A 233,334-nucleotide genomic window follows, 5' to 3' on the forward strand; every position below is an offset into this window, starting at 1 on the left:
CTAGTGTATTCATGCAGGTATACATACACACGAGGGTACGCTTACGAACACATGCAAGTTCTGTCCACACTCTTTGCACACAGCTGTCTACTTTTTGGCAGTTCAGATCTGGGGAACAGCACATAGATATCCTATAAGTGGACTGAGGTCATGTGAACAAGCGATTCTAGGGACCTGGGCACTGAGCACGTGGTGAAGGGGGTGATGGTAACGCAGGCTTTGGGTGGGCTTCCTATGCGATGGAGTCAGGTGTGGCTGGAGGAGAGCCAGAGTGGGAACCTCTAATCCCAGGATGCAGGGCAGGGGCCTGTCTGGCCTGGATCTTAGGGTTTTTCTATGTGGGCCAGCTAGTTTGCTTATAATAATGGAGGATTTAGAGTTGATTTAAAAAAAAATAAAACTCAGGTCCTTTTAAAGTCAATTCTTCTTCCCCTGATGACTATTTTCCCTAGTTTGCAATCTAGTCACTAATTATGGCAGCACTATGGGTTGGGGAAGGAAGGAGAGCGAAGCAGAAGCCAGAGATGGCCCAAGATGGCAGCAGCAGCAGCAAGCCAGTCTCTGCCAAGTAGAGCTCTGGGATCTCAGCAGAACCACTCATCCCTTAAAATATCCTTGTGTGGCCCACATACCCACGCACAGAGAATGAAGCCATCCCCGCCAAACCAATATGCCACAATCAAACTGTGGACCTCCTGTGAAAACAAGGGTGAATTTATAAGCAGCTTTATTTATAAGAGCCAGAAACTGAAAGAAATCCAGGTGCCCTTCAACAGGTGAATGAATAAAGAGATCGTGGTCAATGGATGTTCAGACAGTGGACTAGTACCCAACAATAAAAATGAAGGAACTATCGATGCACACAGCATCAGGGATAAATCTCAGTTATGCTGAGTGAAAAAAATCCAGACGAAAAAAGAGTGCATACTGTACAGTTCCATTTCTATAAAAGTCTAGAAAAAGCAAACTCATATATAGGGACAGAAAACAGATTAGTGTTTGCCTGAGGATGGGTGTGGGACTGGTGAGAGAGCAGGAAGAGGGGGAAGTTTTCCGGGGTGATGGATATGTTCATTATCTCGATTATAGTGATGGTTTCACAGTTGTATACATATGTCAAAAATTATCAGATTGTACACTTCAAGTAAGTTCAATTTATTGTATGTCAATCATACCTCAGTAAAGTTGTTAAAAAACAAAATGAAATAAAACAAACTATGGACCCCACACAGTTTTTCCTTAGAGTTGTTTATGACCTCTTTACTAGGGAGAAGTAAGACATTATCACACCTGGTCTCAACTGGGTTCTTCTGAATAAGATGTTCTAGATAGCTTGGACCCCTAACGGTAGCATTTTCTTTTCCCTGGGTTGAAGGAGCCACTGTTTGGTGTTGGGGCGCCTCTAAATAGCCCAGGTCATCCTGTGACCTTCATTCTCTCCCAGCTCATTCCTTCATCAGAGCCCTTATCTGAGATAAAGTCTCTGCCTTTTTTACTTCCACATTCTGTGGACACTGCCCAGTGAGATCATCTTTCCCCACTAGGGTGTCAGGATACCACCAAGGTTGAAAAGATAGATTTTAATCCCAAATGCTGAGTGTTCTGGGTCAAGAAAAATGCTTGGGACAGCAGGGAAACCTTAGGACTCTCATTTCTGGGCATTTCTACCATAATTTTCTGGAGACTTGCTTCTCGAAGTGAAGTCCTGTCTCCCAGCAGGCACTGTGAAGACTAGATAGATAATATTCAGAGGTATCTCAGAGGATCTAAAGGGCTACATAGCACAGCTGCCAGAGAGAGACTATACAGTGAAACCACAGAGACAGAAAGCGGTGTGATGGAGAGATCTCTCTCTTAGGGTTTATTGTCATGCTGTCTGTCATCTACCATAGGCTAGAGGAAGGGGAAGTGATTTTCCACAATAGCTGCACTTAAAAGAGAAAATACACTCTCTCTTTATAAAAAACAAAAATACTGTAGAGGCTTCTAGGATCACTGACCCAGCATCCATTTTATTGCTTCTCCCCTAATAGAATCCTGATTTTTATTTAGCTATCTTCTCCCCTGTCCCATGTGTTATGGGTTGAATGTGTCCCTCTAAAATTCATGTCGGGGGGCTTCCCTGGTGGCGTAGTGCTTGCGAGTCTGCCTGCCAATGCAGGGGACACGGGTTCGAGCCCTGGTCTGGGAAGATCCCACATGCCGCGGAGCAACTAGGCCCGTGAGCCACAACTACTGAGCCTGCGTGTCTGGAGCCTGTGCTCCGCAACAAGAGAGGCCGCGATAGTGAGAGGCCCACGCACTGCGATGAAGAGTGGCCCCCGCTTGCCCCAGCTAGAGAAAGCCCTTGCACAGAAACGAAGACCCAACACAGCCAAAAATAAATAAATAAATAAATTAATTGAAAGAAAAAGAATGCAACACAATTCTTTAAAAAATAAATAAATAAAATTCATGTCAAAGTCCTAACCCTCAGTATTTCAGAATGTGCCCTAGTTTGGAGACAGTGTCATTGCAGATACAATGACCTAAGATAAGGTCACACTACAGTAGGGTGGGCCCCTAACCCAATATGGCTGATGTCCTTATATGAAAAGAGGAAATGTGGACACTGAGACAGATAAGCATACAGGAAAGGCAATGCAAAGAGAGACAGGGAGGAGATGGTCATCTACAAGCCAAGGACAGAGGCCTGGACTAGATCCTTCCCTCACAGTCCTCAGAAGGAACCAATCCTGCCAACATCTTGATTTTGAACTTCCAGCCTCCAGAATCGTGCAATGATAAATTTCTGTTGTGTAAGCCACCTAGTTTGGATAATTTGTTACAATAACCCTAGGAAACTAGTATACCATGAAATACTCAGGGAAAAGCTGATGCTCCCCTGTTCCCCTGGCTTCCATCCAGCATCACCCTCCATCTCCCCGGCCACCTTTCAGTTTAAGCAGTGCAAGCCTTCTGGACGGCGTGGTGTGAGGAGGAGATGCTTGGGACTACGGCAGGCCTTTCGCCTCCATGAGAAAGACAATTTCGGGAAGGCAAAGTGCAGTGATGAAAGAAACTGGGTCCATGTCGACACTCTAGAGCTTCTCCGTCCTTCAGTGAATTCTGAAACCTGCCCTGGCTCGAGGATTTTATGTATGAACAAATAAATCAGCTTTACTGTTCAAGGCAGTTCCCAGGACACTTTCTGCTTCCTGCTCCCTGCTCCCTGAACCACCTTACTATACAGTGTGGTAAGTGCGGTGCTATTAGGGTTAGTTTTCTAATGAAAAACATGGGAAGAGAACATCATTCTCTCTCCATCCATCTTTACCCCACCCTCCTCGCCTTGCCCAGTTCTCTCTGCCGCCACTGCTCTGACCCGAGATGGGGCGAGGTGACTTAGTTCAACCAACACAGATTGTTTGCTATTGCAAGACACATACTAAGCATTTGGGGGGGCGGGCAGAACCAAACAAGACCCCACCTAAAGGAGCTTAGAGTTTAGTGAGGTGGATGAGATTTCCACAAATGACTGATATGACGTATAATAAAGTAAATAAATACTGTAAGATAACTACATGGAAAACTGCATGGGTTCATGAAGCAGGGTTGACAACTAATGCTATAAAGAAAGCAGAACCCTTGTTTACCACTGGGGATAAGGTTTCTATTGAGTAAAGACTGGTGTATTAGGGCTCTGCAGAGAAACAGAACCAATAGGATAGATAGAAAGATAGGTAGATGATAGTTAGATAGATGGATGATTGATAGATAGATGATAGATAGATAGATATAAAAATTGTTATTATAGGAATTGGCCCGCATGAGCCTGAGAAGTCCCACAATCTGCGGTCTGCAAGCTGATGAACCAGGAGCGCAGGGGTGTAACTCAAAGGCCTGAGAATCAAGGGGCTGATGGCATGAAGTCCTGGTCTGAATCTGAAAGCCTGAGAGACTCGCAGTATTCGAGGGATGGAGAAGGTGGATGTCTCAGTTCAGGCAGAGAGAGCAAATACGCCCTCTGCCTTTCTGTTCCATTCAGGCTCTCAACGATTGGATGAGGCCTCCCCCTACCACCCCCGCCCCGCACTGGGGAAAGTGATCTTGACTTAGTCTGCTGGTTCAAGTGCTACTCTCTTCTGGAGATACCCTCCCAGACACACACAGAAATAAAGTTTAGCAGTTCTGCAGGCATCCCTTAGCCCAGCCAAGATGACCCATAAACGTAACCATCGCAACCAGTATGCGTTGTGTGTCTTTAATGTGCCTGGTTGTGTGTCAGGTATTCAATAAGAGGCGATGAGGTAGTCATGACCTCCACGGCATCCATTTCCCCTTTCCCTTCCCAGTAGCTCTTGGTTTGTGTTTGGGGGTCCAGGTCAACCAAGTTGATCCTAGCCCTGGAGGCAGGACACTTGCCCCAGGCAAAGCTCATCAGCACAATTGACCCCCACTCACCGTACATGGTGGCTGTCAAGTGTAGCCATGGGACCCTTCTCTTCGAATCCATGACGAAGTTGTCTCTCTTCCTCTGAGCTCTCTTCCTCTGTCCCTGTGAGGCCTGGAACGATGGCAACTATTTTGGCTTCAGTGAGTAAATATAACTGAGGATAAAGCCGACAGACTGAGGAGGGCAGAGGCAAGAAAGATGGAGAGAGAGAGTGTAGGGCTTAACATCTGTGGCCCTCTGGATTAACCCAGGTCTGAAAGCCACAAAATTTCTAGGCTTTTTAATTATCAGCTAATAGATTCTTTTTATTATTTAAGCCAATTTGAGTTAGGTTGTCTGTTACCTGTAACTGAAAATGTGCTGATGGATGCAGAATTCAAGAGGATAATCCCTTATCCCATATCCCTGGAGCCAGGCATGTTTCTAGTTCAGAATTTTTCAAATATAGATAAGTAATCCAGTTCCTAAACTGTACGTTATATAACACCACAAGTGGGCTCTGGAGCAGCACCCTGCAAGCAACATATTAGTATTTCTGCAGTGAAACATATGAATATTCATAGTCGGGGGATAAACCAACAGTCTTACATTGGTTCAGGTCAAATTGTACCACCTTGGGAGTTTGCCTCAAACTTTGGGAAGAAAACACTATGGCTGTCAGAGCTTTTTGGATTCCAGAGTTGAAGATAAAGAATTGTGGCTCAGGGCTTCCCTGGTGGCGCAGTGGTTGGGGGTCCGCCTGTCGATGCAGGGGACACGGGTTCGTGCCCCGGTCCGGGAGGATCCCACATGCCGTGGAGTGGCTGGGCCCGTGAGCCATGGCAGCTGAGCCTGCGCGTCCGGAGCCTGTGCTCCGCAGTGGGAGGGGCCACAGCAGTGAGAGGCCTGCGTACCGCAAAAAAAAAAAATTATCTTGTGACCTGTGTTGAGGAATCCAGATAATAAATATACGTAAAAACATCCAGTTTCAAGGCTGCCAGGTAGGAGATGCTAATTCAGTGGTGCTCGTGATTACGACATGCTGTTCTGCACAGTGTGTCAGTGGTTGGGAAATGGGATATGGGAATATCCTGCCGGCCTCCCTTTCCTTCCGTGAGCTGCCCATCCTTCTCTAACTGAAGAGTGTCTTGAGTATAGCAGTTACCATAATTTGGAAGTTATATATCAGAGAAAAAAAAAACCACTTCTGCCATGATCTCAGCCCTGGATTTTTATGGAAAGCATCACACTTAGCAAACATAAGAACCTAGTTCTGTTCTTTTCTATTCTATTCTGTTCTATTGTTATCGTTGTGGTGGTCGTTATTGCTATTATTACCATAATAAATTCTATGGAGCACTGACAGTGTGTGGGACACAGCTCAAGACCTAGAACCAGAGCCAGTCCCTGCCCAGTCCCCTGTAAGGAGACTCCACTACTGTCCCTTGACTTTCAAAATCATCCCAATAAGCAGTGGTCTCTTGGAGTAAAATTCATTCCTATTGGTATCTGAGTCACAAACATTTTCACAAGGATCATTACCAGGCTTTTAATTTTTTTTTAATTTTTAAAATAAATTTATTTATTGTATTTATTTTTGGCTGCGTTGGGTCTTCACTGCTGCACGCGGGCTTTCTCTAGTTGAGGCGAGCAGGGGCTACTCTTCGTGGCAGTGCGCGTGCTTCTCATTGCAGTGGCTTCTCTTCTTGCAGCGGCTTCTCTTGTTGCGGAGCACAGGCTCTAGGCGCGCGGGCTTCAGTAGTTGTGGCTTGTGGGCTCTAGAGCGCAGGCTCAGTAGCTGTGGCGCACGGGCTTAGTTGCTCTGCGGCATGTGGAATCTTACTGGACCAGGGCTCCAACCCGTGTCCCCTGCATTGGCAGGCGGATTCTTAACCACTGCGCCACCAGGGAAGTCCCTACCAAGCTTTTTAGACATGGCTTTTTGTGAACTGTCTGCCTGGCAGCCATAAAAATGTGTCGCTCAGATTTTCCACTGGAGGGAGCAAGGTTGACTGATGGTTCCAGCGGGATCCAACGTGGCACTGGCATGGAGGCCAGGCTTCCCCAGGGTTGGTCCCAGTCAATGACTATGCAAGGCAGAGGACTGTGGCAGGCCCATTCCTGCAGGATGGGGACTCCCTAGATGAATCACTTTGCTTCGGAGACTTCCCATCAGCTTGGCAGAAGCTTTCTTAGAACGGAGCTGAAGTCTGAGACTTTCCCACCTCAGCCTTCCTCCTCTCTGGCCCCTCCCCGGGGGCCAGACCTGTGCCACCATCTGTGGGCTGTCTTTCCTTCTCCCGCTCCCTCTCCTATGTCCTTCTGACATTTTTCCAAGTAAAAATCTCTTGCCATCTTGGTATCGGTTTCCCAGAAGGCCTTTGTACAACAATTTGACTGGTGTAGCTGGTTGTGAGGGCAGAGGCAAGGCTGTAGACCTCCAGGCCATTTCAGCCTTCCCCTTGGACCTCAAGCCTACTCTTGGACTTGGGCTGGTCCACCAGCACTTCTTTGTCCCACGTGGATTAGATAAGATTTTCCCTCTTGGCAAGTGTTTATCTTACTGACTGCTCCTGGCTGTTTTTACTCTGAAACAGACACCAGCCTAGATAAAAGATGAAAACATCTAGAGTTGGCAGCCTAAAGCAGCTACCAAACAAATCAGCATCTCAGCCCCATTCATTGTTTTAAACAGGAAAATGCATCTTCTGGTCTCGCAAATTACACCTGGCCATGTAGAGGTAACGGTGAATTACCCGCTTTCAGAGAAGCCATCCTTTAAAGAGGGCAGGCATGTTTCATGCTATTTAAGTCGAGATTTGAATGTCAAAGGGAGTATGTGTGTGGCACTTTATCATAAATAATATGACAGATTCTTATTCATCACCTCTAAGATACCAAAGAGAGGGACAGAAAGAATATGGGTCTCTGTCGGGTTGCTTGGCCATATTTCTGAATCACTACATGATGAGTAGATTGTGACTGGAACAAGTTGGGTACCAGTTTTGGCAGAAAACCCCCGTCAATTTCAAACTCACTTCCCTGTGGCATCGCTATGCAGAGGACCTAGGAGCAGCCACAAAGGAGCACCTGCTTCTCTGAGACCAGCTGGCCGACCCTCAGAATTGCCTGCGCGTAGAAGCGAGAAGGTGAGAGATGCAGGGGGGCTGGAATGCGAGCTGAAGCCTGCTGCCCGGCTTGGCTTCTACCCTTCCCTCTGGAGTCCTTGCCCCCGCATCCCTCGGGTCCTGCTGCCCTGAGTGACTGGCGGACATGCTGGAACCCCCAGTGTCGCCCAGGCTGAGTGATCTCCCCCATCGACCTGGCAGATTTCTAGCCTTGTTTCTCTGTGACTCCCAGCAACCTGGCTCCTGTGTCTCGGTGGCCATGTGAGATCTATGCTGCCCTTGCCCTTCATTTATACCAGCACTTCTTCATTTATCCTCTGTGGTCTTGGCTGCTATGTCTAATATCTCAGCGAAATTCCCTTGCAAGGTGTACCGGTGACTCGCTTGTGGAACATGGGGTCTCTGCCTCAGTCCCCCTCGTCCAGGTCTGACTGCAACGTTTGACCTAAAGATCACCCACTCCTGACCCTCCCTCCTCTCAAAGCCTCAGCAGCCCCACACTTTCCCAGCCTCTTCTCCTCCCTCTCCTGTTCTTTCTTCCTCCCTCCCCCTTGGTGGACCCCCAAGGAGACATTTTCATCTCTTTTCTTTCTCAAACATCCCTCTAGGGGAGCACATTCTGCCTCCTGCTAGCTGATGACTTGCACCTAGTGCAAGCAGTAACAGCTAATACACACCCCGTACTCGCTGTGTGCAGGCCCTGTGCTACACGCTCTACGTCATTTAAGAGGTTGTATTATTACTGCCACTCTACAGCTGAGAAAACTGAGGCATATAAAAATTCTCTCTTTGCTCATTTCACGCTAGCCATGTTGGTCCCTTTGCTATTCTGTGGATATGTGGATTTAGCTCCTACCCCTGGGCCTTTGCACTTGCTGGTCCATGTGGCTGGATTACTCTTCCTTCAGCTCCTCACATGGCTCACTCCATCAACTCCTTCACAGTTTTGCTCAAACGTCACTCATCTCTGTGTGGCCTTCTCTAACCATCACATTTACATTTTGATACTCCTCAGCCTCTCCAGCTCACCCTTTCACTCTCCCTGCTTTCTTCTCCTCCATAGCACTTATCGGGTTCTAAATACTATATAATTTACTTATTATTTTACTCCTAGAATGCTTCTGCCCACTAGGATATAAGCTCCGTCACATTCCAGTGTGGTGGGCAGTAAGATTTGTCTGTTTGTCCCTTGCTCTGTCCCCAGGACCTAGCACAGTGCCTGCGCATAGTAAGTGCTCACTCTTGGCTGGGGAGTGGACCATATTCACCTCCTCCCCTGGCCCTCTGCCCTGGACTCACCAGGCTCCTCCATGCCCTTCTGCCCCTGGTGTCACCCTCATCTTGCCCCCCCCCCGCAAGCCTGCTCAGATCTGCCCCAGTTCTTCACCCTGTTGGGGTCTCCCCTCCCCCTCTCTTTCTAATCATGCCAATATGTCAAAGACACAGTCAGGTGCCTCCTCCAGGCAGCCTTCCCAGCCCTTTTCCTTCCACACTGACTTCTCCCTTCTCTGGGTTCCTTTGCACTTGTAACTCTGGACAGAGGTGGTGGCTGTGATTGAGCCCCATCACGGGGGGAACAAATAGCCAAATGTGGAATTCTTTTTTTTGCGGTACGCGGGCCTCTCACTGTTGCGGCCTCTCCCATTGCAGAGCACAGGCTCCGGACGTGCAGGCTCAGCGGCCACGGCTCATGGGCCCAGCCGCTCCGCGGCACGTGGGATCTTCCCGGACCGGGTCACGAACCCGCGTCCCCTGCATCGGCAGGCGGACTCTCAACCACTGCGCCACCAGGGAAGCCCCTTGTTTTTCTTTTTTTTTTTTTCAAATGTGGAATTCTTTAGAGAGGAATTGCTTCTATTTTTTCCCTAAACCTTGTGATTCCCCCAAGAAGAGAGGAAGAGGGGAAGGGCAGGAGCCACTGCAGAGAGATGGCAGCTCAGATGGGAAAACCCCAAAGGACATTCCCAGCAGCCCAGGGGACAAAAGCGTGAGGTGTATGAGGTCAGCCCCAGGGGAACAATCGGCAGTCGTGCCTGGTGTAGCCATAGCCGGAGACACAGAGCCGCCACCCTGGGAATCCCTGCAGGCAAGGGGACGTGGCCCCACCTGGTGAGGGGCGGAGACATTGGCAACCTTGGCTTTCCAGGTCATGTGATAATGAGCTGTCACTGAGATGACCGTCCGTCTTCAGGGTCCACATGCAGCATCTGTACTTGGTGTTTGCTCCCAGGAGTATAGAGTATCCTTTGTTGATCAGATTTATTCAGATGACGAATATGCTAGAGAGTTTGGCAGGAATGCCACATTCGGAAGAACAGTGCCTCGTTCACCTTCAAAAATACTCCGAGGGAGACCCATCCTATAGAAAGGGTGTGTTTCCCAGGGATGGATGGCAGCCTGTAATTATGCACAAAGGGTTAGGGCCACACACAACAGCATTCAGTTTCTCTCTCATTTTCTCACGTGTTCTAGTCATCCTCAGCAGGTTGATGATTCTGTGAATGGCCAGGACCACGTCAGGCTGTGCCGTCTCTTCCAAGCTGTCTAGTTCTGAGCACACAATAGACTCTGAGTAATTTTTTGATTGACTAGTCAATAAACAAAGGACGAACATCCTCCTATTTCTATGTGAGGGATGCATACATATCGATCTAACGTCTGTCCATTTTCTGAGAATTCAGCATTGGCATTACTCTATATCCTCTGTCCCCACAAAATTGTGCTCCATGTAAAGGGAGAAATTAGCTTTTGAAAGGGATTGAGGGGCCTGGGAATTATTCTGAGAGAGAGTGTTAATCAGCTTTGTGACAGAGAGTCAGCGAAGGATGGCTTGGGATGTAGAGGGCAAGTTCAGGCAAAGCGCAGTGGCAGCTCTGACAGGTTCAAGGCCATGTGGACGAGCAAAGCACAGGGGCCACCTCTGAACAGCCAGTTTCAGGATGGTCTGCCCACCCACCAACCGCTAGAGTGCACCTGGGGCCTCCACACCACCAGCGACCCTCTCCCGGCTGATGGGATGGCATCCTCTGGAGTAAGACCAAGTCTCTCTCTCTCTCTCTGGGACCCAGGATCTTTGGGGCAATGGGAGTAACCACCATTTTCCTTCCTGTTAGCAAAGATTTACAGCAAGTCACCCAGGGCTGTTTGCAGCTCTTGCAGGTATGAGCTGAGGGGGCCCTGCAAGGACCCCTTTGCCCCAGAAGCCCACCAACTGTGGAGTAATGTGAGGTCCTCCAGCCGATGGGACACCAGGGGGATACAGAGGGACACTGAAAACTTGCTTTAACCGCCTCTGAGGGCTGCTAAGAGCCTGCTCTTCTCCCAGCCTCTCCGTGTCCATCCAGGAAGCTTGCACAAAACATTTCACCCCAGAACAAAGCACACACCTTGTATTACAGGATCTGCAATATCCCTCCCAGCTCCAGGAAGCTGTGGCTCTAAATTCAAGGCTTAGCTAGGAGATGACGCAAGCCCTTTGCTTCTTTTCCTCTTCCGCCTGCGTTTGCTGTTTCATCGTGTTCCTTATCTCCTCTGCCTTATGGGACTGAAAGTAAAGAGAAACTCAAATCCATCATTTTCAGTTTGTTGGCAGCTCAAATTAACCATTTAGCAGTTGTTTGCAGCTCTTGGGGAAAAAAAAATGTGCGTTTGGAACCACAGCCTGGTAGGAGAGACAACGGTGCGATGGGATAAATACAGGGAAAAGTCCTTGGAAGCACAGACAGGGAGTAGCCACCTGCTCAGGGATGTGAGAGAAAACCGCAGAGGGGCTGGCATTGGAGTTGAGGCTTCAGGAAAGATTAGAAGTTTCCCAGCCTTTATCTTTGCTGCCCCACCTGCCGAGAAACCAGTCCCTTGGCAATTTCTGTGACTGGCGCTATTTTTTTTTTATGTTAAGACTTTATTTTTTTAGAGCAGTTTTAGGTTCATAGCAAAATTGAGGGGATGGTACAAAGATTGCCCATATACCCCCTGTGCCCACACATGTACAGTCTTCCCCATTATCAACATCGCTTACCAGAGTGGTACATTTGTTACAACGAGGAACCTATGCGAACACATCATAATCACTGAAAGTCCATAGTTTCCACTGCGGTCCACTCTCAGTGTTGTACATTCTTTGGGTTTGGATGGCTGGTTCTTTTCATTCTTTAGCTCTCATTTCAAATGTCACCTTCTTGAACTGAAGCATTCATCAATGGATAAAAGGATCAACAAAATGGTGTATCCATACAATGAAATATCATTCAGCCTTAAAAAGGGGGAAATTCTGATGCATGCTTCAACATGGACGAAGCTTGAGGACATGTGCTAAGTGAAATAAGCCAGCCACAAAAGACAAATATTGTATGATTTTAATTCTACGAGGTACCAAGAGTAGTCAAATTCATAGGCAGAAAGCATAATGGTGGTCATTGGGGCTGGGGGGGAGAGAGGAATGGGGAGTTAGTGTTCAATGGATATGGAATTTAGGTTTGGGATGGTGAAAAATTCTGGTGATGGAAGGTAATGATAGTTGAATAGCAATGTGAATGTACTTAATGCTACTGAACTATACACTAAAAATGGTTACAATGGTAAATTTTATGTTATGTACATTTTTCAATAATAGAAAAAATAGATGCAAGTTACAACTGAGAAAAGGTCACCTCCTCAAAGAAGCCTTCCCTGACCATCAGGTCTTACGAAGTCTTCCTACTGCAGTTAGTTGGTTACTCTCTGTTTCATTGCCTTATTTATTTCCTGCAGGTCAGTCACCACAATCTGAAATTATTGTACTTGTTTCCTTGTAGGCTTCGTGAGGACACAGATCTTGTCTGCTTCCTTCACAGCTATATCATGCTGCTTATGCCATGGTTGTCACATACTAGACGCTTAAGCATCTAGAAGGAAATACTGAAACCTCTGTAAAATGCAAAGTGCAATAAATATGTCAAAATTATTTATTTCATGTGGCTCTTCTCGATCTGGAAGGATTCCACATAGTGAGACTAGTTCAGGACCGAGGACCGGATGTGACCAATTGTTGCTAAAGGCAGCAACAATTTGACTTTGACTGATGTAGGCCTGAAACAGAGCCAAGAAGTAGATCAACAAAGCCTCATCAGGGCATGGCTCCTTGAGCCTGCTTTGAGCTGAAAGAAACAGAAACCTCAACTCAGAATGGTTTGGACAGTAAAGACCATTGTCCTTATCATGTCGCATAGAAAGAGATCTCCAGGTAGAGTGCTGCAGGGGTTGGTTAATTCAGTGGCTCATCCATCATCAAGGCCCCTGTTTCTGTACATACTTCTATTCTGCCCTTTTCAACACATGAGCTTTGTTGTGAGCTCATGATGACTGCCTTAGTTCTACTGTGCCACACCCAGACACAATAACACAATTACTCTTGTGGAAGAAAAGAAACTATCTTTCCTTGTGTCTCTCTTGGGCAAGTGAAGGAATCTTTCACAGAAGCCCCACACAGATTTCCCCTCATATGTCCTTAGCCAGGACCGCATACCATGTTCATGCCTAAACCGGTCACAGGCAAGGGGAATGGGACCGCCATGACTGGCTTAGACTCATATAGACCCTTGGGATTAAGGATGTATCCAGCTTTCCCCAAAGCACATGGCAAGCTAATGGTAGATGCATGAATTAAACTTGGCATTAGGAAGATGGAAATGCCTATTGGGAAGGCAGCTAGTAGTGTCTACCTCAGGGTGAACTTAGAGGTTTGAATGCATGTCACAGTAGCCATCCTGGCATGGAGATGGAAGCATGGGTCATTCAAGGGGGCACTGACTATGGAACACCATGGCAGCCCCCAGGCCCCAGCTTCTTACCCACCACTGACCTTAGCTTATTTGGGATCAAACTGGCTACAAAGGGTTTAATGAAATTGATGCACACCTAGGAACTTGCCTCATCTTGTGATTTTCAAGACAAGTAACCATCACTCAACCTTCATCCAGCATGAGGTTTGCATTTACACGAGCCTGTGTTCAATTCTTATTCTGAAACTCTTTCGTTCTTCGATTCAAGATATATTTATTGAGCACCCATTTTGTGTCAGGTATTATACTAGGAACTGGGATATAAGAAATAAAGTGTCTGCCTTCATGGAGCTTACTATCTGGTCTGGGGAGAGAACCAACTAACATATTTTTAAAAATTAATTTCACATATGTACTGATATGTACTAAGGAGAAAATACAATGATGGGATACAAAGTGATGGGACCAACAGGCTACTTGAGCTAGACGATTAGGGAAACTCTCTGAGGAGGTGAGAGATCTGAGTTGTGAAGGAAAAAGCTAGAAGGAAGATTTGGGGGAAGGATATTCCTTGTAAATACATACTCTTTGTAGCAAGAATAAGATTAACATGTTTAAGTCATACCAAGTCAGCCTGTGTTACTGGAGCATGGAGGGCAAGGGAGAGAGTGGTAGGTATGAGGCAGAAGTTTCAGTAGCCTTGGAGAAACTATTTTAGTGGGGGAGGGGAAAATCCAAAATTTGGGTTTTGGTCATGTTAATTTATCTAGGTGGATTAGCCATTTAAGGGGGGATGTAAGAGGTCCAGAACACAGAGCTGTAGACGTGAAGCTGGAAATTATTAGCTTACGGATGATATTTTAAATCTGGGTGAGATCACTTAGGGAGAAATTGTAAAAGAGAAGAGAAGGGCTTCTAGACTCACTAGGTGTATGATTTGAGCATGTTATTCAGCTTCTTTGAGCTTGATTTTTTTTTTTTTTTTTTTTTTTTTTTTTGCGGTACGCGGGCCTCCGACTTGTGGCCTCTCCCGTTGCAGAGCACAGGCTCCGGACGCGCAGGCTCAGCAGCCATGGCTCACGGGCCTAGCCGCTCCACAGCATGTGGGATCTTCCCGGACCAGGGCACGAACCCGTGTCCCCTGCATCGGCAGGCGGACTCTCAACCACTGTGCCACCAGGGAAGCCCCCTGAGCTTGATTTTTTAAAATTAATTAATTAATTTTTAACATTTTTATTGGAGTATAATTGCTTTACAATGGTGTGTTAGTTTCTGCTTTATAACAAAGTGTATCAGCTATACATATACATATATCCCCATATCTTTTCCCTCTTGCGTCTCCCTCCCTCCCACCCTTTGAGCTTGATTTTGAATTTGTCTATAAAGTGAGTTTTATTGTATCTACCTTGCAGAGTTGATATAATAATTAAGTTAGATAATGTATGTGAAAGCACCTGGCACAAGGCTTGGTAGAGTCTAAAAAAATGTTTTTTTCTTCATGCTGAGTATCCTCGTCCCATTTTGTTAGGTAATAAAGGTATATATGTGAATCATTAAAATTGGATCTAGGTAAAGTGAGCGTCCAGGATTTGACATTCCTTTTTCTGACTGATCAACTTTCAAAAAATCATTCTTAGGCGCTGGTGGATAGACGAGGAAGGAGTTCTATCATATTTTTCTGCTAAAAGAGAGCCCAGATTTCCTTAGATGGGTGAGGGAGGATCGGTGAAAGAAGAGCTGCAGGTATGGGAGAGGAAGGAAAATGAGAAAAAAGTATTTCGGACAGCATATAATGGAACAGTGATGGAAAGCCTCAAGATTTCAAACCTTTGTCTTTAGGAGATGGTGTCGCTGCCCAGAGATAGACACATCGGATGAGGAGTTAGTCTGGGATGAACATAGAAGTGATGGTGAGCTTGGTTTTGGCCAGGCTGAGTGTGAGCTCCAGAGAGGGCAACCTGGAGGAGGTAGCAAGCAGACAGCAAGCACTTAGGGGATTTTTGTAGCACAGGAGAGAGACTGGACCTGGAGCTACAGGCTTGGGGGGCCTTGCATGGAGATGACTGAAGCCTTGAAAGTGGCGAGGTCATGGACAAAGTTGAGGGTGCAACCCTTCTCCAAAGAGCTCTTTTACTGCTGTTTGATATTTCATGTGGTTGTTTGGCTTCCCTGTTTGATCGCAAACTTAACTGGTCTTCCACTTTCTCAAAGGTGACTTGGGAAATTGCCTCTCTCAGCTTCAGTTTCCTCAACTCTCAAATGGGACTAATAATACCTACCACATAGATGCTTGGGAGGACGAAAAGAAATCATCTCCTGGAGAGATTAGCATCGTGCCTGGAACGAGGCAGGTACACAATGAACACTGAATGTCGCCTCGATGTTATTTATTTGATTCAAAGCTAAGAAGTGTTCTTGCATACTTTCCAGGTGTATAAGCACTTCCTGTTCACTCAGGGTATGTGACAGTGGGGTGGAGGGGTTGAGGTGGGGACTCTAGTCCTATAACTTCCTCCTGTCCAATCCTGAGGTCACTTCCTAACTAAGCTTGGGAGAACTGCCCCGTTCCTGGTTTATATCTGTCCCTCCCACATAGGAGGGGAGTGGAAGATTGCTGCAGATTCAACTGAAAATAGTCTTTTCCAGTTGCCACGGCCCACATGCTGCTCTGAAGCCCGTCTCTAGCACAGATATCCAGGTCTCTTTGCTCCTAGCGGGACTGCCCCAGCTGGACATATGGGCGGTTGTCAGAGGGTTGGCGGGCCCCTGAACAAAAGAGAGAAGCAGCAGGGACTCATCTTTCTTGGAGACCAGCCTTAGGCAGCCCAGGATCCCACAGTCTTCCCACCTTCTTTGCTTTTCTGCTGGGATTTGAGGTCACCCCCTCCCCTCAGGAGACACCCACGTGGATCTGACCATTGTGATATGCTCTCCCCTAGTCTGTGCTCCCAGGGAGGGGAGGGGAAGAAGAGTTTAATTAGGTCTCTGAGTTTCCTGATGCCAGCAAGAGTGCCCTCAGGTTGTCTGATGTGTGAGTGGCTTTGGGCTAGTTTCGAATTATTTTTAGGACTATAAGAAATCAGCTCTGAGACCTGAGTCATGAGCAGGCTTGCAGGAATCTGTGGACATGGAGCTCTTGGCCCCTGGCATGAAGGGGAAGGAGGGTCTTGCCTTGACCTTGCAGCTTTTCCCTCTCAGAAGCCGAGCAGACAACCCTACGGGGGGCTCAGGGTGTACAGGGTATATACGTCCTTTTAGAAATGCAGCCCTCCTCACCCCACGCCCATCCCATTTCCCCACCAGTTTTTTCTAAGCTATTTTGAAACAGCCATGAAAAGGTTTAGAACTGGTTTAAATTCAGGTAACAGTGATGATTCTCTGTTTGCAAAGACCTGGAAAGCCAGCTGTGCCCTTAAAGCCAAGGAGAAGACTGGATTTAGCTATTGCTGGGAAAATAGCAACTGTTTCTCCCACGACCCTGGTTTGGCAACATACAAACATGCCTTCAGAGATCTCAAAGCAAAACTTAGATTTAAAAAAATAAATTTTGACCTAACTTCAATTTACAGAGCAGTTACAAGGCTAGGACAAAGAATTTCACTCAAATAAGGCAGACCTCAAAAATATTGCAGGTTTGGTTCCAGAAAAAAGACTATCAAAGAAAGTGAGACACTCTAATTTTTGTTGTTTCCTAGTGCATATCAAAGTTATGTTTACACTGTAGTCTATTAAGTGTGCAATAGCATGACTAAGAGAGCATATATAACCTAATTAAAAAATACTGGGCTTCCGTGGTGGCACAGTGGTTGAGAGTCCGCCTCCTGATGCAGGGGACATGGGTTCGTGCCCCGGTCCGGGAAGATCCCACATGCCGCGGAGCGGCTGGGCCCGTGAGCCATGGCCGCTGAGCCTGCGCGTCCGGAGCCTGTGCTCCGCAACGGGAGAGGCCACAACAGTGAGAGGCCCGCGTACCGCAAAAAAAACTTTATTGTTAAGAATGCTAACCATCACCTGAGCCTTCATAATCTTCTTGCAATAGTAACATTAAAGATCACTGATCACAATCACTGTAATGAATATAATAATGATGAAAAAGTTTGAAATACTGTGAGAATTACCATAACGTGGCACAGTGAGCAAATGCTGTTAGAAAAATGGCACCGATAGACTTGCTTGACACAGGGTTGCCACAAAACTTCAATGTGTAAAAGACACAATATCTGTGAAGTACATTAAAGCCCAATACACAAGGTCTGCCTGTACCCCAAATGTTAACATTCTACTATATTGGTTTTATCATTTTCTCTCTCACCACATATACTGATAAGACTGTATACATATACTGTAAGACTGTATACATATACTTACATATACTGTAAGACTGATACAATACTATTCCCTAATATGAAGACTTTATTCAGTTGTCATCAATTTTCCTATTAAGTCCTTTATAGCAAAAGAAAACCCAGGACTATATTATTCAGTTGTTGTGTCACTTTAGTCTGCTTTCATTTTGAACAGTTATTGAGTATCTCTTTGCATTCACGATCTTGACATTTTATCATAGTGCAGGCCACTTACGTTGTAGAGCGACCCTTCCTTCGGGTTCGTCTGATGTTTCTTTGTGATCGCATTCAGGTCGTATGCTCTGGGCAGTAACGCCAAAGCTGTGGTGCTGGGTTTTTCTCAGGGCACCGTATCAGGAGGCACGTGCTGCTGTCTCTTTGTTTCATCACCAGTGATGTTAGCTTTGATCATTTGGTTAAGGGGGGATGGGTCAGATTTCTCCACAGTAAAGTGACTTAATTTTCCCTTCTGTAAGGTTACTTTGTAATTAATAAGAATCCTGGGGGGGAGATACTTTGAGTTGGTCTATATACTCCTCTAAATTTCACTCACTAATTTTAGCATCCATTGATGATTCTGGCCTGAATCTATCATTATGACGATGGTTGCCAGGTGCTGGTTTTCTAAATCCATTATTCCTTTTACATTTTTTTGCTGGTTTTCTACTCTAAGGAAGAACTTTCTCACGTATCTATCTATCTATCTATCTCAGTTTTTAAAAACAAAACAGCATGTTAACTAAAAAACCCCAGTGTATTCCCACAGTGGGTGTCCTTCCTTGAGCCCTCACTGACAGCAAACGTGTCCAGGCCGGTCTGGTGAGCTGGGGGCCGGCAGAAGGAGTCAGTTCCCAAGAACTGAACTGCACTGGGGCTCTGAGTGTGATGGAGGATTCGTGCTGGCCTCTGATAAGGGGCAGCGTGCGGAGGGCAGCAGGCAGGGATTGAAGGAACTGTCTTGTGTGAGACACCATGAACCTAAGAACATGAACGGCAGCATGTGTGTCCCTAGGACAAAGCAGGGCTCACAGTGGGGGACACGGGAGTTTAATATTCTGGGCACACGGCACCCTGTGCTGTAGGACCATACAACCTGGCAGCAGTGGCTGTGTAGGAAGATGGGGACACTGGGGTCTCACTTGGGTAGTGCCAGAGACTCTCACGTGGGCTTTCAGGAGGACGGGAGCAGGACGGAGGCAGAACACGGGCCACAAGCATGACGGTGGGGAGGGGCACCTACTCTGGGTACTTCCAGAGGCAACTCTGTGGGAGTCCAAGATCTTATATGAGAAGGTCAAGACAAAAGCCAGTTCAGTGTCAGAGGCTGGAGAGGCCATGGGACCCTGGAGTTTCTATCCACACAGCACTTTCAGCCTGGCAAACAGTCCCTGAAAAATGATACTCGTTGCACTAGGGGCGGGGCTTGCTTGGATTCAGAGTATAGTGCCAAACTGATGAGCTGCTCCATCTGCCAGCCTTCCATGCTTGTCAGCACAGTTTGGTTGTCTCCTGCTCATTCACGGCTGCTTCCCTGGGTTCTGAGTGGCAGAGGACCCGTCCTCCTCTTGCAGAATTATGTATACCCGAGGGGACTAACTCTGAACTAGGCACTCGCAAAGAGGGATGAATGCACGAAAGGAGAGCACCCAAGAACAATGGAAAATGAGGAGACGTGGCAGCACAAGGGAAGCACCTTCACCGCATCTACCAATTAGCTCCCTAGGAAATACTCAATCTTTCATTTAATTGAAGACCAGAACATTATTATCTCTGACACAAGAAGGAGTTATCCTAAAGAAAATTTACAGTGGTATTATCATCGACTCAGAAATAAATTACACTTTGGTTTAGTTTAATTTAGTTTCCTAAATTACACTTTGGTTATATTTGGGTATCATATCAAATCAGGCCGTGTGCATCTGTCTGTGGGAGTGAAGAAATGCTACGTTAGAAAAGCCTTAAATTGAAATGCTGGGTGAATTGTCCACTGGGTACACTTTAGCAGTTTTCACTTGCAAGTTGATGGTGATGCAGTGTTTCCTACAATACAGTCTTTACATCAGGCTTTCGAAGAAATCTTTTCGAAGATTTACAATGAGGGACACCTCGAATGTTACTTCTGAAGTGATTTTTGGGAAGCTTTGAGATAAGCCAGCTGGGCTGGAGGATGCCCCCAGGGCCTTAGACTCCTGCCTGGCCACCAGAGGCTACCTGATCTGGTCCCTCTTTTCAGGGTGGTGACGGGCACAGTTGTCTGATCACCTGCCCTTGGAAGCTGTGTGTGTGATGGCCTCTGAGCTCCTGTGCGGAGGTCATCCCTCCTGGATCAGGGAGTCACGTGGAGTCACAGAACAGCTGTCAGAGCCTGACCCGGCCAGCAGGGACCTTCCCACAGAGCTATTACAATTCAATTTCAATAAATATTTAATGGCAGTCAATACCAGAACAGATGCTCTGGGATGAGAGTTCAGGAAGTACAAACAGGACCTGCCTTCAAAAGATGGACAACCTAGTTGAGATTCAAGTAACATTTATTGAGGAAAAATGGGAGAGAGTGAACAGAGCTTGGGGCTGGAACCACCGGGTTTTGTGTTTGTGTTTTGATCTTGTCACTTACGGGTTTCGGGCACCCAGTAGGACCTTTCAGGGCCTCCATCCACACGGAGCTTCCGTGTCTCCATCATACATGGAGAATAACCATTCTTACCACATGGGTTTCTTGTAAAGATTAATGGGAGACTAGACAAAAAGCACTCAGCGTGGTGTCTGGCCCAGAATAAGAGCTCAGTAAACAATAGCTGGTTTTTTGAGGGCTTTCACATGCTGGGCACGTTTACCTATGTGGCCTCCCACACCCCGCTGAGCAGGGTGTTATTATTATGCCCTATTTACAGATATAGAAACTCAAGGCCAGAGAGGCAAAGGGCTTGCTTTTAGTTAGCGGTTCATCAGCGGTAGGGCTGCACTTGACGGCCCACCTCCTGGCACCTGACTTGACGCCATCCTCACCCTGACACGACTGGCCCTTGTGGTGTCATGATCATCTATGGAGAAGAAATATTCTGGCATCTTCTCAGCAAACATACCACTAATGACAATGATCTCTTACCTTTGTATAATCCCTTTAACTTTCCAAAGTGCTTTCACATCTAGTATCATTTGATCCCCTCCACTCCGAAAAGGAGTCTTCTCTGTTCAACTTGCAAAATCAACTTCTGCCAGGACTTTTTCTGCCTGAAAGACTGACGCATGGCAGAATAAATGTTCTGGACCGTGTCTTTTCCTGCCTGGGCAGCGGATAGGGTGACTTTCTTTCTGGGCTGAAAAGGCTCTGTTTTTATTTTGGGCTTTTGTGCAGCACCCCTAACCCAGCCTGCCCCACTTCAAGCTTCTTCCTGCTTTACGTCATGAACTAGGGGAGCGTTTTCTATTTTCTTCAATACTTTGAGAGCCTCAGACTCACCTTGGGATGAGGCAGAAGTCACATTGGTAGGATGCTTGGACGAAGCTCTCGTCCTTACATCCCTTGGAATACACACATGTGCACACGTGTTTATACCTGCTGCTTCCCAACTGCCCTAATGAATAAGGCTCAGTGAACACGAACTGATGAAGCTCCACGGAAGTCTGCCAGTTCATGTTTATGGCTCCCTTCTAGGAGCTCAGATGTTGATTATCCACGTGTCTCATCTCCATCTCCTTCCACTTGGCTCAGGGGTGCTCCCATTAATATAAGTTATAGTCACTAGACACATTATCTTCCTTCTCTTTGAGCGAAGTTATTTTTCAAACACTAAGCACAAATAATCATTCAAGAAACGCTTTGCAAAAACAGCATTTATGAAAACCATACAATTCAAAATCTATTTTAGAAGCTTTTACAAAAAGCAGGAAATTTAGCGGGGGAAGCAGGTGCTGCATTCTTTTCATGATAAATGGCGGTGCATGCCCGGGCGAGAGTGGGGTGGGAGGCTGCCTGACTAGTCCCGGATAGAGTGGTACCAGAAGGTTTTCCAAACACAGCCTCCAAACCAAAATGCCCTTAGACTCAAGCAGCTCTGACCATAAAGGTAAGAATGAGAGGTGTGTTTTGCTGGTCTGAGATTTGTAAGAAGTGCAGTCAGATAAGCAGTTGATTTAGTATCTCACCCACTCCCCTTGCAGAATTTACTATTTGACATTTGGTGTCTGAGACCTCAGCAGGAGTTCCAATGACAAAGTAACCCCTGTGTCGACTGAAGAGGCCATATCTGGGGTCTGGAGTGTCCCCGAAGCGTCTCTGAAGGAAACGTCTTGAAATCAAAAGCCATCTGCTAAGGGAAAACTCTGTCTTTTACCCCCAGGAATCACTAGGCTCCTAGTGGAGGAGTCCAGGAAGCAGAACAAGACTGACAACAACCATAGCTATCACTTTCCAGAACTTCCTGAGCCACAGACTTCACATACATTATCTTATTCATCTCATAGCAATCCAGTGAGGTGGGGACCATCCTTACGCCCATTTTCCAGTGGGGGAAACTGAGTCTCGCAGTGGTTACGTCCCGCGTGGACAGTCTGTCAGCTGGTGAGTGGCAGAGCCGGCATTTCAACCCCACACCGTTTGCTTCTACATCCCACGCTTTACCTCCTTACTTCACACTGCATTCCTGGACCCCTTGCAGCCATTAGCCCCCCACCCAAGGGGAGCCACACTCCTGACTTCCACAGCAGAGATTAGTCCTTCTGTGTTTGTACTTTATGTAAATGGAATCATGCAGTGTGTGCTCTTTGGTGTCTAGCTTCTTTCACTCAACATTAAGTTTTTGAGATTCACCCATGTTGTTGAGTATGGTTGTTGACCATTGGTTTGCTCTTGGCCATACAGAGTTCCATTGTGTGACTATGCTTCAGTTTACGTATCCATTCTATTATTGATGGACTTTGAATTGTTTCTTTTTCTTGGCTATTACACAAAGCTGTATTATGCATATATAAACTTTTAAGGTTGTAGATAAAAGAATCTATACAGACAATCATATCATCTGTGGATAATGAGAATTTTTAGGTTTCTTTTCCCCTTTCCAAACCTTATATGTTTTCTTTCTTTTCTTTTTTCTTCCTGATTTTAAAAGCCTTCACTGTTTCACCATTAAAAATAATTTTGTGTAGGTTTTGGTTAGACTCCCCTTATCAGATTAAGGAAATCCCTTTCGATTCTGAGCTAGTTAATTTTTTAAATCATAAATAGATGTTTTGAATTTCATTGAATGTGTTTTCTCTGTCTTTTGAAATAACCATATCATTTTGTTCTTGTAATGCTAATGGGGTGAAAGATAATTACAGATTTTCATAAAAGATGCATGGATGGGTAAAGAACCTTGCCCAATGCCCCTCTTAGTTAAATGATGGAGATTAGATTAGAACATTGATAGTCTGGTTTCAGAGTCTGGGTTATAATCACAATGGTATATTTCCTTTTCATCACTGAAAGGCCGGTAATGTATGGAAACAGCATAGGGAGTCAGAGAGAACTGGGTTCAAATCCCAGCTCTACCACTTACTAGCAGCAGCATCTCAGAAATCTTGATCAATCTCTGTAAACCTCAGTTCTTCATCTGTGAAATACCGTAGCTAACTTATGTTATAAAGGTTATAAAATAAAAGGATATAAATGAATGTAAAAGTGTCTAGTGTATGTCAAGTGCCTGGCACATAGTAAACATTTCATAAGTTTGGGCTAGATGATAGGATGTTTTGATCCCATAGTTTTGATCTGTTAAGTACTGAATACAAATATTTAAGTCAGAATACTAAGGCTATTATGTTTTCATTGAGAGAGTATTTTCTAACACAAACTCCTTTAAGCCAATTCAATTCTGTGATCAGTTTTCTAAATGGTACAGTCATTGCTTCCAAATTTTTCTATTTTTGTTTTCAATTTATGAAACTTCTTTGCATTGAGACCAGTTGCATTTATTTATCAGTGTTCTTGACGATATCAAATGTGACCAATTACAGCTTCTCCTGTTGCGGGAATTATTTCTACCAAGTTCAATTTTTCCAGGCCAAATTATACATAGATACATGTATAGAGAAAATGTGCTTCAATTTTTAGTCAGTAACAACTGTTACTATTTTCAGTTTTAGCCTTTGTTGAGTTTACTTTGTGTTAATAAATTTCTACTAAATCTAGTTTTCCTGGGTTCAGGTTTTGACGTTCTTTGTCACCAACAAAAATGTATTTTTTTCCAGCAATAAATAATGTTAGTTTTATTTTGTTTTTAGAAATCTTTTGAGATAATTGTGGATTCACATAGTTTTAAGAAGTAGGACAGAGAGATCTTATGTGCCCTTTACCCAATTTTTCCTGATAACAGCCTGTAAACTATAGCACAGCATCACACCTAGGATACTGACATTGACAGCCAAGATACAGAACGTTTCCTTCACCAGAAGAACCCCTCATGTTGCCCTTTTATTGCCACAAACACTTGCCTCCACCTCCATCCCATCTAGAATCCCTGACAGCCACTAATCTGTTTTTCGTTTCTGAAATCCTGTCATTTCATTAATGGTATATAAGTAGAATCACACACTATGTAACCTTTTGGGATTGGCTTTTTTCAGTCAGCATAATTCTCTGGAGATGCATCTAAGTTGTCGTGTGTATCAGTAGTTGTTTCCTCTTCATTGCTGAGTAGTATTTCATGGTATGGATTCACCACTGTTTGTTTAACCTTTTAGCTGTTGAAGGACATATGGGTTAACTCAGTTTTGGGTTCTTATGAATAAAACTGTTATAAACATCCATATTTAGGTTTTTGTACAAACATAAGTCAATTTCTCTGGGATAAATGCCCAGGACTGCAATTGCTGTGTCATATGGTAGTTACATCTTTAGTTTTTGAAGAAACGGCTAAATTGCTTTCCAGAGTGACTGTACCATTTTGCATTTCCACCAGCAATGCCTGGGTGATCCAGTTTCTCTGCATCCTTGCCAGCATTCCGTGTTGTCACTATTTCTTATTTTAGCCATTCAGTAGGTGAATAATGATATCTCATTATAGTTTAAACTTGCATTTTCTCATCCCGTAACTTGTCGCTTCATCCTCTTAACAGATTCCTTCACACAGCAAAGGTTTTTAATTTTGATAAAGTCCAATTTATCAATTTTTTCTTTTATAGATTGTGCTTTTGGTGTCAAGTTTAAGAACTCTTTGCCTAACTTTAGATCCTGAAGATATTTTCCTGAAAACTTTATTGTATTACAATTTGCATTTAAGTCCATTATCCACTTTGAGTTAATTTTTGTATAAGATGTGAGACTTGGGTTGAAATCTTTCCTTCCTTCGTCCCCTTCTCCCTCCCTCCCTCTGTCTCTGTCCCTCTGTTACTTCCTTACTTTTTGCCTGTAGATATCCACTTGTTCCAGCAGTATTATGTTGAGCTGTCTGTCCTTCTCCACCAAATTGCTTTTGCATCTTTGCCAAAAATGATAAATGGACATATTTCTGTGGGTCTATTTCTCATTTCTTTATTCTGTTCCATTAATGTATGTGTCTATATCTTCATCAGTATCACATAGTCTTAATTACTGCAGCCATGTAATAAGTCATGAAACTGGGCAGACTGATTCCTCCCACTTTCTCTTTTTCAAAATTGTTTTAGCTCTTCTAGTTCCTTTGCCTTTCCGTATACATCTTAGAATAACCTTGTCCATATCTACTAAAAATCTGAGATTTTAAGAGGAATTACACTAAATCTGTTTATCAGTTGGGGGAGAATTGACATCTTTTTTTTTTTTAACATCTTTATTGGGGTATAATTGCTTTACAATGGTGTGTTAGTTTCTGCTTTATAACAGAGTGAATCAGTTATACATATACATATGTTCCCATATCTCTTCCCTCTTGCGTCTCCCTCCCTCCCACCCTCCCTATCCCACCCCTCTAGGTGGTCACAAAGCACGGAGCTGATATCCCTGTGCTTTATTATGTTGAATCCTCTAATCCATGGAGAGTAGGTCTATTTATTTAGGTCTTCTTTCTTTCATCAGCATTTTGTGGTTTTCAGCAAATAAGTCGTATATATGTTTTATTAGATTTATATGTGTTTTTCTGAGTTATTGTAAATGGTAGTGTATTTTTAAATTTCAGTGACCATGTGTTCATTGATAATATATAGAAATCTGATTGATTTTTGTATGCTGCTCTTGTATTCTGTGATCTTGCTAAACTCACTTATTAGAAGATTTACATAGATTCCTTTGGATTTTCTATATAAACCATCATGTCATCTATGAATAAGGATAGTTTTATTTCTTCTTTTCCAATCTTATGCTTTTTATTTTCTTTTCTTGCTTTCCAGCATGATGTTGAATAAGAGCAGTGAGAAAGGACATGCTTGCCTTGTTCCCAATCTTGGGAGAAAGCATGTAGTCTTTCACTTGGGTGTAATGCTTGCTGTAGATTTTTTTGTAGATGCTCTTTATCAGGTTGAGGAAGTTCCCCTTTATTTTTATTCTTCTGAAAGTATTATTCATGAATGGGTGTTGAATTTTGTCAGATGCTGTTTCTGTATTGATTTATATGTTCATGTGCTTTTCTTCAATTTGCTAATGTGCTGGATTATTAATATGGTGATTGATTTTCAAGTACTGAATCAGCCTTGCAGTCTTGGAATAAATCCAACTTTGTTGTAGTGCATAATTCTTTTTATATACTGTTAAATGCAATTTGCTAACATTTTGTTAAGGATTTTTACATCTATATTCATGAGTGACATTATTCTGCAGGTTTTGTTTGTTTCACACTGTCTTTGTTTTGGTATTGTGGTAACACTAACTTCATGAAATAAATTGGGAAGTGTTCCCTTCTCTTCCATTTTTTGGGAAGAGGTTGTGTAGAATTGGTGTTATTTCTTGTCTAAGCATTTGTGAAATTCTTGAGTGTTACCATCTGGCCAGGAGATTTTGGGGGGAGAGTTTTAAAATTATGAATTTAATTTCATGAGTGATTATGGGCTATTCAAATGATCTATTTCATATTGGGTGAGTTGTGGTAGTTTGTGTTTTTGGAGGAATTGGTCCATTTATCTAAGCTGTCAAACTTTGTGTAAAGTTGTTCATAGCATTCCCTTCTTATCCTTTTGATGTCTTCAGGGTCTGTAGTGATATTGCTGTTGCATTCATGATATTGGTAATTTGTGTCTTCTCTTTTTTCTTTAGCAGTCTTGTTAGCAGTTTGTCTATTTTATTGAATTTTTCAAAGAATTTTTCAATTTTATTTGAATTGATTTCTGTTCTTTGATTTTCTTTGCTTGCTTTGGGTTTAGTTTTGCTCTATTTCTAGGTTATTCTAAGGTGGGAGCTTAGATTATTGATTTGAGATTTTTGCCTTTTTAAATGTACTTAATTCTATAAATTTCCCTCTCAGCACTGCTTTTGCTGTGTCCCACAAATTTGACATTTTATTTTAATTAAATTCAATTTTTTTTTTTTTTTTTTTGGCGGTACGCAGGCCTCACTGCTGTGGTCTCTCCCGCCACGGAGCACAGGCTCCGGACGCACAGGCCCAGCGGCCACGGCTCATGGGCCCAGCCGCTTCACGGCACGTGGGACCCTCCCGGACCGGGGCACGAACCTGCGTCCCCTTCATCGGCAGGCGGGCTCTCAACCACTGCGCCACCAGGCAAGCCCAAATTCAATGTATTTTTAAAATTTTCCTTTGAGACGTTGACTTAGGGATTGTTTAGAAGAGTTCTGATTAATTTCTAACTGTTGGAGATTTTCCTGGTATCACTGTTACTGATTTCTAGTTTGATGCTTTTGTGGTCAGAGAACACACTTTGTATGACTTCAGTAATTTAAATTTCTTGAGTTTATTTTATGGACCAGGATATGATCTCTCTTGCTATTTGTTCCATGAGCGCTGGAAAAGAATGTGTGTTCTGCTGTTGCTGGCCAGGGTTTTCTGCAACTGTTGATTAGATCCTGTTAGTTGATGGTGTTAAGTTTTTCTGTATCTTTGTTGATTTTCTTTTTAGAAGTCCTATCAGTTGTTGAGAGAAGGGTGTTCAAGTCTCCAGCTGCAACTGTGATTTTATTCCTTTTTCTAGTTCTACTGGGTTTTGCTTCATATATTTTGTAATTCTGTTGTTTATACACAGATGTTTAGAACTGTGTCTTCTCGGTGGATTGACTCTCTTGTAAGTTTATGATGTTCCTGTCTATGGTAATTTTTTGCTCTGAAGTGCACTTTGTCTCATATTAATATAGCCACTCTTTTGCAAATGTTTTCTCCCAGTCTGTGGCTTATTTTCTCATTCTCTGATCAAGAATTATTTTCTTTTCTTCAGTTTTAGAAGTTTGACTATGATATGTCTTATGGATTTCTATGGGTTTACTCTTTTGGGGGGTTCACTCAACTTCTTGAACAGGTAGGGTTAGCTCTTTACCAAATTTGAAAAGTTTTCAGCCATTATTACCTTGAGCACTTTTTCAGCCCTACCTTCTTACTCCTCTCCTCTGGGGACATGCCGTGACTGTTAGAACTTTTGTTATAGTCCCACAGGTCCATGAGGCTCTGCTAATTTTTTTTTTTTTTTGGTAGTTTTCTATTTCTCAGAGTTGGTAATTTTTATTGTTCTGTCTTACAGTTCACTGATCCTTCTGCCCCCTCCATTCTACTGTTTAGCTCATCCACTGAGCTTTTTATTTTTGTTAATGTATTTTCCAGTTCTAAAATTTCCATTTGGTTCTTCTTTATATCTTGTATTTTTTTTTTGAGGCGTTCTATTTGCCAAGACAGTTTTATTTTTTGCTTGTTTCAAGTGTGTTCATAATTGCTTGTTGAAGCATTTTTATCATGGCTTCTTTAAGAACTTAAGATATTTCTAACATTTGTCATCCTCCCATTGACACCTATTGTCTTTTTCATTCAGTTCAAGATATTCTTGGTTCTTGATATGAAGTGTGATTTTGGACTGAAACCTGGACATTCTGAGTATTGTAAGACTGGATCTGCTGTTTTATCTGGCTTCCTCTCACACTGTTCTAGAAAGGGAAGAAGGTTGAAGCCTTATTATTGCCAGGCAGGGGTACAAGTCCAGCTCCCCACTCAGCCTCCATTGCCACCTAAGTGGGGGGGAGGGGGCTCTCTCCACCACTGCCGGGTGGAGGTGGGGACGTTGGCTCCCCTCTAGGCCTCCACTGATACCTCCCTGGCTGGGAGGGCTAAGAGTGCCTCATTACTGCTCCCCACATGACATCTATTGACACCAGAGGGGTGTTACTGATTGAGGGTGACAAAACTCCTCTCCACTAGGCTTTATCTGATACCACTCAGTAGGGAGAGAGAGGGGTGCCCTGTTACTGCATCGTGGTGGTGGTGGTGGTGGTGTCAGTAGTGGTTGAAAGTCTAGGCTCCCCAAGTGGTCTCAACTGACACTGCCAGGGTGGGAGCTCCTTATTACATCCTGGTGAAGGTAAAAGTCTAGGCTCCTCACTGGGTCTTTGGGGGCATGGGTAATGGTGGGGGTCAAAAATATATATATATTTATACTGGGGATATATATGTATATATAGAATATTTTTTTTTTAAGGGAAAAATAGGGGAAAGTAAATGTACTTCATCTTCTATCAGTCTTATTCTGTATTGATTATTTCTACCAGTAATATTCATAAAGAATTGGATAAAAGAATGAAAGTCTGTATTTATTTCTTGGAGCAAAGAGCAAAGAACATTAGTAGGGTAAAGGCATGGGATATGGATATAGGATCAAAATATCATGCTTCATGGCTTTTGACTATATATTGACCACCATGTTAAGCATGGGTATAATGACCCTGGCCTTAAGTAGCATGCAGTCCAGCTTGGAGGCCAAGATGGGGATTCCAAAATGGATATGCCAACGAAGCATCAATTTCTAAGTGCTCAATAAACCATAAAGTGAGCAGCTTGTCAAAGAAGGCTGATGTTGAGATGGAGCAGCCAGGGAGGCCCCACATTTCATACCAGAGGCAGGATGTGCGCTAACCTCAGAAAAATCAGACTTGGGTATGATGAGAGGAGGCAGCTGGTGAGAAAGCAGTGAGATAGGGAGAATGGAATTGGCAAAAATGGAAAGCCAGTAATATAATAACAACTGCAATATTTAATTACTGCAATATTTAATTAATTTAATTAATTACTGTGTGTATTAGGTTCTGGACACTATGCCAGACACCTTACATGATTTTAATCATCCCTCACAACATCCCTTTGAAGTATGAAATATAATTCTATTTTACAGATGAGGAAACTGAGGCCCAGGACGGTAACTTCCCCAAAGTCACATACCTATGTCAAGAGGAAGAGTTAGATTCATGGGACGTCTGTCTGAGATATTTTAAGCACTTTCCTAGAATGCTGGGAATGTACACAGCATTTGGCTAGAACAGCATTAGCTTGGGTGAAGAGAAGAAAATAATAAGATTAGAAATTGAGCCAAGATGTACGGGCCTTTCTACTTTTGAGCAAAGGAGTGAGGGCCTGAGTAGGTCTCTTTGGGGACAGTAGACAGAGGGGAACTACGGCAGGGAAGTGGGCCCAGTTTCCATTATGTAAGATGAGAATATGGATCTCACACTGACTTTTGGACAAAACCCCTTGCCAGGTCACCTTTCATGTCATTTCAAAAACACTAAGAAGACACAAATCTTCCAGTGGGGCTTACTTCCTTTTCTCTTTTTTTTTTTTTTTTGAAAGACAAATGTTACATTAGGGGCATTTAAAGAACACCTTTAGAATTTTTCAATAGAGACTTTGAGATGTGATGGGTTAAATTCTACTTAGCTTCTGGCTCCTTATTTTTTAAATGTCGTGTTCCTGAGTCATGCTTAGCCATTCGTTCAGACTGTTTAGGTTAATTAGACACATGTGGGTAGACAGAATGACATCACATATCTCCTTCAGAAGAGACAGAGGAGAAACAGAGGGGAAGAGAAGGACTCTAATAGAATTTTGTTCCAAAAGACTGGATGAGACTGACCAAAAGGGGGAAAGAAAAAAGAATTGGACCAAAAGATTCCAGTGAGCTTTTGGACAGCATGTCTGTGGTGGTGCAGTCAATCAGTAGTGCTAAAGGAATTATAAATATTTCCTATTAACACAGGAAGGGTAGGCCAAAGAAGTACAGCCTGGGAGGGTCTACAGAGAGCTGTTTCCAAAAATATTTCACAGAACATCAATCCCATGGAAAGATCCAAGAAAAAAAAGAGTTCCGTGGTTTGTAAACAACACTAGGTTAATCAAATGTGTCTTTACTGCCAGACTTTTCAGAGCCTTTAAAAATTTCACATGCATTATGAAATCCCAAGAGGGGCTGTAGTATGCTGTGTTCCCAAATATACTTATTTACAGAAATTCCCCCCACCCCTACCCCCACACACTCTTTTTTTTCTTGGAGATTTCTTATGACAGGTACATTACACTTCACACTTTCATAAGTTCTGGGACAGGGAAAGACTTACCTCATGACACAGAACTGTATTCCCCACTGTAGATTTTCCTTTGGTTCCTCAAAGATGTGTCTGACATATGCTTCTAAGATTACTTGAGAACTAAATGAATATTTTCTATTTAAATCCAAATGTACAAAGGCAAGTAATTTTCTTAAAATTTCCAAATTTCTACCCCAACCCTCTCAACCATCCAAATGAATCAATAACCTAGTTCATCAGAGGAAATTGCAGCTATTTTATGTACTTTTAAAAAATGAATGCTCAATTATAATCAGATTATAAAATGAATCACATTGCCACATCTCTTTCTAGCCGCCTGGGCTGTAAGCTATTTGTTGTCAGGTTCTCAGTGGCCTCTTCCCTGCTGCCCAGCTCGAACCTGGGCCTCCCGCCCTATCGGATCAAAGAAGTTGTTGGCAAACTTTCTCACGTTGTCTGTCCCGGAGGCCCTGGAGATCTTTTGGAATTCACCGAAGGTTGCATCTTTCTCTCGCGAGATCTGCTCCGTCTTCTGCTCCTTTTTCCTAATGGCTTCCTTAATGCCTTCGATGTGGCACTTTTCCTCCTTCTCGGCGTTCAGCTTCAGGATGTGATGATTCTTCTCCCGAAGGATGTTGAGCTCCCGAATGTGCTGCACCTTGTCACCGATATTCTTGTGGACGTTACTCCTGGTCTGCAGGATCTTCTGGTCCGCGAGCTCCATGGACAGCCGCTTGTGCTCCTTCCTCTGCTCCTCGGGCTCTTCCGCGCACCACTTGACCTGCTGGCACTGCTCCTCCTCCCTGACCTTCTCCTTCGGCTCCCGGTGATGCTCCTTAATCAGGCCCTGGGGAAAATCTTGGGACCACTGGGAACTCTGTTCCAGGGACAGCTTCCTGAGGAGCTCCTCAGCCTTGGCCTGGCAGTCCATGAGGACCTTCCGGGCCTGGTAATTGACTAGGGAGCTAAGATTGGTCTCCTGGATCTTTTTCTGGCCCTCTGTGGTGTGCACATGCTCCTTTAGACAGGCCTGCTTCAGCCTCTTCTGCAGCTGCAGGCTGTTCTGCTCCCGCAGGTCCTGCATCTTCCTCTCGTGCTCCTGCAGGCGCTGCACCTGGTACTGCTTCCCGTGCTTGGTCTCGGTCTCAGAGGGGACCCCTTCCAGCTTCTCCTGGCGCTGGTTGTCTTGGTCCTCCAGCTGCGCCTTCCACCTGCTCCCCTGCCGGATCGTGTAGGTCGCTTGCCTGTCCCGCTGTCGGACACGCTGCTTCCGCCTCAGGCGAGCCTTGTGCCACTCCTTCTCCTGCTGCCACTGCTCCTGGCTCTGCTGCAGCAGCAGCTGGCGCTCTGTCTCTAGGGTCAACTGGACCTTCTGGTCTGAGCGCTTTAGCTCCTCCCAGGCTAGAGCCGCCTGCTGCTGCAGCTCCCGCATCCTCTGGGCCTTTTTGAGCCAGGTCAGCACCAGGGCCACAATCTTCCGGTCCCGGGAGGACATTACTGCCTTTTCCAGCTTGTACTTGAGGATCTGGGTATGCTGGTTGTGCATCGCCTTGCTGGGGAGCGAGGGCTGGGAGTACTGGCTGGCTAATGACTCCCCTGGATCATTACGGTATCTTTCCTGGATGTACACGCAACCTGACTGCGTCCCGAACTCTCTGGAGGGCACAGAACACTTCTTCGTGTGAACCGAGGAAAGGGACCAGCGACCGAGACCTCTGAAGGCCGGCACTGCCCACTGGTCTCTGCTCTGCACCTTTTCTACCCTGAAAGTTCCACTCGGGGGAGTGTAAGCTCCCTGCGGGTAAGGTGGGGGCGAATCTCCCCAGGCCGGAGGGTGGTGAGGGCAGGGCTGAGGTTGTTGCGGTGGCAGCTGGGGCTGCTGCTGCTGCCAGGCCCGGCTAGGCGGGCTGCCTCCCTGCTCCAGGGGCTTGGTACCTGCCTCCCCCCAGGCGTCTTCCAGGCGCCGTCTGCGGGGCCGGTGCTTCCTGGCGTGGTCCGGGGGCCTCCGGGCCACGTCGGTCAGGCTGCGGCTTTCAGGCGGAAAGTCCGGGTACCGGCGCCGGCGGGGCCGCGGGATGGGCGAGTAGAGCAGGTGCGGCCAGGGCGCCGCGGCCTCGCTCCCCTCTCGGGGAGTCCCGGCCCGGGAGCACAGGCCCTGCTCGCTCTGCGGCCCTGACCCGCCCAGCCGCGCCGAGGATGCGCGCTCCTTGCGGGGCGGCGGGGCCTCCCAGAGGTCCGAGTGAGGCCGCGGGGAGAAGCGGCCGAAGCCCTCCATGCTCCCTCCCCGCGCTCCCAGCGTCTGAGCCAGGGTCCCGGGACCTCACGGGGTCGCTGCGGAGACCCGCCCCGCCCTCGGATCCCGGGGGTCCGGGCCGCCTGTGACGCTGTGGCCACTTAACAATGCACCTCCGCCCCCCCCCCCCCCCCCACCGCCGTTGCCGCAGCCCTCGGCCCTCGCCCACTGGGGACTTCCTAGCGCCCGAGCGGTGAGAGGACGGGGGAGGAGGGGAGGGGAGGGGGGAGGAGAATGGGGGGGAGGGGGAGGAGGGGAGGGGGAGGAGGGGAGGGGAAGGGGAAGGAGAGGGGGAGGGGGGAGAGGCTGTAGAAAGACAGGGTGACCCTTAAAGCTGAGGGTGCGTAGTGAACCCCCACCGGTGTTTCAGGCAGGAATTTGAACTCGCATTTGTACACCTTAAAGTAGCAGAATTTTAAAAGTAGCCAGGTGAAGGCGTTACCCCCAGAATGGAATGTAGCGGGGAAGTCCTTTAGTCAGGGGTCCCTGCGTCTCTGCGCCTCTGCAGTGTATGCAAATGAAGCGGCCGTGGAAGCACATTAATTCACTGCACCATCCTTCTGCCCTTTTAAGTTAGCAAGCCCAAAGTGTACTTTTTAAACTTTTAGGGGAGAGAGGGAGAGAGGATAGAGGAGAGAGGAGAGAGGAGAGAGAGAGAGAGAGAGAACAACTAATTTGTTTTCTCCTAATATGGCAATTACTGCTTTTGACAAAATATGAATGTTAAGTGCACATTTCTGAAATAACATCAGTGGACAGCTTGCCGAAATCACATTGTTGTTTTCCTCTTTCTCCAGTTTTGTGAGATTAATTTTTCTTGTTGAGGCACCCAGGGCTAATGGGAAAAGCACTGGATTTAGTCATGCAAACTTGAGTTTCAATCTCCTCTGCCACTTTCCACTTGTGTGGTCTTGGGCTAGTTACTTAACTCTCCTGACCCTCAAATTCTGGAACAGTGGACTGGAAGAGGGGCCGTGACAGTACCATTGTTGGGCTGCCCTGAGGGTCAGATGAAACTACGTATCAAGAGCTTAGTGCCTTAATGCATTCAATAAACATCATTTTGATGTCCTTCTAGCCTTCAGTTACAAATTCTAAGGTTTAATATACGGGTTTACAAAAGTTTCTACACATCCCTAGAAAAGAAGAATGGAATTAATGTTATCCTAAAACAGTTTAGGTAAAGGATAGAGTGCTAGGGAGGGGCGATGCCTCTGTTGTGTTCTGTTGTGTTCATCCTGGACTGTGGATCATGGCTAAGTCACTTCCTTTCTCTGAGATGTAATGAGGAAACAGTTCTGGATAACATTCTCCAAATATGGTCAATCCTTAAAGAAGAAAATTAAGTATTTACTGACCCCAGTCCTCTTCACCCACATCTCCTTGAAGTTTCACAGTGACCCAGCTAGGCAGGACCAGTAAAACTGATAACATTTCCTTAAGACAAATCTGAGACTTGGCCATATTAACTGATTCCCCCAAAGATCAGTTGGTCAATGGTGGAAGTTTTGACTTCAGGTTCCCTTGTCTTTCCGTATCATGCTGCCTTTCAGGAAATGCACTTTGAATTGAGACATGTGTTATGGACCGAAAGTTTGTGTTCTTCCCAATTCATATGTTGAAGCCCTAAACCCCAGTGTGATGGTATTTGGAGGTGGGGCCTTTGGGAGGTGATTAGGTTTAGATGAGGTCATGAAGGTGGGGCCTCCATGATAGGATTAGAGGAAGGGACCAGACCTTCTGCTCTCTGCCATGTGAGATCACAAACAGAAGGTGGCTGTCTGTAAGCCCGGAAGCAGGCCGTCACCAAGAAATGAATGTGCTTGCATTTTCACCTAGCACCTCCCAGCCTACAGAACTGTGACAAATAAATGTCTGTTGTTTAAGCCACCCAGTCTATGGTGTTTTGTTAGTGCAGCCTCAGCTGACTAAGATGACATGCTTTACAAAAAATTATGATCAGTATATATCCGAGGGTCATGACAGCCATGTTCTTGAAGCCATGTGGTAGCAGCCTTAACCAGAGTGACTGAGGCCTCCCCAGGAGCCCACTCTGCCTGGATGGGATCTCACATGCAGTCATTAGCACGTCTATAGCTGAGGACAGGAGGTTGTTTCTACCCTAGGTTTCTATTGGTGCAACTCGTACCATTGTTAGAGAAATTATTTAGTGATTATAATTTTTACCAGGAGGCAGCTTTTACATAAAATAAATCAAATTTGAAATGGAATCATTTACGTGAGGAAATATTTGGGCATGAACTGAGTTGTGCTGCTATCTGAATGTCATATGCCTTTGTGGAAGCTTTGTAAAACATTTTGTACATCTACATGTGGCTCTCGCTGGTACCAGGCCATTTCCTGTTACAGAGAAGCAGTGCTGTGTGGACAAAAGTACAGCCACCCAAGAGCCAGGAGACCTGCCACCAGGCAGCTCTGCCACCTGCTGAATCACCTGAAGTGGTCATCTTATTCTCTGTCTGGTGACTCTGGTGGTTTCTTCATTGCTGCAGGAGATGATCTGTAATATCTCATTCAGTCCCCAATGCAACTAGAAAGAGGAGTTCAATTTAGTAACTCCTGCGGCCTTCATTCTGCAGAACAAAAATGAGTTAATCCCTGAAAAATGCTTACAGCAGTGCTTGGCATGTGGTTGCTGCCTTATAAAAATTAGTCACTAGAGTGATCATAATCATTATTCCAAGAGCATTAAAACCATAGCCATAGTGTAGGGCCGAATTTAAAGACATAGTTTGGCAGATGTAAGCTATTACATATGGAATGGAAAAACAACAATGTTCTACTGTATAGTACAGAGAACTATATTCAGTATCCTATGATAAACCATAATGGAAAAGAATATTTTTTAAAAAAAGAATGTATATATATATGTAACTGAATCACTTTGCTGTACAGCAGAAATTAACACAACATTGTAAATCAACTGTACTTCAATTATAAAGAAAGAAAGAAAGAGAGGAAGAAAGAAAGGAAGGAAGGAAGAAAGGAGGAAGGGAAGAAAGAAAGAAAGAGAGAGAAAGAAAGAAAGAAATACATAGTTTGGAGCAAGCCAGTTTCCCAATTCAGGGCTCTTTGGCCTCTTTCTTGCCCTGGAGGTTCTCAGAATTCCTCATGGAATTGAGAACAGCTCACTCACCTCTGTTGACAATAGAGGGGACACAGTCTTAACTTCATGATGCCACAAAGATTTATTGAAATCTGGGGCAGGATTAGAAAGATAATCAAAGGTCCTTGCCCACAATATTGCTAGGAGAAACATGTCCAGGTAACGGATGTGGTAAGTGGTTAGACGGTAAATTCAACAGTATTCCTAGAGGAGGGAGGGGTTAGTTTATAACGGAAGTTCATCCAGGTTGTTCATAAGGGAAGAGTTCACATAGAGTGGTGCTAAACCTGGGAAGAGTTCACATAGAATGGTGCTAAACCTGGGAAGGGAAGAGTTCAATAGAATGATGGTGCTAAACCTGGGAAGGGAACTAGGATCTCACCGTACAGGGATGGGCAGGAGGACACACCTGGCAGAGGACACTGTGTGGCCACAGTGTGAAGCCTCAGAAATGCCTGGCATGTGGGGTCATGTGTGGTTTGTGTAGCGGGGACTTGGGGTATGTGTGCAGTGCCGTGACAGGTGATGGCACCAAAAAGGTGGGCTGGACCCAGATTCCACTGGGCCCTGAATGCTAGGCCAAGGAGCACAGGCTTCCCGCTGGGCAGTAGGGTTCCAGCTGTGTCCAGAAGTGCTTCAGGATTCCTTGAAGCTGCTGGGGGCCCAGAGGAGGTGGGGCTAGAGGACTTCAGGGCAGCCTCTGAGGCCTCTGTCCCTGCTTCACCCAGAGCAGCTCAGAGCAGCTCCGATTTTATCTGTTTTCTATCCTGGGGTTCTTGGTAACACCTTCTTGAAAAAAGTTGGGGCTTCCTCTGCTTATAAAAAAGCATTAAAATCCACTATGTAGACAACAGTGAGTCAGTAAGAGTCTTGAAACCAAAAAGTGACCCGATTTAGTTTCTATTTTAGAAAGCTGACCCTGGCAGCAAGGTAGAAGATAAATTGAGATGAGTATGGGGAGGGGACTTGGAGAAAGGGGGCTAGTTAAGAAATTGGTTCAGTAATGGGGCAAGCAAGAAGGAAGTGAGTGTAAACCCAGACATTGGCAAGGGGAGAGGGAGGGATGGATTCAAGGTACACGGCAGAGGTCAAGGAACCATGACCTGAAGGTGGACTCGATCTGGAGAAAGAGGGTTTCTACCCCAGGGGCCTGGGAAGATGGTGAGTGGCAGTGACAAGAGGTCTCAATCCAGGTGACCTTGAAAACAGTGATTTTGGAAATCAGGTGAAAGAAGCTGTAATAAAAGTGACTACGGCACAGAGCAGCAAACAGAATGTCTGGAAGAGGCTGATGAAACTGGGAAGAGAAACCTTATCTTTTGAGGGACCTGGTGATGAGGCTCCTGCTTAGAGCACAGCTGCCCAAGCAGGACAGGTGCTGTCACCTGCATTGTTAGCATCTGGTCAAGATCCCTGGGAGAATGACTACCTGGGAAGCCTTGGTCAGCTCTTCCATCAGGCAGATGAAAGAGATGTTTTGTAGATGTTCAGCTGCCAAGCATTCCCTTGATACTAGGAACAATCAGCCTCCTTTTTATTTGGCAGAAAAATCCTCAATGTATTTCACTGGAGGCCTCAGAATTTAGACGTTCTGCCAAATGAGGACATGGGCCTCTTTTCTGCATTTGTTGGAGACTTAGAAAATATGGCAAAATGTGCTCTAACCTCACAATCTGAATTGACTTATGGAATAGACGTGTGTCTTGGGCCCTTATTCAGAATGACTGTTAGTGTCTTCAGATTTGATCTCTTGGCACAAAGCAACTAGTTCTTGGATGGTCCAAAGGGGAGAAATAAACTAGAGTTTCTCCATCCAATATAGCAGCTGGCAGCCACACATGGGTATGAGCATTTGAACAGGGGTAGTTCCAGTTGTCATGTGCTATGAGTATAAAATACACACTGATTTTAAAAATTTACTATAAAAATAGTTAAATATCTCAACACTTTTTATAATATTGGTCACTTGTTGAGATGGCATTTTAAACACAGTGGACTAAATAAAACATATTATCAAAGTTAATTTCACATGTTATTTGTTTTAATGTGGCTATTAGTCAATTTAAAATTATATATATATAAGTATATATCACGGTATATTTCTGTTGGACAGCACTACTCTAGATAATTGAGGTTCCTCAACATTCATGTTGCAAGTGAAACTTTCAACGTCTAGGTAATTTTTATTTTATGTAAATTTATTGCTTTGAGTAGAAGGGTTTAAGATGGCGGTATAGGAAGACCCTGAACTCAACTCCTCCCATGGACACAACAAACGTACAGCTACATATGGATAATTTTCCTCTGAAAAGGACCTGAGAACTAGATAAACAGTGCCTTGACAACAAAAGATAAAAAAGATGCATTGAGACAGAGAAACAGAGACACGGTCTCACCCAGGTCCCCACCCCAGAAGCAGTGACCCACAGCTGGGAGGGATCCCAAAGATATAGAACTTTCCCTCAAGGAGTGAAGGGATTGAGCCCGATGTGAGGCACCCTGACCTTTGGGTCCAGCACTGAAAAGAGGAGCCCCACAAATCAGTGGGGATTGAGTCCATGAGAACCATAAAACTATAGGGAACAGAGAACCCACTCTTAAAGGGCTTACATGCAGACCCATTTGCAGTGAGATCCAGGGCAAAAGCAGCAGAAAGGGCAAAAATGGCAAAGAGCACCTAGACCATAAGTGAGGGAGACCCACTTACTGATTTTACAGTGGCTGCCAGAGAGGTAGGAACCTGCTGGGACTTCCTTGGGGATGGAAGTGCTGGTGGGCACGTTTTTTACAATCTCATCCTAACTTGCTGGTGAAGAGCTGGTGAATGCCATTTTTGGCACCCTCCTTCTAGCCTGATAGCACCAGAGGGCATGCTCTACCCACTCCACAATACAACCCAGCTGGTTGAGGGCCTTGCCCACCCTGCGCAGCAGCTGCACCACAACCAGGCTGGGCGAATGCACTGTGTTCTGCCTTCCCCATGCAGTGGCCATGCTGCAACCAAGTCAGGTGAGCACCCCAGGCCCCTGCCTTTTCCACACAGCAGCTGAGACCCCAACACAGCTGGTGTGTGCATGCAGCCCACACAAGGGCCTCCCCTTGAGCATCTGGCTCTGGTGTTCAGGGAAGACTGTGCTTCTGGGCCCCAAGGGTCATCTCCTACACAAGAACACTCCTTCAAGACCGTGAGAAGTAGGTGTTTTGCCTGATACATATAGACAAACATAGGTAGTCAGACAAAATGAGGAGACAGAGGAATACGTTCCAAACCAAAGAACAAGACAAATCCCCAGCAAAAGACATTAATGAAATGAAGATAAGCAACCTACCTGATAAATAGTTCAAAGTAATGATCATAAAAATGCCCACCAAACTTGGAACAATAATGAATGAACACAGCAAGAACTTCAACAAAGCAATAGAAAATATAAGAAAGTACCAAACAGAAGTTATAACTGAACTGAAAACTATACTTGAGGGGTTCAACAGTAGACCAGATGAAGTAGAAGGATGAATCAATGAGCTAGAAGACAAAGCAATGAAAATCACCCAGACAGAGCAGCAAAATGAAAAAGAATTTTAGAAAGTGAAGATACTTAAGTAACATCTGGTCCAGCATCAGGTGGAATAACACTTGCGTTAGAGTGACCTCAGAAAGAGCAGACAGAGAGTAAGGGCCAGAAAAATAATTTGAAGAAATAATGGTTGAAAACTTCCCTAATCTGGGGAAGGGAGTAGATAGCCAGGTCCAGGAAGCCCAGGGAGTTCCACGTAAGATGAGCCCAAAGAGAGCCACACCAAGACACATTATAGTTAAAATGGTAAAAATTAAAGATAAAGAGAGAATCTTAAAGGCAGCAAGAGAAAAACAACTTATAATGTATAAGGAAAACCCCATAAAGCTGTTAGTAGAATTTTCAACAGAAATTTTACGGGCCAGAAGGGAGTGGCATGATGTAATCAAGGTGCTGAAAAGAAAAAATTTCCAGCCAAGAATTCTCAACCTGACAAGGTTATCATTCAGAATTGAAGAAGAGATTAAGAGTTTTCCAGATAAGCAAATGCTAAAGGTGTTCATCACCACTAAACTGGCCCTACAAGAAATGTTAAAGGAAATTCTCTAAGCTGGAAAGAAAAGGCACTGATTAATAATATGAAAACATGCAAAAGTAAAAGTCTCACTAGAAAGGTAAATATACAGGAAAGGTAGTAGACCAACCACTTATAAAACAGGTATGAAGGTTGAAAGACAAAAGTAGTAAAATTAACTAAAATTATAATAGTTAAGGGAAGCATAAAATAAAAAGATGTAAAAGATATCATTAAAAAAACATGGAGGGGGGAGTAAAAATGTAAAGCTTTGGAATGTGTTCAAAATTAACTTGCTATCAACTTACATCGCTGTATACATAGGATGTTGTATATGAACCTCACAGTAACCACAAGGAAAAAACTTAAACACACAAAAGAAAATGAGAAAGGAATCTAAACATAACACTGAAGAAAGCCAAAAGACCACAAGGAAGGAGAGAAAGAGAAGAAAGGAACAGAGAAGAAGAAGAACAACAAAAAAGCCAGAGAACGATTAACCAAAAGGCAATAAGTACATACCTATTAGTAATTGCTTTAAGTGTAAATGGACTAAACTCACCAATCAAAAGACATAGAGTGGCTGAATGGATGAAAAAACGGGACCCATCTATATGCTACCTACAAGAGACTCACTTTAGAAGTAAGGACTGAATGTGAAGGGGTGGAAAAAGATAGTCCATGCAAATGGAAACAAAAAGGAAGCTTGTGTAGCTATACTCATCAGACAAAAGAGACTTTAAAACAAAATCTGTAATAAAAGACAAAGAAGGGCATGGAATAATAATAAAGGAGTCAATCCAGCAAGAAGGTGTAACATTTATAAATGTATGCACCCAACATATGAGCACCAAAGTATATAAAGCCAATATTAACATACCTAAAGAGAGCAATTGAAAGCAATACAATAATAGTAGGAGATTTTAACACTCCACTTACAGCAATGGGTAGATCATCCAGACGGAAAATCAATAAGGAAACATCAGCCTTAAATGACACATTAGATCAGATGGCCTTAATAGATGCCTACAGAACACTCCATCCAAAAGCAGTAGAATGCACATTCTTCTCCATGGAACATTCTACAGGATGGATCATATATTAGGCCACAATATAAGTCTCAATAAAATCAAGAAGAATGAAATCATATCAAGCATTTTTTCTGACCACAATGACCACTATGAAACTAGAAATCAATTACAAGAAGAAAACTGGAAAAAACACAAAAATGTAGAGATTAAACAACCAGTGAGTCATTGAAAAAATCAAAGGAGAAATTGAAAAATACCTGGAGACGAATGAAAACAGAGATACAATGTACAAAATCTATGGAATGCTGCAAAAGCAGTTTGAAGAGAGAAGTACATAGCATTACAGGCCTACCTCAAGAAACAAACAAACAAACCAAAAAACCTCTCAAATAAACAATCTAACTTTACAACTAAAGGAACTGGAAAAGGAAGAACAAATGAAAGCCAAAGTTAGTAGAAGGAAGGAGCAGATCAGAGCAGAAATAAATGAAATAAATACTAAAGAGACAAGAAAAGAGATCAGTGAACTTAAGATCTGGTTCTTTGAGAAGATTAAAAAAAATAGAGAATAGAAGATAAAAAATATTGAAAAGCCTTTTGTTAGACTAACCAAGAAAAAAGAGAAAGGGCTCAAATAAATAAAACCAGAAATGAAAGAGGAGAAATTACAGTTGCTACTGCAGAAATACAAAGGATCATAAGAGAATACTATGAACAATTATACACCAAAATATTGGACAGCATAGAAAAAAAGGGACCAATTCCTAGAAACATGCAATCTACCAAGATTGAATCATGAAGGAATATAAAACCTGAAGACTGATTACAGTAGTCAAAAACCTCCCAACAAACAAAATTCCAGGACCAGACAGCTTCACTGGTGAAATTTTCCAAACATTCAAAGAAGATTTAATACCTATCCTTCTCAAACTCTTCCAAAAAAAAAAGATCAAAGAGGAGGGAATGCTTCCACACTCACTTTATAAGGCCAGCATTACCTTGATACGAAAACTAGTAAGGACATCACACACACACACAAAAATTACAGGCCAATATCCTTGTTAAGTATAGATGGAAAAATCCTCAACAAAATATTAAGAAACCAAATTCAATAATACGTTAAAAGGATCATACACCCCATGATCAAATGGGATTTCTTCCAGAGATACAAGGATGATTAACATCTGCAAATCAATCAACATGATACACCACATTAATAAGATGAAAGATAAAAATTATATGATCATCTCAATAGATGCAGACAAAAGTATTTGATAAAATAAAAAAATGATAAATGATAAATGATGAAAACTCTCAACAAAATGTGTATGGAGGGAACGCACCTCAACAAAAAAAAGCCATATATGACAAACCCAGAGATAACATCATATTCAATGATGAAAAAGCTGAAAGCTTTTCCTCTAAGATCAGGAACAAGACAAGGATGTCCACTCTACCAATTTTATTCAACGTAGTGTTGGAAGTCCTAGCCACAGCAATTAGTCAAGAAAAATAAATAAAAGTCATCCAAATCAGAAAGGAAGAAACAAAACTATCACTATTTGCAGATGATATGATGCTATATATAGAAAACCCTAAAGATTCTACCAAAAAACTCTTTGAACTAATAAATGAATTCAGCTAAGTTTTAGGATACAAAATCAATATATAGAAATCTGTGGCATTTCTATCAGAAAGATAATTTAAGAAAACCCCATTTAAAATTGTAGCAATAAGGATAAAATACCTAGGGAAAAATTTAACCAAGGAGGTGAAATACCTGTACACTGAAAACTATGAGACACTGATGAAACAAATTTAAGAAGACACAAATGAATGGAAAGATACACTGTGCTCATGGATTGGAAGAATTAATATTGTTAAAATGTCCATACTACCCAGAGCAATCTATAGATTCAATGCAATCCTTATCAAAATTCCAATGGCATATTTCACAAAACTAGAACAAATAATTCTAAAGTTTGTGCAGAAACAGAAAAGATCCTGAATGGCCAAAACAATCTTGAGAAAGAAGAACAAAGCTGGAGGTATTATGCTCCCTGATTTTGAGCTATACTACAAAGCTATAGAAATCAAAACAGTATGATACTAGCACAAAAACAGACACATTGATGAGTGGAACAGAATTGATAGCCCAGAAATAAACCCACACATATAAGAACAATTAATTTATGACAGAGTCACAAAGAACATACAATGGAGAAAAAGGACAGTCTCTTTGATAAGTGGTGTTAAGAAAACTGGATTGCCACATGTAAAAGAATGAAACTAGACTACTATTTCACACCAAACACAAAAATCAACTCAAATTGAATTAAAGACTTAAATGTAAGGTCTGAAACAGTAAAATTCCTAGTAGGAAACATAGGCAGTAACCTCATTGTCATCCGTCTTAACAATGTTTTTGTGGACTTGACTCCAAAGGCAAGAGAAACAACAGTAAAAATAAACAAATGGGACTACATCAAACTAAAAAACTTCTGCACAGTAAAGGAAACAATCATCAAAACAAAAAGACAACCTACTAAATGGGAGAAAATATTTGCAAGTCATGTATCTGATAAGGGGCTAATATCCAAAATGTATAAAGAACTCATAAAACTCAACAACAACAAAACAACCCAATTAAAAAATGGGCAGAGACACTGAATAGACACATTTCCAAAGAAGACATACAGATGGCCAATAAGCACATGAAAAGATGTTCATCAGTACAAATTATTATGGAGATGCAAATCAAAACCACAATGAGATGTTGCCTCACACCAGTTAGAATGGTTAGTATCAAAAAGACAAGAAATAGCAAGTGTTGGAGAGGATGTGTTGATGGGAATGTAAATTGGTGCAGCCACGATGGAAAACATTATAGAGATTCTTCAAAAAATTAAGAAAACTACCATACAATCCAGCAATTCCACTTTGGGGATTTATTCAAAGAAAATGAAAACAATAATTCAAAAACATATATGCACTCCTATGTTCATTGCAGCATTATTAACAATAGTCAAGATATGAAAGCAACGTAAGTGTCCATCCATGGATGAATGGTTAAAGAAAATGTGGTATGTGTACCCAATGGATTACTACTCAGCCATGAAAAGGAATGAAATCTTGCCATTTGTGACAACATGGATGGGCCTGGAGAGTATTATGCTAAGTGAAATAAGTCAGAAGGGAAAAGACAAATACCATATGATTTCACTCATCTGTGGTAGGCAAAACAAAGCAAAACAAAACAAACGAACAAACTCAGAGATACGGAAAACAGATCAGTGGTTACCAGAGGGGAAGGGGGTTAGGGGGTGGGCAAAAGTGGTCAATTTTATGGTGACGGATGTGATCACTTTGTAGTGTATACAGATTTCGAATTATGATGCTGTACACCTGACAATAGATAATTAAAAAATGTATTGCTTTGAAATTACCTTTTCTAAAAAGATAATAATTGGGTCAAAAGGTTTTTTTCCTCAATGGCTGGATGATAGGTTAAGTTTCAGATTTTAGCTTTGCAGTACAATTTCACAGGAATTCAGTTATTTCATGCCCACCCCCACTTTTTCCTTACTATACAAGAATATGGATGCCCCAAAGCAACAGTAACTGAGAAAACAGAATAGACAACTCTCTACATGTGCCTATGAGATATGAACTCATTAAAAATAGCAGACCCACAAAACAGTGAAAACAAATTTTTTATGGGAACACCCACGGCAGTAAATGAAAAACTTATGTTAATGCTGTTCTAAGAATGAAACTTGTAGCTTATAAACTTCTTTAAAAAGAAGAAGAAGAAGAAGAAGAAGATAGTGGGGTAAGGACTTGGAAATATGAAAGTTAAGTTCCCATGGAAACAACCATTTATCCACCATGCAAATATTCTATGTGTATGAGAGTAGATATGTGTGGAAACGAGGGCTGACCCATATTAAGTTGGAGCGTTGGAGTGTTGTTGTAAGTGCTTTATGTGTAAACCCTACCACAGTGAAGTGAAGTACGGACTGTTCTTTCTTGGGGCACAGAGAGAGAATCAGAAGATCAGGAAGCTAGCTAGCAGTGGAGCCAGAATCAGAACCCTGGCCCTCACCCTAACCTCTACATTGTACGCCCTTCTGAGCAAGTGCAACATAATTATAGCCAGAGAGAATCACGTGTGGACCAGAGAGCAGGACAGGATTTTAACATTTCTAGTTTTGCTTCATCTTGGCATTCTGATGTTTTTCACATTTGTAACCTTAATGCAGTTAAAAGCAGGAGGTGGTAATCAACCAATTCTTATGAAGGAAGGAAGGACTTAAAATAAGTACTTTGAGAGCCGAAAGGGAGTTCACTTCCACAGTGTGATAACGGGATGCAGTTACTGGATCACTCAGCAGTGACACAGGAACACAAAACTGCGCCATAACGTTATTTATTTTTGAAATTTTATCACAAATAATTTGTAAACTTAAACATAGGAAGAGGCTTTCCCAAGGGAAATTTGGAAAAATAGTAACACTTAATAACTTACCCAATTTGGAACTTCTTCTTCATCCTCAACATAATATAGATATTATATTAAATTTTTTAAAAAGAATGTGCTTTGTTGAAACTTTAAAAATTGTGTGGGTTTTTAAAAGTTTTATCTTTTTCTGTTTTGCTAAAATTGAGCCTGGCATTTTTAACTTCAAAGGAAATTTGTTTTTCCGAGAGGTCTAAGTGAGGGGAGATAGCTCTACAGTACAAGTCTGGTGATGGATGCTTTGCTGTGAGTGCTGACTCTGCATGTATTGTATCAGTAATAATGCTGTGCATTGACTTCTTTTTTTTTAAATTAATTAATCAAGTAATTATTTTTTTACTTTTGGCTGCGTTGGGTCTTCACTGCTGCACGTGGGCTTTCTCTAGTTGCAGCGAGCAGGGGCTACTCTTCGTTGCGGTGCGCGGGCTTCTCATTGTGGTATCTTCCCTCGTTGTGGAGCACAGGCTCTAGGCGCATGGGCTTCAGTAGTTGTGGCACACAGGCTCAGCAGTTGTGGCTCGCGAGCTCTAGAGCGCAGGCTCAGTAGTTGTGGCGCACAGGCTTAGTTGCTCTGCGGCATGTGGGATCTTCCCAGACCAGGGCTCGAACCCATGTCCCGTGCCTTGGCAGGCGGATTCTTAACCACTGTGCCACCAGGGAAGCCCTGTGCATTGACTTCTTTACTGATGTAATCAGCAGGGTAGGAACCCTCAGCCCACGAAAATTCCAGCCACCACATCCAGCAGGCTTATCCTACTGTGGATATCATACGGTGTGTTTTCACTCAAAGCCACCCACACACAGGGCTGGGGTAGAATCTTGACCACCATGGGCGGCTTTGTCTGTGTGCTCAGCAAACACTTCTATCCACAGGAACCTTACAAAGGTGCCTTTGTCTGCCTGCCTGCGTCTCTGCATGGTCCCAGTTCAGGGCAAAGTTGTGAGCCGTTCTCCCTTCTGTATGGATTGGTGCTCCTTCTTCAAGTCTTGGTTTGAGGCAAGCCTTCCCTGACCTTCCTGACCAGATGAAATCCCCTGCCATGCCCTCTCATAGCCATTTTAGAGTGCCAGCCCCTCTCCTTGGTGGTATGTGTCCATTGCAGGGCTACACTTGGCAGCTCTGTGATTAACAAAGACTTCCACCAGTAAGTTCCATGAGAGAATGGGCTTGCCTGTTTTTGTCACTATCATTCACTAATGTTTCTCCAGTGCCTGGCATGTTGTAGGCACTTGGCAAGTATTTGTTGAATGAATGAAATAAATGGTTGGCTGCATCTAAAATTCAGTATCTAACCACAGCTGAGCCCCCATGGGTGAGCATCAATCATTCTCTTTGTGTATATGCACCTCCTGCAGCGATGATTTCCAGTCTTTCTTACTTGACTCAATGCCCAAACTTGGCCCACTCACTCTTTGTTCCTGTTCTCAGCCCCTACATTTTAGACAAAATCAAGTGTTATCAAAGCAAGCTTTGTCCCCTTCCCCTTCCTCTGGACCTTCACCCATTTTCCTCTTCCTTTCTGACCCAGAGCAGAAATTGTCCCCATCCCCTGGCAAAGCCAACTTTCCCCGTACTCTGATCCTGCCCGTCCATCCTCCCCCAGGCCACTGCTCCATCTTGCATCCCCCATCTCGACTCTTCTCTCTTTTTCCAACTCCTTCCTCTCACCTTACAGCCATGCTCAGGTGACTCCCATCTTCCAAATACGTTGGCCCTTGGTGGTTTAGCTCTCAAGCATCGCTGTCCAACAGAACTTTCTGCAGTGGGGGACGTACTCTGTATCTCTGCTGTCACATATGGAGGCTACTACCACATGTGCTATTGAGTACTTGAAATATGGCTAGTGTGACTGAGACATTAGTTTTAATTAAATTTAACATTGAAGTACACACATGTGGCCAGCGGCCTCCATATTGGATCCCACAGTGCTAAAGTGTAAGTTCCAAAATCATATTGTTTAGGTTAAAATAAATTACACTTGTACCACCTCCTAACCATATGGCCTTGAGAAAGCTACTTACGTACTAAACTTTTTCATCTAAAATTATGATAATGGTACTATAGTATAGAGTTGTTATGAATAAGATAATTCATGGTATTACATTTAGTGCAAAGTGTGTATACTCAAAATGTATTTGTTGTCATAACCATCATCTTCACTGTTACCCAATCCTATCGAGCCTGCTTTTTCAAGCTTCAGGTCAGATGCTTTAATGACCAGCAAAATCAGTTTAGTGGGTCTTGACTAGCATTTTTTTTAGAGAAATAGACCAGACTAGGATAAGAAATATGAGTGCTTCTCATGCAGTAGAAATAGGTATTAACTCATGAAACATTTGTTTCTATATACAAGTGCCTTGTGTACCAGGCAATGAAGTAAAACATATTTCTCACCATGAGTTGCATAAAAAGAGTTGTGTTTCTCTAGAAGTGCTGCTTCCGAGTTGAGAAGGTCAAGACTGATATACCAGAGGCCAGATCCACTGGCCTCTTCTCAACCTTATCTTGATTTCTCAGTCCTATTTGGCACTGAGGTCCACCTTCTGTTTGAGTTTCTTTCCTCTGTTGACCTTTACTCTTTCCCATCCAGTATTTCTTTGAGGGCTACTTGCATCAAAATAACTCCAGGAGGGTAGGGACATATGGTAGTCAGGATCCAAGCTGCCCCTCCACCCTGATTTTGTCTCCCGTCACTTCTGTGAACTCTCCTCTCACAGTAAATTGGACTCATCTATGTAACCAATAGGATTTTGCAGAAATGACAAATGTGACTTCTGAGCCTGGGTCATGAAAGATACTGTGGTCTCTGCCTTGCTCTCTTGGATCACCTGCGCTAGGGGAAGCTGGCTGCCACTTGATGAGGACACTCATCTTGGAATCAGAGCTTCAGGCCCAGATAAGTCTTCAGATATCTGGCTTACAACTTGATGGCAGCCGTGCGAAAGGCCTCGAGCCACCCAGCTGAACTGCTCACAGATTTTTGATTTCCGGAAACCATGAGATCAAAAATGTTGCTGTGTTAAGATGTGAAATTCTGGGGTTATCTCTCATGCATCAGTAGATAATGAAGGGAGTGTTCTCTTTAGATTGTATGTTCCTGCTGAATCTGGTTTTCTGGGGAGGGGTCTAGGAATCTGCATGAATGTCTCTGGGTGATTCTTTGACCCTCTAGAGTTTGAGAACCACTGCTCTTTTTTTCACTGACTGCTCTCCCTCTTCCTTCCCTCTCCCCATTCCTTCCTTCCCCTACAGTACAGTTCCCAAAAGCTCTGACCAGGGCCTCTTCTCTTTTTATTGTGCACTCCCCAAGCAAGTACATCTATTCTGTGGCTTTAACAGACAGACTTGGAGCAACCCGTGGACCTACTTCTTCCACACCGAGCCCTCTTCAAAGCTCCTAAGCCCTATTTTCCAACTGCCTGATATCTGTGTGTGTATTTCCCTCCAGCAAGTCAAACTCAGTATGTCCAACTTTGAATTCATAACCATCCTCATGAAACCTTTTCATTTGTGTTCCCTATTTTTCATAGTAATTTATAGCTTAGTCTCCTAGGCTTGATATCAAGCCTTGATATCATCCTTGCATCCTCTTTTTCCTTACCCTCAACACATCTGAAGATCTGACAGTCCTCCTCTTCAGTCCTCCATTCTTCCATGGCCACTGCCACCACTCTGGTTCACACGTCATCACCCCTTACCCGGCCTGATGTGATGACTGCTCCATTGTTTTCTCACTCTTCTCTTTCCCCACAACCTCTTCCATTCCAACCTTCAATCCACAACCTCTCCACTGTCCTTTGAATAAAGTTTAAACTCCTTGGTATGGCATGTAAGGTCCCTAACAATGAGGCCCTAACAGGATGTTCTACGTTTATTATTAATAGCCATCTCCTAACTCACCCCTAAACACACATACTCTCTCGGCACAAGACGTTATCCATAATTTCCCAAACATGCCTTGAAGGGGTCTATATCTTTTCTCATACTATTATGGCCCCTAGAGAATTAAAATTCTCCTTTGAGAATAAAAAAAAAATCATACTGTAAAGCCCATTGCAAAATTTATTTGTGATGCAGTTGCAATGGTAGATGTAGTTCATGTCCACACCCTCTCATCCCGGTCCCCAAACCAGGTCAGGAGAAGGCAGGGGGAGAGCGTGGGTGCAAACCCCGTTGAGCTTGCAGCTACTTTGTTGCCTTCGGACATGAAAAAGGCATTTTCAGCTTCCTGTGGGTCTCCACCTGCTTTAGCTACACAGGTTGTACTTTTGCGAAAAGATGCACTCATTATTCATTTATTGAGCTGATAAGCATTTATTAACCCTGTCCTAGCATCATGGTGGATATCAAAGTTAAGACCTAGTTCCTGCTCTTTGTCAACTCTGGTAGAGAGTAGCAATTGGCCAGAAGATACTAAAATATCAGGGGACTTCACAGGTAAAGGAAATCACCTCTAGGTTGGAAGGGTGGGGAGTGAGGATAAGTAATTGCCTACCTTCCTTTCCTTGAATGTAAGCTCCAGAAGGGCAGGCATCTTTGTTTGGTTCAAATCTGTATTTCCAGTAGCTAGATCAGCAACCTACACAGAGTAGGACCCAAGATATATCTGTTGAATGAACGGGTGACTGAATAAAAACTTTTATGTAGAAGAAGTGTAGGTTCGGGTTCATAACTGTGAGCTTCTTAAAGGCTGAGATTTGCATTTTTATGGATTTGCATTGTGTTCAGCATACCTTAGGCACTCAATAAGTGCTTCCATAGTGAGGTTTGTTTTCTCCCACCCCTTCCCTGGTGTCATTAAGTGTTAGCCTTCCTGAAGAAAATATTTATGCTAAATTGACAGTGGTTTTAAAGGTAAGAGTCTTGGGGCTTCCCTGGTGGCGCAGTGGTTGATAGTCCGCCTGCCGATGAAGGGGACGCGGGTTCGTGCCCCGGTCCGGGAGGATCCCACACTGTGCGGAGCGGCTGGGCCCGTGAGCCATGGCCGCTGAGCCTGCGCGTCCGTAGCCTGTGCTCCACAATGGGAGAGGCCACAGCGGTGAGAGGCCCAAATGGTAAGAGTCTTTAAGAAACCAAGAAAAAAGGGCAAGGTGAAAGAAGATGAGACAAGATAAAAAGGTCAGGAAAATAACATTTTTAATGTAATTAACTACTGAAAGTGTTCCTGAAAGCACTGGTTTACCTTTACCCAAGAGTCAACCGAAATGGAAAATCTGACTATATGTGACATTGTTAAACTATCTCATTAGGAACACTTGTTTGATTTAATCCAAGAACCAAATATTACTATATAGAGGTCAAAGCTTAAAGTTATTGAAGACTTACCCAATTCAGAATTAAATAAAAAGGCCAAATATTTATGCTGCTGTTCTTTTTTCCCCCCAGTGATCTAAATTTAACTAACTGAAATTATATTCTAAGTATCAGATATTTATGCCAGGCTCTGAAGTGGCAGCTGATTTGCATACTGAAATTACTTGAGACTTGTTTTAGTGAGAAGCCCATTGGGTGCAGAAATAATTGCTGGGGAAGAATCAAAAGCAGGAGAACATGATGGTCTTTGCCCTGAAGCAGCTCACCATGTAAGCAGGTGAAACAGATATTAAGAAATCAGGGGCTGGGGGACTGGGGGGGTGGGGGGGAAGAAGTAAAGAAATATTTGAGTTCAGATTCATTTACAGCCTTTTGGCACAGCCTGCTAGTTGGCCATTGAAATCTGAGCTTTCCTTCAGAAATGGTTGTCCCTGGGACTACATTTCCCAGCGCCCTTTGCATCTATGTGAGACTATGAGACTAGTTGGCCATGTGACCTCATTCTGGCCAATGGAATGTGGGCAGAAAAGATGTGGACCACTTTTAGGCCTGGACCCTATGCCTTACCCTCCTTCTTCTATGGGCTGATATAACTTTTTTTTTTTTTTTTTTTTAATTGTACTGTCTTGTCCCAGTTTTGAAGCCCTGAATAGAGGCTGGTCAGTCAGTTTCCCTTCTTAAACAGCCTATTAAGTCCACATCCCAAACCACTTCACTTGCTGGGCCCTAACACTCTGGGGCCACAAAACATATACCCTAATTGCCCCAGAGTCAGGTACCGGACAACTAGGGGTAACCCCTATGCCCAGAGCCCCACCCCCAAATTATTCAACTTAGCCAATCCACAGGAAGACCGTGACACCTAGCTAACCCCACCCCACTTGCCATAAATCAGCTGCCCCCTAGACCCCCAGCCTGCTGTTACTCTGTTCCTGGGTGCAATCCCCTGTGTGGCCCTGCCTAGCAATCTTCTCTTGTTCAGAGCTCTAAGAATCAGAGAATTTTGCCTTTCATTTATCCAAGTGTCATTGTGTTGGGTCTCACCATCTTTAAATCTTGTAAAACAGCTGAAATGGCAGTGATCACAGATTCTTGGAAACTATGTTGATGATGACAAAGTTGCCTTCTGTCTGCTCCTGAATGTCTTCCTCTAATTCTCCCATCCCTGCCCCACCGTCAGTGCCCTGCACGGTCCTATGAAGAGAAAGGAGCTTCTATTATGTTGTTACTTGTTTTGGCTTATCGGTTATGTCAGTCTAGCCTACTATAATTATTATAGGAAAACAACCAACCCATTGCTAGGGATATAGTATGAAATGAGGAAGGCTCCAGAGAGAGACAAGGGAAGCCAGTATCTCAATAATCTCTATGAGGAGGGGAGCTCAGGGTTTACAAAATGGCAAACTAGTTTTGCAGTTAGTTCTTACTGGCTATCCCTCCACTCCTGTCCAAGGAAATGCTTCAGTCAAAAGATGCCTTATGCAGATAGATCTCCATTATCTCTAGTTTCAAAAAATATACCATCAGTGCATGGTATTCTCAAAGTTAACTTCATGTCCTTAGGCCCCAGGTTCATTCTGACCTTCTCCTCTTCTATGTTTATCTTTTTCCCCTCCTATCTTTTCCTTTGCATTGCAAATTAACTTCTAACTATCTAAGCATTACATAATAGTATTCTCAACAAAATTATATACAAATAAATAAATTAAATAATGAAAGTAAAATATAAATTATAGAAATAAAACTATTCTTTGATTAATCCTCCCCAACAATTCCATCTGCTCTCACCAACCCAGATGCAACCCCACTGTCTTCTGTGCATGGTTTCAGACATTTTTCCTTTTTATTCACATTAGTTGATAGAAAATCTATGATATTGTTTTTCCGTAAATCATGTCTTACTGTCCATTTTGTCCCACAATTTGCTTCTTTCACCCAACAATGTTTTGGAGAGTTCTCCATAGTCCTACATGGAGATCTAGTTTATACCTAATGACTACATACTCTTCCTTAGTGTGACTGTACCACAATTCCTTTAGTCATTCCATTATTCAGGGTGTCTCCAGTTTTCCACCGTTACATAAATATCTGCAGTGAACATCCTGGGACATGCTTGCCTGAGTACTTGGTCCTGGGTGCTCTTCAGGTGCTTTCTAGGGGATCCCCTTTAAGCCTCTCAGCAGCTGTATGAAGTAAGTACTGACATCATCTTTGCTTAGTGGGTGAAGTGTTTGAGGTGAACTTGCCAGGGCTTCTTTAGGGGTAATAATGAGTGGTGCGTTTGCAGGGCAGTTTACCCTTCTCTAAGCGTAGCATGTTTTAAGGACACCAAAGGGTTTGTTTTAATCAGGTACAGTAAGACATGTAGACATGGAAATGACTGTCAGGAAAGAGGTGTTTTTCTTTATACTCACAAATCCCTAGAAGCAGGAGGCATGGCAAATCATGCAGGGCCACTTGGGGAAGCACCAGGACTGACCAGGAGGCAGAGGGAGTGAGGGGTGCAGTGGGGAATGTGTGGTTTTCATGGGAAGGAAAGGTGAGGTGGGTAAACAAGTTTATAATAGGCTAGTTTGAATAATTTCAGTGGGCATAGGGGCTGTCCCTAGTTGTCTGGTACCTGGCCCTATGGTGATTATGTCAGGGGGATAGTAACTCTAAGTGTGAGAGACCATAAAGGAGGTACTGGGGTGTGTGGGCTCTAGTTTACTATCTCTAGGAATTGCTTAGCCCTGGGAAGGGCATTCTCTCCAGGGTCAGCAAGGTCCCAGGTGTCAAAGCATCAGAATACAGAAAATAAAAGACACGGTTAATACATAGCAATTTACACTCGTACCAGCAGAATATGGGAATTCCCTTTTCCCTGCATCATCACCAAACACTTGATGTTATTAGACTTATATTTGTAGTCCATCTGATAGGGGAAAATAGTGCCTGTTGTTTTAAGTGGCATGTTCTCATTAATTAGTGATGTTGAGTACCTTTCACGTATCTTTGGTCCAATGGTGAATAGTCCATTCCTGGCTCCTCTCTCCAATTTATTTCCACTCCTCCACAGTCTTCTCTCTTTTTCTTCAGACACAAACCAAACTTCCCTCCATGACTTTCCAAGCCTTTCTCCGTATGGCACAGGTGCTTTTTGGAAGTTTTACTTCTTGGCATTTCCCAACTTGTCTTCTAAATTCTACACTTGGTCTCTTTCCCCACCCCCTCCTTCCTGGTCTTTACACAAGCTGTTCCCTCTGCCTGGAAACTCACTGCACCTTCTCTTCCTTTTCTTCCCTTTACACACACACACACACACACACACACACACACACACACACACACACACTTCTATTCATACAACGTATGAAGTCACCCCCAGGATCCTTTTCCAGCACACTCCATCCTATCTGCTTTAAAATCTTAGCACTTAGCCCGTGACCCTGTAATTGCAGATTTACTTTTCTACTCTCTCCATAGGTTATAAACTGGTTGAAGACAAAGGTTGTGTCTTTTATATTTTTGTATCCTCCACACCTAGTACAATGACGGAAACATGTCAAGTACCCGAGAATACATCTTGAATGGAGGAAGAATGGGTGAGAGGTGACTGAATGAGCACTTTTAAAAATTTAAGTATAGTTGATTTACAATGTTTCAGGTGTACAGCAAAGTGATTCAGTTATACATATACACATATATATATTCTTTTTCAGATTATTTCCCATTATAGATTATTACAAGATATGGACTATAGTTCCCTGTGCTATACAGTAGGTCCTTGTTGTTCATCTACTTTACATATAGTAGTGTGTATCTGATAATTCCAAATTCCTATTTTGTCCCTCCCTCCTTTGGTAATCATAAGTTTGTTTTCTATGTCTGTGAGCCTATTTCTGTTTTGTAAATAAGTTCATTTGTATCATTTTTTTAGATTCCACATATAAGAGATATCATATATTTGTCTTTGTCTTCTCTGACTGACTTCACTTAATATGATAATCTCTAGATGGACCTATGGCAGGGGGACAGTGCTGGCATGGTACCAGCATGTTGCTGCAAATGGCATTATTTCACTCTTTTTTATGGCTGTGTAATATTCCATTATATGTATATGTGTATATATATATATATATATATATATATATATATATATAAAACACTTCTTTATCCATTCATTTGTGGATCAACGTTTAGGTTGCTTCCATGTCTTGCCTATTGTAAATAGTGCTGCTATGAACGTTGGGGTACATGTATCCTTTTCGAATTAGAGTTTTTGTCTTTTCCAGATATATGCCCAGGAGTGGGATTGCTGGATCATATAGTAACTCTATTTCCAAATGAGCACTTTTATCCTGTTCCACACTCCAGCCTTGGAAGTGTGTCTCCTCACTGAGTGTGTTATCCATCCAGGACAGAGGTGGTGGGTGGGTCATATGCTTTGACAATTCTAGATCTGTACTCAAAACCAGCATGTAGTGCAATGCTACGCTATGTTCTAGAATGTCCTGAGCTCATTAAATGGGTTGTGTTTGATTCTATGTTTTCCTGGATGGGCAGGATTGAGGAAACCCAGAGAGAAGAGAGAATATCAACTGACTTCAGTCTGGTTTTCAGTGCCAGGGCAAGATTGGTGGGGAAAGTCTCCTTTCCTTCTGCTGTTAATCAGTTAATTCAGAAAATAATTCCTGATTGCTCTACTGTGTTCCAAGCTCTATGTTTAGCAATAGGTGGACCAAGTAGAGAAACACTTGCTCCCAGAGAACTCACAGTCTACTCAGAGGCATGATACCAGTCTGCTAAGTGCAAGCACACTGGGATGAATGAAAAGGTGTGGACTGTGGGAGGTGCTTCGTGGAGATAATGTTTAGACACTGAGGGTTGATAGGACTGTGAAGCAGTGTGTCTTCAAAGCTGGCATTCTGGGGTTCAGGGGCGCAGGAGCTGAGAGGTGCTCAGGAGGGAGGATGGAAGGGCCACAGAGCAGAGTGGTAGAGTGTGGTTGATGCCATGCTGGACATAAATCCTTTCAGACACTTCCCGTTCAAGTGCCATCGTGTCCTTTCTCTGCTCACAAACCTCCAATGGCTTCTCTTCTCACTCTGAGTAAAAACCAGATGCCTGCCAATGCCTCTAAGGTCCACCTCAGTAGGAGACCTCTCCGACCTCAGCCCCCCTAGTTGTCTGCATCACTCACTCACTCCAGCCTCATTGACATCCTTCCTGTTTCCTGTCCACAACAGGCATGCTCCTGCCTCAGGGACATTGCGTCTGCTCTCCCCTTGCCTGGAAATGCTTTTCTCTCAGAAAACTGCATAGCTCACTCCTTCAGGTTTTTACTTAAATGCTACCTTCCCAGTAAGGGCTTCCCTGCCTACTTTATGAAAAATTTAAGCCTCGATCTTTGCACACCACATGTGATAGACTGCCAGTTTCCCGTGACCCCTTCAGTCCACTCTCTTCTTGCTTCTGGTCATCTGTTTGCCCCATAAAGACTACATTTCCCAGCTTCCCTTGTAGCTAGATATGATCATGTGACTAGGTTCTCACTAATGATAGGTGAGAGAGTTAATTTTTGTGTAACTCCTGCCTCCCTTGCCTGAAAGGAAATTGTTTGCCTTAGATTCCCTTTTCTTATCACTCTCCCTCAGACTGGACCCCAGACAGATCAGTGACCCAGCTTCAGTCCCACACATGAGGACAGTATCTTAGAGGATGGCAGAATAATGAGGTAGAAGGAATCTGGGTCCCTGAATGACCCTATGGAGCAGAGATGCCCCATCCACCTAGAATAGTAAGACATTCACATAAGGGAGAGAAACTTCTATTTAAGTTACTGAATATTTGGATCACTTTGTTGTAACGACTCTGCCTATGCTCTAACCTACACATCTCCTCTATAAATTCCCTGATTTATTATTCTGCCTAGTACTTCACACCATCTAACACTCCCAATATTTTCTTCTTTTGTTTATCATGTGTTCCTTAGGTAGACTGTGAGTTCTTCCAGGGCAGGGGGTTTAGCATCTTTGTTCACTACTGCATCTCCAGCACCTAGTACAGTGCCCAGTTCATAGTAGGTGCTCAATGAATATATTTGGAATGAAATGTTATTGTCCACTGAAAATGAAATCAAAGGCTATGCCGTGAATACAGAGCTTCAGTAAGTTTTGAAAAAAAATCCTAGGGCAAGGTGGGGGGCAGTAAGAGGATGGGAGAGGGGAGGGGAAAATGAGTGAAAACAGTGAGGAACGTCATTCATGGAGGGTTGAGAGAAGCGTGGCGTCCGAGGAGGGGTGGAGTTTTTAATCAGGTCAGAAAAGCCCCTCGGCTCTCCTGTGTTTGGGAGGGAGGCTCTGGGGGCTTTGCTTCAGCATGTCTCCCCACTGGTATTGGTTTTGGCACTGACTTTTATATGAAAGAGGAAGAAAGATTAAGTTTTTCCCCATTTAGCAGGAAGGAAGTCATGCTCTCTCCTGCATTCCATCTACGTTTATTCTCATCCTCTTGAGAAAAATCTATATCCTAATATTCAGGATAACTTGCCTAGAATCCTTGAGGTGGAAGGTATTCATAGCAATAGCTGTGACGTATTGGGAAAACCATTAGGATGGAACTGAACTGCTTTAGATTTAACCTGACGCCTTCCTAGGCTGGGTGGTCGTGAGTAAATGGATTGAACTCCTTTGTCTTTAGCATCCTCGCCTGTAAAATGAGTGTAACACTGGACACTGAATAGTGTCCCCCCCAACCTCCTGTACCTCAGAATGTGAGTGTATTTCAAGACAGGGCCTTTAAAGAGGGAATAAAGTTAAAATGGGGTTGTTAGAGTGGTCTCTAATCCGATATAACTGGTGTCCTTATAAAAAAGATTAGGACACACACACACACGCACACAGAGGGAGACACCAGACACTTGCACACACAGAGGGGTGACCATGTGAGCACACAGCAAGATGGTGGCCATCTGCAAGCCAAGGAGAGCAGCTTCAGAAGAAAGCAAACCTGCTGACACCTTAATCTCAGACTTTTGGCCTCCAGAACTGTGAGAAAATAAATCTTTGTTGTTTTATGACACCTAGTGTGTGATATTTTGTTATGACAGTCCTAGAAACTAATACATGAGATAATGTGGAAAGCTAACAAAAGGGTGTGCTGTACCTGCACTCAAATACTTGTCTTCTAAAGTTGCATTAATAGAAGCAAATATTTAAAATACAGGATGTGCCAGTCCTGTCGTATGCTGGTCAGAACCCATAGAGTGAATGTGGAATCCCCTTCTGGAAACAAACTCTGATTGCTTGGGGGTGGGTGGCCATTGTGAAACTGGGTCCCATCCAGAGAAAGGCTACAAGGTTGGCGAGGAGTCTAGGCACTGTTACACTGTGCGAAGTAGCTGAGTTTAACCCAGAGAGAAAGGAAGAGTTAAGGGGACATAAAGCCATCTCCAAATGGGTAAAGCACTGTCTTAAGGAAGAGGAATTCCATCTAGCTGTGTGGGCCCAGATGGGAGAGCCGGAACCAGTGTGTAAAAGTTTCAGGGAGGTAGGTTTCAGTTCAGTACAAAGAGGGCTTTTCTAAGAGAGCTGTGGGCAAACATTACAGGCTTCCTCAAGTATTCCATGAGGCTGCATGACCACTTAGCAGAAATGTCAGAGGGGGGACTCAAGCACAGGTCCTGTGTTTGCACCAGATAAACTTGGATGTTTATTTCAATCCTGATATTCTCTGTACGACTGGATTGTACTTATCAGCTGGAGAACAGGTCTCAATAGTGCTTAGACATATCTCTTATGATTATAAAGACATACACATGGTCAACAAATGTTTCTGAGTTTGTTGATTTGACGGCTTATTAGAAAGCTTTAGAAAATTTACTGAGAAAAACAATTACATAAGTATTCAAACTCTAGAGGTCAGTCATAGGACCCTGGAAGCATGGGTACCCAACTAAGATTCTGGAGCCCCAAAGCACAAGCTTCAGCAGAAACGAACTTGTGCGAGTGAAAAATCTTAAACTTATTCTATACAAAGCTGCCATCTCAGTTTTACAAAGCAAAAATAAATAAATAGAAAAAATGCTGAATTAGATTTGTTTACTAAAAGTTAATCTATCCTGAAAGAATTTGTTAAAATTACTCCCAGTAAGAGTCGACAGAGTAAAAGCTGTAATTTCCTGACTACCATCAGTATGTGAGATTTGGGGAAAGCCGACGGAAGCAGAGGATGATTTGGTGGCGGTATCCGAAACATGGTTTTCATATCCACAAATTGCTACAGAATAATGGGGTGCCGCTGGTTCTAAAGTGCTGCCTACCTGCACCACCTCATCAGCTCACACCCCTTAACTACCGTGGCTGGGACGGAGGCCCTCGGAGCCAGGCAGGCCGAGGAAGACCAGTTTTGCGCAGGGCCAGCGGGCGGCCAGAACCAGTGGGGAGTGAGTTGCACCCTTCTGCGGGCTGGGCTCGGGCACCAAAAGCCGCAGAGAGACAACACCGACAAGGCGAACTCTCTCCAGATAAACTTGGATGTTTCCGAGGCAAACACCCTCGAACCCCTTGGGTTCCGATCCACAGCCCCAGAAGCACTCCCCCCCGCCGCCCCCTCCTCCGTACTCCACCTTCTGCAGCGGCACCGAGGACCCTCCCTCTCCCCGCAAGGAGAGCGCGCGCCGGGCGGAGGTTCGGAGGGGCCAGCGCATCTCCCAGACAGGCTCAGAGTCCTCCTGCACAAGCCTGCGGCTCGCAAAAGGGCAAATATCAAGGGAGCGGGGGAGGGGGAAGAGTGTCATTCGGCCTCGGAGCGGACACGCAGAGCCTTGGTGGGACCTGGTGAGGTGCGGAGAGCTAAACGCAGGAAAGGAAGAGACTTTGGCAATTGGCCGTCCCCCACCCCGCCCACGTGAACCCCGTCGGTGGTGAGGGTCTTGGGGTGGGGACCGGCCGGGCTGTGCACTCTTGTCCCACGGGTTGGAGCCACCACCGCGGCAGCAGCCTAAAGCGGAGCCCTCTCCCGCGCCGTGCCGCGCTCTGGGGGCACCGGAGGACGCGCGGAGGCCGCGGCGGCCACCCGGGCTCGCGCGCAGCCCAGGCGGAGACCGCCGTTCTGCGCCAGGAAAGGGGCGACCCGGCCCTAGGCCTGTGCCGACAGGTGCAGGCGCGCGGGCTTCCGATTGGTTGCGGCGGCGGCGGGTCCCTTCCCCCTCCCCGCGCTGGCGGGGCCCCTTCCCCAGCCGCGGCGCTGGCTGGGTCTGCGGAGGCGCGTGCCCGCCGCGTGCGTGTCCGGGCTGCGCGCCTCCGCCCCGCCCCCGCCCCCTCCCTCTCTCCGCGCCGCCGCCGCGCGCTCGGGAGCTCAGGTAGCGGGCGCGCGGGTGACTCCTCGGGGGCGCGCGGCCGGACTACCGTCCTCCCCCGCGCAACTCCCGCACCCGTCCGCTCCCGGAGCCTGGGGAGGGAGAGCGCGGGCGGGGGGAGCTGGAGCCGGGCGCCGCCGCCGCCGCCGCCGCCGCCGCCGCCGCCGCCGCCGCCGCCGCCGCCGCCGCCGCCGCCGCTTCCGTCTCGCTCGCTCGCGCAGCGGCGGCAGCAGAGGTCGCGCACAGATGCGGGTTAGACTGGCGGGGGGAGGAGGCGGAGGAGGGAAGGAAGCTGCATGCATGAGACCCACAGGTAAGACCGAGAGCCCCGGAAGGGGCTTTCCATCCCGGGGAGGCGCTCGCAGGCCGAGGAGGGGGAGTTGGTGCCTGGTTCTGCTCCCCGAGGGAGGAATTTTTTGACAGCGCGGAGAAATCTCACTGGGGACTGGGCAGTAGGACCCATCCCGATCCTGGGGAAAACCAGAGAAGTAGCTGGGGGGATCCGGTGCCACCTCGTGAGATTGCTAGGAGTGAAATGTGTAGGCCCGGGGAAAAGTGTTTTTTCAGCCCCGAGAGGCTGGAAGGCTTTAGACTTTCCTGTCGTGGCCACAGCCGCTGAATCCGGGGGACCAGCACGGAGCCAATGTGCGCTAACCCCTGCCCTCCCACCCCTCCTCCATCCCTCCCGCACGCGCAGCATCCCGCGGCGGCAGTTACTCAGTGTACCCCGCGCTGGGGAGAAGAGGGGGGAGCTCGCAGTGGGAAAGGGGGCGGGGGCCGCGCGGGTGAGGAATGGGAAAGGAGCAGGGGAAGCCGAGGGTCCCGGTCCCAGGGCGGAGGAGGGGGAGCGTGGCCCCCGGCGCCCTGGCAGCCTGGGGTATCGTCGTGTTCGCTCTTGGTTGCAGACTCTTGCAAGCCGGATGCCCTCTGTGGATGAAAGATGTATCATGGAATGAACCCGAGCAATGGAGATGGATTTCTAGAGCAGCAGCAGCCTCAGTCCCCCCAGAGACTCTTGGCCGTGATCCTGTGGTTTCAGCTGGCGCTGTGCTTCGGCCCTGCACAGCTCACGGGCGGTGAGTGACCCCGCCGTGGTGGGGAGGGCCTGGGACGGCAGGGAAGGGGAGCCTGGCTGGCAGGATAGCCTTGCCACTACGCCCCTCCTACACCCCACACTTCTGGGGTACTCGAGAATCCGAGGAGCCCCTGTGTCCCAGCCTGAGACCACCCTTCTTCAAAACCCCTGGAGTTCCCAGAAAATTCCTCTGTGGAGCCTGCATAGATTCACACACCCACATTCTGTCTGGAGCTTCCCACCAGCCGCCCATCCTGGCTTCTCTGAAGGAAAGACAATAAGCCTGGCCCATTATTCTCACTTTGGCCAAGAGAGAGAGAGAGAAAGAAAGTGGTGTATTTGTGGTGAACGTGTGTTTGTGGACCTTTGACCCTGGTCTGTGCCCTCAGCAGGGAGAGGTCAGTTTTCAGCTTCTGGATTTAGGCCAGAGTTGCAAGAACCACCTTTGTGAATGTAAAGGGTCTGGAAATGTGACCAGACTGGCTGCAGGACAGCTTTATTTGAAAGTTAACTTTCTCTTTGCCTTGGGAGGTGGTGTGTTCAGGCATGCCCGTGCATGTTGACGGTGGGGAGGGGATGCACAGTTGTTCCTTCAGATGTGTTTCTGGAGAACTGCTTGGCTTATCCAGGTCTGAGTTACAGGGGGAATAAAGTCGAGTGCTTTTCTATGAAGTGGAAGTTAGCTGAAATCAAATTCAGAGCCTCAGTCCTCAGAGGCGGCTGATATCTGACATATTCGGTTCTGGCGGGGAGGGCTGTCTTTTGGTTGTGGTAGAGGAAGATGGATGGCATTCCTGTCTGAATTTCAGAGCCTAAGGGTCTTTCTGCCACCACTGCTCTTTGCCGTCCGTTCCAGATTTCCTGTGAGAGCTTGCTGATGTGGGCATATTAAAAGGACAGAATCATGTTTCTGGAGCTGAAAAACTGTTAATCTACAAAGAAATTATAATTGGTGGAAAAGCAGGTATTGATTGATAACAAGTAAACCATTTTAGTGTTTTAAAATATTGCCGTTTTAGAGAATTCAAAGGTGAAGATGGAAATAATGAGTGAAAAATTAGTAGAAGTGGGGGAGGGCACTACCAAGTTGGGCTTTAACACAGAGGAATCAATAACCCAGGCGTTGCACTTAGAGGTCTGAAAGATGCCAGGAGTCTAAAGGAGCTTCCTGTGATGTGCATGTTTATCGGAATCAGTGAGAAAACACTCACTTTGGATGGGGGACCCGGTTTTGGTTTTTCAACAAGGGGTAACTTTTTTGGTGCTCCCTTTTTTTATAAAAATGTCTCTGAGGCAGGTGTCCTCTTCATAGAGACCAAGGTCAAGTGGGATGGCAGGCCAGCACCTGTGTGGCCTGCCAGGGCTCTGGTCACAGCCTCTGTCCGCCCGTGAGCTTTAACTCCACTTGGAGGGTGACTGAGACCAGGTGAGCAGGACAGCCTCGAGCAGGGCCTGGTCATCACCTCCCCTCTTCCCTTTTCTTTCCTCCAGTTCTAGCTGTCATTTCCTTAAACCAGGTGCACGTGATTCTCCATCCTCTCTGTTCCTTTCTCCAGTGTAGGTGACAGGTTAGTCAAGGTTCATCTGTGTGTGTCTTGACTGTTGTTATTGGAAGTGTGAGGTGTGAGCACAGCCTGGACTTGGCTGGCTCTTGGTTCTGCCATTTGTGTTTACAGAGCATCCCCCCACTCAAGGATCTCAGAGCTCAGTACACAGCACAGCCCCCTCAGTCTCACATTAGTCACCCGTGCGGTTGTACAACACGTCTTTTACTCCCCTCTTCCGAGAGGCAAAGATATCAACAGAAAGATCCAGGGCCTTAAAGAAGGCGGGACGAGGGTTGCCTGTTACCTATCCCTTCTTTTTTTTTTTTTTTTTTTTTTGCGGTACGCAGGCCTCGCACTGTTGTGGCCTCTCCCGTTGCAGAGCACAGGCTCCGGACACGCAGGCTCAGCGGCCATGGCTCACGGGCCTAGCCACTCTGCAGCATGTGGGATCTTCCCGGACCGGGGCACAAACCCGTGTCCCCTGCATCGGCAGGCGGACTCTCAACCACTGCGCCACCAGGGAAGCCCCACTTCTCCCTTCTTAGTTCCCACACGCTGTAGAAAGGCTGGCCATCAGCTTTGTGTCATCTGGAACTCCCTCAGGCTGAGTGTGATTTCTGGAAGCTGATTTATCATTTCAAAATTCTTCTATGAATAAACAGTTTGGGTGGAAGAGCGTGGTGGAGGATGTTCTATGGAGTTTACTGTACGGAGATTTCTTTCTTAGGAAAGAAGTCCACGTGGAGGCTACAGGGTGGTTTCATTAAAGCAAATTCATTTTAATTCTAGACCAGTGCTTCTAAAATTTTAATGTACTTATGAATCACTTGGGATCTTGCAAAACGGCAGATTCTGGTTCAGCTGGTCTGGGGTGAGCCTGAGAGTCTCTGTTCCCAGCAAGCTCACAAGTGATGCAGTCGCTGCTGCTCTCAGGACCACACTTTGATTAGCAATGCTTTCGACGAAGAATTCCTTAAAGCAAATTGGTTCTGACTCGAGACTTTCTGCCGTCTCTCTCAAATACCCAAATACAAATGGCCTGTGAAGAGGCAAAAGTCTCACCCAAGCGTCTAATCTTTAGGTGATACACAGAACTGAAAGTCAGCCCTCAGAGAGTGCTGTCTTTTTTTTTTTTTTTCCAACCATGAAAAGGTGCCTATTTAATAGACGCTGTTCTGAAATGTGGATTTTCATTTTTGATTGCTTTCAATGGAAAAGGAACATGACAATAGCAAGATATAATAGTCTCAGCTAGGAGGGAAAAAAAAAAAGAGCATATGCCCAATACAGGAGTTACAGAAAAAGCCTGAACTAGAAAGGGAAAAATTGAGCAAGTGATCAGATGAAGAAAAGGAGGGAAGAGAACTCTGTCAAAAACGAAGTGCTTTCTCCTAGAAAGCCAGAGTTTCAGTTCAATTCTCAGAGCCCTAAGGGAGCTTTAATGAGCCTGAGTTGGCCTGAGGTGACTTTTGGACGGCTCTTTCCAGGTTGCCGTTTATATATTAGGAAAGAAGACCCACATTTGGGGCCACTAAAACCATATACTGTGAGAGGAGTAACATCAGGTTTATAGGGAGACACAGGGCCTCGCTGTTCCCAGAATCTGGACGCAGCACAGCTTCGGCTGCTTCTCTCTTCTTCCCTCGCAGTATGTGTTCCCTGAGATGGTTTTTGGGTATTTGAGGTCTGCCCGGAGTGGTCCACCCAGGCTTAGAGGAAGAGAGCTAAGAGTTTGCTTTATGTTTAGGTCCTTGAAGGCTAACTCATTAGTACAACCTTATAGTATCACTGGCCACGCTCTGCTACTTGATAGCTTTGGGGTTTTGGGCATTGGAAGCCTCAGTTTTCTCATCCATAAAATGAGGGTGATGCTGCCTAACTTCCGGGGTTGCTGTGAGGGATGGGAGTCGTGAACACACTCAGTAAATGTAGACAGTAGTGAGCAGGGGGCTAACCAATCTGGAACCTTCCCGGCCTTTGTTTTATTCATTCAGTAAAACCTGTGACAAGCACTGCTGTATATAATGTTCTTTTCCCCTAGAAGAACCCTTCCTTCCTCTCTATTTTTTGCCCAGTGAACACATTTCTCTTTAAGACCCAACTTAAAATGCCATCACCTCTTTCATATTTCATTTCCCCCCTGCACTAGGTATAACCCTTTGTCCTAGTGTCATCTCATCCACTAGAGCATAAGGCCATTGAAGGCAAGAACCTTGACTTTATTTATTTTCATGTCCCAGGCACCCAGCACAGCATCTGACACACAGAAGATGCTCAGCTAATGCTGACTGACAGCAAGAAAAGACATTCCCAAATTGCTGACACACCGTTTAGAAAATAATTACCATGGGCGGTTACAAAAGTACTACAAGAGTGTCATGGCGATTGAGGCCACTTCCACTCGGAGGAGGCCTGGGAGGTTGGAGGAGAACTCAGGAAAGGTTCTAGAGAAGAGGTGGCACTTAGGATGAGATCTGAGGGAGGCAGTGGTTGGAGCATCTCAGGGGAGAGACACCTTGTGCAGAGGTGTGGAGGTGGTGACGTCATTGAACTGTTCAGGGAGACAGAACAGTCTGGATCATCTAGAACATGGTAGACCTGCAGGGAACCAGTAGGTAAGGAGGAGGAATAAATAGTTTGGGACCCAATCATAAGCCCCCATGAGGATTCCGAGTGTCGCACGGCAGGCAGTGGGAACCACTGAAGGGTTTAGAGCAGGAACGTAATATCATCTGAGCTATGCTCCGTTTCCTTTCTCTGCTTCCAAGTCTCTGACCCAGGGCACTCCCCGTTGGGCTGCCCTGTCTGCACATCAGAGTTGTGGCACTAGTACCGCTGGCTTAAGCTCCTGGAGGTCTTGTTTGGGCCATGTGGCCGTAGCATTGAGCTGTGTGCCAGCAGGCAGGAACAAATGCTGTCTGCCCAGCTCACTGAGTTGGAGGTGTCCGTCTCTTGGAGTTTGAGAAAGATTTCTTACGTGGTAGAGCGTAAGCTTCTCCTGCAATGTTATGTCTAAAAGCCACAGTTTCAACCTGTACTTAATTCAGTCTGTAAACAAAAGTCCCAGCGTCTCAAATTATAAAGCATGTTTCTTCAACAAAAGCCACTCTAATATAAGCAGCATGGAAACGCTTTTGATTTATCCCCGAGGTGAAATCGGAAAGCTCTGGGAGACAGGAGAAGGATTTCATACCACAAATAGCGAATCTCTCATCTCAGAGGCCTGAAGTGGCAAGTTGGAGAGAGTCAGTGGTTCTTTAATTCCTGAGAGTAACAAAGAGTGTAGGTGAAGATTGCTCTCCAGTAAATATTGATTAAATACGGGAAGAAAAGCACCCATGTGGCGCTCTTCCTGGTGTCAGAGGCATATTTCAAAAGCTTCCAAAAGGCCACGGAGACTTGCCCTTAGCTGGGAAGCTCTGGTACAGCTTGAGAGCCCAGTGTTCTTTACAGGGGTGATAGATCAAGTTCAGTCTCTGCTGTTAAATAGCCACGTGGCTTTGGGCAAGTTGTGTAACTTCTCCTGAGCTCAATTCCTTCCCTATCACGAACATTCTTTAATTCTGTGATTATAGGAATTTGATGGGTTCTGAACACTGTGGGTAAAAGCCAGCTCTGTTTTCTCCCGTCTATTCATCTATCTTTTGTGAGTGTCTGTTGCATGCCCTGGGGATACGAAGATAAGGGAATTGAATGTAGTCCTTGATCCTTAGGAAAGTGACAAGTAAGGGCTGGTTTCTTGTGGAAAGTTTGAATGCAGAAGGTTGTATCAAACTGTTTTCTTCACGTACATTTTTAATTCAATTGAAAATTTAGCGTTATTTATTGATACTGAAGAGGAAGGTGATTTTTCCAGACTTCTTTTATCCTTGTCTTATTTTGCAAGCTCATTTGGTGTTTGATAATTGAAATAACCACACTTAGTAACAATATGTCTAAAGAGGTCACTGGGATCATCGTCTCTGAATTGAGGGAAAGAAAGGGGCAGAAAAATAGGTTTTCTGATTTGTTTAGAAGCACAGTTGCATTTCGCCAAAACCAACCACAGCACTTAGGACAGAGGCATCAGACGTAGATTCTCATGGATCAGATGCAACATTTTGTTGATTTATTGGTCCATTCTCACAAGAACAAACTGTCAACTGTTGCTAACCATGGAAGATTGGAAAAAGATGGGACAACTTTTATTTATTTTATTTTATTTTTGGGGGGGACAAGTTTTAAATTGGCCAACACCTGAGTGATGGATAAAAATTTGTCAATTGTTGTAATAATACTAATGGCAAACCTTTAGACAGTGCTTACTCTGTGCCAATGCTGTTCTCCTCATTTATATATATTAACTCATTTAATCCTCATGACAGCTCTACGAAGTAGGAACTATTATTGCTCAGGGTCACCCCGATAGTAAGGCATGGTGACCCATATTATCCTTTTAATTGTAAACTTTCTCCGTAGGCATGGAAATGCTAATCTCTAAATGCATTTTTTTGCTTTTTGTGTTTCAACCCAAGTATTTCTCTTTAAGTCACAGTTATCAGATATTTTGGAACTGTGGCCTGCCCCACCTTGGAGTAAGAGAACTCTTTTTTCAATTAAAGTATAGTTGATATACAATGTTACATTAGTTTCAGGTGTATAACATAGTGATTTGATAGTTTTTAAGATTATACTTCATTTAAATTTATTATAAAATATTGGCTATATTCCCTGTGCTGTACATTACATCCTTGTATCTTATTTATTTTATTTTTAAATTATTTATTTATTTTATTATTTATTTTTGGCTACATCAGGTCTTAGTTGCAGCACGCGGGATCTTTGTTGAGGCATGCGGGATCTTTCCTTGCGGCGCGCGGGCTTCTCTCTAGTTGCGGCACACAGGCTCCAGGGCACGTGGGTTCTGTAGTTTGCAGCACGCAGGCTCTCTAGTTGAGACACGTGAGCTCAGTAGTTTTGGTGCAAGGGTCTAGTTGCCCCGAGGCGTGTGGGATCTTAGTTCCCTGACCAGGGATCAAACCTGTGTCCCCTGCCGTGTAAGGGGGATTCTTTACCACTGGACAAGGGAAGTCCGTCTTATTTATTTTATACATAGTAGTTTGTACCTCTTAATCCCCTTCCCCTATTGTGCCCCTCCCCTCACTGGTAACCACTTGTTTGTTCTCTGTATCTGTTTCTGTTTTGTTATACTCATTTGTTTTATTTTTAAAATTCCACATGTAAGTGAAAACATGCAGTGTTTGTCTCTCTCCGTCTGACTTACTTCACTAAGCACAATATCCTCTAGGCTTATCCATGTTGTTCCAAATGGCAAAATTTCATTCTTTTTTATGGCTGAGCAATAGTCCATTGTATATGTATACCACATCTTCTTTATCCATTCATCTGTTGATGGACATTAAGGTTGCTTCCATATCTTGGCTGTTGTAAATAATGCTGCTATGAACATGGGGCCGCATATATCTTTTCAAATTAGTGTTTTCATTTTCTTTGGATATATGCCCAGGAATGGAATAGCTGGATCATATGGTAATTCTATTTTTAATTTTTTGAGGAACCTCTGTGCTGTTTCCCATGGTGGCTACACCAGTTTACATTCCCACCAACAGTGTGCAAGGGTTCCCTTTTCTCTACATCTTCACCAATGCTTATTATTTGTTGTCCTTTTTTAAAAAATTGTTTATTGGATTATAGTTGAATAAAAATGTTGTATTAGTTTCTGCTGTACAGCAAAGTGAATCAGTTATACATATACACATAGCCACTCTTTATTAGATTCTTTTCCCATGTGGGTCATTACAGAGTATAGAGAAGAGTTCTCTGTGCTATACTATTAATATATTAATATTGTTATCTTTTTGACGATAGCCATTCTGACAGGTGTAAGGTGGTTTTTCATTGTGGTTTTGATTTGCATTTCAGGGGCGCTCTTTTGTGTTGTGACTCAAAAGCAGAAAATATATAAGCAAATCAACAACAGCAACAGCATCTCTCAACTCGAGAAAAAGTGAGAGCCACAGTGCCTAAATCTTGAGCTCCGAATGGAGAGAGGGAAGGGGCTAGAAACTCGTGAACTTATCAGGATGTGTTTTATTTCAATTCCAGTCTCTTTGTGACTGTCTGAGGAAGGGGGTCAGAATGAATGAGATATGCTCTGAGTCTCACCTGCCCTGAGGAGGAAAGGGTGTGAAAACAAATGGCTGGTCTCTGGGGCCTTCCGTTAGTAACTGTCAGACCATCACCGTCCCCTCCTGTTTATTGTCCCCAATGAGATGGCCTTAGTGACTGTCAGACAATCACCATCCCCTCCTGTTTATTGTCCCCAATGAGATGGCCTTAGTGACTGTCAGGCCATCACCATCCCCTCCTATTTATCGTTCCCAATGGGGTAGCCTTCCTTGGAGGGGTCCTTTTCCATGCCATGTTGTCAAGCACTAATAATAACTTTAGCTAGTATGTGCTTAGAATGTTATGGTTTGCAAGGTGTTTTTACATGTATCACCACCTTTAATTTTCTTAACAACCCAGTGAAATGAAGAGATTTTGATTTTTTTCTCTCTCTCTCTCTTTTTTTTTTTCTTTTTAATTTGAAGAGACATTCTCTGGGAGGTTGATCTCCTAAGGTCCCACAAATAGACAAAGACGGATAAGCGGCCAGGCCTATTGGTCGAGACTTATCTCTTCGGGGCCAGCCTTTAAACCTGTCTTTTCATTTATACGATGTAGATGATAATCTAATTAGTACATATCAAAAGATAAAAAGAAAAATTATAGCTGAGGATCATGGGCACCACGAAAAGTTCCTTCAACAGCTTTGAATTAAGAATAAGGTTTGATATTTGATGAGATCTGAGCGCTGTTTACTCTACTGTCCAGGAAGATGTTTGTGTTTGATGGTATGAGCTGAAGACACTAAGTTTTAAGGAAGCATTTGGCCCAGTATTTCTTCTTTAAGAAAAAGATTGCTCTACTATTCTAAGACAGAAGAAATTATCCACTCAGGAAGAAAAACAAATAGAAATAATTAAGTAACTTGCTCACAAACTGGAATTGAAAGTGCATTGGAATATAGCTTCTTCATTGAGAGTATTGTAATTGCTTCATTCATCTGAAACAGGGTAAACTGGGAACATCAGAGAAGTAAAACAAAGTAATTCTTGACATTGTCTGGCGATGCCAGTAAACTTGGGAGCACTATGGTGGGTGAGCCTCCATTAATTCACCGTGGGGTAAAGCCACAAGCAGCCCCAGGAGGGCCTGTACACAAGTGTGTACACAAGTGTGAGCACGTCCAGTGAATGCCTGGTCTCCAGGAACGGATTTTTATCCTTAGAGGTGAGAGGACTTGCAGAGCCCAGTAGGATTGGTTAATAATCATTTCATCACTATCCCAATAAACTGACCTTTTCAAGGGAGAGGATGAGTAAGGTTTTCTGGAAGTGACAGTTCGACCTGGTTATCTCACGTTTCTGTTTGCAGTGGGTGACTTTTATGGCCTGGAATTACCAGTGAGGGAGCAGAGCTGAGCAAGGAGGGTCACTCGTGTTCGAGATGCCTTTTTTCTCCGAGTCACAAAATACAAAAGGACCTTATTTCTTTGGTTTGATTGCATTTATAAAAGGGATATGTGATTGAATTGGGTGAACCAGCAAGAGAGAGGTTCTTTTAAGGAAGAAAGAAAATCCATTCTTACAGTGGATTCTTTAAAATCTGAATGTTGTACAACATTGCGGCTCATCTAGCTGGTTTCCAAATTCAGAGCCTCAGTAGGTAGAAGAATCCTTTAACACTTAAAGTCAGAAGATTCTGATTCTCTCCAGGCAGAAACAACAGGATCTGCTTGTTTTGTAGAAACTTGATAGGTTTAGAGGCTTAATCCTGGGAGAGGCTCGCAATTGTTCTATTACACTGCCTCTGTTAACTAACTCTGAGTCTCCGTGTCAGAATCTAACCCAAGGATGCATTTTCAGTTTCTTCTGGGAGTCGCATCTGCAGCTTTAAGTGGTAGTATGACAGCATGTAGTCGATGGCTCATTGGGGCCACTCTATGTTGAGATTTTTCTATGCCCAGATTTTTTCTCTTGGATTGTAAATGGTGGACCAGGTTTTTTCATCACACCAAACTGTTTCCACCATTGTTTTATGGATGGGAGGTGCTTTTTTGCTGGTAATAATGACTTGGTGGTTCTGTCTTCATTTCTTGAGGCAAAGAGCTGGAGAGGTATAGGGCCCAGTAGAAAGTACATGGAGTCCGTTTTCCTTGCTATTGTCACCATCTGGCTAAGTGATGGTAACCTGTTTGCTGCCTCAGTTTCATTATTGGTGACATACTTGGACCATCTGGCTCCCATGATTGTTGTGCGCATCAAATGCATGACTAGGGGGAAGTATCATAACTATCTGAGCTGTCAGCGTCATCACTAACAAACTGATGATGAATAATGAATGTTTGCTACATTCACCATGCTGGGATTAGCCTACCAAGAGCTTCGTTTGTTTTGAAGGAATATAGCGTAACAAATACATAATAACACCCGATGGCACAGGCTGAGACAGGTGTGTGGTACTGAAATCGCTAGGAGGTCACCGGGCCTTGGCCCCGGTATAGAACTCACTGTCCTAATTCCTATAGCAGGTCCCATAGTGGAGATGTATCTTGGAGACTCTGGGGAAGAAGGAGGGGCGGGGGGAGGCTTACCAAAGAAGAGGACACTTGAGCTAAGTCTTGAACGATAAAATAATTTTCCAGGCAGAGAAGGTGTTGGTTGAGAGATGCTTTTTTTTTTTTTTTTTCCCCTCCAGGAGAGAGGATACAGATACTAAGATTGAAAAGAATATGTACCAAAGACAAGGACTAGCCCAGGGCAGCCTTAGTAAAGGGCAGATAGATTGAGAAGACACAAGGGAGGGGGCTGGACAGGCAGGTTGGAGCTACATGCCCAGCTCATTACGACGTGTAGGAATTTGAACACTGGGGTCAATTGGTGACCTACAGAATATGTCTTTGGGGACTTGACGTGATTGGATCTTTGCTTCAGGGAAGAATTTTTTAGCAATGTGAAGGTGGAGGAGAGATAGAGAGACCTTTGCTCATGAAGGGTTTCCTGTGACTTGGTGGAGGATCCAGTGGGGAGCAAAACAGCTCTGACCTCGGGGAACTTGGATTCCAGCGGGGGCCGGTTAGAAGAATCTTGAACTGGCCCAGGAGGGACATGATTAGGGCTTTAACCACAGAGAAATGAATGCATGTAACGTAGGTGAAGAAGGAGGGGGAACTGGGGCCGGACACCTGGCTGGTTGTGGGGCCGGAGGAAGGGCCGTTCGCAGAGCCCCAGCAGCGGTCATTTGGAGGGAAGCTAATGAGTTCAGTTTGGACTAGGAGATTTGCATTGCCTGCAGGACACCCATTTGGGCACCATCCGTCCATCAGGCAGTTGAAAACTCGCTTCGGTGCTCAGGAGAGAGGTTAGAGCCGGAGACGCAGATTTATGCATCAGAATCCCCTGGCGGTCCCGTGGTTAGGACTCCCCGCTTCCATTGCAGGGCCACGGGTTGGATCCCTGGTCGGAGAACTAAGATCCCACATGCTGCGTGGTGTGGCCAAAAGAAAAGTGGCAGGAGCTGGAGGAGGGGCATGACTTTTCCGGGAGGAGAGTGTAGAAGAGGGTTTGAGGGGGAAGCCCGGGAAGCACCCACATTCAAATGTCAAGAGGAGAAGCCAGGAAGGGGGGTGAAGAGTTGTGCCGCTAAGCAGTATTGGTAGTAATAATAACAGAACAGTGACAACGACCATAGAACTTGATTCTGACTGTTGATGGCCCGTTCTGTTTGGGGGCAGGAGGTTTAATCTCATGTTATTATCAGGATGATGTTTAAGTACTTTGAATTCTGGGTGCCTACACCCACTGGACAGAAAGGAACGCAGGGCAGGAGGGAGGGAGGAAGGCTCTGTTTGGGAGGATGGAGGATGTGCACAGAGATGTTTGACGCCTGACTGCAGAAGCGTCACAGTCTTCTCCCACCTTCACGGGGAGGACGGAGCTAACCCGAGAACTAGAGCTGGACGTGGTCACTAGGTGGTGTTTGTGTGTTCCCCCTCCTGGGGATTCTGAGCAGAGGGGATGGTGTGCGTGAGTGCGGTGAGGGTGCCCGGGGGACCTCCTCCCCGCAGTTGCACCTTCCGCCGAACTCCTGGGGGGCTGGGATGTTTTATGAGCTCCGTGCTTCAGCTGCACGTCCTTCTTACACAAATCCTTTGGCAGCCCTGTGCTCCGGTCCTTCAAAGATTCAGTCTTCTCAGGCTGTCAGTGCATCTTCAAAGGTGCGGGTTGTCAGAGAGAGAACCCTCTGTCACCCCCACCCCCTGTGACCAGCTCTGTCACCTCTGAAGCAAGTCACTTAACCTCTCCATGCTTTGGTTTCTTCATCTGTAAATCAGGGGCAACAAGGCTCGGTCCTTTACACTCCGCAGGGGGCCGGATGTGCAGGTATGGAAGAGGCAGGGTCAGAAGACAAGGGGTTTTATAAATACAAGACAGAGTTAGGATTGCCGGTCTGGAAGGAGACTTCTCCACCGCGCCTAGGGCCATTTTTGCCTTTTGCTTTCCTAAATCCAAAAGGAAGACGCTTTGCACAGCACGGAAACACCTCCCCACGTGCGGGTCCTGACCCCCTGAAAGCTCATTTTATGCAAACACGATGTCAAGGCAGCTGGAGGAGCTCTTTTGCTGCAAAGGGGAATGTGCCAATCTGTGCTCCAGCCCTGCCGCCGGCGCCTTCAGTGAATGGTCGCGTCTGGAGATTGAGAAGGTCCTTGTACCGCGGAGAGGAACTTCTCAATAGCTGTTGGCCCAAGCCCAGTCAGCCCCTTTTGTGTGCTCACAGATGCCCCAGGAAAAAGCAATTCAACATGTGAGGCAGGCAGGGGATGGATTAAAGGTGCTTCAGAGGTCCAGGAGCGAGGCGGGGGCTCTGCGTGTCCCTCTCCGCCTCCGCCTCCGCCTCCTCCTGCGTGGTATTTCTCAGCCGGAAGCATCCCGGCACAGCAGCTGGGCCAGCAGCTCCGGGCGGGCTCAGGTAGGACAGTAGCATGAATTGGGAGCCGCGTCTGGATCCAGAGACTCACTAAGTGCTTGATCTCCGTCGAACTCTAGCTGCATACTGGCTCTAATCCTCCAGACTCTCTTTATAGCTTTGCGGATGGGATGCTGCTTTTGGGTGTCTGTGGGCTGGAGATCTTGGGACTCCTAGTCCTCAGAGGGAATGCCTGGAAATCCCGTTTGCGATCCATCCTCAGAGCCCTTCGGGAAAAAGCCTGTTAGCCGCCAGGGGCGCCTTGCTCCAACCGCCTCTCGGGTCCCCAGCTGTCCTCAACCCTGGAATGCCGGGTCTCATTTGGGGAAGCGGCCCTTTAAAGGACAGCCCGGTCAGCGGGCTTTGAATTAATAGGAGAGGGTCCTGCATGGTTGAATGAGGTAGCAGGGCATCTAACGCCTGAGAGCGGCTTTGCGGAAAATCTGCCTTGTAGTTTTCATTTACATGGTAATGAGCCCAGAGCTTTTGCCCTTTGTCACCTCCAGATGAAGGAAGACCCAGTTCTTTGGGGGCTCCCCAAACACAGAGGATCTAAAACTGGGAGTGAACCTGCCCTGTCTCTGTGTGGATCGCCTTTGCGCCCTGGGCAGAGGACCGCAGCCATACTCAAGGGCGGATTCCTGAGAGTCTGTTGTTGCTGCTACTGTTAACATTGTTCTCTCTCGGTTTCCTCCAGCCGTGTGGCTACCAGAGGCTCTAATCAAAAGCAAAGCCGGGGACTGGTCTCTACCTCCACTTTGTGGCATCTCACCTCCCATGGGCCTTGGTCTTCTAATACTTGGCCTTTTCCCTAGTCCCTGCTGTGTCGATGTTGCTAAACTGGGTCATGTTCTCAGTGATGGAGCATCAGCTAACTTCCACGGAAATGCAAGAGGCTGCAGCAGGCCCGTTTCTCCTGGACCTTCCATTTACATGCAAACTCTATTTCTTCAGTATCGTTCCTGGATGAAGGTACACATGTAAAGTTGCTCTCACCAAGTTGAAGAGCCAGATGACCACATATTCGTTAAAAGTTCCAGAAGAAAGATGATGCACTAAAGATGGCCCATGGACCTGGAGAAACAAGGGTGGGACAAAATTCAAATTGGATCTGCTGAACCTGTTCATTTGCTCTGCCCTAAGTGAGGGTTAGGGTTAGGGTTCATCGCCCTCCAGCTGGCCTTTACCCGGGCCTGGAACATTACCCCATCCTCTTTCTACCTTCACTGAGCCTTCCCGTGTCCGAGGAGACAGCTTACGTCTCCCTTCCACACCTTCTGAGACTCTTGGATGATCTCTGGCTTCCTTAGCTCTGCAAATCTTCTCTGTTGTCAGAAGTCTCACAGCACTGGAATCGTAGACTGTTGAGCTGGGGAGGACCATGGAGATGGTTGGTCCAGGGGGTTTGCGCAGAGCCCCTTGGCTTCCCCTACAGGGTTTGCCTGGACAGAGTGGGCACTGGGTGGGGACCTGGCTGAGCAAGCCACCCCAGGGCCCCCACCTGCTTCCACCTGGGTGTGTACCTGCTTTACATGGCTGTGCCTCCTCTTATTCTGTCTTCACCCTATGAAAACACTGCACACTGTCCAGCCCCGTCATTCTAAGGAGGCAGGAAAAGAAGGTCTCTGTCACCTATGTGGCACTTTTAGTCACTAAGGACAAGGGGTCTGGAGACAGATCCCTGGGATTGAATCCCAGCTCTACTCCTTGGTTGCTTTATATGTGAGGCAAACTACTTAATCTGTCTCTGCCTCAGTCTCCTCATCTGTGAAATGGGGATAATAAAACCCACGTCATAGAACTGTTGTGAGGAATAGATAGGTTAATATATGGAACGCATGGAGACCACTGCCTGGCTCATAATGAGATTTCATTAAGTGTTGACTGCTACTCTTCTGATTATCCTCATCATTATTATTTGTTTTGTTTTTACTTATAAAAGCTCCTGAAAGCTAGGGTCCATAGCTGATTAATCTGTTTTTACCTGACCATGTTCTGCGGGTTCTAGATACTCAGTAAACACGAGTCTACTGACTAATGAAGGTACCAAGGACCCAGAGAATATTTCCTAACTCAGACCTCACAACTAGATTACAGGTTCTTTCAGGGCAGGCAACAGGCTTTCTCCTTGGTGATCTCACAAAGCACCGCCGACATAGCTAATGGTCCCTTACTGGTGGCTTGGTCAACGGGTTAAAGGACTCTGCAGCCAGGACCTGCTCCCATATGAATAAAAGATGTTGTTGAATTGAGCATTTTATTATTTCTAAACTGTCTCTTCCCTCTTGCATTTGACATCTGGGCAGGTGGCCCAAACAGCTGCAAGTAACTGGCAGGAAGGACACTGAGAGGGTTGAAGTCTGGCTTTGCCTTGAGCTGAATTATGCCCCCAAATTCATATCATGGACCCTTAAACCCCAACATGATTATATTTGGACATAGGGCCTATAAGGAGGTTAAATTGAACCTATTAAGGTTAAATGAAGTCAGAAGGATGGGGCCCTAATCCAATAGGACTGGTGTCCTTATAAGAGACACCAGAGTTCTCGCTCTCCTTCCCCTCTCTGTGTCCATGCACACAAACCAAGGAAGGGCCATGTGAGGACACACCTAGAAGGCAGCCACCTTGCCTCTCCCTCAGTGAGTGACAGCACCTGGAGGGTCTGAGTTTTTTACCTACTCTGACCTGAGGGGGTTTAAACATAGCTCTGAGATTCTAAGGGTGAGAAAGGGAGGAGGTCTTTACAGCCTCTTACCTCCATCCACTCTTATATTTACTCAACAGGAATTTGTTAATCACTTACTGTGTGCAAGGACCACATTAGGTACTAATACTAGAAACAGGACGATGATACAGTCTCAGCCCTCAAGGAGCTCGTGTGTCTGCATTGGTACTGTTGTCAGTCTGCTTGAGCTGCCATAACAAAATACCACAGACTGGGTGGCTTAAACAACAGAAATTTATATTCTCACGGTTCTGGAGGCTGGAAGTCCAAGGTCAAGGTGCCAGCAGGGTTGGTTTCCGGTGAGGGCTCTCTTCCTGGCTTGCAGATGGCCGCCTTCTAGCTGTGTCCTCACATGGCCCTTCCTTGGTTTGTGTGCATGGACAGAGAGGGGGAAAGAAAGGGAGCACTCTGGTGTCTCTTCTTATAAGGACACCAGTCCTATTAGATTAGGGCCCCACCCTTCTGACTTTATTTAATCTTACTAGGTTTAATTTAACCTCCTTATAGGCCCTGTGTCCAAATATAGTCATGTTGGGGTTTAGGACTTCAAGATATGAATTTGGAGGGGGGGCACAATTCAGTCCTTAGCAGATATCAAAGGAAGACAAATGTTAATTCTAACAGAAAGATACTATGAGGATCCAGAGCTCTTATCCCAGCCAGGGGAGATCAGGGAAGGCTTCCAGGAGGAGATGATAGCAGAGATGAGTGCTGAAGGAATAGTGGCAGTTAGGTGCACAAGGGGAGGAAGAAGCCATATGAGCCAAGGCTACAGCCATGTGAACCTACGTGTGTGTGTGTGTGTTTGTGTGTGTGTGTGTGTGTGTGTGTATGTATGTATTTAAGGGGGCTGGCTTACAAGCCATTCACTTACTTATGCATACATCTTGTGAAGTCATTCTCCAAACATTTCTTAAGATTTGCTGTACACAGACAAACCACATACAGAGTCTGACAGTGGGGTCCAGAGATGATCTGGAAGCTCAGATTTGCAGAGTTTCCCAAATTAAAGGGCCATCATATTCGCTCTAACCGAATCGATCTACGGCTAGACACTCCCATTATTCCATTACAGCGGCAAGTGTAAATGGCCACTAAAAAATCTATTGCAGATGGCTCCCCAGGCCACCCGGTGGGCCCACCCCTGGTTCAGGTCGGGTAAATATTGTATTATGATGTGGAGTTAGCCTGCGGGGAACTGACGGGTTAACATGCACAGTAACAGGAAGTTATCTTTTTTTTTTCTTTTTTTTTTGCGGTACGTGGGCCTCTCATGGTTGTGGCCCCTCCCGCTGCGGAGCACAGGCCCTGGACACGCAGGCTCAGCGGCCATGGCTCACGGGCCCAGTCGCTCTGCGGCATGTGGGATTCTCCCGGACTGGGGCACGAACCCGTGTCCCCTGCATTGGCAGGCGGGCTCTCAACCACTGTGCCACCAGGGAAGCCCTGAAAGTATCTTTTATAGAGCAATTTTTTCTCTCCTAGTCAAAACGTTTCCTTTGTTCTTTTCTTTTTCCCTTCTTCTTCTGATATTTTAAGTTGAAACAAACAGAAGAGCTGAATGATTTGTCAGTTCAGACGGGGTTGTGGTGCTGCTTTGAGGGGCCTGCGTTAAGAGACCCTAATCTCTTTTCGTTAAAGAAGGGGTGTTGTCCAGACCAACCGAGAAGGCAGTGCCAGGTCAACTGAGGCCTAGCTCCCCCTCCCCTCTCTGATCCCCGTAGCCTAGGAGTTGCAGCCTTGTGCCTGTGGACCTGTGAACCGGCTCATGGAGGTCTGGGAACCGTCCCTCCCCAGGCCGTGCATGTGTTTGAAGACTTGTGTGTGCATTTCTCTGAAGAGGGTGTGTTGCTGTCCACAGATCCTCAGATGGGTTCATGACCCGAAAGGGTTTAAAAAAATCACAGGCTCAGAACAGAGTGCTGGGGAGTGAGTCTCTAGCAAGCTCCGGATGGAAGTGGTGCAGAGAAGGAAGCCGTTTTCAAGGGCTTGGCAAATTATTTTTCCTCCTTATGAGTGCCTTTCTCTGGAAGTTTTGGTCTTAAACCCCTATGGGCTGAGGTTCAAGGCGTGCTGGGGAAACGGGGTGTAAAGAGGAACAGCAGACAGGGAGGCTGACAAATTCATCTGGACTGGCTGAGCTGCCCCTTTAACTTAACCCTTCCTCCTCCCTGGCAGTGCCAAACAAACGCTGTGCGGTTTAGAAGAACTCTCTGCTATAAAGTGGTTTCTCTATAAATATCAAAAGAATAGAGAAGAGGTGGGGTGATCCTTTACTCAACTAGCATCTATGAAGCCTTTATTATGTGCGAGGCCCTGGGCCAGGCAGGGTGGGAGAGGCAGAGGTGAATGACAGGCGGGACACAGAAGCCTGTGGGGTCATAGGACATGATGTGTGAGAAATATTCATCTTTATTTTTTCTCCCTGAAAATGTGGGCAGGAACGAGAACTATTCCAATAAACAGGCAAAAGCAATGCTTTTGTCTCGCTTATCTCTAAGTCAGCACGTCGTTGTGACAGACTGAAGCGTCAAGTGTGCCGCTGCTACTGCTTCCAGTGTTATACGCAGATGGTTTAGTTGCTCATGAAAAAAGTTGTTTGGGTTATGTTTCTGCCATAAGGAATATTCGGAGCGTGATCGCCGTTCCTGTTGTTCAGGTGTGTGGTCCCCCCAGGCGGGGCTTTGGGTTAGCAGCGGTAGAACTGGAGAGCCCTACGGGTTTTCTAGATTGCTGGTGTGGAGGTGAGGGCCCAGCGTGAGGGTGTGTTGTGGGTTTCACAGCTGGTTATTGGCCCAGCCAGGCCTAGGGCCCAGTCTCTTCTCTGCTGGGGATTTTCTGTGACGTTACTTACCGTCCTTCAGACACTTGAGGGATTATAACAACAGGGCCCATCTTTGGGGGTTATTTGGATTAAATGAGAAAAGCATTTAACGGGAAAGCATTTGCAACTAGTTCTGGCCAGGAACAGAAGCTCAGTGAATGCTAGCCACGATTGCTTCTGCCATTCCTTCCTTCCCTCCCTCGCCTGGACCTTGTTCTCCATGAATTCCCTTAAAACCCTTCTTCCACAGGTTCTCTGCCCCCTGTGTCTTGGGTAATGTATTTCATATGCTTATGAACTGCTAAGTACTTCTTTTTAATTTCCCTCCAATACATTTAGAGTTATAGGGGACACTCAGATCAGCCTGGCACGTTTTTTTGTGGAATTTAAATATGCTATTGTTCTTCACACTTCACCTCCCTGGGAAGATGAGTGAGTCTGTTTGCCCCCCTCTGTCTCCTCTGTCCGTGTGCCTGAGTCTCCTGGGCTGGGGCCCGGGGATCCAGTCCCCTTGAGGCCTGGCCGCAGGGCCGTGGTGCTCAGCTGCCCAGGCATGTGGGCTGGCCCAAGGCTGGTGTGACAGGTTCCTTTCTGATGATGGCTCTGTTTTGGTTTCCAGCAGCACACGAGGTGATATTTTCTCCAGGGAACAGAGACCCAAACTCTCAGGCCCTTTTGTGCCGTCCACTGATGGCCGGCAGCCCATTGTTTCATGAATGCTGTATAGTGTGAATTGTTTTCTCTGAGCCTGATTCGCTCACACAAAGACTCAGGAGCAGTGTAACGGGAAACGCTTCCCTTCATGCTGAGATCTTCAGGCTCCTGAGCAGGAACTGTGAGGTGTGACTGTGTTTTAGTCCAGGGAAACTATCAAAGCCAGCACAGAAGCAAAACTATGAGGAAGCAATTGATGATTTATGTAAGAATATTAATTCAGCACTTAACATACTAAAAAAAATAGTGGAGAAATGGTATGCTTACGACTTTAAGAACTGAAAGTTTGAACACTTTTCTGTTACAAATATATATTAGCAAGGATATCCAGCTCAGTGCAGTGAAGTTTGAGTATAGTCAGTCTTCCATATCCGAGGGTTCTGCATCTGCAGATTCGACTCACCACAGATCGAAAATATTTGGGAAAAAAAACTTCCACAAAGTTCCCCAAAGCAAAACTTGAATTAGCTGGGCACTGACAATTACTTATATAACATTTACATTGTATTTATAACTATTAACATAGCATTTACTTAGGTACTATAAGTAATCTAGAGATGATTTAAAGTGTGCAGGAGGATGTACATAAATTATATATATATATTATGTATATATTATATGCAAATACTATGCCTTTTTTTTGCGGTACACGGGCCTCTCACTGTTGTGGCCTCTTCCGTCACGGAGCACAGGCTCCGGATGCGCAGGCCCAGCGGCCATGGCTCACGGGCCCAGCCGCTCCGCCGCATGTGGGATCTTCCCAGACCGGGGCACGAACCCGTGTCCCCTGCATCGGCAGGCGGACTCTCAACCACTGCACCACCAGGGAAGCCCTACTATGCCATTTTATATAAGGGACTTGAGCATCTGTGGATTTTGGTATCCCTGGGGGTGCTGGAATGAATCCTCCAAGGGTACCAGGGGGCAACTGTATTTATATGCCTTATAATGCTTCTCTCAGACAAGAAATCATAGTATTATAAAATAGTATCTTAGATTAATTATTTCCTTTATGCATTCAAGTTAGAATTACTAACTATGTGAAAGACAATATTCCAGGTTCTGTAGAGTGACCCCTAAGATAGGGGTTGAGATGTATTTAGTTGGAATAATTCTATCCCTTATACTTGTAACAGAAGAAAGTATGTGTTGAGTACATAATCATAGCGTCGTGAGGTCCAGGAACGGGAAAGATGGTTTTTGGCTTGTTCGAAGAGGGAAGGATTTGTAACAGAGATGACATTCGAGGTAGGCCTTGAAAGGCATGTACAATTTCTGTAGGAGGACATGGAAACCAGAGGATTTGAGAAGAAGGAGCATGAACATAGGCATTCGCCGTGGGCAAGCATAAGGTGTGTTCACTGCCGTGTAAGGACTCACTGTGGCCTGAACTGAGAGCATGTTTTGGAAACATACAGTCAATAAGGCTGGGAATGTAGTAGCCGTATTATTAACAATGGTAATAGTGATGGCTAATGTTTGTCAGTTACTTGCTTCATGCCAGGCACTTTTCAAGTGCTTTATTCATATTGACTCATGCAACCTTATGAATTAGGTACTGCTTTCATCCCCGTTTTCAGACAAGCACACCACAGCAGAGAGAGACGAAAGGACAGGCCCAAGGTCCTAGAATTAAGAAGGGGTGGGTCTGGGGTCCAGTCCACGCTATCTGGCCCTGGAGCCCTGCGTGTCTACCCCTCCTTGCCTCACTGTCTCCAGGCAGGGGTACCCTCAGCCGTGAAGCCTCAGCTGTCAGACCAAAGATGAATCTGTCAGCTGCCCTCTCTGCTTTGCCTCTTTACCCCTCTTCCCCAGTACACCTTGAACCCCAGCCCAAAGGTGGTGGAGCCCAAAAATCTCCAGAGAAAGGAGATCATAAGTAGGAAACATAATTCCCTAATCTCTTGAAGACTGTTTCTTTCCTGAGAACTAGTTGGGAGGACATTGGCGAGCCACTGAGAGTTTCTGAAAGGAGCAGCATGTTTGAGTCATGCTTTAGGGCCATGGTTCTCAACGGGGGCGATTTTTCCCCTCCAGGGGACATTTACAAATGTCTGGAGACATTTGGGGGTCATGACTGGAATGGGTGGAAGGTAGAGGCCAGGAATGCTGCCGAACATCTTACAACACACAGGATACCCGCCGGCCGCAAAGAGTACACAGCCCACGGTGTCCATGGGGCCAAGGTTGAGAAGCCCCGCTCTGGGGTCATGAATCTGGCTGTGGTTGGGACAGGGTAGGCTGGAGGGGTCATGGAAGCAGGTAACCAGGAGGAGGTATTCCAGGGGAGGGGTGCTAAAGGCCCAGAGGAGGCCCACTGGTAGCAGGGCTGAGAGGGGAGAGAAAGGCGGAAAGACCTTTCAGAGGATGGATTCAAGAGAATGAAAGGGAAGACATTGTAGCCAGAGGTTTCTAATGTGGGTGTCAGAGAGAAGAGTGGAATCATTAACTGTAATGCAGATGTCAGGGAGAAAAGCTTACTTTGGAAAGATGACGAGTTTGGTCTTAAGATAGTTAAATTTTGACACGCAGGTGGGATTGCCCAGCAGGCATTGGAGAATGAGGATGGAAAAGAGAAGTTGGGGGTATAAATGCGGATGTAGGAGTATTCTTACAGGAAGCAGTTCAGTGGTCTAGAGAGGAGACGGGGGGGCCCGGGGGCCTGGGGGTGACTCCCCTGAGGGCTGGTGGAGAGAGAGAGAGAGTTCGGAGGCCTGCATTTGAGTTCCAGCCCATGTCTTAATATGCCCATGATCTGGGACATGTCCTGGAACCTCTCTGTGCCTCAGTTTCCCCACAGGAGACCAAGGGAAGGTTCAGAGAGACAGATAGGGGACCAGGATAGGGCAGTGTTACCAAACTCTGGGATAACATGGTTTAGGGAGGGGGTGGTCAGCAGCGTGAAACTCTGCAGAGGGGGAGGGGATGCATGAGAACAAGTAGCAGCCCCCGTGTTGGGAGCTCATTTGTGGCTTTGGGGCGGCATTTCTGTGACTGGTTTGTGAGCACCCTTCAATATAGGTTAGCCTCACTGGTATTAGTATTATTACTATTTTACAGTGGGTGACAGAAGTTGTGCATATGTGGACTTAATAGTGAATTACTGGCATTATCTTTTCCCCCCTTAAAGTAAGAGAGAGAAGCTGTAGGGGAAGAGAGAGAAAGAGGAGGCCCAGATGAGCTAGGAATGGGAGGGAAGAGAAAACTGAGGGGACTTTGGGAGTACTTCTGCAGAATCTGTTTTTCTTCTCACCCCCAAACTCCAAGGCTTGAACGTAAGAAGTAGTGCTAAATGTTCTAACTCAGGAAAGCGGTCCAGATGGACACGAGCGAGCAAGCTGCCGGCCTTCCCCAAGTGCATGGCAAACAGGCTTCTCCTGGATGGACCACAAGACAGGCCTGCTTGGTTTGAGAGCTCAGCGGAAGGGGAGTGTGCGCCGGCCGCAAATGGGAAAGGTCCATCCCCATTAAGCGGGGCCGTGGGGTCTGGGGACCATGGAGCGTGACTGGGAGTTTATCTGGGCTTGAAGTCTGCATCTTGCTGGGACTGAAACATGCCCAGCCCACACCGATAAGGAGAGTGGACTTTGTCCGTGGCGGCCCTTCAAGGGGAGGTTTTTTCTCAGGGATGGACAATTCTTGAGCAGTTCCACCAGTGTATTAAGTGCAGGCTGGCTCCATCCTTACCTACAAATAAGCAGGCCAATTTCACTCTCAAGAAAGGAAGCCCCAGGAAAGTGCCATGTCAGCACAGGCTTACTGTGTCAAGAGCGCCAGACCAGTGGGGTACTTGAACTCTCATGAAATGTGTCTTTTCGTTGTATGAGACCCTCACCTGAGAAGCTGGGTCCCCTTTCCACCCCTCCCCTGACCTTTGGCAGCAACGCTTTTCCTTCCCGGGGTCTTGCTTGTGGCAGACATCGTGCATGCCCGTAACATACAAAACACGCCCACCTCTTTGAGCTAGTGTAAGCATGATCTTTGCTGTTCAGTATTAAAACTTGCAGTTGCCCCTTTGTCCATTTCATTAGGTGGTCAGTCTGTCCACATATATTCATTGAGTAGACATAGTTCTCAAGGCTAAGCACAGATTTCGCGTTTTAACTGTTCTTGGGAGTTGGGCTGTTTAGTTTTCTTAAAGTGCGGTATGCTCTTCTGTTTAGTTTTTATTTTCTGAAGACGAGTAATCTGGGGCTTGAAGGTGGCTAAACAGAGTCCTGTACGGTGCCTTGGAGCTAGGCTCTTTCTTTCTGTTGGTGGAAATGAAGGTAGAGAGGTGGTGGAGGGTCGGGGGAAACTTGTGGAAAGGGACACCCACTGGGCTCCTGTAGGAATCACTGGACTCTGGGGGTTGGAGAGGAAAACCATAGCTCGTTTCAATCTTTCCCTCTTATTAAAAAAGCTATATATGTATGTGTGCGTGTGTATTCACTGTTGAAATATTAAACAAAAATTTGGATAAGCAAAATTAAGAAAACAGACATCACACCAACCTCCTGTTAAAAATGTGATGTATGTCTATTTTCTGTATGTACACGTTTTCCCCCCAAATGGTACCGTATACGTGATTTTATAACCTGCTTTTTTTCTTAACAATATATCATGGTATCTTTTATACTCTTAAAATTAATCTTCTATAACACTTTAACTCACTGTGTAGAATTCCATTTTATGTGTATCATGTAATTTATTTAACCGTTGTGCTGCACATAAAATGATCAGCAAAAGACAGGCAGTTTATCCAGAGCGGGAGAAAACAGTCTGATAATTACGAAAATAAATGTATAATTACCAGCTGTAAAAAGTGCCAGGAGGAAAACTACTTGGTGTTGAAAGACTTGGAAGGGAGGAGAGAGGGGAATCTCATTTAGTCTGGGTTGGGGGAGTGTTTAAAGAGGGCTTTCCTGGGGAAATTAGCTTTGCCCAGAGAGTTGAGGGATTTAACTAGGTGAAGATGGAGGGAGAGGGTTCCTGGTGGAGGGAAGAGCTTGTGCAAAGACCCCGTGGCAGGAGGTGGCACAGAATGTTCCAGAACCTGAAAGAAGGCCAGTGTGGCTGGAGTGAAGAAGGCCTCATATCTTTAAAGGCCATTTGTATTTATTGGTTTGAGTTGTTGGTTCATGTACTTTGTCAATTTTTCTATTGATGTTTTTATCTTCTTCTTATTCATTTGTAAAATCTTTTCAGATATTCACCCTTTCACGTGTACTACAGTGATTGTCCCTGAAGTTTCCGTTTGCCTTTAATTGCATTTATTATAAATGTATCAACCTTTTTTCTCTACAGTTTCTGCTATCTGGTGTCATGCTTAGAAATTTCTTTGCCAACACAAGCTTATTTAGATATCCACTTATATTTCCTATATTTTATTTGTTACATTTAAACTTTTAGTCAATCTGGAAATTCATTTGTGTGTATTCAGAGAAGTGGGGATATAGTTTATTTTCATCCAAGTGGTTAGCCAGTTGTACCGACACTGTTGATTGAATAGTCCGTCCGTTTCCCACTGTTTTGAAATACTAGCTTCATAATATACTAACATTGTTTAGATATTTGGGTCTGTTTCTCGACCTTCTGTTATATTCCATTGATTTGATGTCTCTTCCTATGCCGTTACCACACTGTTTTACTACTTGTGCCTTTTAAAATCTGATAGAGCAAATCCCCACTCACTACTTTTCTTTTTCAAAATGTTCTCAGCTAGTACCATGAAATTATTCTTCCAGATATATTTTAGAATCATTTTGTTAATTTCGTAGATTAATTTGGGGACAAGTGACATCTATTCAATACTAGTATTCTCAGAAAAAGGGCAAGTCTCTCCATTATTGTAAATCTCTGTTTGGGCTATTGGGTAGAACATGTCTAAAGACAACAGCAGCCCTGAAGATATTGCATTTTCATCTAGAAAATAGCATCTAGAAAATATGACTGAAATGAAAACTCGACCAATAGCAGGACACCAAGGACCTGCCGGTGGTTTTCCCTGCCCTGTATGCCCCAGGCCGCCACCTGTCCTCCTGACCATGGTTCCACTGTGACTGTGGTCCCCCAGGGCAGACCTCAGTCACTGCTATGAAGAAAGTGTGGATTTATCACGGCTCATTTAGGCTGCCCATCCTTCTCACCGCCTTGTATGTTGCCTCATTTACTCTTTCTTTTTTTTTTTTTAAAAATTAAGACTTCAGTTTTAATATGAGTATTTCACGAGCAATAACAAGAAAAAGTTTAACTTTTCAGGACATTTCAAATAAAGGCAAACATTTCAATAAAGCCTCATTTACCCTTAACATGACCAGAAAATTAGTGATCATGGACTCTGTTTTACACCAGAGTCTGAGACCCTAAGAAGGGACAGAATTTGTCCTAAACAGGGACGAGTAGTGATGGGCGACCAGGAAGCTGGTGGTGTCTGCTGGCAGATGGTTGGAACGGGTTTGGAACCCAGGCCTCTCTGAAGACGAAATCCCACCTCCTTTCGCTAGACCGAGATGTTTGCTTCCCTCCCTCAGGCTGAGAGCAGACCCTCGCTGGTCATTAACTGGGGAGGGGGAGTCGGGGGCGCCCCTATGGGTGTGGCCACACACGCAGTTGTGTGGTGCTCTGGACGTGGGGAAACAGTGTTGGATGTGTCCCTCGGTGGCTTGTGTATTTCAAATGAGACCTGGACCTGTGAATCCTTGGGCGCCCTCCCCATGGCGGGACCGGGGACCACCTGCGCTTCTGCGTTGGGCGTTGTTCCAGGGAAGCTTGATGGGAGCCGCCCCTTCCGCTTCCCACGCCGTCACAGCTGGAAGGCGGACACTCTGCAGGCTCTGCCGGCGGCAGCTGACCTTCCTCGCGTGGAGCCTGGGGTGGCGAGATGCAGCCGCAGCTCCGCTATTTTTAAGCTGTCCGCTATGCTCCGGTGGAGGCTGCCCGCGTCTGATGCTGAATCATGATCCAGCTTGCTAATTGCAGCTGTGCCTGTAGCCTGCCAAGTACCCAGACAGGCATCTGGCCCTGCATTTTGGGTTCTGGTGATCTAGTGGAGGACAGGTAGGGTGACAAACGACCCCCTTGACAGGGGTGACCGGCAGGCCCAGTACTGCCATGGCTCTTGTAAATACCTTTGGATTTTATAAATTTACAACAAGAACCACCTTTCTCCAAAGAACAGCAGTTCATGACCATATCTCCTTCAGGCTGAGGACTTTGCACGTCAAACGTGTATTTTAGCCATCAAAGCTACTTTTATTCCCTCCCTAGAACAGATAGCACCTACATGCACACCAGATTAAAAGACCACGTGTAACACACAGGAGGTTAGCTCTATGAGGTCACGTATGTCTTTTTCGGGAAGACAGTTTTGGCTAGGTGATGATTATGTTTCTGAAACAATGGACTTTGAAGAAATGCTCCTACAGAGAGTCCGGCAGCCTTTGACGTCCTCTCTCCCGCCACAGGCCTGATTGCATGGGTTCTCTCTCTCCCTAACTGCCTTGCTAGTTCACAGGACTGAGACGGACCACATTTCACCTCCTGTGGGAAGAGGTCACTCTCTGATCTTTGGCTAGAACCTCTCTGACCCAGCCAGCGTCCTAGAGGTCAAAGCAGGTTGAATCCCGTGGCCTCTGGACTGAAGCCGCTTTGGATTAGCGAAGATATAAAGGACTAAGTGTTGACAGCCCTTCCTCACCCTTCCTCTCAAAGCCTTCTCTGGAAGGCTGGATGCCCTTCCTGCCTCTTCGCTGACATGAAGCTGACTGCGTTCTTCCTTCATGGCTTGCAGCACTGCGTGCTCGCCCAGCTCCATACCCCAGGTGAGGCCTCACAGGGTCAGGCCATTCCTGTGTGTCTGCCGAGGTGCCCAGCTCCTCCCATTGCCCCCTCGGAAGGACTGACAAGCCTGCGGTTCTTCTAAGCTTCCAGAGCCTGAATTCTTGACCATTCCGGGGGATAGGACCAATTTCCCGAGAGCCGAGCTGAGTCTTGGAGTGATGGGCACATGTGTTGCTCCCCTGGTTCCCAGACGAATAGGGTGTCTCACGTCTGGGCAGTGTTCATTCTTTCTTAGGGTAGTGGGCCTGACACTCAAGCTCGTGTCCCAGCCAGAACGTTCTTCCAGGATTGGGCTGTATGTATTCATCCTCAGGGAATGTGATTCAAGCAAGAGGATCGCGGGGCTCTATTACCTGCGGTTCTTCCCAGCCCTGTTGGGTAAAGAAGGACAATTTCAAGGATAAAGGATTTCTGTCATCGCTCTGTCAGGGGAGGGCCGGCGCATGAGCTCCCAGTCCCTTCAGCTTTGCAGATTAGCCTCGGTTTCTCTCAAGACTGTTGGAAACTGCCCTGAACTGTGTGAGGACAGGAGCTGTGGGTAGGCCTCATGACCAGCCAGTCCTGGGTGAGGGGCGGACCAGGCCCTGCTTCCTGTGGACCCTTAAGTGTACGATTCACAAGTCTTGTTAGTTAAGTTAGTGGTGCCCCAGCGCATCAGAAACCACTGGGGAATTTCTGCCAAGACAGAGTTCTTGACCTCACCTCCAGAGACTCTGAGAAGGCAGATCTGGGAGCTTCGGGATTTATATGTTTAACCACGAGATTCTGATGCGTAGCTAGCTAGGTTTGGTAACCCTTCTCTAGTGACCCCCTCAGTCCCACACCAGATCTGAGAGGACTTGACGTCCCTGAGGGAAGGTGGCCAGAGCTGCACTGCATCCCAAGACAAACTGGACAGCGGGAGATGCCACCTTCTGAGCTATGGTAGGCAGGATGGGGGCCAGCGAGGTGGGGAGTATGGGGTCCCTTTGTTCCATCCCACCACTGCCCCTCCTGACTCCTTCTTAGTCGACAAAGAGACCTAATAGCTCCCCTTTCAAATGGAGACCCTTCCTCGATCCTGGCCCTGCCCTAGTGTTCTCTTTCTGCAGCCGACCTCCTTGAAAATAGTCCATATTTAGTCTCTCTGCTCACTTCCATCTCACTCTTCAACGCACAACAATATGGTTTCCACCCGCACCGCCCCACTGAAATTCCCCTGGTAAATGTCACCACCAGGAGACACTGGACCACTAAGTCCATGCCCACCATGGGGTCTTGTCTGTTCTCCTCTTTCTTGAAATCCTCTCCTCCTGTGACGGTGAGGACATCACTTTATCACCGGAGTTTCTCGGCCCTCTTCTCCTCTCGCGACACACAGTCTGTCCCGTGCAAGCTTATCTCCCCTTGTGGCTTGAATTACCACCTAGAACTGCGCGTTATTTCCCCACTCAGAATTTTTTCCTGGACCTGATGGGGATGTGCAGCTGCCTACCGGACATTTCTACTGAGGTGTCCCCCGCATCAGACCTCATCTTGTCTAAAACTGAACTATAGTCTTCTCTCAAAGTGCTTCTGTCTCCAACTTCCCCGTCTCGGTGACTGGCGTTCTCATCTGTCCGGGCCTCTGATCCAGATGGGAGGCCTGGACCCGCCGAGTCTCCGTATCCAGCCCGCCCTGGCAGTTCTGCACCATGGGCGCCTTGAGTACTGCCCCTCGTCCCCAGCCCCACTGCCCCCATTCCCGCTCTCTTCCTGTTGCTCCTGGGCCATTGGAGAAGCCCAGCTGGTGGGTTCTGTGCCTCCAGTCTGTCAGCCCTGCTGCTAACAGAGCTGTTGTTCCAAAACACACCTTTGCTTGTATCATTTTCCTGCGCGGGTCCTTCACTGGTCCCCCCTTGCAGGTGGAGTGTAACCAAAGCGCCAGACACAGAGCGCTCTGCAGGCTGTACCTGCCTCTCTCCCCTGCCTCAGTCTGGCCACCTCCCCTCTTTTTTCGGCTGTACTAAATGCCTCCAGGGTTCCTGGATACTCTCTGCAGCTCTGATCGGTCTGATTACAAAGCCGAGGGCCCAGATATGTCTCTGAGAACAGTGGCTCCCAGGCTTCACCCCTCTGGATCCCTTTTATTATTTCAACCCACTGACTTTGTGTCCTAAAAGAGAGGGACTACCTTTATTCAGCAATAGTTGGTTCATTTCTCTCCTTTTTGATTAAAGAGATATGTGGATGTGAATATCAACTTTTTCACCACCTTGTATTCCCAATCAAACAAAGAAACCTGGAATTTTATGTTGGTCTATGTGGATTTGTCCTGAATAAATGTACTATTTCCATTCGTCTTTCTAAAGAAATGAAAAAGTGTTCAAGCATCCCCTCAGAGTCCGGGGACCTTGGGTGGAACGGTTCTAGTCCTGCTTGAGAAGGAAGCTCTGCGCAGAGGGCTGGGTGGCCTCGGCCGGGCAGGCTGTCTGAGAGGCTCCTGGGATCTTTCTTCAGGGATTTGGTGTGCTTTGGCCTCATTTTTTCACTCTAAGCCTCCTTTGTTTTCTCCTCTGTTGATGCCAAAAACAATAGCCCTGCCTCTTGAGCACAAAAGCAACCCTGAGTGATGACTCTGTAAACAGATCATGTAGCAGGTAACCACACAGCAGACACAGGCGAGCGAGGGGACGTGCGACCTGCCACTTGTGTACACAGCTCACAGCCGCGAGCATGTGGTGCTGGGCTTTCGGACTGCAGTGTCCTAATTGCCGTCTTCTGAGCAGATGGCTGACTCCGGTGGTGTGCAGGAAGAGCTCCTGCGATTCACACCCGGTTGTAGCGAGAGCTCCCATTTCCTCCCACCCCGGTCATCAGGAACTCATTATTGGATCCTTCTATATGTCCCTCACACCTGATGCTAAAATTAGCCATTTAAGGTCTCATCCACTCGGCACAGTCCGTGGGGAGGCTCTAGGAAGTGTCATTCATGCATTCACACATTCAACTGATACTTGAACGCTGAGGGCGCCGTGCAGATAGACACAGCCTGCCCTCATGGAGTGCGCAGTCGAGATGAAGATGGACAGGAAAACATTAACAATAAAGTGTGAAGGGTGCAGAGAATATGGCAGGAGCATGACTGGAGGAACGAGACCAATTTGGGGGCCAGTGGCAGTAGCCTGTCCTACCTTCTCTGTGACTCCCTCACCAGGTTTCAGGCTCTCCGGGGTGTTTCTGGGCCATGCGAGGTGGGCTGGAGTCACGAGCTGGGGGGCACAATAAATCACACCTTCACCAAATACTCTTTGAACACCTCCTATGAGCCAGGTACTGTGCTAGGTGCTGGTGAATTAGCACTGAATTTAGAGTCAGAAGAGCTGGGGTCCAAGCCCGCCTAGAATATTAGCTGTGTGGATTTTGTTAAGTCCTTACGGAAAAATATGTGTATAGCTGTAAAAAGAGGATAATGCGATAACACAAGTGAAAGTATTGAGCAAAATGTTATGCAAGTATAAATATGGTAGTAGTGGCTGTTATCATTATTATGTTAATTTCCAACCTGACCCACCAGACAGTTTTCTTCTGGGTGAGGTAGTCATAGCTGAACCCCAATAAGAATTAAGGCCAGGTCATTTTTTTTTTTTTAATAGAACCACTTTGGCAGTATCATTTCTATTCAGGCACCACTGTGCTTTTCCTGATGATTCTAATCGAATGCTAATGCTTTGAGCAGATTTCAACTTTTCCTTTCTTGGAAACAGGTTTGCATTTAGTAGTTGAAAGTATCTTTCTTACAAAACAGTTTCTAACAGAACATTTTACTAAGTCAGACTAAAGCTCTCCGTTACAATCACCAAGAAGCTATTGCATAAACGATGCAGACTCATACAAGTCCATAGAGCCATTGACTGAAATTCTCACCTGCTAGGTAATAGACAGCCAAGGGTTTTAGGAAGCACAGAAACTGTGACCTCTGGGTAGAGGTTTAACCTGGGAGAGAGCGGTGCCCTGCGTCACCCCTCCCTGGCCTGAGTTCTGCCCCTCTGAGGCAGCCACTGTCAACACTTGTCACTGTTCACGAGGCTACCTTCACTTTTTTAAATCATTTGCTTACACTGATACCTCTTGATTCCTAAAACTTAAAGGTGTTAAAATTTTTAGATATTACCTATTGACTTCATATGGGAAGTTCCCTCCCCCAGTCCCCATTCTTTCTGGTCTCAAGACAGTTGTCTCCTAATTTTTGTTTAAATCCAGTCATTGTTTACATTCCATTGACTAGGTGAGTATTGTTCACTATACTAAGCACAAAAGTATACTCAGATAACATTTCCTTTTTTTTTTTTCCAATAACATTTTATTTTTCCAGGAGTTAACCATCACTCTGTTGGTATTTTGTTTTGTTCTGAAGTGTTTTCTGTGTCCCTGTAATTAATTCTTCCCTAAATCTCCAAAAGAACTCTAAATCTTTCTTAATACTATTTTCTGTATGGTTAAATGCAATCAGTAATCTATCGATTGCATTTTTCCCTGGAGATAGCCTTCCTGGAGTCCTCCCCCAACCATCCCAATTTGGACTGCCTGTTCTCCAGGTCTGCTGCCCAGTTATCTGGAGGGTCTGTCTGCCCTCCGGCGTTGGATTCCTTGTTTTCCAAATCTGTGTCTTCCCGTTTCTTGGATTACCCCCTGATTTTGATGGGGCAGATCCTTTAGTAGCTTCCTGAGTAAGGGGTTTGAGAGGTAAATATTTGACTGTTTGAAAATGTCTTTTTTTCCTACTCTCACATTTGACTGATAACTTGTTGTGAAGCATAGAATTTTGAAGGAATCAATTCGTAGTCTTCTGGCTTCTAATATTTCTGATGAGAAGTGTGATGTCATTCTGATTCTCAGTCTTTTATACATGACCTGTCCTCCCTACACCAGAAGCTTAGGATCTCTTTCTATCTCTTAGTTTCCTGAAATTCCCAATAATGTACACAGTATGGGGTCTGTTCCTTTATTGTGGTCTTGTCCATTTGGAGACTTGTGCCTTTCATTTCCGGGAATTTTTCTTATATTACTGCTTTATTTTCTCCTCTTCGTTTTCTTTCTTCTTTCTGGCTTTCCTGTAACTCCTAGATTGGTCCTTAAATGTTCTTATCTTTTATTTTCAATTTTCCATCTCTTTGCCCTTTTGTTCTCTTTTCTGAAAGATTTCCATGACTTCTCTTCCAGATTTTTGTCACATTTTTTTCAGCTGCATATTTAAATTACCAAGAACTCTTTCTCTAGTTGATTCTTTTTTAAACAGCATTCTGTTCATGTATCTTGGATACCTATCTTCTGTCATTTATTTGAGGATATTAACTGCAGTATTTTTCTTTCTGCATTGTTTCCTATTTCTTCATAGATTTCCTTTTAAATTGGAAACTTCCTTGACCATTCGTAATTAATACCAAGACACGTAGGGAGGCCCTGTGTGCACAGGTGGGGTTTGTCAGTTCCTGGGCGTCACTGAAAATTGATTGGGCTGGGATTTCAGCCATTTCCCTGAGGGTGGGGGGAGGTGGTCCCCAGCTACCCACATCTGTACCATCCATAAGTGTTTTCTCTGCGGCTGTTCATTTCTCCGGAGGAGAATCCTCTTGATTTCTCGCCTGGGGTAGGGATGAGGAGATTTCACCTGGATACCACCTTTCCTGGAGAGGGTAGAAGGGCAGTGAGGAGGGGTGTTTGGTCTAGGTTTACACTTTCACTGAAGCCCCTGTTTTGTGTATGGTGGCTTTTCCCTGATCTCTGCTGTGCCTGATATCCCCGAGTCTCCGAGTCTGGGGCTGCCATAAAATGAACCTCTCGTCTCCTGCTGTGGTAGGGGAAGGGTGATCACCTGGGGGCCCAGCCAGGAGAGGGGACCTGGGTCTCACTGTTCCTTAATACGTTTCAGCCCCACTTGCTGCAGATCGGTGCTGCCGGTCTCCCAGCCCTTCTGAGGTTTCATGGCTCAGAAAGGGTGCCCCTGACTTTACTCTTCACAGCTCTGCTAACTTCTCTCTCCACTTTCCAGTTCCGTAAAAAATTAGAGACGTTTTTTGCATTGTTGCTTCTCCTGTTCTCTGTGTCATTGGGGGTTTACACCTCTTCATAATCCTTTATTTTCATTTCAGTGAAGTTTGGGGAAGGAGAAAAATTTTCCATGTGTTAAGTGTGCCAAGGTCAGCAGGAAGCTCTGACTTCATTTCAACGTCTTTCAGAATGTTTTTTTTTTAAACTGAGTGCATACTAGTACCAGACGCTGTTCTAAGTGGTTGTGCATATCATCTCACTGAATCTTCCTGCTTGCTCTATAAGGAGGTACTGATATCCCCGGGCTACAGCTGTGGACACTGAGGCAGAGAGAGGTTTAGGAATTGCCCTGGTAGTGAGTGGTAGCGTCTGGTTTGAAGCACCAGTGGGGTCTAAGCTTTGACCGCTGCATCTTAGGAAGGGGAGTGTGTGCCCGAGTGTCCCAGGACAGTGATCTAGGCGAGGTGGACAGTTGGGGCAGTGTCCACCCAGAGTGCTAGGAGCACGAGGCCAGGGGCAGTCATTGGAGTGGGAACGTGGCAGAAGATGGGCAGGTGAGGCACCGCTAGGATGGTCTCCATCCTCCCCAGTGCCCCATTAGCCAGAGGGATCTATAAAGGACAAGGGCAGGAGGGGGAGGGGTCCAGCTTCAGACCACCAAGCCACAGGAGGAAGTTTTAACCCCTGGTTCTGTTTCCCTGTGGCCTGAAGGAGAGGCTTGTCTGTGGACATCTTCCCACAATTACTTTCAGTCACTGAGAATTGCAGAATAACTCACTCCAGTGCGGTCAGGCCATGTTTCAGTGCCCAGGATGCTTATTTTAAAGGCTTGAATCCAAATTACAGCCTTTAAAAATAACGAACGACCTCTAGTTGAAATGGGCAGATCCTAAGAAACTTTATATATCTCAGTGCAATGAACTAGGAAGGTTGGTGTGAAGTAATGCAGAGTGCCTGAAAATTGTTATAGATACCAGCAGCAGTAAGTATCCAATTTTTGCAGGAGAACTCACCGAAGTAATTTAATCCCTTTGATACTCAGTGGAGTTCACGTACCATGTCTGAATATAGATATGCCATTTATACACATACTACACATACTATAGTATTTTCTGGAGATATGTGTGTATATGGTCACGTAGAAAACAAGTTGCTTTGAGGTAGCCTAGCCATGCTTCCTAATAACACCCTCCAAATATTTTATGAACGGCATCTTATGTATTTTACGGCTGCCTAGAGCATCCCTGACATACCTACCGCCCTGACCGCTGCTTCGCTTGGTACTTGGCCTTTGACCGAGAAGACTGGAACTCAGAAGCTAGAGAATAGGGGGGCTCGTACCGGTGCCACACGGGTCCTTTGTCCCCGTGACTCAGCCCTCTCTTTGGGGGTTCCAGGTAGCAGTCTAGAGCCGCCAAGCTGGGATTTTATGAAGCTGAGTGTAGGTGGGAGGTCAGCAAGGTGGGTGGATGGGAAACTGGAATTCCCAAGTGTCCCTTTAGGCTTTATGAAGGACCCACTTGCTGCCTCATCCACTAGGAGCTGTGTCTTCTTCTCACTTTTACTCTTGTTTTCAGTACAACGTGGACATTTCATCATTGCCCTTCGGGGGTTTGGGGGTGGTTTTCTGACAAGGACGGGGAGAGCCCACATCCTCCCTGGCCTCTGTGGGGCGCCAGCTCCTGCCCGCAGGGGCAGATGACTTGGACGGATTCTTTTCAGCCCGGCGGAAAAAAGCCCACAAAGTCCTGCAAATCGAGACCTTGCACAGTGTGTGAGTTAGTCAGGGAGGTTGCTGTTGAAAAGTCTCAGGCCCCAAGAATGCCAGTTCTGCCTCATATAGCCTGTATCAGAGGCCTTGGAAATAAACCCAGGGCCTTCCTAGAAGCAGTGTGAGACGACTATGGTTTCCAGGCCAGACTTGCATTTGCTTTTCCGAGGCCCTTTCAGTGGTGCTCAACCTGGACCACGTGGGGACACGAGTTCAGCTGTGGTTTTGCTGGAAATGACAGCACTTTGTTGGCACATGAGATTTCCCAGCTGGCTTGGAACGAGAAGAATAAATGTTCAGAAAAAGCTTGCATGTGGGACTCGGTAGCTCAGAGCATTGGTTCCGTGCTAAGGAATGGGTCTGTCTTGGATGCTGGAATTGGAACTCTAAAGGGCCACCCAATCTAAGCCACTGTCATTATTACTCTTGATTATGGGCAGTGGTCGCCCCTCCGAGCAGTTATAATTGCCAGCACCATCAGGGAATATAGTACGAAGCTGATGGCGAAGTGCAGGTATAGAAATTTAAGGGGTGACATTGAGTGGATCCATTAAAGGGCTTGTTGGGCCTTTCACTGCCTCGCAGCAGGACAGCCACATGAGTGGCGATCCTCCAGCAGTGATCTGACGGTGCGGGGGAGGGAGACTCAGCACACCTGGCATGTGGGTTCAGGCATTTTTATTGGAACAAAGATCCCAAATCACCGTTTGGCAGCCCTCCTCCTTCTGTCCCCCTCTCTCTGCCATCCTTATATCTTTTATGTCCAGTGGGTAAATGCTTCTGTGAGGAGGAGACCCTAGCTGGCTACATGGGGCTCTTCTCCCATAGGAGTCCCCTGTTTTTGCATGAAACCCACCAGCTCCGGTGGCTAGCACCATGAGACTAAATGCTGCAATCAATTGTGTCTACAATCTGTTTACTTGAATTTGTCTCTACTGTACTTGAACTTTGCGGCTCCTGTTGCCTGGGGTGCTAACTGTATATGCGTGAGGCTGGAGACACGCAGTTTTATTTCTCTTCACGCCAGGAGAGAGAGAAAGTTAAAAGCAGTAACTAAGACAAATGGCGTTGCTATTGGCAGATATTCCTTTGGCTGTCACCTAACCTGTTTTATTTTTCTTAGTGTGGACTTTATTTTCTCCTTTGTTGTTTTCTGACTCTCCTTGCTTAAAACTTAAAATTTGATGAAAATAGGCAATGAGAGTCTTAGGAAAGAATAAAGATATTTCAAGAGAACTGGGAAGGCTGTTAAGCAGGTGAGAGAAGGAAGGCCTGGGGAATTTTCCAAACAGAAAACTTTTATTTCTTAAATATGAAGTGAGAACAGTGATATGTGGATTGTGGTTTAGTCAGATATCTAGTCCTTTAAGTTCTGGACCTTTTATGGCTTTCCCTTGCTACAGCTTGCCGGTGTACTTTTAATTTAGTGGTGGCAGCAGAGAAACTGCAAAACCTCCCCAAACTGAGAACGTGCCTAGGAATCAAATGAGTGTGATAATGAGGATGAATGTGAGTTGCTTTTCCAAAGAAATACGAAAAGAGAGTAAGTTGTAGTGGTATACCCAAAAGAAGAGTCTCCCGTCTCTCCTCCTCCCTGCTTGCTACCCATCTGTCATCCATCCATCTATCTACCCATCTGTCCATCCACCCATCTATCCATTGAATCCGTCCCATCCATCCATCCATCTGTCCATCCACCCATCTATTCATTGAATCCGTCCCATCCATCCATCCATCCATCCATCACCCCTTGGTCCATTCACTAAACCAACTTTTTCTGAGCTCCACCCATGTGAAAGGCGGGCATTAAGAACCTTAGGGATACAAAACTGAATCAGGAGTGTATGCCTTCCAGGAGCTTAGAGTAAGAGGTGAGCATAGAACAGTATAAATATAAATGACTATAAAATAGCAAAAGCCGAAAAGGAACGTGTGGATGCAGTGCTGGGGAAGGTTAGAGGAGAGCAAGCTAGAACCTTGGGAAAAAGGACTTGGAGTGTGAACGCATGGGAAAAGCAGGGCAATTTCAGGCAAAGGTGTTTTCAAGTTTTTTGGAAGAAGATTATAAGTTATTGTCAGAACAGACAACCCACAGTCATTTTCGTTCATGTATTGATCAAGAATAGGATAATTTGGGGAAATAAAGGCCATCAATAATCCTTATGTTTTGTTTGCATGTGTTTCAATCTTCTTCCTGATTATAAATAGAAAACTGGACTTAAAAACCCCTGTTTCTCACTCTTCTCTATACCTGTTCTTAAGGCTGCTGAACTGAAGTGAAAATCACCCCTGGGGAGTTCAGTGATCTGAAGAAGAAGAGGTGTTAGCAGAGGAAGGCACACAAGTGGTAGGACAGGATCCTCAACTTCAGGCAACTGAAAGTCAGGCCTAAGCACAGCAGCTGATTTTTGCTCTCTTGGCACGAGCCAGTGACAGATGGGTTTGGAAGCCTAGTGGGTAGAGCATGGCGCTAATAATGGTTGTCAACTCTAGGCCAAAATAAAAGTTTGTGGAGTGGTGGTAGGGACAGGACTCACCTCCATCGGGAGCCATATTTGACCCTGAATGGCAGAATCCCTTACGGATTCTGAGCAGCCAACTGGTCCACCAGCCGAGGTGGCAGGGACTGCCCCTGAGGCCTGGCTGCTGACACAAGGGCCTGATGGTACTGGCTCAGTAAGGCTTATACCCAGCAAGCCTTGCAGATGTTCCTGATGGCAGGGCATGGGGAAGCAATGAGACTTGGGACACGGTTGATGAACAGCAAAGGCAGCAGCATCCTTGGTCTCCCTTTCCCTGGATAGGTGCACTGACTTTGAATGGTGTGGGCAGTCAGGTGGAAAAAGCAAACACAGAGATACTTTTTGACCAGAGAGGGTTTCCTGATAGGTTTCACCAGAGGAATCAGGAACTTTTGAAGAACAGAAAGGTGGATTCTCTATTCAGGGCAATTCAGACAACCCTGCCTGAGTATCGGATAGAGTAGGAAGGGGGCTGGTGTAGGTTTTAGTCCTGGCTCTGCTGCTTACGCTAAGACCGTAAGCAAGTCACTTAACATCTCAGAGTCCCGTTTCTTCATCCCTGAAATAAAGGATGTAAGGGCCCGGTAGGAAGGACTAATAAGTGGGAGTTCTTAGAAAACATGAGAAGTCAAATAAATGTGAGATATTTCAATAATAATCATACTTGGACATTTGGACACCGTGATCATCATTTCCATAGCAGAGATGAAAAATGCCAATTTTCTTAAAAAATTTTTTTTACACAGCACTAATGATTTTACTCATGACAGATGACATTACCCCTGTAGTGTTCTGTCTCTGTCCAACCTTGGGTGCAGAGGAAAAGATTGCCTTTGTGGATAAAGAGATTGGAGGCTGCTGTTGAGAACTCTCTGCTCTCTGCTGCACGCTTCCCTCTGAACCAGAGCCAAAAAAGAAACTACCCCTCAAAAAAAAAAAGAAAGAAAAGAAAAGAAACTACCCCTTAGAAGATAGATTTTCAGCAAAATGGTGCTTTCTAAATGACTACAGATTTTTTAAAATTGAAGTATAGTTGATTTACAATGTTGTGTTAGTTTCTGGTGTACAGCAAAGTGATTCAGTTATATGTGTGTATATATATTCTTTTTCAGATTTTTTTCCGTTATAGGTTGTTACAAGATATCGAATATAGTTCCCTGTGCTATACAGTAGGATCTTGTTTACCCATTTTATATATAGTAGTTTGTATCTGCTAATCCTAAACTCCTAATTTACCCCTCCTCCCCTCCCCTTTGGTAACTGTAAGTCTGTGAGTCTTCCTGTTTTGTAAATAAGTTCATTTGTATCATATTTTAGATATGATATTTGTCTTTCTCTTTCTGACTTCACTTAGTATGATAATCTCTAGGTCCATCCATGTTGCTGCAAATGGCATTATTGCGTTCTTTTTCATGACTGAGTAGTATTCCACTGTGTGTGTGTATATATATATATATATATATATATATATACACACACATACATATATATATATATATACACCACATCTTCTTTATCCCTAAATGATTACAGATTTGACCAAGGAGACTTTTTGTGTAAATGCCATGTCTTATTGAATGTGCCCACCTGTGATTATACAGGTGGCCCCCAGTTTTACTCACCCTGGCTGGGCTCTGGCCTGCAATTTTCATATCTGCCTTTTTTTCAGTGCACAGAGGATCCCTGTTGGCGAGTAGTGGCTCTGTGCCCCTCTCTGAGTTAGAGTAACAGGGAGGAAGTAGGGTCTGGGAGCCGCTCTCCAGGAGCTCAGCAGCTCGTGGCCCCAAGCACGGTGGGGTCACAGTCACGTTTTAATCATATAATAGAAAAGCCACTTTCTCTTACTCTGTCTGGCAAATGGGTGAACTCGTAGGATGAGTTACACGTGGTTTACAGGAGACTGTGCACATTGTCGAAGCTTGGTGTGAATTACGAATGATCTCTCCTTCGAATTCTGTAGAACTTCCATACCTTCCAAAGTTAATCTCCCCTGCCACTCTCAATATATTTCTGTTAGAGTCATGTTCTTTTCTGAATTTTTTCTTATGGCTAGATTCAATCAAATGATGGTATTAGTTGGGAATTCTTTTCTTTTTTAATTTGCTTGTTGATTTTTTTAAAAAAATAAAGATCTCAGCATAGAGGAGGGATACTGATGCCAAACCACGTAATGAGAGCTGGCTTTAATTCCAGTCCTGGTTGGGGATGACCAAGGCACGTCATTCAGATTACCAGGTGCCTTGGTTGCTCTCCCCCCTTGGCGAAATGAAGGCCAGGGACTCCTAGGCCTGTCTCAACTGCGTTGTGGCAGTGGGTGTCACAGAGACACACAAGAGAGAACTCCAGACTGGAGTGGCAGTACCTTGATCTTGGGGTGGGGTGGAGAGAGTGCGTGTTTACAGATAAAAGCCCTTCTGCCGAGAAGAGCAGACGCAATTACAGTAAACCATGTAGACGGCTCTTCCACGAGTGTCCATCACCTCCCTGTCACTCGTTCCTACAGAGATGGGCTCAGTCCTTGCCCTCCTAAGGGCTGACATGGCCTCTCGGTGCAGGGGCAGCCGGGATGTCCTCATGGCGCTGGGAAGGGGCAGGCTGGCCTTGAGCTCTCCTCCTCTGAGTCCTCGCCCTGGGCACCTGCTGGCATCCAGGACGGAGTCCACAGCTGTGTAACCTCTGGGGCTGAGGTCCCTCGGCGTGGCCATCTGCTTGACTGCTCTGCGCGCTGAGTCTCCCCTTGTTCTCCATCCTGTCCCCGGCCTGTGTGGTTCACCTTGCAGTTTAGGTATGAAGCCCCCTCCCTTCTCCCTGCAGCAGCCTCATGGCACACCTGCTGCCTCTCAAGTTTCAGCTACCTTCCAGGTCCCCACTGGGTCCCTTCATGCCACCTGGAAGCCCAGGGGCCCCTGTGGGTGCTCTCCTGGCCCCTGCCTTTCAGAACCCTGTACACACCACTGCGTTTCCTTTCTGCTACAGTCGTCTTCTGTTGATGCCAAGGTATCTGCAAGGTGGTCCTTACCCAGCGTCTTGAAAGGATGCAGGAAATAAGTGCCCTCAGCTTTTATCTTCTTCTCTTAACCTCTCTCCCTCCTCCTTCCCTCCTCCCTCCCTTTTCCCCTTTGCCCTCCCCGTGTTGAGAGTCAGCCCCAAGGGGAGGAGGTGCTGCCCTTACCCCTCCCTACTCTCTTCTTCCAGCCCTGCCCAAAGGCAGCAGGGCTGTCTGTCTACCAGGGCTGTCTGTCCACCATCTCCGCCTGTCGGGTGGCAGGTGGCAGACTTTCTCTCCATGCCCGCCTCCTTCCCTCCCTGGCCTTCCTTGCTGCTCTGCTCCCCTCCTTTGGGGAAAAGACTTAGCTGTAATTGTGTGAGGGCTGCAGGGAACAGGATTATAAGGGAATGAAAAATACATCTGTTTAACATTTTCAATATACCATTCCTGTTGCACAAACATAAATAAAGCATGGTCTGTGTCCGTGAAAAGCTCACTTTAGTCAAGGAGATGATCGATTGATAACTTACAATTTCAAAATAATTTGATAGATGCACGACTGTCATCCAGTCCTCTACTGCGTGCACGCACGTGCGCGCGCGCGCGCGTACACACACACACACACACACACACACACACACACCAGAGGCCCCTTACCCTTCTAATCACTTACGTTATGGCTTTTTTCAGCTTTTATCTTGTGTCACAGTTACTTGCATACAGATTCTAGCTTCTAGAGGGCAGGAGCCTCAGCATCTGTTTGTAGCACTTGGCACAATGTCCTAAGTTTATTAAGTTTAAAAAACAATGTGTTAAGTCCTTCCTGCATACCAAGCTCTGTATTTGAGGCTGAGGTTACAAAGATAAACAGAACAACGAGCTCTTAGAGACTCACAGCCCAGATCAAGGTTCTCAGTAGAATTCAAAGGGTCTATGAGTTTAGATTAGAAAAAAAATCGCCTTTTGATTTTCACTAATCTCTAACTGAAGTGTAGCGTTTCCTTTACTTATAAAGGCAGGGGATTGACCAGGGAGATTGACCAGAGTGCTGTCAGTAATCCCTGTGACTTTATCACCAATAGAATTGACAGATATTTCATATTACTTATGGTTGTTGTAAATATCTCAAAATATCATTTATGTTCATCACTCCTTTAAAATCAGGGTAATTATGAGACCCAGCAGTACATCTTGTTATTTAAAGTGTTAATAAAGAAAAACATAGATTACCATATCACAGATCTGTTTTTGAGAAATATTTTGATAACTGTATTTCAGTACGATTGGTTTCCTTTAGAATCCTATGCATTTTATTTTATGCATTTAAAACATTGCATTGAGAAGGGGTCCCTGGCCTTCACCGGGTTGTCAGAGGAACAAATACGTGATCTCGTTGGATCGAAAAACACATGGCTAAATAATTATAGCAACATAGTAAGTGCTGGGCTGGTGATGTGAGCACGACATTGGGGAGATACAGAGGAAGAAACACACGTACTGCCGGGAGAAGTCAGACATCTTCCCAGAAGAGATGAAGACCACTCAATAATGATGATAATAATAGTCAACATGTATTGATTGCTTACCGGGCACCAGGCAGAGCTCTGAGTGCTTTAGATATCATATCTCCTTTAAACCTCCTAACTGCCCTAAGAGGTAAGGACTTCACTGTCCCCATTTCACAGATGAGGTAACTGAGACCCAGAGAGGTTGATTGACTTGTCCCAAGTTACACAGCTAGAGGTGGGCTGATTCCGGGTTGAAGGCAGGTTGTCAGATGCTGGTGTCTGTGTTTTTCTCTGCATGTGTGCTGCCTCCCGAAGTGTTGCAGGAAGGAACACTCAGGGCCAGAGCCTGAGCCTGGAGCAGGCACTGTGCTCCTTCCTGAGTTGGCTCAGGCCGGCCAGCATCTTACTGACGTTGCTCTGGCATCACCATCCATCTCAGCACAAGGGCCCCGTCTCCTTTCTCACTGGCTGGCTGTGTGCTGTCAGTGCTTCCGTCAGAGGCAGGGCGAGGCCAGTGCACCTGGGCAGTGGCCTGATCAGAGGGGCAGGGCTGCTGATGGAGAGGTGTCTGCAAGGACCCGGACTCACGTCTGGAAAGGTGCATCGGGAGAGCCGTCCGGATAGAAATCCGAAACATTGTAAACCGTGTGGCTTCATAGACTGTCAGAGTCAGGGGCAACCTTCCAAACTTGGAGGAAGTCAGCTTAGGAAAACCTTGAAGGAAATGCCATCTCCCACAGAAGCCGGGGCACCGTCAAAATGGTTCCAAGGAGAATTAGGGCAGGTTTGTGAACGGCAGGGCTGTCAGTGAGGCGGGATCCAGTGACACGGGGGCACAGTCCTGTGGAGGTGAGACCCTGTCCCAGGACAGCAGTTCCTGATCCCAGGGCCATCGAGGGAGGAAAGAGACTTTTATAGTAGCAGACCTTGTCACCACTCTCGGGGGCTGTGGGGACTCGCAGAGGGCGTTTGGTAGTGTGGCCTGGCTGGGGAGGGGCGCCACGTGCCCTGAGACCCTCAGACTGAACCAGCTGTTTGCCTCTCCCTGGGCAAGTGGCCGGGTGCCAAAGGCTAGAGTCAGCCACTTCCCGCTTTTAAGGACTCCGCCCCATTGCTCTGTCCCCCCCGCAAAGGAAATGTGGATGTCAGCGGGCAAACCCATTGTCCATGGGGGCTTCCTTGTGCGGCGCCCCAGGAAGCAGAGGGACAGGCCATCCTGGGCCCCGCCTGGGTGGGGAGAAGCGGCAGCCCCAGCCCCTGGGGGCTCCCGGCCTCCTGATCTCGTTCCGAGAGCTGAGCCCACCTCAGCTCACTGGCCCTGCACGTGGGTGGTGGAGCCCTGTTCTCCTTTCCGCCTTCCTTAATCCCTTGACCAGAGTTCTTAAGGATGGTCCCGTTCCCACCCACCCTCCCCCGTGTCGACGACATTAAAAGCGAAGCAGGGCGGAGACCACGCGGGGCACTGCCTTGCGCTAGGCGCACGGTTTCTTGAGGTGGCAGGGACACAGAAAGAGGAGATGAAGGTAACTGTTCCTACTCTCACTTACATTTTTTTTTTTGGTGGTGCGCGGGCCTCTCACTGCTGTGGCCTCTCCTGTTGCGGAGCACAGGCTCCGGACGCGCAGGCTCAGTGGCCATGGCTCATGGGCCGGCATGTGGGATCCTCCCGGACCGGGGCACGAACCCGTGTCCCCCGCATCGGCAGGCGGACTCTCAACCACTGCGCCACCAGGGAAGCCCTCACTTACATTTTTAAAGGCCAAATTATCAAACGCGTAGAAGAAACCGTTAAAGAAAAAAAAAAAAAACCTCTCCCAGATGAGGAAGGGCAGAAGGAAGCTTACTGAGGGCGTCAGGCCCTTACTCGGCATGACGCTTCATTGAATCCTCACCATGACTCAGCCTGTGTTAAACTGGTTTTGCTGATGAGAAGATGGAGAAGCAGCCTGTCCAGCCAAGACCTCCCGGCTGACCAGTAGCAGAGCTGGACCCGAACCCATTTCTCTCCACTTCAAGCTCTGGCCTTCCCCGCTGTCCGGCCCATTCCCCAGCACTTCTCCCTAGAAAGGAAAGGGGTGCCTCTGAGCACACTTACACCTTTATTTTCTTTGCTGGTTGGAAATGTCAGGAGGGAGCTTTTGACTTTATTGAAAAACGTAAAGAACTGTGGATTAAGATTCAGCAAGAAGAAGCTTGCCCTTAGAAAAGAAGTCGGTGCTGCTGTAAGCGCAGCTTTGCTCCTCCTGCCCGTGAAGACCAGACCATCTGGTGCTCTCCGTCGCGGCTTGCGATTTTCAGTGTGTGTTTCGGGTGCAGGTGCCTGACCCGGCAGTGGAGTCGGAAGGTGTCTTCGTGGGGAGGTTGTTAGGTCAGCCCCGTGAGGGGCAGAGGTTGCTGGGCTCGTTAATCCCGCATTCAGAAGGCGAGTTAAAGAGCTTCCGCTCCGGTGCAGTCAGGGCTGCAGCCACGCGGACCTGGAACAGATGGGCTTCCTGGCCTCATGAGAAACAGAGATTTGAGGTTTTGAAAAATAAACAGATGATGTCCTTCTGGGAGTAGGAGGAATATGAACTCTTGGCAAAGAACACGTGCCCAAATTGCTTGAGGGCTAAGACTCAGAGGAATTTCAAAGCAAGGTTTTTGCAGAACCAGGTTGAGATCTGAGCGATTCACGACCCTGATGCTTCACGTGAAGGCCTTCCCCCACCAGCCCACTCCCTTGTTTGTGGCCGCCCCCCATGAGATCCGGCTCCCAGGCCTTCTGACCTCCACAGGGGCACCCCCCCACCCCGCCTCAGAGGCCCTCCCTTGCCTTCTTAGACTCACCGGCCCCTACAGTTCACGGCCTCTCCAGGTGGGGTCGTGTCGGGAGAGAGAGTGGGCTAGACAGTCCTGGATTCAGATCCTGGCCCTGTGACCCACTAACTTGATGACCTTGGGCAAGTTGCTCAACCTCCTGGAGCCTCAGTTTCCTCAATTGTAAAAGGAAGGTGTGGCGGGGACCCCCGCCCCGCCTAACTTCTGCGCTCCACTGAGCCCGGCACTTGACCTAGCAGAAGTCTGTTTGAATGAGGGATGGATGAGGGAAAGAAAAAGGCAGATAACCAGTGGCAGTTATCAGGGCGAGGAGAGAGCCCAGTACTGCCTGGTGTCTCCCTCATCCCCCTTCCTCCAGGGTTCCTTCTGGCTGAGGGCATGGAAGATGTGGAAGAGGATAGAGAGAGAGGTCTAAGACTGAAGGAGCTGTTTTCAGTGAGAATTCTGTAAGCCACTGGGTGCAAGGCAGTACTATTTCGGCCTCCCCATCAGACTGATGTAAAAAAGGAGAGACAGCCTCCCTCATTTCTCCCCAGAAGCACTTGGCCTCATGCCTGGTTACTGGATGCTGGGTAAATACACAAATAGTCACTGTCCGTCCCAACCCCCTACCAGTTTTTGGTCCTTAAGATTTTTGTAAGTCGTTTGAGGTTCTGTCCACCATACTTTCCTGTCACTCCCCTTGCAAGCCCACCCCACAGCTTTACGTGCGTCCGTGGTTACCTTGGTGCCCTTCCTTCCAGCCTTTGTATGCAGGTCTTAACATTTTTTTTTTTTTTTTTTTTTGGTCATGCCGCACCATGCTGCGCTGCGTGGCTTGCAGGATCTCAGTTCCCTGACCAGGGACTGAACCCGGGCCCCGGCAGTGAAAGCCCAGAATCCTAACCCCTAGGCCACCAGGGAGCTCCCCAGGTCTTAACATCTGAAGCCACTTTCCTTGAGGCTGAAGAAAGAAGAGCGTCTCAACACTTTTGAGTCACCTTTTCTTCTAGAGTCTTGCTACGAAATCAGCCCTGTTTTTTCTTTGATTTTTTTTGAAAACTTGCTATTGTAAGTACAGGCTTTTAAGACAGGCTGTGTAAATCTAGCATCCCCTTCCTTGCAATCGGAACTTGTAATCAGCAGTCTCTCCCTCCCAAAGGTTGGTCACTTTAATTTTGTTGTCTGATTCTTGAAACTCAGGATAAGGTACTGGGGAGGAGCCATCCTAGCAATCAGTTATTCTCTAAAACAAACTCTTTTTTTAAAATAGTGGCAGAAACGTTTTTCAGATGATTTTTTTTTTTACCTGTAGCCCGCATATAGGAAACATGAAAAGTGGGGGGGGGGGGGCGGCCCAGAGCCCCAGTCCCTCAGCTTCTCCTTTTCCTTCAAGGCTGAACCTGGAACAACCCCTGTTCTAGGAGAGAGCGTTCTCAGTGGGGATCACTTGTCAGACACTCTGCTCAAAGGAGGAGGTTTTCAGAGCATTTCTGGATCATCTTTCTACTCTCAAAACCTATCTGCCCCACTCATTTCCTGCCCCTGACCTGCAGGCCATGGCAACATCATGCCCCCAGCCTCCCACCCTGAGGCTCAGGACCTGACTGAGTTGCTGTTTCACCCGCCTCTGGGCTTTACCCCACGGCTCTGCTCAGATCAAACCTCCACTCCTGGAATGTTCAGGACTTGGTGTGACATTTCGTTCAGTCCTCGTAACTCCACGTGGCAGGTATTATCTCCACCATTTTACCAACCAGTCAGCACACTAAGCCTGGGGGAAATTAACAGGTTTAGTAACCTGAATAAAGTCACAAAGCTAAGTTGACGATAAAGCGAGAATCTAGCCTCAGGTTTGCTGACTGAAATCCAGATCAACGTCACGCATCCCATCTTTCACTGCCTTCCTGCCACCTTGGACCCTAAAGGCCTGCAGTGCAATTCGGACACCAACTACCGGACTCAGCACAGACCCCGTAAGTTAAGGGTAGGGTCCCCAGTAAGACTGCCCCCACTTCAGACAAAAGCCACAAGCTCTGGGGGTTCCCAGGCCACCTACTGGCTGCAAATTTGGGGGTTTCTACTCCCTCAGGTTTGATAATTCACTAGAGTGACTCACAGAACTGAGGAAAGTGCTATACTTATGATTATAGTTGTATTATAAAGGAATCAAATGAGAACCAGTCAAAAAAATAGATGTGGGTTGAGGTCTGGGAGGGTCCCCAAACAAAGTGCCCTTGTCCTCAGGACACATCACTCTCCTATATCACTGTAAATCACCAGCCAGGGATGCTCACCTGAGCTCTGGTGTCCAGTGTCTGTACTGGGGTTTCATTACCATAGGCGTGAGTGATTCAATCATTGGCCACGTGGCTGAACTCAATCTCCAACACCCCACTCCTCCCCAGAGGTCGGAAAGTTGAGCTTGACATCACCTGGCCCAGTGGTCCAACCCTCTAATCACATGGTTGGTCTTTCTGGCATGGCCTACCCCCATTCTGAGTCATCGCATTAGCTAAACTACTTGGAGCCCAGCGTGAATCACAAAGACACGTATCACTCAGGACATTCCAAGGCTTTAGAGGGTACCTCCTAGGATCCAGGGCCAAAGGCCAGCCAGAGTCTTTATCATACATCAGGGCTCTGTTTACTCTTTGCTTCCTGCCCACTTCCCCAGCTCCACTTGGTCCACATGGTCTACCGACTTCTATCAGCAGGCTACCGTGACTTGTCACCAGGTAGCATCACCCCGTTTCTAAGTCGGAAATGACCTAGGAAACCTACTGACTTTCATCCTCCCTTTCTCCAACTGCCTCACTGGCCAAGGGGTAACAACCATGAACAGAGAAAGAGAAACATGTAGGGATTTTCCTTGAGTCTCTGAATAAGGGAAGCCAGCCTCTGGGCTGCACCTCTACGATTCAGGTCAAATCTGCCACCCTTGGGCTTCAGGTTACCCATCAGGTCATTTCCAAATCGCATTCGAATAGCCTTCCAGAGTTTTCAAAGCACTTAGGGATCTTTACCTCTCCAGGTGCCCCGCAGCTCTGAGATGTGGACAGGGTCATTCCAAGACCCTCTTTTTTAGATAAGGGAACGAAGATCTGGAATCTTCTGTAATTTGCTGAAGGTCATGGGTCACTGCAGTGACGGAGCCAGCCTAGCAGCTGTGATTTACCGGCTCCTGTCCCCATCAGAGTGAGTGAGTGCTCTGCAGCCCTTGTTTTCTCTCGTGCAGAGTTGAGGCCAGAGCAGCTTTAGTTCCCAGCCTATCCTATTTGCCAGCTAATGAGACAAATTGTAGGCGCCATAAAAATTAAATAGCAGCTGGTTCATTTTCTTCCTGTCCAACTTTGAAATTATGACAATCTCATCTACATGGTTGCTCAAGGTATGTGTGTCTGGGTCTGCACGATCCTAGAATCCTTAAATGCACCCAGAATCAGATTTTTGTGTTTTTTTCAGATTGGCTGGTATAAAAGATTTTGAGCACCACCTCTCATGAGCCAAATGGAGTACATGATTCCTGCTCACCCTTGTTAGCTGCTAATTAATAATAAATCACAGGTGGAGGCAATACCTGCGGCTTCTCGCTGAAATAATAACGAAGAGATGAAATTAGAAAATGAATTGCGCATAGAGAAAATTAGCAAACAGACAAATCCTAGAGCACAAACTTCTCTGCTGTTCTTCCAGCCATAAGAAGCAGCAGAGATAGCGAGCAAGCCCCAGCTTTCCCTAAGTGCAGATTTTTCTATTTTGTTTTGTTTTTTGGCCAATAATGATAGTATAGGCTGCATGTTGACACTCAAGAAAGGATGATTTACTTGCTTCTATGTTATAGAAGTTTGGGATTTTATAAATTTTGCAAGAAAAATAAATAATCGCAAAAAACCCAAACCTATTGCTAAATAAACAAGTATCTAATTGCATTTTTCTTTGCATTCATGTTATGCATTTATTCCTCTATTCAACTGCTCACAGACACCCTCTACCTCCTTCACAACTGTAAGACTGTAACATGACATTTAAAACCATAAATTAGGGTAGAAGTCTGCAGATAAAAAAGGGCCAACGTTTCGATACCCTTTAGTAACTATGTTTTTTTTCGAAGCAAAGCTGCTCGTCAGTAGCCCCAGGCTGCCTGGAGAATGTCTTACGTCATTGGTAGCATTTCCCTCTATCCTCCAGGTAGCGTGTAGGCTAAGATCAGAGGGAAGGATATTTGTTTGGGGAACCAGTGGTATTTTGTCCAACCATTTCTGATTCACCTCCTTTCCTCACAAACCCACTAGCTCCATTGACAGCATATTTATAATACAGTGTTTCAGAAATTAAGTAATTTCAGATAGGATGTAGCGGTTCATTTTCAGTCCCGACCAGACGGCTGTGTTATCCTGTTATATCCTCGGCATCCATCTGTTCTGCCTCTCTCCTAGTCTCCTGGTGCCTGCCCAGGGTGAGCAGCATTTATTTTCAGGGTGCAGGCACCCCTCTTGGGGAGCAGAGCTATAAACCACGCCAGCACAATTCTAGATGTTAACAGCCCTTAGACGTCCACCGCAGACCTTCAGAGCCTTGGGCACTCAGAGTTAATGCCGCTCCTTGGGCAGGGAGATGATTTAGGGGGACCACTAAAGGGACATTCTGTTATTTGCAGGAGCCTCTGTGGAATTCATACCCACCAAGGCAGAGCTAGTCCTCAGTACCGCGTTCCTCTAGAATGTCACAGTTTTGTTCTGTCTTGAATCTTTGAGACTGTGTGTGTCTGTGGAGAGCCCCACGGGCCAGCTCTCACCCACCTCAAATTTAACCCACCCTTGCCATTAGTGTTCATTTTTAAAAAATAACATTTGTTTCTTGATGATAAATATTCATTGCAGAGAATTTGGAAAGTAGCGAATGTATAAAAAAGAATATAAAGATCACCCATCAGCCTTCAATCCCAAGTAACAGTTAATATTTTGGAACATTTCATTTTTTTTTTTTTTTCTGTGCAAATGCATCCTTTTTGTATAGTTAAAAAAAATGTTCGTGCAGGATACACTTTTTGGTGTTTTGTTTTTTTTCATTAACTACATGTGGGGAATTGTCCCACAATCATTAACATTGAATGATCAGCAAGTCCTCACAATGTGATTTTAATGGGTTCAGAGTGTTTTGTCGTATGAACAGATACTAGCAATTATTATGGTCCAGGTGCCGAATGTACAGGTGCTCCTGAGAAAATGCTATATGACCAACATGTTTGCAAACTGGGATGCTGTGAATTTTATACAAGGGTCCCCAGTAGAAGAATACAGGGAGTGCACATTCTTGCTGCAGCCCAAGGCCATAGCACCACTGCTGTGCTCAAGAAAACATCGTGGCGTTAGGCATCATGACAGAGGTAGGCTCTGACACCAGGGCACCATCTGGATTCACTGCCCTCTCTGCTTGGTTAAAGGCACTGTGCCAGTGCCTGTCTAGCCTAAGGAGAGGGATGCCTTTGCAGGACCACAGGACCCAGTAAAAGATAAGATGTGCAGCCTTTTCAAGCTGAAGGTCCATCTCTAACTCATCACCAGTGGGCCACAAGTGAGGCCACCCAGTCATCCCAGGCAAGCCCTGGTGCCGGAGTTCATGGGCACACCGGATGTCACAACTCAACCACAGAATGCTGAGTGATGTGACGCTTTATAAAGCACCATAGGTCACGTGGGGAAACCAGATTAGCTGTGCTTTGTGAATGATACAGTAAGGTCAGAATACTCTGCCCATCAAAGACATGTCAGGGGGTTATCCCAAAAGACTAGTCCTTTTGGTGGAGCACATCTTATCCCCAGGGATGACTTTCACCCAGGCCCCGTGCATTCTGGGATAGCTGCGACCTGGGTGGCTTCTCCCTGTTCGAACCAAACTTACACCCCAGGAGCGAGGCTTCGCGTGGAAACCAAGAGGGAGGAAGTGGCACAAATTCCTGTATTTCTCTAGAGCAAATGTAGTTTGCTTTGAGCCCCTAACTGCCTGGGTGATGAGAAGTTCAGTCTCTGTGTGCGCGCGTGTGGGTAGCTCGTGGGGGACATGGGAGGCTCCTTCTCCACGTCCGCATCCGTTGCATCCCACAAGAGTCCTGCGCTTCTGCGGTGCCAGGCAAGGAGAGCACTTGACCGCTGCTGTGTTGCCATCCCTTTCTCAGCTGCCCGGGTACCTCCAGCCAGGGTCTCCGGTCCTGCTCCTCTGGGAGGGCTCAGGCTGCCCCCAAAGCGCCCCTGAAAGCTGAGCAAGACCCCAGGTGCCAGCGCTCTTGGCCCTGGCGTAGCACCCGTGCAGCCCCTGATCCCCTCCTATCCCTGGAGAAGCCCTCCAGAGCCTCTGTCTCCCCGACCCTGGCCCCTTCCTGCTTCCTCCAGCCTAAGCTTTCTTCTGTGACAAAAGTAACTGATCACGAGTAGGTAGACAGCACCGTGAAAGGCATAAATGGAATACTCGGCAGCCTTTCGGAAGAAGGAGGCTGATCTCCACGTGGTGGGCTGTGAGACGGCTGGGAACACGTGCGAACTAGGTTGCCTCTTTCGAGTTTCACTTTGAAGCCCTTTTGGCCTGTTGCGGGGAGGTTTTGGTAATGTCTTAGCCTGCTGTGCTCCGAGAGGGTCTGTTAGAAGAGCGAGAGGAAAACAACTCTCTATGCATCAGAAGAGCAATGTTCCCCCAATTTTTATAGTCAGAGAAGAAGCACACACTCTACAAGTCTGTTCGAATGAATTCACACAGCTCTCCTAGTTAGAGGAAATCCTTTAGATTTAACAGTCTGATCCCCGTACGTTTTCCTGGAGGGACATTTTGGTAATGGTCCGAGGTAAAGGTGCCCTCATGGCAAGATGCCCGTTCCAGCAGGGGGCAATGTAGTGTAGTCCCTCTTTGGGGTTCGCCTTCTGCCCTCCAAGTAGGAAGAAGCCTGGACTAGGAATCCGGACCCCGTGTTATAATCCCTCACTTAGGGATTCACTGTGTGAGTCTGCACAGTCATTTAAACTTTCTGTCACAAATTTCTCAGCTAGAAAATGAGGGGGAAATTATTTAGGTGACTTCTAAGATTGCTTCCTGCAATAACATTCTGTAATTTCTGTATTGCTGGAAAGTTCCAGCTTATATATACTTGCATACTGTTTTGTAGTTTTCAACATAATTTTATAAAGATCCCATTTGACTTAAATAGCCTTGTAAGGGAGATAGGTGATAAAACTGTATTTAAAATACCTTGCCATTTAGTAATCTAAAAAAAAAAAAAAAGGTTCTGAAGAACCCAGGGCCAGGACAGGAATAAAGACACGGACGTAGAGGATGGACTTGAGGACGTAGGGAAGGGTAAGCTGGGACGACGTGAGAGAGTGGCATGGACATATATACACTACCAAATGTAAAATCGATAGCTAGTGGGAAGCAGCCGCATAGCACAGGGAGATCAGCTCGGTGCTTTGTGACCACCTAGAGGGGTGGGATAGGGAGGGTGGGAGGGAGACGCAAGAGGGAGGAGATATGGGGATATATGTATATGTATGGCTGATTCACTTTGTTATAAAGCAGAAACTAACACACCATTGTAGAGCAATTATACTCCAATAAAGATGTTAAAAAAAATAAATTTAAAAAATAAAATAAAATACCTTGCCATTTAAATACGTGATCCTGACACATTCAGATATAGGAGCTGCTGGCACAAATCCCAGCAAGGAGAAGAGTGTGGCTTTGACCGAAGATAGCTGAATCCGAGGAGGACAGAACAGAAATGGTGGTTCCTGGAACATATGGGCACGTTTTGTATGGTGACTTAATATAGGTGATGGAAACAGGATTTTCCTTGAGCTAAGGGCATCTTAAAAACAGAGAAAGAAACGAACAAAAAACCCAAAACAGAGCCCTAATCTCTTTGTTACTTGCATGTACCGAGGTTTACCTGTTAATAGGACTGAAGACTGTCTTGGTGATAAAAGAAGACAGTCTTCTTGCACGATCTGGTCCTCACTCAGCAGCTTCTTTTCCATCTTCTATTTTGTTTTGTATCTTGCTCTTCCTGGCTGTCCCCACATGATGAAAAAGTCCCAGTGGCACTTGAGAATGTAAATAAAGGTTAGAAACCTCACGATCTGGACTCTAGTTGGTGACTGAACCATTCAAGGGAGGGAATATACAGTGTTTTTGAAAAGATTGTGGGTACTGTTAGAAAAGTTAGTACTGTTAACAGTTGGATTTTTATACAGTGGCTGGGAAAGTGAATCCTATCAGACTGTTATCTTGATCTCACAGGGTTGGCGTGTGGGTGAAATGAGATTGTGTATGTAAAACACTTTGTAAACTGTAAAGTTCTCTCCATGTGGAAAACAGTTTTCAAATTGCTCTAAAGCTGTTGATTACAGAAAAGAAAGGGAATTTGATTTTTAATTACCTCTTTATTTAAACAAATTTTAATTGAAGTATAGTTGATTTACAGTGTTGTGTTAGTTTCTGGTGTACAGCAAAGTGATTCAGTTATACATATATATTCTTCTTCAGATGCTTTTCCATTATAGGCTATTACAAGATATTGAATATAGTTCCCTGTGCTATATAGTAGGACCTTGTTGTTTATCTATTTTATATATAGTAGTCTGTATCTGCTAATCCCACACTCCTAATTCATCCCTCCCCTACCATTTCTCCTTTGGTAACCTTAAGTCTGTTTTCTAAGTCTGTGAGTCTGTTTCTGTTTGGTAAATAAGTTCATTTGTATCATATTTTAGATTCTACATATAAGTGATACCATATGATATTTGTCTTTCTCTGTCTGACTTCCTTTACTTAGTCTCTAGGTCTAAGCAATCTTAGAAGTCACCTAAATAATTTCCCCCTCATTTTCTAGCTGAGAAATTTGTGACAGAAAGTTTAAATGACTGTGCAGACTCACACAGTGAATCCCTAAGTGAGAGATTAGAACACGGGGTCCGGATTTCTAATCCAGGCTTCTTCCTACTTGGAGGGCAGAAGGCAACTTAATCTCTAGGTCCGTCCATGTTGCTGCAAATGGCATTATTTCATTCTTTTTTATGGCCGAGTACTATTCCATTGTGTATATATATAAACCACGTCTTCTTTATCCATTCACCTGTGAATGGACATTTAGCTTACCTCCACGCCTTGGCTATCGTAAATCGCGCTGCTATGAACATTGGGGTGCATATGTATCTTTTCGAACTATAGTTTTCTCCGGATATATGCCCAGGAGTGGGATTGCTGGATTATATGGTAGCTCTATTTTTAGTTTTTTTAAGGACCCTCCATACTGTTCTCCATAGTGGCTGCACCATTTTACATTCCCACCAACAGTGTAGGAGGGTTCCCTTTTCTCCACACCCTCTCCAGCATTTAGCGTTTGTAGATTTTTTGATGATGGCCATTCTGACCGGTGTGAGGTGATACCTCATTGTAGTTTTGAGTTGCATTTCTCTAATAATTAGCGACGTTCCCTTTTCGCGTGAAGGGAATTTGATTTTTAGGAAGTAACAAATAACCACAAGCATTCTGAAAGTGTGTTCTAGGATTTTTTTTTTTTTTCTTTTAACCAACCACGCATTACCTTCTGGGCCTCTTCAGTCTGAGTGCTTGTGCTTTCGGAGGTTTCTACCAATTTTTATGAAAAAGTGACTAGAAATCATGGAATTTGGCAGTGGTAGAGATCTGATAAATCATCCAATTACCTCATTCAGTGATAAGATGTTAAAACCCAAGAAGATCGCGTTATTTATCCAGGGTCACAGAGCCCGCTAGACAGGTCACCTCATTATACTCAATAAGGATTGGCTTTCGAAAAGAGCCACATTTTTAGCTTCTCAGTCAGTTTTTCAATTTAGCCTTGCCTTCTTCAAATGTTTCGTCTACTGGTCATCCTAAAGTTTATATCAACTGTGAACCTTCCATGCCACCATGTTCCATTCTTCTTCCCAGCTGGTGGAAGAAATCCTCAGATTTTTCTGCCGAATGGTTTATTTCAAACAGATGAAGGTTTATTCTGTTTTTCCCTGTTATGATATCACCATCTGGAATAAGTTTATTATGTTGCTGGACATGCTTTTAGGGAGCAGTATCATGAAACTAGAGTGAAATCACATTAGGAGTTAGCATTGTTCTCAGTTTTGTTGGAGCCGAAACTGAGTGAAAGGACTTAGGAATAATTGAGTAATCAGAGCGAATTAAATCAAGAGGAGAAAAATACCAGTTCTGGCATCCAGTGGGGAGTGCTATGACTGCCACATCTGTAGTCTCTATCCATTTTAATCAAGTCGAAATTATGCTATTAAGACTTATTTTTGCTACACTTACTTGCTCAGACGTAGCCGATGTTATATTCATCTCTGGATATTTCTTGAAACATTAAAACATTCTCCCTATTTCTTGGGAAAGGTTACCTAACTTGATTCCCATACAAATATTCCAAGTTTCTATTATGTCTGTAACTGTGTATGCAGTATTCAGTGTAGATTCTGGGTAATGGAATCCAAAATACTGAGTTTTCAACCCACCTAGATAAATCCAACACATTGTTGGTTCTTCCAAAAACTAGGTTTAAGTGATATCCTGTTAGTATAAATTTGCTATCATAAATAGTAGACGGTACACAGCTAGAAAATGGCAGAGTCAGGATTCAAAGTACACAGTCTCGCTGCAGAACCTGAGCCCTTAAGCACCCACTACGTTATTTGAAGTAAATGTATGTTATCACGTGGAACGACAAGGTGGAGTATATTTAAAGCAGTGTTTTTCAAACCTTTTTGACTGTGAACCACCGAAAGAAATATATTTTCCATTGCAGACCAGCATGTGTGCACAAGCAGAACTAATAAAACCACACAAAACAGTACTCACCCTTACCGTGGAGGAGGCACTCTGACTTCTCCTTTCTCTTTCATTTCTAAAAAGTGCTGGCTGTGACCCTTAAAATTGATTTCATGACCTACTGCAAGGCCACAGCTTGTAGATCAAAAACTCAAGGTCCTAGATGCAGGCTGGCTCTGCAGGAAGTCCCAGTTCATGCCACCTGCTGAGTGAGCGCCCTTAGCTCCTTCCCCCAGCGCCCAGCACTGTTTGTTGAGTGAGTGTATACACAGATTATATTTTCCTTTCCCCATCTCTGTTTTACTAAGTGCCCTCTCCCCTTCTTTCTTTTTCTTTTTAAAAACAAAAAGCTGAAATTTTGCCAAACATGGAGATGATTTAGACTGGAACAGAGGAGGTCAAGAAACACTGACTAATCTTGTTAGGGAGATATGGGGTTATTAATGAATCTTTATAAAGCAAATTACATTTTCACATTGATTTTAATTGTAATTTCCACAGTGTTAAATTGTTAAATTGCTGTTTCTACCGCATTCTGACTCTGGGGCCTCCTCTTATCCCAGCAAGGGTCTTCCGTGGCCCACTCTGGCTTCCCTCCTCCTGGTGGGTTCACTTGGGAGGGGCCTACCAGCTCCTTGATCTCCATAAGAGTTGAGGCATTCCAGCAGCCTTGGGGCCCGGGTTACTCAGTCCTCCTAGCATTTCCTGGAAGATGTTTGGCAGCCCCTAAACTATCTAGCACTGGCGGGGTGGGGGGGATCCTCTAATTGTTTGAGCCTGACCTTGGCTCAGGACGGACCTCCAGAATATGTAGAACTTCTCTAGGATCTCAGGCTCAGAAGGAACACCCATTGATGTTCAACTCCAGTGTGGCAACAGCTTGAAGGGATGTCAGGAGCCTCTGATGGGCTGACAGGCAGAGAATGGACCAGCCCCAAAGTGCAGTTGGCTGCCAGGTGGCCGGAAACTTCTGGCACATCAGGTAGTTCTGTGTTATCAGGTCACCTATAGCCGACCTGATACACAGGAGCTCTGTGTTTGAAAATACTGATGTTAGAGAATTGATCTATTTGCTGAATAGATTTTGCCTAATACGATTTCTGTAGTATTGCCTCTATCTTCTTCTTCTTTTTGTTGCTGATGCCTTGTTACAGATACAGCACCAGCTCACACAGTTTCTGGAATAAGGCAGGCTATCAATACATGTGTTCAGGGCTTCCCTGGTGGCGCAGTGGTTGAGAATCCGCCTGCCGATGCAGGGAACACGGGTTCGAGCCCCGGTCCGGGAGGATCCCACATGCTGCGGAGCGGCTGGGCCCGTGCGCCATGGCCGCTGAGCCTGCGCGTCCGGAGCCTGTGCTCCGCAACGGGAGAGGCCACAACAGTGAGAGGCCCGCGTACCGCAAAAAAAAAAAAAAAAAAAAAAAAAAAAGTGTTCATTTAAAAAATGAATTAAAGTAGTTCTAAGAGCAAGGGATTCTTGAGACGGTGGGGGAGATCAAGGTGAGGTGTGTGTTGGCAGTAAAGAGACGGTCAAAGGGTCCCCTCATCAACAGATCCTCAGGACCGTCCCAATGCATTTTAGCTTGTAATTCAGCAAGCCCAGATAATTAAACTTTCAGAATCTTTAAGAATAGGTTTTTTTGAAGATTTTTCTCTAATGCGGCAGAAGCATTCCCTTCCTGGTATAAATGCTTTTTGAAGCACAGTAATATTTTACTAGTTAGGTGGTTTAAAAGAAACTTGGTCTGCGTTGCTGGTGATGAGAAAAAGACAGATTTTAGCCCAAGGCAGCTGGAATTGGAATGTTCACATCTAATGGGGGAAAAGCCCTTACGTGGCCAAGAGGGACTTCCTCAAGCTTACTACATCCTTCTCCATTTATTCTTTTGCTGTCGAGGGCAATAGGCTCTCCACTCACCAGGACTAATTCTGTTTCATGAAACTGATATCTGAGGTTAGATCGTGATCTCCTCAAGAGCAGTTTTCATCACCAGAAATGCTCTTCAGATCCCTGTTGTGGTCAATAGCTGTCTGGTGGCTGACTGCCTGGATTCTTGAATGTTTTGGGGGACCATAAAGGTTCCCCAGCCTCTTCATTCTGAGACGGTGTGCTGGGAGGTGTGCTGGGAACCATGAGGATTTACGTCCTATTGAATCATTAACTGTTTCACCGTTGCTATTGGCTCAGTCCTGTTTTAACTGATACAGGGACTCAAAAACATTTACGAATATTCTTGCCCTCACAGAGTTTAGGATTCATGAAGATTCGAGTCATTCACAAACGTGAAATACGACAAGAGAAGGACCTTCTCACTAAGTAAATGCATAAAAAATCCATTTCTGTGTCTCTATTCTGTTTCTTCCCCCAAAGACTCACATAGCAGTTTACAGGGAGGCGGAAGCCCGGTCCTAGTTTGAAATTGATTTGGCTACATTTGATACACTCTTCCTTTCTAGGATGTGACTTTTCAGTTATAATAAGCCAAAAGATTGCTTTTCACACCTCTTTCATTTTTACGATTCTTTTCAAAGACTTCCGTTGCTCACAGTAAAACTGTCCGGTAGGTTTCAGCAGACTCAGAAGTATCCGAATCAGAAGTGTCAAGACTTCGTAATGAGATTGAGGCCGGATGCGTTTGTGTGTGAAGACGGGGATTCTCTCAATCCCACCGAGAACAAGTTCAAATTACAATCCTACCCGTGACTTGTTCCTGGGCTCACAGACAGTAAGCAGGAAAATCAGTGCCAGTAATGGAGATGCCAGGACTCAAGAGTGTGACACAGGCTGAGAAAGCACCAGAGGGGACCTCAGGCCGGGACTCTACAGCATGCTGTTCAGACCCCCAGGCCCCAGGCGCTGCCCCTGCCCCTGCCACTGTGCCCCGACTGCCTCAATGGGCTGCTTACCGGAACTCAGGGGTCCAGAGAGAAATATCCTCTGGAGTGTGGGGACAGTCAGCATCCATGTTACTCTTGTTTGTAAAGTGCACGAGTACCTTTAGGAAGACTGTATTAGTCTGGGTTCTCCAGAGAAAACAGAGCCCATAGGAGATAGATCCCATGCATGCACTGTAAGGACTTGGCTAATGCAGTTATGGAGGCTGGGAAGTCCAAGATCTGCAGTTGGCAACCTGGAGACTCAGGAGAGCCGAGGGTGTAAGTTCCGGTCTGAATCCGCAGGCCTGAGAACCAGGAGAGCCCATGGTGTAAGTTCCAGTCTCAGTCTGAGTCTGATGGCAGGAGAAGATTGATGCGCCAGCTTGAAGACAGTCAGGAGAGAGCAAGAATTCTTTCTACACTCCTTTTATCTTCAGACCATCAACTGATTGGGTGAGGCCCACCCACATAAGGGAGGGCAATCTGCTTTACTCAGTCTACCCACTCAAAGCCAGTCTCATCCAGAAACACCCTCAGAGACAGAGCCAGAATAAATGTTTGATGAAATATCTGGGCATCCCCTGGCCTAGTCAAGTGGACACATAAAATGAACCATCACAAAGACTGTCTCTTGTAGATAGGTGTTGCACTCTGAATTGAATTTAGAAGCAACTGCTAGGGGATGCGGGATGCTGCTTCCAGCCACTTATGAAAATGGAATATTCCCTTTTCCTCCCACTTCCCCCACAAAGAAACATATTGGAAATCATGCTGTGAACTTTTTTCTCCATGCTGTGGCTACTTAGCTCCAAAGCATACACAGAATTTGAAGAATGGGGTGAAAGTGATGGGGACCTTAGGAGTATGGTTCCTGGGATAAGATGATTTGAGTGGTTATTTTCCACTCCTCTTCCCTAATCCCTAAAGCAGCCGCCCCCCCCCCCCCCCCCCCCCCCCCCCCGCTTAATGGATGTGTGATCTGATGGGGCTGATCGTCAACATTTCAGAAAGGCATTAAGAGAACAGCTCTACAGAAGAATGACCTGGGCTGGGAACTGATCCGCTCGGGGGTGATTTGAAAAGTGGAGTCTGAAGACGTGGCAAGTCCTAGAAAATTACTATCTTGCTCCATGGGATTAGTTGTCCAAAATGAAGAATATTTCCTTCTTGTACCATCCCATTTTCTGATTGCTCTCTTTTTACCACTTGTTCTTATTTCCCTCTTCCATGCCGAGGGCTGGATCCCACGGCCCACAGCACCCTGATCATCAGCGCTGTCCCAGGCATGGGAACAGAGCCGGAGGCTAGCAGTGGTGACATGAAAGCAGAGAAAGTGGATGGAAATGCTCTTTTTAAAAGGAAGGAATAAAGAAAGAAAGAGTACCGAGTCAGATTCATTGGGAAATTCTGCTGCTCTCCCGTCATCATTTCCACGCCGCTCTCATCATTTATTTATTAGAGCAGGAGTCATTTTTCTGGTGGGTTCGGGGCTGCATCTTCAGCTCTCACTTGAATGATCTGTCCTCTGAGAGAGAACAGCTCTGTGGCCCGGGGCACGGTAGTAGGGTGGTGGGACAAGTCGAGGGGTCAGTGCCTAGGACTTAGCAGTCCGCATGGCTCATTTGTGAGCAGGGGGTGACCGGCCCCAAGTGTGTGTGTGGTGGCGGGGGAGGCACAGATGTCTCAGCCAAATCATTTGCGTAAACCTACCCTGGGCCCTACAGTGGAGACAGAGGAGGAAGGCTGAGGTGTCTGAGGATGTGGATTGGAAGAAGGGTATAAAAATCTAAGGAATGCAGTCTCCTTAGGCTGGGAGACAAGAGGAAGGTGAGAGGGTGTTAGAGAGTGTGTCTGTGCTGGGGGAGAGAATGCACACCTCCCTTGTCTATGGAATACATAAGCTTCTGGGACTATCAATCAGAGTGATAGGTGTGACTGTTTGGTGGGATGGGGTGGGGATCTTTGCCTGATGAGTGCAGCAGAGCATGTGACTCCATCCATCCATCCACCCTCCATCCATCCATCCACCCTCCATCCATCCACCCACCCACCCCCCCATCCATTCATCTTCTATTCATCCATCCAGCCATCCAGCCATCCACCCACCTATCCTCATCATCTATCCATCCATCCATCCATTCATCTCCTGTCCATCCATCCATCTATCTACCCACCTATTTTCTATCCATCCACCTATCCTCTCTCCATCCATCTATCCACCCACCTGTCCTCTATCCATCACCCATCTATCCATCCATCTATTCACCCACCAGTCCTTCACTAGCAGCACTGGTGGAATGCTCACACTCACTATAGGAGGAAGTGAAGTATAGGACCCCATCTCCCCCTCCAGGAGTTCACAGCCCAGTGGGAGAGACAGCTAAGCAGACCAGCAATGACAGGGTGAGGGGCTGGCTGAGAGAGGTCAGCCCAGGTGCCTGAAGGGAGGAAGAAGGCTCCCAAGGGGAGGCGCTATTTAAGCTGAGTCCTGGAGGATGAGCACGTTATGGGGCACATGCTTCCCTCATGGAGGTTCTGGCATAACTCCCCTTCCTGCCCCAGTGGAGGGCAATCCCTTCTCCAGGGTTTGGGTCCCCTCCCTGCCCACATCCAGGTGCAGGGAACTTACCCCTCTTGCCTCCCCTTTGCTCCCCGTCATCTGCAATCTTTGTTTCTCCCTGCTGTGTAGAGACATATTCAAATCTCCTTCATCTTATAATTTTATTACAACAATCAAACCCCTCCCTTGACCCTAATCCAGGGATAACTCCCAACCTGTGTTCTTTTGTTCGCACTAAGCATCTGGAAAGAGAAGCCCATGCTTACTCTCACTGCCCCCCGCTAAACGTCAGCAGGCAGGCGTCCTCCCCCGGGGATAGTTCTTCCTTGTCCCTGAAGCTGCCTGGGCACTGGTCCCATCGCTCCCCGCCCCCAGCCAGTGGGTGCTTCTCAGACGTGGCCTAGTGGATCTTAGCTGACCCTGCCGCCCGCTCCTTCCTTCCTGAACCCCTTTCCCTTGCTCCCATGACACAGTCAGGTCTTCCTTCTCCGCGGCCCTGTGTTCCCAGTGTCCTTTGTGGGTGCCTTGGCTGTTTCTCCTCTCACGCTGTGCTCGTTCCCGGGACGGTGCACCAGCCCAGGGCACCATGGAGCTTCAGACTCGGCCTCCAGCTCATCACCAGGCATCTCTGCCTGGGTGTCCCCCCTCCACCAAGAACTCAAACTGCCCGGCCCCCCACCAGACATATCATTGCTGTCTTCACCTTGTCCCGTCAGTCTGAGTGCACGGCCCCGCTGTCTACGCCGTCGTCGACATCAGAACGCGGGCGTTATCCTAGATGCCTCTCTTTGAATTCATTTCCCTAACCCCATCCTCCATCCAGTTGGTCACAGGTTTTGTGATTCTGTGTCCTTAGTGTCTCATGTGGCCCTGTTTCTGTTCCATTGCGCCCGCCTTGGTTCTGACTCCTCGTTTCCCACCCAGTTCTGGCACGAGCCCTGAGGTCCCACAGTTCTCAGATGCCGGTCCTCCCTTGGGCAGGTGCGGGACTAGCTGCCTAAGAGTCATTGAGAGAACTTTCTAAAACTCAAGACTTCTGGGTCCCAGCCCAGCCAGAGAGAGCCTGGATCCGTAAACGTCCTTTTACAAAGCTGCCCTGCTGCTCCTTCGGTACAGCTGGTGGCCTGGAGACACTTCCGATGAGCTTCCTGCCTCCTGCTTGGTCTAGATGAGTCCGTCCCCCTTGCGAGTACAGGAAAGATCATTCAACAAAACGAATCTGATCCCAGTCGTGTCTTTGTTCGAAGCTCTCAGTACATGGCATGCCCCTACCTCTAACCTCCTCATTAAGTCCAGACCCTTAGCGAACACATTCAGCCTTCGGGATCTGCTGTCGCCGTCTCCTGCCCTCCCTTCGCCACCCTCCACCCCAGGGCTCCACCTATGGCGGTCACCCTGCCCCCAGCCTGGCAGAACGACCTCTTCCCTGAAATGTGCTCAGCGGCTTCCCACCTCCATGCCTTGTGACCTGCACCCCCCAGTGCCCTTCCTCCCTCTGGCTGGCGGGTGTCTGCCTAGCTGTGAGCAGTCAGCCCCAGACCTTCCAGAGGGCTGTCCCCTCCTCTTACCCTCGGCTTGCCCTTCTGTGGCCGCCCAGTGACTGACACGGTCTCTGTTTGACTTACGGCGTGTGTGTCAGAGTGACTTTCACTCACAGACTGCCAGAAAGCGTCCAGACCATTCATGTTTCTGTATGTTTATGCTTCTAGGCTTTCTGGGCTGGCATGGAATCACGAATTCCGTTGCTGCTAGTTGCCCCCTCAATACCATAATGGGTATACGTTTAAAGGACCCACCCTGAGATGGCCAGACTCAGAAGGAAATCATTGACCTTCATCACTTAGGAAGCACTTGACAATTTACAGTGCTTTCCTTTGAAACGAAAACATGAAGCCATCCTGCTAGTACTTTATTGCCGTCCCCCCAGATGGGTATTAATCACCCTCCAAGGGGCTGGAAAACAGCCTCCACTGTCAGGGTGCTCACAGCGGGGCAGAGCTGTGGCTGCGTGTCAGGGGGGCTGAGAGGCTAGATGGTGTCCTTTGTCAAAGCGTCTTCTGTTTGATAAAGTATCAGACCTGCTCCCACTTAAAGATGTAATAGAGTCAGATGTGGACGCTCTCCACTTCCCTGCTTTCCTCCTTGACTTTTCGCTTGGTCCACTGCCGCATGCCCTCGGCAGAGAGAGCACGTTATGACTGCTGGACCCGGTGCTGCCGCGGTGCCTACTGTGCTGTGTCTTGTGGCTTTCAGCACAGCGGTGCTGGCAGAATGTCCAGGGTCTTGAGGTCAGTTGGGGAGGACAGCAAGTGAGCCCTTCATGAGCCCATGAAAGTTGGGGTCAGGGAATCACCTACCAGCTGAGGATGTTTTGCAAGCCCAGTGTGTTACAGAGGATCAGATGTCTCATGAGTCTGACATCTGGGCATCGCCTGGAAACCACATAAGTCCTCCAGGAGCCCTGGTGATACTGCCTCTCGGTCTGGGCTGAGATTTTCTAAGACGGCCCAGGCTATTCCTGTCCCTCTGCCACGTCTTGACCTGGCACCAGCAGCTGCGCTGGGGGCGGGGGTGGACGGGCACACCAACCCCCATCTGGAAGGAATCACGCATAGTTATTCTGGGTACCTTTTCAGGAAGGATTTGTTGGTTGATTTTATAAGAAAATGGAGTAGAAGGCCTTCGTAGTGCACAGAAGTTTGGGGCTCTCTGTCGCCTACATTGCTTTCCTTGGAGGGTACATTGGAGCACTGTGCACATAGATGACCCATTCCTTATCCTTGGGGTCCCCCAACGAGCTCGTGACATCCATGAGCTCCGTGTGGCTACACAAAAGATCGTTCAAAAATGCAGATCTGGTCCCAGTCATGTCTTTGTCCGAAGCTCTCAGTGCGGGCCGTGACCCCAGCCCTCTCCTCCTCATTGAGGCCAGAGTCGGGCCTTCGTCCCAGCCGTCTGGCTGTCTCCCCCACCCCGACATCCAGTCAGTCGACAAGGGGCCCCTGGAACCGGGATGTCTCCCACTCTGGTGCCCTCCCTGCTGCTTCCAGCACTTTCCTGTGCTCTCGGGCCCACCACGTCTGATTGCACCATTGCCTGGGTCTCCTAGCCACACCCTGGGCCCTTTCTCCTCCACTTAGTCCCTCAGGCTGCTGTCCTGTCGGCCTCCTGGTCCCCACTGCCCAGCTCCATGGCCCCACACTGGCCTCCTCGCTCAGCCTGGCTTTCTAGGGTCACCCCGGTATGTCTCCCTCTCCCTTTTCCAACTCTGTTTATTCACTCATCAAACATTTATGGAGCACGTTCTAGGCGGAGCTGTGATAGGTTTCACAAGAGTGAAGAAGTCTCAAAACCTGTCCTCGAGGGGCTCATAACCCAGAATGAGAGGCGATCATTCTCCAAATGATTCGGTACAGGGCTGTGTTCACGTTACAGTGGTGGAACAAATTGGGGGGGGGCGGGGGGAACAGGGAGAGTGGGGTTAAGGAAGGCCTCCCAGAGGAGGAGAAATGTGGACCAGGCCTGGCTGATGGGGGCGAGGGCAGGGGGCAGGGGAGGGTGGGCATCGCCAACCTGCCTCTTCTGCAAACCCTGTATCGCTCTCAGCCACCTGCTGCTCTGCAGACACGCCCGCGGTCTCCCGGCCTGGCCGTTGCGCAAGCCATTCCCCTGTGTCCCCCTTCACGAAGTTGGTTCTGTCCTTGAAGTCTTACCCGTCCTTCAAAGCCAGGCTCAGATTCCATCTCCCCCTTTCCTGGCTACCTCTCCCTCCTCCGCTCCCTTCTGCATTTTGTACTTCAGCCTCGACATTACCATTTTGTATTCCTTTCGTTGTTTACTTTTCCTCATCTGCTACTCCTAGAAACTCTTTGAAGGGCTAACTTGACCGTGGAACTGAAATTACTAATGAGCGCTTTTCTAAGCAAAGAGCAAAGAGCAGTGTGAAATGTGCGCTAGAGTGTTTATTTTCTTGGCATTTTTATTGGTGGAGTTGGGTGGCCCATAGCATCGGAAAGAATACAGTGTCTGCCATTTATCATGGGAAACCTTCAGCATCCGAAGAATATATTCAGAGGCACCTTTTCTTCTCTCTGTCCATGTAGGGTTTGATGACCTTCAGGTGTGTGCTGACCCAGGCGTCCCTGAGAATGGCTTCAGGACGCCCAGCGGAGGGGTTTTCTTTGAAAGCTCTGTCACCCGATTTCACTGCCAAGATGGATTCAAGCTGAAGGGCTCTACAAAGAGACTGTGTATGAAACATCTGAATGGAACCCTAGGCTGGATCCCAAGTGATAAACCCGTCTGTGTGCAGGAAGGTAAAGCGCTCTCCTCCACCCCCTACCCCCATCCCATGGAAGCCACTCACGTGGTCAAGCTTGTGGCTGCAGGGGTATGAGCCTGTGTGCCAGACGGGGCGGTACCCTGGACTGCTTTCTGTTTCAGGGCTGATCTTGCAGGCTGATGGAGGAGCACGCGTGTTCAGTAAGGGCTGGGGCAGGGGATAAATGCATCTCAGCATCAGGAGTAATCGTCTTCCTTTTCTTTCTCAATTACAACCCAATTTATCACCATTTTTGTCAATGCAAGAGAGCAACTCAGATAACATGAGGGCCATTTATTATTGGGCTGCCAACTCAGCATTCATTTCCATGTTACTCAATAAAAAAAAAGTGCAGTAAATATATTGGGCCAAAACTGTATATAATGATACAGAAGATGCATGTTACTCAGAGAATTAAATCAATTACTACTTATCAGTTCTGCGTTAGACATGATTCATTTAAGGAAAGAAAGAACTGTGGCAAACAATGGTAGATTGACAAGGTAGATACTAGCAAGTATCCCTAAATTTATTGGTCGTGACAAGATATTCATTTACTCCTAGCAATTATCCCTAAGTCTATTGGTTGCAACAACTTTATATATGTGTATATATATATATATATATATTTTGCTTGTTTGTTTTCACCCTATAGAGATACTTTTAGGGTTTAAAAGAATGCATTGAGTTTAACTAATTGGAATGCCAGTTGTTGATTATATATCTCTGATGATCAGCAAGGTTGAAGTAGGAATAGGCATGAATTAAGAATTAATTCTAGCCCCAAATTTCCGTGAGGCACAGAACTAATATCTCATCAAGTTCATTAGAAGAGAGTTTCACTTTCTCTTAACACCATTATTGATTTTATTTGGGGTTGGAGCTTTTATAATAATGCTATGTAAACTCTTATTCTGATTTAGTGTGTATCTTCTTTATGAAACTTTTAAAGTAATTTAATTTGGCAAGCATTGATCAAACATCTATTATGCTCCTCCTTTTGGAAATTATCAAGGATGGGTAAGGTGGTGTCTTACCCTTGAAATACTTGTTACCTTTGCTTTTATTTTCAAGGTATTTTTTAAAAAGCCAAAATTATATAAAGAATTAAGGTTTTTAAAAGTAAATTTATTTTTCCTCTTACATGCAGTCCATGCAAGCTATGATTTCTGTAAGAGTCTATTAATTAAAGGTTTATTTACTATATAAGATAGATAGACAACAAGGACCTACCATATAGCACAGGGAACCATATTCAACATCTTGTAATAACCTATAATGGAAAAGAATCTGAAAAAGAATATATATAACAATCACTTTGCTGTACCCTGGAAACTAACACAACACTGTAAATCAACTCTACTTCAATTTAAAAAAAAAGCTTATTTAATTTGTATGTAAAGACTTTCCTGCTAAAACCCATGGCCTAGGATACCCAGTGCTTAAAACCCAGACAAGCTCAAAAACATCAGAGAACAAACAAAACAACAGGCTTCCTGAATATTGCCCAGAGATGAAGGCCCTCTGTTACTTGGTCATCCTGGAAAAAAAAAAAGTTTATCCCTTTTTAGATGAGCTTCTTTCCAACCTTCTACATAACAATGTAATACATAGTAATTCCAAGAAAGGGAGTGAAAAATCACCTTGGACTAGAGGCTTCTATTATATAGGTCTGCGTGCATAATTCTGAACACTTAGCCCCAAATGTGCTGGGAGGGGCTGTGTACCTGGGGATGGCAGTGGAGTGTCAGTTCTTTTATTAGGCAACTTAAAATAAGACCAGGTGCTTCCAAAGAACGTACCGAGATTCCTCATTTCCAGTCACGATGTTGTGCTCTCATCGTCATTTTACAGAGTTTGGAAGAACAGGTATTGCCTTTCTAAGTACGACGGTATAATTAATTATTTTTAATATAAATGGTGATCTTTGTTGGTCTTTGAAAGATCTGTATAAGGAGATTACTTTCGTTGCCCTCACGGTGGAGAAAATCATCACTGTTAGCAGCCTAAGCCTTCTGTATGTGGCTTGCAGGGGCGAGGGGCACACAGAAGTCTACTCCATGGATGTCGTAAAGCAGGGAAGAAGCTAAACTATTTTTCCCTGGAGTTGCGAATGGCCTTTACTCCCTGGTTAGGACTTATGCTGGGCTAATAGTAAGGGCTGCTCAATTCATTTGTTTCTGTTGTTAGGTAATTCTTTTTTAAAAAAATTTATTTATTTATTCATTTATTTAATTTTTGGCTGCATTGGGTCTTTGCTGCTCCACACGGGTTTTCTCTAGTTGCTGAGAGTGGGGACTACTCTTTGTTGCGGTGCACGGGCTTCTCATTGTGGTGGCTTCTCTTGTTGCAGAGCACGGGCTCTAGGTGCACGGGTTTCAGCAGTTGTGGTACGCAGGCTCAGTAGTGTGGCATGCGGGCTCTAGAGCACAGGCTCAGTAGTTGTGGTGCACGGGCTTAGTTGCTCCGCGGCATGTGGGATCTTCCCGGACCAGGGCTTGAACCCGTGTCCCCTGCATTAGCAGGCGGATTCTTAACCACTGTGCCACCGGGGAAGCCCTGTTAGGTAATTCTTAGAGGGCTAATGGATTTTTCTGCATGCTGGTGATAGTGATAACAATAAATTATCACATTTTTTAGGTCATTAGAGTTTAAAAATACATTCAGATTCACTATCTCATTTAACAAGTACAACTGCCCTACAAGACAAGTCTTATTGTCCTCATTTCCTGATTAGGAAACTGAGGCTCAGAGAAGTTACTCGCTTTGTCAAAGTCACACAACTGATGGGTAAGCAGCAGATCTGTAACTCATTCTAAGCCAGCATTTTTCCTCTACAAGATTAAGTCTGACTTTCCTCTTGGTGTCACAAAAGCCCTACTGTAATCAGTTATGCAACGACACATTGTTATAACAAATGGCATCATCAACGTTCAGAGTCGAAGGGACTCTAGAAATTAGATAATCCAAGCCCTCGTTCTAATTTAGTTTTTGTTTGATCAGTAGGGAAACTGAGTCTCAGAGAAGTTAAGAGTCTTCCCAGACTTAAATGGTGATTTAGGGACACATCTGTTCTAGCCCAGGTCTTGTCACTGTTGCCTCGACTTCTTCCAGTCTTCCCTTGTCAGCCAGTTCTGCCTGAGATACAGATTTTAAAAAATAAGTTCATATGCATTAAAATGCTTTATAACAGTAAAGTGCTCTACAGAAGCAAGGTGGTATTAAAGCAAATATTTTCTTGTGCATTCACACAGATTCCCTCTCTTTTATTCTCCACTTCACCCTGCCACACATACCAGCCATCTCCCTTCTCTCCTTTTACTCCAATCTAAATGGTTTATTCCAGGCAAACTCACGTACAGAAGTTTGGACTTACAGAACTGATAATATAGGCAAGGAATTATTTTCCTGGCACCCAAAGCCTCCAGCCTAAGAAACATCTGTGCTTGTCAAAGCTGCTTCTGTAAGACTAGAGAGCCTGCACATCCCTGAGCAGGGGTGAGGATACTTTATGGTCCAGGGAGCAGGGGAGGTGACCAGTATGCTGGAGAGGGTACCATGGAGTTGGCAAAGGACTGAAAATATGGCCTGGGGGCACAGGACTGCTGACATACTAAGTACAGTGACTAAAGGCCAGGGGGACAGCCACCATCGGGGCCTCTTCCTTTCCAAAATCACTCAACTAGTCTACTGGGGGGCACTTTCCCTGCTAATACATCCCTTTCCCACATTTCATAAGAAAAAGTATAGGTAAAGTCAGATTGACTTTGCATAAATTCATTTGAGGGGAGATCTTCAAGGTGGTGGAAGAGTAAGATGTGGAGATCACCTTCCTCCCCCCAGATACATCAGAAATACATCTACATGTGGAACAACTCCTACAGAACACCTACTGAACGCTGCAGAAGACCTCAGACCTCCCAAAAGGCAAGAAACTCCCCTCCTCACATACCTGGGTAGGGCAAAAGAGAAAAGAATAAACAGAGACAAAAGGATAGGGACGGGACCTGCACCACTGGGAGGGAGCTGTGGAGGAAAGGTTTCCACACACTAGAAGCCCCTTCGCGGGCGGAGACTGCAGGTAGCGGAGGGGGGAGCTTCGGGGGAGCTTCGGAGCCACGGAGGAGAGCGCAGCCACAGGGGTGCGGAGGGCAAAGCGGAGAGATTCCCGCACAGAGGATCGGTGCCGACCAGCGCTCACCAGCCCGAGAGGCTTGTCTGCGCATCCGCCGGTGTGGGCGGGGCTGGGAGCTGAGGCTCCGGCTACTAAGGAGGTCAGATCCCAGGGGGAGGACTGGGGTTGGCCGCGTGAACACAGCCTGAAGGGTGCTAGTGCACCACAGCTAGCCGGGAGGGAGTCCAGGAAAAAGTCTGGACCTGCCTAAGAGGCAAGAGACCATTGTTCTGGGGGGCGCGAGGAGAGGGCATTCAGAACACCACCAAAACGAACTCCAGAGACAGGCACGAGCCACGGCTATCAGTGTGGACCCCAGAGACGGGCAGGAGACGCTAAGGCTGCTGCTGCCACCACCAAGAAGCCTGTGTGCGAGCACAGGTCACTATCCACACCTCCCTTCCCTGGAGCCTGTGCAGCCCGCCACTGCCAGGGTCCCGGGATCCAGGGACAACTTCCCCGGGAGAACACACGGCGCGCCTCAGGCTGATGTGACGTCACGCCGGCCTCTGCCGCGGCAGACTCGCCCCGTATCCATATCCCTCCCTCCCCCGCGGCCTGAGTGAACCAGAGCCCCCGAAGCAGTGGCTCCTTTAACCCTGTCCTGTCTGAGCGAAGAACAGACACCCTCAGGCGACCTACACGCAGAGGTGGGGCCAAATCCAAAGCTGAACCCCAGGAGCTGTGCGAACACAGAAGAGAAAGGGAAATCTCTCCCAGCAGCCTCAGAAGCAGTGGATTAAACCTCCACAGTCAACTTGATGTACCCTGTTCTGTGGAATACACAGATTCCACAATAGAATCTGTGACAATAGAATATGTCTATTCATTGAATAGACAACGAATCATCCCAAAATAGAGGTGATGGACTTTTGGAACAACGATGTATATATTTTTTTTTTCCTTTTTCTCTTTGTGAGTGTGTAAGTGTATGCTTCTTGGTATGATTTTGTCTGTATAACTTTGCTTTTACCATTTGTCCTAGGGTTCTGTCTGTTCGTTGTTTTCTTTTTTCGTTTTTTTTAGTATAGTTCGTAGTGCTTGTTATCCTTGGTGAATTTATTTTTTGGTTTGGTTGCACTCTTCTCTCTCTCTTTCTTTCTTTTTTTCTTTTTCTATTACTTTTTAACTTTTAATAATTATTTTTTAATTTAATTTAATTTAATTTTTCTTCCTTTCTTTCTTCCTTCCTTCCTTCCTTCCTTCCTTCCTTTCTCCCTTCCTTTCTTTCACTCTCTCTCTTTCTCTTTTCCCTTTTCTCTGAGCCATGTGGCTGACAGAGTCTTGGGGCTCGGACCAAGTGTCAGACCTGTGCCTCTGAGGTGGGGGAACTGAGTTCAGGACATTGGTCCACAAGAGAACTCCCAGCTCCACATAATATCAAATGGCAAAAGCTCTCCCAGAGATCTCCATCTCAATGCTAAGACCCAGCTCCATTCAATGACCAGCAAGCTACAGTGCTGGACACCCCCTGCCAAACAACTAGCAAGACAGGAACACAGCCCCACCCATTAGCAGAGAGGCTGCCTAAAATCATAATAAGTCCACAGACACCCCAAAACACACCAGTGGATGTGGACCTTCCCACCAGAAAGACAAGATCCAGCCTCATCCAACAGAACACAGGCACTAGTCCCCCCCACCAGGAAGCCTACACAACCCACTCAACCAACCTTAGCCACTGAGGCCAGACACCAAAAACAACAGGAACTACGAACCTGCAGCCTGTGAAAAGGAGACCCCAAACACAGTAAGTTAAGCAAAATGAGAAGACAGAGAAACACACAGCAGATGAAGGAGCAAGGCAAAAACCCACCAGACCTAACAAATGAAGAGGAAATAGGCAGTCTACCTGAAAAGGAATTCAGAGTAATGATAGTAAAGGTGATCCAAAATCTTGGAAATAGAATAGAGAAAATACAAGAAACGTTTAACAAGGAACTAGAAGAACTAAAGAGCCAACAAACAATGATGAACAACACAATAAATGAAGTTAAAAGTTCTCTGGAAGGAATCAGTAGCAGAATAACTGAGGCAGAAGAATGGATAAGTGACCTGGAAGATAAAATAGTGGAAATAATTACTGCAGAGCAGAATAAAGAAAAAAGAATGAAAAGAACTGGGGACAGTCTCAGAGACCTCTGGGACAACATTAAACACAACAACATTTGAATTATAGGGGTCCCAGAAGAAGAAATACAGAAAGGGTCTGAGAAAATATTTGAAGAGATTATAGTTGAAAGCTTCCCTAATATGGGAAAGTAAATAGTTAATCAAGCCCAGGAAGCGCAGAGAGTCCCATACAGGAAAAATCCAAGGGGAAACACACCAAGACACATGTTAATCAAACTATCAAAAAATAAATACAAAGAAAAAATATTAAAAGCTGCAAGTGAAAAACAACAAATAACATACAAGGGAATCCCCATAAGGTTAACAGCTGATCTTTCAGCAGAAACTCTGCAAGCCAGAAGGGAGTGGCAGGATATCTTTAGAGTGATGAAAGGGAAAAACCTACAACCAAGATTACTCTACCCAACAAGGATCTCATTCAGGTTTGACAGAGAAGTTAAAACCTTTACAGAAGCAAAAGCTAAGAGAATTCAGTACCACCAAACCAGCTTTACAACAAATGCTAAAGGAACTTCTCCAGGCAGGAAACACAGAGAAGGAAAAGACCTACAGTAACAAACCCAAAACAATTAAGAAAATGTATAGGAACATACGTATGGATAATTGACTTAAATGTAAATGGAATGCTCCAACCAAAAGACTTAAACTTGGCTGAATGGTTACAAAACAAGACCCATATATATGTTGTCTACAAGAGACCCACTTTAGACCCAGGGACACATACAGACAGAAAGTGAGGGGATGGAAAAAGATATTCCATGCAAATGGAAACCAAAAGAAAGCTGGAGTAGCAATCCTCATATCAGACAAAACAGACTTTAAAATAAAGACTATTACAAGAGACAAAGAAGGACACTACATAATGGTTAAGGGATCAATCCAAGAAGAAGATATAACAATTGTAAATATTTATGCACCCAACATAGGAGCACCTCAATACATAAGGCAAATGCTAACGGCCATAAAAGGGGAAATCTGCACTAACACAATCATAGTAGGGGAATTAACACCCCATTTTCACCAATGGACAGATCATCAAAAATGAAAATAAATAAGGAAACACAAGCTTTAAATGATACATTAAACAAGATGGACCTAATTGATATTTACAGGACATTCCATCCCAAAACAAGAGAATACACTTTCTTCTCAAGTGCTCATGGAACATTCTCCAGGATAGATCATATCTTGGGTCACAAATCAAGCCTTGGTAAATTTAAGAAAACTGAAATCGTATCAAGTATCTTTTCCAACCACAACGCTATGAGACTAGATATCAGTTACAGGGAAAAATCTGTAAAAAATACAAACACATGGAGGCTAAACAATACACTACTTAATAACCAAGAGATCACTGAAGAAATCAAAAAATACCTAGAGACCAATGACAACGAAAACATGATGATCCAAAACCTATGGGATGCAGCAAAAGCAGTTCTAAGAGGGAAGTTTATAGCAATCCAAGCCTACCTTAAGAAACAAGAAACATCTCAAATAAACAACCTAACCTTACACCTAAAGCAATTAGAGAAAGAAGAACAAAAAAACCCCAAAGTTAGCAGAAGGAAAGAAATCATAAAGATCATATCAGAAATAAATGAAAAAGAAATGAAGGCAACAATAGCAAAGATCAATAAAAGTAAAAGTTGGTTCTTTGAAAAGATAAACAAAATTGATAAACCATTAGCCAGACTCATCCACAAGAAAAGGGAGAAGACTCAAATCAATAGAATTAGAAATGAAAAAGGAGAAGTAAAAACTGACACTGCAGAAATACAAAGGATCATGAGAGATTACTACAAGCAACTATATGCCAATAAAATGGACAACCTGGAAGAAGTGGTCAAATTCTCAGAGAAGCACAACCTTCTGAGACTGAACCAGGAAGAACTAGAAAATAGAAACAGACCAATCACAAGCACTGAAATTGAGACTGTGATGAAAAATCTTCCAACAAACAAAAGCCCAGGACCAGATGGCTTCATAGGCTAATTCTATCAAAACATTTAGAGAAGAGCTAACAGCTATCTTTCTCAAACTCTTCCAAAATGTAGCAGAGGGAATAACATTCTCAAACTCATTCTATGTGGCCACCATCACCCTGATACCAAAACCGACAAAGATGTCACAAAGAAAGAAAACAGGGCCGCCCCTGTAAGGATAGCCCCCCTTGGGATGGCTTTCCTCGCCTTGAGGAGGACCAATGTAGCCCCTGGCAGGATGGTCTGGTTGGACCTGCAGTTCCAGGGGCCGAGTTGAGACCCATGAGCTTTGCCTGGAAACCCACAGAGCAACCTCATCCAGCCTCTTGGTGCTTCTCAGCAGGAAGGTCCCTCCGCCTAGGAGGGCGATGTGGGTACCAATGACACGCTAGCCACGGTGCACGTGACGACCGGCTCCCCACACTAGATGTTACCATGTATATTACCTGCCAGTCTAAGCAGGCGGTTCTCATGCATGAGGTGGGCAAGGGAGGCCCCTGCGCACTGACAGCTGTTTCCTGTGGTGCTTCTGGCCTGTCTTCTTTCATCACTTGGCTGTAGGCCTGGTGGAGCCCATCTGCCTGATGCCCGCTTTAGACAGGCGGTCTGGTTAAGACTTTTGCATCCCTCAGGTAGACCTTTGCCGGCAAATACTTACAATGAGCTCCTCCAGGAGTTGCTAATTTTTTTTTCTGGCCTCCCCTTTACTCCTTTTCCTGACATTTGAGTTCCAAGTGCAGTTGGCACCAGCCATTTTTCGTCACTCACACACAAGGAACGCACGTGGGCATTCTTTCCTTCCGTCCTTCTGATTAGCTTGGTACACATTTTATCGTTGCTTTGCCCACAATTAGCGATGTTGTCAGAGCAATCGGGAATGAGTTTTCCATAGGACGTTGTGAATTGAGTTGCCTGTCCCGGGTCCTGCACTCTGGGGATGTTGACAAAGATGGATTCAGAGAGGCAGCAGTTGAAGGTGAAAGATCCCTAGACAGCAATCCAGAACCTGCCCCGCCCCCATCATTATCGGCAAAGTCTACCTTGGGGTTGGGCACCCGGCCCGTCCAACACCCCCGTATACCTGTTCCTGGTCTTCACATTGCCTCTGTTTTCCCTTCTCAGCAAGACTGCAGTGTTTTAGGAGGTGTCTGTTATTTAATTAATTTATTTGTTTATTCATTTATTTAATGGCCGCACTGCACCGCATGGGGGATCTTAGTTCTCTGACTAGGGATCGAACCTATGTTCCCCGAAGTGGAAGCGTGGAGTCCTAACCACTGGACCGCCAGGGAATTCTCTAGGAGGCATCTGTTATATGTATTGGGTACCTATGCTTTATATGCATTATCTTCTTTACTACGGCAACCCTGTGGAGTAGGTTCTACTACCTTACAGACAGGAAACGTGGAGGCTCGGAGAGGCTGCATTTTCCACGGTCTCATAGGTAGCCCTGCATCCCAGTGGCAGAGCTAGTACCCAGATCCAGGTCTGTGCTTTCCAGTGTGTTCACCTCACCTGACCAAAGCTGATTTTTCCCAGGGGAAGGGAGGGGGAGCAGGTGACACATAATCACAGTGGGCCCACACCCACACCTCATGGGGGTGGCATCTTGCTTAAACCGGTAAGAACCTATTCACGCGGGGCACCGGTTTCCCAAAGTGTGTGCCAAGGACTCCCTGCATATTCACACCTCCTGCATTAGCATGTTAGGAGTGAGGCCAAGGATCCTGCATATTTTTTTTAAAACTCTCAACAGATTCTTATGCAAAAAAGTTTGAGGCCTCCTCATGTGGGGATGTGGTCTGATATTGTTTGACAATGGGGAAGAGAACATGATTTTCTGTAGTGTAAAAGAGAGGTTCTGGGAGATCATTAATTCTTAGAATCAGAGAATGTCACTGCTGTCTTTTTTTTTTTTTTTTTTTTTTTTTTTCAGTACGCCGGCCTGTCATTGTTGTGGCCTCTCCCGTTGCGGAGTACAGGCTCTGGACGCGCAGGCTCAGCGGCCATGGCTCACGGGCCCAGTTGCTCCGCGGCATGTGGGATCTTCCCAGACCGGGGCACGAACCCGTGTCCCCTGCATCGGCAGGCGGACTCTCAACCACTGCACCACCAGGGAAGCCCACTGCTGTCATTTTATAAACAAAGAAACTAAAGCCAGGAATGCCCTGGAGGTCCCGTGGTTATGCCGTGGGCCCCAGTTCAATCCCTGGTCGGGGAGCTAAGATCCCACATGACTTGTGGCCAAAAACCAAAACGTAAAAACAGAAGCAATATTGTAACAAATTCAATAAAGACTTTATAAAAAATGGTCCACATTAAAAAAAATGAGAAGAAAAGAAACTAAAGCCTGTAGAGTTTAAGTGACTTACACACGTTACATGGCAAATAAACCAGGATTAGGACCCACACCCTGACTCCTAGTTCAGTGCTCTTTCTACCATCCTGCTGGTGTGCAGCCCAGGCTGCGTGTCAGAATCACCCAGGGAACTTTTAGAAATAACAGTGCTGGGAACTTTTAGAAATAACAGTGCCTTGAACTTTCTCCGAGAGATTCTATTTTGGTTGATCTGGGCAGTGGGAGCTCAGACTTCAGCCACAAGCAGACAATGAGGACTTGAGACAAAAAAGTGCAGGTGGCAGCAGTAACTGGAATTACCCTGGGAACTTTTAGAAACTGAGCACAGGAGAGCTGTCCCTGTCCCTGTCCCAATCTGCTCTGTCTCCATGCTGAACCCCTCTCTGCCCCAGTTCCTTGCAGAGTGCAACAAGGAAAAAAAATGAATTCACTCAGTAAGCGTTATTTTTAAGTACTTACTAAAATCTTTTGACTCCCGTAGACCTGACCAGGATTGCTATAAAAGATGAGTAATTTGAAGTTAAGGAGTTTCTTTGAGTTTCCTGGGGAAAAGGTACAGTGTAAGTTTAAGTAGTAGTATTACATTATAAATTTTGAATTAAAAAATTCAACTTGACTCATGAGCTAAAGCTGGCGGTAAAGATGGCAGGTGACTCCTTTATTCAGTGAAACTGTGGGGTGCAGACACTTTTCAAAAGCAAGGTAGTCCTACTTCTTTTTTACAGTTACTCCTATATGAAAGTGAGTTGTCTCCCAGTTCCAGAAACTTCCCCAAACGGATGGATGCTTTTACAACGTTTTATTTAGGGCCCTTTTCTTCTTGGGTGCATTTTCTACCTTGTAAAATTTCTTTCTTGTTGCCTTGGACATGGGTTATCAGAAACAGCAGCCCGTGCCCACAAGAGCAAGTATTTGCATGTCTTCCCCTAAGATAATCTCTTCTCATTTTCCATCTTCTAAGATGGGAGGGAGCAGAGCACTGCCTCTCCCTGTCTCCGGGACCACTGTCATGACTTATTTATGATTCTTGTAACAGAAGTCACTGCTTCCCTACTCTCCCTCCCTTGTGGCTTCAGTGTGAGTTTGGGTTTTTGTTCTTAAAAAGATTTCTTTAACTTAAATGTGGTCATGACTTGAAAGGAAAAACAAATCCAGAGGAAATAAGGTCAGGTCAGCTGGAGGCAGATGCAGCAAAGATAAATGACAGAAATGATCAGTTATCATTGTTGCAAGATGACGGCCGGACCGCCTCAGACGAGGGTTCACAAGCCTGCCCAGCTGAGCCCCCTGGAAGTGCAGAGGGAGAATCCAAATCCTAGCAGCCTTTACCAGCTGCTTCCCGTCATCTCCCATGTCATGTGAGCGCTGCCATTCGCCCTCTCGGTACGGGGGCCACGGAGGTATGGAGTTGCTTTGAGTCGCAGAATTATTCGAAAATGCAGAACATCTGCACATGTACAGAGCCTTGTCAGATCGTGTATAAAGGTCACAAAATGATTGTGAGCAACCTCGAACACCACGCCCATCATGGAGATTCCCTAGAAAGCCGTTCTTCACAAGCTTGCAACTGAAACTTGCCAGAATTACGTGGGCTGCTTGTGAAAACTACAGGGCAACCCATCCTTCCAAACCCATCCCAGAGGAAGTTCATTTTCCCTCATGCTATCTTGAGCAGTTTGGGGCTGACCGTGGCTCCCCAGTGTGCATCTTGAAGGTCCTGTTATAATGCAGGTCTCCTCAGAACCCCACGTCGGGCCAGCGGAGGGAGAGGCCTTGGGTGCCGAGCTGCCTCCCAGCTGCTCACATAAGATTCTGTTCTTTACTGCATTTGTCTGACATAGCTGCTAAGGATGGACTGGGGCTTGTTAAATGTGAGCCTGCCTCTGCGTTTGGACCGCTGTCTTCAATCTAGTCAGTCACCTTGTGTATCCATCAAGCAGTGGTTCTCAACTTTGACGTCGTGGGAATTGCCCAAGGGGCACGTTAAAAATGCACATCTCCAGGCCTCCTCTTAGAGGTTTTATGCATTAGGAATCTGAATTTAGCAGGCCCCCCAAGACTATCACTTCTGATTCCAGCCACAAGTTTGGAAGTCCCCCAGGCCATCCTCAGGTTAAGTAATTCACCAGAAGGACTGATGATACTCATGATTATGGTTTATTACAGCAAAAGGACACAGGTTAAAATCATCCAAGGGGAGAGGCACACAGGGTCTAGGAGGCACCAGGCATGTGCTTTCAGTTGCTCTCTCCCAGTGGAGCTGTACACACAGTGCCTGTTCTCCCAGCAACAACGTGTGTCAAAACACACGGAGTTGGGCTTCCCGGGTGGCGCAGTGGTTGAGAGTCCGCCTGCCGATGCAGGGGACGCGGGTTCGTGCCCCGCTCCGGGAAGATCCCACATGCCGCGGAGCGGCTGGAGCTGTACACACAGTGCCTGTTCTCCCAGCAACAACGTGTGTCAAAACACACGGAGTTGGGCTTCCCGGGTGGCGCAGTGGTTGAGAGTCCGCCTGCCGATGCAGGGGACGCGGGTTCGTGCTCCGCTCCGGGAAGATCCCACATGCCGCGGAGCGGCTGGACCCAGTGAGCCATGGCCGCTGGGCCTGCGCACACGGAGCCTGTGCTCTGCAACGGGAGAGGCCGCAACAGTGAGAGGCCCGCGTACCGCAAAAAAAAAAAAAAAAACCACACGGAGTATTGACAACCAGAGAAGCTCACCTGAGGCTTGGTGTCCAGCATCTTTACTGGGGCTTGGTCATGTGGACGTAGTTGGCCACTTATGTGTCTCCACTTCTTCCAAAAGTAGAGCTGATAACCGTGGGGACCACCGTTCCCTGGCCTAAGTCACATTGTTAGCATAGACTATCTGGTCTATGCTAAGCTCCAGATAAACAAAGATATCATCTCAGGTAGAGCAATCCAAGGGCTTAGAGGTTAATTCCCAGGAGCTGAGGGCAAAGGCCAGAACTCCCTTTTGGCAAGGCCAGCCCTTTACTGCATGTACCCACATGATACAGAGCATGTCACGGCCCATGCATTAGAAACTCCAGGAGCTCCCGCCACACTAAAATAAAACCAAATCCCCTGTCCTCATCTACAAGACCCTGGATGATCTGACTTTCCATCTCCCTCTTGCTTCCTACAGGCACACCGATTTTCTTTTTTTTTTTTTTTTAACATGAGATTAGCCCTTTTTTTTGGCCATGCTGTGCAGCATGTGGGATCCTATTTCCCCCGACCAGGGATCGAACCCGCACCCCCTGCATTGGAAGCATGGAGTCTTAACCACTGCACCGCCAGCGAAGTCCCTGATCTTCTTTTGTGTTTTTAAGGACACTGAGCTCTTTCCTGGCCTTTGTAGTAGCTGTTCCCTCTGACTGAAACTTCTTCCTGGTCCACACATGATTGGATTCTTCTTGTCATTAGGTCTTAGCTTAATAAAAGTCATTTCCTCAGAGGCGCCTTGCCTGTCTACACGAATTAAAGGAGTGCCCAAGTCTGTTCCTATCCTATTACCTCGTTATGTGTTCATCATAGCAGTGATCATTGCCTGTTATTTTCTAGCTCACTTACCTGATAATTTGCCTGTTAGCAGTCTCCCTCATTGCAAATGCCATAAGAGTAAGATACTTGACTTTCTCTCTATCCCCAGCACCTAGAATGTACTGGGCCTAGAGTAAGTACTCAATAACTCAATGAATGAGTGAACAGCTTTACAAGTGCTGGCTTAAACAAGGTCCAGTAGAATTCTTTACAGCAAGGCTTTCAGAGCCTTTAATATGCTAATATGAATTGTGAATCTGAGTGAGTATCATGTATTCATGTTCCTAGGAACACTTTGGGGGGCATATTGATGTTGAAACATAGCATTTTTAAGGAATCAGATTTGTTTTCATGTATAACTAATATTTTAAAGGGAAACAAATCTGGGACTTCCCTGGTGGCGCAGTGGTTAAGAATCCGCCTGCCGACGCAGGGGACGCGGGTTCAAGCCCTGGTCTGGGAAGATCCCACATGCTGCAGAGCAGCTAAACCCGTGTGCCACAACTACTGAGCCTGCTCTCTAGAGCGTGTGCGCCACAACTACTGAGCCCGTGTGCCACAACTACTGAAACCAACGTGCCTAGAGCCCGTGCTCTGCAACAAGAGAAGCCACTGCAATGAGAAGCCTGCGCACCACAACAAAGAGTAACCCCCACTCGCCGCAACTAGAGAAAGCCCGTGCGCAACAATGAAGACCCAGTGCAGCCAAAATTAAATAAATTTATAAAAATAATTAATTAATTAAATAAAAGAGAAGTAAATCTAACACATGGCACATATTCTTTAAAATTCCTCTTTCTCTTTCCTGCTCCATCCTTTAGGACTCTGCTCTCTGCAACTAAATCTGATCAGTTGATTTGTACGTAGGTATACATGTGTAGTACAGCCTTCGGGCCTTCTATCCACTCTGTTATTTATTTATCATATTAAAACCTCATTGTTACTAGTAGCAAGATACAAAAATAATGATAGTGATAGGCTGGTGAAAAATGATTTCTGGAATGGAAGCTTTTGATATCCCTCAAATTTATCTCCAAAGTGCCCACTGATACCCTGTAGACAAAAGTTTTGACTGTTGACCTGATTCTACTCGATAGACCTTTTTTCATAGGTATATTTCTTTGGTAACAACATTTTTGAAGCAGTTTTTACAAATTCTTTGTGTCAGCTGGATGCATTTGTGCTATAGAAAATCATGTTATTTCTATATGAAACTTTAGAATTGATGAAGGTTGCATGTTTCTTTTCAGAGCCTAAAGATCCTGGTTTGTTTCTTTCCAGAGAAATAAGGTCCAGAGTTGTTGACTGCTACCGATAACTGGTTAGGACATGTATTTATTCCAAAGCCTTCTTTCTACTTCACCCTCCTTCAGTTGGGGGGATTAGGTGCCAGACATTCTGGATAAAAAATAATTAGAAAGGCTCTGGATGGTATTTTCTCCTGTCAACGTTTAGGTTAGGCTTTGTTAGAGATGGTCTGTTTGAGTTTTGTGCTTACGCGGAGGGCACGGCCGCTTCTGGCCTCTCTACCTTGGTGGAGTTTGAACTCCAACTGTTGACTCCCCAGTGGATATGGGGTTCCACTCACATAGTAAATTGGTCCTATATCACTCTCTCTGCTGACTCTTCTTTGAGTAGAGTACATAATGACTCGCATTTGGGAGGCTGTGAATTCCCTTTGAACCTCTATTCCCGGGCTCCTGCCTATGGAAACGTGACATTCTAATTAGAAGTTCAAAGCATTCTATACTATAGACCACTATGCAGAGAAGCCACTCTTGAAAACAAGGCTGGGTGCTTCCGCTCCTGGTCAGCCGGTGTCCATATGTCACAGTGTCCAAATGGCCAGTTCTGTCCATTGAGTTTACTGCCACCGGTTGGCCACCTCCTGAGTATACTGGTTAATTCTTGAATAAGTTTTAAGTCAACCATGAAAATAACTGTTAGTCATATAAGTTACTACCACAGGATCTATTTACAGCCCAGATTTTACAGACCGATGCCTTGACAAATGTGTTTTTATTTGCTGTGAATAATTTCTGCATAGCGATATTGAAAAAAATGTAATTCACATTTTCCATTAAGAAGAAGGCAGCAGCAGTGTGCAGAGAACTGTCAATTATCTGTGACTCCCGTCATCATTATTCTGGGATTGATTTGGGAGGAATTCAGCTATTCTTGCAGAAAAACTATTGGTTAAACATGAACAGTTAGAAAACCTCTTTCTGTAGCCTGAGACACAAAAATGAGAAGTAAGATTGAAACCAGAACCCAGTTCTCCAGCCAAGACTCTCTCTGTTGAAATCCATAGGCAAAGGGAAGAGCTGATGATGGGTTTCCTCAGGGGAAGGCTTAGCTGCCAGGACTGCCCCGAAAGCCTGTTAATCAGCCTCTCGAGGGGGCTGCAGGCGCACAGTGTTCTCGGGCAAAGGTCCACATGGCTTCCCTCAGCCTTTCTTTGCCAGGTGTGTACAAAGGTCTGGAGGCACGGAGGGAACGTCAGGGGAAGTGGCGACACAGTCGCTGCTCTCAAGTTAATGGTGGGAACGAGGGCTGAGATCAAGGCAGCGCCGGGCTCGCAAGTGTTTGCCTCCGGAGAACTCATAGGAGATGGTGAATGGCCGCCACCCCTGCGCTCTCAGCTGCCAGGGCCCTGCTCTGCCTGGGAGGCCTCTTCTGCCCGAGGCTTTCCCGTCACTAACTTTCTGTTTTCTGGAGTCCGTTGTTGTCAGATTGCCCCCAGTAAACCCAGCCTCAACCACACATCAGAGCTCCTGGGACATGCTCTTTTGAAAGCTACCCAAGTTCCCAGCTCGCAGAGGCATCCTCAGGCCAGCCACCTGCCTCAGGCTTCCCAGAGGCTCATCACCCTAGAGCTAACCATTCAAAGCTTAGAGGAACTTGAAGGTCAGACTTCCTATTAATACTATTCCAACCTATTCTGGATTCAATAGGCTTTGGGGAGTGGCTGAGAAACCCACTGAGAAATTTCTGAAGGAAGCTTCTATGATCATCAAAGTGCTGTTTTTAAATTTTGCCTTGTTTCAAAAAACTAAGAAGCAGCAAACTGGAAACATAACTCATCTACCTGACTCTAAAAGTAGAAATAAATAAATAGCTCATGCTTACAAGCATATATGCGTGTAAAATCAGAGACTTTAAAACAGGAGATGAAGAGAGACACATGGTGAACAAAGTGACTTAAACCAGATGGGACTGACATGTACACACTGCTGTATTTAAAATGGATAACCAACGGAGACCTACTGTATAGCACAGGCAACTCGGTTCAACATTCTGCAATAATCTACACGGGAAAAGAATTTGAAAAGATACATATATACGTATCACTGGATCACCTTGCTGTACACCTGAAACGAACACAACAACATTGTTAGTCAACTCTACTCCAATATATATTTAAAAAAAAAAATTAGATGGGATTAGTTGGGCGGTGTTTAGAGGGGGAGGGGCCAGAGGGAGCAGGACCCCAACTTCCCAGCGCAGAGTGGACTGGCCCGCAGGGTAAACTGGAGGTAGCTAGAGTTAGAAGCGGATAGTTACAATTGATTAGGGTTTTTTTGCGGTACAAGGGCCTCTCACTGTTGTGGCCTCTCCCGTTCCGGAGCACAGGCTCCGGACGCGCAGGCTCAGCGGCCATGTCTCACGGGCCCAGCCGCTCCGCGGCATGTGGGATCTTCCCGGACCGGGGCACGAACCCGTGTCCCCTGCATCGGCAGGCGGACTCTCAACCACTGCGCCACCAGGGAAGCCCTACGATTGATTAGTTTTATTTTCTCTTTTAATCATTTTGTTGCATGATTGTACCCCCCAACACCCTTCTCCTGACCGCGTGGCCTCTTCCCCTCCCAGCCACCTGCATTCTGCTCTGATTCCATTTTTCAAAGGCAACAGTTGCTTTCTCTGAGTCTTTTGTGATATTGGCAGTAGTATGTGCTGCTCTATTCATTATCTTTTTAAAAACAGGTAAGGTGGATGGGAAATGCTAATAGCAAATGCAGCCCCAGCTCGGCCCCCTGCTGTTCTGCAAAGCACATTTTCTTATCAGGCCCAGGCCCTCGCCCCACAGGCAGGGGCAGGAGGACCAGGCGAGAGCAGCCAGCCAGGCTGTTTGGTGCAGTGCACGGTCCACAAACACAGCCAAGTGGGCAACCAGCTAGATAGTTCATGTGAATCCCCAGCTTTTGTCTTTCTTCACTCGTTTCCAAAATTGCTTGTAAGCTCAACTGTAAAGTGTAAAGTGTCGCGGGCGGAAAACAAGGTTCCTTTTGGACCTGGACCTCGACCCCTCTTCCTATTTCTCTGTGAAGCAGGTTCTGCAGCTTCTGCTGCTTGCCCTTGGGACCTGAGTCTAGCGATAAATAAAGAACCATTTATCAGATTGCGGCGTAGGTTGAGACCAGGTGTGAAAATAAGAGCTTTCTTGTGAAGCTGTGAACCACAACTGTTTGAATTCCAAAAATAATGTGTCCTTTTTACGCAATTGCAGATTGCCGCATTCCACAAATTGAAGATGCCGAGATTCATAACAAGACATACAGACATGGAGATAAATTAATCATCACTTGTCACGAAGGATTCAAGATCCGGTACCCTGACCTGTACAACATGGCTTCATTATGTCGTGATGACGGAACGTGGGACCATCTGCCCATCTGTCAAGGTACGGGGCTGAGGCTGTGGTTCTCAGCTGTTCTTTCAGACTTGATTGTGGAGCGGGTACACGTTTCTCTAATAGGATGACAGGGGGAAACACAAAGCCACGCACACCCCATGGTTCAGCTGTACTGCACTCTGATCACCACAGCTCTGTGTTTGGAATCTTCCCACAATTCCCTGTGCTTCTCTCCAGCTCTATACACCCAGCTTTAAAGTTTAAATGGGAGATACCTTATTCTTTAGTGTGTTGGATGTCTCCTTTATCCTAAGAAACCAAAAGTCGTTGCAGATTTAGGAGCCTTGTAACTGGGCTGTGAACACAATGATGAACTATTGTATATTTAATGGAAATAACAGCATTTATACTGATTCGGTTGTGGTGCGAATATATTTAAAGCCAATCTTACAGAGGCTATTTTCTCTTAATAATGTTATCCTTTTTTATAATGCATGAGGAGCAGAAAAATAATCAAATTCAAATTTCATCCAAACCATACGATGAATATTTATCCTCCTGCGTTTTTTAAATTTGCTTGGGCCGACACAGAGGGCCCCCTGTTTGTGAAAATAAGCCCTCGAGTTCCCATTAATTCTGATTTTATTTTTTGACATGTGACTTGGACCAAAGGACTAAAAAAACCCATGCATAATTCATAATCCAAGGGAGAAGGCTAGCAATCTTATTTACACCAAAAGCACTGGCATGTTAAAGTTGAGACGGATGTCAACTTTCTGCTTGGAAATCATGACGGGCAGACTCTGATATTGCTTTGTGCACCCCATAGTTGGAAATAAATCATTTCCTTATGTGAGAGTTTAAGAGTCACGGCCCCTTGAAGAAACAAAGGCTTCAGGATTAGGAGGACAGAGGCAGCCCAGGTCCTCACCCTCCTGCATTTCTCCCCAGAAGCTTCTGGGTTGTTTAGCGTGTTATGTGTTACATTCTTAAAGGAGACACGTGATTTATTTCTACTCTCTTAGAGACTCTCCACAGAGTCAGCAGCCGGCTTTTAGGTAGGGCTGTTTATCCAAATGAACTTTATTAACCATGGATTCGTTCCAGTCCTGCGGCGTTATCCGAGTAACGGCCAAGAAAATTATTTCAGGCTCCAACCCCTTCTCGCTTTCATATTTTCCACTTGTCTTTCGGTTCTCCCACCCTTTCAATTTCCTTTTACATCCCTTAAATACAGTACGCTTCTTTAGGAGTTCTTTTTACCCCAATGATTTTTTTAAATGCCCTATGGGGATAGACATCTTGGGGTGTCATTGTCACGAGTTCAGGTGCAGGCTTGCCTCTTGCTCTGTCTGTGCCCTTTCGCCCCTCCCCTCTAGCACCCCTTACTAAATCTCAGTCATAACACAGCTTCGATGTTTTTTGCAGCAACAAAAGAGCTGGCTGGCCGCTCTTGAAAGGTGTGCGTCTTCAAACAGCAATACAGCCCACAGCCCACCTTCAGCCCTTCTCAGAGCCCTCGGTCCCCACAGAGGAGGTGCCCCTGGTCTGGGCCCTGATACCCCCCTCCAGCCCCTGCACCTTGCCGTCCACCCGCGTGGGCACAGCAGGGTTGCTTTAGACAGCCTGACACCTCTCGAGCCCCCAGGGGGTATATAATTGGCCCTTCGAGTGACATTTCATCCTGTAATTTTTATTTGTACCTATAGATCCAGGGGCTACAGCCTGAGGAACCATTTCTCTATTATCTCGAAGTGCAAATAGAAATCACATTCAACTATTGAGTCGAAGTCAGTTTTCTACTGTATTTTTACGACAGGCTGTCCTCCAACCAAGAGTGAGCATAGCTTTCCTTCTCTGATTGGCTGCACGTGTTCCAACCCCTTTCATCTCCTTCTGGAGTTGGAGGTGGGAACTGTTCCAAGGCCATTTTTTCCCCGGAACTTTGTGTTTTAGAGATCCATGTGCCGATGCTTCCTGCTCCCTGTGGGTCAGAGTTAGTTTCTGACTTAGGGGATGCAGTCTATCCACATGGGTAGCTTAGAACCACACTCCTTCCCAGAAGGAGGCGGGGGCACAGTCACGTGTGCCCACACATTGGAACCCTGCTCAGGGTTCTAACACATTCCCTTGTTGGTGTTGATTTGCTTATCTTTTTTTTTTTTCTCAGTTACTGATCCTGTTTATGCCTGATTGCCAAACTCCCTTCACACATTTCACTTTTGCCATGAACAGTGTTCATTTTCAGCTCCGAAAAAAAAAAATCCTTTAAGACCGTCGGGACTGCCCAAAAGGATGGCTGGGCACCACGCATGTCTGATCTGGTCCATCCTGAGTGTGGCTTGTTCCGGGCAGGGATCTTTGGGGTCTGTGGGGTCTGCGGGGCTCCGGGACACCAGGAGGCAGCAGTGCAGGTTGACCCTTGACGACCCCAGAGTGAATGCCTCCTACATTCTGCACCCCTCACTGTGTTGTCTGTGTCTGCTCTGATACAGACACAGACACCACAGTCTAAGGCGCCGACCCGAGCAGTTCGCTGAATACGCAGCTCTCGACGCTTGTATTGTAATGTGTCGGAGAGTCATCTTAAGAGAGGAGTTCCATCATCTGCTGCAGTGCCTGCGTGATACAGTTTGTGCTTGGTGATTGGAAGGGAAAGTAGGTTTTTCCATTATCTATTATTTACTTCACACACAATTAGTTCTCCCCGGGAAGAGCACAGCTCTGCAGGGTCATTATTCCCTCCAGTGAAGCTGCTGAAGCCAATAAGAAATTCACTAATCACAGCAGATGCCACACCACGTGGGCTGCTGTGCCACTGGGAATGTTCCACTGGGCTGCACAGGCTTCAGGACAAAAGGCAGCTACTGTTTTACAGAAGTAGGGATTGAGGCCTCACGCTCACTCAGATGGCACACGGTATTCTGTGCATGGTGCACAAACTCGCTACAGCACGTCTGCTCAAAGCCTGGTGCCACGGCAACAGCGCCCGGAAACCTGTAGCAGTGCGAATCTTTGAGCTCCACACGGACCCACTGAACCAGAAGCTCTGGGTGTGTGGGCCAGCAGTCTGTCCTACAAGCCCTCTCTGGGTTATTCTCAAGTTTGAGAACCACTGCGTTACATGTTACTTTCCTATTTCACCTAAAACACAATGGGATTTTCAAAACTTTCATTGCACTGCGTCAGGCAGGTGTCTGTTCCGTTATCTGCTGCCGTGGAACCCAGTCTGCATCCTAACCTTCTCGAGCTGCCCACCACCGCTGCTGAAACAGGAAATAGTCTCTCTTCCCTCTGTGGCACCTCAGTGGTTCTCAGCCCTGATAGCACTTTAAGATTATGCGGGGAGCTTTTAAAAAGATAGGGGTGTCCAGGCTGGATACCTACCCAGGCACAGGTCTGGGCATTAGTGTTTTTAAAAATTGCCTCAGGTGAAAAGGGAACCCTCCTACACTGTTGGTGGGAAGGCAAGTAGGTGGGGCCACTGTGGAAAACAGTATGGAGGTTCCTCAAAAAACTAAAAATAGAATTAACATATGACCTAGCAATCCCCCCCCCATGCATCTATCCGGACAAAACTTTAATTCAAAAAGATCCATGCACCCCAATGTTCATAGCAGCACTGTTTACAATAGCCAAGACATAGAAACAACCTAAATGTCCATCAACAGATGAGTGGAGAAAGAAGATGTGGTATATATATACGATGGAATATTACTCAGCCATAAAAAAGAACGAAATAATGCCATTTGCAGCAACATGGATGCAACTAGAGATTATCATACTAAATGAAGTAAGTCAGACAGAGAAAGACAAATACCATATTTTATCACTTATATGTGAAATCTAAAATGTGACACAAATGAACCTATCTATGAAACAGAAACGGACATAGAGAACAGACTTGTGGTTGCCAAGGGGGAGGGGGTTGGGGGGAGGGATGGAGTGGGAGGTTGGGATTAGCAGATATAAGTGATTATATACAGAATGGAGAAACAACAAGGTCCTACTGTATCACACTGGGAACTATATTCAGTATCCTGTGATAAACCATAATGGAAAAGAATATAAAAAAGAATGCATGTATATATATGTATAACTGAATCACTTTGCTGTACAGCAGAAATTAGCACAACATTGTAAATCAACTATACGTCAATGAAAAATAAATTAATTAAAAACTTTCCTCAGGTGATTCTAACATGCAGTCAGGGCTGGAACCACCGGCTAGGGGTGTCCCGATCCACAGCTCCACCTCTCGTTACTACTTCCCTACTCGTCTGACCCTCTCGATGCCACTTGCAACTATACAAGCAAATGCCTGCTTTAGAAATAGAATAGGTACACAGATAAGGAGGTCTGAGCATTTAAGACCAAGGTCTGCGGTCCTCGGAGGCCATGCCACGTTTTCAGCGGGGGAAACCGAAAGACATATAGTGCTTTGTCTTTCAGGTGTACAAAGATGACCACGTGAGACACTTCCCTTTTTCTTTCCCACGTCGCAGGCTGCCTGAGACCGCTTGCCTCTTCTAATGGCTATGTGAACATCTCTGAGTTCCAGACCTCCTTCCCAGTGGGAACTGTGATCTCCTATCACTGCTTTCCTGGATTCAAACTCGAGGGGTCGGAGTATCTCGAGTGCTTACACAACCTTATCTGGTCGTCCAGCCCACCCCGGTGCCTTGCTCTGGAAGGTATCACATCTTATTCTTTTGGAAGTTGAATTTTGGCTTATTAAAGTGGATGTTTCAATAGGAGGTAAAGAGCTGAGATTATGGTCAGCAATAACTTCTGTTCCCTGAGTACACATTGCTTGCAGAGGCAGCAAGCCTGATCATCTGCCATGAAGCAGTACTTACAACCAGACGTAAAACTGGCTTTCCCCATTCTCAGGCTTAAAGGGGATGAAAGAGAAAAGTTTCAAGCATCAAAGGTTACACTGCAAAATATTGCAAAGTTAAATGAAGTGTCTTCAAAAATTAATTTTCTCTGCACCAAATGAAAACAGATTGTATTATGGCATCATTAATCTCACCCCTCGTTTTATTGTTGTGTCAGTGTTTCCTCCTATTTCCGTTCATTTTATGGCTTGGCTCTAAATGTTTTGCTGCAAGCACACACTTGGAAGCCTGAAACCAAGAGATTTTCCTCCTTGTTTTTGTTAAATATATGTGATTATTTTTGAGTGCGGTTCACTAAAGACCACTAATCAGTAGTATGGAATGGTCGGGGTGGGAGGTGGTCAGAGCATTCACTGCTGGAATCAGGCCAGTGTCTATAAGGGTCTATAGAAACTTCTCCTAGTTAAGCTGGGCATACTGGCTCAGCCCTCGCTTTAATTCAGGTCTTGAAATTATGATTATGCAGGGAACAAACACCGGTTTACTTCTTGGCATCTGAATACAGTGGGCGGGAGGCGGGTCTATACGGGGAAAGAAAAAAATGAAAGGAAATCTCTAATCAAGAGCCCCTCCAAAGCCCATCTGCAGCTTTTCTCGGGAAACAAATCAAGACACAGTAGAACGTAGAAACAAACAAGTTCTCACAAGCACCGTCTGCCTCCACGCGTGCACCTCAGTGTGGGACGAGGTCAGGTTAGGAGGTGTGTTATGGGGGGTGACAGCCAGAGGGATCAGAGGTGTCTCCTAAGGAAGACCATGGGTTGGCCGGAGCCATGGAGCCTCCTTAGAGAGAAAGGAGGAAGGGGTGGAAGGGAGGGGAGCCTGCTGCTTGAAGGAGAGAGAATGCCAGCCGGGGCCGTCAGTGGTGCTCTTCTCCTAGGCTGGTAAGCGGAACCGCCGCTCGCCCCTACTTCCCACCCATCCTAAATCTCCTAGGGGGTCAGAGCCCACAGTAGAGAGAGGTAAAATACAGGACACCCAGTTAAATCTGAATCTCAGATAAATAGCAAATAATTTTTTAATGTGAACATGTCCTAAATATTGGATGGGACTTACTCATGGTCAACAAGTATTCTTTGCTTAGCCGAACTTCAACTGTAACTCAGTGTCCTGTATTTTCATTTGCCACATCTGGCAACCCTAGCCTAGAGGGATAAGGGTATCTCCTGTTTCCACTGGGAACAGCTTTTCTGCCGTCTGGACACCGCTGGCCAGCGTGGTGAGTGTGGGCTGCTGGTGAATGGGGGCTTTTCTGGTTCCTGGAGGTTTCTCCCTGCTCAGATAAGCAGAACTAGAGGACCTGTTAAAGGTATCATGTTACAATTATATCAATTTTAAATGCTATTTTCAAATCTTTTCAAATTCAGTTCAAACACCTTTCAAGCCATCATGTTCTAAGCTTCATTTTGAGACTTTGAAAGCAGTTTTTCTGGAGCTTAGGGAATATAATGTGAATAGGCATAAAACAAAATCTCACTTGAAGGGGCCAGTGAGCTAAGGTTATGAACAGGAAGCCATGAGTGGCTTCTGATTGGAAATGGGTCTCGTGATTTAACACAAGTCCCTTTTTCTCTGCCAGCCTGGCCTGTGCCCGAAGGGGACGCTAAAAGTCCAGGTGACAGCTGCCTGTGACAAGAAGGCCACCTAATACCTTTTTGTCCTCCATTTAAAAAAAAATAATATTTACATCCTTATTTTCAATACATGTTCCTTTCAATTACCTGATGCAATTAGTTTGTGAGACGCTTAAATGCTACCCTGGCTAAAGGCACCAAAGACATGATTCTAAACTGAGAGAGGCAGAGAGGACTAAAGGGTTTTTTGTCTCAAGACTGCATAGAAGCTGGGTTAAAATAAAAGGTAAGGATCCATGAACAAAAAGTATCCAGATGACACCCGGGTGCTGGTATTTCCTTAACTCTTACTTGAATAGTGTATCGTCTTTTTCAAAGGTGGTGCCTTATTTATGCAGATTGTCAAATGGTATTCAACGCAGATGCGCTGTCCCGAGGGAATCTACCCACCCCTTTAATATATCACCCACGGTCCCCCATCCCCTCATTTTTTTTCTGTCTTCCTGAGCACACAATTTGATTTTTCTTGATGGCAGAGTGAAAATTATCGCACTGTGCTGTGGAATCATGACACCCTCGGGGGCTTTGAATAATATATTAGGGCGCTCTGACCCCTGATATGACTGGGTCTGGACAGCTGTGCCATGGAAACCTTTCTCTGTGAGCTTTTTATCCCCTTCCCTTTCCTGTCTCCCTGTTAATCCGTCAATCCCTCACGTGTCACGGTACCTGTCACTTCAGTTCCCTCCACCCCTCGAGCTCTTTTTCCTAACCTGCCACAAGCCTGGAGACGGAATCACCAGGATGGGCATGGAGGCGCTGTAGGGCATTGATTAGAGTGTGGGTTGGCATCAGACTGGCTGAGTTCACATCCTGAGTTTCCTACTTAGTCAGTTTGACCTGGGGCAAGTCGCTTAGCTTCTATCAGCCTCTACGTCCTCATCTGTAGAATGCGGGAGATGACTGTACCTGTGGGACTGTGAGGGTCCAGTGTGATAACAAATGTAACACATTTAGTGAAGTGCTGGGTGCACAGTAGGTGGTCGATCAAGTGTCCATCATTATTAGTGCTATTAGACTTGTGTACAGAGTCACACTAAATGAGAATCTGGGCATGGCTGTGTGGACAAAATACCCAGGCTTTTATGCATTTACACTGCAACATCGTGTTGGTTGTTCAGAGGAGATTTTGGTTACTTGCATACTTTTTTTTTTTTGCGGTACGCGGGCCTCTCACTGTTGTGGCCTCTCCCGTTGCGGAGCACAGGCTCCGGACGTGCAGGCTCAGCGGCCATGACTCAGGGGCCCAGCCGCTCTGCGGCATGTGGGACCTTCCCGGACTGGGGCACAAACCTGTGTCCCCTGCATCGGCAGGTGGACTCTCAACCACTGTGCCACCAGGGAAGCCCCAGTTACTTGCATACTTTTAACTGTGTTTGTATAAGATGAATCGCAGATAATGGGAGGAAGTACTGAACAAGAATAATGATTGCCAGTTATCTTGAGAGCTTACTGTGTATCAGAATGTTTGACAGATATCTCATTTAGTCCTCCTATTGCCTTTGTGAGACAAGTACTATTTTTTTTTTATATTTATTTGGCTGCGCCGAGTCTTAGTTGTGGCACACAGGATATTTCTTGTTTAGTTGTGGCATGCGAACTCTTAGTTGCGGCATGTGGGATCTAGTTCCCTGACCAGGGATCAAACCCGGGCCCCCTGCATTGGGAGTGCGGCATCTCAGCCACTGGACCACCAGGGAAGTCCCAGACAAGTACTGTTTTTTAATCCCACGTTACTGCTGAGCAAGCCCAGGTTTCTAGAGATTCAGTAACTCAGCCAAGGTCACACAGTTAGTAAGTGGGGGCGTGAGGACTCGAACAAGGGTCTTTGCCACTTGAAAGCTCATGCTCTTCATCACTAAGGTGCGTTATGTAATTATGCGTGATCTGATTGGTTCTGATTTCTTTACAATCTGATATTTTTATAGCCATGTTTTTAAAGCATCAAAAAATTTAAAACAGTTATCACATAGGAAGGGATTTGTGCTTCTAGTCCAATTCTCCTCCCTGTAGAAATCCCAGCTGCAGGGGGCCGTGAGTCCGGGTGGCAGACGGCACTCCCCGCCGCCCCGCACGTGCCCGCGAGTCACCCCGTTACGGCAGAGCCGCACTTCAGCCCCTGGGCTGCGCAGGGATTGTGTCTCCTCTCGCAGACCGGACGACTGACGCCTTGGAGGGTGGCGTGACTTGCCCACACTGCCAACCCTCGGCGTGGCTTCTTCCACTGCGTGCTGTCTCCTCTCCCTAGCGGCATGGAGCAGGCTTTGCTGGTGCCAGTGTTGAGTGGCAGCTGTCACACTCAGTGTCAACCATCCCGTAACTGAGGCCTGGCTTCATGAAGGACTTTATAATTTGGAAGTAAAAACTCTGGCAGCCTCACCAAAGGTGGCAAGAATTCCCAGGCCCGGTAGGAAGGTGTGGGTGACGTGTTTCAAAGGCCTGGGGCCGTGGCACCTGGCTTATTGAGTGGTATGACACCCGTCTTCTGTCTGTTTTCCCACAGCCGGGTTGTCTGGGGTAGAACACCTGAAATCACAAAATCTTGGACCACAGTGTTGGCTACGTCATTTTAAAATACATGAATATATAAATTTGAGCCTGGAAGGAGCCCCATGGGTTTCTATGTGCTGGTCTTTCACGCTGTGGGTCTGCGTGCTTTTCTTTATCTCTGTGTGTCTTCATGTTTTCCATTCTCAGGTCGTCTTCATCTCTGAGGCTTTCATTACTCTCTCTTTCATACACACACACACACACACACACACACACACACACACACACACATGCACTGAATCCAAGAAATCTTTTAAAAAAACAAACAACCTGTGACAGTGAATGTGGGCATTTTCTCATTTGTAAGTGCTAAGAACTCTGTTTACATTGTCAGCAGTGTTTATTGGACACCTGGTAGACACAGAGCGACACCGAACTGGGCTCTGGGGAATTATAGAGAAAGAAAAGGACATCATTCTTTACTTCGAAGACCTTACAGTCTAATGGGGAGAAGAAGATGACAAATCCCGTTACGTAGAGACGAGCGTCATCACAGACCGCACCGCGTATGCCCACAGCTACCTTAACCAAAGGGCACGTGCGTGCTTCTGCATTTGGAAAGAGGGAAAGGAAAGTTCTGGTAGGTGGTATCGCAATTGTAAAATGAAAATTTCTGTCTGGGGATCTATGAGTTTTTGCGTCTTTTCCCTGAAGGCCAAACAGAAGTGTGTTTTTTGTCTCTGCTCGGGCTTTGAGAAAAGAGAACGAGTGTAAACATCTTACTCATTTGGAAGGACTGCATTTTGAAGCTCCGTAGAGCTCAGTAGCCAAGGCAGCATGCCTTAGTGTGTGTGAGGAGCGCCGGCCCAATGGTTTGAAGGTGGAATATAGGAGAATATTGAGGGGCATAAAAATAAGTAAACGAACCAAGCATGCAACAGACGGTTACAGGCAAGGCTGCAGACACATGTCTAGGAAGTGGTACTAACTCCCCAGCATCCCATAGACACTGTGATGTTAGGGCTGCAAGGGATGCTGGCTACAGGTGGCTGAAGAAAAGGGCGCTTAGTCTGCATGGGGAAGAACCATGCAAAAGCCTTACGTATCAGAACACTCCATTCACATTCAAGTTTTCAAATGTCCTGGAAGTAGTAACACGGGTGCTGGGTATCTGTTGACAGGAATTCCTGGGAGCCGGTTAACGACAGCAGAGTTCACATGACTGCATCTTTGAGGCAGGTAGCAAGGGCTGGGAGGACAGATGGTTGACGCCCAAAGTTGGGAGTTTTTAGTCCCTGGTTGTGACCTCCCACTTAAAGATTCCTCTGTTTCGCAACCGTTAAATTAGAGGGCTGGATCCTTTAAGCAAAAGTCCTTCTTTCAATAGCCTCTGGGGAAAAAGATGGGATCAGATCTAGAAAGGACCAGTCAAACATTTAGTGAGATTAGAGTTTGAAAAGAAAGAAACCCAAATCAGTGGTGTATGCTATTTTAAATAAATGCCTGTGAGATTCATGTATGCGTTCAGTAAAAATTTTTATGTTCGTATGCCAAGTATTTTGCAAGGCACGGAGGATACAGAGGCAAACTAGTGACATGAGGTCTCTGCCCGCTGGGCTCACCCATCCCATGTGCAGTTCCTGAAAGTTCACTCTACACAGCTGGGGCTCAGCTCAGAATATTCCATTTCTAAGTTTTCAGGGCCTTTGGTGGTAGAGAAGATTGTTCCCTACTCTGAGGCCGCCTGGAAGGGGTTCCCACGGGGGTCTCTATGGTTTTGAAGGACCTGGGGAGGGTGAGCCACTTTTTGCTGTGTCGGATTGTCTGCCACGTGGTGCCTGGGCTCCACGCCGAAGGCAGTGGGAACACGGGCTTCCCAGGAGGACCACGCGCGTGGACCCCGGGGCCCAGGAGAGTTTGTTGTGCTTGTGTGTTTGCTTTTCCCAAACAGAGAAATAAATCGCTCCAGGAACCGTAGGGGCCTACGGTTTCATTTGCCATGACTGAGGTGGGGGCTTCCCCAATGCTGACCTTTCAACAGACTTTCTCAGCTTCATGGCTGGCATTTCTCCCAGAAACAAGCAAACCTGACCTCATTAGAAGCTGAATATCCAAGACGTTTTGTTTTTAAGTCCAACCAGTCCCCAAACTCAGAATGCCCAAAGTAATTCCCAGCCCCCCGCCCCTTCCCATCCATTTCACTGCTCACACCTCAGAGATGGAAGCTTAATCAGTTTCAGATGCAATTACAAGGAAAGGCAGCAGCGAGATTTCCTAAGAACCTAGGAGTGCCCAGGGGTCCTTTTAGGTCTGCATCCTTATATAAGAAAAGAAGGAAAAATAAGAAACTGAAAAACCCTGTTTGGTCAAATGTGAAATTACTTGAAAGGTTCCAATTTGGGATCAAAACTCAAAGCCAGTTTGGACGGGGTGGGTTCCCAGCTCCTGAGTGGCCCTTTCATTGTGCTTTGTTGCCTAGTCAAAACTCGTTTCTGGTACAAGAAGCGCCCGGAGGCAAAGGTACCGGCAGGGATCTCTCTCCAGGAGCCCTGCCTTCGCGCAGAAGCGCCCCGGGACTTTAAATGAATCCTGTGTAGGAACAAGAAAGAGAGAGGAAGAACCCTGCCCTGCATCTTATCCTCGGCAGGTAACACTCAAAGGGATAATCACAGCCCACCCTGTGCCAAGGTGGTTCCCATTTTACAAAAGGAAAATACGAAGCACAGAAAGGAGTCCAGGCCTGGTCCGAGGAAGGCTGCCGTAAATTATTGTCCGTGGTGAGGTCACGTGTCGCTGTGTCATCCCCTAAACCAGAGTCGGACGTGCTCCCATGGAGCTGTGTCCCCCCTGCTGCCACGTCTCACCAGACAAGCGAGGTCTCTCGCGCCTTCCTGCCCAGCCATCCTCGACCACAAAGTGGCCAACTGGACCTCTTAATTAGCTGGAAACTTCTGTATTGAATCTTGAGTCAGTCAAGGGAAATGACAGAACCAAGTCACAGCGGGATTTATGGGTGCTGATTTGGGACCGTTGATCATAGAATTCAGAGCTTAGAAAGCCTTAGACATCACCGGTTTACCTTTCCCCCACCCTGCGCACTGCACCCTGGCACTCCCTTTGCAGAAATGAATCAGCAGTGCTGGAGATGAGTGGCTTTGTGCGAGGTCTCGGGGCCTGGGGTTGCCAGCGAGGTTCCCACCCCTGTAACCCGGCTCTGGCGCCACCGGACTGCCTCTACGGGGGGCGGGGCGGGGGGGGGCTTCCTCACTTACATTCTTGAACAGGGAGAAGCAGATCAGAAGTTTATCTTCTTAGGAGCAACTCCAAGGTAGAGAGCACCGTGTTCCTCCCTGCATTCCCCTGGCACGTGGTATATGTACTCATCGATGTGTAGCTATTGTAACCAAAGCCTCCTTTGACTCCTTTGACTGTTGGTGGATGTCTGCTCCATGCCAGGCCCTGTGGAGGCACCTTTAGCCCATGATCTCTCATCCTAATAAGCGTCATGAGAACTAAGTATGGTGCCAACGGCAGATGAGGAAAGTGAGGCTCGGAGAGTCTCCCCGCTTTCCCAAGGTCACCCTGCTCACAAGCGGTGCAGCAGGGGGCCCCCTGAGCCCACGCTTTCTACCCACACTGCTCTTCCAGGCGCTCCTAGGACCCAGGGTACCTGCTGGAGCTTAGGGCCTGGGCTCTAATCCTATCTCTGGTGCTTGCAGAGAGTCCATTTCGTTGGATGGGAAGGGAGTGAGTGGCAAGAGCTGATTTCTGAGGCTCTTCCGTAGCCGCCACGTTCCCTGACTCTGCTCCGAACCAGAGCACACCGATCCAGAGAGGCCATCCTGTCCTCCGCTGGCTCTGGGAGCGAAGCAAAGGGAGAGTTTCTCCCCTGGACGACTCCTGACAGTTTCCTGGAGGCGCGTATTCAGTCAACCCATGAGCCTTCACCACCAGTAGGCAACTGGCAGGGAGAGGAAATAGATGTTTGTTGGGGGTCATCTTGGCACCGGGCACTTCACTTGCCTTTTATTAGCTTTAAAACAACTCCAGGGATTATTCTGCCCCTCTTCACTGACAGTCAGCAGGCTGGTAACATGGCCTCGGGGAGTAAATTGCAGAGCCAGGATTCAAAAGATTCAAAAGACCCAGCCCTGACCTGACTCCCCAGCTGTGCTGCTTCTCCTGCCCCTGCTGGCTCCTGCGAGAGGCCAGGTCCCTGCCTTCTGACTCACCTCTCAGCTGCCGGTGGGCCACTTTTTTCTCTTCTGATGTTCCCTATAACCTGGATTTTTATCATGGAAGAGATTTTAGAGGGAAGAGGAGGATACACTATATGATTTGGCCCAAGCTGCCCTGCATATAATGTTGGACAACATGGGAACTTTCCCTTCCTCCCCCCCCCCACTTCCTTCCTTCCTTCCTTCCTTCCTCCCCTCTTTCCCTCTCTCCCTCCCTCCTTCCCAGTTAGGACTCTGGTACCAACCAGAGATGTACTAGATGCTGTGGGGCTATTGCTATTAGGAATTCAAGTCCTGCTCACCAAAAGTGGAGTGATGATAGCAGCGACCCACTGGTCACCCACAGCCACCCAGGCCTCCCAGCATTCAGAGGAGACCAGCTGGCCAGGACCAGGGTCTCCATCAGTCTCTCCTGGGCTCTCAAGCTTCCTGCAGACTCACCCGTGATCCTGCCAGCCGCTGAATCCAAATGAAATGGAGTCAGCAGACAATGAAGAAAGGAACAGTGAATGTTCTTTTTTCTCTCTAGTTTACTCAGTGTAGCAGTGGGGCCTCTATATGGGAAGAGAGAGAGAGGGCTTCTTTATCTGCTTATCTGACCCTATACCCTTCCCTTTCTTTCTCTTCCAAATGTGAGAGGATTATACAAGGCTAGGAAATACTTGGCCAGGTGATTTTGTCCTGTCCTCAAGGCTCTGAGACCCCGGGGGTCCCTGCTGGAAGCCAGCAGGTCCAAGGTAGCTTTGTTCCAGCTGCCCCCCCCCCCCCCCCCCCCCGCTCCATGGGACTGTTTTACATACTTGCATCTCACGTTCCCCTTAAGATTTATTTGAAGAAAGAGCTTCCCAGTGTAAAGTATGAAAATCATTCATTTAATTCCGCTTCCTTAGAAACTTGAGACCAGAGAAATGAAGTGATTTGCCAGGTCACAGCAGAATTCTTCCATCTCCTCAGACTCCCAGCCTTCAAGTATGTGAGTCGATGGCTAATTTCGAACCCTCATTAGGCACCCAACTTCCATCAGTCAAAGTCTTACAGGATTTCCCCATCTTATTCTCAGAAACAAAAGACTCTTCAGTTCCCTGAAGACAGATGTGTTCCCTGGGCCTGGAAAAGAGGAAATCTCAGGTCGTCCCCCTGTCATGTGTCAGTGGCGTTGGCTAGGGAGAAGCCCTGTCTGAAGCAACGTGGAGGTCGCTTTGTGAACTGCCATCTTGGCACACGTGTTAGGGCATCACATCCTCTCCTGTTCTGTTTCCTGGCAATGAACATTCCTGTATCCGGCACTGTTTGTATCACAGTTACCTTGCCTGTGACCCTCATGGGGTTTTTTCTTAGAAGAAAATGCAAACTAGCAAGCAGCCTGGTTAATTTATTGTTCACAAGCAATAGTAAATTATTCTAATACTATTTCCATGTACTGTTCATACATTACAGCAGAGTGATTACCAGAACATAGCCACCTGCGTGTCATCGCAGCATTTCTGAGGGATCACTGTGCTTAATTTTCCTGTCTTTTCTTTATACAATACGTAATTGCCGCTGTAGCACTTCCTCTTCTCGGGCACACGTCTCTCTTGTATTCAAGAGTAGATTGTGCCGTGGCATCAAGAAGCTTCATGATTCTTTTCTTTTCTTTTTTTTTCTTTTTCTATATTGAATCCAGAAACACTAAGAAATCCTAAGAAAACCAAGAGACCTAGTTCCTATTTTTCAAGTGGAACCAAGTCCTCAGGCTTCCCAGCTACTACCCTACAGGCTCTTATTCTCTTGAGTTGTATGACTCCTGATCTGATAGATGGCCCTGAACTCACCCTCAGCCTCTCTCTCCAGGCCTGCTCTTTGCCAGCCGTAGCCCCTCGGCAAGCTCTGCCCACCACCTTGCTTTCCTTTTAACCTCCTCGGAAACATGTAGCCATCAACCCTCCAACTCTCCTAGGATCATCATTTTTTTTTTTTTTTGCACGGTACGCGGGCCTCTCACTGTTGTGGCCTCTCCCGTTGCGGAGCACAGGCTCCGGACGTGCAGGCCCAGCGGCCATGGCTCACGGGCCCAGCCGCTCCGCCGCATGTGGGCTCTTCCCGGACCGGGGCACGAACCCGCGTCCCCCGCATCAGCAGGCGGACTCCCAACCACTGCGCCACCAGCGAAGCCCATTTTTTTTTTTTTAACCTCATTCAATTGCAGAGATTTTACACTGACATCAAAGAAGAGAACTGATTCCTTTTCCCACCAAAGGTGAGCAAAGGTGGCAGAGTTCTGGACTGGTTTCTCTCACCAAATCAAGGAAAGAAGAGAACACCAACGGGGGACTTGGCTAACCGCCGCCCCCCGCCCCAATGTACTGTCACGTTCAGAGATGGGATCCCACCAGATGGGCTCGGACCCAACTTCTCCCAAGGCCCCTACCCCTCAGCTCTCACCCGGGCAGGCAGCCTGTCCTGGAGCGGATTCAGGCCCCAGGGGGACACAGTGGATCTGAAGCCAGGCACCATCACTCATGTTTTTATGGAAACGTCTCCTGGTTGCAAGGCACAGGGGTGGGGTTGAATCTGCGGAAACGGAATAAATCGGAAGCCCCCTCATGCTGGCTCTGTCGAAACCCTGTGTCAGATTGTGTCCGTAGGGATGCTGCAAATTTTCTGCAGTGGAAGCCACTGGTATAAAATGAGACTCCTACATGCAAGCTTCTCCTGGGGTCAGTGTTCTGAATTAGTCTGAATTCCAAACCTTCCATGGCAGAGAGATCTGAGGTCTTTCAGCCCTTTTTTGCGGGCCAGGCTGGATTCGAGGGGACAAGGGCATGGGGACCAATCCCTTTCAGCCACCGCGTTCATGGTTCTCACCAAAACGTATTTCTGCTTTGCCTTGTAGTCTCCTCGTATTTTTGCAAAGCTCACAGGCGTGCAAGCAGAGGTCTTTATTTTGTGAGGTTTAAATGTCAGGTCAGTGAAAGGAACGCACAACTAAGCAACTGCAAAGCTGCGGCCAGTGGTTTGAGCCACTGGCTATGCCGAGAGGGTGACTTTGTCATGCTCAGAAAATAGATGGCTTGTACAAAAGGGAAAAGCTTGGTGTCTTTCCTTAAACTCTAGACTATCTTCTCCATCCCTGCTCCAGGCAGGATTTATTTCCTTCTTTCCTCTCTGGAAAGTTAGATGACTTGTATTTCATGGTAATAAAATCTTGCAATCAGGTCAACCCAGAAGGTAATAAACCCCTTCAGTCACTCCCTGCCTTTTACAGACCCAGAGTCACCAGGAAGGATTCGGCAGGGTGGTTTGGGGGTCATTCCTCCCCAGTTCCCACCCCCAGCCCCACTTTTCTTTTTCCTTCTTTCTTTTCTTTTTTTTTTTTTTTTTGGCCGAGCTGCTCGGCTTTCGGGATCTTAGTTCCTTGACCCAGGGATTGAACCCGCACCCTCAGCGGTGAAAGCACCAAGTCCTAACCACTGGACCGCCAGGGGATTCCTGCAACCCCACTTTTCTTCACAAGCAGTTACCAGAGTTCCCTTTTTTTTTTTTTTTTTTTGCGGTACACCGACCTCTCACTGCTGTGGCCTCTCCTGTCACGGAGCACAGGCTCCAGACGCGCAGGCTCAGCGGCCATGGCTCACGGGCCCAGCCGCTCCGCGGCATGTGGGATCTTCCCAGACCGGGGCACGAACCTGCGTCCCCTGCATCGGCAGGCGGACTCCCAACCACTGCGCCACCAGGAAAGCCGCCAGAGTTCCCTTTTTGCCCTAAAGTGATTAGAAGTCTGGGGTGATAGGCAGATAAAATATTCACACCTGTCTGTGTCCATCTTGGCGTCTTGCATCATTCTTTTTTTTTTGTTAGAACCTATAACATAATATCTGTGTTCACAATCATTTTCTCTTTCTGTACAGGAGGATTTTTTTGTTGTTTGGGGTTTTATTTTTGCAAAAAGATGGTGCCCGACTCTAAATTGTGCCCAGATTTCTGTAAAGTCAAAGCGCTTAGCGGAGGTGGCCCTTCACCTGATCGTTCCTCTTCCTCCCAGTACCTGGGGCTCCTGCCGAAAAGTCTAGGACTTTGCTCACATGCTGGCCAGTTTGTTCTTCAATGGATGAGAACCTAATGCGTTTTCTAACGCCATCTCTTCCACTCATGGGAAGGGAGGTAACAGGTCCAGGCATTAAGGTGGTGGAAACAGCTGGAATTTTAAAGAAGCCAGTTACACTGGATTTCAGATTTTAAAACTAGTCCTTAGCTCAGGAGATCACAGGCAAACAACTGTGCCGACATCAATCTGTATTTTCATGCCATAAATATCTTATTCCAAGGGAAATTTTTTTGAATTGGGAAGAAAAGTAAATTTATAGGAAGCTAGGAAGTTAAGAGTTCTAGAGACAACCATGACTAAAATTGCATGTAAGAGGACCCTTACTCTCCCATACTACTTGACCTTTTCAAAGATCCTGTGGTCCTTGGAGTTAACTGTGAGTGACTCTCTACTGTCCCCAAAGCACAAGGCTCCCCAACGTGGTTTCTGCCGTCACTACCCAAAGAGAAGAATGGTATCTCCCCAAGGAGCTCTTAAGGTTCCAGCCCTGGGATGCTGTCCTCCTGCATTGCTTTTATTCTACTCCATCCACTAAAGCATAGCTCATGAAATAACCACTTTCATGTAAAACGATTCTTTTTTTTTTACTTCACTTTGAGGAAATCTTGGTGTCTAGTTATTTCAGTGAGACATTCTGACATTAGCCGGGAAACCCTCCTGTTCTAGCTGATTGCTTCCCTGTGGACCTGGCCCAAGCGCTTGGCCACTTCCTCCCAGGCCAAGGATAGACTCATGCTGTACTAGTTTCCCAGCACTGCTGGAACAAAGTTACCACAGGCTGGTGACTTAAAATATAATTAATGTCTTCTCTCATGGTTCTGGGGGCTAGAAGTCCAAAATCCAAGTGTTGACAGGACCATGTTCCTTCGGAGACTCACCTTCCTTCTAGAGGTGGCCTTGGCATTCCTTGGCTTATAGCTACACCATTCCAGTCTCTGCCTCTGTCATCACGTGGTGTTTTCCCTATGAGTCTGTGTCTTCGCATGGCTCTCTTCCTTCTGTGTGTCTCTTCTCCTATTATAAGGATACCTATCATATTGGATCAAGGGCCCACCCTACTATAATGTGACCTCATCTTAACTTTTACATCTGCAATACACCCAGTTTCCAAGTGAAGTCATATTCACGGGTAACCTGGGGTTAGGACTTCGACAGAACTTTTCGGGGAACACAACACAACCCACACCATGTGCTCCCCTTGCCTTGGCTTGAGAAGAAGCAGATGCTTCTTGTGTCTTCCTTGTACCTCTTGTGTCAGGTTTAAAGGACCGTCTTCAAAGCTTCCCAAACCTCAGCTGGCCAGCATCCTTGGACTCCACCCACAGCCCTGTCCTAAGCTCGCCTCTCCTCTGGCCCTGTCCACAGCATCCTGCTGATGCCCACAAGTGGAACAGGAATGCTCTGTGTTCATCAGGGTTCCCCCATCTTGCCTTTCTTCTCTCTCGAGAGGCTCCAAGCTTTTCCAAACTCTAACCCCACTGTGCACAGCCCTCATCTTAGCAGATCAAGAAACCCATTCTGTCACATCTGGTCCCTGGGTGGCCTACACTCCCTTGTGCCTGTGCACACGTAAAACCCTACAGCAAGGCTCAGGGAGAGAGCATAGCTTCGGGGAGTAAGCCTCACTTAAGGTCAAATCCTAGGTCTTCTATTTATTTGACCTTGGACAAGTAACTTCACTTCCTTGAGCCTCGATTCCCTTCTCTGTATACATGAGGCCATAACAACATCTGCTCTGCAAAATTGTGGTTAGGATGAAGTGGAACAGTGTGTGGCGTGTATGCTACTCTTATGATAGGGGCTTGTTCAAAGTTGTCATTGGCCTTTCTGCTTGCATTTTCTCTCATTGGCTCATAATATAGCTACTACATACATAATATAGTTACTAATAATAGTAGCTATCTGTTTATTGGGCATCTATGTCAGACACTGCTTGATTTACAGCTATTGTTTCTAATTTTTATAAGATCTCTGCAGTGTGGGTGTTGCTACTCTTTTGCAGGTGATGGAAACTAAAACTACCTCAGAAAGAGGTTAAATGAAGTGCCCAAGGTCACATAGCTCCAAAGTATTTGAGCCAAGATTTGAACCCAAGAAAATGCTCTTTGCACTATGTAAAGTTGCCTGTAGGCAACTTCCATTAATCCACTGATGTTATGTCTTCCTGGCTTTTCTCACACTCTCTCCTTTCCTGCTCCTCTAGCTGACTTTTCCCCTTTTTCCTTTTTTCATTGTCCATGACTTCTAAGCCAGTAGTTTTCAAATACATTCAGATGTCAGAAAAGCATGGTACTTTTCACAGAATAGCGAGTTCTTTCTTTTCTTATTTTTTATTTTTTTGCAGAACACTAAGGAATACTGTGTAAGCCTTAGAAGCACTTTTGCTAGCAGAAAACATAGCTATGTATTTTCTATGTACAGTATGGGACCATACACATAAGTGTACACATGCACATACACGCGTGCACTCGCACTCAGCTAGGAATAAAGCATAACCACTTGCTTTCCATTATCGTGAACTTAGTACTCAATTATTTATTCCCTCATTTGCTAGGATTTGCTAACAGATAAGATTGAGAAGGCACAAGAAATTTAAGAAAACATTTATGGGAGAAAAGTTTGAAGTTCGGAACATCAATGCGTTATGTATTAATATCAGTGCAGTACCTTGGTCCAGTTTGTGCAGAAGGAACTTAAGAATTGCTGGAATACACCGGCAACATTTTATATTCAGCATGCTCTCATGGGGAAGCGTTTGCTGACTGCAGGGAAAGGCAGGAGACACCTGCTCTAAATGCTCCCTTCCCTGTGGGCTTTCTGTGTTAACTTGGGGGACACACACCTTTTTCATCTTGAGCCCCCGATTTCTCTCCCTTTCAAAAACTTAAGATGCCCCAATTACCATCAGGCATTCCATCTGTGGGAATCCTATTTGAGAAGATGTTCACAGGCATCCGAACCCTTTGACACCACAGATGTCTTGTGATTTATTTTCACATCGTGGTGAGTGAGGCTGTACCGGGCTTAGCCCCTGGTGCTTGAGTCACTACAAAGAAGGAAGGACACCTCACTGGTACCCAGAAACGCGTGTCAGAGTAAATCACGGTTTTACACCTGCTCCCTCACCTGTGTGCTCCTCTGCGGCTTCACTGTGTCTCCAAAACTAGGCACACTTTGGATTTCTTATGTGAAGCCGTATTTTTTTTTTGCACTGAAGTTTCACAGTCGTCATCAGATGCATCGTGTGTTCCTTCAGGAACACCCTAATGTGGTGACTCCAAGACAGAAAGCAGATCAGAGCCCCTCCCTCGGGGCTGCTGGGTAATATTGATCTTAACTTTGATCTGTCAGCACATCTCCAAGCAAGGCAACACCGTGCTCCATCAGGCCTGGAAATAAGCAAAAGCCCAGCCTTGTCATCATTTGCTTCCATGGGTGGACACATTTACTGGCCTTCCGTGTTGTTACAGCAAAACAAAAGTGGAAAATGTTACGTGCTGTACAATGTTTATTGATTTTCCCTGAGCCGAAAGCAAGGTTTTGGACGTAGCCTTGGAAACAGCTATGATTTGGGCATGGAGGGTGCCAGACAGCTTCCTGGCATCATCACCCAAACTTAGATCAGCCTGGGGACAGCCGGTGGGGGCAGCGGCAGTTTAATGATTAGAAGCCGGCAGAACTCCTGAAGGCAGAGTTTTGGCTGGTTCCGTACGTGTACAGAGCAGCGCCCGTGCTCTTGGTTCCTGAGAGGTGCTCGGATATCACGCTGCTGGTATTGAGATGATGCCTTTGGACTTGAGACCCAGACTTGCTGGCTTTCCCACCACCTCCCCGTGCTCTGCCAGGCCAGCTGAGGGCCAGATTCTGGCATGAAGAGCGAGCTTTCTCTCCTTGTCACCGCTGAGCTCAGCTACAAAGCTTCATCGTGGTCTTGGGGCAGCGCTTCTCAGACTGGACCGTGTGTGTGAGTCACCTGGGAATCTTGCTAAAATGAAGTTCCTGATGCAGTAGGGCTTGCATGTGGCTTGAGATTATGCATTTCTAACAAGCTCCCGGCTGATCCCAAAGCTGATGGTCCATGGACAGCAGTGAAGGGCCTTGTGGAAGGGAAAGACTGACCAGAAACCGTGGCAACTTAATTCTCACGCTCGCTCCACTGGAGATTGTAAGCCCTCCATCCCAGCAGGTGGAGAATGAAGGGAGATTCATCTCCCCAGCTCTCAAGTCTGACCACCTAGGAGAATCACCTGGGGAGCTTCAGAAACCTGGCCACACCCAGGACCCCACCCAAGACCAGGTAGGCAAAGCTCCCCAGGCGATGCTGATGTGCAGGGTTGAAGGACCACTGACTTAAATCACCAAGATGCTCCTCAGATGTTAAGATGTTAACATGGTAGGGAGGGTGGGTGCCTGTCCTGGTAGCAGTGAACTGCAGGAAAGCGAGTGCTTTGCTGATCCACACTGTAGAGCATAGACCCACTCCTGGGAGGAGGTTCCCAAAAAGGTATAGTGGCTCAAACCAAACCGAAGTTTATTTTCACGTGTGGAATTAGTGAGTGTGGGTCAGCCAGTACCTCCTCCACCCAGTCATTCAGGGGCCAGTGGAGCCTTTGCTGTTTTCAAGGTGCAGCTTCTAAGGTCCTCTTGGGAGGTTGTCTCATTCTAGAAGCTTGGAAGAATTCCACGCATCGGGCCTGGAGGAGTAGTTATCACTTCTACTCACATTTCATTGACCAGAACTTAGAGGAACAAGGGACACTGGGCAATGCAGACAGCTCTGTGCCCAGAAAGAAGAGGGGAACGGGATCGTGGGAGCAGCCAGCAACCTCCAGCACCAGCCCTGTGGGGTGGATCTGGACACACAGACTCAAGAGCCAGCTCCTTCCTACAAGAGGACCACCCAGGGGGCCGCATGAAGCTTTGGAAGACTAAGAATGGAAACACGCAATCCGAATACCTAGGCTCGTGGCTCAGAAGGATTAAAAAAATAATTAGAGGTGGTAATGTCTTACATTCTTCTGTTCCCCCCAAAATAATTTCTGTGAATGTTCACGAAGCACACAGACTATTTTTAGACCTTGTTTTCCTCTTCTGGACATAATGAAATATATAAATGGGTGAAGGGCTGTGGTAAGTGATGTATAATTCTCAGCTCTAAGCTCCTTCTCTCTGAGCAATGGCCTCGCCTCATACTGCCTTCAGAGAGTGCGAACCTACAGATGGCAAGTCCCCCATGTCTCCATCACCCTGGCTTCGATCCACTCGTCCCTGGTTCCAGCTCTAGTTCCTCCCTCCGGCCTCCTGCTGCTCCTGTCAAAGGCCAGTCTGTCCACTGATGTGCATATAGGATCACAGCTCCTTTCACCTTCATAATGACCTTGCATTCCTTCTCCCACCCAGCATCACCAGCCTTGTCCTCCATGTTGGTCTGCTCCCGTAGAGGATATATAAACAAGGTCCAGGGCTCCTGGGGGGCGGGGGGTGGGCAGGATCCCCCGGGCCTCCAGCTGCCCCATTGGCTGCTTTCCTTTAGCAAACCTCTCTGAGTCTACATGTCCTACCCCGCCCACTCCTCACTCACACTGCCCCTCTTCCACCGGCCACTCACCACTCTTCTGAAATTGCTTGCCTCAAGGTCACCGGTGATTTCCAATCATTCTCAGCTTGCTGGGAACTACTGCCCCCTGCTCGGAACAGTTTCCTGTCTCAGCTTCCTTGGTCCGTCCCAGTCTGCTCGGCCAGTCTCTTTCACTCTTGCAACTGATTTCTCAGCCTCTGGATGGGGACCCCTCCTCTTTTCTCTCTACCCTCTCTCCCTAGGTGAGTTCACCCGGTCTCATGGTTTTCAGTCTTTTCTCTAGGCTTATGATGCCTGAGTTCTTTTTCTTTCTTTCTCTATTTTTTTTTTTTTTTTTGCTGCACCGCGTGGCTTGCAGGACCTCAGTTCCCCGACCAGGGATTGAACCCGGGCTATGGCAGTGAAAGCCCAGAATCCTGACCGCTAGGCAACCGGGGAGCTCCCCGATGCCTGAGTTCTTTACTGACCCCAGGCGCTTTCTCCTGCTGCCTGATGAATACTTGGATGACTGTCTCACTGGCAGCCCAGACTCTCCCTACCTCTCCCTTCCCACCAAACAAACAAACAAAAACCTGATGTGGTGAATGGCATCACCATCTGCCTGGGTGCTAATGGCAGAAATCTGGGGGTCATCCTTGATTCTTCCCATGGCCCCCAGATTCCATCTCTCAGCAAATCCTATTGTAGAAACAGATAGTTCTAAATAGGTCCCATCGCTCTCCTGCTCACCATGTCACTGCCACTGTCCTGGTCCAAGCCACCATCCTCTCCCACCTGGTTGTGGCAGCAGCGACCTGACAGCCTCCCCACCTCCATCTCTGCTTCCTGGCCTCCACAGAGCAGCTAGAGCTTCCTTGTGAAAACAGGTCTATACCGGCTCTTTACAGCGTCCCTGACACCGTGGGTAAAATCTCAGCTTCCGGCCACGGGGCCCACGGAGCTGCCTACACACTGCCCTGGCTGCCTCTGCACCCTCCCGTGTGCAGCCCCGCCCCTGTCTGGCCACACACGGCCACCACCCCCTCCTCCCTTCATGCCTCCAGCTTGCCCTCACGTGCGTCATCCCCTCTGCCCGGGATGTTCCTCCCCACATGTCCCTCGACCACCTGTCCTAGATCAGGGCCCTTGCCCTTGCTGCTCTGGCGTCTGGGGTATCCTCGGTTTCTCCGGCTTGGGGTGCACACAGCCGCTGTCCTCTGACCCGTCTCCATCACAGGGGGAGTGATGTGGTCTGGCCTTTTTAAAGCTTTTGCGTCCCTGGTTCTCTAATCCCCTGCCAGGACCGGCTTACATTTTGGATCTTCCTGTGCCTAAAAGAACATCTGGCTCCCTTTGGTCCCAGTCACCTTCCAGGCCTCTCGGAAGGTGGGGGCAGGTCGCCCAGGCCACCTCCTGTGTGTGAGAGTTGATGGTGTTTTTCAACAGAGAGAGGGAAGGCCTCACCCAGACACATCAATATTCATTTGTTTACTTATCATCAGTCTTTAGTAAGCCCCAGGAGGGTGGGATCAATGCATTATCTAGTTTCAGTGGTTGTCCAAAAACTGTGTGTTAAGTACATGAATTAAGAAATGAGCAGGGCTTCCTTGGTGGCGCAGTGGTTGGGAATCCGCCTGCCAATGCAGGGGACACGGGTTCGAGCCCTGGTCCGGGAAGATCCCACATGTTGTGGGGCAACTAAGCCCGTGCGCCACAACTACTGAGCCTGCGCTCTAGAGTCCGCAAGCCACAGCTACTGAAGCCCACGCGCCTAGAGCCCGTGCTCCACAACAAGAGAAGCCACTGCAATGAGAAGCCCGTGCACCACAATGAAGAGTAGCCCCCACTCGCCACAACTAGAGAAAGCCCATGTGCAGCAACGAAGACCCAACACAGCCATAAATAAGTACATAATTTTAAAAAAAAGAGAGTTATTAAAAAATAAAATAAGCTTCCCAAATTTATAATTAACACTTTGATTGGCTGTTCCTTCCAAGTTTAAAGAACACTCCCGACCCTCTACCCCTACCAGGATGCACGGGTGAGGGGGGGGTTTCCTTGCAGCAAAGCTAATGGCCGGCCAGGTGCAATCACTAGAAACACTGCACAGTGTGAAGATAAATGTTTCCACTTAGGGGACAAATGCATCTCTATTAGCAACCGATTATGACAGTCTCAGAATCAAAGCCTCTACCGTGGGTGGTTTTTATCTGGCCTCTGAGAAAACCTGCCAGTGAGATGCTTCCAGATTCCCTCCAGGAACGTTTGGGGCCAGCCTGGTGCAATCCACGTATCCTGATTGTACAGCGCGGGCACTCAGCAAGTTCAGGCACCAGTAATACTAAGCGTTGTTATTTATTAAGTGCCTACTGCATTCCAGGCTTTCTAATCCTCGCGACAACCCGAGGAGTTAGGAATTGTTGCCCTGACTACACGGACGGGGAAGCTAAACCCCCCAGAAGTTAAACAAGCTGCCTAACACCCTGCCCCCAACTCAGCGGTATAGAGCTGGGATTTGAACATGAATTTAGGGCCCTCCATGCCCGTGCCAGGCTGCACACGCTGTACCACCCCCCTCCCTTGTCAAATGCAGGGTCCGGTCAGCCCAGGCCTTCCTTAGCACATCAGGGACCACCTGCCTCAGGGTTAAGGCAATGATTTGAACAGTCCTTTATCCTCCAAGTGAGGAAAAATGCTGCTGAAAACTGTCAGGTGGAAAAAATTGCACAACATGAGAGCTGTGAGTTGTTTCATGTGGGGCCAGATGAAGACTATAGCCTGGGAGACAGGCTCTCAGATGGCTCTGAGGAACTACTCCGAAGAGGTGGGAGGAGGGCGGTACACATGTGATTTTGGTGACGGGGGATACATACAGTCAAGCTCACATCTTGGCAGAAGGCTGCAGCTAGTCACAAGGAGACGTCTCCATGAACGGTTTTAGTGCTTTTCTAGATGTGAGAAGGTGCAAGAAATTGGGCTCATAAAATCTCCTGAAAATATCTAACTGTCTGAAGGCCTGTTCTGCCAGTTTTCCCCAGAGCACAGAGCGCCTCATTCCTGATCTCCACCCCGAACTCCTTTCACGGGGTGTTGAAGGTCAGCGACTCCAGTGGCTTAGTGACTTCATTCTTGTAGAACCAGGTGGAGAATGCCGATTTTTAGTCGCCGTAACAAACTTGCATGTATATATTTACAGGGCTTCTTCCGACCTCTCATGACGTTCTCTGGGCCTTGAAAATGCTCTGGCGATTTTCTCACCCTGTGGGGACTCCCGGGCATTTGTCTGGAGGGCAGCTAGGAGGAGGGTCCTGCCGCTCTTGACCGTGGAAAGGACCTACTCTCCCAGCAAAGGTCCAGCCTCCCGTGAGCCGCTGCAGTGCTGGGGGGCAATCATGGGAGGTGCAGAGGAGGGGTGGACCCCCTGTGGCCACACGAGCCCAGAAGCCCTGGAGGCCTCCAGAGTGGAAGATATTCCTGTCAGGCTGGCTGCACAGCGGACATCGAACCTCCCCTTCACTCTGGAAGGCAGGGCCTCCTTCAGCCCAGGAAGGTGGCTCTGAGAGCCCAGTGGCCTCCCTCACTGGGCAGGGAGCCAGACACTTCCTTCCCTGTGCTCTGCACAGAGGGGCCTTTGGGGAAGGAGGGGCCCTTGCTGCAAACCCCTGCTGGCATCCCAGGACCAGCTCAATGCTGCTGGTACCTTTTCTCTCTCCCTCCTTCTCGTCGTTCCCTTCCCTTTCCTCTCCTGCTGTCTTGATCGCCTACTGGGGATGCTCATGGAACACCCTGGAGGGAGTGGATTTGGCAGGAGCCCCAGTTTGTGGAACTAGAAATGCACTGGGTGACGGGACTCTGTGGCCATGGGCAACTCTGTGGAGGGCATGCATCTGCTGGGACGGGAGATGCCCTGGGCTGGCGGAAAGCCAGAGCTCCGGTCCCGACTCTACCAGTGTCTACCTGTGGGACCCGAGGCGCAGTCACCTGCCAGCCGCCATTCATGGAGAACGCTCTGGGCCCGTGGACCTCAGACCCAGTCCTGGCCCTTCCCCTGCACCACCACCCCCCGGTCCGCGGGCTCCTCGCCGGCTTTGTCCAGAGGGAGTGAGGGCAGGTGCCTCGCTGCCCCGGGGCATCTCCAGCAGTGCCTGAGTTTCCGCGGCCTCCATCTCCTACAGGATCACCTCCGTGGCTCCAACTTACACGGGGGCCCGGCCACTAGCACACCTCCATCCCACCCGCCCAGGGGCAGTAGTGGCTTCCCTGCTGCTGCTCATCTCAGGGGCCTCATCATCCACGTAGGTTTTTCCATCACCTGCGGAAGCAATTGCCTCGTTACGACCCCTCTCTGTAGATGCCCGGTTCCTGGTTATCCCTGACCGCCCACTTACATCACGTCAGCTCAGAACTGAGGCCTGGCCAGCCTTCCCCAGAATAACCCTCAGATGCTCCCATTTTACAGATGAGGCCACTGAAGCTCGGAGATGAGAAGCAACTTGTTCAGGGTCATCCGGCTCGTGAGGAGCTGAGCCAGAACTCAGCCCGAGCTCCTACCCACTCCTCCAGCTGCTCCTGGAGACCTTGACCTCTCTTAATTTTAATTTTTTTTTTTTTTTTTTTTGGTACGCGGGCCTCTCACTGCTGTGGCTTCTCCCGTTGCGGAGCACAGGCTCCGGACGCGCAGGCTCAGTGGCCATGGCTCACGGGCCCAGCCGCTCCGCGGCATGTGGGATCTTCCCGGACCGGGGCACGAACCCGCGTCCCCTGCATCGGCAGGCGGACTCCCAACCACTGCGCCACCAGGGAAGCCCGACCTTGACCTCTCTGAGTTTCTGTTTCCCTGACTCTGAAAAGAGCCAGCAAGATCTGCCTCATGGCATTGTTTGCAGGATGAGAGAGAGTGTCTACAAAGAGCCTCTTGGCCCCAAGCCATGGGACACCCCCACTGGGTGGGCCCACCTTGCTGACCAGCCCCAGTGCCCGGGTTGCTGCCAGATGAGGGCTCCTGACACACATTCCCACGGCCCGTGTGGGGCGGGCAGCTCCCTGCAGATGTGGCTGCGTGGGGAGAGCTCTGAGGCCTGCCTGTGAGTCTCCACTGCCCAGCGCTTGGGTACCCCTGGGAAGAGGCTCAACAGTTAACTCTCTCCCTTTTTTGGTCAAAGCTCGTAGCGGTTTCCATAGGTGTGGGTTTGAAGCTGGCCTCGGTAGTCTGGGCTTTGATTGTTTCTTGAGGAGTGTTTAAGGGCGGTTCTGAGGCCTCGTCCAGGAAAGAGGGCTCTTTGCGGGAATCAGTGAACAAGCACTAAACTCCACGAAAACCATCTTTCTGGACCCAAAGATAGAACCGTTCTTACCTGACAACCCAGAGTTTGGGTTCAAGAGAGGCAACTGAAAACAACTTTTTCTTCCCCTAAAATCATAGAATATGAGGGTTAGAAAAACCATAAAACACGATCAAGGGTAGAATAAACTTCCATTTTACAGAGGAGAAAATCAAGGCTTACGTTTGGTTAAGTGACCTCTGTAAGGTCACGTAGCATATTGGTGGCAAACCAGGCCCAGGCCCCGAGGCTCCTCCGTGCTGGCCAGGGGGCCTATGACTGGGAGGCTGTGGCCTGGGCCTGCATGGAGCCAGCATTGGCCAAACCCCAGGAGGGCATCTGAGGATCAGGTTAGGCACACCCAGGGATTTGGATGGTCCCAAATTTCTCCCATAGCCACAGGAACAGGCTCAGGATAGCTGTTCCTTTCAGCGAAGATTTTGTCCATAAATATCTCAGTTGTATTTACTAGGTTGTCTGGCACGTAATAGCATGCATTATTAATAGAACAGCTTAACACTGTCTAGTAAGTAGGCATACTCTTTGCGGTGTAAAACAAACCTCTCTTTTACGGTGTACTTTATAATGCCACGTGACAGCGGCAATGCTCAGAATCTTACTGCAGGCTTCCGTCTGACCTCACGTGAAGGGACAGACGAAGGGACTGTCTCGGGGACAGCTAATCATCACTAGTCCGATGATTCACGTATCAGTGCATCTCTGAGGGATGTGTTCTCCGAGCTCAATCTCTGTTTTGAGGGTCCAGACGGGATAAGCATGTGGTTCTGAAACTTATTCTCCCCCACTGCCCAAGTCTGTCCGCTACCTCCCGTGGTGAGTCACGGAGATTTCATCTGCCACCCGCGGCCATGTGAGCGCTACAACCACGGAACCGTGGTGGAGTTCTACTGCGATCCCGGCTACAGCCTCACCAGTGATTACAAGTACATCACCTGCCAGTACGGGGAGTGGTTTCCTTCCTATCAAGTCTACTGCATCAAGTCAGGTGAGCACTTCGAGGGCGTCCCTGGACGGTCCAGGTTCCAACTACTCACAGTGGCGGGTGGCTGTGTCCTGAGCCCCGTCCCTCCTCCCACACGCCCTCCCCCGTCACATGCGGTGTTAGGGACTGGATATAGAAACTCATCTTTGTGGAGACATGCGGCTGATACTTCCAAACCCTGTTCAGAGGGTCAGGAGTATTAACCCGCCCATGCCCATGTTACAATGCTGACCCTCTGAACGGGTCCCTAGACCCCTAGCAACCATGGAAGGACCTGGCCTCTGTGCACTCTGTCTTCTCCCAGCCTTGCCCCCTTCCACTGACAAGGACACAGGCCCATGGGTGTGACCCAAGCGATGCATGACTCAGCCTTTCTCTTCCACTCCAAGATGCATATCAGAACACAGATGATACGATGGTGGGTAAAGCCTGCTCTCACTTCTAAAAACGTAAGCCACGTGCAAGTGTCAGTGCTTCCTACTTAATAACACATTACTAGCAAACCGTCCTCACCCCTGGTCTCAGAGCACCCGGGTACTTACCACCCGTGCACATCCGCCCAGCATCTCCTGCCCACCCCAGTCCAGCCCGCTTGCCCCGGCTTTTTCCAGGTGTGGCCACGGCCACCTGCCCCAAGCAGGGGCGATGGCTGCCCTGGAGGCAGCAAAGGGGGGCGGGGAAAGCATTTGTTAACACAGCACATCTGGGGGCCCACAAATGGTAACGTGAACCGGTGCGGGTGGAGTGCGGAGAAGTAGAGAAGGCAAATCCCTCAGACGAGCAGACAGGAACCCCAGCGCCCGTCATGGCCTGGGAGCGTCACAGCTGCTTTGTCCTCTCTCACGGCAGAGCAAACGTGGCCCAGCACCCACGAGACCCTCCTGACCACGTGGAAGATCGTGGCGTTCACGGCGACCAGTGTGCTGCTACTGCTGTTGCTTGTCATCCTGGCCAGGATGTTCCAGACCAAGTTCAAGGCCCACTTTCCCCCCAGGTCAGTGCAGCCCATGGCCGCCTTGGGTCAGGCTCAGTGCAGCCACCTTAGGCAGCAAGGAGAAAGGATGGTCAGCCTTGATGAGTGCAGAGTTGAGCTTCTAAGGGGGAATAGGGGAGAAAGCAAAAACATTCGCCTGGGAGGTTTTGGGGTGTCTGGGGTCAGAACACCAAGCTGGAGACAGACTCATTTCCCTCTTTCTGCCCCGCCACCCGTAAGCCCCTATCTCCCTCCTTCCCGGGATAAACATTCTCGAGGCAGGCATTGTAGGGGGTGCAGAGAAGGGGAGCACAGTCAGGGCTGCACACCCTGCACCTCCCACCCCCAGGGGTCCCCCCATTGCCCACTATGTGCCTGCAGCTCTAGAGTTACGTACCTTGGAGCTTCCAGGCCACAGGGAGGGTAAGAAATACACAGAAGTAATTAGGGACAAGGTCCAAAGTGCGTGACCCAACAGAGGTTCAAAACCGGTGTGCAAAACCGTGGCAAGTCTCAGGAAGGAGAAGAGGCTCTGGATGGGAAGCCAGGACAGGGCTGGTGAGCTGCTGCCTCCAAGTAGGGTCTGAGCTTTTGGAGTGGGACCTGTGGGAGGGCGGGGGCGGGGCGGGGGGCAGTCTCCATCCTCCTGGGCTGCACAGGGGAGCTCGGGTCAGTGTCTTCATCCTCCCTGTCGTCATCACCAGAGAGGAGCTTGTCAAAGTCCCTCAGAGGCGGTCTGGTCCTCTCAGTGCCCAGGGCAGCCTGTGGCCCTGCCCCTCCGACGCTGGCCCCTTGCCCAGAACCGAGCACACCAGCGCCTTCGGAACCAAGAGCCACCCAGCACTGCTGCTGGCAGGTCACTGTTCCTGGAAGGAGAAGTCATTTAGAAAGCACAGGGATGGGCTTCCCTGGTGGCACAGTGGCTGGGAATCCGCCTGCCGATTCAGGGAATGCGGGTTCGAACCCTGGTCCGGGAGGATCCCGCATGCTGCGGAGTGACTAAACCCATGCGCCCTAGAGCCCGTGCTCAGCAACGGTAGGGGCCACCGCAATGAAGAGCCGGCGCGCCACAGCAGAGAGTAGCCCCGGCTCGCCGCAACTAGAGAAAGCCCGCACGCAGCAGCGGAGACCCGACGCAGCCAAAAATAAATAAATAAATAAATTTATTTTAAAAAAAAGAAAGCACAGGGATAAGTTTGTGAACGTGAAAAGGAAGTCAGGGCACCGAACATCATAGGATGCTAGCAGCCAGGGCTCCCAAGGGAATCAAGTACGTCCTTGGATTCCTGTGCCCATGTCAGAGTCTTCTCATTTGGGGACCTCATGCTTCAGAAAAGAGCATTTATTTCTGACACAGGGACAAACTGGCCCCCGGGGTCGTGTGTACCACGCCTCTGGCAAAGAGCGTGTTGCTTAGTGGAGGAGGCGTCTGCCGGGGACTCACCGCTTCCCACTCCGCCCTCCAGGAAACTCACTCGTGCCTCTCACACTCCCAGCCAGGCGCAGGGCTGGGAAGCAGGCGGGGCTGCTGAAGAAAGCACCACGCACCTTTTCCCCTCAACCTCCCGCCCCCAGGACAGCCTCATCCCACGTAGCAATGCCCCCACCTGGCGGCAGGAGCCCCCCAACCTGCAAGCACCCCACTCTCCCAGCCGGGAAAGTGTGCTAGGTCGGGGGTGGGTGTGCGCCTACATCCACGCCAGGCCCAGAGTGTGCGGACACCATCCTGGGGCCACAGCCAAGCTCCAGCTGAGGTGACAGAATCTTCTTTCCTCTCCAACCTGCCATCCGCTCTCTCTGTCTTCCCCGTTATTATTTATGGGTCAAGGGACCATGTCCTATCATTGAGCAATTAGACTATCGAAAGGACCTAAGGGTTATAAGGAGAAAGCTGAACTACATATTGTGATTTATAGTACACTGGAGCACTTGAACGTGGCCTGTGGAGCTATTTTTCTACATAGGCTTGGGAACAAAGTTTCCAGGATAGAGACTAAATATTAAGATGTTTTAAAAATGGTCCCTAGGGAATTCCCTGGCGGCCCAGCGGTTAGGACCTGGAGCTCCCACTGCCAGGTTCGATCCCTGGTTGGGGAACTAAGATCCTGCAAGCCGCGTGTGTGTCAGCGTAAGGGAACCCCCGCTCTGGGCAGCACAGGCGGAGCTTAGGTTCAGGTGGCTGCTGGGTCGGGGGGTGGCTGTGAGCCCACAGACCCGGAACAGGTAGTGAGATGGTGTTCAGAGTTCCTTTTTTTTCTGTTGTTGTTGTTTTTCTGTCTTGACTAAAAGTGAGTGATTTTTATACCGTAGCAGAAAACAAACACGAAGCATGTGAAGCACAGGGGTAAATGAAAGGGGCATCAGGGTCCACGGTGTCCCAAGCTTTTAATGGTACTGTTCCGTTTCCAACAGGCTTCCTCAGGGACACTGCAGGGGCACATTGGGGTGCTCGGTTGGAATGGGCCACAGAGTCCCCTGTTCTCAGGTTTATGACCATAAGGCCAAGGCCAGAGGTCCAATGGGGGGAAAAAGGAAGGATGAGGAGATACTGGAGCCCAGAGGCGGCAAGAGGCCAGGAGGGAAGCAGGAGGAGAAAACCTCTCCTGTCCAGAGTGTGGCCCTGGTGGACGCAGCGTCTGCCGGAGGGGACCGGGCAGGGAGGCTGGGTCTCCTGCACCACCTCCTCCCAGGGCTCCGCAGCCTCCAGGACCCCAGCTGCAGTGGGGGGCACTGTGGCCTCGTTCCCGGGGTGACCTGTCACCTGACAGATTAGCACCACTTTCCTCTCCACAGGGGGCCTCCCAGGAGTTCCAGCAGCGACCCCGACTTCGTGGTGGTAGACGGCGTGCCCGTCATGCTCCCGTCCTATGACGAGGCTGTGAGTGGCGGCTTGAGTGCCTTAGCCCCAGGGTACCTGTCCTCCGTGGGCCAGGGCTGCCCCTTACCCGTGGACGACCAGAGCCCCCCAGCATACCCCGGCTCAGGGGACACGGACACGGGCCCGGGGGAGTCAGGAACCCGTGACAGCGTCTCAGGCTCTTCGGAGCTGCTCCAGAGTTTGTATTCACCTCCCACGTGCCAAGGGGGCACCCGCCCCGCTTCCGACAACCCTGACACAGCTCCCAGCACGGCGGGGGAGGTGGCATCCACCAGCCCAGGCATTGACATTGCAGATGGTAAGCATTTGCCCCGAGGCCCGGGCCACCCTTGCACAGCCCCACCCTGCTCCCAGCTCAGGGCCAAATCAGTGCTACCGTCTCACTCGGCTTAAATTGCATCTTGATCTCTCTGCATGTAGAGGCCGTGGGCAAGGCCGGTTATGGGAAGAAATGATCATCATCTCACAAGTGATGAGCCCATTAACTAAAATTTCTGGAGGCATAAAAGAGCACCAAGCCATCCAAAGTAGAAAGCCCACAGTGGGCGGAACTTGGTTTTCACAGCATCCGTACGATCCAGGATGTTTTCTTCTTTCTCCCTTAATTAGGCAGGACTTCTGAAAGTGGTGCTTGGGATCCAGGTAACACACACGTGCTAAAAGGGAAGACCCAGATGCGGGCACGAGGGCCCAGCCCTGGAGAAGCTCTGGGTACATACAGGTTATGTGTATCAGGGGTGAAGTAAAAGGTGTGTATGTGCCTACTGCAAGGAAAGGCAGGTTGCAGCTCATGGCAAGATAGTAAAACTGCATCAGACTAATTAGGGCTGTGTTTCCCGGGGCAAGGGGACACCAGCACCACTTTACCAATGAGAGCACTCATTCCAGCTTATATTGACAGTAAGTAGCAGTAAGCACATGGAAACGGGGGTCTCCTGGTTCCTCATAGAGTTCCTTTTCTCCAGTACCACCCTGCCTCTCTGTACTTGAACTTGTAACCTTTCGGTTGGTATGACCATTAGGGTGCATGGTTGAAGCCTAACCGTTTATTTTTTATGAGCTGAGTATGAGATTTTCCAGCAAATAACGTTGTACAGAGGAGTTGGTTTATTTGCTTGTTAACTGCTACTTGGAACTTAGCATTTTCTTCTTCTCGCTGATGTGTAGGAACTGTAGACATTTTGCTAAAGCTCACAATTCCAGATCTTTGCGGTGTTTTCCGGTGTATTAGTATAATAACCATCTCTTCTTTTACAGAGATCCCTCTAATGGAAGAAGATCCATAACTGGAAAAAGTCCCGATGATTCTGCTGCCCCTTTGGGGATGGGCACCTTGTACTTTGGAGTGAGGCCTCTGGAGGACAGAGCTTGGGGGGGATGGAGGAAGTTTTCTAATTTATCAACATGGGGACAGTGACACATCGTACATCTCGGACTCAACAGTGGCAGTGGCAGTGCTTTTAAACGAAACTTGAGGATTTACCAAGACCGGTGAGGAACAAAAAGGATGGAGGGAGACCCTGTGTGGTCCTGGATGAAGGTGTTAAGTGCATCTTGTGCTGCGGAACATGGGACAGACGGTTCCAAGCGTATCCCACCAAATCCCACATCCCGCTGACTTATGAGTACTACCCGCCTCCTCTGAAAGCATGCCACATTATGTAAATCGCTTCTAAAATCTGCTTCCAACTGTCTCTGGACGCCAAATGAGGATGGATCAGCCTCTGCAGGAAGTCTGTGTTGAGCTGCTGGAAGAGTAGCAGAGCGCCCCCTGCAGGCTCCCCAAGGAAGATTCTGGGGTGTCCTTTGGACAGTCTTCCTTGGGCTGGACAACTCTGCTCAAGGCAAGACTAAAGCGGGATGTGGCGGTTCCACTGAGAAAGGAAAAGAAAGACTCAGACAGACTCGGCTTTCTGGAAATTTCTTCAGAAAGTAGAGCTCCTGTCCTCCGTGCTGTCCTTTGGTGAAATATCATCAGTATTTGTATTCATGGTCTAACACACAGATCCACGGCATTGGCTAAATCTTGTGACTTTACACATGGTCAGAGTGTGTTCAAATAGCATCTCATGGTGGAGAAGTAACCAAGGTAATGTTTTGTTTCGGCGTTTTTTTTTGTTTGTTTTGTTTTGTTTTTTGCATACGCGGGCCTCTCACTGTTGTGGCCTCTCCCGTTGCGGAGCACAGGCTCCGGACGCGCAGGCTCAGCGGCCATGGCTCACAGGCCCAGCCGCTCCGCGACATGTGGGATCTTCCCGGACCAGGGCACGAACCCGTGTCCCCTGCATCGGCAGGAGGACTCTCAACCACTGCGCCACCAGGGAAGCCCTGTTTCGGCATTTTTAAAAGATCCCACTTGACAATTTATCTGAGTCGTGAGCCCATCTCCAGTTAACTATTAGGGTTGTTGCCCCCGCTGCCAAACTCAGACAGATTTAATTTTCCAAAACAGAAATTGTATCTGAAAACATATTCCTCCCCCTCCAAATAAAATGTGAGGTTGGATTTTTCCCCCCTTTTGTTTTGTCCTGCGAAGTCCGCAGCCTCCGAAGACAGACAACCCTTCGCTCCTGCTTCCCAGGCCTCCGGCTGTCTCACCCACCTGTCCATCCATCACTCGCACCGCACCCTCCCGGGGCCCACTGGGTGTCGTTCCTAAGCAAACGATTGATAAAAACATTTCCCAAGTCTTGGAGTGTCTCTTCGAATACATGTTGATCTGTGGAGCTGATTCCAACTCTCCTCTGGGTTTTAGACAAATACAATCAAAACTCTGATCCACAAAATTGCTATGCTGATAGAGCGGTGAGGGCTGGAAGCTTGATCAAATCCTGTTTTTTCTCGACACAGACTGATTAAAAATTAAAAAGAAAATGACAGTTTGAAGCGTGGCTTCAATAGTGGAATGGGTTTGGGTAGGCAGGGAGGGGCAGTGGCAGTGATCCCAGGGGATGGAGACAGCGGAGGACCAGAACCAGAGGCTGAGGGAGGGAGGGAACAGGAAAGGGCATGCCCGGCCCGATGCCCTGGGCAGCGGGGCCACCAGCAGCAACAGCTGAGCGAGTGGGTAAAGGTGTTTGGTAATTGTAACATTGTTTAGTGCCGGAAGCTGGTTTTCAGGGATGCTTAAACTCCATCTGGCCAGCTGAAAGACAGACGGCATAGGTGGCTGGGTGGGACCGGGGTCCACAGTTCACTGTGGGCAGCCCACACCCTCCTGCCTCCTGCCCCCTGCCGCCAGCAGCCTTCCCGGGGTGCCTGTCGGGCAGGTCTCAGCTCTTCTCCACGCCACACCTGTCCTCCCCTCCTTCCCTCTAAATGGAGGGTGTGTCTCAGAGACCACCAGGTAAGTGCCTCATTTCCCACCAAAGAAGCCTGCAAGGCTGTCTCTGGGGGCTGGCCTCGCCTCCTTCCAGAAAATGCTCTCCCAAAGCAGAGAGCAGCAGCATGTGAGCCGAGCACAGGGATGCCTCTTCAGCCCCCCACACCTGGGAGACAGGTAGCACAGGTGCAACATACATCCAGGTGTTAGTGTCAACGCTGTTCTAAGCACAGAGGCTGGTAGGAAGGAAATGCCTGCTCAGTGACAGAGACGAGGTCCAACCGAATTACCTGGATCCTCCCCTCCGTCCCTTTAGTGTCTGGCCACGTCAGAGTTTCAGTCACAAATACTGTTTGCCATGATTTTTTTTTTTCATTATCGTGAGCTTCTGTGGCAGGAAAACCTCCTCATGCTATCCCAAGCACGTCATGCTTCTGGCTCTTTTCGTGTAACAGTCCTGGGGGCCCTCTGGGTATAAAGAGAATCATTCTCACCCTGCCCCAGGAATTAGTAGGGATGAGAACACACCGGGCTGTATTGTGAATTGGATGGAGAGAGCCTTCCCCGCCTAAAGTGCTTTCTGCTTTGGGAGAGGGAGGCATCTCCAGGGCAACGGTCAGGAGCGTGCTGAGAACCGGGGTGTTCCAAGGCGTCAGCCTGAGGTGTTTACACAAGTGCCTGTTAGCAAGAACTGCAGGGCAGCAGTTTTCCGGCTGACCGGCTCCCCGTCATACGCACGCCAGGCAGAAGTCACAGGATGTCTTCACACTTCACTTCCATGGAGCTTGTTTTAATTGCAAGGTTGTGATTGGCTGGTGTGGGCTCTTTAGAGCCTTTTCCACTTAATTACAGCCATCCCAGCAGCTGGCACATGGACGGGACTGCCTCCTGCATTCCTGCAGAAGCGTTTTGCCCCCGGGCACACAGCAGACCTGGACGGTTGGGAATGACATGCAGAGGCTCACAGGCCACAGCCTGTCGGGCCTGGAGGCCTCGCCTGCTCCTTTGCTCCCTCCCTCCGCACCTGGCTATGCTAGGCAGCCCTCCTCCCAGGACGTCTGGGTCCCAAGGCAACCCCTGCAGAGTGGTGCGGCATCCCGGGAGAGCCCTGGCTTTGGAACGGGCCATCACCTGCTTCAAAATCTGCCTGTGCCACTAACGGGCTGTGCACTTGGACGAGTTCTTGCCCTCCGCCCCAGACCTCAATTTCTTCATGCAGACACTAGAGATGGTTTACCTCTGCCTCCCCCGCTGGGCTGTAGTGAGGATGACAGCTAATGTAAGTCACAGCGCACAGTAAGCGTCTGACAAATGGCCGCTGCTCTCCACTTGTTCCCCACTGTGAAAGGGGGTGTCACATGGGTGATTTACTCAGTGCAGCTCTAGGCGCCGTTGACGTGCCTTGGTCCCCACCACCCTCCAAAGTGTTTGTAGACAAAGCTTGGTTGGACTGCCCCAAGCAGGCGGGCTGAGATGCTCCATCCTATTCCCCCAGACCCTCTTGCCAGGAGCACCTCCCTGGCTTCCACAAGCCAAGCTTTCCATTGCAGAGGGAAGTTGTCAATCCTTTGGGCATTTGCCTTCCCTCCCAGCATAGCCCTCTCTTGAGTGCTGAAGAAAGTTCTGCTCAGGGAGGGCAGGACAACCTCAGAAATTCCTCCAAGGACTCTGAAGGGCTCAGATCACCTCCACAGGCAGCCCTGTAGATTAACACTAACCCGCTCCCCTAATTTTATTGTCTATTTTGAATTTAAAGCGTAAAAGTTAATGTCCATGCATTTCCAAGGTGATAGAAGTCCAAGGGAAAGATGCCCGCTCTGGCAGACAGAACAGGGCTCCGGGGAGCAGCGGTTACCTGTCAGGGAGGGCGGTTGCTGAGCACGATCGCACTGAAACCGTAAAGCTTAACACAGAGCGTGCAGCGTCCCTGGGGCCACGTTGAACTGCTGTGGCAGGCAGTGTACCGTCTCCACACTGGGCTGGAAAATCAGTCCCTGGGTACCTGCAGTACACAGTGTTAAGTGGCCAGAGAAGGGCCCAGCTACCTGCATAGGAGCCCAACCTGCCCTGTTTAGTGCCTCATCCACGTTTTCAGAGCCTGCGGGAACTCTGGTCCCCGGTCCTCCGAGAGGCTGGGATAAAGAAACCCGAACACGAGCAGATGCTTTAAGAGCTTGGGGCAAGGGGGATGGGATGGAGCCTGGGGGAAGGAGATTGATACTGTCTTCTTGGAGCCCATAAGAATATTTATAGACCCTGTTCAGTCAATAAATATTTATTAACCACCTGCTATGGGCTAGGCCGGGTCTGCGCTCTCCAGTCCGGTGGAAATAAGGACTGGGAAACCGGCAGATACAAACCCAGAGCTCCGAAGCTAAGGACGCTGGACCCAGACCTGGGCTCTCGGGGGCTGCCCGCGGGCACAGCAGCCCAGCTGGGAGCAGGCTGAATGGGGTGCTCGGGGAAGGGAGGGGAGAGGAGCACAGGCCTGCGGGGAGGTAGAGGAGGGCTGGGGGGTGGGAAATGGGAGAGTAGTTCTGTGCTTCGGGGCCTGGAGCGGGGGTGTGAGGAGGGACTGGAGACGTAACTCAGGACCAGACCCTGGAAGCCTGGTGCCATGTTAAGGAGGCGGGTGTTTCCCTTCGGGGAACAGGAAGTCAGAGAAGGTGTGAAGCAGGGAAGTGCTGGGGTGAGATGGGGGTAGATGAGCAGGTCTGAGAGTGTGCTGCAGGCCTGCTCCATTTTGTGAGGCATGCCGAGGAGTCCCGGACATCTGAACCCAGCTGAGGGTGCCACCGGGTCTTGGGGGATGGGGGACCCTCCCGGCCTCCGGTTCCTCAGCGGTACTGTGAGAGGGTAGAACAGATGGTCTCGGAGCTCTTCCAGCTCTGACAGGGTGAGATGCTCTTTCCTGGATTTTTTTTTTTTTTTTTTTTTGGCCGTGCCACGAGGCATGCAGGATCTTAGTTCCCCGACCAGGGATCGAACCCGTGCCTCCTGCCGTGGAAGCGCAGAGTCTTAACCACTGGACTGCCAGGGAAGTCCCCACCTGCTACAATTGATGAGCCAATATTGATACGTTAATATGAACTAAACTCTATGGTTTACATCAGGGTTCACTCTTGGTGTCGTCCATTCTCTGGATTTGGACAAACGTACAATGTCTTGTATCCGCCATGACAGGATCATATACAGTAGCTTCACTGCCCTGAGCATACCCTGTGCTCCACCTCTTCATCCTGCCTCCGCTTGGGCCCCTGGCACCCACCGGTCTACATAGTTTTGCCTTTTCCAGAATGTCACAGAGTTGGAATCCTACACTGTGTAGCCTCAGCAGGCTGGCTTCTTTCACTTAGAAATACGCAAGTAACTCTCCATGTCTTTTACATCTCTGTGCTTTTAAAAGGACAACAAGGAAGGCAACCAATTTTCACAACTAGAAACTTCCAAGACTTCCTAGGCTTCTTGGCTCGTGGGCTGGAGAAGAGTGTGAGAAGCCAGGGAGTCAGTCTATTACCAGGTCCCCTCCCCAGGCCACCCAAGGACTCAGGAAAGAACATTCTGCAGCTTCCCTCAAGACCACATTCTGGGGTGTGACAAACTTCTTCCTTATGTCATCCCCTCTGTTTGGCCTTTAACGGAGACGGGGCCACACATGCCCTGTAAACTTTTGCTAACCCCCAGGCTCCAGGGCCCTAGGACGTCCATCTTTCCTCCACACTTTCTAACTCTTTCCACCCCTCAGTTCTCAAGTCCTTCCCACCCCCTCATCAGCTTTAACAGAGAGCCCGTGACGCATCCCTGAGCTGCGTGCTGAGGGTCCCTAGATGGATGCGATGACGGCTACACTCAGGAAATGATAGACCAGGTGGAGGTGTGGCCTGGCAAGTACATGGAGGGGCCACCAGCCCTGCCTGGGGGGCAGAGAAGGTTTCCCAGAGCCAGGGATGGGAGCTCAGACGGTCACTGTTTTGAGCACACAGTAGCGGCTCTTTCCCCTCTGTAGATGCCGACCTCAGTCTAAAGGGACACAGTCTCAGGGGTTTGCTAGCCACGACCTTCCTCTGTTTCAATTTCCCCAAGCGTAAAACATGGAAAATAATAGGACCTGATTCACAGGCGTGTGGGGAGGAACTAACAAGTTCATCTGTGTACAGTGATTTGAGCCATGACCCACTCAAAGGTTGTTTCACCCAGACAGTGCCCCAGACATGGAGTTAAATCTGCCTGCTCGGTGGTGTTGGCTTTCTCCACAGGCAGGTCACGCTGACATTTTCCTCTTTGATTCTTGAACCGTCTCCACTTTCCTCCTGAGACTCCCTCCATGCTCATCGTGGCTAAAGGGGGCCCCTTAGGGCTCAAGTCTCCAACCCACCAGAAAGCAGCCCGCCCTGGCATCATCCAGCTCACTTTCCAAAAGTGTCCTCACCGGTGTCAGGGGAAATGGGAGCAGACGCTCGATGCACAGCCGTCTACAAGTTCCCCTCCACCACGCCCCAGACCAGCAGAAGGGCAAAGCCAGAAAGAGGAATGAAGCCCATCTGGTATAACTTGTTTTTTGTTAACTTAGGATATCACAATGATTTTTATGCACCACCACTTCCATATCCAAGGGCTGACAAGCCATCTATTTTGTAACTGAACCAAATGCTTGTCTGCTATCAACAGTGAATTCACAAGTCCGTCGGTCCCAGACCCACCTTCTCTAGTTTGGCCCAACACTGTCCCAGATGGGCCTTTCCAGCCTCAGGGGCGCTCCAGCCTCCGCAGTCCCACACGGGCCCCTAACGTTGGTTTTGCAGTATCAGCTCCGGGTTTTCTGGGGGCCTGGAGTGGGCGCTGGGCAGTGCTCTCTGCTGCTTAAACTCCTGGGCATTGAAACCCAACAGACCTGGGTTTACATTTCAGCTCTATCACTTACAGAAGCAAAGTCAGGCAAGACTTTGACACCCAAGCCTCGCATCTGTCACCTGTAAAGTGAGGCCACTAATAGCACCTACCTTGTAGTTTGTTGAAAGGATTAAATACCATGATGACATAGATTGCTTCGAACAACGCCTGGCACAAAGTAAACACTCAAAAACGGTAGCCGCTCTCAATACTCTCTTCTTTCTGCTGCTGCCCTGGGAAGCAATCAAAGCCATCAGTCCTGCACCATCCGTCGGGCAGCAGTGTGTCCCTGCCGTTCCTGTCCTTAACCCGACCCCTACCCCAAACGTCCATGCTTCAGACCAGGCCACACTCCTCCGGCACCCTGCTCTTCCCACCCAGGGATCACCGAGGCTGGGCTCCCCGGGGGTCCCTTGTCATAATTACTACTGTGAGGGCTGCCAGCACCGGAAGGACTTCACTGTGGAATTTCATGCCATGAGACCAGTCTCTCTTGACCCTGAACTTACTGAAATCTGGTGTCCTAACAAAAACAGGATAAAGAAAAGCCACTTTGATTGCGTGCTCAGGCATTGAGGTGTAATTGCACTTAACCCTCAAATAACCCTCAGGTGTCACACTGTGTCTCTAGCATGGTGGTGATTCCCCCACCCCACCCCCCGGGGACATTTGTCTGGAGATGTAGGGCTTGTTCTAGCCCTTTAATGAATCCTTCGCTGAGAAGGATATACTCAGGCCCATCTGTTTCCTTGTGGGAAAACCAGCTGTGGAGGTTCCTTTGGAGGGTCTTGAACATTAGCTACCCTCACTTTTCTCTGAAAAAGTTTCTATACGGCAGCATTTCCCTAAGTTGAGGATGCTAACAGATGTTAGGTGGAAGAGGTGTTCTAAGGTCAAATTTGGGGAAAGTTCTCTTAAGCAAATCGTTAGGTATCCTTACTGAAGGGCATCGCAGAGTTTTTATTATGGAAATGGTAAAATGGTCTCACAGGACCCTGGTGTCACAGGGTATCCCCAGGACCCCTCTGGGAAATGCTAACCCGGGATAGTGGGATTCAGAGAACAACTGAGCCCACACCTCACAGCCCCGAACTCATAGAGGCCTTGCTGGTCCCAACACATTCTCATCCGGGCGTCTAGGAGGCCATGGTGGACCCGGATGCGGTGAGTGCCCTGGCCCAGCTGAGCTCACGTGCCATCCCAGCAGGGTCCCAGGACTGCCATCCAGCTCCACCTCTAATGGCCGACACCCACCTATTTCTGGGGCACCTCACCCAAACTACACACACTTTGGTCCCAGGAAGAATAAGACACTGCTTAGCCTCCTATTCAGAGACTGCCGTGAACCAGGCCTCATGGCCACCCTGCCCCAACCCAGGACCGGACCAGCAGAGGCCAAGATTGCTGGGGGTTGAGGTGGGCAAGGATGTGGCCAAGCTGAAGCAGCTGCTGGGGGGACGCCTGGGGGCAAGGACATAGGCCAGGGCTCTCGATAGCTGGCTCACCGGGGCAGCCCACGTGGAGGACAGTTAGACGCCGCATCACCAATGTCCAGCAGGGAAGCCAGAAGAAATGCATTTGTAACCTACCGACAATAAAAACAAATTGACATCGACCATGATTACAGGAAAGACAGAATTCTCTCTTTATTGTCTCTATAGAAAATGACAATACCAGTTATTGTCCTACGAGGAGGAGATCAAAGAACACAGCCAAAACGTGCAGGGTAAAAGTACTATAGATGAGTGACAGCGACAATCAATAAGGATGAGTTATAAAATATTTTGTTATCTTTGCCTCGATTTTTGTGATGTCTGTGTTGGAAGCTTTTTGAAATGTGTCATTTGCAGTGATTTCTCATTCTAAATAAATATTCATTTTTGTATTAACATCATATTTGTAGTTTTGCTTTCTTTTTCTTAAAGAGGGCCGAAAGATTCTGGGCTCCCCCTGCCCAAGCCTCGCTGAGGGGTAGCAAGGGGTCAGGGTGACCCCTGGGATCCCTTCTAGCTCTGTCATTTTGTCCATCTCCATAAGACCAGGACTGCAAGCCTCTGAGAATTAATAAGGACGAATCATCGTAGAGCTGTTGGGTTTTTGCAGTACTTTCATGTCAACTATCTCATTAAATTCTCCCAGCAACTCTGGGGTATGTAGGTAAATCATTCCATAGGCCTAAATAATAATTTTTTTTAAAAAAGCCTAATAAAACAAATGCTCCTTTAAACTGAGCATTTTCCCATGTCCTAAACTGTCCCTCTGGCCTTTGCTGTGCCTGTGCCACCCTCCTCAACATGGCCAGCCCTTGGAACACTCCAGTCTGAAGGAGAAACACCTGGTAAAGGCAATCAGACACTGCGTGCTATGAGGGGGGACGAAAAGTGGTCTCAAGGAGTCTGGAACTGGGACCCTGAACCTGATGCAAACTGCAGAGGCATCGTGACCACGTTGAGGAGGGTGGTGTCATCCCTGGGGCAGCGGGGAGCCATGGGAGGGTTTTAACAAGCAGCTCTGAGGTCTGGGGAGGCCTGTCCAGCCGCAGGGTGGGAGGAAAAGACTGGAGAACTGACAGGCTGTTCGGACGCATGCACAGACTTGCTGGGGAAGGAGGAGGGAGGGACCAAGCTATTTCCTGGTGTCTGGCTTAAGCAAGTGGGTGGTGAGGTCGATCACGGTGATGGGGAGACACAGGTCTGAGGTGGAAGATGAGGGGACTCCGCCATGTCTCGGGAGCTGCAGGCCTTGGAGGTGGGGAGTCAGGATGGGCAATGGGTCAGCAGTGCAGCAGCAAGGTGGGCCTGGAGGTGGACATTTGGAGTCATGGGCATGGGACTTCCAGCCAGGAGAAGGGCAAGATGACCTGGAGAGTTCACAAGGAGGGAGATGAGCAGGCGGCCAGGCTGCCCCTGAGGAGCGGTATCCAACCAAGGGACTGGGAAGGGGAGCTGGAGAGCAGGGAGGGGTCCAGGGGCTGGAGGTAGGGGCAGCAAAGTGCAGAAGCCACAAAGGAAGGACTGAAGATTCTCACTGTATCTGATACTATGGTTCCTTTCTGTGTATTTCTGTAATTACGACGTAAATTGTGCCTGCCAGCACTGGCCTCATAAAGGGCTTCCCTGGTATCGTGACCAGCCTCTCACAACTCTACTATTCGCGTGGGAATAAGGGTCCCCCATGGCCAGCTGTGCTGGCTTCTCTAGATGCCCTCCAGCCCTGTGAGGGCACTGGGCCCCTCGGCCCCTGCTTCACCAGGAAAGTCCTCAGCCCAACATCACGCCATGTCCTTTGGGAGGCAGCTGGAACCTCACATTCTGGAAGCCTTCCTAGACCAGCCCCGTCTACCCACTGGCTGACCACTTCCTCTTAGGCACCCCCTACCTTGACACCTTGCAGCCTCCCACCTGCGTCTTCAGGTCAACACCGGCCCTGGGGGCTCAGCACAGCACAGGGACTTTTCTCAGATGTTCTCAGATCCTAAAATATATATATATATATATATATATATATATATATATATATATATATATATATATATACACAAATGAACTTATTTGCAATACACAAACGGACTCACAGACTTGGAAAATAAACTTATGGTTAACAGCGGGGAAGGGTGAGGGTGAGGGATAGTTAGGGAGTTTGGGACTGACATGTACACACTGCTATAATAGGTAACCAACAAGGACCTAATGTACAGCACAGGGAACTCTGCTCAATATTCTGTAATAACCTAAATGGGAAAAGAATTGGAAAAGGAATAGATACATGTATGTGTATAACTGAATCACTTTGCTGTACACCTGAAACTAACACAACATTGTTAATCAACTACATTCCAATATAAAATAAAAAATTTAAAAAAATTTTTTTTAAAGATTTACAAAACTTCAAAAAAATGCTCTCAGATCCAAACGAAATCACCAACTGGGGTACCCCTACCTACTGGGGAACACCAGTAGGTGATTTGACATGGTATATGGACAACCTTCTAGATATTTAGGCTTCTAGTTTTTTAAACTTCTATTTGTGGAAAGTGAAAGTAGTTTTTCATTAAAACATAGGAATGCAATTGTCCTTTTTAAATCAGTGTATTTAATTTCAAATGAATCAATTTAAAGAAAAATGTCAGGCCTTCCCTGGTGGCACAGTGGTTGAGAACCTGCCTGCCAATACAGGGGACACAGGTGCGAGCCCTGGTCTGGGAGGATCCCACATGCCGCGGAGCAACTAGGCCCGTGAGCCACAACTACTGAGCCTGCGCGTCTGGAGCCTGTGCTCCGCAACAAGAGAGGCCGTGATAGTGAGAAGCCCGCGCACCGCGATGAAGAGTGGTCCCCGCTTGCCACAACTGGAGAAAGCCCTCGCACAGAAACGAAGACCCAACACAGCCATAAATAAATAAATAAAATTTAAAAAAAAGAAAAATGTCAGCAAACAAAGCATGTTCAAAGAAGGTGAGTGTGATGAATGAGTGAAGTTTGGGAATTATTGGAGCAGAGAGGTGAACACCAGGGTCCTTCCAGGCACCAGTACTCCACTCCCTGCAATTCCCATGCAAGGACCATTTGCTGCCCACAGAAGGGAGCCCCTTAGCCCTTGGTGCATGGCAGCAAAGCCCACCTTCCAAGACTGTGTGTGTATGTGTGTGTACACTCCTGCATACACACAGCGGGGAGGAAGGTAGGCTGCAGGGTGGTCCCGGCACAGTTGAGCTCACCTAGTGCCCGCGTCAGCCCTCAGTCTTAGCCCAAAGACCAAGAGGATGCTGGGTCACAGGGACACTGGTTCCTGGGGACTCTGCCCCAGGCAGGCTTGCTCAGAGGATCAGATGTGGGCTAATTCGGAACCCCTCAGAATTCCACCTGCTTTCACGTTGCAGAGGCTGAGGTCTGGTCTGGCTCTGGCCCCTGGATGAAGAAGCAATTCAACGGCCTCTGCAGTTGGCTGGGCAGGATGCTGGCTGGGCAGGGAGCCAGCAGGTTGGACAGGTGCTCAGGGGTGATGCTGAGAGCCTGGCTGCCGAGCCAGCAGGTTGGACAGGCGCTCAGGGGTGATGCTGAGAGCCCGGCTGCCCAGCCAGCTGGGTGCCAGCAGCTAGCTTGCTTCCTCTAATGGCGGGGTAGTGGGGAGTGAAGCTCCCCACCAGTTTCACAGCCAGCTTACCGTCCCTGCCCCAGACCCTCCAGGCCTTCCCGCCACCCTCGGAATGCAGCCCAATCTCTTTCGCACAAGCAACAGGGCCTCTGCAGCCAGCCCAGCTCTCGCCCCTCTTCCCTCCCACTCCATGTTGCACCCAAACTCCACTTGGCTTGGGTCCTGCCCTCTGGCCCCCAGAGCATCGTGCATGCCATCTCCCTGCCTGCAACGCTCTCGCCCCTCCCCCTTTGCCTGGCTAATCTCAATTTAGGCATCACCAAACGTCTTTCCTGTCCTCCGTGCCCAAAGCCCTCCTCCCCAGTCAGAGGCTTCACCCAGCTTTGCATTACCTCCTGTCCCACGTCCTCCTCGCCCTCTGCCCTGGAAGCTGCTGGAGGGAAGGGCAGACCTGTCTCCATCATATCTATTGCCCTGGGGCTCAGCTCTGTGTCTGTCACCTGGTAGACAGTGCCTGCTCTTTGAGTGAATGAATGAATGAGTGAATGAATGAATGAGTGCTTCGGAGGGTTCACCACAAATAGCTGACATTCGTGTAAATTGCCATAGAGAGCGTTTGGGGATTGACTCAGATTTCATATCAACAAACCAAACATTTCCAAGATGAGCCTGTCCTTCCCAGAAGGGGGTGTCTCCCCATTCACCTGAGGGGAAGCCTGCACTCAGGGACCCAAGGACCCCAGAGCCCACGTGACTTAGACTCAAGCATCTGAGCCCCTCCGTCCCGCCCCTGACAGACACTGGGGGTCGGGCCTGGGAGCACACCACCAGAGGGTACAAGAGAGACGCTTGAATTGAGACCTGAAACCCCAGCACCAAGCCCGGTCCTGGAAAGGCGGGCGTGGGGCAGGAGCTGCGTCTTCTGCTCAATCAGGTCGCTCCTGCCTGCTTTCTCACAAATTAGGAAGAAGGGCTCGGGAAGATTCAAACATTCCTCCCCTTGCAGGGCCACCCAGACCCACAGGCAGAAAAGTCGACCATGTGATCTCTCGCCCCAGAACACTTCTCGCATGATGTGTCATCTGCAACACTAGAGAATCATTTAGGTTCACAACCAGGGGTCAATAGCAGGAGGGAGTAATTAACACAGACTTCTAAAAAATTTAAAACAGTTTTTTTTAAAAATAAATTTATTTATTTATGGCTGCTTTGGGTCTTCGTTGTTGTGCGTGGGCTTCTCATTGCGGTGGCTTCTGTTGTTGCGGAGCACGGGCTCTAGGCGCGCAGGCTTCAGTAGTTGTGGCGCACGGGTTTAGTTGCTCCGCGGCATGAGGGATCTTCCCGGACCAGGGCTCGAACCCGTGTTTCCTGCATTGGCAGGTGGATTCTTAACCACTGCGCCACCAGGGAAGCCCTAAAACAGTTTTTAGAAGGATTTTTTTCTCTTTACTTGTGGTAAAACATACACAACATTAAAGTTACCATCTTAATGATTTGAGGGTGTACAATTCAGCGGCATTAAGTACATTCACATGGCTGTGCAGCCGTCACCACCATCATCCATCTCCAAAACGATATGCATCTTGCAAAGCTGAAAACTCTGCACCCCCTAAAGAATAACTCCCTCATTCCCACGTCACCCCAGCTCCTGGCAACCTGTCTCTGTGAATTGACTATTCCAGGTACCTCAAATAACTGGAATCATAGAACATTTGTCCTTTTGTGTCTGGCTTATTTCACTTAGCATAACGTCCTCCAGGGTCATCAGAGAACATGCCAGAATTCTCTTTTAAGGCCACAGAACATCCCATGGTATGTTTATACCACAATTTTTTTATCCACTCACGCAGCACTCACATTTGGGTTGCTTCCACCTTTTGGCTATTGTGAATAATACTGCTGTGAACATGAGTGCACAAATATCTCTTCAAGACCCACGTTCAATTCTTTGGGTATCTGCCAGATGTGGAACTGCTGGATCATATGTTAATTCCTGTTTTAATTTTTTTGAGGAACCGCCATACTGTTGTCCACAGGGGCTGCACCACTTTAAACACAGACTCTTTTAATCAGTTGCTTCCTGACACCTGGATGCCGCACGCCAGCCTCAGAACGCCCCTGGGACTGAAGAAGGTGGAAGAGAAGATGGCACGAAGCCCCCTCGAGCCTCACTTCCAGGATGCACTGGCCAGGCCACGTCCTCTGCCCCATGTCAGTTGTGTCCAGTGCGCTCTGGCTGCAGAGCAACAGGCTCCCGGACGCCACCTCTAACGTATGGACGCACCACTGGCTTCACCTGCCTTCCCTGCCAGTCTGTGAGCAACGTAAGCTTTCTCAGCCCAGCTTCTCCCTGAAAAGCAGAGCCTGAAACAAGGGCTTGTTTGCAGGTGGTTAATTTGGGGGAAATGATGCCTTGGCATCACCTCCTTGAATCACCTACCTGCAAACAAACAGGAGTGGGGACTTGGGAAGAGTGAAGCAGAGAAGGAAGGAAAGGTGATGCAGGCTATGTTCTTGAGATGTCACTGCTCGGGGCACCTGGAACTCGGTCCCACTGGGACCCTCTGAGACGCCCAAGAGAACGTGCCTGGGAATCCCAGTGACGGAACCGGCTCCTGTGCCCGGCTGGTCTAGAGTTGCTCCATGGGTTGTTCACACCCTCACTTATTCAGGTTTCCCACTGTGAGTGCCAGGCAGGTTCCTGCGAGAGATGCTGACAGGTACGCCTGCGTGAAGCTGATGACCTCACCAGTGGCTGGAGGAAAATGTGTGTCCAGAGGATGCGAGGTGTGGACAAGAGGAGTCTGATGCAATGTGTCACTCATCCTTTAGCACAGGGTTCCGGCCTAGAGACAATGCCAGATAGATTCCTTTCACATTAGTAACAGAAACCGTTGACATGGCACTCACCATATGCCTAGAACGGCCCCAGGGCTTCACATATATTAGCTCATTTAATCCTCACAGCAACCCAGTGAAGGCCTCCTGTTACTGCCCTATTTTACAGATGGGAAAGTAGAGGCAGAGGCAGGTTCAGTCAAGGTCACCCAGCTGGTAAAGGGCAAAGCAGGATTCACAGCCTCTCTGCAGACTGCCTGACTCTGATGCAGAAGCACACACACCGGGGTATACTCTATTTCCTAAGCTACCCAGGCCAGGGAAAGCCAAAGAGGATATCACAGTATAATAATAATTAAAAAAAAAACTCGTTGGGCTCTGGCATCAGACAGACGTGGCTGAGTTCAGGTCTTGGTTCCTCCCCTCACAGCTGGGTGACCTTCAGCAAGTCACGTGAACAGCCTGAGCATCACTCCTCATCTGTAAAATGCAGGTGTGAATCCATGATTATCCTGAGTAGCCAAATACTGGGAACAAGCCAGGGGCCTCTGGCGCGGAGTGTGGTACAGCCACATAGCAACTACTTCTCTGTAATAAAAAGGAATGAACTACTGACACACACATCATTCACTCAACACGGATGAGCCTTGAAAACTGCCTCAGTGGAAGGAGTCTTAAATGAAAGAGTGTGTTCTGTATGATTCCATTTATATGAAATTCTAGAATAGGCAGAACTAACCTATGGTGGAAAAATCAGAACAGTTGTTACCCCTGGGGGTTGGGGGGCAGGGGCTGACTGAGAGGACATGAGGGAAATTGCTGGGATGATGGTAATGTTCTGTATCTTGATGGGGGTTTGGATTACACACTGGGTTTCAACTCAAGAAATCTGCCTTGAGCATTTCATTGTAAGTACATTTTTCCTTAAAAGAAAAATCTGTTAAAAAATTATTGAACTCTAGTTAGTGATTGCATGTCCAATTTAGGGGGAAGTGTACTGATGTTTACAATTTATTCTTAAATGCATCTAAAAATAAAGCAGATTCATGGGTGGCTAGAAGGGTGAATAGATGGACAGATTATGTGACAAAGCAAATATAATGAAATGTCAATGGTAGCATCTAGGTGGTAGGCGTATGCAATCTAGGGGTGCTCGCTGTAAAATTCTTTCAGTTTGCTGTTTGCCTAAAATTTTATTTTATAATAAAGAGTTAGAAAAAAAGTACAGTACTTTTCTCACAAGGTTGCAGCAGATGACCTGAGGTAAAGAAGTAAAGTGTAGAACCAGATGCCTGGTTTACGTCATCATCCGCTCTGATGGGTTGAATTGAGTTTCCTTGAAATTCCTATGTTGGAGTCCTAACTTCTAACCACTTCAGAATGTGACGGAGGGAGGGACCCCAGAGATGGGGGAGGAGCTGATCCAGGCTGGAGCTCTCTGTCACTACCCCTCCCATACACCTTCATTAGCCTTTGAGCGGTGAGGCTGGCAGATGGCTTGTACGTTTCCCGCCTGCCTGTTAATTGCAAATGTTCTGTGCCACCTTGTCTCTAAGAAGCAGGCTGCTGTGTCCTCCAGGCCCTGCAACATCAGGGCATAGTCAACCCTGCAGCCTAGCGTTTCAGTCCCCAGAGACTGTGGGGCTGGGGGGGCACACTTGGCACTTCCCAGGTAGAGTCTAAACAAGCGGCTTTCCAACGTGAGGGCGCACTGCAATCACCTGGCAGCCTGTTCAAATGCAGAATGCTGGGCCCCAACCCCGGAATTTCTAATTCTGAGGTCTGAGTGAGGCCCAAGAATCTGCTTTTCTAACAAGTTCCCAGGTGTGGCTGGTACTATGCGTCCAGGCATTTAATGGTCAATGCTTCCTTTGGATTTAGAGGTGATTTCCCCAACTTCCTCTCCCCACTGTCTTTCAGCCCGCTGGGCTGCCATAACAAAATGTCATAGACTGGGTGGCTTAAACAACAGACAGTTTTATACTCATGGTTCTGGAGGCTGGATGTCCGAGATCAGGGTACCAGCATAGTCTGGTTCTGGTGAGGGCCCTATTTCTGGCTCGCAGGTGGCCACCTCTGGCTTGCTGTGTCCTCACATGGTAGAGAAAGAAAGAGAGCTCAGGTATCTCTTCTTATAAGGACCCTATAAAGGACCCCATCAGGAAGGCCCCACTTTCATGGCTTCTTTTAACCCTAATCACCTTCCAAAGGACCCACCTCCAAATACCATCACATTAGGGATTAGGGCTTCGACAGATGAATTTTAGGGGCACACAAACATTCAGTTCATTACACTCTCCAATCTCTTGCATCTTGGCCTCTCCAGCCCCCATAACTCAAAGTGGATTCGTGCCTGCCAGGGGACCGGACACAGCCAGGATATTACAAACCACCAAGTGCTGGTGGAGACTGGGAAGCAGGCAATGATGAAGCACAGAGAAAACGGGTTTTTCTCTTCCTGTCTGAGTTAACTTGATCTCACTGGGTAAATGTTTGGTCCAGTCCAAGTTCAAACTCTCTCTCCAGGTTTTTCTTCCTTCTCTCAGAGCAGCCATCCCAATTTGCCCAGGACTGAGGGGTTTCGAAACTGGGAGAGTCCCAGGCAAACTGGGACAAGTTGGTCACCCTAAAACTTTAGGTGGCCCCATTCCCTCATTTGTTTAATCTGTTCTCTGACAGCTAGTGAGTTTGCGCTCTTTTCACATTTACAGGATTCTTGGGTTCCCTCTTCTGCAAACTGGCGGCTCATATTCCCTCACCATCTTCTTACTGTGTTTTTTATTTAACTTTTAAAAATATAATTAATTTATAGGCACCCAACACAAGAGATATTAACCCTTCATCTATCTATTTATCAATCTATATCTCATCTGTCAAGCCAACGGAAATATATTTCCTAATCATTTGTTCGCTCTTTGATTTTGTTTCTGGATTTCTCTTGTCATATAAAATGTTCAATTTGTAAATAGTCAATATGTCTCTACCCTTTCTTTGATGGATTCTGAGATTCCTGCCTTTTTTAAGAAGTGTTGCCTCATCCAAGTTTTTATAAATATGCCCCTAAATCCTATTCTAATATATTAATGTTTTATTTTGACACAAATATTTAATTCATCTAGAATTTGTTTTCATATATGGTTAAGGTAGGTTCTCCCTTGGTTTTTCTTAAAGTTGGATGACCAATGAAAGTATAATTCATTAAATATACCACCCTTTCCCTCTGACTGGAAATGCCACCATCATATTTTAGTTTTCTTGATCTACCTGCATCTATTTCTGGGCTTTCTAAACTGTTTCCTTGTTATTCTGGTCGGCTCCTGTGCCAGTATCATGCCGTTTAGATACTGACAGCTTTAGTCTAAGTTTTAACGTTAACTAAAGCTGCTCCCCCCGCATTTGTAATTTTCTTCCCTGTTTTTCTCTGCACATTTCAAATGTAAAATTATTTTATCCATATAAAATTTAAAACTACTCCATCCAGTTCTTAGAATTAGGACTAATTCTAATTACAACTGCATTAAATGTGTATACTGCTATTAATGTCTTAAATTTATATATTCGCTTCCTAAGCACCGGCATGTTTATGATATTAAGTCTTTCCACCCAGAAACATGTCTTGTACATCTCCATTTGTGGAAGTATTGTTTTATGTCCTTCAATACAATTGTATTCATTCTATTTGTGTAAGTGGCATACTTTTTCTTGTTAATACGCCCTTAGAAATGCTATTGTTTTGTTGCCGCTATGAATGGGTTTTGTTCCATTTCCCTTCCCAAATGTTTATTGCTATCATAGATCAAAACTTTATATATTTATCCATTTACTTCACTAAATTCTCTTATTCATTTGACTATTATTTTATTAAAATCTATTAAGTTGTCTAGGTATACTCTCTATCATCTATAAATAAAGATATCTCCTCTCCTTTTTCAATATTTATTCCACTCAGTTTATTTTCCTGTCTTACTCTATTAGTTAAAACCTCCAAACCTGTGTTGATCAATAGTGGCGACAGCAGACACTATATCTTGTTCTTGAATTAACAGAAATGACTTCAGCATTTTTTCCATTTAGTAAAATGTTTGATCTTGGTCTTTAGTAAATAGTCTTTATCATGTTCAAGCAGTTTCTATCTATGCTCAACAACTTCTTAGGGGAAAAAATAATATGTACCTGTCAGATATAGGCTAGAACTACCAAATAGCTATGAAATTGGGTCCATAAACTGTGTGGCATAAATCATACTTCTATTTTCTCTGTGACAGTATGAAACTCATAAATTTTTTTGTGGTTAGAAAGTTTAGAACAACGGGAAACTAGGGTCATTTTGGAAACACCCAATCCTGCCATCTCAAGGAGAGAACTCCACAGCAGCCCTGCAGCCTATACTCCCTGAGCATTTTAGACACGCCAAACAATTGCTGGCTGTGGGGCTCAGTAGCCCAAAGGCAATTCACACAGCGGTCTCTCTAATCCAGGGGAGGGGCAGGTGGAAGGTGAGGGGAGAGGCACCTGAGCAAGAGGTGCAATGTAGCAAAGGGAGGCCAGGGCACCGTGTGCCAGAGATGGGACAAAACCTGGTATCTTTGCAGCTGGCACGCTTGCCATCCTGTGCTGTCATGTTGCTAAATAAATTACTTACTTTCTTACTGCCCGGGAGAGCTGTGGAAATAAGTCAGAATCCCACGGTAAGCAGGAACCTTGCAAATCCTTTAGTCCATGCGCAGCTGCCAGGAGGCGTGCCCTTGAGTCACTCCAGGCAGAGAGAGATGATGTCGTCTTACCCTATCCCCATCTTCCTACTGAAGCCCCATGGGTGCCTTAGGGTCCATTGCCTAACTTGCCACATGGAGAAAGAGGGTCATGGCCCTGCCTGCTGGGGACACATGTCCAACACTCAAAGGCCACTCTTGGATGCACACAATCAACATGTGGTCTGGGGGTTTCTGACTATACTGCACGTAGGCGCCCCCCCAGTCCCCCAGCCCGTGCATCTCTTGCCCATCCCCCGCCCCGCTAGGCTATTAGTGGCTCTCAGTCCCCCAAATCAGCAGGTCCACCCAAACCAGCATCTTTCCTGTTTTTTCCCTCCTCCACTACGTGTTCCACCAGTTATCTACTCCCCTCAGGGAAGGAGGTGACAAGGGAGGTGTGTAGAGAGCACCCCTATCCCGCAGAGATTCTCGGGAAGCAGCCCTCTACTTCCGCCTCCCCATCTGCAGTTTGTCCGCAATAGGCAAGGTCTCCGTGGTTTAAAACAGCGGGACAATGCCTCCAACAGCCCTGACGTCTGCGCTGTGCTGGAGCTGTGTGGGTACGAGGATGAGCAAGGGGGCGCCCAGAGACCCTGAAGAGCAAGTGTGTAAGGGAGCCACAAAGGCCACGGGGGCGCCAAGGCATGGAGGAGCTGCCCTACCCACAAGGCAGGGTGTCTGCAAGCCAGCGCCACACACACGCAACGGGAGGTTCCTGCTTTTGCCCCTTCCTCCCCCTTCTCCTTCTTTTTCTCCCTGTCTTGTCTTTTTCATCCCTCCCCTACCCCAATACTGCCTGCTCTCAGGATTGACAGCTATTCCCTTTCCACCCAATCACCCATCCATCTTCTTAACAAATATTTATTAAGCACACATGTTGTGCTGGACATTGTTCTAGACACGGAAGCTAGAACAGGACAGATGTGGTCTTTACCCTCGCTCTTCAGGCACATCCCAGATTCAGCCACACTTTGTTTTTCAAGAGGAGAGAAGCACAAGGGACTTACCATGGGAAAGGACCAGGAGGGAACTCACATGTCGCTTTTCTACTATTTTTCAGGTCATCGGCTGGAGATGGAACTTGGATCATTGATTTGAGACTTTCCTCCTTTTTAATATAAATACTTAAATGCTATAAGTATCCCCTTAGCCTGCTCTAGCTGTATCCTACAATTGATATGTTGTATTTTCATTTTCATTCAGTTCAATATATTTTTAAAATTTCCCTCGAGACTTCTTCCTTGACCCATCAATGATTTACAAGTGTGTTGTTAAATTTTCAAATATTTGGAGACTTGTCTCTTATCTTTCTGTTCCTGATTTCTGCTTTAATTCCATTGTGGTCAGGAACATACTCTATGGTTTAAATTCTTTTAAATTTGTCGGGGTTTGTTTTATGGCCTATCTTGAAAAGAATGTGTTTTGTGCTGTTGAAGGGTGGAGTGTTCTACAATGCCTGCTAAATCTTATAAATTGATAGTATTGCTGAGTTCTTCTATATCCTTGCTGATTTCTGTCTAGTTCTATCAGTTGTTGAGAGAGAGCTGTTGGTCTTCAACTAGTATTGGGGATTTGTTTCTTTCTCCTTCCAATTCTTTCAGTTTTTGCCTCACATATTTGCAGCTCTGATGTTTGATGGATTTACATTTAGGATTGCTCTATCTCTTAAATGCGACGACCCTATTATTATTATTTAATATCTCTCTGTCTCTAGTAATTTTCTTTGCTCTCAAGCCTACTTTATCTGAGATTAATATAGCCATTCCTGCTTCCTTTTGATTAATATTTGCATGATATATTTTTTCCATCCTTTTACTTTCAACCTGTTATATTGTTATATCTGATATGAGTTTCTTGTGAACAGCATAGAGCTGGGTAATAGGTAATATTTTTTAATTCACTGCACCAGTCTTTGTCTTTTACTTGGTATATTTAGGCTATTTATACTTAATGTAGATATGTTAGGGCTTAAGTCTGCCATTTTATTTTTTTCTTTTCTGTTTTTTCTGTTTTTCATTTCTCTTTTCCTTTCCTGCATTCTGTGGGTTAATTGAATATTTTTAGTCTTCCATTTTGCATTATCCATAGTGTTTTTGATTGCGTCTATTATATAGCTTTTTTAGTGGTTACTCTAGGTCTTGTATTATATATCTGTACCTTAACAGTCTAAGGATGTTTTCATTTTATCGACTCGAGTGATGTGTAGAAATTTTACTTCCCTCTATGTCCCTTCATCTTCTCCCATTTATAATATAATTGTCTCACAGATTTTCTCTACATACATTTTGAACCATGTCAGACAATGTTGTCTTGCTTCAATTGTCAAACATAATTTTAAAAACTCAAGAAGAGAAGGAAAGCCTATTGTACCAATAATTCCTTCCTGATGTTCCAAGGTTTCTCTTTCTTCCTTTAGCCATTCCTATAAGGTAGGTCTGCCAGTGACAAATTCTTATTTTTTCTTCATCTGAAGATGTCTTGATTTCTCCTTCATTCCTGAAGGATATTTTTGCAAGGTATAGGATTCTGGGTTGACAGTTCTTTTCTTTGAGCACTTGAAAAATATCATCCCATTTCCTTCAAATTACCATGGTTTCTGATGAGAAATCTGCTGTCATTTGAATTGCTTTACCCCCTCGAGGTAAAGTGACAGCTTTCACTAGCTGCTTTCAACATTTTTCTTTGTCTCTAGTTTTCTGAAGTATAATTATGTTTCTAGGCATGAATTTCTTTGGTTTTATCCTGTTTGGAATTCATTCAGTTTCTTGAATCTGTAAATTTATGTCGCCAGATTTTGGAAGTTTTCAGTCATTACTTTTTCAAGTACATTTTCAGTTCCTCCTCTTTCTCCTCTCCTTCTGGGACTCCAATGACATGAATATTAGGTTTCTGAAGCTCTAGTCAATTTTTTTTTTACAGTTCATTTCTCTCTGTTGTTCAGATTATGTAATTTCTAATATTTTATCTTCCTCTGTCTTTCCTCTGTCTCCTCCATTCTACTCGACCATCCACTGAGTTTTTCATTTTGATTATGGTATTTTTCAGTTCCAACATTTCAATTTATTTCTTTATATCTTCTATTTCTTTGCTGAAATTTTCTATTTTTTCTTTCATTTCTAGTGTGTTCCTAATCGTTCACTGAAGCATTTTTATTATTGCTGCTTAAAATCTTTGCCAGATAATTGTAACATCTCTATCATCTTGGTTTTGACATCTCTTGTCTTTTTTCATTCAGTTTGACATCTTCCTGGTTCTTGATATGACAAGTGATTTTTGATTGAAAGCTGGACATTTCTGTATTATGTTATGAAACTCTGAATCTTATTTAAACCTCCTGTTTTAACTTGCTCTCTGCACCACTGATCTGGAAAGGGAGACGAAAGGCACTGCCTTCTTACTGCCAGGTGGGGTAGAAGTCAAGGTTCTTCACTCAGCCCCCACTGACACCAGAGGGAAGGACCCCTCATTATTGCTGGGTGAAGGTTAGAGTTCCAGATTTTCATGTGATTTCTACTAACACTTCAGTCAGGGGTCAGGGAGTCCTTGTAACCAGCTGTCAGAGGTGATCTCCTGGCTCTCTACTTGACTTTTTCTGACACCACTTTGGCAGGGGTGTTGGGGTAACTGATTATAGTCTCATGAGGGTAGAAGTCTATGCTCCCCACTAGGATTTTGTTGGCAGGTTTTTTTTGTCTGAAGTGTTTGGAGTAAAATGGTTATTGTCTAAAAGTTTTGTGTCTTGCTAGTCTGCCTTTTTCCTCATTCCTTAGCTAGAGAGAGCAGGCTTTTCTTGTTTTTGTTTGTTTCTTTGTTTTGTCTGCACCTGTTGCTGGCTTCTATCCTGGTCTGGGATATGTGAGCCAAAAAGTCTCCCAGGAATCCCACTACTGTGTCATTCTTTAGATCCCACAGTCCCTAACTCATCTACTTTTTTCTCTCTACATTTCAGAGTCTTCTCATGTTCATTTTATGTAAATTGTCCAGAGTTTCTAGTTGTTCTTAGCAGGAGGAAAAGGAAAACATATGTCTATTACATCTTCCCAGAAACAGAAGTAAACACACACACACACACACACACACACACATGCCTACACACACAGACACACACTGCAGTCATTTTAATATTGTCTCTGAGACCATAATTTTCATTTATCCCCCACTTTATCCTCCTTTGCATTCTTCTATCCTTGTCTCATTCTTCTCTCCTTCTCCTGCTCTGCATTCTTCTTTTTTCTATGCTCTCTTTTCTATCCCACCACCACCTTTCTTTTTTTCATTTTAAGACTGAGGAGGAGTTGATCAAATTTAGCAGAACCACTAGGCAACGATTTAAAACCCAACCATCTTTCTACCTTACTTCATTCACTTTCACCTCTCAGACACATGGGGCCAGGGTGGGCTTGCTGAGAACTGCATGAATCCACCTGCACCTTAGGGCCTACAGACATCCCATGGCCTCTCTAGGCATCCTTAGCTCATATTATCCTACAATTGTACCTTCCTAATGATCAATTTCTGTAACTAATTTTTCCTCTTGTCCGCTGGTGTGTGGTACTTTATGCCTTCCACACTGCATCCTTTGATGTTCTGACTGACTTCTTATACTTCCTCCTCAACCGTGTGGATTCTCTGATTGTTGTAAAACCTTGATTGCAAAGTCTTGATGATAAAATCTCCAGCACAAGCTTAGCATCTTCCAGACTACCTGATTGACTGCACCCTTTTTCTGTCTTGCTTTAACCTATTCATTCCTGCTCAAAACGATGCTCTAAGTAACCTGATGTTTAAACACTCCACATCTAACGCTATCATGCCTGCTGGGTATATGAAGGGAAACCAAGTGGCTCATGGTCTTTATTTTTCTTTATTTTTCTAACAGTCTCAGGAAACAAATTCATGCAGGGCATAGATTCTGCATAAAAGAAGTAGTAGGTACTTTGCCCTAGCTAAAAGGTAAAGCCACATTTGTAGACACAGTGCAAAAATAGAGGCAGGCTTTAAGCCATAATTTGCATGTTCTCCTTGCAGAGCTATTTACCTGGGGATGTTAAAGTTCTCTATGTGTGGAGAACTCTCAGCATTGTGTAAATGGACTCTGACTGAAACCGGGTAGCTCAGGCAGATTTCTGGGAGTGGGTAGCATGTGTTCTGGAATAGCTTTCCATAAGTCTGCAACAACTATCCCCTCATATGAAGGAAAAGCTGAACTTAACATGAAGCCTCTCTCTGTCAGAGAGTCCTAGATGAGATGGCGAAAACCTCAATCCCAGGGCTTTGGAGGAAATTCCCATCTCTAGAAGGGACTGTGGAGGACAATCTCATTCAAGGATTATCCTTAAGCTAACAAGACTCTGCCCCCAGTCAGAGTAGGCAAAAATATACGGGAAATATTTGAACAAACCAAAAAAGGCCGTGAGCAAGAAGACAAAACCATCCAAAGAAAGAGGCTGGGCTCAATCTGAACCAAATTGATAGAAAGGTCCATGGCCAGGCATGTCTTTCCCATGCGGCTATGGTGGCCAGTGGGGCAGGAGCCACTGGTTTAGTTTGTGAGCTTAACTCACGGGATGCCATTTGTCAAGGTCACACTGAGAGCTCTTGGAGAAACCTACTCAGGCTGCAGACTTCTCTTGACTTCGTCCCATGTGGTCACACAGCTTAGCTACCAAGGATTTGAGGGGAAAAAGTGTGTTTGTATGGGTGAGAGTGTGTATATTTGGTAATGGTTGTCCTTGAGCCAGATATGCTCAGACTATGCTGATCGACACTGAGCTGCTTCTGCTCAGAGACCTTATTATATATGTCTGTCTGCCTCGTGGTGAGTCTTGTATTATCAAATAGACCACAAGTCCCTGCAAACTGGACAGCCTCTCAGACTTCAACTTTTTCTAGTACCAGGGTCAATAAATGCTATATAAACTTGAAAGGGCTTGAGAATTATTTGTAATATGCGTTAGTCTGCTTGTTCTGCTATAACAAAATACGAGAGACTAAGTAGCTTAAACATCAGACACTATTTCTCACAGTTCTGGAGGCTGGGAAGTCCAAGATCAAGGTGCCGGCCCATTCAGTTCTTGGTAAGGGCTCTCTTCTTGGCTTTCAGATGGCCACCTTCTCATTGTGTCCTAACATGGTAGAGAAACAACAAACTCTCTCTCTTGCTTTTCTTATAGAGCCACTAACCGTATTATGAGGACCCCACCCTTATGACCTTACCTAATCCCAGTTATCTCCCAAAGGCCTTACTACCAGATTCCATCAAATTGGAGGTTAGGGCTTCAGCATGTGAATTTCAGGGGACACAATGCAATCTATAACATAGTAGTCCCTAGGGTCAACCTCAGACCAGAGATGCTCCTAGGGGTAAGAGGGGCCAGGGGAGAGGGACCATGAAGGTCTGAGAAGCTTCAGCAAGGAAGCAGACTTTCAAGGAAGTGGAAATATAAGAAACAACCACTGAGTAAATCTGGGGAAGGAAATGCTTAACCTCACTGAGAGAAAGGGCACCCATCCCTCAAACAATATTCTGTAATCCAGGCCTTTGGGAAGTGGGCTCCCTGCCTCAGGGGTACAACTCAGGGAGCAGATTTGAGGCACATCTTCCCAACTTCCTGGTGCAGATCAGCGAGAGGTGACTGGGGTCTGTGGCAGGGGGATGTCCCTCTTTCTGGAAGACCTAGTTTAGTCATTTCTGGTATCACTTCTTTGGGACCAGGTTGCCTAATCATCCCTCCACTCCTGGTCAGTGGGGTACAGGGTGTTAAATTTTAAAGATACCTTCACTGCAAAGTAGTTTATAGTGACCTTTGGGGATGAGGATAGAGATGGACTGGCAGGGACAATGTGGGGGTCCACACAGACCTCCATGTAGGGGAGGAGGACACTTTTAATTAGGTTAAAAGGGAGGGAGGGCTGCAATACAAATGGATTTCATGGGCTTCTCTCTCTCTCTCTCTCCCCCTCCCTCCTTGTGTGTGTGTATGTATCTTTCTCACACACAAGTACACACACACAGATGAGTGCACAACCCAGGGCTTTTTGACTCCTCTCACGGGCCACCTGTTTACCTGTGTTATCATTAACCTGCCTCTCTAGCTTATCACCCTCCTGCACCCTCTCTCCTCACTGATGCTTTAGCTTCTCCAGGGCCCTGCCTGCTCTTCATTTAATTTCACAACCTGTCACGGTGCTGTGATTTCAAGGCGGAGGGAGGACAGAGTTATTTATAAAGCCTCTCCCTTCTCTGCAACCACTCGCCCTTTTCTCCGATCCCCTCCCCTGGCTTGCAGGTTCCCAGCGACCCCGCCAGGCACGTGAGACAGGGGGGCTGGAGAGTCTCTCCTGGTTCACTAAGCTGTCAGAGCCCCTGAGAATAATTTTATTTTCCTCTAGATCAAAAACAAAGTCTTTATGAAAAATCCACCTGCCTGGGTGAGAGTCCACAGCAAGGCCTGGTTCTGGTGGTTGTGCTGGGTGGCGGCTCTGAGGAACTGCAATTCCGAGGGAGCAGCAAGTGTTGGCCTTTCTGTTCCTTGTCTGCAGGAGCCGTTTTTAACGTGTGGTCATTTTGAAAATAGAACACTTTTGGGGGGGAATCTTGGTTGCGTTGTACATTCTGGTTTGGTCGGTGCCCGGCTCTATTAGTCTATGTTTCTCTTCCTTTGTTCTTGGCCTTCCTTGAGAGCATTCAGGATATCCTCAGAATTGAGCACCAGCCTTCTCTCTTCCTTCGCAGTTTCTTCTTCCTTAAATCCCCGAAACACAGTGGTTGACATCATTGGAGGTTTGGGGGTCAAGTTGTGTTCAAGTCCCAGCTCTGCTACTTGCTAGCTGTATGACCTTGGGCAAGCGACGTCACCCCTCCCACCTTTTGTAAAACAGGCAATGACAGTGGGGATCGAGGTACTGAACATATAAAGCTGAGCCTCATGCCCTGAGTGTTAGAAGTTGCCATTGTCATAATTTTGGAAAACCAGATTCTAAAGGCAGAGAGATGTCTGTATACACGAGAGCTCTCTGGAGCACTGTGGGACAACCCAGATCTGCAATGTGCACCGCAGGGATGTCTGCAGCCAACACATCCCTAAATGTCCTGGGCCTGGCCTTTGGAGTCCAAGGACTGCGCTGTGGGTTCAGGGTGGGCAGGGGGAGCAGGGCTGATGAGCAGACAATCTGGGCTTTGAAATCTGCCTCGGGCAACTTCCTCCTCTCTCTGAGCCTCTGTTTCCTCACCCATAAGATGAGGATACTAATTTCCAGCTAAGAATATTTTGGAGAGGTTTACAGATCATGCATCTAAAATGTGTCGCCCCCAACTGGCTTGGAGTGGATGCTGAGTCTTTTAAAGTTACCTATGTTTTCACACCCATGTGCTTACCTTGTAATAAGCATCACTTGCAGTGGTGGCCAAATGTCTGTGGGAAGGCATTGAGGGAGTGTTGCAAAAACAAGGACACGATCTCTTTCCCTCAAATAGCTCATGGCAGCTCCAAGATGCTTTCAAGTAGGTGATCTCACCGCCCAAAACCACTCTGAGGCAGGGCAGGGGTGGTCAGTCCCTCTGAGGAGTGGGCAAGGCGGGGGTCAGAGGTAATGAGATGTGCCTGAGGCCACATAATGTGAGAGGCAGAGCCAGTCCTCATACCTGCTCTGCCACCGCACAAGCCCAGGCTCACTGTCGTACCCCATACCCATGCTGCAGCCCATCCCTGGGGCTCTGCAGAAATGCCACACCTTACAAGGTGAATCCTTTGACCTTGTAAGGTCAAGGATTGACCTTACATTGACCCCTAGCCTGCCATCTTTCCTGCCACATCTCCTTCAAGTCCTCAGTGTCTGTGTTCCTGCCAGGCTTGTCCTCAAGGGTACCTTTCATCTGGGTAGGACGGAAGCGCCCTCTCGGCTTCCACACCTCTCTATCCTCCAGCCCTGCCCACGTTTCACTTCCCACTAAAGCTGTCCGCACCCACAGGCCATAGCATTTAGCCTCCCTGTGAAAGCACGGCATTTCTTGTGCAATGAGCCTGGGGGAGTGGTGCCTGGTCATGTGTTGTCTGAGTCAGTTGCTGAATTGCTGCATTAAAATTCACTCTCCCTCAGCACAATGCTTTTGAGATTTATCTCTCTGTCCCATGCATCAATAGCTTGTTCCTGTTTTTAACCACTGAGTACTCTTCCATGGTACCTACCACAGTTTTTTTTATCCATTTGCAATGAGTTTGCCAAACTGCAAAGTCTGAGGGAAGCATCCCCATAAGATGCCTTCAGGTCAGGCACCAGCCACAAGTTTGACGGTCCCTAGGGCTACCCTCACTTCAGATAAACTGGCTACAAATTTGGGAGTCCCCATGACCACACACAGTTTCACTAATTTGCTAGAACAACTCACAGAACTCAGGAAAGTGTCAGATTAGAATTACATTTTTATTATAGTAAAGGGTTACAAATTAGAACCAACGAAATGTTCCACCACATAGGCCCAAATCCGGGAGGGTTTCAAACATGAGGCTTCCATGTCCTCAGGGATGTATTACACACACACACACACGCACACACACACACACACATGTCCCGGCACCGACGTGTGGCAAACTGCACAGAGTATTGCCGATTCAGTAAGGTCATCCATGCTTTGGTGTCCAGAGTTTTTTTGGAGCTTGATCACATATTGCCACACGGCTGACCTTTAGTCTCCAGCCCCTCCCAGAGGTCAGAACTGATATAGTGTGTTCCAAAGACCCACCCATCATAAATCACTTTGTTAGGTTGATGGGTGGCCAAGTCTCCAGACAGTCCTATGAAGCGGGATATTCCAGGGGCCTAAAAATCACCTCCCAGTAGCCGAAGACAAGAGCCAGAACTTCCTTCAGATAATTCTTCATCATTCACCTGCTGATGGACATTTGAAGTGTTGTCAGTTTGGGGCTGTTAGGAATTAAACTAATGATACACGCAACAACACAACTGAGTCTCAAAAATATTAGGCCAGGGACTTCCCCGGTGGTCCAGTGGTCAAGAATCTGCCTTCCAGTGCAGGGGATGCAGGTTCAATCCTTGGTCAGGGAACTAAGATCCGTGCATGCCACGGGGCAATAAGCCTGCGCACCACAACTACTGAGCTTGCGCACCTCAACTAGAGAGCCTGCGTGTTGCAAACTACAGAGCCCACGTGCCCTGCAGCCTGCGCACCGCAACTAGAGAGAGAAAATCCGCACACCAGAACTAGAGAGAAGCCCGCGCACCGCAACGAAGATCCCACGTGCCGCAACTAAGGCCCGACGCGGCCCCCCCCACCCAAAAATGATAATAAATAAATAAATAAATAAAAATTTAAAAAAATATTAGGCCAAGTGAAAGAAGCACGTACTTATGAGTTCATTTATATGAAACTATACAAAGGGCAAGTCTAATCTATGGTGATGGTAGGATAGGCTACAGCTACATAATCTGTGGGGCTCAGTGCATTTTATTGTGTGCACATTATACCTCAACAAAGTTGATATTAAAAAAAAAAACACTCCCATTTTCTTTGCCCTTGCTCTATGCCAGTCATTTCGATAAGCACTTTCTGATATTACCACTTTTATGGTCAGATAACACTGTCAGGTGGAATTATGAACCCTACTTTAAAGATGAAGAAAATGAGACTTGGAGCAGTGAAGTCACTTGCCCAGGGTCTCATCTGGTAAGTGACAGAATCTGAATTTGAACCCAGGTCTATCAGGCACCAAAAGCAGTGTCATGAACCACTGCCAACCAGCACCACTGTTCTCTGCTCGGCACTTCCCTAGGCCGTGTTTGGCTTTTCATTTGTGTGTTTCTGGTCTTCCTGTCCTCTGTGAGTCCCCAAGAATGGAGATGGCACCAACAATGAAAGGAGGGGTACACTGTGGGGTACACTTGTGCATTCCTTTTCAGACTTTTATATGTGCATATATCTTCAGACCCAGGTGTACAGTGTTTTGTTATTTTTATAAGATTGGGATCTTCTATACAAACTAGATCATGATTTTTTTTTTCATTTAATAGTGTTTAATGAGTTAGTATTTCCTCAACGTTTAGATAGTGTTCCTGTTTGGTTCTTTCAGAGCAAGGAGAGAGAGAAAGTTTTAGTTTTCTGAGGTGTCAATGACATGCTGTTTACTATAGATGACGGTGCTGCAGACACAAGCCTTTCCTATTGCAATTTAGATGGTTGCATCCTCTACATGCAGACACTAAGGAAGGTCAATAACTTACAGAAAAAAATCCTTCCATCAAGAACATTCAGCTCTGTTTTCAGAGTAGTTATATTTTCTTAAGGACAACTCTAAAGGGTAAAATATGAAGTGTTTCACACTAATTTTATGTACAATACACACTAATTTCTTTCTTTCTTCCTTCCTTCTTCACTCCCTCCCTCCCTTTCTTTCTTTCTATCGTCATCATCATCAACTTAAATATCCCCAAGAACATCTTTAAGGCTGCATGTGTCCCAGGATGTAGATGCGCCAGCACTAACCAAAATTAGTGTGAAATTTGTCAGAAAAAGACTAAGAATTTAGAAGTTCCTGGGAGGGAGCTTGGAGGAAGTGGTCTCAGGGTAGGTAGCATCTGGGCTCTTTGAGAACACAAACGTCTCGAGCTCATGCGCCAACGTGATAAGGGAACGCAGTGGTGTTTCTGCACTAAGCCGAGGTCCAAGTTGGTATTTTGCACCTTATAGTCCCACAGGCAGATGGGGGTCTCACCATGATGCTGTAGGCCTGAGAAAGATGGAAAATCTGCTGCGACAAACAGATCACAGAGTTGCATCAAATTTCACGGTTCTGTTTTCATTTTCCTTCAGGCAACAGTTTGCAATATTGTCTGTGTGACAATAAGTGGAATAAATGGGTGACTTCCAAATTCTCTTTGCGATCAGACGTTGGTGAGCAAGGATCTGAGTTTAACCCAGACCACAAGGGTAAACTGTACAAAGGGGTCCTTGCCACCCTCAGAGCCCGTGGGTGACGGAGCAGCCCACAGGTGGGAGCACAGGGCTGCCAGGCCACCCGTGTGTAGCAGGCCCTGTGAGTGCTCAGTCTGGATTCCCTCTGGTTTCCTGACGTAGGTGTGCCTGTGCTTCTAACAGATCGCTCCTGTGACCCTTCCATCAGGACAGTTTCTGAGACATCATTTACCCTCAAGAGCTCTTCTGCACCATCTGGTTGAGATTTTGCCTCAAGGTGCTTGTCTTAGCTTGGGCTGACATAACAAAATAGCACAGACTGGGTGGCTCAAAGAACAATTATTCCTCCCAGCTCTGGAGGCTGGAAGTCCAGGATCAAGGTGTCAGCATAGTAAGTTTCTGGTGAGAACCTGCTTCTGGGCTTATAGATGGCCACTTTCTTGCTGTGCCCTCATATGATGGAGAGAGAGAGAAACAAACTCTCTGGTCCCTTCCTATAAGTGCACTAATACCATCATGACGGCCCCATCCTCATGACCTCATCTAATCCAAATTACCTCCCAAAGGCCCCACCACCAAATACCATCACATTGGGGATTAGGGCCTCGTCATATGAATTTTGAGGGAGGTTGGAAGACACAGTTAATATATAGCAGTGCTCCTGCTGGGCATTTTCTCCTTTCTGGCCATTCTTCCCCCACCACTTACTCCTCATTTCTCCAGGGAGCACTTTCTTTTTTTTCTTCTTTTTAAAAAATATTTATTTATTTATTTTTGGCTGTGTCAGGTCTTAGTTGAGGCATGCAGTCTCTTGGTTGTGGTGCACAGGCTCTTCGTTGTGGCATTCAGGCTTCTCTCTAGTTGTGGCACACAGGCTCCAGAGTGTGTGGGCTCAGTAGTTGCAGCTCACAGGCTCTCTAGTTGTGGTGCATGGACTCCAGAGCACGTGGGCTCAGTAGTTGTGGCACATGGGCTTAGTTGCCCCATGGCATGTGGGATCTTAGTTCCCCAACCAGGGATCAAACCTGCATCCCCTGCATTGGAAGGCAGATTCTTAACCACTGAACAACCAAGGAAGTCCCTTCAGGAAGCACTTTCTTAATAAATCACTTACACACAAGTCCTTGTCTCAGAGTCAGCTTCTGGAGAACCTGACTTAAGGCACTGTGGGTGTGAAAAGTGAACTAGAAAAGGTGCCTAAAGAGCTTCACAGGACTTAAACGGGTGGCCACAGGAGGATAGAGTGTGGTCAGGGGAGAGAAACAGCTCAGAGCAGCGTGTACTGGTTGGAAGGCAACCAGGATTGCACAAGAAGTTCTAGAGATGCATCATTTGTTCCCAAGAAGGGAATAAATTGAAATCCTTACCTCATGTCCCACCTCGCATCCACCTTATCACTCTAGTGCTTTTTAAACGGGTTGTTCCCCTTCCTCCAACTCCAGGGATGTGTGAGGGTGTGTTGGGAGTGCAAGAAACAATGGGATCAATAGGACACATCTTCCTGGAGTATGAATTTACTTAAAACTTTCTGGGGTAAACAGTTAAGTACTTTAACCAATAAGTAATTTATACACCGACTTTTGTAATCAAGCAGATATAGAACTGAATGTAAAATTCAAATGGATTTTTAAAATTGAAAATCCAACTTTTATGGACCAGATATTCAAGGGTAAAAGTTCTTTCTCCTTTCCTATCAGGGGGATTTCAGTACTTTTGAGTTATCTAATATTGGTACTCCCTTTCTTCTTTACTAACACAACTCCGATTTTGTTGGAGGATTCAATTAAAAAACAAAACCCAAAAAACTTACATTTCCTTGAAGATAGGGTGGACAAGTGCCAGTTCTGGCCAATGAGATGTAAGTAGAAATCACCAGGTGGGACTTTACAGAGGGCTCCCATCTTTCTAAAGGCAGGTAGATTCAGTGAGTGAGTCTCCTGTTGACCTTGACTTTTCTCCTTGTTACTGCCTGGAGGTGACCACAGGGCAACCATGGAGAAAATGCCAAGGAGTGGCTGAGACTTTGACTCTGATTACCTTGAGCCTTTGACTCACACCCTGCCTACCTGTGAACTTCTTGTATCAAGAGAAAAATAAAACTCATTAAACCAGTTTTTCAAGTTTTTATTACACTTGATTGCAGCTTGTTAATGACACAATATCCAATGCTGGGAACGTTTTCACTATTTCTCCTTCCTTTATGAACCTCTACTTTCTACATTTCACCTTTTCCAAAATGGTCATTGTCAAATCTTGAGTCTTTTAGTCTCATCTGATCGTGCTCCCTAGGGACTCCCTGGATCAGGATGCTGGAAGATGGAGAAAAAGCTGAAGGCGTCCGATGCCTGGGCAGGAGAAGGAGCCCATCCAGATGGAGCTGAGGACAGAGACCCAGGGCCCCCTGCCCAGGAGCATGGGTGAAGCCCATATGACTTCCCTTGACCCATCTTCTTACCTCCTACAACTGCCCTTCTGAAGTCAGTAGAAGGTAGTGAGCCCTGGGATGACATAAACCCAAGTTCTGTTCTTGCCCCCCTTTATAGCCATGGGTCCCCTAGTTTCTCATCCTGAATCACACCTACTTCACAGGATCATTGGGCTGATGACACATAATAATGTACATACAGTGCCTGGTACAACACCCACTGCACTTACATCCCACCACCATCACCACACATATGTATACAGCGTTATTCTCTACAATTTCCAACTTTTATTTAAATGGTATCACACTCTATGTCTCCACTGGCAACTTTCCTGTTATTCATTCAACATTTTTTATGCATATTGATAAATGTAGCTGTGTGGCTCTCTGTTGTACAAATGTACCGTGACCTGTTTCTTCATTTTGCCAATCGATGACCATCTAGGTGAGTCCCAACTTTTCATTTCTACCAGCTTTGCTGAATGGATACTCATGTTCATGTGGGTGAGAGTTTCTACCTAAAAGAAGAACTGCTGGGCCTTAGGGAATCAATATTTTCAAGTTTAGTAGTGCTCAATTTTTCTCTAAAAAAATTGCTTCCGTTTATTCTCTCCTCAGCAGCACACAGAGGCCCTGCTGCTCTGCTTTCTTGAGAGCACTTGGTATTGTTATTTTACTTTTGTTTTTGTTTTGCTTTTCATTTCTGCCAATTGATGGAGAGGATTTGGGGCAGCCCAACCAATAAAGCTACTCTTTCTTGCCCAAGCTCTTGGCCAACTGAGAAATAAGACCCAGCAGATGGAGAATCAAACAGCAATAAATTGGGGTCAGCACGAGAGCAGAAAAGAACTTGCTGAGCCTGGAACAGCCCACTCATGGCAGGATAGAATCTGCAGTGTAATTACGCTAACCCAGACTACTGGATCATTCTGGGCCAGGTGAAGAGGGAAGGAGAAAGAAACAAAACTCCTTGCACTGAAGATCTTTTTTAGATAAGTTGCATTCAGGAGGAAAATGTGGGTCACAGGCCCCCCCCAACCCGGTAACTCATTCCATCTCCATGGGGAGGGGAAAGGGTAGGACTAGAGGTGATGGATATATGGTGGGGGGATCTTCCTTCTTAAAGGAAACATCAGGATTGGAGAAGAAACCTTTTTTCTTCCAGCCAGTATAAAATGGCATCTCGTTTTTAGTTGCATTTCTTATTATGACTGAGGTTGAGCAAATTTTCATGAACTTATTGGCCATTGAAGCTTTCTCTCCTAGGAATTGCATCTTCCTATCCTTTGTACATTTTCCATGGTGCTGTCTGTCTTTATCTTATAGGTTTGTAGGCATTTGTTTATATATTTTGAATTCTAAACTTTGTCAGCCATGCACATTGCTAATATATTATCTCAGTCTTTGAGTTGTGTTTTCACTTATTTATAATGAAGTAGAAGTACATGAAAACTGAAGTTTTTTGTTTTAATGTGCTCAAATCCTTTATCAATTCCTCCTTTTAAGCTTTTTGGGTTTTGTATCTTGCTTAAGAAATCCCTTGCTTCCTTTTACTGGCTAGGAGTAGCAAGAGTTTCAGGATATGTATGTGCTAAGCTGTTTTGGCCACATCTCAAGGATGGGAGGTGAACGTGTGTAGTCCTAAGGGCCAACCTGATGAAGAGGAAAGGCATGGAGGGGAGGAAGAGAGTGAGCGGGAAGATTGTCAGCTTCCCCGCACTGAGCTAGTCCTGAACAGCACAATTTTCTAGATTTCCACCGGGCTCCAGTACCCAGGGTAATGGAGCTCCTCTGGCCAGAGCAACTAACATGCCAAGAAAGACTTCTGTCCCTGGGCAATGCGGAGCCTCCCAAGACAGAAAACTCAAGGTTCACGTGGAGCACAGTGAGGCCCACCCACAGGTCTGGACATGATGAAGGCATCTCTGAATCTTTGTTCAGGATGGATCTTTTCTTTTGAGCATAGAGCTTATCCCACCCACACTGGGGATTGTCTTCCCATGGTCTGCCTTGGAGAGGTCTGGGGAAGGGGGCAGCTGAGCCTTGACAGGCCTTGTGTCCATCCAGGTAAGCAGAGGCCCCAGGGAACCTGAGTGGGCTGGGGAATCCAGAGCTGATTAGCTGGGATGGCTGCAAGAATGAGCCAGCTCCTGGAACGAGATGCAGTAAGGAACACGGTGCTGAGTTTACATCTGGAGGGCTATTTTCTCCAGATTGTCACCTCTGCTCACATACTTCCTGAGGTGCCTCTAGTGAAATATTTCCTCTCTCCTCTGCAGTTTCTGTGTCCTGAAGTCACCTGGCACCAGCACCTCCTGGGCTGCGTCACCACCTCTCCCTTTCCACGACCAGGTCAGCCTAACCAGTGGCCGAGCTGACTCGAAACTTCGGGCTCCAAGAAGTGTCCCTTGAGGGTCCTCTTCACCCAGCATGGACTAGCCATCCCTCACAGTTCTCCAGTGTTTTATAATCTCTCCTAACAGCCTCGTCCTCTGTCCTTAAACCATCACAGCTTAATAGTTTTTCTCTTCCCAGCTTCTCTCCCTCACCAAACCCTCTCTAATTTACATCACAGCCCAATGGTTTCTTGCTGCAGTTAGCAGATCGTTGGCATAATTACTTTTCAGGGAAACAGCAAGCTTACCTCTCCTTTGCTCCCAGCTCCCACCTGGCTGTGGCCCATCTTCCCCAGAGTCCTGGTTCCTATTCAGTGAACCCAACTGAACTGAGACACGCAGGGGATATTAATGTCCTGTGAACTATGGGGAGTTTCCCAAAGGTTATAGAGTTGAATGGGAATTTCCCTAACGTGATGAAAAGGAATTCTGAACACATTTTACTGTAATAGAAACATATGTTTGTAGTGTGTTATCGTGTCTGTTACTTGCACTTAGCAGTGCCTGGCTGAGCTCTGCCTTCTCTTCCTCGTCCTCTTTCTCCTATCTTTATCCTGTAATCTGTCATGGTAACCAGTAGGTGGCTGCAATTACGCACACAGGCACATGCGTGCACGTGTACACTCATATGCATGCACGCACGCATGCACACGTGCTCCAACCTCTTCATTTTCATCTACAAAGTCGCCACAAGTAAATAAATGAGTGTTTGGATGGATGAGTGAATGACCAAATGAATGAATGAGTGAGTGAATGAATGAGGACAGAGGAGAGGGCTGTTGACAGAAGACACTCAGTAGCAGTGACTATTAGAGACTGGATTATTTTTATATACCCCAACTGTTCAGAACGTCAAGGAAACAGACCATGGAAGTCAGAAAAATATACCATTTCAGTGCGGCAGCAGAGAGTGTATGAAGTAACAAACAAAAAGGAAGAAAGTAAAACAATGTGGGAAGCACAAAGGTGAAAAAGAGAGGACAGGATAAAGGAAGAGGGAAAGAAGTGAGTAGTTTATATAGCGATTTCCAGGACAGGCTGTACATGAATAGGTAGTAATGTTGACTTAGATTCAAATATTTCCGAGTGCCCAGTACATTCCAGGCACTGAGCAAAAAACACGTCCGCACGTGAATTCATTGAATACTCACACCAGCCCTGGGAGGAGGCACTGTTTTTTCACCTGACAGATAATGAAATCAGAGCTGTAAAAAACTGAGACTCTGGGGCTTCCCTGGTGGCACAGTGGTTGAGAGTCCGCCTGCCAATGCAGGGGGACATGGGTTCGTGCCCCAGTCTGGGAAGATCCCACATGCCGTGGAGCGGCTGGGCCCGTGAGCCATGGCCGCTGAGCCTGCGCGTCCGGAGCCTGTGCTCCGCAACGGGAGAGGCCACAACAGTGAGAGGCCCGCGTACTGCAAAAAAAAAAAGAAAAAGAAAAAAAAAACTGAGACTCGCCTGGTCTCACAGTCCTGTGCCTGAGGAGGGTGGGTTTCAGTGCCTGCAGAGATGCTGGGGTTGGGGGCAGGGGCATAAAGAGAAGCTCCTAGTCCCGGCCCTCAGGGAGCTTCAGGCTAGTTCAGCAGACAAAGCTGACAGCCATGAAGCAAAAAGACAGAGTAGGGCTTCCCTGGTGGCGCAGTGGTTAAGAACCCACCTGCCAATGTAGGGAACATGGGTTCGAGCCCTGGCCCGGGAAGATCCTACGTGCCGTGGAGCAACTAAGCCCGCGAGCCACTACTGAGCCCGCGTGCCACAACTACTGAGGCCTGTGCGCCTGGAGCCCATGCTTCGCAACAAGAGAAGCCACCGCAGTGAGAAGTCCGTGCACCACAATGAAGAGTAGCCCCCGCTCGCCGCAACTAGAGAAAGCCCGTGCACAGCAACGAAGACCCAACGCAGCCAAAAATAAATAAATTAAAAAAAAAAAAAAGACAGAGTAGACAGAAAAGAGAATCGGGGCTGAAAGGGTTGATTCAGACACAGCATGCTCCATGAATTCAGAGAGAGATGGACCCGTGAGGGGCTGACCCCTCAAGAAAACATTCTTGGAGGAGGTAAAGGGTACCTTAAGGGTTAGATGGTGGAGGAAAGAGGTCCCAGATGAGAGGGACCAACTAGATGAAGGCAAGGATGAGCCTGGTGTTCCAAATACAACAGAGATGTTATCCCACCTGGAATGGAAAGGGCCTGGGTAGAGTGGAAATAAATTGGATAAGAAATAGAGCTGGACTCCGAAGGGTCGTGACAGTCCGACAGAGAGTTTCCATGGTCACCTGGATGTCAGCTACCAACATAACTTTCCCAACTTCCCATTGAAATTTTGAAGATGCGGCGTGAGTACTCACTGAAAATTAGGTCTAACAGTCAATCTATCCCCGCTTAGTAACTACAAAGTTTATAAATCTGGATTGAGAAGCCTAATCAAAGGGAGATATGAGGCTGTCGGTCTCAACATAGAGAGAGGGCCCCTCATCTCTTCCCCCACTGCCTAACCTTGAGTCCAAAACACAAAATCTGTACAAACCAGGACACTGGGCAGTCAGACCACAGAGCAGCTCCTTTTAGAAGTAGGCAAAGAACTGTGTTCCTTCTCCCCCCAGCCCCTCATTAGCCCCTCTCTCTTTATGTATCTGTTTATAGACTTCTACTTCCAAAGCCAATGATGCAGGCAGTGAGAAGTGAGGGGGGAAAGGGGGACGCATGTTAAGAAGAGCCCCCGTAGCAGTGACCTCTGGAGACTGTACTTCCACTTTGCACTGTCCACAGGCAGGAGGGACTGAGAGGAGGCATTTCCATCCAGTGAAGTGGAAGTGACGGCAGCCCCATAGACGTAGGAATTGGGCTGAGAGCTCTGCCCCTTGACCTGTTGCCCAGAGATGAAGCTGGAAAGGAAATTTGACAGGAAGGTAAGTGAACAAGTAGATGCTACAATGAGCTACACATGCCTCTGTGGACATACACCGGGTCTGGGTGGGTCCCTGCTGCTTTGAGAAGTAAACCAAAACCCAAGACGGGACCTATGAAAATGTACCGTGGACCATGGGAAAGCATCCGTCATCCTGAAGACTTAGAGAATGCCCAGATCTCTGGAAGTGGTTTTCTGCAGACACCAAAAGGAAAATTGAGAAATAGTGCTTGGCATTCTCTAAAGAATAGGAGAAGATATGGTCTTCATAATGCAGAGCAAAGAGAAAACGATCTGAAATGAAAAGACGGCAGATATTATTATACAAAAAGGAAGATAAGAAAATATTACAGGGAAATTAAGCATGCGGTGGAGGAATTAAAATTCATATTTCTGCCAAATATCACCCCACATACCACTTGCTAATCTCAAAGGGGAAACACGTCTTTGCAATAGATTTTTCTTACCTTAACAACGTGATCAAAGTTAGAATCATGAATAATGGAACATCGGGCAATATATAGAGTATAGTGTCACTATGAATTTTCTTGCCAAAAATATTTAGGCAGAATCAATCACACATTTAAACCAAGTTTCCACTTTATAACAAATACAGAGATAGAGAGACATGCTCAATACACCAAAAGGAAACAATGAGACAATCCAGAATACGGGAGAGTGTACAAGTTAATCAGGAAACAGTGTGCTAAGGGGAGGGGGAACTGTTCTAAATTAAGAGGCTAAAGAGGTAAAGCAACAAAAAGCAATGTATTAATTTTGAATATGTACTGACTTGGAAAAAGGGCACTTGGGGGACAATTGAGGAAATCTGAGTATGGACTGGATATTAGATATGAGGGAATTATTGCTAAGTTTTTAAAATGTGATACAATATTAAGATTATAAAGGAGAATGTCCTTACTTTTTAAAAAAATTCAATTTATTGAAGTATAGTTGATTTACAAGCTTGTGTTAATTTCTGCTATACAGCAAAGTGATTCAGTTATACACACATATACATGCTTTTTCATATTCCTTTCCATCGTACTTTATCACAGGAGATTGGATATAATTCCCTGTGCTATACAGTAAGACCTTGTTGTTTATCCATCCTATATATAATAACTTGCCTCTGCTAATCCCATACTCCCAATCCTTCCCTCCCGCACGTCCCCCTTGACAACCACAAGTCTGTTCTCTACGTCTGTGAGTCTGTTTCTGTTTTGCAGATAAGTTCATTTGTGTCATAGTTTAGATTCAACATATAAGTGATATCATGTGGTATTCGTCTTTCTAACTTACTTCACTTAGTATGATAATTTCTAGGTCCATCCATGTTGCTAGAATGTCCTTTTTTTTTTTAATATTTATTTATTATTTATTTTATTTTTGGCTGCACCAGGTCTTAGTTGTGGCATGAGGACCCTTAGTTGCAGCACGCAGGCGGGATTTAGTTCCCCGAGCAGGGATCGAACCCGGGCCCCCTGCACTGGGAGCATGGAGTCTTACCCACTGGACCACCAGGGAAGTCCCTAGAATGTCCTTATTTTTAAGAGTTCCATGCTGAAGTACTTAAAGGATACATGTTGTAATAGCTGCAATTTATTTTCAGATGGGTCAGCATTTTAAATATGCATATATTACAAATAAACAAAATATTAACAATGAACCTATGTGATGATCATTATGTGTTGTTATTTCAACTTTTTTGTCTGGTCGTTTTTCAAAAAAAAAAGTTGACGGAAAGTTGCAATGTGTCAGTAAAGAGCAGAGCTCACTATGATCTGCTAAATCAGTCATGTGAAGACAACATTGAGAAGCACACCAGAAAGCAGAAGAAAAGACAAAGGCATGAAAACTATGAGAAAGAAGATAACAGGTGCGTAGACAGAGAGAGAGAGAGCACTTGAGGGGGTGTGAGTGAGAAAATAAGATAGAAATGAATCTTATTTTCCGAGCAGCAGAAATGAAAGGGAATGGGGATTCGACATAAGAATAATAAATATTCCTAAAAAGACATCAGAACAAATAGAAGACATAATCAAAGACATAATTTTAAAACATGTTACAGAATTGACAAGTTGCCTGAAAGTACAAAAGCATCGTCTGGATTCCAGGCACAATTAATTACGTGACCCATTTCTAGAAATCACTATCACCATCCAGAAAAGGGAAATATATTTTTTAACATCTTTATTGGAGTATAATTTGCTTTACAATGGTGTGTTAGTTTCTGCTGTATAACAAAGTGAATCAGCTATGCATATACATATGTTCCCATATCTCCTCCCTCTGTGTCTCCCTCCCTCCCACCCTCCCTATCCCACTCCTCTAGGTGGTCACAGAGCACGGAGCTGATCTCCCTGTGCTATGCAGCTGCTTCCCATAGCATTTGGTAGTGTATATATGTCCATGCCACTCTCTAAGTCAGAAAGAGAAAAACAGAAAAGAGAAATTTTTTATTTGCATTATAAGCAAAGGAATGGATTTTATGTTATAGACTTCTCAACAATGCTAAATATTTTTTTAAGTTATATCCAGAGTGTTTTGAATGAAGAAAGTAAGGATTCAAGAATTTTACTCCCATCCAAATTGTTTGTAATATATGGAAACAGCAGAAAAATATTCTTATACAGAGGCATGGAAAACATAACTTTTATGAAAAAAAATTACATGAACATATGTTCCACTTGACCGAGAGCTAAATTTAGAACAAGACTGGTAAAATCACATATAAGAGTATTTGTGGGTCCTTTCTTTCTGGATTTGAATTCCAATCTTAGTAATCCAATCCGATTATGTGTCTACCTAGAGCAAAGCTTGGCCATTCAGAATCCCCTCATTTCCTATCCCTTCTGCTTCTGTATCTTTTCTAGCACCAGGAGGTGTGGTTTGAGCCATATGCCTCCCTCCATACTTGAGAAGGTATTTCCTACCAGCCTTGACAGGCAACAAAACAATAACTGTTGCTGTTCTGTTCCAGCAGTTATGAACAATAGTAAATAATTAACGTGGTAGAAGGCTGTGCCAGGAGAATTCATAAATGAAGAATCTCTTTTTGCCTTCCATTTAAAATTTTTTTAATATGGCCACCTAATAATAAGGAACTTTAATAGTGATTTTTCTACGTCTTGAGTGGTACAAAATTTTTGGTTTTATTCTTGATGTTTAAAAAGTAGTACACATTGTAAACCAATAATACTCCAATAAAGATGTTAAAAAAAAAAGTAGTACAACACCAAGAAGCAAATATTATGTCATTAACCTCTATTCATATCATCTTCTATCTAAGATATGTGAATGTTCTTATGTTCATTACTCTTTAGAGAAATATATGTAGTGTGATCTCTACTGGGTCATTTATACATACACATACAAATGCATATATATAAAGAGAGCTTGGAAGAGCATGAATGAGAAAGCGAGACAAAAATGAATCCTATTTCCCAAACTGCAGAAATCCTTTCTAGGGAAATATTTGCTTATGTTAGAAGTTTACTTTAGTGAACCTTAGGGTAGATGGTGATGTGTACATTCATATACACACATGCATGGGGGAGACGATGAGGAAGGATTTCTGTGTTAGACAAGCTGGGCAGGGAAGGACTCAGAGTCTCAAGGTTGGGCTGAGGCCTGAAGGGTGAGAAGGGGCTGGCCCTGGGGAAGGCATTCCAGGCAGGGGGTACTGCAGGGACAGAGGCTGGAAGAGGAACACAAAGGACAGCAGTGAGAGAGGCAGAGGGACAGCAGCTGAGCTTGAAGGAGGCACGGCCCGTCACACTGGGCCTCGCCGGCCATGCAAAGGAGTTTTAACTGGACTCCAAGTGCAAGGAGAAGCCATTGGAAGGTTTTAAGTAATGGAATGCCCATGAATTATGTTTCAAAAAGTCACTCTGACTGCTCATGGAGGGTGACTTGAAGGGGAGCAGGAGATATACAGCTGAGAGCAGTCAGGAGGTCAGGGCCACCGCTGGTGGGAGATGCTGGGCTTGACATGGTAGAGTCTGGCAATCATGACTCAGCTGGTGGTCTTTCAAGAATCAACCCACCTGTAATGTACAATGATACAGCCACTATGGAGAACAGTATGGAGGTTCCTTAAAAAACTAAAAATAGAACTACCATATGACCCAGCAATCCTACTACTGGGCATATACCCAGAGAAAACCATCATTCAAAAAGACACATGCACTCCAGTGTTCACTGCAGCACTATTCACAATAGCTGGATCATGGAAGCAACCTAAGTGTCCATCAACAGATGAATGGATAAAGAAGATGTGGTACATATACACGATGGAATATTACTCAGCCATAAAAAGGAACGAAATTGGGTCATTTGTAGAGATGTGGATGGACCTAGAGACTGTCATACAGAGTGAAGTAAGTCAGAAAGAGAAAAACAAATATTGTATATTAACCCATACATGTGGAATCTAGAAAAATGGTACAGATGAACCGGTTTGCAAGGTAGAAATAGAGACACAGGTGTAGAGAACAAACATATGGACACCAAGGGGGGAAAGCAGGGGGTGGTGGTGGGATGAATTGGGAGATTGGGATTGACATATATACAATAATATGTATAAAATAGATAACTAACAAGAACCTGCTACATAAAAAATAAAATAAAATTCCAAAAAAAAAAAATAATCAGATGACCTGTTTCTCCCATCTGAGGCTTTTCCTGATCCTTCCCAGGTGGGCTCGTGACCCCACATATCCCCTACAGATGTCTCTTGCTGCAACTGTAGCCATTGATTGACTAGCTGTGTGCAAGTCCATCTCATTCTTGTAAATGGTCAGGCTCCTTCCCTCCTAACCGGTGCTTCCACAGCAGCTGGCATGTAGCAATAGGAACCACTAAAGTACTGAACACCTATAACCCGCCAGCCTTCTGCTAAGCGATGTACAGGACGTATATTATTTTAATCCTGACAATAGCCTGATAAGGGAGGTATTACTCTTTCCATTTTACAGATAAGAAACTGAGGTTTAGAGAGATTGAAAAATGCATCCGAGGTCACAGAGCTGGGAAATAGGGTAGCTGGGCTCCCCTGGGTTACGAGGCTCTCCAGCCCGTGTCGCTATTGAGTAGAGGTTTAATAAATACGTGTTGAATGAATGAACAAAGAGATGAGGTCCTGGACTAGGGCAGTGCTGATGGGACTAGAGGTAAAGAACTGGTTGCAAGAGAAATCTCAAAAGGAAAATCTGGATGGATATTTGTGCCTATTAAGTGTGGGAGGAAGCAGTTATGCAAGACAGCCTCATCATGGCCCAGCTAGGTGATTGGAAGCACACAGGGATGGCCAGGTCATGGAAGTGGCCAGGAGTGGAGAGCTGAGCTAAGAGAGATGACATTTCTCATCTAACATGAGGAGCTGTGATAAAAAAGATCAGGGGTGACGCTGATGTGTCACAGAAACAAAGGGAGAAGGCAGCTTGGGGGAGATGGCTATCAACCAGATCAAACTGTTTCTTCAAGGTCAAATGGATTAAAAACAAAATTTTTTACCACAGAATGTTTTGTTTTGTTTTGTTTTTTTAAATTTATTAATTTATTTGTTGGCTGCGTTGGGTCTTCATGGCTGCATGCGGGCTTTCTCTAGTTGCGGCGTGCGGGGGCTACCCATGCGGTGCGTGGGTTCATCATCGTGGTGGCTTCTCTTGTTGCGGAGCACGGGCTCAGTAGTTGTGGCTCGCGGGCTCTAGAGCGCAGGCTCTGTGGTTGTGGCACACGGGCTTAGTTGCTTCCCGGCACGTGGAATCTTCCCAGACCATGGCTCGAACCCACGTCCCCAGAACTGGCAGGCGGATTCTTAACCACTCCACCACCAGGCAAGTCCCCACAAAGTTTTTTTAAGGAATCAAAATTGCAATACCACCTAAGAATATTTTGCAACCAGATTATGGAGAATCAAGTTTGGGTGAAGTGAGGACATGAAGTTCATTTCCACCAACACCCATCCCCCACCCCAGATGCTCACCAGCCATGAGGGAGGAAGACAGGACACAACCCCGAAGCTTCTGGTCACGGTGGGCAGATTTCCCCCCAGAGCCAGATAATGGAAGACTCCTGAGTCTGATGGCAACTCATCCAAAAGGAGAGGCTCCCTCCAACCCACGGCGGGGACATAACACTCTGATTATACTTTTTCCTTTGCCCTGCAGGGAGTCACATTTTAACCTTATGACTGCTCCTTGGGAGTTGGTAGAGCGTGTGATGTAGGGTCTCACCAGGCCCTCCTCGAGATTCTCAGAGACATGTTCTTTGATAGAAATGCAGCAAGGAGGTCACAGGTAATAAAGATGGAGAGAAAGAAAATAATTCATGCTCTTGGCAAAAACAGAAGAGGATGGCAAGGAGGGGAATATCTCCTTTCTTACGATTGGTGTTGCCAGGCAGCAGAATGAAACATTGCTAGAAGAAAAGTGCCTACATCCCTGCCAACACACACCTCCCTCTCACCCACCACCTTTTGCCGACCAACTGGGAAATCTTCAGAAGGCACAACCCAGCAAAGCCATCTTAGCAGCCCTGCAGCTATGCTTGAACCTGTGATCTCAGACATGCAAGTGTGGATCCCAGGAGGGCGAACTACTCACTCTAACTGCATTCAGTAACTAACAGCGTAAAAGGCATTCCACCTTGACTGGGACTTGGGAGGAGGAAGGGGTAGGGAGAGTAGAAATAGGAGGATCCAGGAAGAAGTAGCCAGATTCTACCTAGAATCAAAGGGAGTTGGATTGCTTATAGTCTAAAGGAGAGAGGTGTACTTGCATAAGCATTCTGAAAATAAAAAACTTTGTTTTGGCAAAAGGAGGAAAGAGGTGAAGAAAGGGGGGAAAAGGAGGGGAAGAAGGAAGCAATTAAGATCCAGTGAGGGACATTTCCAAAAGAACAGAAAGCTAAAACCCAGCACTAGACCAGATGGATAATGTCAACTCACATTAGCAGAGTGTGACAAGCAGCTCTTTCCTTTCCTAACCTAGCGCATTGGCCAGATTGGACTCTTATGAAGTTCAGTTATAAAACCGAGATTACACAGCCTTTGTCGTATTCCTGAGCCCTCCAACTGGTTCAGGCCCTCAAACAATTGGCCGTCCTGAAGAGCTATTAAATGACCTTGCCAAGGGGCTTTTAGAAACATTTTACAGCTCAGATCTCTGAGACCATCGGTAGACAGGGCCATCCCAGCTGCCCTCTCCGTGAGCTCCTTTTCGGCGGCACGTGGGCAACTGGCCCTAGAGAGGGGACAACCACGGTCACCCATAAGGGCCTTTCCAGGGCTTGCAAATTACCTGACATGGTGGTGGTCCCATAGAACTCCAGAGCCCAAAGCTGCCACAGAGAGTCAGCTTTGTACATTCCCAAGGCCTGGCTCCCCACAAGCATAATGAAGCAAGCATGGGTTTTCACCATTCATTGCTTCACCCCTTTGGCCAGCATTTACTGAGCACTCACCATGTGTCATAACCAGATCAAGGAGCCAGGGACATAAAGACGAAGATAAGGAAACTCTACAAAGAGACCTGCTTTCTTGAAGCTCACAACCTTGCAGAGTGATGAACAGGAATAAATTGCATTCAAGGGGAGAACGGTGGCACCGATAACAGGGATGGCACATGATGGCAGCACATGGTAGAAGGAATGATCTATTCCAGCCAAATTTGTCAGGTGAGGGAGAGTTTGTTGAATTCAAGCAAAGGGACCACAGGGGCATGGGAGTCATGGCATCATCCTATTTTAAAGACCTGCACAGACTTCTCTCAATGACCAACTTTATGCTGAGGTCCTCAATGATCTGCTGGGTTTGTTTTCTATTGTCGCATAACTCAGTGGCTTAAAATAACACACATGTATTATCTCACAGTTTCTGTGGGTCAGAAGTCCAAGCATGGTGTAGTCCAGTCTCATGGGTCACTAGTCCAGTGATGTAGCTGGATTCTCTACTCAGGATCTAACAAGGTTGAAATTAAGGCATTAGCTGGGCTATGTTCTTTTCTGGAGCTTGGGGTTGTGGCTATAGGATGGAAACCCCTGTTTTCTTGCTGACTGGTGGCCAGCGACCACTCTCAGCTGCTAGAGGCTGCCCTCAGGCCCTAAACATATGGTCCCCTCCATAAGGCTGTTCACAACAGGCTGTTTGCTTCTTCAAGGCCAACAGGCGAATCGCTCAACAGTCTGCTAAGATGGAGGCTTACATAACCTAATCAAAGACAGAAACACCCCATCATAGTCACGGGTCTCACCCACACTCAAGGGGAGAGGAGTACATAGGGTGGGTGCACCAGGGTGTGGAAACCTTGGAGATCATCTCAGAATTCTGCCACACACATTCCCAATTTGTCACATCCAATGGGAAGACGTATTTTTGGTATTTGATTTCTAGAACAGTTGACCATTTCCGCCTGCTTGAACTTCATACAACAACCTCCTTGGTTCCTCTCTTTCTCGATTTTCCTCCTATTTTTCTTTCCACTTTCTTTGTTTCTTCCTTTATCTCTTCTACAGTTGTTTAACGTGAAAGATAACACACATACATAAAAGTGGATAAGGCATCGCAGCATGCTGAAATGAACAGTCATAAAGCAAACCCTCTGTGACCAGCACCCAGGTCAAGACACGGAACACTGTCCCCACCCTAGAAGAACACTGGGGCTCCTTCCCAGTGGTGCTTCCTCCCTACGGTCACCTTGACTTCCACAATCATCATTTTCTTGATCTTTAAAAATAATTGATCACCTATTTATGTATATCTAAACAGGATAGTTTAGCTTTGCCTGTTTTGAATTTTACGTAAACGGAATAACATTTATCTTTTCTCTTAGGTCTTGATTCTTTCACTCAACACGTGTTTTTACGTTTTGTCCATATTGGTGGATATAGTTATAGTTTACTTGTTTTCAATGCTGTTTAATGTTCCATTGTATGACCATAATTGTTCTGCAGTTTGTTTATCCATTCTACTTTTGATGGATGTTTGGGTGACTTTCCAGTTTGGTGATTGCATTAGTTATCTATTTCTGTATAACAGATCAGCCCCAAAACTTAGTGTTTTAAAACAACAACATGTATTATGTCACAGTTTCTGGAAGCCACGACATTAGACACGGCCTAACTGGCTCTGGTCTCTCACAAGCCTGCAGTCAAGAGGCTGACTGGGGCTCTGGTCTCATCTTAAGGCTCGACTGGGGGTGGATTCACTTCTAAATTCACTCAAGTGGTGGTTGGCAAGAGTTATTTGTCACAGCCTGTTGGACTGATGGTTTCAGATCCTCACTGGCTGTTGGCAAGAGGCCTCCCTCAATCCCTTGCCATGTGGACTTCCTTATAGGGCAGCTGGCAACATGGTAGAGGGCCAATGAGAAGGTATAATCAAGGTAGAAATCACATTATTTTATAACCTAGTCTCAAAACTGGCTTCCCATCTCCTTTGCCATATTCTCTTTGTTAGAAGCAACTTACTAGATACAGCCCACACTCAAGAGGAGGGGATTACAAAAAGGCAAGAATGCCAGGAGGCAGGAATCATTGGGAGTGATTATAGAAACTGTCTACTGCAGGGATATTACAACAATGATGCCTTAAACATTTGCATGTATATATTCTGGTATGGAGAATACCAGGTTACATACTTTGTAGGCATGGAATTTCTGGGTCTTAGTGCATGTGAATCTTCAGCTTTCCAAGTTAATACCAAACTTTTCCCAAGTGGTTGTACCAATTCTCATTCCCACTAGCAATGTTTGAGAATTTTTGTTGTTTCATATCATCACCAACACCTGTTATTATGAGACTTTTTACTTGGGGTCCATATGATGTATGTGTAATATGTGACATATTATAGCTTCCATTTGCATTTAGCATACTACTAATGCAATTTGGCACATTTTCATTTGTTGATTTACTGGTTAGCTTGGATTTCCTCTTTTGTGAGGTATCTGCCCGTATCTTTTGTCCATTTTTCTTTTGTCTTTCCTGACTGATTTGTATGACTTCTTTATATGATCTGAATACTCGTTCTTTGGCAATTACATGTGTTGCAAACATCTCCTCCAGTTTTATTTCCGGTTTTTTTCACTCACTCTGTTAATAATGTCTTTTGATGAACAGAGGTCTTGTTTTAATGTAGTTAAATTTATCAATCTTTTCTTTAATGAACTTATTCTCCTTCTTGGGCCTTGACTTTTCCTATCTTCTAGACAGTTTTTCACCTATGTACTTCAACTCTTACCTCTATCTTGATGCCTCCCAACTCTGTCTCCATATAAAAGTTTCCCCTGTTCTTCAGATATAAGACTTCAACTGCCTGCTAGATGCTCCACCTACAGATCCCATAGACAACCCAACACTGATTTACCCCAAACTGAACTCAACCTATCCCTCCAAGTCCACCTTCTACCATACTATCACCCCAAACCTGTATTTCCTAGCTCTGTGACTGGTACAACTGTGACCAATCACAACGTCAGGATCCTGTGAAATTATCCTGACATCACTTTCTTTTGCAGGGACCATGTTTTGCTGATTCCATAATCTAAACCTTGTTCTAATCTGTCTTCTCTACATCTCCAGGGCCAGAATGTCAGTTCTATAAGACCAGGGACCTTGTCTACCTTGTTTATTACCATGTTATCAGTATAGGATAACAGTTAAGAGCATAGATTCTGAAGCCCAACTACCTGAGTTCAGATCCTGGTTCTGTCATTTACTAGCTGTGTGAGCAAGTGTTAATTACACAACTTCTTCTCCTTCAGTTTCCCCATTTGTAAAATGGGGATGATAATTGTCCTGATTCATAGGGCTGTGGTGAGGACGAAATCAGTTAATGCCTGTATATTGCTCAGAACAGAGTAGGGCACCTAGTAAGCACCCAGTAAACATTGGCTATTAATATCCTATCCTACCACCAGCATGGTGCTTGGTTCATAAATGCATAAAAAATTTATTGGTTGAAATGAATGAATGCCACTGCTCTAATGTATGCTCTTATTATCTCTGCTTGGACAATAGCAGTAGCCTCCTAGCTGAGTTTATTGCCAATAGACCCGCCCCCCTCCACATCCCTTACCCCATTCATTGTACACACTGATGTCAGGGTTATAAGTTTAGTAGACAAATATGAAGGTGTGGTGTCACTCCATTGCTAACCACCATCCAATGGATCCCCAGTCCCCACAGGCAGCAAGAGAAAAATCCAAACTCCTTAGCAGAGCCTACGTGATGGACTCCTGTGATCTGGCCTCCACCCCCTCACTCCATTTACACCAAACCAGTGACAGTTCCCCAAGGGAGCCACCTCCCTTCTCCCCTCAGTGCCTCTTCAAGCCGTTCCCCCAGCCTGGAATGCCCTCTCTCTGCTCTGTCCTGGTGACAAAATTGCCATTATCTTTTTAGTTGCAGCAATGATCTCAGCTCCTGGATGCAGGGACTTCCAGGGAGAGTTAGGTACCCATGTTACTGTAGCATTTATCAAATTATATTGTAACCATTTGTTTACATGTCCACCCTCTCCACTGGGCAGTGAGCTCCTTGATGCTGAGAGCCAGATCTTATTCAGATTTGCATTCCTGGCCAGAAGCGTAGGGTCTATAGTAGAAGCTTAATATATAGTTGTTGAATGGACAGTTAGTTTTAAGAAGTACCTAATCAACCTTGGAATTTGTATTTCCCTGAATCTTGTTTTGGTTATTACCTTTTTAATAGCAATAGTCACTAATGCCTATGTTTGCAAGTTTATTGAGTTCTAACTTTGTCCTTTAAAATGAAGAGTGCTAATATCATTCATTCTTTCATTCATTCTTTTACCAACAAATATTTATTGGGAGACACTTCTCGGATACTGGATTCAAAGTGATACAGATCAGACTCGGCTCTTCCCATCATGAGGCTTACAGTCTATTAAGTATTAAGGGGAGACTGACCTTGAACCAGTAAACAAAATAAACACAATGTACAAGATTACAGATTGAGGTGAGAGTCGTGAAGAAAAAGAACAGGATTCTAGGAGAAAGAATTACGGGAGGAGCATCATTTAGATAGAGGGGATAGGGAACTTCTTGAAGAGGTACCATTTGAGGGAATTCCCTGGCCGTTCAGTGGTTAGGACTCGGTGCTTTCACCGCCGGGCTGGGCTCAATCCCTGTCCAGGGAGCTAAGATACCACAAACTGCGCAGCCTGGCCAAAAAGAAAAAGGAGGAGCCATGTTGAGGGGAGACTGAAGGATGGATGGGAGCGAGCCATGCAGAGTCGTGGGGAAGGGTTATCCCAGGCAGAAGGAGCAGTGTAAGGACCCTAAGCGAGTGAAAGTCAGCTGGTGAGGCTGGAAGCCTGAGAGGTGAGGGTTAGGGAGACAAGCCTGGAGAAGTTGCCTGGGCCTTGGTCTGCAATCTCGTTGTTCATCTCAGTCAATAGGGAAGTAACTGAAAATTTAAACAGGGGAGTGATACGAACCTCTAAGCGGGCTTTGCCTGTGAGCACCTTGTGGTACCCTGAGGGTGTGAACCATTCTGGATTTTAATGCACGAAAAGCAAGCAACAGGCCTCGGCCCTAATCAGCAGAAGCTTTGATCACCAGCCCCTTCCCTGCCACACTGGAGAAAGATGATGGAAGCTCACTTCAAGGGCCACAGGTGAGAACAGCCTAAGCTGTCCTGGCGATTCAGGCGTAAGTTGTCATCTCTCTCAATGACCTCAGGATCTAAGAGTCATTCCAGGCCTGACATGAGTCCCTGCAGCCAGGTGAATGGAAATGGTATCCAAGCCAGGTGCCTGGCCTGGGGAGAAGGCTTTGGTGGTCCCTGGGGAGGCCTTCCAGAACGGGATGTTCCTTCCTCCCCTACCTATTCCCAGCACTCTTGCTACTGCGGGTTGCAAGGCCCCTGCTGGCCTTTCAGTTCCAGCAGGACAAAGCAGGGTAAACGTGCCATGAACCAAGATCTCCCACGCGGTGCCCCTGATACCACAAGACAAAAAAGGGAAGCCTGGGCCTGCCGCAGCAAGACGCTGTTTCCGGTCAGGTTTTGGCCGCTGGGGCTCCCAGATCTCGGCACTCCCTGCGTGCCCTTGCAGACCACCCCCCTCCACTCCTGGCAGTCAGTGTGTGAGCACCCCTCCATCTCCGCAGCCCCCCGACAGTGGGGTTAGGGTTGAGCGGGAAGGCGGCTCTACCCCTCTGCATGCGGCCCTTCAGACCTACTTGAGGCAATTTGTCGCTCACACTTCAGGCTGCCCGCCAAGGACGGAAGCCGGAAAGACTCTGTGATGAAATCCTTGCGCTGTAATTAAGTCCCACGTTTTACACGGATCTTTCCCGCCCTGCCCATCCTATCACCCAGTTCCACCGGCCAGCGGGTGGGAGAGTCAGCCGTCCTGTGATTACACCCGAGCTCCCACTGTTAGCGGGGTTGAGGGTCTCACCCACCCGAGCAGTCTGTGCGCCCGCCCTCACGCTCCCCCCACCTCAGTCCTACTCAGGACAGTGCCGTATCTGTCCCCGAACTGGGTTTCACCCCAGCGAGCCACTCCGCCACTTTCTGACGGTCACCTCTCTTTAACCCTTTGGTTGCACAGGCCTCTGGGGAGCCGGTTTTTTACTTTTGACAGGTCCCTTTACCTGCAAACTCTAGTAGTGGAGGAGTTGGGAAATAAAGAAAGGAGAAGGCAGGACAGAAAGGGTCTGTCTTCTCCTGGGTTCTCCAGACAAACCCGGGGCTTCCTTCCTCAAATCGCGCCAGCTCCCAGCTGGCCCTCGCTGACTGGAATGTATCAGAATGCTCCGCTTTCAGCTTGCGGTTTGGCGTAGTGTTAGGAGCACTGCGCTGAGAGTCACGAGAGCATGGGGTCGAGTTCCTCTTTCGCCAGCTTCTGGCTGTGCCTTTGGACCACTACTCCAGGTCCTCGGGCCTGGGCTTCCTCCTCTGTACCATGGAAAGAGGAAGGGAACGGAATGCTGGCCTGGATGATCTCGAGGGACATTTCGGGAGTCTACAAAGGTTGCAGCTCGGTCCCCTCGTCCCGGACCCGGACGCCCCGCAGCCCTTATAGGCGGCCCCTCC

General features: G+C 46.7%; 2 protein-coding genes across 5 annotated transcripts; one reads left to right on the forward strand and one right to left on the reverse strand.

The window, feature by feature from the left end:
- Positions 1-30,930: 30,930 nt before the first annotated feature.
- On the reverse strand, positions 30,931-33,381 carry CCDC185 (coiled-coil domain containing 185). Its single transcript, XM_067715233.1, has one exon. It carries the CDS (start codon positions 33,379-33,381, stop codon positions 31,474-31,476), a length of 1,908 nt encoding a protein of 635 aa, XP_067571334.1. The 3' UTR covers positions 30,931-31,473.
- A 27,607-nt stretch (positions 33,382-60,988) lies between these two features.
- On the forward strand, positions 60,989-182,409 carry SUSD4 (sushi domain containing 4). 4 transcript variants are annotated; one of them, XM_067729668.1, is made up of 9 exons: positions 60,989-61,132; positions 61,725-61,895; positions 126,586-126,798; positions 145,507-145,680; positions 150,138-150,326; positions 174,675-174,866; positions 175,713-175,857; positions 178,630-179,012; positions 179,972-182,409. In XM_067729668.1, the coding sequence occupies exons 2-9, from the start codon at positions 61,760-61,762 to the stop codon at positions 179,998-180,000; spliced, it is 1,461 nt and encodes a 486-aa protein (XP_067585769.1). In that variant the 5' UTR covers positions 60,989-61,132; positions 61,725-61,759; the 3' UTR covers positions 180,001-182,409. The 4 variants fall into 4 exon arrangements, with proteins under 4 accessions (XP_067585769.1, XP_067585767.1, XP_067585770.1 ...); XM_067729666.1 differs by having other exon boundaries at positions 150,138-150,325; positions 174,668-174,866; XM_067729667.1 differs by lacking the exon at positions 60,989-61,132 and adding an exon at positions 61,187-61,464 and having other exon boundaries at positions 150,138-150,325; positions 174,668-174,866.
- Positions 182,410-233,334: the final 50,925 nt, after the last annotated feature.

Source organism: Pseudorca crassidens, chromosome 2, assembly GCF_039906515.1.
Source record: "Pseudorca crassidens isolate mPseCra1 chromosome 2, mPseCra1.hap1, whole genome shotgun sequence".
In the NCBI taxonomy this organism is placed as follows: Eukaryota; Metazoa; Chordata; class Mammalia; order Artiodactyla; family Delphinidae; genus Pseudorca; species Pseudorca crassidens.

Bases quoted from the DNA above. Each gene is read 5' to 3' on its own strand.
- CCDC185 (XM_067715233.1), bottom strand. From the start codon at position 33,381: ATGGAGGGCTTCGGCCGCTTCTCCCCGCGGCCTCACTCGGACCTCTGG.
- SUSD4 (XM_067729666.1), top strand. From the start codon at position 61,760: ATGTATCATGGAATGAACCCGAGCAATGGAGATGGATTTCTAGAGCAG. The intron at 61,896-126,585 runs GTGAGTGACCCC...CTGTCCATGTAG, and splicing joins CCCTGCACAGCTCACGGGCG to GGTTTGATGACCTTCAGGTG. The intron at 145,681-150,137 runs GTACGGGGCTGA...CCCACGTCGCAG, and splicing joins CCATCTGCCCATCTGTCAAG to GCTGCCTGAGACCGCTTGCC.